Genomic DNA, 253,784 nt, shown 5'->3' with positions numbered 1-253,784 from the left:
ATATGAAGATCAGGAAGTATCTGCCAACAGGGAGAGAACAGAAAGTATTAATGCATATCATTAGGAGATGTCATCGTGGAACTTAGTCCGTAGATGTTGAATGTTGTTGACAAATCCAGGAAGTTAAGTAAGAAAACATAAAAAGATATATATATATATATATATATAAAATTAACGATGAAATCAGAAGCTAGCATATAGAAAACACAATATGGACTAACATGTTTACGAAGCTAGAACAAATTGGGTTAGTCAAGTGAGATCTCCAGACTTGATAACAAAACACAGATTTAATGGCAGAAGTTCCTTCAAAATTGAGAAATCTAAGACTAAATGAAAGAAATAAGGAATATGGCAAGGAAAAAAAATATCCAACCAACCAAACTAACAACAGAGTCGAGAACTTTAAGAAATGGTAAGCTCTTTCCCACTAGTTTACGTTTTCCTTATGTTGTTTTTTAGGCGGATGTCACAAGCTTGGGTATGTTTCTTCTATTGGATCACAAATATAAAGCAACCTAGCAAAACAAGATCTTGTTCTTAATCCTGTATAGGCAAAATTATTTGTTATAAAACCTTGTAAGGAAATTATAGCTACAATGATTTATGCCAACAGCAACTAATAAACGCCGCAGAGCTTGAATTAGTAAGTATAGAGATATGGAAAAATTCTGAGGATTGGAAAATCTATTCACCAGCAGTTCTGTATTGATACTAAAAACAAAATACCAGTCCGGTAAGGGAAAAATCATAAACTGAATGTTAATAGAGCAGTATGCTCAATCGCTGAGGAGGTTATTGCTAAATCTAATCGGAATAAATAACACAACTCAATGAAAACCACAGAATAAATTTTCTGCATCTAAGAAAGATCTCGTGTTCACTCTCAGAATCGAAACTCATTTAAGAACAAGAAATCAACAGCACTATCAGACAAATGTTTCAGCAGCTCATAACAGACCTAAAAAGCAACACAAGCACGCACACATGTAAAAGCTAACAGAAATCTATGCAATCGTACAAAATTAAACAAAACAGCCATCTAAATCATACCACTACGCAATTAATAACAACGCAAGTCACAAAATCAGAGGCGAAGTGGTTGAAGAAATCCTAGGCACACACGATACGCACCTGGACGGCTATTAAATGCTGTAGAAGGAAGAACTCTCTCGGTCTGCGCTGAAACAGAGCGATAATGTTGAGTCCGTTAGCTCCGGTGATATTTTATTCAGCTGGACGACTCCTTGCATAAACTAATACCCCTAATCGACAAGTATACTACATAAATGCCCCTTGGAAGCGTGTAGACCCTCACCTCTCCTTCAGTCAATTCGCTGGCAACCATACGTCATCGTAGACGGTGAAAACCTCCGAAAGCGACTGCAACTTCCGTACCAACACAGCCGTGTTGAACTTGAGTCTCGCCTCCTCCACCATGGATTGGCGGACGGGAAGCAGGAGACAAGGCGAGATTAAAAAAATAAAAACCTTTCTGCAGCAAACCATTTATCAGAATTATAAGAAGACATGTTAATTAGTCAATTAATTAATTAATTACGTAATTAATTGTTTTCATTGTACACACTGCAACGAAATTAGGGGAGGATTCATTGTTAATCCTTAGTTTATTTATTGACTCAATTTAAAGACAATTGTATTAATCACAGTTGGTTTTCATTGTATTTTTTACAAGCACAATTTTTTATTAATATTAATTTTAAAAAATTATAATATATATATACACATTAACATAATATGTAAAATATTAATTTTTATACTATTACTTCATATAATTGACAGTACCTAACATAAAAAAAAATAAATTCATTTAGAAAATAATGTGAACAAACTGATTATTTCTGTCCACAATTATTTTTGTTTTTGTTATGGTTGGATAAAAAAATAAAAATAATATTTTTTCGTTCCAAAAGTATAGTGTTATTGGACACGTGATATAAAAATAAAAAGTAAGGATAAATAATTTGTTTTGTTGCCTTGTGAGTGTATTAATTGTATAATAATAAAAAAAAATAAAAAAATTTTATGATAATATGATTATTTATAACACGGATAAAAATAGTAAATAAAACGTAATATTTTTAATATATAAAATAAAATAGATAAAATCAAATATTATTATAAAAAATGTATTAAATAATTCAGTTAAGGATGATGAGATATATAACTAAAAAATAAAAATATAATAATAATTATTTATTAAAATATAATTTAATATAACAGTAAAAAATAATATAATAAATCTAGTGGATAATAGATTATTAAATAAATAAAACTATTAAAATAAAAAAAAAAAAAAAAAAATTGCAAATTGAAGGTTAGAAGACCGCTGGCGGCCGTACACGGCGCCGTCAAGTGGCTAAATTGTAAATAAGTTGGAAAATAAGGGCCTTTATTGAAGGGGAGGTTGTGATGTGGGTTCGAAGAAACAGCGTCAAACTGTCAACATCCTCAATAAATAATAATAATAATAATAAATAATAAATGTGTATTTATTTTAGTGTGATTTATAGTTACACAAAACTTTTACTATTTATTTTACAAACCTTGCTTTTTATTTTTTTTCTTTTTTTTTTGAATAAAGTGCACGAAACTTCTATTTGTCACAATATTCTACAAAGAAAGAAAGAAAGAATATTTGCACGTAGCTGAATATTAGATAAAGTAGTTATTATAAAAAGGGAAAACCGGCTTTATTTAGGATGAGATAATAATATTCGCAGAGAATTAATATTTTAATTTAAGTTGGAGATTTGATCAAATTAAAGCAAATTATGGTCAAAAACTTTCGGCTGTAGAACGTCCCATCGTCCGTGTATCATCATCGGTTCCAAATTTAAATGATTAATTAAATGAAACTATTAATTGTATTTTATTCTATGCCACAAATTATTGTAGAGAAAATTGTAAAAGAAATAATTATTAGAAATAATTAAATACTCTCTCCGTCTCGGTGTCTGCTACACTGTAGATGTATACGGTATTTTAGGAGGGTGTAACTAGTAAATAATTAAGAATATATTAGTGAAAATAATTATCCTATAATATAAATAATTATAAATTAAGATTAAGATAACTAATTAGTTTAATTAAAATTAAAAAAAAAATTAAAATGAGATTAAAGTGTGTAATCATTTTTCGAAAAAAAAAAATAACATAGTATGTGAGATGGACAGAAACGGCAACATGAATATGGTATTTGAGACGGAGGGAGTATATTATAGTACGATGTGGATGTGATTAAATAGTAGAAAGCGAAGCGTGGAGGAACATAATGGGGGTGGGTGCGTCATGTCTTTTATTAATTAGTGACAAAAAATAAGGACTTCATTTGAACTTTGGCCCTACCATTTTAAATAATTTATTAAATTAAATGTGATCTAATAATGTATGTCAATCTTATCATCTAATTTAAAGTAAGACTTAGAAAGAGTGTCTTTGGTTTAGTTAGGTTTTTCTATCGGAAAAAAATTTGTTTGATATGATATTTGTAGGTGGAAATTATTTATTTTATTGGAAATGGTGAATATTTTAAACAAACTAAACATACTACTAATTTGACATTTTAAGTTTATATTTAAAAACTTTGTATATATATGAATTTGAAGTAGAACAAATCACACCCTTAATTTTTATTTTTATTTTTAATGATGTGATAACCCACAGCCGCTGCCTGAAAATGCGCATTGAGCTATTGAGTAAACTTCCGGTCGAACCTAATAACCCTGCGAACTAGGCCAGACGAAAAAGTCACACTAGGCGAACCATGTGTAGCAGGTGAACTTGAGGCGTCGGGGGTTTGAACCGATGCTTGTGGATGATGTTTTTTTCTTATTATTATTTTTTTAAAAAAAAAAAAAGTTTAGAGATTCTTTTATTAAATTTTTTATAAAAGAAAAACAAATATATTTTTGTTAAAAGTTTTAGGAAAAAAAAAAAGAAAAAAGCTAGTGTATTTGTTTTGTATTTTAGTTTGAAAGAAAAAAATTGTATAGATAATATAAAAATAACGAGAATGTATAATTACGTAGTATTGTAACAAACTTGACTTAAGAAAAAAAAAATGCTTAAGAAATTAAATATTTAAATATCAGCTTGAGTTTTAGGTATGAAATAGACCAATGCTGTATTTCGGGCCATAAAAATGGGCCGTCTGGGATTTAAGTAGAAAAAGGATTATGTGAATTTTTTAAATATATAAAAGAAATATTGTATATATTCCTTAAAAAATTATTTGATCACAAATTACAAAGTAAAAATCAATAAAGAAAAAAATGCATAAAATCACTGTCTTGTATATTCATATAAATAACAATCAGTGAATGTTTAATTAGGAGGAGTATTTTTTTTTTATTTAACAATAGTTTGAATATGTTGGTTTAAAAAATACTTAATTATATATAATTGTATTTATAAAGAATTACCTTTAACCAAGAAAATGACCATGTGAATAGGTCAATAAAAATCCATATTATAATATTTCTAAGTAATATATTATGGAGTTAATTTTAATTTTGTATTCCAATCATTTGTCTTGAATGCTTCTTTTTATTTAGATATGTAAAATTGTATGGTTAATATAAAGAAATAATATATAGTATTGAATTATTATTTTTTTGAGTGAATAAAAAAATATATGTATATAATTTATATTTTTGCAGATAGTATTTGTGATGAATTGTGCCACGATAAAAAGACAATGTAAACAAACACAAAACAATGTTTTAATTATTAAATATATTGTGAATGACAATAAGAAACATAAGGTTTTATTTGTTTTTCTTTTAAATTTTAGGTTAAATTGCGCAGAATTCACCGTGAAGTTCGATGAAATTGCACTAAATTCTCTATACTTTTAAAATTGTAAAGTTTATAAAACCACGAATGGGAGTACGTGATTTGGTGCAATTTCATAAAACTTGTGCAATTTAACCTAAATTTTATTTGTGTATAATTATTTATATATATTTTTACTCCATCAACAAGAAGAGTTATATTCAGTTTTTGTTATTATATTTATCAGTACAAAATAATTACAAATTTATTCTCACATACCAGATCATCACTTATTTAAGTTACCTATATTCTATTTTATAAGAATTGAAATATTTTTATTATTTATTCTTAATTACTATATTTTGTATAATAATTAATATTTAAATTTTTTTTATAGATCAAAATATTAATTAAATAAATTATTTTTAATTAAAAACCCAATCCGTAACAAAAACGCAACCTAATAATTTTATTTTTGCTGAGGTTGCAGAGCGGACTCGAGTCATTTTAATTAATATACAGTTGATGAGTAACTGAAGCAGGAAGAGCAGGGGAAGCCATCCCCATAGCCATGGCCAATTTTGAGCTGATCCTGCTGAGTAGGATCAAACTGCGTCTGAGGTCATTTCTTAAGTCTTTATTATATTTCCTGGAACCTTCCTTCACTTGCGATTAGGAAGGCAAAAACTAGTGAGCAACGTTACCATGGAGGAAAACTGCATGAACCCATCGCCAATTACTTGGGAAGAGTTGGGAAGGGAAGCAAGCAAGATGACACACTCACACTGACTGTGCAGTTGAGTTGAAAATTGGTTGGTTCCATCAGTAAAATCCAACTGATCTGGTGAATCTCCATGCGCTATTTAGCGTGCATTGACTGGTGATACCGGTCCGACGCGTTATTGAATCAGTTACTGACGTCTGTAAATCGGAGGCAGGAAGTTTCTCCCGAGCTTCCTGGAAACCTGTGTTTGTTCGATTCCATTTTTCAATCTCCTTTGAACGCTTGTGATGAATTGTGTTTATAAATTGTTTCGTGTAGGACTCAGTTTTTTATATCCTTGTCTGTACCTTTCGATCCTTTGTTGTGTTGTTATCTGCGATGGATTCGGCGGAGAATGAGGTTTTCGATATGGAAGCTCAGCTGAAATCCTTTTTGGATCCTCAATTGGCCGAAGAAGTTGCTGGGACGACGACGACCACCACCACGACCGACATCAATGCTGCTGCGAGAAAGATGTTTTTCAGAATCATTTTGCTTAATCGTTCTGCTACACGTTTCAAACTTGCAGCTGCCGATGTTCACTCTGACTATGGCGTCATAGGAAGCTCCGATCACCAGCAACTGTTGATTCAGGTAAATTGTCCATATGTTTTCGTGTGAAAATGATCAGATTATGCGACAATAGCCTTCATTCTGTAGAGCATCCTATTGTCTGATCAATTAGGGTTCCGGCGATGCGGCGCCGGCTGCGGAGGTTCCGATGGAGATATTCAGTGCTCCGTCGGCCTCCGCCGACGAGTGCGAGCAGAATAGCCGACTCCAGTTGAAAAACATCAACGAAATCGTGAGGGGAAAGAAGCTCGACGACCTCCACAGGTATGGTGGAGTGAGCGGAATTGCAGAAGCATTGAACACCGATCTCCTGAACGGAATTTCCATTGACGAAGCAGAGATCATCGCACAATCCGTGGGAGCAGCTGGTCAGATAATTGAAGCCACGGCCATGTTTCTCCACTCCCTCCTTGCCGCTTGCAAGAATTTAACCTTCTTCCTTCTCTCCATTGCTGCTATTTTCTCCTTCATATCCGGCGTCATAGAAGACGGCTTAGCCCAAGGCTGGTATGACGGTGCAGTCATATTTTTAATCGCCATTGCCATCGTTGTTTTTCCGGCTACGCTCAATTATTGGGGGGAAAGGATGTCGCGCAACAAATTGGAGAATCTTTGGGAGATGGCAAAGGTGCGAGTAGTCAGAAATGGTTGCCCTGTCTTCGTGCTGGCAGATGCTCTTCGAATTGGCGACATAGTAGTACTAAGAAAGGGTGATCAGGTCCCGGCGGATGGTATATTTGTCGATGGTGAATCCCTCGAGGTAGTCGGGGAATATCATCAATCCACCATTAATGGCCTCAATCCCTTCATACTGTATCCTTCGAGAGTGATAAATGGAGATGCTAAGATGATCGTGACAGCAATCGGCATAGACACCGGGTGGGGAGAGATGCTCAATAATGCTGTTAAATCCGATAACAAGTTCAAGTTAGAGGATTGCCTCCATAAGGTGAACACCTGCATACACTATACTGGGCTGCTTATAGCCATCCTGATCATCGTTGTTTTGTTTCTTCGGTTTAAGGCAGGAAAGTTAGATGATGGGAATGGATCATACATGCCAGATCCAAAGGGAGAACCTACAAGAGTAAAGACCATACTAGAGGAGATCAAAAGGATCTTTACCAAGTCGAAAGGGACCGCAAGAATTCTTACAACACTATTAGGTGTTTCACTTCTTGGAATAATGGAAAGCCTGCCCTTTGTCATCTGTATCGCCATCATGATCTTGAACCGTAAAGCGTTAGCCTACAAAGCTTCGATGAGAGAATACCTAGCCTGTGTGAAGATGGCGTCGGTTACGACAGTTTGCTCGGATAAACACGGTGGGCTAACAGAGCATGAATTTGCTGTTGACAAGTTCTTTGTTGGGGGAGAATTAGTGAGCGAAAGCTCTGTTGTGGCGTCTGATGTGCTTGAAGGCTTATGCGACGGCATTCGCACTCTGTTTTTGATCCGTCGAAGAGGTGGTTGTTGCGACCCAAAATTGGATCAGCTAATCTCTTGGGCAGAGACAACTTGGGGGATGAAAGAAGAATCGTCTTTTGGGGAGCAATGCAGCATTATAAGCGGCGAATGCTGCGATCCTTTCCAGCAATGCTGTCAGATTGTCGTGACAAAAGAGGAAGAGCAGAGCAGGTACTGCTTTTATTTAGGACCTCCACAGCACATCTTGTGCTTGTGTTCTCACTACTACGACATTGGAGGGGAAAGTAAGGAACTGGATGGTGACAAGAGGAGGGTGCTTGATCAGGCCATTGATGGCATGCTAATCGACGGAGAAGAAATGATCGCATATGCCAGAGAACGTTTAAACGGATGCGACACATGGCCAATCCAATCGAACGGCATAAGTTACATGGGAATGGCGAGCTTGAAGGATACAGAGAGGGCGGCGACAAGAACAGCAATGTCGAAACTGAGATCAGCTGGGATTAGAACTGTAATTGTCTCGGGGGATGATGTCGAAGTATTGAAAAATGGTGGGGTTCTTGATCCTGATGATCCCGGCAGCCTGATGCTCACTGCGAAGGAGTTCAGTGACTGGACAGAGGAGGAGAAGATGGACAGGGTAGAAAGGATATGCATATTGGGGAACTGTCTACCGTCCGACAAGATCGGTCTGATCAAATGCTTGCAAGGGAAAGGCCAAGTGGTGGCATTCATGGCGCAGCAAACTGTCGACGCTCCGGCGCTGGCGCAAGCCGATATAGGGATCACGTTTGGAGCATGGAGCTCGGAGATTGCCCGCGAATTCGGAGACATAAACATCCTCGACAGCTGCTACTTAGGCGTGGTGGCGAGCGCCGTCGAGGCCGGGAGATGCTTCCTAGAGAATGTCCGGAAGTACATCCAGCTGCAGCTGATCTTCGCCATTTCCAGCTCCTCAATTAACTTCATTGCAACAGTTGCTCTCGGGGACGCCCCCATAACTGCCCTCCAGCTCTTCTGGCTGAATCTCGTGGTCGCATTCCTCGGTGGATTGGCCCTGCTGACGGGGCCGCCGCCGGCGCCGGAGACAGATGAGGTGACGAGTGCTTTATCCCAGAAGCTGATAACGAAGGGAATGTGGAGGAATATTGCGATCCAGGCATCTTACCAGACGACCGTTTTTGTGGCCCTTCAGCATAGAGGAGAAGTGATGATGGGGATAGATGGGGATCGTGTGAAGTCCATGATATACAATGGATTCTTCCTCTGCCAGGCGTTTAATAAATTTATAGCTAGAGAGCCTGAGAAGAAGAACATCTTAAGTGGGCTGAGTCATGCACGGCGGCACCGCTGGTTTTGGGCGGCGCTGGTTCTTACCGTGGTGGCTCAGGCGGGATTTGCGGCGGCGGAAAGGGCGGGGCTGAAATGGAAGGTATGGGGCGTGTGCTTGCTCGTCGGCCTTATTTCGTGCCTTTTGGATTGGCTGGGAAAGATTGTCAGCAAATGCATACGGGATGTTGTCTCCAGCTGACAGGGGAAGTAGAGAGTTTAATTTGTTAAAAATTAGTGTATATCAGGATGATATGATATGATATGTCGGGCACTGTGCAGCTAATTAAAAAAATATTACTATGTAATGTAATGTAGATATGTAAGGCTTTGGACTAGCTCGGAATAGTCCAAAGTTGGAAATCCCCAGTAATAATAAAACAGATTGGTTGGGTTGGGTCCATGCATAAAAAATGAAAAAGAAGCATATGGTATTATATATATATATATATATATATATTTATATGTGTCCCAACATCAGCAGCTTTCATTGCAGCATGCCATTCACTTCCAACAGCACAAAGACAAGAGCATCCGGCCAGACACATATGTATATAATCTCGAGGGGGAGCTGAGAACGAGAGAGAATGTTTTGTTGTTTTACAAGATGGAGGAGAATGTTAGACAATTTGAATCTCTGTCATTAAAAAATTATATATATATATAAAGATGTCGATCCATCCATGAATCCATCACAGTGCTGCCCATTATCGCAATTAACAGTATATATTCTTGAATGACAAAACACACAACACACACACACACACATATATATATATATAATAACTTTCTCTCTCTCCTCTCCTCTCAATCCTACAAAAAGGAAGACTGCATCATGAGCACAGATTCAGACAACACTTTAGCACTAGCAAAAGAAGAGTGGGAAAAAAAGGGGATTTATCAAAGCAAAACAAATTATGAGTGGGGGGACTTTTGCTTTAATTTAGGGCATGGAGAGGAGGGTAGGACAAGGTAGGTAGCTAGCTAGGTAGGCTAACATATATTCCTCCAAACACATCCTTCCATGTGCTAGTTCTGGGTTTTAACCTCGCCTCTCTTGGATTTTCTTGTTAATTCTTATTATTATTGTTGTATATCTTCATCTTCATCTTCATATTCAATAATTGGTATTATATTGGGGTCTCCCCCCACTAAGATTGGCCTCCTATCCTCTTCTTCTTGTATTTTCTGCATCACCATCCGATTCTCTCTTCTTTTCTTGGAATCCCCGAAATAAGGACGACATCTATACACCCCCCCCCCTCCCCCACCCCAACCCCTTTTTATTTGTTCTCACACACACGCGTGTATCTATATAAATTCATCTTATTCAATCATACCATGCATGATCTTGATATCACCTACCAAGAATTGATTTGCTTATTAAGTAGTTTGTCTGTCTGTCTTAAATTAAAAATGGTCATGGAGAGTACTAGTGCTGCTGATCATCGTCATCATGGTTACAGTGCAGCAGGTGGGGGGGTGGTTCTGTCGTCGTCCTCCATTGCTTTACTGCAAGAGAGGTTCAGGCAGCTCCAGAAAATGAAGGAATTGAGGCAGGAGAAGGAACTTCTCAAAATGATGTTATTGTCCGAATCTGATCAGATCAGATCTCCCACTCCTCCTTCTCCTTCATCATCGCTACACAATCATTATATTCTAGGACCTGCTGCAGCCGCAGAATTAGGGTTTCGTCCACCTAAGACGATGACACAGAATTGCCAGCTGTCCCTGTCCCTGTGGCCTGAACCTGATCATCCTCCTGCACAAAACTACTTCAGCCAAGCGGGTTCCCTGGAGACGATAACGAGGGCCCCACCCCCATCATTGAATCTTATTTCCAGGTCGTCGTTCTGGTTCGATGGCGAACCATTGCCACTGCCACTGCCACTGCTTCCTACTTCTTCGCCTTCTCCAATCAAGATTGGAACCTCCGGCGGCTCTGATGTCGATACCTCTCTTCGCCTGTGAAATCACCAGCTGTGTTTTTGTTCTTTGCCTCTCTCTCTCTCTAGATATAAATCTGTGAAATTGATTGATCATATGGGATCCGGACAGTGTCAGTTTGTTCCCATTATATATCATCATGAAGACATAACTTTTGTGATGAAATCATTGTCTGTGCTTACAATCAAAACAAACAAATCCACTTTGGGTGTGTATTACAATTATGAACAATTTTAATATAACTTTGATCCGACTAATATATGTATAGTAGTTGTATTAATCGTGTAAATTCAGTTTTGCAATGTTTACTACGAAGCCATCTGTATAATCAATTCACTATGATAAATCTTATTATCCTATGAACTTTTGAAAGACTTACGATATTTTGTAAATTTGATACTATTTCAAAAATATATATATTATCTTCTTTTTTTATATATAAAATAATTAAACAAAGATTAATTCTTTTACAAATCATCCAATCTCTTCCCAAATAACGTTTTCAAGAATCAAGACAATAGAAAGTCTTTTTGACTCGACAAATCTTCTAAAAAGGAAATTGAGCATGGGAATGGGAAGAAATAGAGAGGCCCATATTGGCCCAATATAGCAACCCAAATAGTCCTTCAAATTTCAATATCCAGCTTAATAATACCCACAAAATTATTATTATTATTATAAGTAAATAATTTGTAGCTTTTAAATAACGAAGCAAAATAGAGAGAGGAAATGGGGAGAGAGGAAAAAGTCAACACGCAAAAATGAGAACGTTGCATTCGGTGGGGCCGCCTTTGATCCGACTACCTTCAACCCGCCGTCCCGGTCGCAATATTCGTACCACTTTACTGTTTTTTTTCTCGTCCTCGAACGGCCCAAACAAGTAAACCCGAAGACTTGCGGGCTGATCGAATTTGCTATAGGGCTTGCGGGGTGAATGTCGGATCAGGTTGCGTGATTCAGTTTGAATTCCTTCAGATGAGCCTCCCTTTCAGGTGAATCCCTGTATAATTTTTGTTTGCATTCTTTCGTGTTTCTTGGTGCGTATTTCAATCTAAGTAGTTTAGATCTTCTCTGTGATTGCGTTGTTTGTTTCTCTGCTTCTTATTGTTTGAAAGTTTTTTGTATGTTCATTTAGTAGGATTTTGTTCTGAGCTTTGAAAAGCTTTGTTGCTTATCTTGCCTCTATTTTGATGTGCATCCCATCATTTGCTGGTCATTAATCTATGTTTCCGTTGCCAATTCCAACTTTTTTTTTTTTCCGTATTATGTCGTCTGTTCTATATATTGCTCAGCAAATTTGAGCTTAGTTTTCAAAATCCTTGACTTTTCCTTTAAGGTGGATTGCTTGAGTGGTATCTCTTTGTAGTTTGTGTATCTGATATTGTTTTTCGACTCTTGTTTGTCTGTGGCTCCTTTTGTGGTGATTGCTATCTCAAAGCATCTTATTGAGTTACATGAGAAAAATTTACTGCAACCTGCAAAGCTTACCACAAATTGAAATAGGAGGGCAATGCAAACTTTAAATGAATTGAGCATTTCTTTGACTAGAAGCTTGGTTTTTTTCATCTAAATGCACATTTTCCAATCTGTAGAGACTTTACTAAAAGTAGAAGATTGAGGTTTAAAACTGCATACTTACATACTCATATAACCAATTGATTGTGGTTCTTTTACTCCTCCAGAGACTAGATTGTCAAGTGTACTCTGTATGGGAACATCTTCAGGATCTTGTTTCAATAACCAATCCTCAATGCTGCCTCCTCGTCAACAGCCAAGGCCTGGAGGAGGGGGACTTCAAACCTCTCTTTCATTAATTTCCCCAGATGCTAGCAGGTCTGCGAATCTTCTTGAGCTTGGCGCTGATCAGGCCCGTGAAGCCCCATCGGAAAGTGCCAGTTCACGAGAAACCTGGCCCACTGCAGATGCCTTGGTAGCAAAAAAAATAGAGAAGGATAAAGAAGCTGAGGATGGTATTGCTGAGCACTCTGTTATTCGGAATATTTCCAGATCAGACAATTTGTCTCTGCAAGATATAGCCAGAGAAAGAGTGGATGTTATAGCCGAAACAATGCAAAATCTCCCAGATGAGTATTTGAACAAGTTTAAACATGAGCTTCGGGCCTTACTTGAGGGGTTAGGTGGTTCTCACCAAAGAGAAGAGTTCCTTTCTCTGCAAAAGATGGTCCAAAGTAGGGTTGATTTGTCGGAGAAAACACTGACTGTAGCACACAGAATCCAGCTCGAGATTCTAGTGGCTATGAAAACTGGAATTCAGGCATTTTTACTTCCAAATGTCAGCCTCTCTCAAGCTTCCCTTATTGATATTTTCTTATACAAGAGATGTAAAAACCTAGCATGTGAGAGTGTTTTACCTGCAGACGACTGTTCCTGTGAGTTGTGCTCAAAGAAAAATGGTTTCTGCAGTCATTGCATGTGTGTGATTTGCACTAAATTTGATTTTGAGGTCAACACATGCCGTTGGATTGGATGTGATTTGTGTTCTCACTGGACTCACACCGACTGTGCTATTAGAAAAGGGCAGGTTGGCATGGCTCCTTGGGCTAAAAATGGGGTATACTCGGCCGAGATGATTTTTATGTGCCGTGCTTGCTGTAGGACATCTGAGTTGTTAGGGTGGGTAAAAGATGTTTTCCAGCATTGTGCTCCGTCCTGGGATAGGGATGCTTCAATTAGAGAACTTGACTATGTAAGAAGAATTTTCTGCCGGAGTGAGGATCCTAGGGGCAAGGAACTTTTGCGAAAAAGTGAAGAGCTTATTGAAAAATTGAAAAGTGGGGTATCAGAACCTATTCCTTGTAAAGCTATCTTAACATTCTTTCAGGGTAAGCTTATATTGTAGGTATATATTTCATTGTGTTTGTTGGTTCTATATATTCAATTACACCTCTTCCGCATTCCATTGTCCAATGTTTTCTTAGTGTATATATTTCTGTTCATGTTTAGAGATGTCGATAAAAAGTATTCTCTCTAAGCTAGAGATCTTATTTTTCTGTTATCTTCTGCAGAGCTTGAGCGTGATTCCTCAAAACAACGAGAAACTACAGAAGGTGGGAGGATGATATCCCCACAAGAAGCGTTTAACAATATAGCTGATGTAGTACAGGAAGCTGTGAAAAAGATGGAAGCCGTTGCAGATGAGAAGATGAGGATGGTCAAAAAGGCCCGCCTAGCTGTAGAGTCATGTGAGCAAGAGCTGAAGGATAAGGCTAGGGAAGTTGCCGATCTTAAGATGGAAAGGCAGAAAAAGAAGATACAAATTGATGAACTTGAAAGCATTGTGAGGCTTAAACAGGCTGAGGCTGATATGTTTGAACTCAAGGCCAATGAGGCCCTGCGGGAAGCTGAGAGGCTCCAGAGAATTGCACTTGCCAAGACTGAGAAAGAAGACGACTATGAAAGTAGATATCTCAAGCAGCGGCTGCAAGAGGCTGAAACTGAGAAGCAATATTTGTTCGAGACGATAAAACTTCAGGAAAGTTCGAGGACATCACATCAAAATGCAGGAGGGAGTGACCATTTGCAGATGTATAATAAAATCCAGGACCTACTCAAGAACATGTGCAACACATCTTCAAAGGCAGAGGCTCAATCAACTGATCTTCATTCTCTGGGTGGATTTCCTTAATTCTGTACGTAAAATGTTTAAATCTTTTAACTTGATATGACACTGTAACTTTAACTGTGTGTTGTCTCTATCCAATCTGCTTGTTCTCCTCCTTTCTTAAAGATTAGGAAACAAGTTGATCAACTTGTGTGGATGCAAATGTAGCTCTATCTTTTATTGCCATTCTATGTTTCCTGATTGTGCTTGCTTCTAAAATCAATGAGCTTGTTATTGAATATAAAAATTTCATATTCTGTTTGATGCATATTCTGCTTGTCCTCTGATAGGATATCAGGTTCTCTGGTGATTTTTTTTTTTACTGAGAGACAAGTGTCTGATATAAAATTTCCTAGTAGTTTGTCTGAGTGAATGAATTGGTAAGTGCTGTAATGATGACATTTTGCTTTTGTGACCACATACCTACTACCTTAATTCCACTATTGCTTTGGAATGGGCAGTTTTGGATTGAAATTTAAAAGAATTAAGTTCATTACAAAGTAAGATAAGCCATCATTTTCTTATCTTTAATTAGCATGCCACTTCTTTCACAATCTGATTAATTAATGGCACAGAGATTACTTCAGAATTCCAGACGTATTATTCTCATTAAAGTTTGATTATTAGTAGTTGGTTGGTCGGTATGTGAATTATGGAACACAACAATTATGGTCACTTTAGTCATTATTAGAACAATGTAACCAAACTTCAGCCTTTTGGCATCTTTTGTCCTTTAGTCCAACATGTGTTCATATGGAAGTGAATCTCTCTCTCTCTCTCTTGAATAAACAAGCAAGAATGGGCAATGGGTCATCATGAATCCCAGTGCTGCACTACCTTGAATTAGGTAAGAGATGTATAATCAAGGTGAAAATACACCTGTCCCACTTAAATATAATTACTCCCTTAATCTCTGTCTTTCTGTAGAGCTTGATGAATTGCCCCTTTGCCAGAGAACAGTCCTGAATCTTAGGTCTTTGTTCATAAATGTTGTCCTATATATGTGAGTAACTAACCCTCATTCAATGTTTCATTAGCCTCTACTCAATGCTTCCATCAATTTATGAAACAGTGTCCTCTCTTTAGATTTTTGCCATGCTGATTATAAATTTGAAATCCCATTTTATCAAAAATAGATATATTGATTCCTTTATGTCAATTCTGGTGTTACCTATAGCTTGTGAACTTGGGCACTCGTTCAATAATTTAGATAACTCCATCACTAAAGAATAGTGGTTGAATGTTTCTCTATTTTTAGTTTTTTTTTAAAAATTATTTTTTTAAAGATAATAGAAAAGGAAATTCATAAAAGTACATCCATGAGGTGTCTCTCCTTAACTGTTGGAATACAGGTAGGTAAAAACATTTAGTTCAAGTAGAGCTACTCTCTTCCTACTGCTTGCCTTTTTTTCTCAGCTTGTCTGAAAAAACATCACTTTTGAAAAATATAGAGGTCTGTTTATGGTGTGGGAAGATGAGCTATCTTGGTGTGGGTGTGAGTCCAGGCCACGTTCCTGTATATCACCATGTGAGCAATCTGAAGGTGATTGACAGGAGAGTGAAGCTTGCAGAGTTGGTTCTGAGATGTGTCATCTGTGTTTTAGCCATTCTTGCAGCTGTTCTCATAGGAACCGACACTCAGGTGAGGGAGTTCTTCACAATAAAGAAGAAGGCCAAGTTCACAGACATGAAAGCCCTTGTGTAAGATCCCTCTGCTCTCTCCTTACTAGTGCTACAATAATGGTGGACCATCTGAGGAAGTTTGACATTTCTTGCAGTTTCTTGGTGGTAGCCAATGGAATAGCAGCTGCATACTCACTTCTCCAGCTTTTGAGGTGTGTTGTGAGTATGGTTAGAGGGAGTGTGCTGTTCAACAAGCCCCTGGGTTGGGCCATTTTCTCTGGAGATCAGGTCTTCTAGAAATTGAATATACCTTTTCCTGTTTTATCTGCTGTCTGCATTTGGGAATTTTAAGGTTAAAAGAAAATCCCCCCCTGGTTTCTTGATTTTACTTCTCCTGAAAGACCCTTTTAGTCAAGAACCATTTTTGTTGTTGCCTGCTGAAAAACTAAAGCTTTTCAAAACATACTAAATTTGAGTTCCTGAAAATTGTTGTTGATTCCTACAGGTGATGGCCTACTTGACAATGGCAGCGGTGGCAGCTTCTGTGCAATCGGCGGTGTTTGCGAAGTTTGGACAAACTGAGCTGCAGTGGATGAAGACGTGCAGTTTCTATGGGAAATTCTGCAACCAGGTCGGGGAGGGCGTGGCCAGCGCGGTGGTGGTGAGCCTCTCCATGGTAATACTGTCGGGGTTATCGGCATTCAGCTTGTTTCGGCTCTATGGAGATGATGACAATGAGAAGAGCAGTGGGGATTGGTAAACTATGCATGAAATGAAATCAATCACACAATGAGAAGATCTGTTTTGTATTGTAATGTATTATCTCTAACATGGATTAGTTAAGGATGGATGATGAGTATGTGGTGTGCATAACAGTCCTGTCTTTTGTAATTGTGTCCGCTGCTGCTGTCTGAATAATAATGTTTAAACAAGAAAAGCGTTGTTCTGAAATCACGTTTGCAGATTATTAGTCTAATAAATTGCTTCAACTGAACTGAATTTTTCGGTTAATACTTAATTGAGGGAATCGGGATTATTTACATTATTATATTTAATTTTCAATCTTAGTAGTTATATTATACTATAAATTAAGTATTTACATATATTAATTATTTTTAAAATATTTGTTAATATTTTTAGTTAATTGAAATTTTGGTTATTGATCAAATGTATATCTATTTATTTAAAATTTGTTTCATCTCCACTTATTTGCAAGTATTTATTTTGACTAACTGAATTGTTTGGTTTAAATCTAATTTATGATTTTGAATATTTGTTTGATTGGATTTGAATGCTACTAACGGCTACAGATATATTTGATATTGGGCTTCTTAGTGGATCAGATTCGTGCTTACAAATATGGGTTATTTTAGTGGATCAAATTTGGGCTTTTAAATGGATGATATTTGTGTTTCTTTATTTGGACTGCAAAGTTTGGCACTATGAGAATATTCCCCAATACTGGGTGTCTACCTTTTATTTTTAATGAATATACTACCTTTTATTTGTTTTTTCACGTAAATTTTTGAATATTAGTATTATATTATATTGTAGTAAAAAAGACAAAAATACCCTATTAGTACGGTGTAATATAAAAATAATAGCATTTATGTAATATATTGTAAGTTGAAAGGGTATTTACTAAATTAGAAAATGGTAACCTTGTTTTGGAATGGACGGAAATAGAAAATTGTAACCTTTCAATGGGACGAAGGGAGTATATTTTTTATATTAGTTACAAGAAATTATATCCTTAAAATATAAGATAATATTTTTATTGAATTTTTAATTTTTTTTTATAGATAAATAGAATATATATTATATATTGTTTTAATATGTATATAGTTTTACTATATTAAATAGTTTATTCAATCCCCAAATTAAAAGGGTTTGGTCATTTAATTTACAACTAATTCATTTCAAATAAAATAATGACATATGTTGGATGCTATATATAAAAATATCAATGGCAATCGTTAAATGATATGTTTCACAAATCACATATATAAATAGTTACATTTCTATTATATTTAATTTAGAATGTATTTAAGTTGGTAGATTAAAACTATTTTATTATTATAAAAAATATTTTCCGGATTACAAAATATGTTTACATGGTTGATTATAGATTTTTAATTATATATATATATATAAAACATGTATAGAACATGTGGAAATTAATACTTTTTCGACAATATATCGACAAAAAATTGTCTACCTCATTGAATACGTTAGACAATACGATGTATAGTTTACATGCGTCAACAACACTTTTTCGTAATAGACAAAAAAAATAGGTATAAATCGGTTAAAGTCAAATATTCAATATTTCAATCGACGTCATTTCGTTACAAAAAAAAAAAAAAGTAAGACTAAATTATTTAAATGAATATTTCATTGTTTCAATCAACATAAACTTCAAGAATTCAATAAATATGGCCTAAGCTAGTTGAATCAAAGAGAGACCCTAATTTAGATTTAAGTTTTAGTTATATTTTGTGAGAAATAACACTATATTTATCATTTAAATGAAAATTATAGTTAGTTTTTGTCATCATTTTTATACTACTAAATAAGTATTTGAATGTAAAATTTAATTAAAAAAGATAATAATAAACAATACATTTTTAAAAAAATGACATAATAAACACAATTGATATAATATTTTTGTAACTATATAAAAATTAAATAAGTAATAATATACGCATAATATGAAATGAAAATTACAAAAATTAAAAGGAGAGTTGAGAAAATCTAAAAATATAGTATAATATAAGTAAATAAATTAATAAAATAAAATAGATGATTCTAGTGGGCCCATAGTATAGTAGTAGTAATGTATTGTATGTAATAAAAGAGGCGTGTTTGGTGGCAGTTATTTAAATTGAAAACGAGAAAAAGGGCCTTCTCCTAGGTTTAGGTTTATTTCTCTGTGACGAAGAACACAAGTCCTACTTGGGTCTTCTCTTCTCCTCTCCTCTCTTCTCTTCTCCTCTCCTCTCTTCTGACACCAATAGCTATAGCTGCTGCTGCTATCATTACCTCCCAACAAAACCATGGTAATTCTTCTATTCTAACCATGTCCGAAATCTGTCTTTCGACCATCTCCTTTCGTTAGATCAGTTTAATTTCCTTTGCGATAATTCTTTGGTTTTTGGTAGCCATGGATTTAATTGTGTTTCTGGCAATATAATTCATCCGAATTCGACGGCTGTGTTCTTCTGTCTTCATTACATTAAAACTTAACTAAATCGACATTTTTTTTTTTTTTTCTCCCCCTTTTTCACCAAAAAATTAGTCGCTGTTTTCAATTTTACGTTTCCGATGTCGATCTCACCTTCTGCCTGCTGCTTGTCTGTTTTCCGAAGAAATTACTTTAAATCTTAAGATCTTGTCTTTGAGTTTGTCGATGTTCGAAGATAAAGAAGTTTAATTCGGGTGTTGTAAGATTATATATATATTGTGCGTCGATATATATTATTGAAATGGCGATTATGTTTGTGTCGTCAATTAGGGTTTTACACATTCAAAATTCGATTCATTTGTTTCCCCAATCTTCTGTGCCCTTTGGTGTTTTTGTTTAACTTCATTTCTATATATCCCACCCCCAAATTCTTAATATTCTCAGAATCGGTAAAAACAAATCTTTAATTAATAATTTGTGGATTAATCGATCGAAAACTAATCTAAACTAATTGCAGACTGTGTCGAAAAGGGTCGCGTCGAAGAAGGTGGCAAAGTTCGAGAAGAACATCTCGAGGAGAGGATCCGCCGCCACATCTGTCTCGAAAAAGGGTTTCGAACCAGCCCACGTTGTCCTCATTCTCTTCACTGTCTTGGTGGTCGCCTCCTGTAAGTAATATATATATATATTCAGATATTATACATTATTACTCATCCCTTTTTAATTTCTATCGAGCATGTTCATCCATTAATCATTCAGATCATCAGATATATCAAAAGGGCTTGAAAATTAAACAAAACCTTATTGATTAACAGCAAGCAGCATTATTGTTTATAGAAAAATGGCAATTGTCCCAACCACCCACCCCCTAACTACTTGCTGTTTTGCAACCTGTAATTAGGAATTTTATTGAACTGAATACTGTGTATTGTATGTATCTATACATATATATGCTAGAATTGATGCAGTTTTTGTCGTATGAACGAACTTTGAGCCTGATTTGGACAGACAACTAATATAATGTCTTTTTCTTACAACTGGTACGGTGAGGGTTTTGCAGTCATCTTCCAGGTGGTGAGAATGGCACTGAATGATGGTGGGAGTGACGATCTGCTCAAGGATAATGAACTTGATTCCTGAAAAGGGTGTCCAGATTTTTCTGACACCATTTATATATATATATATATAATCATGTGTAAGCATATTTTGCTGCAAACTATTAAGTCAGTATTCTTGGCTTGGGTTTGTTGAGACATTTTCTGGGTGTTTTGGTAGTTTTAATATAATAATATTTGAATTTAAAATAAAATTATACTCCCTCCTTCCATTTTCTAATGTTTTGCATTTTTAGGTAATTAGGATTTTTGTTATAAAATGACAAATTTGTCATTAATCTTGTGTATAGAAAAGGAAATAGTGAATAAAGTAAGGATAAAATAGTAAATTTTGTCTATAAAAATAGAAAGAGGACCATAATTATTGGACATTCCAAATAAAAAAGTATTAGGCAAAGGGGATTTGCTTGATATATAAGTTTGGATGTATTTTTGGAGAATGTAAATTTTGAATTGAAATTTGTTGGAGGTCACATATGTATATTTTGATCAATTAAATTTTATAGTTAATATATCAAATAAAAAATGCACTCCATCCGCCACACTTAAGTATTTTTCTTGAACATTTATATAAGATTAAAAAATAATATAGTTTAATTAGTTACGAAGAGTGTGTAAGATAATTTTAATAATTTTAATTTGTTATTTTATGTATAAATTAATTATATGTTTGTAATTTATGTAAAAATTTAAAATATATTGATATTAATGTGTGATATTTTTATAGTAATAGGAAAGTAGTATTTTGATTGAATATATGAAAATAGTAAAAATGATAATTTTAGTATGATATACTATTATATTTAGAAAAATAAATAACTTATTGTATTGTGAAATTTGAGGTTAAGGAATACCACCAAGCAAATTTTTTTATGTGTGTGTTTTTTTTTTTTAGAGTTTGATTTTATTAATTTATTTTGATTTGTTTCTTTTTATATTGATTTGAAGTTAATATTTATACAAAAATAATAGTATCTCTGTCTCGGTGCAAGGTTGTCATTTGATTTTTATGTCATTGTACTTGATATTAAAAATATATTTATATTTGTAATATAAGAGACTAATAAATATATTTTTTTTTGTTACTTTATTTTATTTTGTACTAAGTATTAATATAATAATTAATATTCAAATATCAACGTGTAAAAGTGAATGACAACTTTCTTGCGAGACATAAGGTGTAATATATTTTGTTAAAATATTACATTAGTTGATCAAATGTCAAATAGACAACCTTAAAGTTGAAATAAATTTAAGTTAATAATGTACATATATTTTTTTTTTCCCGAGAGTTTTTTCTTAAATACCAATATAAGAAATTCAAAGAAATATGAAAGTTTGTTCTTTCAACAATTTTAATCAAAATCTTATATTATTATTTTTACATTTATAGAAAATCGTAAATATTATGTAGAAAAAAACATCTAAACAATTCTCAAAATAAAATAAACAAAGCATTTTATCTTTCTTCTCGGAGGGTATTTCATTCCCTCACATTCACATTCAAGATAAGCACAAAATGCAACATTGACAAGGCATAGATGTTATACTTTCTCCATCCCAAAAAAATAAAAAAAATAATAAAAAAAAAATTGTCATATATTTTTTACTATTAATATTATATTAATAGGTAGTAAAAACAAAAAAAAAAAACAAAAAGACCCAAAATATTTCTATTAATATTATGTATTATAAAAATAATAGCATTTATATAATAAATTGTAAATTTAGTATAAAAATATTCATTATATTAGATATGTAGTACAATTATTAAATTAAAAAATAATATTTTTATTTTAAAATAAATAAAAATGTAAAATGATACTCTTCGTTTTGAAAACAAAAATATATATTATATATCGATATTTATTTTTTAAAGACGTAAAAATTCGTACTCGTGTGGCGGGCAAGCCCAAAGATTTTGAACTTATGACAGTAGAGGATTTTTAGATGGACTCTTGATGTCCAGTACTATAACTTCAATGGCCCATTAAGGTTTCACCTCAGCCCAATCCATAAATCCGGTCCAATCATATCACTGTTGTTCGGATAAGGCAAGAGCAGCTCTGCCATCCATCCACCCAATATCGAGCCCCCCCACTCTCACCCATCATTCAATTCCATCTTAATTCTGATTGCAGAATTTCCGGCCACCAACGATGAACAATCTATTCAGGCTTCAGCTCCACTGCTGCAACCACTCATATCTCAAAATTAATCCATTACCATCAATCCCAATAAAATCCCCAATTCCCTGTGCTGCTGCCGCGAAATCCACCAGACGCCTCAAATCCGATGCGATTTCAGCCGGAGAATCATCGCCGTCGCCGGTAAATTGGTCGAGACGAATGGTAATGTTTGGGGCTGCGTCGTTGGTGTTCTTAATCGGCGTCGACGACGACCACAGTAGTAAGGCATTGGCTTTGGGCCCCGAAGGTCCTCTAATGGAGGAATTCTGGGACAACATGAGGAGATACGCACTCTATGTGTTAACAGTCAGCACCGGCGCTCTCTACACTCTTCTTCAGCCCATTGTCGAGCTCCTCAAAAACCCCATCACTGCTCTTCTCATCCTCGCCATTTTCGGCGGGGGTTTCTACCTCGTCTCCCAAGTGGTAACTGCCATGGTCGGCTTGTCCGATTTTTCTTACGACTATAATTAGTAGAACTGTAGAAGAGAGATATATGTCTGTGTCTGTCCTTGTTGTTTAATTGGATTGAATTAAGCAGTTATTACAGAACTTAATTATTATTCACGACGAACCACTGATGATGATACATTCATACATAGACTGGATAAGATCATAAACGTGAGTAGATTCAGACATGATAAATTAAGACAGAGTTCAGCAGGAGACGGTGGAGACAGTCATGGGGTACTTGAAGGTGTTGGCGTACTGGAAGAAAACGGTTTCTCCGGGGTTGATGGCCTGGCCGCCGTTGAGAAGGCAGTCATTGTAGGCGATCCTGTGGAAGACGGCGGGGTTGATGAGCCTGGCGGTGCTGAACCAGCCGCAGCTGATATGGATGTTGGAGATAGGGATGCAGTTGCCATCGACGCAGGGGTTGGAGAATTCGACCGTGTAGGTCGGAATTCCGCTGGGGAGTGGAGTCGATGCGTTTTGGTATACGACAATGTCTTCCGGCGAACAGGTCGGGTTGCCCTCTCCTATCCTGTTAGAAGATCCGTCTCCGTCGCCGCCACTGTCATCGCTGTCGTCCCCAACGATGTTGTCTTGCCAAATTGTTTTAATGAGGTAGTGAAATTAAAGGATTAATTATCAAGGGTAGGGCTTTGATTTGCATATGAATTTTACCATTAGCAGTGGCTGCTGAGTTAGAGGCTGCATTTTTTCTGGAGAAGGAGTGTCCATGAATACCGGCCACTGCTTCAAATTAGATAATTTTATGTCCGTGCAAGAACATTATAGTTATGGATATAGATATAGATATAGACACGGATATATGCACGCACCAGCAGAAAGTACGATAAGAAGGATTAAAAAAGCCCGAAGTATTTTCTGACCATAGTAGCTTCCACCTATCGGAGTTCTCATCATAGCAATCAAACCTCAGGATCTGCACAAAGAAGAAAGATGAGAAATTTTGAGAATGGATAAGTAAGAGAAGGAATTGAAGAAGTTATATATATTAATTAAACCTGGAAATAAAACAATTAAGTGAATAGTCTAGTCTAATGTGGATTCTCGGAGAAGGAGATGATCAATACATCTCGGACGTTGTTCAATTTATAGTTGTGCTGCATCGTAAATTATGCAGAGAATCTTAAAATACACTTATACCATTAAATACATATTTTTATATTATTATAAATATTATTGCAGCATGCATGCATGCAGTATCTACGTGTTGATCGATCTCTGACGGCAGCTGAGCAGTGGGGAGACGGACTACCATAATTAATCGTCTAACATAATATATATATATATATATACTGCATAGAATTGTTGTCGCTGGAAATTGCTCTCACATATGTATGTATATATATATATATGTATAAGTATAATGTGTGTAGGTATACTGAATTGTATTTATTAGAAAAGCGTCGCAGGTAAGCAAATTGGTGCAGTCGATTGCCTTTAATGATGGTTAAAAAAACATGACTTTCTGCGCCATTTTACAGTTTTCTATTAATACGAGGTCTACCTAGCTAGAGGCAGATAGCTAGGGCTATCAATTTTGAAATTTAATTTATATATATATATATATATGAGATCTTGTATCAAAATAAATATCGTCTGTCACGCAGTTTTCATTTAAAAAGAATGATAGGAATAAACAAAGAGAAAAGCAAATGATGTTACAACTTATTGCATTTTTCTGAGGTTTGTTGTGTTAGATTTATTATCTTAGTAATCAATCGCCTATACAAAGCTTCCTCTCTCCGTCTACGAAACCTATATTCATTTCTACATTCATATCCTCCCAACACAAAATTTATTTTTTAAAATAAATATTAATCTATTATTAATTAAAATATTTTCAAACTTACACTCTTCATTAAATAGTAACGGATACATATATATATACATTCAATATAAATATATATTTGATGGTGCCCCAATTGTGTGACAGGTCGTATCTGTATGTCACAGAAACATTCCCAGCTAGCCCCTGTCAGTATAAATTAAACGCTAATAAGGCTGCCCGCATTTAATTTATGTATGAGTGCAGGAATGGAATGGATAGGGATAGGGACTGTAGGCACATATAGGCGGGTCCAGGGAGTCCAGGCCTACAGACTCCATTACAACACTCTGGTGGAGGTCCCCATGCATGCACGCATTCGCATATACAAATCTTTTTTGCTGTATAACATCTATGGCGTTTGGGCTTTGAATCCTCAGCCCAAAGACAAAAATTCATCAGCCATGGGGAAGAGAACAGCCCACAAAATTTTGCAGATGAACTATCTTATTGTGTGCATTTTACAGCAACTACTAGAACCTTCAGAATCGACTTTTCCATATTCTATGCTTTTCTATTAGTATATTATGATATCCAACAGCATTCAATTCATCGTTCAAACATAACTTCCTCTCTGCATTTGCATTTGCATTGCTTGCCTTAATTTAGCTCCATAGAATGCAAAACAATACTGACAATTCTTCACCTCAAGGATCATCTGAAACAACAAATCGAAAGTGCGATCGCTTTGCAAAAAAGTCGTTTTGGTTTCTCGTTGTACTTTTCTTCTTCTCTTTTCCTTATTCCTATCTCTCCCATTTCCCCTGCTTCTTCTACTATAAGCTTCAGCTTTCCACTTTGATCTTCCCCTTGTTTGCTCAGATTCTCGACAGGAAGTACATGTTCCTTATCTGCAACGGAATCCTCGCATTCCTTGCCAAGAATGTCAAGTTTAGCAACAGCAGCAGTGAAGATGGTGTGGCGAAAATGGCTCAACTGTCTAATGAAGAAACTGCAGCATCGTCCATGGAGAATTCCGGCGATCCACTCGGTCTAGCTGCTGAAGAAGAACCACATATGGAGGAGCAACTGCAAGAAGATGGCGGAGATTTTCGTGAAGGTAACACAGCAACAGGTTTTGTTCTAGAAACAGCAGATAGGGAATTCGACAATGGCGAGGAGGAGGACGAGGACGAGGACGATGAAGTAGAGGGCGATAGTGTAGCTTCAGAAGCAGTAGAAATGGTGAGTGATGCAAGAGTCAGCACAGAAGAGTTGAACAAGAAGTTCGAAGAATTCATCAGGAAGATGAAGGAAGAAATCAGAGTTGAAGCTCAGCAACCCCTCATTACAGTGTGAAACTTTCTTTTTCCAATAAAAATAAAAAAACTTTCTTGTCTTCTTGATTAATCTTTACACTGTAATGGTTTTACGTTCCATTTTGTCAGGTCCAAGAAAAAGCCTACAAATGATCATAAAGGGATTAGTTACAAACCAACAATAGAAATAATGACACAATAAAGGGTCTCAAAAGCTTAGGAAATCTTTCCTAATGATAGCTTTCTTTTTCATACACTGATACACAGGACATCATCCTCAAAGTTAGGGTTTTTAAAAATATTAAAAAGTTCAAATTGGTTTCAATCATTAATCCCAGATTTCATTCTGGCAATAAAGTTGTGATCCATCACCTAATTCAATAAGTGCATCAAGAATAGGATCCACACACAGATTTTAACCCTTGATTTCATTACAGTGCCATTAGGTTACAACAAATATCTGTTCTATCTGTCATTTCCATTACCACATTGATAGTGCATCTATGTCCTCTCATGTTTTGGCAGCCCATACTGTAAGACGATTCAAAGCAAAAGCACCTTATTTTGATTGATTTCAAATGGCCACTTGTCACAATTTTCCTTCACAAGAATCCCACTAAAGTAAAAAAAAAAAAAAGGGTAGGGCCAAAACAGAAATCAAGCAGATAAACAGGAGGAAAGCATGTGTCTGTCTGTCTTTCCCATACCAATTTGATTGAACCAACAAATGTTTAAGATGATCATCACATTTCCACAGAAATGAACACAACATAATTAATAAGTAAGTTCTTACATTTCCCAAGGTGGGTTCTACTTTAGTTAATGATGTCTCCCACTAGTTTGAATTGTGTAATATGTGGTATGGTATCATCAGTTCATCATCCTCCTTGGCCCTAGTTGGTAAAGATATTCAAAATAGATGACCCTTTAGCTACTGCTTGCACACCACTAGTCAACACATGGAAATTAAAGAAATCCAGAAGGTACTCATCTCAATCAGACCCCTCCATTTCAGTGTTGCTGAAAATGGAGAGGGCAAGTAATCGTGAGGTTATTAGTTCAAATTTCAACGTTGTGCTTACTATACATAGTGACTTGTCCTTGCCAGCCTAATTTGAAAGTTTTAAAAATGTATCGAAAACTGCTGTACAAATTCTTATGTCATAAAAAAAAAATATTTCATCTTTTCGCCTCTAATGGTCACATTCACTTTTTGCGTTCTATTAGCATTAAAAATATCCTTATAGTATAAATTTTTTACAAGTATTATAAAATACTAATAGAAATATTTTTATAATACTTGTAAAAAATTTTTATAAATTTTTATAAATTTTCTATTAGTATTTTATAATACTTGTAAAAAATTTATACTATATTTTGATATAATAATTAATATTTAAAAATCAATAAGAAAAAAATAAATGGGAGCCAGACAGGAGTATATAAGTAGCTCTCTGGGGGCTTTGGGCACAGAATGAATTCATGGAAGGATATAAGAAAAATTATATTCTAACACATATATAGAAAATATACTATAGTAGTATTCAATATTGTTAACATATATTTAGAAATAATATATTATATTTATGGTAGTTATTTTATTTAAGAGATTCGTAGGATTCTTGTCTTATTTAAATAGTTTATATATGCCTATAAATATGTACTTAATCTTATGATTGAATAGAGAATTTCAGTTTCATATTCTAACAAATATCATGTACTATTTGTGCTACAATGTCTTGAAGTATATTGTATTGTTGTTTGACAGTTATCTGTTTTATATTAAACCAAAATATGAAATTGATTTCACTGTCAATAGCTGTTTTGTGAAGGAAATTAATTTGCAATTTTTACATGAGATGAATTTTTTTCTTTTTTTTGAATTTTGGATTATATTGCCATGGTCGTAACTTGTAACTACATTTTAGTGGTTGACCCCCCTAACTTTTTGACCATGGAAGAAATTTCAAGGCAAGTTGGATTGGTCCAACACCAACTTGAGGCACAGCGTTTTGGAAGTATAATAATATTAATATTAATTTATACTATTTAATTTTACTTACAATAATTTTTAATGAAGTTACTATTGTTTAAAGTTTTACTTTATTTTAGACTATAGTAATACATAATAAATATATGATTATAATAGATAAAATAATTTTTATACATCATAATTATTATTCAATATGAACACTATAATTATCCATCTCAATCATAATGTAAACACACACTTAAATATATAAGTAAAATAGTTAATCTCATCTACTTTTTTGTTCAACATTCTGCATCCTGTTTAAGAAAATATTTTTGAAAATTTTGACATTATTTAGTTATAGTAAGTTTTTAATGCATATTCTCTTATAAAATATTATTTTTACTTATTATTTTGTCTAAACGAAGCTTTAGCATTGTTGTTCGACAGTAATCTTTTTTTATATTGAACTAAATTTTGAAATTGATTTCACTTCCAATAGCTGTTTCGTGTAGATAATTAATTTGCAATTTGTGCATGAGATGAATTTTGGATGATATTGCCATGGTCGTAACTACATTAATGCTTAAACCCCTAACTTTGACCATCGAAGAAATTTCAAAGCAAGTTGGAGTCACAGCGTTTTGGAAGAACAACGTTCATTTTTGCTGACCACTCTCATCCACGAAACAGATATCTTCAATCTTTAAAATAAAAAATAAAAATAATAAAAATAAAAAAAACCGAAAAAATCGATCTTGTCAGCGATTGCCACTCAGTCTCCACGAAAACCCCACGCCATGCACATGGAATTTTCTTGCCTGCCGCGTCCGACTATTTCTTCCCATTTTTCCTCCATTCTTAGTTTGATCCATCCTTATATATAAGTTTTTGAAGATACGATTTTAGCATTCATCTGGGCTTTCCAAATTCAAGTAGATCCCAATAATTTGTTTCATAATTTGATCTAATACTGATTTGTAATTGTAATTACGCCGTCATGGCCACTAAGCACGTTCGCCTCCTCAAATCCATACTCCTTCTCGCCATCATTTGTCTCCTCCTCACCTCCACCGTCGTCGCTAGAGGCGGCGGCGGCGGCAGAGGGGGCGGCTCCAGAAGCAGCGGTAGAAGCGGCAATTGGAACAGAGGCGTCATTGTTGGTGCCGGCACCGGCGCCGTCGCCGGAAGAAGTGGTAATAATGAAGGCTGTAACTCCGGCCACGGTGGCGGCTGTAATAAAACAGGTGCGCCGCCGCATCGGAGCAGTGCCCCATCTCCATCGCCGCCATTGTCATTTTCCGTCGCAGTCTTGTTCGTGGCGACGATGATGTTCACCTGAAGCTTCTGTGCAATTATTATTATTTATGATTCTTTTCAATTGTGATTAGTGATTTGTAATTATTATTATGTCAAGTGTAAACGCTATCCATCAATAATAAGATTATTTACTTAACTTCCCTGTCAAACATTTGGTTCAAATTTCGAAATCAATGCTAATTAAAAACAGGGCAGCCCTGGACGCGTATCCCCGGCGCCGTCGGGCAATTCGCCAGCGGGCAGTGATCGGAAACTTCCAGCCCCCACCATTCCGGCCCCCCGATGCCGTTAAACTGCAGCGTGAAATAACACAATGTGGCCATGAATGCAACTCCGGCGTCCAGGCCGGCCGACAGGATGTAATTGTGTCGTGCCCACCAGGCCTTAAATCTCCTATACACATACAAGTTGAAGAACAGCCCGACGGCGAACCAACACACGTAATTCACAGCTTTCGCCACCGGCATCGCTCCGGTGCCCGATATCAGGATCGGGACATTGATCAGCCTGATCCATTTCTTCTCCGGGTACTTCCTCGCAAAGAACCAGACTGGCACCGGCGCCAGGAGCCCAAAAAGGAAGTAGTAGTTCACCGCCGGGTACAATCCAAGTTTCCCGAACATACGGAGAGGCCCAACTACGCCCCATATTATGGAAGCGTTGTAGAACACGTCGTCGCCAGGGCAGGTCCAGGGGCTCCCGTCGGGGAGTTTTGCCGTATCGCAGATGTTCTCGACTGTGGTGAGGAGCCACCAGGCTGTGCCGAAGTAGACCAGGGAGCTTACGACGGTTCCTACCAGCTTCATTTAATTAAAATCGAGTTAATTTCTATCTGTTAATGAATTTGTAGATTCAAGCTAACTGAGAATGTATGAGACAGGGTGTACCTGAACCAGGAACATCGATTTTGGGGGGATTTTCATGTAATGTCCGAGCTTGAAATCGGAAAGGAATAGAATGGCTTGGGACATGCTTATCGTGCCGTAGGTTTTGAACGTTGTGTTGGCGAGAGGCTTTCCCGGATACATGTAGCCGATGATCATCTCTGATATGACATTCAATCCTGCTTGCTGAAGAAATTAAAGTTTGATTCGCCATCAAAGTAATGTCGTCAGACATGGAAGTGTAAATCAAGGTAAGAAGATTACCTGGTTGGTGGTGGCGGTAATGACGCCGACAGGAAGCGTGAAGACAAAGGCGAGAGCCATCGACAAAATGACACCCCAGTAAGGAAGCTGCAGCTGCCGTCCGAAGCCTTCGCAGGCGAACATAGACATCGCAACGACTAAAATCAGGAGGCTATGGAACCACCATTGAGGAACAGGGTCGTAGTTCTTCCTCATCAATCTCGTGTGCACGTCTCCGAACTTGTCCTGAAACGATGATTTCGTCTGCTGCCAAATCGTCCTGCAACAACAAAATGCGACAGAATCAGGAGGCTGTCTGTCTGAATAACACAAAACATTTGTATTGCCTACCGGCCGTAGAAGAGCGCAACATGCGACACAGTAGCAGCCAAGTTCGCGAAGCTCAAGCCGTAAGTTAGGACAAAGAAAATGCTGAGATTCACTTTGCTGTAATCATCGTAGCCCTGTCGATTAAACTCGAAGCTTTTCTCTATAAGGATAGCCGAGATGTTGTACGGCGCGCCGTGAGAATCGAACACGTGAGGGGAAATGATCGGGAATCGCTTCGCGTTGTAGAAGTTGCTCCAATAGGCAATCGGCATTACTACATAGAGAATTATTACAAAACCAACCAACATGTTGACAATAGCAAATCCAGGGGTTGCCAGGGGACTGCCAAGAAAGCCGGCGACTGTTGCCCAATCGAGCGCGAAGGAGCCGACGCCTAAGCCGTGGAGGCCGGAGCCGATCTGCTGCGCCGTGACGGAGTCTTTCCATATCCAACAGGCGACGGAGAGGGCCGTAATCGATGGGAAGAGATAATTGGGGATCAGGTAATAAGAGAAGCTGAGAACGAGGACGATGATGAAGAATTGCAGCCTTGTCAGGCCTCCTTTCTTCCTGATTTCGACATCGTGCAATGCTCTGAAGAGAGAAACCTGGACAAGATTGGAGGGCCACCACATGTAGGGGGAATCTACTAGATACTTCCGGAATATTCCGGCCCAGCCGTACCCGAGAAGCTGCAATGAATTCCCTCACAGCTTAGGATTAGGACAGTTAAGGTTTATATATATATCTGTTAGTTACCTGAGTGCTGTGTGTAAGAATCATGGCGGCCACAGGGTTAAGCCGGCGATGGTAAAAAGCCTTGACAATGGTGACGGTGCCGATGGCGTAGACACCTGTCGTACCTGCGTTGGCGAATATGGTGATGAGACAATGCTCCTTCAAATTGAACGGCCCTGGATTCATGGAAAATGACCATTTTGTCCCTGGAATGGCGATGGCCTTCGTCGGCAGGGACGCCGCCATGAGCTTCCCCAGCGGGAGGACCAAAATCTGAGCCGACACCGAGGTTATCGACAGCGCATTCTGACGATACCCGAAGAATTGATTCAAGAACGACAACATTGCACACGACACTATCCCTAAAATCCATGTCCGAAACGTCAAACACGGCAGCGTCGGGTCGTCCGTCGTCGGCACCGTCAGCCGGACTTCCTCGATCGGAGAGTCGTTTATTTCATCTGAACCATAAAAAAATAATAATAATAATAATAATTACACAAACCTGAAAATTAATTAATTACTCGTTTATTTCATCTTATATATACTCACTGATCTCCGACGGGTCCATCGGTGCCGGAATTCAATACGCCGGCGGAGGACTGCCCACAAATTTATATTCAGCGAGTGAATGAATAAAGTTAGGCAATGTAAGAAATTCCCATAGGCTTTCTTTCTTTTGTCCTTTTTTTTTTTTTGGTTAAAGCTTATCGACGGGTGAACTTCAAATTCAGTTTATTTCTTACAGTAGTATGGGTTAGGCAGTGATGTGTCTGATTTTATGTCCTAACAATGGAACAGAAAGTGAATCTTGAATGAGGTTTAGCAGTGAGGTGATCTTGAGATGATAAGACTAAGAGCCCTTTAATTATGCAAGATTTTTGGATCACTCAGAGTCGCACCTACCAGTTACCAAACAAACTATGATTCCTTAAATTCTTTCTTGTCTGATTAAGAGAATTCGTAAATTTAAAATTTTCTGGTTTTGGCACTGCCCCATTAATTTGTTTAGAGTTCTTGTTTTCTCCCTTGATAAATAATAAATAATCATTTCGTCCTGAATATTAGTGTGGATTTTTCTGAATAAAGAATGGATTTTTGGACAGGATGATGGCCACTGCACGAAGGTATTTGTTTGGAAATTTGTTTTGAAATACTACGTAACAATACACATGATGGATCATGGAATGAATAATAGTAATTAATTACTGAACAATCATAATGATATTATTATTTGATGGAGTGCTTATTTAATTTGGGAAAAAGTGACAACCTCGAAATAGAAGGTGACGATAGAGACTTGTTGCCAAGTTGCCCAGACGACGTATTATGTGATAAATGTTGACTCAGTTTTGCGGTCCAATTATGTAACAGGACCATTTTTATTTATTTATTATTGTTGTTAATGAATAAGGTATGGAGAATTTTTTTAAATGTGACCTTACATTACCATACCAACAAAATTGTTGTGCCTTTCATTCTCAAGCAATTTCAAAATCCCAATGATTTCATTATCTTCTTCATTCATTCCTATCATATTTTTGTCCGCTTCTAAGGTCTCATTTACTTTTTGGATGCTTATACTTGAATATTAACTATTATATCAAAAATATAGTACGAATTAAAAAAAAAAAAAATTATCAAAATACTTCATAGTGTCTTATAATATTAATAAAAGAATAATTAGACAAAAAAAATTATACAAATATAAAAATATTTTTAATATTAAGTATAATGACGCAAGAGATAAATGTGAAAAAAAAAAAAAAAAACATTCTTAATTTAGATGATCATTCTGTGAGATATAATTTCCAGTTTCTCTAATATGTTTATATTGAATCAAAGACTATTTAAAAATATATAATGTATAATACTTTTAAAATTATATAATAAAATTAAAATAAAGTAAAATTACCAACCGCTAACATATTTTAATATTTGAGGTATTTAAATTAATCTTTTTAAATATTTGAATTGAATATTTGTAATAATAATATAGGCATACCTATAAGTTAAATTTTTTTAAAAAATAATTAAATCAAATGCTACATAATAAAGATAGCCAACTAAAATAATTAGAGGATAACCCAACACTCTTGAACCCCTTATTGACACCACCACTTATTTGAAGTATGAAAATTATTGAAATGTTTTTTTAACAATATATAGTTTAAGGGATATATTTGAATAGAAAGCAAGAAGAATTAGTATACATATATTAAAATTAAATACTATACTCTAATGCTATTGGCTTTGATAAATAAATTATTGATGATTTTAAATGAATGTAATTACTAGATCCTATATATTAAACACAAAAAACCTATGTATAGATTCTAGTTCTTTTATTTTTGATCAATAAATTATTGATAAATTTAAATAATTGTACAAACTAGATTGTACTTATTAAATACTAAAATTCCATGTTTTTAAGTCTCATCAGGAAAGACATGGTGGTGTAGGAGGTTAAACTTGTGACCATGAGATCATGAGTTTGCAGAGTATTGAGTTCGACTGGGGATGGAATCATGAATCGTCCCCAAATGTAAATCATTCTAATTGAAATATGTTAATAATTTTTTGTCTTCTTATGTGTTTTCTCAATATTTTTTATTTTCTAATTTTTTTTAGTATATTTTATTGTAACCTTTATAATATTAAAGTGAGATAAGTAAAAAGTAAAATAAATTATTATAAAAAAAATTATTGAAAAATTGATTAAAAAAATAATAATAAATTGTGATAAGTAAAAAAATTTGTATTTTATTGATTAATAACAATATATAAGAAAATTTTGATATTTTTGTCATTTACACTATATTTATATATTAATTATACATATAATAGTTAGTTTGTAATTTATAAAAAAAAAAAAATAAATAAAAATATTTTTATATTAATATCTCATTAGTTCTACTATAATAAAATACACTTCAATGAGATTAAATAAACACTAAAAAAAGTTACATTAAAGAGGGAGCACTAGTTCTCCAAAAATCAGTGTTTGACATTTTATTCATGAGGCAGATCCATATTATTTAATTTGATCAAATCAGTGTATATAATAATAATAATAATGATAATAATAATAATAATAAACATATATTACATACAATAAAATATATTTATTGCACATAATTTTTTCATACATAACTATCCTAACATTATCTTTTTAAATGATTTACAAATTCGAGTGAAAATAAACCCAAATATGTTAATGGGCCATGCCTAATTACGTCTAGGGCCCAAATATGTCTAAAGAAAACATAGGTTTGCTTGAAGATGACTATTTCTTAAAATAAAATAATCATAAGTCTAAATAAAATATATATATATATATATTTTCATTAAATATTATAAAATTATATAATATAAATATTTTTTTTAAAAAAATAAAAAAATAAAAAATAAAAAAAAAACGGGAGAAAAGAACTTACGATAACATCATATGTACATCATTGTTCAACGAATCTATTTTATATGATGTGTTTTTTCTTTATTCCCATCAAATTGTGTAGCCTCCAATTTGAGTTCGTTGGTACGTATTATTTTCTTCAATATTGTATGGCATATAAATTATAATTTTAATTCTAAATATTATATTAAATAATAATAATTTATCATAATTATTTTAATTTGAGATTTTTATCATTTATTAGTAAAAGTTTATTGGTGTGACATTTTACAAAAAAAAATACGTTTAATATAATATTTCAAAAAAATTATCTAAATAAATAGTACTTTCTTTGTCACACGTTAACATATATAATTACCATTTTATAAAATTTTTAAAAAATAATAATATTTTAATTATAATAAATAATTAAAATTGTTGTATAGATACTTTTATCTTTATTTTTAACATAAAAATAATAATATAATAATATATATGTAATAAAATAACGTATTTATATTGAATAGTGGAGTGTATAATTATAAAAAAATATATATATTACATTAATGCGCATATTAACCTAGGAAGGAGTATAAAAAATTCAAAAAATATTCATTTAAAAATAAAACTTATTAAAATAATAATAATATTAATAATAATTTATTATTCATAATATAAAAATTATTATATAACATTATTTATATATTAAATACTGTTTTAATATAGAGTATATTTTTTGTGTAATATTTGTAATATAAATTATATTGACAACCTTTTTGATAAATAATAGAATTAAAATAATTTTAAAACATTGATAAATAAAATATATATATATATATATATATGTACGATATCCAGCTGTTGATGATTTTCTAGTTTATATTATTATTAAATTGATTTCTTTATCGTGTCTCAGGTTTCAGCTCTGAATCTGTGAAGCAACTATCTCTGTCTTCTTCATCCACCCAACACTTGAATCTGTCTGTCCTTCATTAATTTATGGCCAGAATACTATGGAAGAGCCCTAAGCCCATGGCCGGCCGGAAATTTGCCCTTTTAATATTATTAGCAGCCATAGCCGTGACGGCGGTAGCGAAGCGCGGCGGCGGCGGCGGCGGCCATGGAGGTGGCAGGGGGTTCGGAGGGAGCGGAGGTGCCAAAGGATACGGCCGTCACAATTCCGCCGCCGCTTCTTCGGTCGGTATCCACCCCCAAAATCTCCTCTTCTTTATCTTTGTTCAATTTCTTGTTTCGATTAACTGTTAGTAATCTCTCCCACACACACACACACATATATATATATATATATATATTAACTCCACAGCTTGTACTTTGACATTGAAATACACTTTGATGATTTAGAGAGAAATATTTGAATTTGAATTTGAATATAGATTTAAAATATTTTAGAATTTGAATTATTAGGGGTTGCTTGCTTGCTTTGTATTTTAATACATTTGTATTTAAATAACAATCAAATATAATGTTATATGGAAAAAATATTTTTATATAGAGCCTCACTATCATCTTCTATAATAATTGTGTAAGGTATATTTATATTTTTCTATAAATCACAACTGACGCATATAAGCTTCAGATTTTCAAATAATAATAATAATAATAATAATGAATTTATATAAAAAAGAAAAAATAGAATCAGAATCAGAATCAGAATCAAATTATTTATTTTAGCATAAGAGTTGAGGAAGGCTTCTCCGGTGGCATTCGATTTTGTAATTAAATTAATTTGTAGTAAATGAATTTTCCAATATTGTTATATATAGTTAATTAGTCGATTCGAATAAACAGCAAAGATTCTGGTTCTTTTCTTTATTTGTTTGAGATGGATTTTAATTACCAATCTTTTATGCTAAGTTTTAAAATTCCATTGATTTCAATGTTATGGGTTTCTCCTTGTCTTTCACTAGTTTGAATATTATATATATTTGATAAGTTTTTTATGTGATATTTTATATAAAAAAGAATTGCTATATTGATGTGATATATTTTAGAGAATTTTTTAATTAAAATTGTCATAAACAAGTTTGAAAATAATAAAAATTTGAATAGAAATATATTTGATGTCATTAATAAGTGATTAAAATGATTGAATACAAAATGAGTTTTTTATTTAATACTCATTCCATCACAAAATGATACATTTTTCATTTGTTTCTGTTCAAAAAAAAATAATTTAGTTTTTTAATTTAATAATAGTATTACTTACTTAATATAATAAACACTTTTATAATTTATAATATATTATATAAATACTATTATTTTTATATTAAAATATTTATATAAAAAAAATAAACAATATTAATGAAAAACATGTTTTGAATGTAATGATTTTCAGAAGGGGATTTTTTTTTTTTATAAAAAATGAGAAAATATGTTTGAACATATAGGAAATAGAGAAAAGATATGTTTGATTGTAAGTCTGAGATGATGTTAAAAATTTGATTGTTGTATAATGACCATGTATAATAAAAAGATGTTCACCAAGTTAAATCAATACAATAGTGATCGATCCAATTAACATATATAATAAAAAGATATTAATTATGTTTATAGTGCTAATATATTGTATATATAAAATTATACTCTCTTCGTTCTAATACAATAGTCTTATTTACCATTTTTGTCCGTTTTAAAACAATAGTCTCATTTTCATAAATAACCATATCACCATAAAATTATTCATATTATTTTTTTATTATTGTACAATTGTCACTACTTTTTATACTAATATACTCACAAAGACAAAAAAGTTACTTATACTTATTTTTTACCAACTATCAATATTTCTTAAATTCAGTGCCCAACATAATAAGACTGTACTTTTGGGACGAAGAGAATATTATATTCTTTCAGGATATATGTTGTTGTTAGGACATGCCTTGTCTATCTTTATTATAGATAGATTTGATTAAAAGTAAATCTAAAACACTCCATCTCAAATATTGTGATGAGATAAAATATAGTGTAAGGATTAAATATCTTTAATTATTTTTTATTTTAGAAAAATTGAAAAATATCAAAATGCAGGACAAAGGGAAGAGAGTATATTTTAATGTTTTGAAATCATTTGATTCTTTATTTGAAATCTATATTTCAAATAAAGAATCAAATTCTGTATAAAACTTCATTCTTTAAATAAATACTAGTATTACAAAAAAAAAATAATAATAAATAATAATAATAATAATTAAAATCTCCTTAAACAAGAGCATAGACAACACTCGTCGAAAAATATTTCCAGAAATGGGAAGTGCTTGTTGGTTAGAGCGGTTAACTATTCGAGTCGAGCCGAGCCGAGCCGAATCAAATTTTAAGTGTTTGTTAACGTTCGCGAACAAGGCTGAGGCTCGTTCGTCAAGTTTTCGAGCTCGTTCATAGTGTTCGAGCTCAGCTCGTTAAAAATTTTTGTTGTTTGAGCTCGTATTCGTGTTCGGCTCGTTTAGACTCGATTAAGTTCGTTCGAGTTCGTTTGTCTTAATTTTTTTAAATTTATATATAAATTATAAAAAAAAATTTTAATTATTTTATTATATATTTTAAATTAATATTTTATTTATTTATAAATTATAATTTTATATGTATATATAATATTTATAATAAATATATTATTTAAACGAATGTTCGCGAACAAAATTCGAACTCGTTTGTTAATCAAACGAGTCTGTTTATGTTGTTCGACTTGGCTCGGTTCGCAAACGAGCTTTAACTGAGTCGAATCCAATCGAACGGCTCGGTTCATTTAACCGTCGCAGCGTCGGCGTTGCTACGAAACTCCGACTTTTCTTTTATGAGAGGGAATTAGGTTAGGTTAGGTTAGGTTAGGCTAGGCACCTGTGATGATGTCATTAGAGCTTTTTACTGCTCACAGATATCATCATCATCATCTTGTGATCTTACGATTTTTGTACAAATCAACACGTAGAATTATTAATTCATTACTTTTTCTATTGCACAACAGTTACTTTTTCTTTTTCTTTTTTTTAATTTAATTTTATTTCTTATTAGATACATACATATATATATATATATATATAAACCACTTTGTTAATGGTGGCGGTGTCGTGTGTCAAAAGGCAACCTTTCTTGATGCTCTTAAAAGTTAAAACATTATATTAAAAAACAATTGAAACATTACGAAAGAAGTAAACATGATCATCCAAGGAGAATGCCAATTTTGTGTATATGGGCCTGATCATCAAGGCCCATTGGGTGAGTAAGATTCAAGTTATTTGGGCAGACCGAAAGAAATATAAACTGAAAGCCCAATCCATTTTAAGGGCCCACTTTGTCATCTCTGTCAAATATAATAATAATCCTCTTAACAGACAACCAATTAATTAAAGACCCGACGGAATCTAAACCTTTTCTTCAAAAAAAATTTCTTTCTGAATTACATAATAATAATAATACAAAGAGTCAGAAAAAGATTCAGAAATGGGATATAAAAAAGCAATGTTCCTAAAAACAATGAAAGCAGATAGAGATGGGACCATGTTTCACATGCATGGCATGTGATGTGTGACCATCATGTGCATGGCCCAAGAATTAGTTCATATCATAATCACAAATTAAATAATATATATATATATACACACCTTAATAAATTAAATTTGTTCAAAGATGAAACCCAAATTTCAATAATCTTGCTATCCATCTATCTATCTAATAAGTAAGTAAGTAAATGCATTCGATGGATAAGAATCAATCAAGATGCATTATTGCTCAAAAGATAGGCAAACATGGATGGCCCAGAATTGATCCCAGCACCAATGTCTTAATTGGTTTAGCTTTGTGGAAACAAACCAACACCTATACATACATATATATATATATATCTTTTCTTACATGACTTTATACAAATAATTCAATCAAAGTATGGGAATGAATGAATAGATGAAAGAATCTCTCATCAATAAACTACATCTAGCTAAAAAGGCTAATTAAATTAAAGTTAATTAAAGCATCATCGAAATTAATAATATATACATAATGATGAATGGGTGGGTGGGTGGGGTGGGGTGGGGTGAAGTGTCTGCAGGCATATTTTTTTTTGGCACAGTCAAACTGGCTATGAAGAACAATTAATTAAAGATTGGGTTTTTATTTATTAATTAGAATTGTTAATTTTATTGTTATCTAAAAGTGAGCAGACAGGTGAAGGCCAAAAGCGCCGGTAGGGAAAGCCGAAAAAAGGCCACCACAGCCTGCAACACCACTACACGACAACCCAAATTAACTAATCCACCATAAAGCACATCGCTGCTATGCTAATCAAGTCTAGATCTAAACCCACTTGATCGATCTTGATGATATATATATATTGATTTGACAGAGAGACAGATCAGATGGCAGTCGCAGATGGAGTGGTGGAGCAGGCCAGCCGGGACGATGGACATATATACATATATATATACACATTATACATGAATTTATTTCTTTACTTTCTTCTTCTTCTTCTTCTTCTCCACACGCCCCAAAAAGATAAATACATAAAAAGTGAAGTTAAAAACAAGAGCTGCATCAGCACAGCCCAGCCAGCAAAGCCAATGCTAGAAAGTACAATCGGGTGATTTTTGGTTATTCATTGGTTGGCGTTATCCATTGATTTGTCAGTTTGACCGCAGCAGGGCCCCCACCTTTGCCCCCGCCCGGTCCTGTCGCGCTCTGACCCACCCTACCCTCCCCCTCCCCTCCCATAATAAAATTGCAGAATTGGAGAATAATCTCCCCTCACCCTCACCCCCAATTTCGTTTTGATTATTCTCTTCTTGCTGCTGCTGCAGCACTTTCTGTTTCCACCACTTGTTGCCAGCAGCAAGAACGAACGAAGCAGTTTTCTTTATTGCTCGAGTGCCGCCCGCCGGCCCGCATCTTTTACCCGACGAATTTATCCAAATATTATAAAAAAATTCCGATTGTTGGAATTCCGGTGCGTTTCTGTGCCCTTTTCTTACAATTTTATAAGTTGGGATTTTTAAGTTCTTGATTAGGGTTGTTTCAAGAGTCTCTTTAGTTTGGATCTTGGCTGTTTCATTCATTGATTTTTTGAGGTGACTTCTGCGCATGGATCGCGTTTCTGATGAATTGTTTTGTGAATGTAAACAAACAACAATTGCACTTGAATTGATTCAGCAACTCACTACAATCTTTAATTATTGTTTTTTCTTGTAATGGTGGTCTTTGATTCCCTTTTTGAAATGCTCTTTTGAAGTAGTCTGGAAAGTGGATTTGATTTTTTAAGTGTTGGTAAAAGCCCTTTTATGGGGAGAACGAAAAGCATCTGCTTTTGGTGTCGTCCGAGATGGACTGACTGACTGGCTGGTATCATTCTCTAATTGTGTCATCCCTCTTTTCCTTCCCATTTGTTATCCAACTGATCTTTAATTTAATTACATGCATCTCTGCTTTCGAGCTTTTTTTTTGAGAATGTGAACTTGTCGATTTGGTACTTTCTATCGAGATTGGTGCTCTGATTTACCTCTGTGTGTATGCAACTTTGTCATCCCCAAATTGCCACAAATTCTTGTTTTAGTTTGATCGAGATCTACAGCAATTGCAACTCCATAATCACATCAAAGATCTTACCTACATTTACTGTTAAACTAAGCATTAGTTATTGCTGAAAATAAAGTCGAAGAACATTTCTATCTTTATCTGTTCTAAAGGTTTGTTGACATGGCGGCAATGGTGTCACAGGGGTTAAGTTTGAGGAGACAAATGCTTGGGTTTCACCATGTGCATTGGAGGTATTGTAGCAGTTTTACAGCATATTAGTTGGATCTGAGTTTCACGTTGAGTTTATTTTATTTGCCATGGCCTCGAAGATCGGCACGAGACCTCCCTTGGGAATTCAACAGAATGGTGTCTGTGCTTCGTATGTGATGAAGCCACATGATCTTAAATCTTTCCATTCTCAACTCTCCACCCTCAATCAGGAGCTTAATTCTGAAGTTACAGGTGAAGCTTCTGGTGGCTCAGTGGCCATGGGGACCCCTAAACCCAATGTCGAATCCAAAACATCTCAATCAGCTCCTAATGATTCGACAAATGTGCCTCCACCTGAAATTATCGAAGCTTCTGTTGACGAAGAAAAGGAATCATCGGAGCCGGACAGTGTCAAGAATGGTGACGAAAATAGTGGTAAAGTGAATGAAAGTGGCAAAGCAAGCGGCCAAGGCGATTTAGTCGAGAGTGGGAAGAGCAGCGTGTGCCGGGGAAGTACAGCTAGCGATGTTAGCGACGAGAGCGCTTGCAGCAGCTTTAGCAGCTGCACAAACAAACCTCACAAAGCGAACGATTCGCGATGGGAAGCCATTCAAGCAGTTTGTGGCAGAGACGGCGTCTTGGGATTGAATCATTTCCGGCTGCTCAAGCGATTAGGCTGTGGAGATATCGGAAGCGTTTATCTCGCTGAATTGAGCGGAACTAAGTGTTATTTCGCGATGAAAGTTATGGACAAGGCTTCTCTTGCGAGCCGTAAGAAGCTTCTCCGCGCGCAGACTGAACGGGAGATACTGCAGTCGCTCGACCATCCCTTCCTCCCGACTCTTTACACTCATTTTGAGACCGATAAATTTTCGTGTTTGGTGATGGAATTCTGCCCCGGAGGAGATCTACACACTCTTCGACAGAGACAGCCCGGAAAATACTTTTCCGAGCAAGCCGTGAAGTAAGATTTCTTCGTAAATTTGAAGTAAAAGCTCAAATGTATGTTTATGATCAAACTTTCTTCTTTGTTTCTTGATTCAGGTTTTATGTTTCACAAGTTCTGCTATCTCTGGAGTATCTACACATGCTCGGAATTGTTTATCGCGATCTCAAGCCGGAAAATGTTCTGGTCAGGGATGACGGCCATATAATGCTCTCTGACTTTGATCTTTCGCTTCGATGCGCTGTTAGCCCGACGCTCGTCAAGACTTCATCTTTCGGTTCGGATTCCCAGCAGCGAAAAAATCAAGTGTACTGCACCCAGCCGGCTCCCTGCATCGAACCTACAGCCTGCATTATTCAGCCGTCGTGCGTCGCTTCAACAACATGCTTCTCAACTCGCTTCTTCTCGAGTAAATCGAAAAAGGACAGAAAACCGAAGAATGAAATCGGCAATCAAGTTAGCCCGTTGCCTGAGCTGATCGCGGAGCCGAGCAATGCTCGCTCGATGTCGTTTGTCGGAACTCACGAATATCTCGCGCCCGAGATCATCAAAGGCGAAGGCCACGGAAGCGCCGTGGATTGGTGGACTTTCGGGATCTTTCTCTACGAGCTTATGTTCGGTAAGACGCCGTTTAAAGGATCCGGTAATCGAGCCACATTGTACAATGTGGTAGGACAGCCTCTCCGGTTTCCTGAATCGCCGGTCGTCAGCTTTGCCGCCAGGGACTTGATCCGAGGTTTGCTCGTCAAAGAACCGAAACAAAGATTAGCTTATAAGCGCGGCGCAACTGAGATAAAGCAGCACCCGTTCTTCGAAGGAGTTAACTGGGCATTGATACGTTGCGCCACTCCGCCGGAGATCCCAAAGCCTGTCGACTATGATCGAATCACTGCGCCAGCTGCTCCGGCCAACGGAAAGACTCCCAGCACCAATGCTGATCAGAAACCCGACAAATATCTCGAATTCGACTTCTTCTAAAGGCCAGTGTCATCTAAACATCCTTCTTATGTTACGGAGAAAAGACTATTCATTCAGGAAATGCTTCGAAGTTATGTTTTTCCATTGATTGGGAGAAGAAATTTTAAGGCATTGTATTGTAGAACCAATCAAAGTAGCTGTAATCTTATCCGCCATGATCTTGTTTGTGTTTTTATTTTTTTGGATACCTAAAAACTGCTCACAGAACTCTGTTGTTGTAAAGCTTTGTGCTCTCTCTTTTATGTCATTAAAGGTCTTTCTCCATCTTCTGTCAAAATTTTGATTATCAAAAAAATCCCGAAAATTAATTTATTAGGGTTCCCAAAAGATCCACGTTTCTTCTTGCAGATCCGACATAACATGTTAAAGATCAAAGCAAATTCAAAAGCGAACAACCCCTATTTCTTGGAATGTGATGATACAGTGGACTATGGGGCAGGTGTCGAAATCTCCATCTTCTAATTAGTTGCAGACCTACGTCGAACACCATTTTTTCTTCTTCATAGCTACCAAAAGTGCACTTTCGCACGTATTCGATCGATTGACACATTTATATACACTATTTTGTGGAACAAAAAAGGGGCTTGGAAGATTAAAGGAAGACATGAAAGGAAAAGTCTGTGGAGGGATGCTTTTTCTTGAATTTTGAACCCCAATAACTTCATCTTTTTCTTCTCCGTGTAATAAAAGTGCAATCTTTAACTCGTCTTTCTCTCTTTCCACTTTCACCTTTCCCATATGTAAAACAACCTTAATGGCTCCATAGCTTCATTCATATACGATCATCATTAAAAAAAATAAATTTACTGTTGTATTTTGCTCGAGGAAGAAGATCAGAAATGGCTGTGGTACCACAAGAATCAATCCAACAGTTCGAAGCATTGATTGAAGAAGGTTGTTCCTGTACTGTTTCTTGATTTTGTCCCATGGCCCCATCATTAATCATCCTGATTGTCTTCTCCAGGATTCTCTGCAGCCGATGAATCGATTAAAAGAACATTCCAGGTTTGTACTTGTCGATTCTCTTTCACTGTCTGTTTCTCGAAATTCTTCTTACACTGTTCAATTCAATGCAGAATATCCATCAGGGGTACCCTCAAGAAACTTTGATGCGCTTTCTCAGGGCAAGAGAAGGAAATGTCACGAAAGCCTACAATATGGTCAGGACTCAGGACATGTTTTTTCAATTTTCTGTGCAGCCATTTTTAACCTAAATTAAAAATACTAATGGACTGCTGAAAATTCCAGCTGATTGATTGTTTGAAGTGGAGAGTGCAAAACAACATCGACGACATGCTAGCAGTGAGTTATGCTTTAACTATGATCATCAATGGAGATCAATTTCTAATGCTAATCCTGAATTCCATTAATTTCTTCCTCTGCAGACTCCCATTGTCCCTCTAGAACTGTACCGAGATATTCGTGATTCGCAGCTCATAGGATTGTCGGGTTACTCGAATGAGGTGAACATCTGATGAATGAATATAAGCTCATCGGAAAAATAAAATAAAATAAAATGTTTCGCCGTTGTTACGAATAATATTGCCATTCTTTTGTAACAGGGCCTCCCTGTCTTCGCCGTTGGAGTTGGTCTGAGCAGCTTGGACAGAGCATCTGTACATATTGATAATAACATCTTATCCTATTTCTCATCTGATTCGGATTTTCGCAGAAGTTTATATTGATATTACATTTCTTGATGTTTGTTTTAGGTTCATTATTATGTACAATCACACATTCAGATAAATGAGTATCGCGATCGCGTGATTTTGGTAAGCAGTCTCATACTTCTTCTTAGCCTACTACACTTGCGCATTCAATTAATTCGTCGTGTTTATTGCAGCCGGCTGCGACCAAAAAGCACGGGAAGCATGTAAGTAAGTGTATAAAGGTTTTAGACATGACTGGTTTGAAACTTTCTGCCTTAAACCAGATAAAGGTAAAAATTTCAGTTCTCGGGTGTGATCATAAGTGTTGGTGGGTTTCATCGACTATTTTAATCGACTTTCACTTGTGCAGCTAGTCACGATCATCTGTTCTGTCGATGATCTGAATTATCCGGAGAAAACACTAAGTTATTACATTGTGAATGCGCCGTACATCTTTTCTGCTTGTTGGAAGGTTAGTCCCACAATGTCTTCATCGATCACTTAGTAAAACTATGAAGTCTACAGCTTATAAGTATCTTCGGTAAACGTCTGTTTTTCTTCAGGTTGTTAAGCCGCTTTTGCAGGAGAGGACAAGAAAGAAAATCGATGTATTGTCTGGCTGTGGACAGGATGATCTCTTAAAGGTTGTGTTTTTGTCCTAATCGTCATTAATGGTTATGTATACTAACTTTGACAGAATACTTAGTTTTCAGAACTTTGTCTTCGGCGCAGATCATGGATTACTCGGCCCTCCCTCATTTTTGCTGTAGGAGACATTCCAGCTCTTCTGATCGTCTAGAGAATTATTCGGACAATTGCTTTTCCTGGGACCATCCTTTTCACCAACAACTTTACGATTACATTAAGGAACAATCGATGGTTTGTCACACTGTCGAACCTGAAAAACATGGCTCAGTGTGCGAGACTTTGTGCGAAGATACCAACACAGAAGTCATTGCCAAAAGTTGTGGAATTTAAGAAGCCCGATTCTAACTCTTATAGTTGCGAATATATATATAGTTTTAGTTGATTTCTTACTAAAATGGCTGATGGTTTCATGGTATTGAAATAGGATGTGCTAGGGTACCATGTTAGCTAGATTATTGTATGTTCGAACAGCGGGCTGGTGGATTGCGCTAGATGTATGCGCAACAAGTTAGGATGTAAATTCTAGTAATGTTATTGTAGTCTGGCGCGTATGGCTCGGACAACATGGATTATATATATATATATAAATGACAGCAGGATATTCGATCTTTCGCGCTATTCTTACGAGCAAGGACTAAGCTCGAAATTACATATATATATATTACATTATAGTTTTATGGTTACATAGGAGGACTATATATATATATCATTCTTGATTCTTTAAGTGAAATGTATGTAAGAATATTTCATGGAAAAAAATGACATAGGAACAAGACATCTACCCCTTTTATGGCCTCTAGTTGCCTGTGGAGACTGATTCTGAATGCTATTCATTTTGTGTTCTTGAAGACATCCAAACCGCAGAACAGCATTTTGTGTGTTCTTTATCATCGTTGTATCAGCATCATTTTGATTTAGGACTATCGGATGATTCACCGGCTTCATTTTGTTCAGTACGCCATTTCTGGAGTTCAGTTTCGACTTCTCTTTTAGCTGCATCTGCCATCTCTATCCTCTTCAGAGTATCGTTGATTTCAGATTGTAAAGCTTCATTCTCTTTCAAAACCTCCTGCAGCTTCTGTGACGCTTCTTTCTTGCTCGTGTTTATGCTCTCTATCTGCGCCATTGCCGTAGCCACTTTGATCTCAGTCTGACTTCCGAAATCCTCAGTTTTCTTTTTCATGGACTCGAACTCCTCGACAGGCAGCCTGATTAGATTTTCCAAGCCATCAGCTTTACCGGCCAGAGCATGATTGTGCATTTGTTCTTCCGCAAGCTTCTGCGCAGCCTTGGCCTCTTCGGCCTCCTTTAGAGCGATGTTCAGGTTATTCTCGGCTTCTTTGGTTTGAGTTCTTGCTGCTTCGGCTTCTTGCTTCAGTAACTCGGCACTCTTCTTGTATTCTTGTGTTTCCTGTCTAGCCCTTTCGGCTTCGGCTGAAAGCTTTTTTAAGGAAGCAGAACCACATTTGGAGACAGCAGCTTCGAGTTCGATCTCTTTCTTCTCCAGCTCGGCCTGCAAGTCGCGAACAGCTGCTTCTGCTTTCAATGTTTTATGCTCTGATTCGGCGCGCTCCTTCTTCACCTCCTCCAGCTGCTGTTTGATTGACTCAACAGTACTTCGGATCGAAGTTTCTTCTGCAACGACTTCCTGCAGCTTCTTTTTAGCACTGTCGAGCTCTGAGGCCATGGTCTTGATGGAATTCAAATCCGAAGCCTGAATTTCATTGAGTTGATCCTGCAAAACTGTGACTGCCTCCATTGTTTCCGCTAGCTTCTGCTCGAGAACTTCTTTCGGCATGTCCTCTTCTCTCAATCGTTCTATTTCCTTCTCGGCTTCTGCCTTGGCTGATTTGCAAGCCAACAAGCAAGACTCCTTTTCTGAGACGATTCTGGAGTAGTCTTCTTCTGCCTGGAGGGAGCTCAGCTTCAACTGATCAAGCTCCTCTCGTAATGACATTAGTTCTTGCAATAGGAGGCTCTGCTTCTCCTGATTCAATTGAGCTGTGCGTTGGGCGTCCTCCATTTTCTGAACCACGTCCAGTTTTTCTTGCAATGCTGCTTCTGTAACCTGTCTGAGATTGGAGACCTCCTGTCTGACAGTAGCCAGCTCTCCTGTGCAGGCCTTGTATGCATCTCGTTCGATTTCTATGTCCTCTTTCCATGCGTCGCTACCCCTTTGAGCCCTGAGGGATCGCTGCTCTTCAAGTTCTTTAAGTCTGATCTTGGCAGCTTCTGTAGCTTCCATTGATGCCCGCTTAGATTCACTCAGAGTTTCCAGCTTGTTGGTCAGTTGCTGCAACGTCCTATTGGCCCTTTGAAGGTCCCGCTGAGCCTGAGCCCTTGCGGCTTCTGCATTTTTCAGCTGTTCTTTGTAGCACTCCAATTCCTTCAGAATCAGGCTGTGCTGTGTCTCCTTTTCGAGAACCCTCTGCAACAGAAATTTGTGTAATCAATTTAAGGAATGAATTAATTCACCATTAATGGAATTATTTATGCTCGTTGTTCATATGTACCTCTTCAGCTTTTGATTTCTTGGTCGCAGGAGCTGATGCTCTGGGAGAGACAGGGTCGCCAAATAAACTGACGGCAGCCTTGACAGATTGGAAAGGTGCACTGGTATCAATCTCACCAACAACATCTGCTCTATGAGAGCTTGATGCCTTGGGAGATTCAGGCATATTTTTTTGTGTTTTTACTGTCAAACCAGACATTTTTTTATTTTTTTAATTTTTTTTTCACAAGCTGGAAAAATACCTGCAAAATTCAATCACCAAGCAATCAATCGGTACGCAATGAATTTCATCCAGTATCAACCCTAAACAATCTCTATGTTATTTATAATTGAAATAATTGTGAAATCCCTAGGTCTATTGTGAATCTCATCATGAATTCATAAATTCCGAACACAGGAGCACAACCATACCCTAAATTGCGCAAATCAATGTTCACGACTAAAAGAAGAAGAAATTCAACGTCGAACAGAATTCAATCTGCGTACCCTTTACAACCAATTCGAGCTGAACGGATGTGAATCTGTGCTTATGTTGGTGTTGTTGTTGTCGGTTTTCTTCCTTATCCCCAAGAGCAGCAGAGGAATCAAAGGAAGAAAACTTGAGGCAACACTGTGAAAAATAAACATGCACGTATATGTTGGCATAGGAAATTGAATAATATGCCCGAATTTTGCTCCAGCAGGTCAGACCGCTGTCTTCCCTATTGCGGCAATCCATTTTTGGTGTGTGGAAATCCGATGATTCCGCCATCTCTTCACCTGTGATTCCCCTACTTTCTCCCTCGTCTCTCCCGCATACTATTTTCTGTCTATGGCGTCGTGTTGATCGGATTCATTACCTTTCCCTTTCTTCTAACTATTAATCTCAACCGTCCATTGAGCGCGGGGAGCATCTGTCTAATCAAAATCCCCATTCAACGGCTCAGATTTATTTTAAGTCTTCCCAAGTAAACATTGCTCCTCTTTTGTCCAATACAATAGGTAATAACCAATTGGTTAAATTATACTTATAACATTTCTTGTAAAAACGCACAGATAATAATTTGTCTTAAAAGAAGGATTATTTATTTAGTTTAGTAAAAAAATTATTTAAGATAAAACAAGAAGGATTATTTATTTATTTTATTACAAAAATTATTTAAGATAGTTTTATCTTTTTCATTGGTATAAAATTTGCATTATTAAAATAATATTTACAATTAAAGTTTGACGAAAAAAATGTCATATAAATTCTATATTAACATAAAAAGATTTTAAGCAATAAATAAAACATGTGTTTTATGTATTTTTACTTGAACAAAAAGTAATATAATTAAAATGTATAATTATATATATTTTTTTTTAAAAAAAAAGACAAATTATATTGGAAGAATGGTACTTCTTATTCATACTTTATGATCGCTCTTATAATGAAATAAAATGCAGTTGATAGATACAACGGTAAGTTTTAGGAAGCAGTGTCTATCTGCTTCAGAGCTGCCATGGTAGACGAGGCGATGCCGGCCAGCCGGCCGACGAAAGCTGTGGCGCATCGGAAAACAATATGCTGTCGATTTTAAAGCATGGAGCGTCCCACCATCCCCACGGGCCTGTAACACATCAAAGTTTGCCGTAATATCAAGAATTGCATCGACTGCCTGCCATGGTATCACTCAAGAAAGATTACCTGTTAATGAACTCCAGAACAACAGCAGATGCGCCCCCTCCACCATTGCAAACTGCCGCAACTCCAAACTTCTTGTTTCGGTGTTTCAGCGCCCCTAACAGTGTCACCATTATACGAGCTGCACTGCAGCCGAGCGGATGTCCCAAGGACACAGCACCGCCGTGCACATTTAATTTATCCTACAGACAACGCACAATGAATAGAGCAGAGAAGAGTATTCATCGAACGGATCATTATATATCAGGAAAATGTGTTCATTAAATTAGATGCAGAGAGTAAAAGACACTCACTGGATCAATGTTGAGCAGCTTCTGGTTAGCAATAGCAACGGCCTACGAGGATGATGCTTGGGGAATGAGTTTGCAGATTTGGAAAAAATAGAAAAATGAATGAATAAAATTCATATGGGCATTCTTACAGAGAAGGCTTCATTTATCTCGTATAAATCTATGTCGGATGCTTTAATGCCAGAGTTTGATAATGCTTTTGGTATGGCCACAGATGGAGCAGTCGTAAACCACTCTGGTGCCTGCAGAAAAGATGTAATCACCGAGCCAGTGATGGTGGTGTTGATTCATTGAGTCAGTAATGATCATGTAGATCTAACCTGCGCGGCATCAGCATACCCTCTGATTCTTGCAATGACTGTCAATCCGAGCTTAATTGCCATTTCACCACTCACTAGAACTAAAGCAGCAGCCCCATCACTGCAAGGAACACAGTTCTAGATCAGATTGCTAATTAAGTAATGTTCTGTCCATCTCCAAGGACAAAGAGATGTTTATCGACTTTTTAGTCAAACACAGAAGAAAGATATATTTCTTGAAACTTAGTTAACAGAACCTTATAATTGAAGCATTCCCAGCGGTAACAGAACCTCCCTTCTTGAAACTTGGTCTGAGTTCTTTTAACTTAGATGCGTCAAACTGACATCACACGTGAGCATATAAGAAATAGAAAAGAGCCTTAGATTTAAGTAGCCGAAATAAAGATATCACTGAAGGATATGCATATAATGACAAATCAAATTGAGAGAGGAGTGACAGAATGAGGAGTTTGGCAGATGCTAAAAGAGAAAAAGAAAAATTTGTAGGCAGAAAAGTTGTAGTCAATTCTGTGTCCTTAACCACACATGGTAGCATAAAACTGCTATAACAAATATGGTTCATCAACGTCAGAGAGTTGAAATAACGATACAAATCGTGCAAAACATTTAGCATTATAGTTCGTTGAATATGCTTGTTCATACCTTTCTTAGGCCTTCATCTTTGTCAACAACAGTCGACGGCTTCCCCCTCCCACCAGGAACTTCAACCTGGATAAATGAAAAACAGTGAGTTTAACAGTCCAATTATATGTCTATTATAAAGAAAATTTAGAATGAAACCCACAGGTGTAATCTCCCATGAAAATGCACCAGAGGATTCGGCAGCAAGGCCCCGCTCAAAACTTTTGATAGCATAAGAATCCTGGAAAAAAGCATAAAAGCTAAGCATTAAACTGAAAACAGTAATACATACTTTGATGCCGTGACAATTATCCGACGTATGAACAGAGTAGAAAACAAACAAATATGGAGACTTGGGACGATAAGCGACTTTATGGAAACTTACAAATAACATACTACATATTTTACACAGGGCTAGGAAACCAGGAACAGTAAGATATTTAGGACATCTCTCAATAAGGATTGTCTGTTGTCATACGAACACCCTAGAGGTGTCAAGAACATAATCCACAATGAAATCAACAACAACAATAAATAAGCAAAATAAAAACAGCATTCTACAATCTGTTACCTGTTGTTCTCTAGTAATGTTATGTCGATCAGCACACAACTCTGCACAAACGCCCATATGATAATCATTGTAGACGTCCCAAAGGCCATCTTTGATCATGCCATCAATAATCTTGTCGTGCCCTAGATGAGATCCAGTCCTGTTAACAAAGGCATGTCACAACAGTTGAGAAAGATAAGTCTAAAGCCACATTCCTCAACCTCCCCATAGAAAAGATACAAAGCTTTCAGTAAATTTTTGAGAAGGAAGTATGAGCTTCTCGTTAAATATTTGTCCGTGAGAATACATGTACCTTCCTGTAGAGATATATTTTGGTGCATTAGACATGCTTTCCATGCCGCCAGAAATTACTACGTCATTGGCACCCGATGCTATTGTTTGGGCAGCAATCATTGTAGCTGTGTTTACAAACGCAAGTCAGGACAAGTTCTTCTGAATGGGAAATTATTGCGATAACTTAATGCCGGCATACCTTTCATCCCCGATGCACATACTTTATGGATGGTGGTGCAGATAACTGAATTGGGTAAACCTGCACCTAGTGCAGCTTGCCTTGCTGGGGCTTGTCCTAAATTTGCACTAAGAACATTACCAAAGAAAACTTCTTGCACCATAGATGGAAGTATACTGGCCCTATTAAGAGCAGCTGCAGACATTAAACTGATATTTAGTAACAGAAATCCGATGCCATGAAACTGCCCGCAAGAAAACTAGATTAAAAAGGCAATTACACACACACACACATGTATCTTATATCTTACCTTCAATTGCAATAGAACCTAATTTTGTAGCAGGTAAAGATGAAAGAGAGCCAAGTAAACCACCCATGGGTGTTCTTGCAACACCAACAATGCAAACATCTGAGGGAAGGTATCATTTTCTTAGTCAATATCCATGATTAAATTTCTGTAATATGCACAAGGATGGCAGATACCATACACTGAAGTATTTTATTTACATAGAAGAAAGTAAAATAGATCAGCTTTAAGAAAAACAGAGTTGAAGGAAGAAATTTAGGGCAAGAATCCTAAAGTCCATTTTTCAATAGCATAGTTGAAAAGCGCCAAAATTCAAAAGGCAGTAGCAATTGACAAAGCACATCCAACTGAAAAAAGTTCAATTACCTCTAGGTTTGATAGAATCATCAGCTAAAGAAGCCATGGTTGTCTGCAAGAAACATACAAAACCAAAGGAGATCCTCAAAAACCAAAACGTCACGACAAGAAGAATCGAGAAAATCGCCAGAAACACAAAATTCGTAGAAGGTGAGAATTAGAAGGACGAGAAGGTGTTCACGATAGCGTTGAATCGATCAAGAAAACATTTTACCAAGAAATTGCACTGGCAACGAACTAGAACTCCGAGATCCAACAGAAGTCAGTTATCAAAAGTGAGTCCGATTCGAAGGGAGGCTACAGATATAGCTCGGGCTTGTTTCTTCCTGAAACAACAACAGGCCGCCGTGATGCTTCTTCCAGGCTAACTTAGACCAACGCTGGGCTTGCGATAGCGACTAGAGCTTTGACACGCATGTCGAGGCAGTGCGGCGATCCGACGTACCAAAATGGTTCTGTCTGCGCTTATCCGAATGTTTGGCTCGTTGGGTTTTCTAACCTTTTTTCTCTTTTTCCCTTTTAAATTATATATATATATATCTTTTTTATAATATATAATAAAATATTTTATATTTATTTTAATCAAATATAAATTCTCTCTGTCACCAAAATTGAGGAAAAAAAAAAATTGAGTAAAGAAAAAATTTAAAAAACTGGTAGAAAAATATAATAAACTTAGATGACATAATAAATTTGAATGAGATAGACGAATATTAATTGACACATTTCATCCTAACACATCCTTAGGTCATCTGGAACCGTTTGTCTGTTTTTTTGATAAATTTTTAAAAAAATTTAGTTTTAATTTAATACTAAAATAATATATGATTGAAATATATTTTGAATTTAAATATTAAAGAAACAAGTCCAAATGATACGAATATCCGGTATTAAAAATAGGAGGTTGTTAGTGCTGATGTTGTAATTCAACAATTAATCATGTTATTTATTTTAAGTCATGTTTTAACTATGATTATAGATTTGTTTGGTTATTAAAGAGTGCATGTAATATGTTGTAAAATAATATGTTTTTATACAAAAATCAAACAATATTAATTTGAATTTGAAACTCAAAGCAAACATACTTTAGGAAAGGATATCATTAGCATGGTTTAGTTTGAATGAAATATATGTGTTCAAAAATAATATACTAGTAAGAGTTTCTCGTTAATATTAAATTATATAAACTACTGTCTCTGTCCCACATTGGATTTCTTAGTCGAATAAATATAATTAGCAGATAATTAAGAATGTATTAGTAAAAATAGTTAACTTAATTTAATTAAAATTTAAAAAAAATTAAAATTTAAAATTTAAAATAAGATTAAGATGAATAATCATGTTTAAAAAAAAAAAAGTGACATGAAATAGCAATATCAACATAGCAAGTGAGAAGATGGGAGTATCTCATTAACAATTGAGCCAAAGTGCGCATTTCCATAGTATTTTTCACAATCCAATAAGAATTCCAATATCATAATAAATATATAAAATTATTTCTGACTTAAGAAAAAAACACATCAAAATAAAATATAAATGGAGTAATTATTTAAATATATATATATATATATATACAATTTTACATTACACCCTGCAATTCCATTTTTAGTCAGTCAAGCCTAGTATCAACATCGCAAGAGTGTTTCTTAAAAAAAAGAAAAATTTGGTAAAATACAAAAAGTATCTAATTGACTACATACAACATCACTATATTGAACAATTAAACCTAGTGTACATATAATGAATTAAATCTCTTGAATATTTATCAGTTATCTACAAAAAGAGATTCAGCTGTCCCACAAATCCACAACAAAATTCAAAATATGTTGAACCACAATATTTAGAGTTAGGATCGGTGCTTCTACCATGAAAAGATCAACAGCTTTCACTAGGCACCTCAGATCAAAATCAACTGGCATTCTATACATCTCATTGCTTAAAACAAAAACTTTCAGCACAACAAAAATGCTAAGATCATAAAATTCGCCTAAAGGTAAGGTTTATTCGTACTGACTCAACTTTTGCGCGTTTGGGAATTGAGTGGAGCCAATCTCTTTGGGTGTAGCCAGTCATTACCAGCAACGAGCCATGTTTAAGCAAGAACGAGTGCTGCTGATTGCCATTGCTTGTCTTTTTCGATCTCTTGTTTGGAGGCTCGCCCTCGTCTGACTTAGCTACATTCGCAAAACATTCTATGCATCAAGAATGCTACTTTGTAAAGATGAATGTGCACACATGCTCACACATTTGAATAGATTTGCTGTCAACAAGATGGCATCAGTCTGCCGGAACTCAAAACCATATGTTAGAAAACCAAATTAGGAGATTCTTAATGTTACCTTTAGCTCTTTTGCTTGGTTTCTTCTTCAAGACAAAATCCCGTTCACATCCAAACGAAACAGAAGCAATTTGAGGGGTTGGTCCATAAAGTTTCTCATCATCCGCGTGCCAACCAACATAGTCATTGCCTCCTTTGTATCTGTTTAAAAGTAAGCTATTGAAGCTGCTTCCTGGAATCGCTTTGTGGACCTAGAGTTGTGCAGCACCAACATCAATGTTGAATTTTATCTAAGAAAATCCCAAATAAAAATGATATGTTCAATGTTAATCTAGAATTCGAATAAAATAGCTTTACCTGTTCCAAAATATCCTTCAGTGGTGGAAAATCATCCCATGAGTGAGCAAGGGGCTGATGTCCACTATAAACAAGGTTGGGCAATCCTTCACTAGCAATATAAAAGGTGTCTCTGGGCTGTTGGGATTGAAATCATTGAATATGAATATAATGGAAAACAATCTAATCAATCTCAGTGGAAAATGCAGAGAACATTCGACAATGATAAGATACAAGCAAGCATCCAGGACACACAAGCAAAATTACACTATTTTCTCACAAATATCACTAACAGAGTGGCTGATTCTTAAATTTCCTTCAATAAGCAAACCTTTAGGGTTTAATCGAAGGTTCAAAACAAAGAGCGGCAGCACTATTTTGCACAAATGTAAACAAAATCAGGTCCAGATGTTTGTCCCGCGCTTAAAGTGGAGAGTAAATCGAACCTGGACATGCGATCGAGCGAAGACGCGGATGGTAGGTCGGGTCCAAGGGATGCTTTTATTAAGGTATTCGAAATATCCCCATGAATCTTCATACGAAATAAATCGTGGAATGTGTAGAACCTGGCTTCCGTTGCCCAAATCCACCACCACCATCTTCTTAGGCTTTTCATCCTTTGCGCTATCTGCGCCGGAGCTCCCATCCGCAATGACGTCGCTTGCTGCACCCAAACTCAGGCGACCGCTTGACATCGAGAGATTCGTGGAGAAAATCGACCGCCAAGACACAGAAAAACGAAGAGGTAGAGAACGCGAAACAGTCAGGGACTTGCCCAACCGGTTTCGAACTGGCGATTCCGGTTCAAATCGGAACCACCATCGAACCGAAGCGTTATTCTATGAACCGTAGACCGCCGGGTTTTATTGTTATTAGGGTGTGTTTGTTTGAACGATTTTAGTGGACTTTTACTATTCATTCTTTTTTTTCTCATCTTTCTCATTTTTCATTTTTTATATTATACTTAAAAATCAATTTTACATTAAACACCTATTTATATATCGCATCTTACAGCTATCCAAATACTAACTCAAAATCCAAGCCAAACAAACACACCCTTAAGTATCATTAAATATATATCTGCAATAATAGTGGAAACAATCGACGACGAAAAAGGCTACAAACGGCGTCGTATGATTGGGTGGCGCAGCTGCTCTTCTGTATCGTCGTTTCGACTGGTTTCTTGCAAAAACTCGAAATGCATACTACGACGTCGTATGCGTATGCCCTTGCACTTGCACCGCCGGGTGGAGTTCATTTCTCCGAAATTGGAGATTGCTGTGGTTTCCCTGCAAAATGACGGGAACGCCGCCGCCGTCTCCGCCCAAACAATGTCCAAAAACGCACAGAAACGGCTGCTAAAGCAGCAGAGGAACGAGGCGAAGAAAGCACAGAAGAAGGCGCAGGTGAAGGAGCATAAGAAAATAGAGGCCGAGCGGAGGCGGAAGGAATGGCAGGAGAAATTGGGGAGAGTGGGCGAGGAGGAGAGGGTAAAGATGATTGAACAGAGGAGAGATGTCCAGAAAGAGCACATGGAAAAGCTATTCGCGGAAAGGGGAAGAAAAATCGAAAGGCTGCAACAGGCGAGGATTCATGGCCAGAATTTGGTAATTGATCTCAAATTCTCTCATCTCATGAACACTACTGAGCTGCACAGCCTCGTTCAACAGGTTCCTCCTTTTTTCCCCTTTCTTCAAATTCATTAAATTCGAAGAATTGTTCTCTCTGAATATGAAATTTGTTATGGAGCATTGCAGGGATGCCTTTGGCCAATCAAAACTTTCTATTAGAATTTCTGGAAATCGAGGGCAATTGTTTACTGCTATTAATTAGTATATCTTGCAATCCGACACCAGTCACCATTGTAGTCCACAGTTAGGGTTTTGCAGTGCATTCACGGCTCGAACTTAATCAAAACCATAGCACATATGACATTTTCACAACAAATTATATGCAACCTTTTCAGATTATGTATTGCTATTCACTGAATGGAAGATGCGCCGTGCCAGCCCACATTTGGTTGACAGGATGCCATGGAGAAATGCAAGAACAGCTTAAGCAAATCCCAGGATATGATAAGTGGATAATGGAGAAGGAAGATCGATCATATGCAGAAGTTTTTCAAGAGGAGAAAGAAAACTTGGTGTATCTCACAGCAGATTCAGACAACATTCTGGAAGAGCTAGACCCGAAAGAAATATACATCGTTGGCGGCTTGGTGGATAGGAATCGCTTCAAAGGCCTCACGGCAATGAAAGCAAAAGAACAAGGGATTAGAACTGCAAGACTGCCGATTGAAACATACATCAAGATGTCGAGTTCTCAGGTGAGTTTTTTAAATTTAAGTTGAGAGCATTTGATCTAATGTATGTGTTATGATCAGTCTTGTTGAATTCTTGGATGCTCTGCTCTTTCAGGTCCTCACTGTAAATCAAGTTGTGGAAATACTGCTCAAGTTCTTGGGGACAAAGGACTGGAGAGATTCATTTGATCAGGTGATTCCTCAGAGGAAAAAGATTTGAAACTTGTTGAGGTTCATCCATGGTTAACAGTTTTCTAAAGTTGGAGCAAGCATGTTTTGGATTCGCTTTAAAAGTTCTGCAGTTGAATATTGAACCTGTTGGGAAAGTTGGAGCAAGCATGTTTTGGATTTAACTTTATGTATAATTTGAATAATAAAAAAAAATGTCGTTAAATTATTATATAAAATTATGACCTATTTTAATACTTTTATATTTAACAAGAATACAAAATACATTGACTTTACCATCCAACAATTTAACTTAGGATTTGAATTGCTACCTTGTGTAATAGGATTAGCTAGTGTATTTGTAAGTATATCTAGTGAAAAATAATAATAATAATCATAAACATCTTTAACTAATTTACACTAACTACTTTATATTAATTTCAACTATGAAGAAGGAATTAAATGTATATTTAGGAAAATCTAATTGTAAAATTAATTAAAATGGATATCATGACTACGACGCCAAGATTGTATATTGTCGATGAAAATTGTTACATTTGTACCCAATCAATTCTTTCCCACCAATCAATTCTTTCCCGCGAAAAACATCTTTTAAATTATTGTGCACGACCACATATAATGTGCAATATTGATATATATAAGAAAAAAAAAAAAAAAAGTGACATTGAAACAATTAGTGTTTACATGTAATTGATAATGTAGTAAGAATGTCTTCATCCCATTAACCAGCTAGTGGTATGATCATCATCACCAATCAAAAGTGCAAAATAATTTTAGGGTTTTGTCATAAAACTAATAAGAAACTGAAGAGCTGCAGCGGGAGCACGCAAACAACGAACTGAATATATAATCCTCCATAGATGATTGATTACACACACCTGACTTGAGTGATTGATTAGATTACATCCATGCATTGAGATTTATATATTATAATTAATTAAATTGTTCTTGAATGTTGTTGCAGTACTGCTACTACCAGACAAAGATGGCCATGAGGAGTGCATAGATCATAAGGGAAATGGGGAGAAGAGAGAAGAGGAGGGCAAGTGCCTCGGGAGGATCAGGTTTCAGGTAATGAGGAAAACTGAGCAAGCTTATCACTACCAGGACAGCCATGGCAAACATAGCACACCATTTGTTGCTCACCTTCATCCTTACCAATTAAGTATTAATTACCACCAGGTACCTCAATCTTCTGAGATCTTCTTCTTCTTCTTCTCCAATTCAATTCTTCGGCTTCAAATCCATTAAGTATCTGTATGGCTGCTGACAGTGACAATGGCTGGCAGATATATGGGAAGAGAAGAAGGAACTAGCCATTTAAGGGATTCAAATTTGTTACAGAAAATTAGATGGCAAATAAAATAATAATAATAATAATAATAAATGCATGAGTTTGTTCTACTTACGTAGGTACGTATGAATAATTATTATGATATGGTAATTATGGTGGACGACGTTGGGCAGAGAACCCCAACGGTGCCCAAACAACTAATCTTCCTTCTTCTCTTTCATTGAATTCCTTCTTTCTTGTAATCAATGCACAGAAACGACGTCGTCTGTGCTCTGCATCAAAGCTTCACACGACGATGTCTCTTTTGTTTATTAGTATTAAAATGTTGAGTATTAGATTATTTTTGTAGATGTTTCCTTATTACTTCATTCTGAAACACCTAATTACACTAAAATAGTAAGGTCATTATTTCTCTCTATATATATAGAGTTAACATGTACTATAATATAGTCTAAATACAAATTTTCTCTTTGAGATTTTTTTTTTTTCAAATTTCTTATTTTGAAATCTTCATAACTTTTTTTATAAAAATATATTGTATTATATATTTTTTTTATATGAAATATTATAAGTTTGTTTATTTAGTATGAGATACTTTTATATATATATATATGATATCCGATGAATTGTGTTGATAATATAAAAATAATATTTTGAATTGAATGTTTCTTTTTTTATGAGAAAATAATATATATATATATATTGTTCGTAAAAATGGATTGGTAGTGTGGCAGAGGCGGATGCAGTATTAGGCAAGGTGGGTCCAACCTACCAAAACAAATAATTAAAATAATACTAATTATCACTAAATTACAAATATATTCTTAAATATTAGTTTTATTTTTATTTCATGAATCAGTTTCGGTATTCAACAAGATCCACCAAAAGAATTATTGATATCTTGCTTTTTTTTTCCCTTCAATCAACTTTCTTCTTTTAATAAAAAAGAAATATTGCAGCTACTTGCATAATTATATTCTACAGAATTGTTAAAAGCAAAACGAATGATTTTTGAATTATTATTAGGTAATTTCATTATTGATGTTTAATGTGATGAAATATTTTTGGATTTGAAGAATTTAAATGAACTTGCTATGAAATTTGTTGAGACAAAGAAAAATAGCAACGACAAACGTAGAAAGATCATTTTCAACTATAACTATCATCAAGAAAAAATTACGGAATAGCACGAAAGAATAATTATTAAATGATTGTTTCGTGACTTTTCTAGAAAGAGATGTGTTTACGAAAGTTAGTATAGATGCTATTGTCAGCCGATACCAAAATATAAGTGATCTCGTCGTGAACACTTATAACTATTTTGATATTTAAGTGATTGTTAATTTGAAATTTCATATTTTTCTAATGTAAATTTTTGTCGATATATTTAATTATATTAATTTATCGACCCACCAAATTCAAAATTCTAAATCCGCCAATGGTGTTGGGTGAACTCGTTGATTTACTTAGAATGACTTGACTTGTCAGAAGTGTGATTTGGAGGAAATACCATACATTTAACCATTAATTAAATACAACATATATACAATCGCAAAGCAACATAAAATTATGAATAAGTATTAAGTAATTAAATACAACATGTATGTTGCCTTTGGTCATCTTCAATGAATGATATATAATTTGATTGAATGAATCTCATCCCATTTTAAGTAAATTTTTTACGACACAAAGGGTGATTTATTTTATTTATTTATTTATTTCTTTTACATTGCCATAAGAATAAAATATTTTCCTCATTAATCAAAGTTGTTGGTGTGTTGAATTTGGCCATAGCGACTACATATACTAGAGGCTTGTTCTTCTTTTTATTGTTAAGCTTTCCAATATTACATCGTTTTTAATAAAAATATATTATATTTTTTAAAAAATCAAACTACTATACACACCTTAATTAAGAGTTTCAATTTTATTTAATTGTTTTTTCAAATAATATTTTTGTACCCAATTATTGTTTGTTCAAAATATATATAAAAAAAAAAAAAAAAAAAAAAAAAAAAAAATCTAAAGAAGGGTGTGCCTAATCTTCAAGGCCAGTGCTGTTAATTTAGTTGGTCTACTGCAAGAAACTGCACTTAGTTGGTCTACCCCAATTCATACATCCAATTAACACTAATCAATTCTCAATCTAACTTCTCACTAATTTTAAATTATTTGTTCACCAAAATAAACGCTACCATATATATATATATATATATATCTACACGAATTCAATAATATATATATTTATACACATATAGTTGGGACAGGCACGACCATTACACTTTACCCAAAACATAACACACAAAAAAATATATAAACAAATAATAATAATAATAACAAGAGTCGTGGGGATGGGATTAGGCCAACTACCAAACCCACAACATAACATAACATAAACTACTCGATCACCATCAGTCAACCTAGCTCGCTCCCAAATTACGACAGTTCGTTGACGAAACCCTTTACCTCAACTTATAAATTAATTTATTATATATACCCATCCAAGTCGTGACGTTGACTAACCAATTCCCGACCTCGATCGATTAATACCATCGTCCTAGCTATATAAACACACTATCAGAAGAAGTTGGGCAGCCAAACATCATCGTATTTGGTAAAGGGCCATTTTGGTAATTTCCTCACCCATGCAAAGGGGTCGACGACGATCTTGCAAGAAATTATAAAGGTGGTGTGGTGTGTTGGTAGCTTAAACCTCATTGTCCCTTCATTCCCTAATTTGCGTCGCCATAAAGCAATTTCATTAATTAAGCTTATTTTTGGAATTTATATTTTATCAGCTCCAATTAAGATTGTGATCGATCGCGCCAGAGATGGATTTTCTTGAGGCCTTTTTCATCGTCGTTTTGCTGGCCGCCGGAAGCCCCGCGACGGCGACATTGGGTGGGTTTTCCGGCGGGAGGGAAGATTTGGTGAAGTGGGCTGGTTATGGAGACGAGAAGCTGTCCACCGTCGTCATCGGTGGGAAGCTTCTCTGCCATGGCAATGCTGCTGCTACTGCTCTTCATCCCTATCCTATCTCAGGTAATTCATATATTTTATTTTTTTATTAAAAAAAAAAATTATCGTGATTTATTAGGTTTTGTTGTGCAGAAGGACGATTTAAAATAAGTATATAAAAATGTAAATCAAATCATTTTTTAAAACTAATTTATGGAGTAATTAATAAAGTATTACATTAAATAAGACAGGTATAATTGGAACGGTTATCGACAGTTGTCTTGTCAAAAAATCGGTTATCGGCAAAACCTAATGCTGCAATATATTAATTAAATTCATTAACATGGAATTAATATACAATCTTCGTCTAATAAATTCAATTATCATAGAATCAAACTCTGGTACCTTCCGATTGCAATATAATTATTAATTAAATTGTCAACTTCAGAGCAAGGTGCAAAGTAGCCAAACTATGTCCCTTGCTATTGTTGTCCTAGCTAACTAATTGACATCCAATATTTTGTCTACTCTTATGCAAATTTAATCTTATTTTACTTCACCCAAATAATTTATTACACAAATATCATTTTTTCAGGCGCAACGGTGGCTGTAATGTGCGGAACAAAGGCAAAGGCGAAGAAATTGTGGTTGGGCCGAGCCCGGACGGATAGACATGGAGAATTCGCGATGGATATTCCGTCGCATCTCCACGCGATTCCGAATTTGGAGAAGATTTGTCGTGTTAAGGTTGTCAGTCTTCCCTGGAGGTCGGCTTGCCGGCATGCGTGCACGAGGAAGCTCAGGCGGATAGAATTGGCGGCGACGCGCGAAGGTATCCGCACGTACACCGCTCACGACATACACTTGATGCCTCGAAAGCTCACGTGAAAAGCATGTGCCTTCATCATCAATAAAATGTATTTGCACCTTAGTCTCGATGGCGCTTTAGTCACAGACTGACTAAGGGATTCTTGCATTCATATTCATAATGTTTTTTTTTTTTTTCTTTTTTTTTTTGTTTCGTGTCGTGTAAATTTGATTATACTGATGTGTATATATATAATATATATAAAACTTTGTGTGTTCTTGTTTGCTGAACAAGAAATAATAATTTCAACAAAAATATATATATATTATTTTAAATATAAATATTATTGTTGATTTTTCATTTATATATACAACATAACAGTCATTACGTCTAGTTAAATATTTATTTTATTTTATTTTTTCTTATCACTTTAAACATGTGATTAGTTTTCAAATTTATATTGGGTTCATCCTTAGATGATTGTATTGGAGGAATAATTTTATGCTAACTTTGTATATAACATCTTCAATAAAATCAGTGTACCATTCATATCTCATTATTGTGTAAGATATAAGTCTTTTTTATATAAATTACGACATCGCATTCAACTATTATTTAGATTAAAATTTGTTAGCCTTACAACTTTTTACACAACATCACATTTTTATATTATGTAATATAATTCCTATAATTATTTAATATCATGTGAGCGTCATATTAGATACTAGTACCTTTTATATTAGCCTCCAAGTTAAATAAGATAATTATTCCAACCTTATAATAGCCGAAAACAACAAATAAATCTACATATATCATCAACAATTTATTCTATACTAAACAATTCCCATGGAATAAACAACTTTAATAATACATTGTGATATATTATTATTATTCTTTCCCCAAAAAACAAAAAAGAATTATCGACCAATCAAAATTCAGTTGAGTGGTGAGATTAAAAATCAACGCCATCGCCATATCCATCAATCAATCGTTGCTTTCTCTTCTCTTCTCTTCACATTTGCAGTTTACAAGTCCTATGGTTGTGGACATTCCCAAGATTTCTATGTTAAAAGAAATATATATGATGACTATGATTACGAAATGAAATGAAAGAAAGAAAGATGCCCACTTTCATTTGCTATCGCGTAGTGGATAAGAACATCAACAACAAGAACAACAACATAAACAGACACGAGAATTTCAAAAGATTCTATTTCGACTGAAAACAGACAAGTGCAAGAAACTCAATTGTCGTCTTCAATGGTCCACCTGATATCCCAAATCCATTCCCATTCCCATTCCCATTCCCATTCCCACTCCCACAATGATTTTGAACAACCAATTTCTGAGAAATCAAATTATTCAAAAACCCTAAAGATTTTCCTCCTTTTCTTTTTTTTTTTTTCTCAATTCAATGCTCATCTAAAAACAGGGCAACCTTTGACGTCAATCCCCGGCGCCGTCGGACAAGACGCCAACGGGCAGTGGTCCGGCGCCGACCCCCACCACTTAACGTTCTTCCCTTCATTCTGCAACGCGAAGAACAGCAGAACTCCCATGAACGCCGTTCCGGCGTCCAATGCCGCCGACAAGACGTAATTGTATTTCTGCCACCATCTCTTCCTGTACTTGAACACGAAGTAGTTGAAGATCGTGCCGGTGATGATCCAGCTAGCGATGTTCGTCGGCGTCGCCGGCGGCATTCCGGCGAATCCGAACGAGATCACCGGAATGTTGATCAGAGGAATCCATTTCTTCTCCGGGTAGACCTTGCTAAGAACCCACACCGGCACCGGCAAGACGGCGCCGATCAGGAATAGCCACACAAGGTTCCGGTACATCCCTCCGGGCCCGAATAGCCTCTCCGGCCCGATTAGCCCCCAAATGACGGACGCGTCGAACGTCACTCGAAACTTAGGACACGTCCACGGACTCTCGGGATGTAAAGCCTCGACGTCGCAGATGTTTTCGATGCTTCCTAACATCCACCAACACACTCCGAGATTGACTATCCCGGAAACGAACGTGCCCACGAGCTGCAAAAGAATGCGCCGTTGAAGTTCATAAACAAAAACAAACTTAAACTTTTAGGTGAGATGATCATTTAATTCCAGACCTGCGCCGTGAACATGGATCGGGGTGGGATTTTCATGTAATGTCCGAGTTTAAGGTCGGCGAGAAACGAAAGAGCGTGAATCGTGCTGATCCTGCCGTATATTTTAAAAAGTAAATTGGCTATCGGCTTCCCAGGAAGAATATACCCGATGATGAACTGAGCAATTATGTCGTAGCCCGGTTGCTGCACGACAAAAAGACAATCGATACATAACACACGAGATTCATTTAACATAATTTGTGAAGGTGTGCGCGTATTAGTCGAATGTAGATTGCCTGATTCGTCGTGGCTTGAATGACGCCGATAGGCAGCGTGACGATCCAAGCTAAAGCGAAGGCGAAAAGCATCCCCCACCACGGAAGCTGGACGTCGTTCTTCCATACAAAGCACATCATCAACGAGAGCGCGATACTTCCGAATAGCAAAACAAGGAACCACCATTGCGGAACTTGCTTGTAATGCTTCATCAACCTCGAATGAACGTCTAATTTAGCGTTCTTCACAGCAGCCTTGCTCTGCTTCCAAATATCGCTTTTTCCGCGAAACAAATCGATCAATTGAGACTGTTTTCGACAAAATATCGACCATTTTCAGCAAAATTGAACTACTTGTTTATACCTGCCATTGAACAAGGCGACGTGTGTGAGGGTGGAGGTGAACCGGGCGAATCCTGAACCGATGGAGAGGGCGAAGAGGGGGCTGAGGTAGAGTTTGCTGTAATTTTCGTAAGCTGCGATGTTGAGATCATACTGTGGGGTTAAGATCTTGTTGGTGTCGTATTTATGTCCGGTGGAGGTGAATAACTGGTTGGAGAAGATGGGGAATTTGCGGGCGTCGAAGGTGTTGTACTTCCAGTAGCATAAGGGGACGATGATGTAGATGAACATGATGAATCCTGCCATGACGTTGAGAATGGCGGGAAAGGGGGAAATCAGGGGGCTGCCGTGGTAGGCGGAGATGCCGGCCCAGTCGAGGGTGAAGGCGCCGACGCCGAGGCCGTGGTAGCCGGAGCCGATCTGCTGGGCGGTGATGCTGCGTGGCCACACCCAGCAGACCCACGAGAAGAAGGTGAGGATCTGGAAGAGGTAGCCGGGGAATATGTAGTAGAGGAAGCTCGCCGCCATGAAAACCAGGAAGAATTTCATCCTGCTCATCCCTTTTGAGTTGGTCTCCTTCTCGTGAAGTGCTCTGTAAAATTAACCCATTATCGAATAATCGATTGTGGAGTGTTTATTGATTTTTGGTGTGTGAAATTAATCCTGACCTGAAGAGGGAGACCTGAGCTAGGTTCGATGGCCACCACATCTCAGCTGGATCTACCAAGTATTTTCGAAGCATTCCTGCCCATCCGTACCCTAGAATCTGCACTTATTCAAGAAAACAAAAATTGAAATTTCTGAGAAGGGTTTTTTTTTTTTTTTTTTTTTTGATTAATTGATTGATTGCCTGAGTGGTGAGGACAATGAGGAGAGCGCAGAGGAAATTGAGGCTCTGTTTGTAATAAGCTTTCATGACAGTAATGGCGCCTATGGAGTAGGCGTCTCCACCGCCAATGGAAACGCCACAATTGGCCATCACCGTGATAATCACGTGCTCTTTGATGTTGAACGGGCCAGGGTTGAGGGTGAACTTCCACCGCCCCAACGCCGTGAACTCCTTCTCCGGCAGCGTCGCCGCCATCAGCTGCCCTAGCGGCAGCACCGCTATCTGCATCAGAATGGCGGAGATGGTGAGCGGCTGCGTTCTGTAGATGAAGAAAGTGTTGAGGAAGATGAGGAGGGTGCAGGAGCCCAGGCCCAGGACCCATGCACGGAATGTCATCACCGGGAGGGAGGTGTCGTCGGTTTCCGGCACCACCAGCGCCACCTCCTCCACCGAGCATCTCTCTTCCTCCGCCGCCGCCTCGTCGCCGTTGGAGGCGGCCTTGTGGGCGGTGCTCGAATCGGACACCATTGGCGCTGTATGCGTGTGGCTCGGCTCGGCGCGGCGCGGCTCGGCTCGATCGATTTGTATCTGATGATAATAATTTCAGTGCAGTACACTCCTATGTCGTGACTTATATATAAAGGGAGGTGGCTGCGTGGGAGGTCCGGGAAGGGCAGAGGAAAAAGGATTCTTTAGCAGCTCCTTTCGTGTCACACCGTCGATCTTGTGTGCTCCTAATTGATCAACGGCATGACGCCTTCTGGATCACCGACTCCCGGGAGCTTTTGAGTGTATCTCTTAGCGACGTGTATGGAAACGGACAGTCAACAAGTAGAGCTACTTTATAGCCTGCTTAGGTGTCAGTAAAATTATTAATTAAATAGAATGATTAACGGTGTGTTAAGGATGTGTTTTTTTGTAGTGATTGTTGTATTATGAATTTTATTTTCAAATATATATATTTATATAATTTCGGTAAACAACGCGATGAACACCTCGAAGTTTTGTGATGATCTTTGGATGCTCTTCCTTGGTTTTGATAGATTCTTCAACGATTTTTGGAGCTTTGAAGCTTTGATTCTTGAAGAGGTGGATTTGGTACTCCATAATACTTTTGAGGGTGTGTCCCTTTGATTTTTGGATCGAAGAGGGCCTAGTTGATGCTTTGTTGAAGAATGCGAATGCGATGAACTTTTGGGGCATTCCCTTGGCTTTGACGAATTCCTCAACGGCTTTGAGAGCTTTGATCCTTCCTCCGGCTTGAACATACGATGAAGAATGTTAACTCCATCGATTAGACAACTAATATTGGATCATTTTTCCAAATCAGTGACTTTCAACGAAAAACGCTTCGAATGACACGAAGAACATGAAAAATAATAGAAAGTCTAGAGACTTACCCCTTTGTTTGAATCCTCGATGCAACTTTTAAATGAACTGACCATAACTCATATTTATAGGGGAGGGGTGTCATCGACTTCCTTTTTTAATGGTGCCATGTGGCGCGTTCTGATTGGCCAATAGGAAAATTTTATAATTTTTCCTTTTCCATCGGATGCTTTTTTTCATTTTTAACGGATTTGATTGTGTACCTTCCTTTCTCGCCAAGATCTTTATATTACAGTCTTTTTTCGGAAGATATTAATTTATATACTTCCTTTACTGACAAGATTAATTTATTTTGCTGTCAAATTTATTATGATTCTGCACGTAATATTTGTACGATATCTTCCATTTTAAGTAGATTTTTCATTAATGGTTGATATCTATTGTATAAAAATTAACATATGTGCATAATTAAATACCATATATTTATTTTATTGGAATTTTATTTTCTTCCCAAGTACATGATATTTATTTGATTTTATACATATATTTTTAGTGTTTATAATATACTATTTACTTTTTAATAGAAACAAATACTATATTTTAGAGAATAAATATTATTGTATTCATATTTATAATTATATTTCAACAGAAATTGTCTGTGATATTATATTTTAGAAACTGTTGAAAAATTGTATAAATTGCATACAAAGAAATATATAGAGAGAGACATGAGAAGGAGAGAGAGAGAGACGCACAAGTAAAAACAGATACAAACAAACCCCAAGAATCGTGTGCGAGGTCAGACAGAATAAATTAATTAAGAATCCTAAAAATTAATAATCAAAGAGCATTTTACAGTTCATTTTATGCCATATATATACACACACATGCACTTGTCTATCTGCATAATGCATTTCTTCTTACTACATAATTCCATATTATACATATAAACATTTATGGATCTATTCCAATTCCCAATGAAGTAAACACATAATCGACAGGCAATCATCACAAGACATCAAAATTCGACCTTATACATATCAAACTCGTCCAATAACTTTTATTTGAGCCATTCATTCCAATACACCATTAATTTAATTTAATTGCATGTGTCTGAATATATTGTGACCAATGTCCATATGGGTCACAATTTTTGAAAGAAAAATTATAAAGTGATGGAGATCTTGGACTTAATGCAGCCAATAAATTTGTGAGTACATACATGTATTTAGGAATTCTGGGATTAAAGTTGTGGTAAACATAAAATAGTTAGCATATATAGTTCTTAGTGGGTACACTTTTTTGGGCGTGTGAGTGCCACGTGATACGTCGTTTCGGACACACTTTTGTACGCTAGTGACATGAGTGCACACGTGGCGTCGCCACGTCGGACCGAATGTTCGTTGTCCCGTGACGGAAGTAACGGACCCTCTCGTTGCCGTTAAGACGTGGCTGCATCGAAATGGCGGAGATTACAAACGGAGCCGTTAAGTCACCACCCACGTAAGAGCAGGAAGCTCGTGCCTTCCGCGTGCATGATTTCAACCATTAATCTCAATCTCGGTGCTAATCCACGTGGCGGGAGAAACACCTTTCTCCAAAAGAATCTGGTCCGTCCAACGTCCCGTCCCGCGAAAACCGACGTTCGAGATTAACTGCCCGCGTATCTGGCCTACCTCTCGGGATCTCCTTTTATTACCAAAGGTTGAAATATTAAACTGAAAAAGTGCTAAAAATTCATTATTATAATTAAATTTATTGCGTAAGAGAATTTGTGAGTGGAAAAAAAAATATCTTTTAACCATTTCGTGCTTATGTTAACGTACTTTGGAAAAGTGCTTCATAAACCTAAAATATATATATATATATACCTATATAAATATAGGCACAATAACATCTTATAAACAATTTAATAAATTCGTACACAGTACAGTTCAATTTGTTTGGAGATTAAATTTTCAATTCACTATTCTATTTCATTTTTTTTTCAAAAATATTAAATTAAACATCTATTTTATTTTATTATTTATAGGATTATTATATTAAAAATCAATTTTACATTCAAAAAATATCACATCAATAACTATTTACATCACATCGTCGACTATTTAAATTTCAACTCAAAAAATAATGTAAAAATTTTAAACATCATTTAAATAAATAGAACCTGAAATTGGTTTGATATAGGCAGAAAGTGGTCAACAGGGAAATGATATCGTAGGAGGCGTTAAGGTCTAATTCCACAAAGAGAAGTAGAACGCAAAGCCACGTGTCTAGCTGATAAGAAGGACCTTATTTTCCAGAAACGGGTCCCCTGAATTTGACTTTAGTTGACTTTTTGAATGATATACTGGGCCCTACATTTCGATTTTTATTGGTTTGTTTGTACACTTTGAAAGTATTCTCTATACAATATATAAATATATACATATTAATATAATAAATATTTTTTGTTTATAAAAAATTAATTATTTAATATAAAATATTATTTTTTATATTGAATTTTACAGAGTTGGTGGCCCGTAGAAGCTGTCGACTGTAGTCTTTGCTCAAATTCAGTAGTGGGTTGGTTCTTGGCATCTTGCTACTCATACCATTGCATTTGTATATAGAATATAAAAAATAAAATGAAATAAAATAATAAAACTAAAAATAAATAACATAGGATATTATATAGTATAAAATATTTATTTCCTTATTTTTAAAGTATTTTAATTTTCAAGCTATAAATATCCTTTTAGTATTTTAACAATATATGAGAATTTCAAGTTACTAGTTGAGATCGGAAATGAAAGTTTAATTTTACAGTTTTAAATGATGTTTGGTCAATCATTATAATTACAATGTACCACATATATTTAATATATATTAAATTATTTTTTAAATTATATTTATTATAAATGTCATTTTATAGTAAATAAATGATGTACTTTACAAATAAATAAATCTTCAGTTAGTAATAATTTTACTATTGTTAATCTTCAAATATAATTACTCGTTTACCTTATCAATAAGCTTTAATTTCATTATACGTAATAAAGTAATAATTTTACTATTGTTATGGTCGAGTTGTGAAAATCTTGTTAAGTAATGAAGAAGGTAGGGAACATTTTTACAAGTAATTTTTTAAGACTATATTTACTTGAGGTGATTATATAACATTATTTATAGTAAAAATGTGGTTACGAGAATATAAGAACATATAATACATTTTAATGGTTAATTAGGACTTAAAGAAGAAAACTTAAAGGCTCAATTTAGAAGATGATCGACAAGAAGGGAAATCAGCATTTCTATATAAGTACATAAGCTCCAACATTAATTTGGGACTAATCTTCATCGTGTCTGTCGCATCTGATTTTATAGCTCCCGGTCGGTCGATGTGGTAATAATAACGGGTGCCCATAAACATACGCATGCACATTGTTTTTATTGCGATGATCACAAGCTTCATAATGAACTTTCGAATGTGGAATTGTGGGGACGAACAAGCTGCCAAATTTTGGGATCGATCGAGAAAGCGATGTGTGGATTTTGGGTTAATTGCGATACGATACGATACGATGAAGACAGAAGCAAGAATACGAATATGAGTTATAGATAGATAGATAGATGGAATTGTAAAAAGTTAGCAAGATTCTTTTATGCCATAGGTTCTATACAATGGATAGAATCAAAATTTGAAGTGTTCATTATGGCTACAGTGCACTACACAAATGGTGATTATGATTGTGACAAATCAATCCTGAAAAATAAACATTGAACGAAATTTATCTATATATATGTATGATTGTGTTGTTATGAAGCATTTTAATTATTTAGAGCACTAGAAATAATTAAATTCCAAAGAAATTCAATACCATCAATAGTGGAACTCAACAACAAAGATATAATTGCATTTATGTAATTTATTGACTACCATAAAATATATATATAATTATTTTACTTGACTATAGTTTGAGAGAGTAATTTTTTTCGATTAAATGAACAAATAGTTTATTCATAATTTGCAAACCATAATGCTTACACAAGATATACAGACAAATCAGGCTCGATCTAACCCTGAAAACAAGAAACTAAAAAACATGACAATTTACAGCTCAAGACCATTGCTACCCACTCAACAATCTTCACAAATCGAATCATTATTGTTTCTGTAACCTATCATCACTCGAATGGGCTGAAATTTTGGACAGTGAGTAAGTTTTCTCAGTGAGTTCTTGATATGTCTCCTCTTCAAGATGCATTGATGGACCTAACAAAAATCAACACAAGAACATGAATTACAGTATAAAATGTTTGATGCTAAGGAAGAACTAGGAGACGACAGCTGATGCAGATGGCTATGGGGAAGAAATCGCAAACCTTTTGAAAAAGTTTGCGCCTTTCGTCTTCTCATCCATCTTTACCAATGGAGAATCCTTCTCTCGTGTTGTTGCATCTCTCTTTGCTTTCTTCGACTCCACTTCTATTGCTCTAGCCAGTGTCTCGATCTTTTTCATAAGAATCTGCAATGGCATTATGTAGCTGGTTTTATTACTTGTCGACAAGAGAGAAAGTGTTGTTAATACTACCTTGATTTCTTCATCTTTAGAATTCAAAGCACTGTCCTTCGATTCGCAGGATTTCCTCAAATTCTTGACTTCTTTCTGAAGCCTGTCGTACAAAAAACCGGATACTACATCTTCACCATCAATGTCAGCTATCTCCGAATCTTTCATCTCTTTGTTGCCGCCATTTACACCATTACCGTTGTCCATTCCTCGGCCATCACCATCACTGCAAATGCCATTTTTGTTCATCTCTGCGTTCTCCTTCTCATTGTTGTCAACGACCTTACTTCGTGAAGCCCACCTCTTTTTCAACAAATTGTCTCCAGAAGAATTTCGCGACGCAAATTCTGTTTTTCCATCACTCAACTGCATTGAGCTTTTGGCGACGGCAGATGCTCTGGGCTGCGAAGTAGATCGCTTCTTTGTTCTCATATTGGTTGAAAGGATCCCAAAAAAGTTACTAGACTTTTCGTTCCTGGGGGATCCGTTCGAATTGATGGAGAAAGTAGGCACATGCTTTAAGCCTTCTTCAAGTGTCTTCAACCTTACCTTCAGCTTCTCCTGAACAGAAATGTTAAGCATTTTTAGTGCAAGAAATGACATAATTCAAAATTTCTAAGGCGCGTTTATATTATGACCTTGACTTGCGCCTCAGCTTTCGCAGCTCGCTCTGATATGGCCAATTTGTCCTTCAACTTCTGCATCTCTGCCTGCAAAGCAGAGGAATCACATTTCAGAGAAAAACCAAGAAACATGTCGATATTAATCTAAATCCGCCTTCTAACATCATTTTAGCATTATGCACTAGAGCTACTAGTCCGCGTTATTGTTTCACTGATGTACCTGAAATATCCTTCTCTCTTCTAGCCATTGTTTGACGGGCATAACTTTATCCTTCTCATCCTTCCACTCGTTGGCCACCACAGACGCTATCCGGTTTGCTGAAACCTTAACTCTCGCCAGCTCCCTTTCCAGTGTCCTCTTCTCATCCTATTCAGTAGCACGAAATTAAGTTGTACTGAGATTCAATGCATCAAGCATCAATTTTGGTCTAATTCGGCGTAAGTTCTTACATTAAGTTCTGAAATCTGTCGTTTATAATCACGAATCACGTTGGCTGCTGCACCTCCAGCAAGTATGGCCTCCTCGAGATCCTTGATTGTTTGGCTCAGCTTCTCAACCTCTAAAACCTTTTGCCTATTTGTCTTTTCAAGGATTTTGTTCTCCTCCTATCGGCAAAAACATCTTTGTTAATCTATGTTTCTGTTTTGACTTAGTTTATAGATCATTTCTATAGATGTCGAACTAAAACTCATACCTGGCATATCTCGATTTGCCTCCTTAGCTCCATGTTTTGATTCTGAACCTCTTCCACTATTAGTGCCCTTTCGAGGGCGCTTCTTAGTATTCGTTCTGCTTCAAGTAATGCAGCTTCTTTAGATTTTGTATGACGCTCCAATGCCTTCTTGTCCTCCTGCAACGCTGCAATCTAAATGCTCCAAACCAATGAGTTCCAAGAGCAAATTCACATTTCATTCCGTGAGCTTTAAATGGTTCGGACATTGGATTACCTCATTTTTGTGCATCTTAAGTTCTGCCTCCAGAGGAGCAATGATTAATTCAATAGGAACAGAGTCGTCATCTTTTTGATTGGCATAAACCCTTCTTAGAGTCGCTTCTGCTGCATACTGTGCAGCCATTGCTTCCTTCTTCTCATCAATGAGTTTCTTGATGTCAAGGTTCTGCATCCACCAGACACAACACACTCAAACATTCTGTTTACTGAGAAAAAAATGAAATTTGAGTAGTAGTATACGTGGCCTGCTCCACACCTTCTGTTCGAGGTGATTTTCCATGGATCTCAACTTCTCTTCCATGCTATTAGTTTCACTTTCAAGCTGGATACATAAATTGTGCATAAGCATCTCAAATTTTAAAGTAAGCCGGCTATCCAGCCATGTCATGAATCTTTTGTTTTTATAGAAGTACCTCTTCGACAGCCTTATCCTTTAGAGCTTCAGTTGCTCGCAGCGCCTTGATCTCACTTTGAGCCTTCAGTAATTCCCTTTCCTTCTCTGCCACAAAATTCAGATCTAAATTTGTTAACCATAGTGTTCTACATGATCGTCATCAATAGTTCGAAAAATCAATAGCCATTTTTGCAAAAACATGTTCTTAACAGAGCATACAGAGAGACTGTAGTCACAGAGGACTTTTACATTCGAAGGTACTAATCGACTAATCAAAACCTTAAGAAACAAGTGACATGAACCATGCCGACAGATGCAAGAAAACCAGCAAGATCATCATCATCATCATCATCATAATAATAAGCTATGTAGCAAAAACTATAAAAAAAGGAATACAAACTGAGAACAATAAAAGTCCTACCATTCAGCAATGATCCCAATTGCAAGTGTAATCATAATTATAAACCATAATTAGCCACTTCTAAAGGCTTCATATAATATATATGTAATAATCCCCCCTTCAAAAAGTTACAAGTAAATAACCATAAAAGGCAAAAAGATTATATCTTCAAAAGAATGTTTGCTTTGCAGCAAAAAAGTAATCCAAGATTGAGTAAGACAGCCACGACAGGAACACAAAAATGCAGCAACAACTTTGACAAGTTATGTTTCATCTAATTCTTTGTGGCCTGTCATCAGCCTCCAATGATTGAAACAAATGCATGTCCCCTCACAATAGCCATCAGATACCCCAAAAAACATCAGAGTATGCAGCCCATTTGAATACTTGAAATTGAAAACCAGCCCTAAAAATCTCAACTCCAACCAGCAGCTAACTAATAATGTCATGCTGAATTCAAACAGGATCAGAAATGACAAAACCTTTTAGCTGATTCTGCAGTCGATTGATCTCCAACACAACAGGGTCTGGATGAGAAAAAAAAGAAACATCTTCTCCATAAACCACTTCAACGCCAGGCATTTTCCAGGGGCTTCCACTGATTGCACGAATAGCAATGGTTGTACTGATTCAACACAAATATGCAAGGGGTTTTGGGGGGCAATTGATATATATATATACACACATATATGTAAGAGGGGAGTTGTTAAGGGTTTAGTATTCCTCAGAGAGAGAAGGAGAGAGACATATAACAATAATAATAACCTTAGCTTGTAGAGAGAGTCCAAGACTCTACGAAATTGACCGCAAGAGAGTCGATGCCGATAGGATTGGTTTTTCCCATATTCTGAAGCAATCTTGGAAAGCAACAATGGCGGGCAGGCAAGCCGGCCCAGCCGGCTGACCAACCTCCATTTTTCCCCCATTTTTCAAATGCTTCACCCTTTCATGTTTATCACGAAGAAAAAATCGAGTTTTGGTTCTTCTATTTTTCATTTTCATTCTCATTTTCGGGAAGCAGACGAGCCCTTTATCAGACCCCTGATGTTGCTGTGTTCCCCTAAATGGACTAACCTTTTCACAAATGAAAAATCCCTTTTTATTGAAGCTTCGAAAATTGTCTCCCTAATTATGATTGTTAATGGATAAGAATGAGAGATTAATATTCAGTCCACTAATGCTGCCTGTTTAGGACTAAATCCATTGCTTAAGCGGAAAACCCTCCTCAAATCTTGGCTAAAGTTGATAGTGGGAGGGAATTCATGGGATTTGAACCACAACTGAGAAAACGAAACATATGATTTGAATTCAGAAGGGTTTTCGATTGAAGTGGCTTGGAAGTCTAAGCAAATCCAAAGCTATCACTCATTCTTTATTTTACTGGGATTTAAAGCCAAAATTAAAATGATCTTTGCTTGGAAGTATATTACAACGCAGATTAAGCTGAAAACAACATCAACATCATCGAAGCCGAGAAGATCGACTGACGACAGCATCTGCCATATGTCAAATTATAACTCCAACAAAGATATACATATAGAAAAATATAAATTTAATAGTTTGTGAAGACGACAAAGGGAAGACTCCATTTCACATTTCCAGTCGGAATCACTAATCAGACAGAGATGGTGGAGTAGAATAAATTCAACTCTTCACATTAGGACCCGTATGAATCATTCTCTAAAAAGCTCCATTCTTTTTCCTTTCTTGAATGATTAGAAATGTAATGAATGAGGAACTGGAAAAAGGAGAGTTTCCCAGTGGATTGTGTGTTCTTGAAAACGACCTGAACAAATAAGCTATGATCGAAGTTGTAATTGGGAAGACACGTCTCAGTTGGTAATGTTCATAATTCAGGAGTGGTTACAGCGTGATGATGAAGATGGATAGGGTCCGATCGAGTGGGTAGAATCACTTTGTCAAAAACATAATTAATTAGCATCAATCAGTGTTTATCTTCACTAATCGATTTCAATAATCTTAGTACCAAATGTGTTAATCTATTAAATATCAAGAACCCTCTTTAAGGCCCCCCAAGAAACATCGAATCCACAAACACTGCAGGCTCAAGATGAAGTATTATCAACGCAAGTTTTTACATTGTTTTGTTGCAGCCATGGATGGTTTGACTTAGGTTGAAATCTTGTGATTAACGTTCGATAAGAGCTGAGTCATTAATGCAGGATTAGGAATTGACCAAAAAACGGAACTCAAGTGAAGTCAGTGGAACTTAAAGGTGTCACTACAGCTACCTACTTCGATCAAACAGTCGTGGAAGGAATAATTTACTAACTGGATTACAAGGGAGAATTGTCATCTTCCTCATAGAAAGGTTCACTATACAGCTTGTAACTTCTGCAAATTAGTTTCACCTAATAAAGGGATTTGGGAAGCAGCCAAGATTTGGTATTTATTTGTGTTAAAATAGAGTGTGCAAGGAATATACCACTAAATGGTAGTAATTGACAAGATAAAATATTTAGGGATTGGTTTTGGTAATTTAATATTATTATAACATTGTAATTCACCTTTTTGTTATTATTTCAGTAGTGAAAATTTCCGGAATTAAGCGTAATAGCCTTCAAACTACATCAGCAAGTAAGTTGAATTGGATAAATATTAAAGCAGCTATTCTCAAAGGATTTTTTAAAACAATAGTTTAAAAGTTACTATTTTTCAAAAAAATAAATAATTTTTTTGTTATAATAAAAATAATCAACGTACAAATACTAAAAATATATTTTAATTGTTACGTAAATTAAAAATATATAATTAATTTATATATAAATATAAAGAAAAAAAAATAGAAAAATTATTTTTCGTTATACGCCTAATGACTCAGGTTTCATTCCCGGAGTATGTGTGAAAAAATTTATAAATAAAAAATAAAAAATCTATATATTAACCTAAATGGACAAGATTGGTTGTATGCAATGTTGATTCATTAGCCCAAAAGAGACCAAAACAAATAGGCGTGCAATAATGCAATATTTGGGCCTTGTGAATATCCACTTACATCTAAAAATTACGATACAAGTACAAAGTGATCTAAAATTGAATGGTCTCTGATTAATTTATTTATTTTAATTATGTTTATATAATTTAATATTAGAATAACAAAAAGAATAAGAAACGTAATCGAGACAATGAAACCATCATCTCGTAAAACAATTTTGGCTCCATTTCGGTCATATTCTTTCTAAAAATAAAACAGTTGTGTCATTCAAAACGACATCACTATCAGATTATATCGATGAACAAGATAAGATCTAGTCGAGAAGATTTAAATGAGGAGATGATATTTTGTTTGTAAATGAATGAGGCATATATATATTAGTTGACAAGTCATGAGATTTAATGGCAATTAAGGTGAACATTAAAAAATGTCTAGTGATGAATTTGTACGAGATATTTTAGATATTTAATTATTTTAAATTTAATTTTATTTATTATATTAGATTGTTATTATTTGAATATATCGAATTTACATGTCATGTGTATTTATAGATTTTTATTTTTTATTATTGTTGATAGTAAAATTTAATAATAAAACCTCGGACTTTAAATCGTAAAGTGAAAAGGAAAATAAAAAAGATAACTGTAAAAGTAAAACTAAAATGATATCCAAGGAGATTTTCTTGAAATTTTGTCCGATTAAAGATGTCATTCCTCTATCACTGAGGTTTTTATATACGTATCAAATCAAACCGTCCATAATCATTTCTATCGCAGTTACCTTTGAACCGTCCAAAAAACTGTTTAAAACGTTGCTAACCGTCAAGAATAGCTTCTATGTCGGTTATAAACCGTCCAAAACTGCTTACTCGTCGGTTGCCGATTTGAACCGTTCGAAACCGCTTATTAGTCGATAACTTTTGTGACCAACCGACCAGTCGTCCCATCAAAACCGTTTTCACGTCGGTAATCTTTGTGATCAATCGTCCCAGGACCCACACTCAGATGAAAACTGTCCGTAGAAGCAACAATCCGATCGACCTGGCCCTAACAACCATCCGACCAAATGACTCTAGTCTCGATTGGATCGTCATTAGACCCATCCAGTTCTTGGGCACAAACTCTAACCTCTTTTTTTTTTTTTTTTGTCCAACAATTATAAATACAATGTAATTTTTACATTTTCGTAAAATAATTTAAATAATTTTACACTTTGACCTTGTTCATTGATGGTGTCATTCATCTAGCTAGGTTTGGTCGGATCCCTTGACCGATCAGAGTTTATTCACTAATATCCATGATTACAATCATTGACACTGGATTAGAGTTGTTGACAATCTGAGTCGAGTCGAGTTGAGCCAAATTTTAAGTGTTCGTTAATGTTCGCGAACAAGGTTCGTGTTTGTTTGTTAAGATTTCGAGCTCGGCTCGTTAAGAATTTTTGTTGTTTGAGTTCATGTAGCCGAGCCGAACAACATAAACAGGTTCGTTTGGTTAACGAACGAGTCCGAGCTTTAACCGATTCGAGTTCACGAAAGGCTTGGTTCGTTTAACAATTCTACACCGGATCAGATTCTGTGCCACCCGTGACATGAGCTGCAGATTGTGCTGAACTATCATGTACAAAATCAATTATTCTTTTTCTTAATTCAAATATATATATTTACATATTTTTTTTAGTTGTCATAAAAAAATATCATAATTTTTTTTTATAGTAAAAAAGTATGTAATTTTTTATACTTTTTTATTATAAAAATAAAAAATAATAATTATTATATACTTGGATCAAAACTTGTACTCAAATATTTGAACACATAATTAAAGGACATAATAAATATTATTTTAGATAAATCTCTATCGATTTAACAATGTGATATAATGGTGATCAAGGATATGTTCTTTTGCAATTTCATTTTAATTTTCTATTATACACTATCATATTATTATAACAAAAAGTAAAATAATAAAATCAAATCAAATTTTAAAAATAACACATCATATAGCACTAAAACCATAGTCTATAGTGGTCAGCTACCGGCGGCTCATTGAGCAGCCATTGGTCACCTTTTTATCACACGGCTGTCTAACCATTTTTTTCGCATCAAATTTTGATTTATAAGGAAAAATGTATTGTTTGTTCTTTCAATAATTTTTTTTTTTTACATGAAAAAGAATTAAGATGAAGTGAATATACTATTTTGTATTGAATTATTAGACTTTTATGAATTAATAAAATATAAGTATATAATATATTTTTTAATAATATTTATGAAAAAAAATTGTAATTGGAACAAATCCGTTATAATTATTGATAACTAAAGGAAAAGAAAAATAAAATTACGGCATTGGATTTAACTCCCTGTCAAATAAATTCACTTACAATTCAATCACTATTAAAAATATCACCATATATATATATATTTCGCATTAATATCCCAACTGCTGATTTAATACATACATATGTTCTTTCTAATACTACTATAATAGTAATATAATTATTACTCTTAACGTATTCATAATAAATTAACGTTTCATTGCCTTAAATGTAAAGATCAATACTTTATTTAGATATAGGGGTTTTGAAATTTTATTTGAGTTTTGAAAAAATAAAAATAGTAATATCTATTATAATAATTTGTAAAATATATATATATATATATACATATATATTTTTTAAAAAATTACTATTAATAAATAATAGCAAAATTTTCAAACTTATGCATATAAACAGAGCTCAGATTCATGTATATATATATTATTTAAATATCACATTATATATATATATATATACATATATTCTATGGCCGTCAGTCGTGTGTGGTTGTTGAATTGAATTTTGCACTTCCTAAGTCCCAATTTTTGACGAGGAATAATTTATACGGTTGTCACTTATCAGTCAATTAATTGCCCATACCTCAGGGGCCAAACAGCAAAAGAAAAGAAAATATATATAGTAATTTAAAAGAGCTGCTAAAATGGAATGAATTTTTTAAATTTATTTTGTGGCCACCACTTCTGACTGAGTATTGATAATGCATAAAAAAAAATAAAAACTATTGCAATGTGGAAGTGGAAAGTCATGCGCCACCTACTAACAGCAGTACAATAATATTTAACATTGAAAAAAATAAATTTAAAAAAATTAAATAAAACGTGACTGTCTGACCGATTTTGTCTAAGTATAATGTTTTGTTAACGGCAAACGTTCAAAACGGCGAGGTACCAAACAAGTAGGCGAATCTCACGAGATGTGGTAGCACCACCGATCCTGATTGACACGTGTCGGAATTCTATTGGGTGTTTCGATGAGAACGAGGATGTGTGGTTTCCAGATTTGCCCTCGGCTGAGTCTATAGAGCGGCGCCTCGGCTGCATGCCGAATCGGACCCAATTTCGGTAATCTAAATGGACATATCTGACCTCCTTCCGGAATAAACAACAAACAAACAAAAAAACAGGTGCATGTGAATTGTCAATGGTCGCACACTAGAGAGGTGATTCGGGAGTACTACAAAAGGCGAGGGTGGGGGGGGAGAGGGGAGAGGCCATTGCATATCTCTCATATCGCGTGCACTCCACAGCTGCTGTTGACACGGGGAGTTGTGAGTAGTTTTCTGTTGTTTTTCCTGATTTTTGGATCGCTGTTCGCTGCCTGCAGCTGAATCGATCGGTTGATTGGGTGGGAGAAATGTCGAATCTGAACGGGTCGACTGCGGATCTGAGGTCGGTGTTTCTCGGCGTGTACTCGTCGCTCAAATCCGAGCTGTTGAACGACCCAGCTTTTGAGTGGACCGAAGGTTCGCGCCAATGGGTCGAGCGGGTCAGTTTTTCCTGATCTAATGTGCTATTTTCTGTTTCCGCTTTGGAATGTGCCTTGCAATGTTGGTGTATGTGTCTTTGATTTTGCGAATCGAGGCGTGAAGGATGGGGATTACTGTAATTCTGTGTGGTGATCTTTGTTGTCTCTGTGTGTTGACCAAATGTTTGAATTAATTGCCCTGTTTTGAGGAATCGTGCTGTTAGATCGAGAGAATGGAGAGTTTCAAACGTTTGCGAAACATTTTTCTTTTTTTGAAAGATTAATCCTGCTATTGGGAGTGATCCGTGTGAGCAGTTAGTTTATTTCATCACAGTAATAGAAATAGCAAGTTTGTAGAATATACTTTTGTGTGAAGGTGCTTTGCTTTGTCGGTTCCATAAAGCGAGCATAATATCCTTCTGCTTGGATGTGGAATGCTGATCTTTTGAGTAGCATGCTTTGTCTGTATAAAGTTGTAGCAATCACATCCAACTAATTTTGATGGCACTGAGTTGTAAAAGTTTATGCTAATCCCTTTTCATAATCAAATCCTGGAATTCCCTAGGGCTAAAAGCATTTTGGGCCCAAATTTGGTAATTGAGCATTTATATAACCTACCTGCTTCATGATTCCCTCAAAAAGGATAAATTTGTGTTTCCCACTTGTTCTTTTCCTTTTAATTTCCTGTGTTATTGATCATCTTTATGAAAATCTTCAGGATTTCTTAAAATGGAATTTGCATTTGTTCAATTTTACCTAATCGGATTCCTGCCTATTCAATTCATGCCCATAACCATCCTTTAAAGGGTTGTTTGGTAGATATTTTGGTAATCTTTTGTGTAATAATATGGATACAGATGGTTACAATTTTAATAATTCTGTTTCTGTCCTTTATGGTGATAATCTCAATCTGATGATTGGTATTAGTAAATGCAGGTAGGTTGTTAAAAAAGAATATGTTTTCTTCATTATATTTTTTTAAATTACAGTACGAACTTTTGGATACTAAACAAAATATAGGTTCTGAAATTTGACATTTCTTGATACCTTGTAGTGTTTATGATCATGCTATTACAGAATATGGATGATTAAAGTCTTGACCATGTTCATAAAGTAAAATCAGTTAAAGCAGCTTCTCAGTAGCTCATAATTTGCTTTCTTTTGTATGTACAGATGCTGGATTACAATGTGCCCGGAGGTTAGATATGTTCTATTTATGAGATTTATAAATTGCAAATGTTGTGAAACACAACTTGAGCATGTCACGTTATTTCTTGCAGGGAAGTTAAACAGAGGTCTGTCAGTTATTGATAGCTATAATTTACTGAAAGATAGAAAAGGCCTCACTGAAGAAGAGGTGTTTCTGGCAAGTGCTTTGGGCTGGTGTATTGAATGGGTAAGTTTGGTTCTCATTTCCTTTGCAAGAACACTTTTTGCACATGATCTGATTCATACACATTGAAACTGCAGCTTCAGGCATATTTTCTTGTCCTTGATGATATCATGGATAATTCTCACACACGGCGTGGTCAACCATGTTGGTTTAGAGTCCCCAAGGTCTGTGCTCATTGTGGAATGTGATAAGATAATTCTTCCGTCATCACAAGGCTCTTGTTACTTACAAATCCACCTTGATGCACTTTTTTCCAGGTTGGCATGATTGCTGTAAATGATGGGATCTTGCTTAGGAATCACATCCCTAGAATACTAAAGAAACACTTCAGGGAAAAGCCATACTATGTGGACCTACTGGATTTGTTCAATGAGGTGATGTGATTGTCTGGCCGCAAGAATGTAATTTGCTTTCCACTGCTGACTCACAGAAACTCCAACATGTCATTTTCAGGTGGAGTTTCAAACAGCTTCTGGACAGATGATAGACCTAATTACCACTATTGAAGGAGAAAAGGATTTGACCAAATATTCGTTGCCTCTGTGAGTACAGCATTGTCATAATCATGCCATTAAAAGAACCTAGAATAAATTGTTATCGTGCTTAGTCTCTAAATTGGCAATTTGTATTTGATCCTGAAATTGTTTCTGATGGCTGCTATAACCAATGCATTTTCCTACAATTAAAACAGCTAATTTAAGATTTTTGTTTGATTCTTTGCAGTCACCGTCGCATTGTTCAGTATAAGACTGCCTACTACTCTTTTTACCTTCCAGTAAGTAATTTCAATGTCTTTAAGCTTAGTGCTCACATTTACAGACCAAATTCAGCTGTGATCTTAATATTTCTGCCACTCACCCCACAGGTTGCATGTGCATTGCTCATGGCGGGTGAGAACCTCGACAAGCATGTACCTGTGAAAGATGTTCTTATCGATATGGGAATCTACTTTCAAGTTCAGGTGAGATCTATAGGCAACATCACCATCAATTATAACTCTAATCTATATCTATCTTGTAACACTCTCTGTATACTTTGTTCTTTTACAGGACGATTACTTAGATTGTTTCGGTGAGCCTGAAAAGATTGGGAAGGTGAGGCCCCAAACTTGATGTCAAGAAAATCCCTGTTTTATCAATGGCTGTTTTGTTAATTCATTTCTGCTGCTCCTCCATCAGATTGGGACAGATATCGAAGATTTTAAGTGTTCTTGGCTGGTTGTAAAAGCCCTGGAGCTGTGCAATGAAGAACAAAAGAAAATTCTTCACGTAAGCAAAATCTAAACAATAACATCCGCTGCTCTTTTTTTCCCGGTTACACACCCTGCCCTGACATCTGATCTTTATAATAACCAGGAACATTATGGAAAAGATGATCCGGCTCATGTTGCGAAGGTTAAAGCCGTGTACAATGAGCTGAATCTCCAAGGTGTGTTTGCCGAATACGAAAGCCAGAGCTACGAGAGGCTGACGAACGCCATTGAAGCTCATCCGAGCAAAGCTGTGCAAGCAGTGCTCAAGTCGTTCTTGGGGAAGATATACAAGAGGCAGAAATAAGATGGGAGAAAATTCCGCGGACATGGTGCACGTTTGTATTAGTTAGCCTCTCGATGTGGCTTCATGATTTTCTTCGATTGTCTTTATCTTCTCATCTTGTTTGCAGTTAATGTTGCCATAAATGGTTTATGTAGAAATTATTACCAGTTGTGGAATTGAATGAATCTTGTTCGCAAATTGCATTAGATGATGATGATGGCCTTTGTTTTCTAGACCTCGTCCCTCATAGTGAATCGTCATAATTGACGTTGGAACAGTTGTAGCATTGTTGACCTGAAAACGACGTCGTTTCTGTCCCTTTTTCTGATTTCAATAATATTAATAATAGTCAGTGATCATAAAAGCTTTGATTGGATTCATTTGACTTGATTCCATTCTATTTTGGTCCATTATTGAATCTCGAGTCTGGCGGTGTGATGTCTCAGTTGAATCACTGTTACATTATATTTATCCAGAAGCGGCTGGTATCGGATTGATATATTAATATAATCAACAGTGCTGATTTTATTATTATTATTATTATTATTATTATTTTTTATCGATTAATTTTGATCCTACAGCTGATATTAATCGAGGACAGCTTAAATAATTAAAATTTTGATTATATAATATTTAATTAGCATTAATTAGTTATATTATTTTTGAAAATATTAATCTATTCAAACTATAAATATACTAATAATTAATTACTTTCTAATTATTTATATATACATTATTAATAAATACTACATTAGTCGGTATTAAGGTTTCATTTACTGGTTAATGTTTTATAATACTATTATAACAATATTTTTGCTAAAGTTAACAAATAAAATATAATATTCTAAAAACATTTTCTTTTTAATTTTAATTTTTATTGTTTAAGACTACGGAGTAGTATAGTAGATAATAGCGGCAAGGATTAATTTATTTAGTCTATGTAAACACAAATATTACAGGACGATGATGGACATTTTTTATAGTATTAAATTTTAATAAGACGCAATAAAGTGCAGGCGGCTAATGATACAATAAATGAAGATAATGAATGACAGTCAGGAATTGAATACAATACTGGTACGTAGCGTTTCCTTAGAATTTTTTTTTTTTTTTTTACTAATTTATTATTTAAAAACTGCCAAATTAAATATTGATTTTTATTAACAAATAAAATAAAAATAACACGCATTTAATTTATTTTGCTTAGCTTATTTTAGAAAAGTCGATCAGTCCAAGAACGCATGCGCAGTCGCTATTGAAAAAAAAAAAAGAAAAAAAAAAGGAAATGGGGAACGGAAAACGGGAAAACTCTTCCAAAACGCCCCTCCCTCACGATCATGAGGGTACATTTGATTCTTGACGTCAAAAAAGATTGGGGATTCAATTTCATGGGGTTTTAATACTCAATTCAATAATTAAAATTATATGTGTATACGTGTATGTATTGTATGTATATGTGTGTATACCTTCTCGGATTTCAGTTTGTTGCTTTCTTGATTACAAGACATCTACCCATCTGCAATTTCCCATTGTTTTTCTGAAATTTTAGTCGGCTTCGTCCAGACCCAATTCGTCCCAAGAATCGGAGTTTTCTCGTTTTTGTCTTACTCCAGGATTCTTATATTCATCATTCTCTCATTTTCAAGCTTCCAGTTAACGTTTTTTATTCATGATTGTACGTCCCTTTTATAATCTCGCAATGCAGTAAGCGTTTTTAGGTTTGTAGGCAATTAATTAGGACCCCTACTTTCCTCCTCAATCATTCTTGATTGATATTGTTCATCTGATCTTTGTGGGATTTCCTTTGGTGAGCTGAAGGAGAAAGTTCTTGATATTTTTGGGAATATGAAGCTTTTGGTTCGTGTGATTGAAGCTAGAAATTTACCTCCTCTGGATGCCAATGGACTCTGTGATCCATACGTAAAGTTACAGTTAGGAAAGCAGAAGTTCAAGAGCAAAGTTATCAAAAAGTGTTTGTATCCATCATGGTGCGAGGAGTTCACTTTCAAAGTCGAGGATTTGAAAGAAGAGCTTATTGTGACTGTTTTGGATGAAGATAAGTACTTCAATGATGACTTTGTTGGGCAGATCAAGCTGCCCGTCGGTCAAGTTTTCGAAGCCAGAGACAGCTCTCTTGGCACTTCTTGGTACACCTTGCAGCCCAAAAATAAGAAGGCCAAGAACAAGGACTGTGGTATTGTCTTTTTACATCATCTTCACTTTTGGAGATTTTATACTTTTCATTGCTTCTTTGTATCTAATTTATATCTAATTTGAACATTTTTTGTTTGGGGAGACTAATTTAACAATTGGTTAGTTTTACTTGTGAACTATGGTTAAAATGTGTGTTCATTGTGTGTTGAATGGCTTGTTTATTTATCTTTTATTTTGTTGGATTTTGGGACTTGTGATCCATGATTTGGTAGAAGTTATAGTTCTTGTGAATTCAAAAAGTCTTGACAAATGCATTATGTGAATATATAGGTGAAATTCTTCTAACTATATGTTTCACTCAAACTAACGCATTGTTGGATCTGCCCTCCGCTGGTGATCCTGTATCATTTCCACAAAGGCATGGTGATACAGCATCAGAGGTATCTTCAAGGGCTTCTCCTACAAGATCAGAGGAAGCTGCTACTTCTAAGGAGGAAAAATTGAATGCACATACTTTAGCTAGTCGAATTGCTAAAATTTTTAATAAGAATGCGGATTCACCATCTTCAAGTTCAGCTGAAGCTCCTGATGAACAGGATTCGCAGGAAGGTGTGGATTCGGTAGTTCCACATCATAATTCTCAAGAGCAGGAAGCTTCATCAGTTGATTTCGAAGAATTGGTGAAAAATATGGAGATGAGAGATCAAGGTGGTGATGCTCCAAGTAGTTTATCTGGTGGCGTAGTACTCGATCAACTGTATGCTATAACGCCGCAGGAATTGAACTCAATGCTCTTCTCTTCTGATTCAAACTTTGCGAAGTCTTTGTCAGACATGCAGGGCTCGACAGATTTACAAATAGGACCCTGGAGAAGTGAAAATAATGGCGAAAGCTTGAAAAGAATGATTTCTTATACCAAAGCTGCAAGTAAATTAGTTAAAGCTTTGAAAGCAATGGAGGAGCAAATATATTTGAAAGCCGATGGCAAGAACTTTGCTGTATTATCCAGTGTGAGCACTCCGGATGCTCCGTATGGGAAAACTTTTAAGTCGGAAGTGCTTTACTGCATTACTCCAGGCCCCGAGCAGCCATCAGGAGAGCTGTCTTCCCGACTAGAAGTTTCCTGGCGAATTAACTTTCTGCAGAGTACTATGATGAAGGGTATGATTGAAGGTGGAGCAAGACAGGGTATAAAGGAAAGCTTCGAGCATTATGAAAAGTTACTTTCTCAGAAGGTGAAGCCACTTGATCTTAAAGACGCCGGTTCTGAGAGAGATCATCTTTTAGCCTCTCTTCACGGCGAGCAACAATCTGATTGGAGATTGGCTGTTCAGTATTTAGCTAATTGTACAGTAGTTTCTACCATCTTAATGGCATTATACGTACTCATCCACATATGGCTTTCCACGCCTAGTAAAATTCAGGGTCTTGAGTTTAATGGTTTGGATTTGCCTGATTCGATTGGTGAATTGATTGTCTCGGGGGTGTTGGCGCTGCAAGGGAAACGCGCTCTGGAGATTGTATCTCGATTTATGCAGGCAAGAGGGCAGAAAGGTATCCTCACTATATCCTGCTACTTTATGAATCATCTTAAGTACATTAGTAGATATCACTTATCAGTTGTTTACATATCGATTGTGTTTGAACATATCCACGTGCAATTTATCATTCTCGATATCTATACATTAGTACTTCATTTCTGCTATGCTAATTATAGGCACTGATCATGGAATCAAAGCAAGAGGGGATGGCTGGTTGCTCACAGTTGCCTTGATCGAAGGAAGTAGTTTGGCAGCTGTCGATCCGAGCGGTTTCTCTGATCCTTATGTGGTGTTCACTTGCAATGGGCAAACTAGAGCAAGTTCTATCAAGTTTCAGAATTCTGATCCTCGTTGGAATGGTACATTTACTATCATTTTTCTGTTCTTCGATAGATATTAGTTTTCGGTTTGTTCTGGCGAAACAGAGCTGATTGCCTAGATTTTTGTAGAACATAGTACTGAATTTCTTCTTCAATAAGATCAGTGGCTGCTTCTTGCAGAAATTTTTGAATTTGATGCAATGGACGAACCTCCATCTGTGCTGGATGTGGAAGTCTTCGATTTTGAAGGTCCTTTTGATGAAGCCACATCTCTTGGCCGTGCTGAAATAAATTTCTTAAAATCTAATATTTCGAACCTGTCGGATGTTTGGATTCCTCTACAAGGAAAGCTGGCTCAGGCATGCCAATCTAAGTTACATTTGAGAATTTTCTTGAACAATAATAAAGGTTGCAATGTCGTTAAAGACTACATAACTAAGATGGAGAAGGAGGTTGGGAAGAAGGTAAATGCCCTCTTTTCGATCTTACATACACACAAACACATACGCATATACAGATTTTCATATTACACAACTCTCTTCATATATTAAACTTCTTTTTGGCTGTCTAAAATGGTTCAAAAAATGTTAGCAGATAAAGATGCGATCTCCTCAAACAAACTCGACTTTCCAGAAGCTTTTTGGGCTGCCCCCGGAGGAGTTTCTCATCAATGACTTTGCTTGTCACTTGAAAAGGAAGATGCCTCTCCAGGTAATTAATCAATTTTTTGAGCACTATCAAAGTCCTGTTTTTCGCTTTGAACACTTATTCCTGTGACTGATGCATGTCTCTTTCCAGGGGCGCATGTTCCTCTCGGCAAGAATACTTGGATTTCATGCAGATTTATTTGGGCACAAAACAAAGTTTTTCTTTCTCTGGGAAGACGTAGAAGACATTCGAGTCATACCTCCTACTCTATCATCAATGGGCAGTCCAATCATCATCATCACACTATGGCCAGGAAGAGGATTAGATGCTCGCCATGGAGCGAAGAGGCAGGACGAACAAGGCCGTCTGAAGTATAATTTTCAATCGTTCGTGTCTTTTAACAAGGCATACAAGTAAGAAAGTATAGAAACTATTATTAAGCATTGAGACGATGATGAATTTTGGTCGAATTTGAATGCTTTCGCTTAGTTGTGTATGATCTTCGACGAACATGAGAACATGTAGCCACATTGCATTTCTTGTTATGGTCGAAACTCCTGTGTTTTAGGATTTTATTCGCTCCTTTACGCCTGAAATAATCATGTATGCACGTGTGTATCTTTACAGAACGATAATGGCTCTGTGGAAGGCGAGAGCCTTGACTCCCGAGCAAAAGGTACAAATGATCGAGGAAGAATCTGAGGCCACCGGGGATCCAGTTTCAGAGGAGGATCTCGTGGCTAAGACTAGCAACAGACACGAATATGAGTCTGAAGCCAAAAGCTCCGAGGAAGGTGCCTCATTCCTCGAACTCGAAGATGTTAACATGTCTGTTGTTTACGCCTCTATCCTCTCTGTTCCAGTGAGTTGTATCCTTGTAATTCCGATTTTTAAGTAGTTTCCAGCTCAATCAGGAAAAAAAAAAATAAATAAGAAATCGACTTTTGATTTCGCAGACGAGTTTCTTCATGGAGTTGTTCCGAGGGAGTGAAATAGACCGTAGGGTTATGGAGCGTGCCGGATGCCTCGACTACTCCCATAGCCCCTGGGAAGAATCCGAAAAGCCGGAAGTATATCAGAGGCAACTTTATTACAAGTTCGACAAGAGCATCTCGCGCTATGCAGGAGAAGTGACCAGCACTCAGCAGAAGTCGCGTCTCCCGGGCAGAAATGGTTGGCTCGTAGAAGAGGTCATGACTCTCCATGGGATCCCTCTCGGCGAATATTTCACGGTACTTGTCATGCATTTGTTTGTTCATCCGTCTGTCGATTAATCTCGGGTTTCTTCATTTGTCGTTGTTAGTAATGGATCATTATCGAATGCATGGCTGCTGCAGCTTCATTTAAGATATCAAGCTGAGGATCTTCCGGCAAGATCGGTCGGGTGCAGCATTCAAGTGTTGTTCGGGATTTCATGGTTAAAGAACTCGCGGCAACGCAAGCGGATCGGGAAGAACATCGTGAAGAACCTGCAGGCGCGCCTCAAAGTAATGTGCGGCGTTTTGGAGAAGGAATACGTTTCAGGGGCGTAGCAGCGTAGGCTGCTGCTGTTATTGTCGTTGTGCTTGTTTTTTTGTACAAATCTCTTACCTCCATTGATCTTCCTTCTTGTATGATTGCTGTTGTGTGTACCTCTCTACTCTTGTAGTACTACTACTACTGTAAAACATTCTTTTATTGCAAAAATTTTGACATCAATTGACCAAGAAGGCCTTCTGGAAATGAATTGATTGTAGTTTAGATTATAAAATATTAACTTAATTAAGTACTTCTATATATTTTTATTTTTAAATAATTAATTATACTATAAGAATTAAAAAGAAAAGTGATAAAAGTGAAAAAGGGGCGAGCTTTGAGTTGGGAATGACTTAAATTCTTGCAGGAAGCGCACTTTCGCGAGCCCTTCTCAACTCCAAAATTCGTCTTCGTTGCTGCAGTGCCCTACAAGCTACCGACTGCATCAGCTTCCGGCGCCAGGATCGGCGGTAAGAATCTGCGTTTGCGGGGGAATATTCTCGGTTTTTATCTTTTTTTTTTTTTTTTACCGAAACTAGGAGGGGTTTTGAATTTTGCCTACTGTTCTTCGTATCCACATTCCATACTTAGTCACTTTTGTATTGATACTCTGAGTAACTCGCATTCGGCCTGCATATCCGAAAACCTGTTTGGTTCGCGTGTTTTAGGCTATTGAAGGAAGACGACATGGGGGAGAAAGGGCATTATTCGGACAAAGTTGGAAAATCTTCACTAAAATCGTCGAGTAATTTATCTTTTGCTCAGTTATTTCATTTTTTAGCCGAACACTCTACTTAAATTGCGTGTTTTTCTCAGTGTTATGTGCCTGGTGTGTTCGGTGAAATTATTAGCGTATTTCTCTTTGCCATTCTTACTTTGCTGCAATTTGGACATGGTGGGTACATCTGGTAATGCATGGTGTCTGAGGTTTAGTTATTTTCTTTCATTTTTAAGTTTTACTTTTTGGCTGGGGGTGGGGGAGTTCATATTAAAGCTATGTGAAAAATGGGATGTTTTAGATTCATGATTTATGTTTCTCTAGAGTTACTTGGGGTTCTTAGGATTGTCTGAATTTGAACCATAATTTGGAAGATATGTTAGGTAAAATCTATATCTTATTAGTAAGTTTGTCTCTCATATGAATTTGAATTTTACACTGACAAAATATATTCCTGCTACCCTGGATATTCTTCTTTGTGATCTTAATGTGTAATTGCGTATCCGTTGGATGAATACGGCAGTACATTAGAGGTATTAAAGTGGTAACTTCATCGAATATTGGTTATGGAACAGTGATAGCATACCATTTACCTGCTACTCTTTTACATGTAGCCATTGATCTCCTAGTTTGAACTCATTGCATTTAGTGCAACGAGTGTCATCTGTGTCTGGATGCTACCCTTCTGCTTTTGGAAAAAAACAAGACGTCTGAAATATATGTTTCTGTATATCCCTGTTTTCTTACTAGTTCTTTTGTGTGACATCAGCTGAGAATGGAGACGGCTCATCAAAATCAAAAAAAGGGAAAAAAGTTCAGTTTGATTCTGATGGTTAAGTATTCCCAACCATCTCATTCATTTGTGCATTATTATTCATTTTATCTTATTATTATTATTATTGTTATTATATGAATTTACTCATTCCCTGTGCTTATCACCTTGTGACTCTGATTGTTTTAGATTCTGATAACAATATTCCGAAATATAATGGGAAGGGCGATAAGCCAACTGCGAAAGGTTGACCCACATTTCTAATCTTTTAGTCATATGAGAACCATGGTAGCTTGGGAAATTGGATTTTGATATTATTTGTTTTTTGAACTCCTTTGTGGTATCAAACTTGCTAAATGGGATACAGGTGATAAAACTGCAAATGGCTCTAAGAAAGTCGCTGGAAAAGATCTTCGACTTCATCAAGGTCAGTCTGTTGTGATATTTCAAGTTATCCCTTTTCCACCATTTGAAACAGAAAGCAATTATGTGCAGAACTTCCTCCGAATTCTGAGTGTTTGATGGACTGTGAAGCTGCTGAACTCTTACAATGCATCCAAGATCATATGGTTGTGTTATCTCAAGATCCAGATATAAAACTCCCAGTGTGAGTGTCAAATAAAAATAAACAATGTTATATTTATTCTCTCAGGTCATTTCATGTGTATTAGTGATTGTCATTGCCATTTTATTAGGTCATTCGATTTGGGATTGGCGTATGCTAAGAGAGGGGTGCACTATGCCAAACCACAAACATTGAAGAGAATTTTTGAGTATCCTTATTCATCCTGATGAATATATTTTTACTTGTGAATATTTAAAAAATCATGAGATGAGATATTTTTTACGTTCTCCTATTTCATTTCTAGATTTGTTTCCTCTTAACTCAGATTAGACCTCTTCGGAAGCTTGGTGTATCTGAATGTGAGGTACCTGGTCAATATATTCATTTTCACAATCATACATGTTATGTGATAATGAGGAGATGACAAAAAATTTATGGTTGCAGATTTGCCTGATTGCTAACATTTCCCCTGAATCAGTTGATGAAGTTTTTGCTCTGATCCCAGCCCTCAAGGTATCACGTACAATGATTTTTTGTTAAGGAAACTGAAAATTGTTGGTCACCTATTTCTTAGATATTGTGTGATTATTTTAAGTGTGGGAAGTGCTTATGGTTATTTTTGTACTTCTGACAGCAAGTGATTAGAGAGATGCTTTTATATTATATTAACTCGTAGTCCCTTCTCCATAATAGACATAACTTGGGAATTTAATGTATTCATCTACTGGCAGGGGCTTTCAAGTGTGTGTTTGTGTGTATCTAAATGCCCTAAAGTGGGAACTATGAAATTTTCTCGTATCAAATAATGGCAAAGATCGAATGTATACTGTTTTAACAGACTTATATGTAGCGTCAGGACATACATTCTGTATAGGCATTGGCTTTTATATTATTAATGAAAAACAGATGTATATAGATAATGTTATGGCAATTCGTGGGAGTCAAATTTCATTCTGTTTTGGTTTCCATGAAAAGATTGGAACCTCCTTAGCTTAAGTGCTATGGATGGTTGAATTATTGCCGCTTTACCATGTTTATTGGAGTCTGTGACAGAACTCTGTCGACATTTGTTTCTAGGTCAAGATGAACCGGTTGAAAGACCCCCTCCGAATTGCATTGGATGAGCTAACAGCCCTGAAAGCAGCATTGGCCAACCTGAAAGATTTGGCATAGGCAGTCGGTAGAAGGGCTAAGGTGAGAATTATTTTTGGACAATTAACTCTCATCTTTTGTTTAGATTTGATTTACATTCCGGTAGAGAGCAGGATTTTTTATTTCCAAATTTGACTTTGGCTGCTCCAAATGTTTGATATGCAGACTAGATTTGGATCTCTGTTGATGAATTTGAACAGTTTCTTTTGTTGTCCAAGGTCAGGTTTGGTTACATGCATCATTCTGTGGTAAATGAGCGGCGAGCAATTAGGACTTTGTTGTATCCATAACCTCGACTATCCTAACTCATGGGTATTATAATACCGGGCTGACTTTTCTGCTTTTGAAAATGCTATTTGGTGTTGCCCTTATACTAATATTTTGGATGCTAGTGTGTTATGAAACCATAGCAATTTTTGGGAGCTGTAGGATGTGAACTCTCGTACAAATTAATGTCTTTCTCGCTGTGCAAGATTGCCTGTGCATCGAAATGTTGGCACCAATATACTATCCGATCAATCCATGAAAGATGTGACCTATTGAATTTCACTATCCGAACATATCATTGATTCTGGATTGATGCTAAAGGGATACGGCTAGGACATATATACAAGTACTAGTCTTTAACTAGGATGGTAACGGGTGGATTTGAGATCTGCTTACAACCTGTCCAGGAGGCTCGTATCAATCGATATATATTTTAACTAGGATGGGTTCAGAATGAATTTTTTCTTGGATTCTTATTTTCTTAGGACATAAATTTTAAATCCGAATCCGCACACCATACATTTTTAATACTCAATTGAGGTGTATCACTTGTCTTCATTGCCCCCACTTGCCACTTTGGAACACGATATTTGTCAAGAAAACAAACTCGCCCATCTGTCTTAAATGAAGTCTCTGTACCTTCCCTATAAACAATTGTATTGGGTTGCTAGGGACAAACCTCGGATATCCAAAAATGCTGCCTGTCTGGTCGAGTGGCACTTCAATTCCATGATTCGATTGACCTCTGTGTAATTTGAGTGGTGGACTTGCGAGTGTGTTGCAGCTAGTCAAAAATGGCAGCCTGCAACCAACCAATGTCCACACCACCTCAGATTATCCCTAAAAGAGATTGCTCTTCGATCTTGCCTATAAATATGTTTGCAAGAAGAGAAAGAGAACTCATCTCACACTTACATTGAACTCCAAAATGTCGAGCAACAAGGCTTTGGTGAGGCCCTTGATGTGGCTGCTGCTGGTGGCATACCTTGTCACTTGCTCGGGTCGAGAGGCCGTATACGCCGCGAAGCCAGCCACCACGAAGGTGAAGGCGAGGTCGACTGATCCCGTATACTATCCCCAAGGTGAGTACATTCTTCTGGCTTTGATCATATTAGTTTGTTTAAACAACGACGATTAAAAATAATTGACGGGGTTGTGTTTCGATTCTTCAGGGTGTCGTTGCTGCCAGTTCAGCTTCACCAGGCCGATCACTTGCGTCAGTGTCTGCTGCGGTCGGACCGGGGAGAATTGCTGCGTTTAATCTGCTCAACACATGTTTCGAGCATCGATGATGCATTTCTTTTCTTTTGTGTTTGTCTTTGAATAAGTTACTACAAGCCAAGTTCATTTCTGTCACAAGATGTGTAGTAAGGTTTGCTGATTACCCGTATCCGTTTATCGTAACATTATAAAGTCGAGCAAGCGTCGATAGCGCAGTTCGAAACAGATATTAGCCAACAACTGAACCTAAACAGTTCCTAAGTGTCTGTTTTATCTGGAAAATTTCAGAAGAGGGAACCATGAAAACCCCACTTCAAGAACATCTAAATCATCTCAACAACAGATGAAAGCACAAAAGAGAAATGATCAATGAGAACATGAACCTTCTGCCATGTAAACTGACGCCAGATGAGTCGTCGTTCTCGGTGACCCCAACAAGAAATCTGCAGTCTCCGACGGAAGGATTCGATGAAGTGACCATCCCAAGGCCATCGAAGTCGCAGCTCTTCGGATTCTGTTTCTGCAACTGATAGTAGCTATTGAAAGCATACGAAATATTTCCCTTCTCACCAATGTCATTGCAAGAACCTCCATAGTTAAGCGTCGTGCAATCAGCGTAAGAACAAGCGAGCCTGAAATGGTTCGCCACAGCAGAAAGATCCCGGTAAGGATTCGCCACGCACCATCTGGAAGGAAGATACTTGACCTGTTTCGCATTCTTCAATCGACCATTTCCAAGATTCAACGGATATTTAGCCTGCCCGTCGAAAGTGAATATTCCCCAATGCCTCTCGAAATTCCCAGGGAGAATACTCTTCGCCCCTTCGTCGAGAAGGCTGAAAAGATAGATATCCGCAGGGGATACACCCGGCCGTAGAGGAGTTCCCTTGTTGCTTACAACATGATTCACAAGTCCTTGATTGAAGGCCTTAGCAGCATTCAGATTGGCGCTTACAGCCCCGTCTGTTGGCCATCCAATCTCTCCGATAACAATTGGCATCTGACCGAATCCAAGCTTGCTTAGAGCTGCAATTAGAGTGTCGAGGTTTCCATCGAATGCATTGTAGTAAATATTCGATCCATCCACCACAGGGTGCGACGTACCCCCGAAGAATGCGTAGTCTTGAGGGAAATCGGAGCTCGAATACAGGCTTAAAAATGGATAAATGTTTACAACAAAAGGGGCGCCGGTAGAGTTTAGAAATGAAACCAGCTGAGCCATAATTTGGGTCAGATCAGATCGGAATGTTCCCTGAGAAGGTAAGGACGATTCATAGGCATCTGCATTGCAAGGAACAACTATTTTTACAGTGCCTGCAAGATTTGCTTTGGCCAAAGACTGCTGTAAGTTCATTACAGCAGGCACAACGTAAGGCTGAAATTGGCCTGAATAGCTAGTTAGAAATGGTTCGTTTCCTACAGCAACGTATCTGCAATTTAGCACAATTTGAAAACAGAATCAGCTCTAAGCCATTTTAAATGGTCGAAACGAATAATCCCAATTTGTAGATGAATAAAATTATGTAAGCTGGAAAAGGAGCATACTTTATATCGACGCCGCCTTTACCGACAAATTTGGACACATTCTGAGCAACCCACGAATCAGTGGCGGATGCCGAGGTGCTGAACGCCGACAGCATTTCATTAGGGATTCCGACCATTACTTCAATTCCACTGCCCGCCAACGCACTCAGCACGGCGGGGTCCGCATCGAAGAGCTTTACTTTCGTGATTTTGTTGTCCTTCAAGAGATCCACCACAACCTCCGGCGAGAGGCGGTGGAGCGCCACCGTGCCCCAGTTTACCCCGATGCTGGATTCCGCCACCGCCGCCGCCGCCAAAACCCACAGCAACAGCAGCAGGATTTTGGTCGGAAAATGCGCTCCTCCTCCCATCTCCACCAGCTAGAAATCGCCCGGAAAACCGTGCGCTCATTGATCGATCGCAAAAATGCCTGCCGGAGAGGCGGTGAGGTTTGAACGAAAGGCGGAGGTGAAGAAGCTTTTAAATACTGAACACAGTAGACGCGGTAAAGCTTTTAATTGACGAAACTACCCACGGAGGACATGCTGTTTCGGCCCCTTTTTCTAAAAGGAATAAGGGTTTGTTTGGTCTTTTAGATAAATCTTTATAAATATATATATATATATTTAAATAAGTGTCATAAATAAGGCGATATTTTTATATTCAGAGTTTATCCTAAAGAAATCATAACTATAAATTGTGGGTAATAGGTAAAAATAAATAAATGAATAAATTAGATGTGCGACGCTTTCATTTTCGTCTGCTTCCAAATATTAGTTGACGTATTGAAATTGAAAATTGGATATGATGATAGAAACCGACATTTCACACGGAAAATGACACGTCACATATTTTGTAACACTAACACCATCTTAATCATGAAAACACTTCCTTTACATAATGGATTTATCATGTTTCAAATAAATAAATAAGTCTATAAGATTAATTGATTAATATCAATAAAATAGAGTGGATTACAGTGTCGACTTGTAAAGTGAGATTTAATATTCATCAATAATAATCAATGGAGGTATCATTGAGACGTCGATTTGTAATATGTCGCCTAATAATAGGTTACCACAAAACTAAGGATATGTTATCTTTGCTTTTACTATTTCGATTCTGTATTTTTAAAAAGATAATACATTTTTCTTTTAATAAAAATATCTCATCATATATTATTTTAACATTAAATTCAAACTAATTTTTTCTAAATCCATTTAAAAAAACATACACTAAATTATAAATAAACAGTGGCTCTGTTGGAACATATCTGGCCAATGGAGTGAGGACACGTGTTCGAGAAATAATATGCCACATGTCTCTCCCACTGAAATGGTTGAATCTACATTAAAAATCCTAAATCAATGTCCAACTCATATCCTTTCTCCCGTTAATATACCCTATCTTCCTATCTCTACACACGTATTAATAATAATAATAATAATAATAATAATACATGTGTATTTATTATTGGGATAGAGTATCCCATGGGGACCATGTGGGATCACATGGTCGAAAATTTTGTGGCCTTAATTGGCTTGTGTGAGTTAGGTTGTGGTGTGGTTGATTTGTATTGATCTATTTTTTTTGTGTATATGTCCGAAATATTTTACATAAAGAATTGTTACAATTATATAATAACTAATCTAAAACTTATTGAAGCTTTGATGTTACGTATGTACGTTTTGCAAATGTATATTGAAACTTTGAATTGAACTAGATGTTTTTATATAATTTTAAATTTAATATTTTTAATAAAATATAGCTATATATATTTAATTTAATGGTTTTTTATTTTTGATTTTTAAATAAGGACAAACAATCCCATCTTTTTTGCAAGAATTCCATTTGTGTTGTGGTAATATATATACTACAAAAAAAAAAAAATTAAAATTTAGTTAAAAAAAATTGGTAGCAAAAGGTAATGAATTAATGGCACTAAAGTTTTTACGATGAAACTCATTTTCTCTGCTATACTATGTTAGTGAAGATTTTTGTCGACAAATATAATTTTCATAACGTAAAATAAGTTTTTTATAATGAAAGTTAAAAAAATAAATATAGCTATGAAAATATGATTTCGTAGCTAAAACTCTTTTGCTATAAAAATTAAATTCATGACAAAAGAATTTTAGCAACAAAATATACATGAGTTTTTTAGCCAAACGATTTTATATATGAAAAATAATTTTATAGCTATAACCATTTTACTGTGAAAATATAATTTCTAGCAAAAAAAAAATTTAGCTAACAAATTATTTTTATAGTACATAATTTATTTGTAGCGATGGAATTAATTTTTGTTGCTAAATAAAATATTTTAACTACAAAAATAGTTCTTAACTAAAAATATTGTAACTAAGTAAATACTCCATTCGTCCGGTTCCAAAGTTTCATTTACTTTTTACGTCATTATACTTAACATTAAAAATATACACTAGTATGATATTGTCCGCTTTGGGCTGAGCCCGCACAGATTTATTTTTGGATATTCTCTAAAATGCGAGTTCACTTGAGACTTAGGTGTGGAATGATTAGTCAGTTCCTATTCGGAATGTAGTAATTTCTTAACAGCCGCAGTTTCGACTCCTACTAATAGTTTAGTGCATTCTTTGTTGTTACTATGGGTCCTGAAGCCCCAGGAGATTTTTAGTAATAAAAACTATTGAAACGCAAATATAATTAAATGCATACTAAAAAAAATAATTAGCGCATATTGAGATACTCAATATATATACTAAGATAATAAAAATATATCTAATGATATTTTATTTACTTTCCAAATAAATTAAAATTAAATGCAGTAATTAAATTACCTATTAATCACAATCATTTTTGTTACCTACAGACCAATATTATGCATAATCAAATGTAATTATAATCTATACTATATATAATTAGAACCTATCAATATATACAAGTAAGTATATATAATCAAGTAGCATTGGCCAATTAAATCTTATAACATTAATTACTTACTATAGAACCCATTTAATCTTTTTCAATTTGAAGTAAATATTTACAAATTTATTCTAAATTAGACACATCATTACATGCAAGGTGTGCACGCTCGATTCGCAGATTGGTCTGATTTGAAATTTACTTTTGAACCCAAATTTTAATTTTAAATTTTATAATATAAATGGCTTTTACAATGTTTCTCCTAAGATAAAATTTGTTTAAAATAATAATGTCAAATATGGGAAATTATATCACATACCTATAATTAAATTTTGCAATAATTTGCTATTGTGCAGCAGTTAATTAGAGAAACAAAAAACCCTGACTCCTACAATTTAGCTGTTTGTTCCAATTGGAATGAAGCTGCATTAATGGCTGCCACGAATGTCAAGTAATGATGTGTCAACACAGTAACATATCTTCTTCGATGGTCTTCTCAATGATTTCATCTTCTTATAAATAGCTGCGCAGTGTTTCGGACATTCTCCAATACACATCATAGAGATGTCAACAATGTTTCCGGCAGCATTGTTTTTTGTCATTTTGGCTGTGTTCCAAGAACCAGCCATTGCCGTAAAAAAGGTGAGCATTGTTGCAGGGTCATCTGCAGACTGCAATATTAATGTTCTTATGGTTTTAATGGAAATCTAGTTTTGGTTGAACTGATCCTATGTTCTGGATTTACGTATGATTGTATTAATTTCCTGCAGTCTTATGTTGTGTATTTGGGAGAGCAATCTCACGCCTCGGGGTTGACGACGACGGACGCTGATCTTGACTTGGTGACGCAATCTCACTCTGAGTTGCTCTCCTCAGTCGTGGGAAGGTTAGGGTTTCGATATGATTTCTTGCTGTCGCCATGGATGCTGCTTTAATTTATTAATCAGTGCATGTTTGCTGATCGATGGAGATGCTGGTTTTCCCTGTTTTGCAGGGAAGGATCTTTGATTTACTCATACAGGAAGAACATCAATGGCTTCGTCGCCATTCTAGATGATGATGAAGCTGCACGAATGAGAGGTAATACATATATATATATATATATAGATATACCCAGATTTTACACACACACACACATATACCTTTTCTGATGGTGGTTGTGTTTTTTTTTTAAAATTGATTCTGTGATCACAGAAAGTCCTGGTGTGGTGTCTGTTTTCGAAGATAAAGGCAAGATTTTGCACACGTCACGTTCGTGGGAGTTTATGAGGCTTGAAAAGAATGGTGTCATTCATCCTTTGTCCTTATGGAAAAGGGCCAATCTTGGAGAAGACATCATCATAGCTAATCTCGACACTGGTAAAAACTAATTTCCATGTTTAATTTTTCCACTGTTTGATCGATCAACGGTTTTTTGCTGCTGCTTTGACAGGGGTATGGCCTGAATCGAAAAGTTTCGACGACAAAGGTTTTGGTCCCATTCCATCGAAGTGGAGAGGAACTTGCGATTTCGGAGGAAACAATTCAAGATCCCTTTGCAATAAGTACTAAATTCTTTCAAAAAGTCTCCTCAATTTCGGATCCAATCATCATCGTTTTGATCGATGCCATTGCAGGAAGCTTATCGGAGCCAGGTACTTCAACAAAGGCTTTATGTCGAACGCCGGTGCTCTCAAGTTTAATTCGACGTATAATACAGCTCGGGACACCGAAGGACACGGCACGCACACTCTCTCCACCGCCGGCGGCAATTTCGTCGCCGGAGCGAGCATCTTCGGCACCGCCAATGGAACAATAAAGGGCGGGTCACCAATGGCCCGAGTTGCATCCTACAAAGTCTGCTGGCCGCCGACCAAGACAACTGCCCCATGTTATGAATCAGACATCATGAAAGGCTTCGACACCGCCATTTCTGACGGCGTCGACGTCTTGTCGGTGTCTTTAGGCGGAGAGGGCCCCGCCGAGTACCTCGACGACGCCATCGCCATCGGCGCCTTCCACGCTGTGATGAAAGGTATTCCGGTGGTCGCCTCCGCCGGAAATACTGGTACAGATTCATCCGTCACGAACGTCGCGCCGTGGATTATTACCGTCGCCGCAAGCTCTATTGATCGGGAATTCGAGGCCAGTGTTAAGCTCGGCGATGGAACTGTTCTAAAGGTAGGTTTTCTAATCATCTGTTAAACCCTAATTTTTTCCCCAAAATTTATCCTCAATGTTTCCAGGGATCGAGCCTCTCCAAACCATTGCCGGACACTAGAATGTATCCTCTCATCACTGGTGGTCAGGCCAAAGCTGCCAATGTGTCTGCTAGGGTTGCGTACGAACTTCCACCTGGACTTCCATTGTCGTCTTCTTCCTTCTCTGGATAACTTAATTAATTGCTAATTCACAGGATGCTCTGTGGGGAAAACTCGTTGGATCCTGAGAAGGCTAAGGGGAAGATCGTGATTTGCCTGAGGGGCATTTCTTCGAGAGTGGATAAAGGGGTTGAAGCAGGCCGCGCAGGTGCTGTCGGGTTTGTTCTTTGTAATGATGCTGCCAATGGCGACGACATCAGTGCTGATACCCATTTACTTCCTGCAACTCATTTAAGTTACAAAAATGGCGTTTCCCTCTTTTCTTATATCAATGCGACCAAGTATGTACCTCAATTTCTGTACCATTTTCTTTTCTTTTTATTATTATTTTTTTTTGGGTATCGAATTTTTCAAGTCTTCTTTTACAGGAAGCCAGTAGGGCTGATTACTCCTCCCACACCATTGTTGAACACAAAGCCTGCTCCACGTTTGGCTTTGTTCTCGTCCAGGGGCCCCAATCTAATCACGCCTGCAATTAATAAGGTTTTCAGATTGTCGAATGTAAATGTACACGGTAATGGTAGTTTATCTAATGGTGTATTGATTTGCAATTTGCAGCCCGACATTACTGCTCCTGGGGTCGACATCATCGCTTCTTACACTGAAGCTCAAAGCCCGACCGAATCCCTCTTCGACAAGCGTAGAACTCCTTACCTTGAATTGTCCGGGACGTCCATGTCCTGCCCTCACGTCGCCGGCGTGGTGGGATTGATCAGGCGCCTCCATCCTGACTGGAGCCCTGCTGCGATCCGATCGGCAATCATGACGACAGGTTGTCATTGATTTCAGAAACCCTAAATTTCAATTTTGTTCAATTTGATTCTTCATTCGCTTGCTAATAAATCTCCGGCGATTACCAGCGAGAACGAGGGACAACACAGTGCGGCCGTTGGTAGACGCCGGCGGCAGGAAGGCGACGCCATTCGGGTACGGGTCGGGTCATATCCGCCCTAACCGGGTCTCCGACCCGGGACTGGTCTACGACCTAACAGTCAATGACTACCTCGACTTTCTCTGCGCCGCAAAGTACGATGAAGACGTAATTCGGAGATTTTCCGGCTCCAAACACGCGTGTCCCGCCAATTTCAGCGTCATGGATTTCAACAATCCGGCGATCACCGTCCCGTCCCTCGCCGGCGGCCAGGTTACAGTGAGAAGATCCGTGAAGCTTGTGGGCAGCCCTGCAAAGTACTACGCCCGGGTTCGGAGCCCGTACGGGTATTCGGTTTCTGTGGAGCCGGGTAACCTTAATTTCGAGAAAACTGGTGAAGTGAAGGTGTTTAAGGTGACGATAAAAGCGTTGAAGCCTGTAAGTTCGTACAGATTTGGGGATCTGACGTGGACGGACGGCCGGCATTACGTGAGGACGCCGATATTGGTTGCCTCCGCCGTGCCGGAATAGTTGGACCGGGTTCGGTAATGATGTCTTTCTTGAAGGTGTGATCTTTGATTGTGTTATTAGAAGCTGAGAGACTACAGGGTTGTATTTTGTTTCCTGATTATTATTCCTTCCATTCTCATTTTAATAATTGCCAAGGATTTGTCTTATTGATACATATATTTTTGTCTAAAATTTTTACGTATTTAATTTTTATATTTTATTGAAAAAATAATTAATTTTGATATAATAATTTAAATAAATATATTATTAATATAATTTTTGAAAAAAAAATATTTATGTAATAAAAACGGTTTAAGAGATACAGATAAATAAATGAGCTAGCATTGCGAAACCCAACTCATATCCGCATTTCAATGAAATGATTAAAAAAAAATTATCATATTGGAGCTTCCATCTTCTTGCACCTTCCTACTTTGAGTGTAGCCGGAAAATTTCATCTGGTTGGGTTAAAAACTCAAACTTTTTGTCCTTGAATTCCAGCTATGTTTGATTTCAGTTCGTTTTAGACCTTTTGATTGTGGGGTGTCTTTCAACTCTTAGCAAATCAATTTCTTTGCTGTGATTGCGCTTGTTTTGGCAGCTTATTAACTCTAATTCGCTCGATTTTCAGAGGGTTCTCCAATCCTCATTATTCACTCATCTATTCGAGTTGGGTTTTCATTGTTGTAAGTTTCACAAACTACTTTCCTTTTCTGAATTTCTCAATCTATATCGTCTGGGCTTGAGTCCCTCACTGGATTTGCCCTTATTCATGTGTCTAAGGGTAAAAAATTCCGGCTCATTCTCATAGCTGAAGCGTTAGGGTTTGATTGTGGGATGTTCGGAGGTCGAGGCTGAAGCATAAACGATGAAGATGAAACTCAGGAAATCAGTGCTTTTCTTGCTGTTGGTGACGGTTCTTGCGCCAATTGTTCTGTACACAGATACTCTTGGATCGTATTTCACATCATCTTCTTGTAACATTCGTTGTTCCTATTTCAATCTTTATTAAAAGAGTTAACTGGTTCCTGTCTAATTGATTTGTGTTTTTCCTTTGTGTTTTTATAGCTCGGGATGCATTTGTAGAAGATATTTCAAACGTAGTAAGTTTTGCCCACTTTGCTTTTATATACTTTAATAATTTTTGGTGAAGACTGAAGAGGGAAAGTTTACTTCTTGGATGTTCTGTTTGTAGATGTATGCTGGTGAAATCAGGCCATTAAATGTGCTACTCACTGCAGGTGTTTGTTACTTCTTGTTTATTTCTCGAATACACAGTATGGAATCTTTAAACTGATGAAAGTTATGCAACTTGATTAACAGAGGATGGGTTTTCGACTTTATCCTCTTTGAGAAGTAGCGGCGTTGACAACCATTCTTTGGATGATCATCCCTTGAGACAGGTGACACTGGTGGCTGCAAGGGAGGATAATTCGATGAAAAATGAACCAACTGGGGATGTAAGAGGTGGGGTTAATTCAAATGATCAGCAGCATTACAAAGGCTCATCTGATAATGAGTCGGGGAAAATGGTAAGGGTATGTGCTAGCACTCCTGCAGGTTAATTATGTCTCATATGTTTGTGGTATTAAGCATAGTTAGGAAACTAGTTATCGGTATTGTATTGTTATATTAATGTTGTTGAAAGCTGCTGAGGTGTTCAATGTTATATGGAAAGATTTTTTAGTTAGGTGATTCAACTGTAAATATTTGTTTGTTCGATTACCTATGTAAGATTTCGGAGATTTTTTTGTTGGGAGATTTAAGAAGACTTTATGCTGTCTACTATTTTTGCACTACTTTCCAAATTTTTTATTTGTTTATTGTAGGAAGTGAAGCATCTACTACAGTCTTCCGATATATCTAGTAAAGATACTTCAAGAGAACAAACGAGGGCTATGAGTGAGAAACTGAGAGAAGAAACAGCACTGCCGGATGTTCGCATACGTCAGCTTAAGGACCAGCTGGTTCGAGCCAGAGTTTATCTGTCGCTTTCAGGGACTCGAAACAATGCTCACTTTATAAGGGAGCTTCGTGTGCGTATTAAGGATATTCAGCGAACACTTGGAGATGCCACCAAGGATTCTGAGCTGCCCAAAAAGTGAGTTGTATTTTACACACGTGTTTCATCAAATAACTTTTACATGTGAAAGCTTGTCGCAAATGGAAGATTTGTGTTGATATTTTTCTTTATCAGTTTTGGTTTTGACCGAGTAGTTTTAGCTTCCCAATAATCGGATTTTTGGTTGAATGTAGTTCTTTAGAGAAGTTGAAAGCGATGGAGCAAACATTGTTAAAAGGCAAAGGCATACAGGATGATTGTACCGCCATGGTAAAGAAACTTCGTGCGATGATTCATCTGTCTGAGGAACAGCTCCGAGTCAACAAGAAGCAGACTTTGTTCTTGACACACCTAACAGCAAAGACAACTCCTAAAGGGCTTCACTGTCTTCCTCTGCGACTTTCAACTGAATATTTCATGCTGAGTTCGTCTCAACAAGATTTCGCCAACAAGGAAAAACTAGGCGATCCTAACCTGTACCACTACGCCTTGTTTTCAGACAATGTCTTGGCTGCGGCAGTTGTTGTGAACTCAACAATAACCAATGCAAAGGTGCAATAGTTATTGAATCTAAAGATTTTCATTTATTGATCTGTCTTGGAAGCCTATTACAGTTCAATTTGATACTGATTTTTTGGTGTTTTCTACCGAGCAGGATCCTTCAAAACACGTCTTCCATGTTGTCACTGATAGACTTAACTATGCTGCCATGAAAATGTGGTTTTTGGCGAATCCTCCAGGCAAGGCCACGATACAGGTTCAGAATGTTGAAGAGTTCACTTGGTTAAATTCAAGTTACAGTCCTGTTCTTAGGCAGTTGGGGTCTCCCTCCATGATTGATTATTACTTCAAAAGTCGTCGCGGTGCTGCATCAGATTCAAACCTGAAATACAGAAACCCCAAGTACCTCTCCATCATGAATCACCTTCGGTTTTACCTACCTGAGATCTTCCCAAACCTGGGCAAGGTTTTGTTCTTAGACGATGATATTGTGGTCCAAAAGGACCTCACCAACCTCTGGTCTCTTGACCTGAGGGGTAAAGTTATTGGAGTGGTAGAGACATGTGGAGAGAACTTTCATCGGTTTGACCGTTACCTCAATTTTTCGAATCCTCTGATTTCTGAAAGGTTCAGTCCCCGTGCCTGTGGTTGGGCTTTTGGGATGAATATCTTTGATCTGGACAAGTGGAGGAATCAAAATATTACTGAAGTTTACCACAACTGGCAGAACTTGGTAAGTTACATTTATTTTCAGCGGTCGACTCAATTGCATGGAAATAAATGCATATGCAATTATACCTGTCTAAGTATGCCGAATGAGATCTGAATGAAGTTGAGGCATTTTAGATTGAGTTGTGATGAAAATTTCTTGCATTATATCCCCCTGTGAATTTTTACTGAGCAAGAAACATCATATCTGACATTGAATATGTTTTTATGCTCAGAATCGGGACAGGCTGCTTTGGAAACTCGGGACTTTGCCGCCCGGTTTGATAACCTTCTGGAACCACACTTTTGCCCTTGATAAATCTTGGCATGCCCTTGGACTGGGGTATAATCCAAATGTATCACAGAAGGAGATCGAGCGGGCTGCTGTTATACATTATAACGGCAACTTGAAACCTTGGCTTGAGATAAGCATACCCAAGTTCAGAAACTACTGGGCAAAATTCATCGATTATGATAATCAATATCTGCGGGAATGCAACATTTCTCCATGAGCGACTTGTACCAGCGATTCACCCTCAGCTACGTTTGTGATGGCAAAGTTATTTAATGACGATTCTCCCTCAGCTATGTGAGTGATGGTGAAGCTATTTAAATTGCAACTACATGCCCTTCCTATTTTAATGTGTGAATAGGATGCTGCTAAGCTATTTAGTTATGTTTTCTTTAGTGGCGTATTTGTTGTTGGAAGCTGCTGCTGCAAGCTGTATGTTGTTGTACATGATCTGAGAGTGCAGTTGATATTCTTTTGTAGCTTGAATTCGACATTGTGCAGTTGCTGCTTTGTTCTCTGGATAAATTTTATATCAAAGCCTACATGTTCTACTGCTGAAGAACTAAGCCCAATGCCGACTCGATAAATCTGCGTCTACAGGTAGGGGCCCTAACAAATCTTGTAGGCTATGGGAACACTTGGATTACTCTGATTATGCTTCTTGACTTAGATTCCTCCTTGTGTAACAATGATGTGCTCTTTGTGCTTGTTACATCGAAAGAAAGATGCTGTGGTCGTCTTCAGTCACAAATTCATTATCAGGATCTTTGGACAGCCAAGTATCCCTGAGAAGTTCTTATTTCTGCTACTTTGGTATAACATTAACAGGAGAAGAAAGTTCATGGTGAGTCATTTACACTTAAAAGGCAACATCCAAGTAAATAAACCGTCGTTTTATTCAGCGTCCCCTTTCAGTATAAGATGTTTTTTTGTTCTCTAAAAGAGAAGAGGAATGGGAAGTTTTTGTAAAAGAGAAGCTGCATTGGTAGAACCTGCTTAGCAATTTGTTGTATGAGTTCAAATAACTGTTCCACTAGGAATCAGGGCATCCTTGACTACAGTAACAATGCCACTCTTGATGAAGTAGCCATCAGTCTCTCTAGCTGCTTCTTGCACGTCGTCGCTGTTAATGATCTGTTGGGATAAGTTAAAACAGGGCATCAAGAGCTGGCACATTGGGAAAACATAGGCTTCTGGTCTGCAGGAAATAGAATTTCTATGGAAGGGAAGAAGGTATTGAGGATCTAACCTTTACATTTTCTCCAATACGTGCATTTTTGTCGATAATTGCCCGTTTGATGTGCGAATTCTTGCCAATGCCAATGGGAACCCCTCCTTTGGCTGCCAGCAGCCTTCTATCTGCATCCGTCTGTCCAAATGGCATTTACAAGATTAAATCTGGAACATTGAAGCAAGTAAACTTTTGTTGCGAAAGAAAGGGTTGGCTGTGGCATTTACCTCATAATAGTCGGCTCCCATCAACAGGGTGTCTTCTATGATTGCACCCTCTGATATGCATGATCGAAGACCGATTACAGAATGATGTATTGTACAGTTCTGTGAATCGAAAAGTGAGCATTTTAAATTAGCAAACTGCTGTTGCTATCAGCATCCCGTTCTTCATATCCTATTCAACAATGCTGTATGGAAAACTCTTTAAATCAAGAAATTTACCTTTATGACACAGCCCTCACCGATGACACTGTCAGTAACATCTGCATTGAGCATTTTGGAAGGCGGCAAGTACCGTGGTTGTGTATAAATTGGGGCAGAACGGTCATAGAAACTGCATCGAACGAACCAAGTAATGTATATGTTTGCAGCCATAGTGAATGAAAAGAAGAGATGGGGAGAGATCAGCAGCACATGTTTCGACCCTGGTAAGAAACTATTAGCTTACCTGAAATCTGGCACTGGCTTTTTTGTTATCCCCAAATTGGCATTGTAGAATGCTTCAATTGTCCCAATGTCCTCCCAGTAGCCATCATACAGATATGCCTGAACCTGATCCATGAACAGCACATTTACTCGGATACACAAAGAAGAGCCAATCATTAGCTATGGTAAACACTCCATCTGTTAGTAAAAAAGATTAGATCCCTTCAGTCTTTCTTGTAAACAGTCACTTTTAATGTCTAACTGGGAAGAGAAACAATCTTTCCAAGTGATATCTGTGACTACATCCAACAAACAGTAATTCCACAAGCAAGACTTACCCTCATGCCGATTGAAGTAGCACCGGGAATGACTTCACTTCCGAAATCATTTGCGGCCGGAAAATTATCTTGCAGTAGCTTCATCATTACATTCTTACTGAAAACATAGATGCCCATGCTAGCAATGTATGGCATTTCCTTTGCTCTAACGTCGTCTAGACCTAAAATTGTTGTGTCAACCTTCCATAAAACAGACCAGAATTAAAAGATATCAGTAGATAGAATTCCAAAAGCACAGTGTTAAAGCCAATAAATGCATGGCGGAAGGTTGTACCTTCATGGCTTTCAGTTGATCTCCCTTTGGTTTCTCTGCAAATTCTATAATTCTTCCCTCCTCATCGATCTTCATTAAGCCGAATGCAGTGGCACGTTTTTCATCCATTGGTAGTGCTGCAACTGTTATATCAGCATCAGTTTCTCGGTGCGCTTGGATGAATTTTTCATAATCCATCCGATACAAGTGATCTCCAGCAAGAACCAGAAATTCAAGAACTTCATGTTCTTCAAAGAGCCACAAGTACTGCCTTACAGCATCTGCTGTACCCTAAAAGATGCCACAATATAGATTAGACAAAATAATAGGTACTGTTGTGAACACAAAATAAAATTGAAGTTTCCCCGAAAGCAATCAACACAACAAAGAAATATATTCACTTTGTTCCCAGTTTAGCCACACTATGCAGCTGCATTTTGAGGGTATCAGATTTAGCTAGCAAGTGATAACTTCGCCTATTCCAGAATTAGCTTATAGTTTTCCCTGGTTGCTATTTTCTAAAAAAGCCCGTATTTTGAAGCTAAAACTTCAATTTCCCCGGATGTGGTGCAGCAGCTGATGAAATGCTCACCCACCCCACCAAAACAAGGAGAGAAAAACATAAAGCAATAGGCGAAATAAGAGGTGCAAGCCCTGAATGTCTTACCTGGAACCAGTTTGGATTTTCTGGGCTTTGCTGGGCAGCAAGAACCTCAACAAATCCTTCATTCTTATAGCCACCCATGTTACTTGCATAGGCTCGTGACAAATGGCGATTAAGGGATGCAGAATTGAACTGAGTCAGTACATAGATCTTGGATATGTTGCTGTTCAAACAATTACTAACAGGGATGTCAATCAACCGATAATTTGCACCCAATGGAACAGCAGGCTTTGCCCTCTTCTTTGTAAGAGGATAAAGCCTTGTCCCAGCTCCACCTCCAAGAATGATGCCCAGTACACTCTGCATGAACAAGAAAAAAGAACTTGTATCAATTCACAAAAGGAATATTGGCTTAGAAGTTAGACATTGATCAAAAAAATGTGTTCTTGAATGCAAGAGTAGCCGCCAAATAGATTTAGCAATTACTATATATAAGCTAGCACCAATGGATAGATCAGAACTAAACATTTTCAGATGATTTAGGCAGAAGTTTCATATATTTACAGGAAATTCATGGCCACATTATGTTTTCGCATAGATCAGATAACATCATTCATTCCAAACGGTGGCATTATTTCAATAGATGCAAACCACGAGTAATGCTGATCAGATTGCAGTGAAAGACAGAGTGTAACATTAGCAAGAATTCAGACTGACATCTCCAATCAAATAATCGTACACACAGACAAGAATGGAAGAGATAATATACAGTGCTGGCGTCTGGGTCGAGACAGGTCTGAGAAGAACTGGAATCAGAGACAGCTTTCGGAGAAACAACGTGAGAAGGAAGCAATCCGAGCTTTCTGCTTAAACCATTGTTCCTTTCCAGATTCACACGTAAGGCACCTCCAAATATCTCCGATTTGGAGGAACAAACACTGTATTTACAATGCAATCTGGTCTGCCCACTGATTCCCGAAGAGGAAGACAAAGAGCGCTTCCCAAATACCACAGGAGATGACGATGCCACCGCCGCCATCTGCATTCCTTCCAAACCTCCAACACCTCAACGCTATTACCACGTACACTCAGATACAGGATTATTTCCGATATTGTAATAGATATCCAAATCGAGATCCTGCACTGGATACACACTGCTGAGAAATGAAGGAATCAGGATTGATTGGAGTTTAGATTGCGAATCAAATCGACAGAAAATCAGAGATATTGGCGTCCAGAAGTGTGCTTGGAAGTGTGTGTCGAGGAATGATCGAGATAATATCTTTTTGATAACAGACTCTTACACCTCGGGCCAATACACGCCACTGGTTTTAATTTTTTTATTATAATTTATTGTCCAAATATTCAAATCAACAACCATTCCTCTACAGATTTCGTCGTGTATTTAAAAAAATAATTATTATAATTAAGAACTATTTAACGTGCTATGTGACCCACAAATTAATCTTAAAAAAACAATAATTAGCTAGTCCCTTTCAAGAAAATGAGTTGTGCAATCAACCGTCATTATTTTAAGATTCCTTAAAAAAAAAATTAAATTCAATTGTAATTGATTAGTGCCAATAAATATTAAAGATTATTCACGCTAATTGGCATCACAAAACTTCTGATTTGAAATAGCCTAATAAACGGCACGCGCCGTGCACGTGGATGTGCCGTTACATTGTTGGATTTGATATTATACTGAAAGTGAAAATATTTGTAAGGATTTTATTTTTTTCAAAAAATAGAAAATTTAAATATCTGTAGTATATACGTCGATGTGTAATTAATGTGGTGAGCCACGTAGGTATGGCGTCTTGCGTATTCAGTAACTGCACACAACCGTACCAATATATAAGCAGTGCAGGGGCGGTTCACGTTCTCCGTCCCTTTTTAAATTGAATCTTCTCTGATTATCAATGGCCGCAGTTCGATCTGCTTCGCTGACAGTCGCAGTCGCGACCTGGTTTATCCTGCTCTGTCCAGCGCTCATTTCCTCTGCAGAGGAAGCCAAGGAATTAGCCTCGCAAGTGTGCAGGAACACGACGGATTTCTCCTTCTGCCAGGACGCAATCTACGCTGATCCCCGCGCTCCAGGCGCCAACCGCGTCGTCCTGGCCTACATCGCTTTCGGAAAGGCGTACGCTAACGGAACAGATACTAGAGCATACATTGCCTCGAGGTTAACATCCGGCGGTGCTAATGAATCTGAAGGTGTGTTGACTGGTATGAAGAACTGCTTGACGAAGTATGACGAGGCGGTGCAGACGCTGGCGCAGATACTAGGCGACTTGGATTCGGAAACGTATTATGAATTGGATAAACGGTCGCTGGAAGTCGGAAGATTTCCGGCGGCGTGCGAGGAGGGTTTCAAGGTCGGTGCATCTCCGGTAAGCCAGAGGAACAGTAACTTGATCAAGCTTATGAATATCTGTTACGTTGTTTCGAAGCTTTTCTTATACAATTGAATTTTCATTTTATACCTCTTTACTTTCACTTAAATAATTGTGCATTCTGACTATTTGTTGATAAAATATCAAATGAGAATTGTATTCAATTTGGATGATGTTCGAATTATTCGAATATGTTTGCTTTCAATTTATCGCCATTCCCAACGCGTTTCCAAATTCAATAAGGCTTCTCCGGTTACTTAGTTTGCTTAGCTTTCGTGACTTGTCTTATTGAATTTAATTTGCTAACAATAACAAAAAACTATTATTCAAAAAGAAATTAAACTACTTGTACAGTGGACAGAACGATTCAGGAAAGGTTAAAAATAGGAGTAAAGATATAGTCTAAATCTGTAGCATCCAAAAGAATTTTGCACCTGACAGACAACCTCCGACATCCTACAATCAATTCCATCCTCCAACTCTAGTTGCAATCCATCAGTTCCATGCAATGCAGGCTTTGTTTTCGGCACTTAGGTCAGTTCATTATGCGCTATATATATATACATAATACATATATATTAGAACTGGTGAAATTGTTATGGCTGTTGGCATTGGCAACGAAGGAGATGGACGCAGCACGTCCGTAGCTGCAGTCCCCAACTCCCGATCAGTGACGGAAGGATCAACAGTGGCGAAGAAGGCTCGGATTGGCTATAGATTGGTTAGAACATATTCTACCAGTTAATAATGTATCAGTTAAAATTAACCCATAAAGTCTTGTTTTTGCCCTATGAATTTGACTAATTCTGCTCTTCGTGTTCTGCACCTATAGCTCGCCTTGCAACCGATTTATATATGAAACATTGTTACCAAATCCAATAAAATAGTAATTTATTTCAGTAAAATAAGCAGAATAGTAATGGAGTGATGCGACGGGGTACGCCCTCCAGACGGGGGCGATTATTCCCGAGAATATTCCGTGGCCGTGCCCCGCCCGGTCGCTGTCGTCGTCTACGTCAGTTTCCACATAATTTGTCTGTCTTCAGCATGAATGTTTTTGTACTTATCATTAGCCCTAATTAATATCTTCTGGAATAGCGGCGGTGATATTTGCATGGTTGAGGAGAATCGAGCGTCCATGGAAGCCAATCTCGGCTGTGAATCGTTGGTCTAGGCCCTGCGAGTGGTCCCGCTTATTTATGATAATGTGTTTGATTGAGCCGGCGAAGACACCTCCGACTCTGCGCTGCCCCTCTAAGTAAGTGCTTTGTTAAATAAATTCGTGCTATGCATATATTGCCATTACATGGATCTCAAATGAAGAAGAAGAAGACGATGATTATTAACGAAGGTTTGAGTTAGGGTTCCAACAATTGTGATTATAAAGCGTGATGCAGTATTCATTAGCATACCTACTTACTTACCTACCTACCGCCTGTGCTTCATTTTCACGTGTGGCTTTTTTACTTGTGTAGGAAACTCAAAATCAGTGCCATTTGAACGCCACATTCTCTTCACTGCTAATTAGGTCTGGTCCATTCTGCGTCGTCATCCGGTGAATTGATGTTCAGATATTTGCAGCTGAGAAGTGTATAGATCTGGTTGGTATGGCTTTTTTCTTTTCTTTTCTTTTTTTCCTTCTTCCCTTTTTTTTTTTTTTTTTTTTTCTGGATTTAAGACTGACATTTCTGAAATTAGTAACTGCTTTTTCGCTCGGTAGCTTGAAGTTTGCTCAACTCCTGTTCCTTCATACACATCTTTGCATTTCTAAAGTTTAGCATATTTTGTAAATGGTATAATTGATAGTGGAAATTTCCTTTTATCTTCTGGAAGAAAAGAAAATTTTATGTGCTACAACAGTTATGCTTTGGTTTCAGGGCTGAATTATATCTTGACATCCAGGTCAATAGGCTAATTCAAATGCTTCCATAGTTTAGGTTCCTCCCGCGATGATAAGTTGGAAGGGGGGTTTAAATATCCCCAATGTCATGTTTTTATTACACATTATTGAATCAGATTACTAAAATCATCATGATGTTGTTTTAGCTCTTTTAATTTGATGATGATAGATTTGTGTTTTTCCATTATTTTATGGTTCATTTCATTTCTTTGGATGATATCAAGGTTAAATGAGTTTGGTATACTCTCTCTGTGCTTTATTAACTTATCGAGAACTGAAAATATAAATGGGTTAGCACATGGTTAGAGTTCTGATGACTACACACTTCTTTTCTTTAATACTATTCCATAATGATTTTCTTCCCCAAGTAAGATCATCTAAAATACTTTCTTGACTTCTGCATTACCACGTCTTATGAATTCTAATTGTTTATTTATTTTTGATACCATAGATGTTCAAAAAATGCACAAGCTTGCGCAACTGTGGTTTTCAGCAATAGAGCCTTTTGAAACAAACCATTAGACTGTGATACACAGCGTGATGGATCAGGCTGGTAGTAATAATGTGCAAAACAATGCGAATTTGTTCTCTAAGCAGCGGCTTCGATGGACGAACGAGCTTCATGAACAATTTGTTGGTGCTGTGGCACAACTCGGCGGACCAGACAGTGAGTTGTTTCACTTTTGGTTGCAATACCTTGGCCCTGCATCTCTATTGGAATAAAAGAATATGATGATACTAGACATGAACTCGCAAGTATATAAGATAACGTTAATTTTTTGTTATCAGGAGCTACACCTAAAGGTGTCCTCAGAGTTATGGGAGTCCAAGGCTTAACTATCTACCATGTCAAAAGCCATTTGCAGGTATATATATCTTGAAACTTCACCTTACTTACATGGTCGCCCATTTGTAATTTGCACTAATATTCATTGTCCCATCCAGAAGTACAGGCTTGCCAAGTATGCTCCCGACTCTTCATCCGATGGTAGGTTGTTATGCTATACTATCTTCATAATTTATGGTGGAGCAATTTACCATACTTATGTAGCCATAAATTTACTTAAAATTGTGGTCATCGGACTCATTCTTGTTTCACTTTTTCTGATGTATAAGGTACAGTGGGTGTGAAAAAAGAATTTGAAGGCCTACTTGCTAACTTGGATGGTTCACCGTAAGTTGAATCTTCTTTCATTGTATTCATTCAGGCCATCTATTGATGTATACAATCATTAGCTCCGTTTCGTTTCTTTATGTATATTATTCTGGTCGTGCTATAACATTACTCTTTTTGCTTAAAGTGGGATGTGCATAACTGAGGCCCTCAAGTTGCAGATGGAGGTTCAAAAGCGACTGCAAGAGCAACTCGAGGTATACTCTGCTTTCATTTCTTCATTCAATGGTTTATGCATAAAATGATCAAATTATTTGGGAGATTGTTAAGGAAGTTGCATCAAAGAAGGTGCATCCTATAACTTGTTCATATTTATCATCTATGGTTCATACGACGAATTTTTAATTTAGCCAGGAGCTGAATATGGTTAATTTTGCACTTCACTTTTGAGAGGCACGCACGTATTAGTCACTAAAATGTTGCCCTTGAGAGCCTAAAAAGCTCAGTGATGAGGAATGTATGAATTTCTTGAAAGTGCTTTGTTCATGTGAAATTACGCATTCCATTGAACTTCCGATGGATCTTACAGGTGCAGAGGCAACTGCAGCTCCGGATAGAGGCCCAGGGGAAATACTTGCAAAAGATGATCGAAGAGCAACAGCGCCTGAATGGAGTTCTTTCAGAACCACCAGGACCGGGAATCTCTGCTGCTGTCGCCGAGGGAACTAATCCAGAATCCGGTAATAAACCTGAACCACCCACCCCTGCCCCAGCTTCGGAAGCACCCTTTCTAAACACACCAGCCAAAGAACATCCTTCTGCTAAGAGTGCTTCCGTAGAGGAATCTTTCACGTCCCATCATGAGCCACCAACCCCTGATTCTAGTTGGCATCTAACTTCATCAGTCGATTGTGCAACTGGTGGGAGTTCCAAACGAAGTTTAGCAGTTGTAACTCAGAGGTAGGTAGTAGCTGATCAGTTGTTGTTCGAGCCCAGGGAGTCGAGCTCAAGTCCCTCCCTGGACTCAACAACGACAACCTCTTCAGTTTCCTTGACTAGGATGGTAGTTTGGCTGTGCACAACTATTTGTTAGTTACTACAGCTACAGGTTTAGTGACAAGCGTAGAACACTGCTTGTGTGTTTGTAGGTTGTCACAGTGCATTTACCTTGAATAACTTCAAATGTATTTGGCCGTTTACAGAATGGTTTCAATATATTGCATTTTAACAATAAAACACACACTAGTTTGAAGAAATCACACTGCTGAAATGACTACAATCAATGAAATTCCACTCTTGTTTCTTTCTATTGCATTGTTAACAGAAATGCAATTGTTGACCAATACAACCACAACTGGATTAAGCCCAGACCGAACCGGCTAGGCCTAAAATACATCAACTAGGATTTCCTTCACAACACAACTGAAAAATAAAGAAAACCTGCATATTAGAGGATACAATAAACTAAGAAAAAGCACAAGTGAGAATGGAAAATGAGATTAGGGAATATGGAATTCTACTCTATGATACAAATTGAATGATGGTAGCAGTCAGTCAGGAGGAGCGATGTCTCCTATGATTAACTCTCTTGAGAATGCAAAGACGGATACGCTGGCTAAGAGCCTCCAGCTTTTCGAATTTCTCACGCTTGGACTTCTTTGCACTCGAGGAAGCTTTCTTCTTTTTCTTGCTGTTTTCCTTGGAAGAGTTTAATGCACTTGCTTCTGAATTCCGAAGGGGTGTTGCAAGCACCTTTATAGCTGTCTGGAAGTGTACAATGTAATCTTTAAGTAAATCATAATTGGATGAGAAAAGGAGGGTATGGTAATAGCTGTTTCGATTTTCCTATTGGAATACATAAGGGGGAAAATAGGCATTGAGAGAAACCTGATCATGATTGCTGGTACTAGTACAATTTATAGATGCATCATCACTCCCCAGAGATGAGCACCTTCCCCAACTTTCTCGATTCGAGCTTCTGGGAGAGCAACACTCTTCATTTTGACCACATTGCTCGTCCTAAAGAATTTGAAGTTTGTGAAATTTAATGAATAACAACAAAGAAATTTCTGTGATGATTCAAACTAGAAGCCACAGATGTCAAACCTGTGGAGCTGATGTGCTGTTGCCATTAAATTCGGGATCTTCACCCAAAGAATCCTGCAAAACAGAAGAAAAAAAAAAGTTACTTTCTTCAAATGCAAGCTAGTTAATTCGGCAACAACAGGACTATATTTTCTAATATGAAAGCAATGTAGTAGTACATAAAAACTGTTACTGCAATAATGAGTTTTAAAATTTTCAATATGGAGAAGGTTTAGTAAATTTACATTACAAACAGGTGCAATGTCAGAGAGGAGCTCCCCCACAGACTTTGTTGTCGAAATACTGCGTGGTGCAGAAGAAGAACTTGCTGCATCAACACTGACATTTCGAAGCCCAGCAATTATCTCATATAATATACTCTGGGGAAAAGAAGAAACACCATCATCAAAAATATGCGTTGCAGAAAACTGTAAGAAAATAAATAAAAATGGTAAATTACAAGGGGTCAATGTTAACTGGAAATGTGTTGTTCCAAATATCTGGTATAGAGTATAGATTAATATCATATGACATTAGTAATGCCAAATAAACTACTTATAATAGAATGAATTCCACAAAAGATACTTAGTACAGATCATTATCAAAGAAACTGCATCTTGTGGTGCGTGGAATAATAAATGTAATATAAACCTGCAGCTTCAGTGCATCTTTTAGGTGGAACACCTAAAGCACTTCAAACTTGGTATAGAGTTGAATGACCCAAGTAAATAAATTAAGACGCATGAGTGGATAAGATTTTTTTTTAAACACTAGAGTTTAGTCATGCATACGACAAAGTGTAATGTGAAGAATAATTTACCTCTTGCATATCAGCACCAACCTTGATATCCCCCAGATCATAATATTTTTCAATCTTTGCTGAATATGGAGACCGAAGTCGAGGAGGGCGAAGAACATTGTAGAAGAAAATTGACACGGAATCATAATAAAATTGAGGCCGAGATGAGTTGTGGTCACCATCAAACTTGATGATATTTTTGTCACCCTGCATAAAGAATAGACATAGAATCATAATAGTTAACTGTAGCCCGAGAAATTATCATTTGATGCAGTGAGGGTTCATAATGAGAGAGAGAATATTTTCACACCACATATGACTTGAAGATAGCATCGCAATGGTGAGGATTAATAAATTTGTCGTCTTTGGCATGTCCAAATAAAGCAGGAATAAATGTCTTGGGTGCAACCTGCCAGTTAAAAAGTTGAAATGTATTATAATATAAAAAGGTTAGAGTCTCTAAATTTGGCAGATAAAACTTCAAAAGTAGTGTGCACATGAAGGTGAAGGACCAAAATAAAAATCACCAAAATCCCATTAGTATGTAAAGACCTGTATGCAGTCAAGTCGCATGATATCAAATTTGGCCTTCTTCTGGATTACTCGGCGCATGTACTGGAGGGCCATCTTAACCTGTAACACAAAGTGATTGTGTTGGTATTATATTCTTAAGAACATTTAAAAGTATAGATGTTAGAGTTATTATAACTTATAAGCAACTTGAGGAAGATAATCCCGCTTACAGTAAATTTGGGGAGTCGGATTTTATAGACTTCTGCAAGTTCCAGCATGAGATTGAATAAATTAGAAAAGGCACTGTCCAAAACCATTCCAGCAATAGAAGGGTCTTCTGCTCCATAAAGAAGGCTGTGACAGATACAGATAGGTTAAAGGGTAGAGTGGCAGGTTTTGTAATCTGGTAAATTTGGGAAGATGTATGTGATATAGCAATATTTTAACAAAATTAAATTTGTCAAAGAGGGTCACCAACCTTGTCACCGCACCCATAGATCTCCCCCACAGACCAATACGAGATACTTTCTCATTGCTTCTCAAATATGATATCACAACCTTGAGGTCATTTTTCTGTAATTGGAAACGAAAATTTGTCAGTTGATAATTGTACAGCTCAAGAAGAGGCAAAGTTTAGAATAAAATAAAATAAAAGGTGAGAGAAAAAGCACACCTCGTGCCAACCCAGACTAACATAATCTCCATCAGACAACCCAGAACCTGAAAAATCAAGAGTGAATACTGTGATATTTGAAGGCAGAAGAACCACAGCTGCCTCATTTGCATCCGCTCGACATCCACTGCATGATAAGAAACTAGACACATAAGTTTCTGGACCTCAAAACCAGCAGTAAGCAATCAACTATTCTTACAAATATATCCACATCTAATATAACTGCTATATGCATATAATGCATGTGAATACTTCAACAGAAGGTCGGCTTCATCTGGATGGAGCTTCAACCTTGGTACCAAATAAGGGATTTCATGCCTTTTCATATCAGAACAAAAATTAGAACCTGTTATACATTCAAACTCAAAGCCCAAATCCAACATGGAGATCAATAATACCAAAACACATGATTTCACAATAGGACAACAGGACCAAGTAGGGTCTTTTCTTTATTTTTTTTTTATCAAAATTTAAGTAGTGTTCTATAGGTAAAGTTGTATCAAATGCCCAGTGCCCAACATTTTCATAGAACACTTGCAACTTGCATCTGCTAGAAGATAATCTCCGAGCTTTACCCACATTTACTAAAGGAACACTGTTTTCAAAATAGCATCCAACAGCAAAAGTACATTAGAGTAATCTAGTGACTTGTGAAAGAATTTGCATATTCATGACTTCCATGCTTTCTTAATGGCCATACCTCAAGTTCTTACAAGTATATGAATTCTTGCAGGTTCTCAAGGCTAAATCAGACCTAACTCTTTTAACAGATAATTCTTTAAAGCCACAAAAAATAAATAAATAAATAAATAAAATTAAGGTTACTCTAGGAATTTGTCTGTTTGGAGATTCAAATCAGTCTCAAACTATTCACCATACTTTTCCTCTCATAACCATCAAATTAAACATTTGTTTTTCATTTATAAGATTACATCGAAAACCTATTTTCCATTCAAAACATCACATCAAACACTTATTTATATCCTATTAAAGACAATTTCAATTCAAATTTTTACAATTCTCAAACCACCATCCGAAAAAAGCCCTAATGTTATCAGTTTCATCATTATTCAACCAGTAAATCAAATCACAAACAGCCCCATATAGGCTCCAGAGGACCAATAAATGGAAACTAGTAATGTGAGAGTAGAGGAGATGACATAGCTAGATGTTATGGAACTCTGTAAACGGATTAACATATTGGATAGACAACTATCTGGTATACTACTGATTGCAGGCTATGCAGATATAGTAATGTAGTTACATAATCTACTTTGTGAACGACAAGAGCATACCTATTCCCATGACAATATATAACACAAGGTAGAGGAGAATCATCTGGGAACTCTGAAGGAACATAGTGGCTACATCTCAAGGTATGTCCCCGTTCATTTTCAAGCTGTAAAATATTGAGCAGACTATATACTTTCAAATTCTTAAAACAATCAGATAAGGAACCATTAAATATAATGCAAGAAAGAAGTGTTGGTAACTGATGCCCATACTTGCCTCAATGTCTTCTCTTTTGTATTTTCTACCTCCAAGAGAAAAATCCTTTTCCCATAGATACTGATCTGGGTTATAGTCAGCCCTGTTTCACAGCAAAGGGAAAAAACTATAGAACTTAAGAATGTAGCTGACATACTAGGGAGTAGGTAGTTGTACTTTATGCAAACACTACGAATGAATAAAAATTTGCTAACAATAAAGGAAAAGCACAGCAAGAGAACAAACAACTATACACTACTGGAGCAGGATACAGATTACAGTCTCTTAAAGTTAGGCCCATCCCATTGAATCATATTCCACACAAGAAAAGTATACAATCCATGAAGGGCCATGTTCATAGTCACTAAGATAAATCAACAAGTACAAAGAAGTCACTAAGATAAGCCAACAAGTACAAAGATATGCATTCTTCCTTATATTTAAGGAGATACAAAGAAATCAAAGAAAAGATAGCAGTAAATGCTATCTATGCCGTTGAAAGTTCAAATCAAAATGATCTTTTCTAAAGTCAATATGTGGCGGATTCCCAACTACCTAAACCAGGCCCAAAGTTCATGCATATAAGGCCTTAATTTTTCGACGAGTTAAAAATGCATCCACTAAACAAATAGACAATAACTCCTCAACCAGGGAACTTTTGTGTAGTTGTTATCTTGTTTGATCTACTGAAGAACTTGTTAAAGATGAGTCCTCTTCAGTCCCTCTGTCCAGTTGGGGGAGGTATGACCAAATAGTTCAACAAACTAAGTATGGAAAATATGAAACTCCATAATTTGACTACTTCACAGACTCAAATTGTAAACATACACACATATAGCATTTTTTGTATTTTCTGTTTTCAGAAGGAAATTACTGAGATATAAACAAGGCAACTGGAAATACGAAAAAACAGCTAAATTATCAATCATCTACTCGCAGTTGAGAGAACACCACTAAACAGGAAATAAAATTCTAGCATTTAACTAAAACTAATACAGAATTACTGTGTGGGGAAAAAATAAAGAATGAGTAAAGTACAGCGAAAAGAAAGCTGAATGAAGAATCATACCTTGGCGGCCTAATGACAAAATTGATAAATTGATCAATCATCTTGGTAACTCAGGCAGCCACTTGACGTGATACATCTACCCCACATTGCAAAAACATGATGCCCTGCTTCTGTTATCTTATATTTAGATAGGTTTATCGAATTAAGTCTCGAAACCCTAAATCGTCAAACTTCTCCTCATATCATACAAAGGTATTTCGCGCAAGCAGCTGCACCACCACCAGCGCCACAGCTATCTAAAGGCTAAAATGCGAAAACCCTATATCCTGAGCTAAAACACGAATTGATAGCTAATTGCTGGCAATTCTAATGACCTAAAGATCCAACTGCTTTGATGCCTTACAGAAATCTTATATGTTCTATATGAAATTTACAAGAAAGAATAGCCGTAACGTCTGCCAATCAAACCGACAAAAAAAAAAAAAAAAACGAATTTAGCTTGACATAAACAGATCTCGAAACCTAAACTCCCAAAAAGAAAAACTACAAGCTTTTTTCACTTAAAACGGAAGAAACCCTAAGCAACAAATCCAAAAACGAGCGAAAAAATCAACACCACGATCTAAAGAACGGAAATTCTAAACCACACGAAATCACGACAAAATACAACGAACCATTATCAGCCGAGCACAGAATGCTAAAAGCTAAAAGAAAAAAGCGGAATAGAAAAAGACCCAACTTTTCAATTTTTCCTACACTTAAACGAAAAAAAAGAAAAAAAAAAGACCTATCCGTCCGCAATTTCGCAATTCAAAAACGAAGATTCAAAGAAAGAAGCAGACGCATTCAGGGAATCTCCAGCCAGCCAACAACGACGACGACGACAAATGCAGACCTACTGACCACTGAAGAATAGAGCTTAGCTAGAACGTCGGCGACGGTGGCGGAAATGGGCAGGGCAGGCAGCTAGCGAAACTGCTCCTGCTTCTTCTACTCGTGACATGTGATGTGTGTGGTGCTGGCCGGAAAGGAAATAACTGCGTTACATGGAGGACGGACCACGCTTTCTCATAAGACACCTTAATGGCTCATGATTTGAAATTTGTCGTTTTGCACGCATACATTACTTGCTGCCTGCTTCTTTCTTATGACAACCTTAAATTCCAATTACACGCTATTTCCTATTTTCCCGTTACATATTTATAGTGTTTTGAATAAGATATTGATACATGCATAATATTTATTTATTTAAATAATAGATACTAGTGTATATGTTATTGTAATTTGAAGCAAGTATAATGAAAAATACCATTGTTTAGCTGCGGATTACCATGTCATAAAATAAAATATATTTTAGATTTTTAGGTGTATGTATGTTTCATAAATTACGATTACATAATAATTATTTATTTATTAATTAATTAATATAAAGTAATACTAGTATATTATATAATCTCTGAATAGCTAATGCCATTAGCGCTAATACCGAGTGAAGTAAACAAACAAACAAATAAACCACCACTTCAGTTCAATCATTGTTACACAAATTAATTGGCATTGGTTTTGCCCTTTCTTCCTTAACCCCAACCCAACCAAATCCCTTTGCTTTAAAACAAATTGTATAATAATATATTTATAAATCAAAGGGAATCTTAACACACATGCACCCACTGCTACTAATTCTTATCCCATTGATAATTAATTAAATTAAAGATTAACAATCATAATAATAATAATAATAATAATAATGGGATGCCATGCCAAAGTGAATGAGGCCAAACAAAAGGGTGCATGTGCATGTGAATGTGATGGATGCTCTCTGATAAATTAACTCTACCAAAACTTATATATGTATATGTATACGTCAGTGAAGTGATCAGTGCAATTCCCTTCACGCAAAGCAATTTTCGTTTGTGTTTGTATTGGTGGCTGCTTCAGCTTCGGCTTCAGTTTCGTCATTGTCTTCATCATCATCTTCTTCGTGAGATCGTTTTTCGGCATTCATTGTTGTAATGTGTGTGTATCCAGAGGTGGCAAAAGTTGGTAAAATATGACAGTCAGATACGAATTTGATATGGAATAATTGAATTTTGATTCAATTATGTATACAAACTCGACGCGATAATAAATAAGTCGGGTTAGAATTAATGTCTTTAATTCGAACCCAACACAATATGAATATTAATTAATATATTTCTTATATATGTAAAATAATTTTAATTTAATAATATGTGAAAAAATTATTAATTTAATTGAATATAATCTAAATATATTATTTTTAATAGTTTTTTACTATTTATTATGTATGGAAATACGACTATTTTATATTGACTTAATGACCATTAGTTTTTCTAGGGATTGATTATATTTTGATTTGTAAAATTTAAATGTTATCATTTTTTTTTTAAATAGGTAAACGAATAGATTCATGTTAATCGGGTTGGATTTGGATCATCTCATTTGCTTAAAAAATTATTAAACAAGGTTAACTGATAAGGTTTGGATTGAACTTGACCCGTTTTAAAACTCAGTCCGAACTTGTTTGCTTGCACTCACCATCCCACAAATCACTTTCAACTATGTTTGTATTTATTTATTCATGTACTTTGCGGCATCAACTTTAATTAATTATTATTATTATTTTTTTTTTATAATGTAGGAATTCGCAGTCGGTCAAATGCATTTTTAGTAAATTCCGACTGAATTTAATATCTTCCAAATTAGGCTCGATAAAACAAATCACATTAGGCAAATCATGTATGACAGATATCAACTTTAATTTTCTTAACAATATAAAGGGTTGATTAGTTTCTATTTGAAACAAAAAATTACTATTATTCGATGCATATAACTTCATCTCACAAAATATCATGTTAAAATACTATTTAAATTAAAATTCAAACCAAATATTCAATTTCAAGCCAAATTTAAACAATCCCCTTAAGATAATGGGTGTATTTACTATATTTTAAATATATTGTTGAAGTTGACCCGTAAGGAATAATCTAGTATGTGGGAGTTGTGCCAATCTACTTAGTATGTAATTTGAATTTAATTTTGATTAAAGAGAAATATTATCAAGGTAGAGCCACTAGTGAAACAGTTTAAGGAATAATTCATTAAACACAAGTGATTGTCTATTGGATCTAATAAATGTCTCGTGACAATGACATTTCTTTTAAATAATGTTCTTAGTTGTGAGATCTAAAGTCACGATGTAACTCCCTGGAAGTCTAGTACCAATCGAATATGATTTAAATGAATAAATATGATCACACAGTTTACATCTATTCATTTCAGTTATATATATGTTCGATTATTTTATTATCATCATTCCGTTCGTTACATTCAGAAAAATCTATTCATTTAGGAACACAAAGTATCATACATAAACACATCACCTATTCCCATTTAAAAAAATAATAATAAAAATATATATATTATCGCTCACAGTTTATTTTGCTCACAAACGTAGCTCCGTCTCATCATCACTATACATATATATGCTCCGGTCACCTCGGTCACTTTCACTTCATTTTACCCTCACTCTGCTTCACTCATACACTTTCCGCTCCACTCACATTTGACCATCAAGTCTTGGTTTTGAGCATTGCGTCTAAATATATCCATATAGGGTACACCGCAGAGAGATGATTTGTAAGTTTTCGTAAGGTGTGTTTGTTTGGAGGATTGGATTTTGGAATTGGATTTTTGAGGATTTTAAAGTATGAATTTGTAAGTTGTGTTTGTTTGGGGAATGAATTTTGTAATGATTATGTTGGAAGAAATTATTATTTTATTGAGAGAGATGATATGTTGATGTGATAATTTGAATTAAATGGTATTTAGATGTAATTGAAAAATAATTTTGAAATAGTTGAAATGAAAGTTTGATGTGATATTTAAAATAATATAAATATTTTATATTATTAAAGTTGTATATATATTACCTCACGTACCACCTACCAGTCTGTATCTTCAATCACGTGAATCGTTGCTAGCGAATGGACTTAGATGAATTGCAGAGAATCTCAACAGGCTATTTTAGCCTACCCTATAGGTTAGTAGGGTTTGAATTTTAATTTTTAAATTTATACAATAATTGTACAGTAGACATTAAGTCGAGTCCGCCAATTGAACAGACCTGCATTTGACCTTCTGCCAATGGTCTTTAACACAAATTTGGTCTATGTTAGGGGGAGCAAAATCGATTTCAACACATATGTGGATGAATCAACCACGCACAATGTTTACCATGCTCATGTCGACCTAGATCGGTTTGCCCACAATTGAGGTTAGACATGCCAAATTTAATTTTAGAAATTTAATCCAAACATTTGTCTTATCTATAGTGACATTCAATAAAAAGAAAAATCAAAACTCCATCACTGGATAACTATATAGTGATCGTATAACATCCATAGACTCCTATGTAATGTCTTTTGACGATCTTCACCCTAATCAAATTTTACCGTATAAAAACCATTATTTATGCCCATAAGTTTAAAAAGTTTCATCGATTTCTATAATCTTTAGAGCCCATCTCATACTTAGATAGGAAATAAGCTTACTAAGGAGTTTGATCACCACGCAATCCTCCCGTGGCTACTTGAGAGTCGTTAGATATATATAATGAATGTCGAACGTCTGTCATTGTTGGTGCAAGAAATTTTAAGATTTATTCTTCTATTAAATCCCTTCAATTAGGGGGTTTGTTTAATTTGTGTTTTTATTTGAAAGAATTTTTTTTTACAGCATAAGAAATTTTGTAGAAAGAATGAATTTGTTTGTATTATATCTTGATGAAAAATTCTTTTACGTGAAGCATATAAAATTGGATAGATAATATAAAATAAAATAAAAATGTATAATATATTAACTTTTTTAAAAATATATATATTGGATTATTTTTTTTAAAAAAAGAAAACAACTCAAGATTTTTTTTAGTGGATCCGACGATTTTCGAGGGTCTGTTATCGCCTTGAAGACAAAATTAATTCAAAGAGTACTTGTAAGGTGTGTTCGGTTGTAGGTTAAAATCCCACTATTCATCCAATTTTTTTCCCCCCAAAAATATCAAATCATAACACTTATTTTTCAATTTTTTATATTATACTAAAAATCAATTTTACATTCAAAACATCACGTCAACACCTATTTATATTACATCATACAACTATTCAAATTCAAAATTTTTCTTATTCAAATCCCAACTCAAAATCCAAACCCCCAAACAAACAACCGTAGTGTAAAATTAAATATTTTTTAAAATATTAAATATAATATTAAAAATAAATATACAAATATGAATATAATATTAACAAAATATTTTATCTAGATAGCGTAAAAAGCGAGGTTAAAATTGCAATAAGCAGTACACCTCACCCGCAGACCGCAGTATTTCTTTCCAACACATCTGCAGATCACAACCGTACACGTGTCACTGTAGACTAATCTTGGTCTTATCTATTGTCGGCCGGCGAGATAGAAGCACGCAAATCAACCATTACAAGGACCAGATCCTCCCACCCCAACTACCCGCCACCACATTTTCCCCTCTCACGATTACCCTAACCTAACCTAGCCCAGTTTCCCAATTGCGGCTCGAGCTCGAGGAACCATTTAGGGAATCAATCGCGGTCCTACTTTTCGCTTATTTTCGATTTTCACTGTATCATCATCGAAACCCCAGAGTGGGAATCGCACCTCACGATTTGAGTACTTCTGGGAATTGAGAAATCGAGGTCACCTTTGTTGAATTTGGTCTAATCATCCTCGATCGGAGTCACTTGTATTTGTTCTTTTTTAATTACGCCCATCTTTTGTTGCGCTTGGCAGGGCAATCGGCTTCTCCTGTAAATAAATCGGTTTAAGAGCGTAGAGAGGTGATATTTGCTGTTTAATGAAGTTGACGTTAGCTGTTCTTCCAGCTGCCTTGATTATTTGCTTAAAAGAGATGTATAAGTGAATTTCGTCTTCGTGGTGCTTAGGGCTCGGTGCTGACTCCAGATTAGTGTTATATGGTGCTGGTGCACTCCAAAATAAATGTCTCAGGAAGCAGAAATCGAAAATGACTACGAGATGGGCGAGCTGGAAGATGATGCCTATTTTACCGGTGAAGCAAATGACGACACAGAATCTGAGGAGGAGGATGAAGATGAATATGATCATTTGGTATGTGCAATCTGTAACAAAAATTCTGTGTGAATTATTTGATGTCATAATCAGTTTAGACATTTTTTGTTTTGGCGGCATTGGTTAACTTGAATGTGGGGTTAGGACGATAAGATAACGGATACTTCTGCTGCTGAGGCACGGCAAGGGAAAGATATCCAAGCAATACCGTGGAAGCGGCTAAGGATTTCGAGGGAGAAGTACAGACAAACTAGAATAGAACAGTATAAGAATTATGAGAATGTACCCGAATCTGGAAAGAATTCGCAGAAGGTAGCTTGTTTTTCTGATCATGTCAAAACCAGTTTGAGGTTGTTTCCTGTAACTTTATGTTGACACATTTTGTTGTGTACAATTTTCTTCCGGAATGCTAGGAGTGCAAAGTAACAAGGAAAGGCGCTGTGCATTATGAGTTCTGGCAGAATTCTAGATCAGTGAAATCAACCATTCTTCATTTTCAGGTAGGGGTTTCTGACAATTTCTACTCTCTGCTTGTGAGCAATGTTAAGTTTGATATTTGTTTATGAGTAGCACAAAGGCTTCTAAATACCTTTGCCTACCAAATACTAATGCAATTTTCTATTATTTTAGAGTTTAGATTCAGCAAATATGCCTATACTGAGCAGTGGATTATGCTTAAATACGTAGCAATTTCACTGTGGAATATTGCCTTATAAAGTTGCTTTTTATCTCCAGTTGAGGAATTTGGTTTGGTCAACCTCAAAGCATGATGTTTACCTCATGTCACATTACTCGATCATTCATTGGTCTTCTTTGAGTTCTAAGAGGACTGAAGTTCTTAATGTTTCTGGTCATGTGGCTCCACGTGAGGTGCGACTATGTAATTCATAAACTCTCCGTGCTATGGGTTTCATGTTCTTCTTGTGGAATGAAACAATGTATTATGGACTAAGATATGTCGTTTTCAGAAACACCCTGGAAGCTTATGTGAAGGATTCACTCAAACCCAAGTAAGCACACTAGCTGTCCGTGACAATTTGTTGATTGCCGGGGGATTCCAGGGAGAGCTCATTTGCAAGGTAATTAATTCTGCTAGTGAAAGCTTCAGATGGACTATGTATTTTTTTTTGTCTCATATTACAAGATATATATAGTTTATCACCAGGAATCTTCTTGGATATTCTTTTGGTGTCTTTGGAGTTTGGACATTTGACATAATCCTCATCTTTGTTGCCATGTTGGTGTCTTGAGATATATAATTTTCACATGAATGCTAATGATAGTTCAGTACCGATTAACTGTTGCTGGGATGTCATAATACATATAGAATAGGAAAGTCTATGCTTGGAACTTCTCATCCCTTGTTGATAGCTGAATGAAGAATTCTTTCTTTGATGCAGCATCTTGATCAAGTTGGTGTTAGGTTTTGCACAAGGGTAACTTATCATGATAATGCCATCACAAATGCGATCGAGATATATGATGGTCCAAGGTGAATCTTTCTCTCACCTTCCCAAACTCCACTGCTACTGATCTCTAAAGCGAATCTTATGCAGAATCATAGCTGGCTCTCTTTAGAAATAATCTATACTAATTTCTTTTGAACCATCAGCGGCGCTACACATTTCACAGCTGCAAATAATGATTGTGGAGTACGAGATTTTGACTTGGAGAGATTTCAGCTTCTCAAGCATTTTACTTTTCCCTGGCCTGTAAATGTAAGTATTCTGTCATAGCTTGTGAAGTTGCTCGTGTATTTGACATATTATGGATACTTTGTATCCTATTTGTATATGAGTCCTATCTTTGTTATTGTGAATAGAACAAAAACTATGAGTGTATTACTGTCATCTGTTGGAAGTGTCTATACCTAATTAGTCATAAACTTTTTTATGAAATTGCAATTTTAATCAATGAAATAAAAGCTTCCAGGAGATCATAACTGGAACACTGTGAAAGTTTAAGTTGAGCATATTCACACACCATGCTGCAACACACATCATGAAAGTTTGAGTGGCTATCTGTTGAAGAAGTTAGTAGGGGAAATGGGGAATATTAAATAACTTTGGGGCTTTCTGTTCATTAATATTATTATATTATTGCTACAATAATATGAACGTATATAGATCAGCATCCAGATTTTGAAATTATATCATTTCATACCTTTTCAATTCTAGTATGTTCTGGGAGACATGTTTTACGCCTGATAAACTGTCAATTTGGTGGTGTTAATGCCTTATGTTTTGTTTCAGTATGTTCTTGGGCTGTTGCTTGTGTTGCTGGCTTTATGTAGGGTAGTTGAAATATTAGAACTTTGTAAGGCAATTGAGTTGTGCAAGTTGATTGAAGCTACCAGTGTATCAATTTTTTTGTATGCGCGCCCTTCTTTTCTCTAGTTTATATTATAGAGAGGTTAAACTTTGTTGGTTTGTTTACAGCATTCTTCACTCAGTCCAGATGGCAAGGTGGCTGTTATTGTTGGGGATAATCCTGATGGGATGCTTGTGGATTCTCAAACGGGGAAGGTATCTGTTATATATATATTCATGTAATGATGTAATCAGGATAAGAATTCAACTGTGGAAGGATGCAGAATTCATGGCTGAATTTCATTCGTGAGGAATGTAATTTTGAATGCTGTGGTAACTTTTTTTTTTTCTTCGTGCAGATGATTGCATCTCTTCGCGGACACTTGGATTATTCTTTTGCTTCTGCATGGCATCCAAATGGTCACATATTTACCACTGGTAACCAGGACAAGACATGCCGGATATGGGATTCCCGGAACCTATCAAAGTCAGTCGATGTACTCAAAGGAAGTATGGGTGCCATTCGATCTATTCGTTTCACATCAGATGGGCAGTTTATGGCAATGTCTGAGCCAGCAGATTTTGTTCACGTGTATGATGTGAGAAACAATTTCGACAAAGAGCAAGAGATTGACTTTTTTGGTGAGATATCCGGCATCTCCTTCAGCCCTGATACCGAATCCCTCTTTATTGGGGTGTGGGATCGCACTTATGGTAGCCTCCTTCAGTACAACCGATGCAGACACAACTCATATCTGGACTCTCTTATCTGAATCTCTCCATTCACTCTGAGTCCCTATATCTGATGTCGGAGAAGACCACAAGAGCCAATCTGTTGGCTGATGAAACCACCGAAGCCTGCATCATCTGGCCTGTCCTTTATCCTCCTCAAATAATGCTGACAACCACCTGAGAACCAAATGTTTATTACTCGGATCGCATTCTGTGTAGGTTGTTCAAACTGAAATTTCAATCCTATCTCCAGGCTGGTATGTTCTTTTTTCCCAGAAAATGTCACTTGATGTTCCTAATACTGCTTAAACTTGATGATAGTATTGGAGCTGTTGAATTTTCTGCATCAAAATAAGTCTTTGCTTCTTCTTTTTTCACAATCACTGTTCATATGGGCTGGCCATCCATCACCATCTCCACCTGGTATGCATGAGTTGTGCACATTCTTAATGGCTGCCTGTCTGTGTGTCTGCCTCTCTGTTTACATTTGATAGGGAAGCTTTCTCTGTTTGCACATGTAATTAAAAAGCCCTTTTTATCGTCAATGAATGCATGTCAACATTCAATTATATCAATAATTTGTGTTTGATGTGCCATTCCACCATCCAAGTGAGTGTTGTCAGTTCCCTCCACTCACCAATTTTGTCTACTAGGGTTTGTTCCATGTTACAATGAGATGACTCCCCATGCCCATCTTACATAAAGGGGTTTCAGTCCATTATTACTTAGACAATGAGATGACCATTATTATGGTCATGGATTGCCCAATTATTTAGACCTGTCAGTCATGATTGTGATTAATTAAGATTAGGTTTTTGCTTTTGGTAGTGCAATGTTTGAAAGTTCGGTGCAGCTTACAAGAGCAGATATGCATTCAAGTGATAAGGGTTGATTTTGGTGAATTTTACCATTTTTGAATATACATCTAATGTGGTAAGAGTCCCACCAACCAAAATTTCCTTTAGATTTGCTCAGCACAGAATGATTTGTTCTTTATTCTTGAAAAAACAGTTAAAAAGAAAATCAAAGCAATCATATTATCAACATTCTGACTCGAAACTTGCAAACTGTAATCATACAGAAACTATAATTCAAGATTCGAATTTGCTCAATGGCATTTAGATCTTTACAAATCCACAGTGGTTCCTCAACCCCACCTTAGCAAGGCTCTCCTCGCCTAAAACACAATTCCAACATATGTAATATTTATATATACACATAAATCAGGTGTAGGTGTGTACATATAGATGTATCTCTACAGTTGAGGCATCAAATTTATTTATCTTCTGATCAATAACCCTCCATCCAAGTTTAATCATAGTTCAGAACCACCGTTGAGAGACGCCAAGCAGACCTTAGCTACAGCCTCTGGGGGAGAACCCGATTTTCGAATTGGTAATGTCGTAGATAATCTCAAACGTCTGCTGCTGCTGGTTGCCGATAATGGCGTTCTCCCTCGTGGTAGCTGCGAAGGACAGGCATGTTGTCCCCTTGACGACTTCTATGATCACATTCTCCGGCGCCAGGGTGAGTTCTGCTCCTCCCTGAAAGATGAGATTAACTGGTGGCACTGCAGTGGCTATCTGTCCAGCGCCACCTTTGAAACAGGCGTCGAGGATGGAGAAGGCTTCGGCTACCTGAAACTTGGAGGATATGATCCTGACAAGCTCTTTTCTCAGAGCGTCGTAAACTGGCGCTGCCAGGCGCGATATTGTGGTGCCCGAGTCTATGATGGTAGGGACACTGTACGCCGATGCTGCCAGAGGCAACGGCCTGCCCGACACTGATATGGCTGTTAGCTTCAGGAAGTATAAAGTGGGATCGCGAGGGTCGGACAACATCGGAGTGGATCTTGCGCCTGAATTTACGCTCCCAATTGATAGGAAGCCTCCGCTGCCTGGTTTCCCTAATGGCGCCGAAGATGGGAGACAGTAAGAGAAGGCTTTGCCGTACCTGGCAGAGAGCTGGGACACCATGGAAAGTTCATTCTTAGCCAGGCCGATTAGTCCGGCTGATCTTCCAAACAGGCCCATGTTGTCTTGTCCGCAGCCAAACACAAAATCTGGAAGTGACTCAGATCCGAAGGTCAGAGAGTCTTTGCTTAGGTATCCGACAGAGAAGGATTGATCCCCGTAGGATGCTGTGTATATGCACACATTCGAAACTGTGCACATGGGACTGTTGAGTGTGGCTACCTTGAGCGATGAGCACTGGCTGGTTCTACAGGGCAGTCGCCGGTAAGTGTTGGAGGCTGAGGGGTTGAAATGGCTGCCAACCTGTGGGTGGCAGTAGACCCTACAGGGCTCGCACTGAATCCAGGGGAAGGAGCTGCCGGTGTCCACAACCACCAGATGGTAAGTTGGGGGAGTCCCCAGGCCTATTTTGGTATAGTAATTAGCTATACCAATAGACTGTCCTGGATTCAACGGGACCTTCACAGACTTTCCATTGATCAGGCCACTGGATCCTGCCAGGCTTGTGACGGTGCCATTAAGCCTGGAATGCAGAAACTTAACTCGGGCGATATCGAGGGCAAGGGCTTCTGAGAAAGGCAAGGGAGTCTCCTCAGGCTGAGCAGAATCAGGGCCCTGGCCATGGATATGATACAGAGGCAGGCGAAAAGCTTGTTGCTTAGACCGTTCAGCTTCTGCAACAACCAAGAATCAAGAATGAGTTCAAATATAAGTTGTGCCTGTTGTATATGTGCATATTGTGAGTGGATTGAGGAAACATGCCTGGATTTAATCTAACTGAAGAAGACCCTGCAAGAAAGAGAGCAAACAACAGAAATAAGAGCGGCTCCATATCAGTGATGAGAGTGTTTTGGCACAGAAGTTGTGGGTTTTAAAAGCAAAATATATATTGGCTGTTATTTAGGTAGAAGATTGAAGTGGGCATTTCAACAGATCTGTGAGGTTCTGATTGCAGCCTCAAGTAAACATGGCATGATGGGGTCTTAATTTTGGGACCCATTTCTTGCCTAATCAAAGACAATTCATTGATTGAATGATATACTTCATATTTCTTTCACACTAAACCTTGATTGTCATTGCCCTGTAATCTACATAATTTGTGAAAAGGAAAGGGGTAGCTGCTTAGTCACATATACAGATCACATTAATTGCAATAAGCTCATGAATGAGACCTTTTTACCTGCCTTTTTAGCTGAATCTTGAAACTACTAATACAACGATGCTCAACATGGGATTAACGCTGTCTTTGAAATGAGAAGAAACTGGAAGCCAGATGATTCGTGATCCTGTAACTGTAAGAATGAATAAAGGAAAAAAAGAAGTGGTTACAAAATCAGTGAATCAATCTGTTATACAAGGATCAGGGCAGAAATTGACTGCTTTATTGTCACACTCACCTTTCCATTCATAAATTTTTCGAGGGGTAGGGGCTAAACATTGCTGGCTATTGTTATCTCAACACCTGTGAACTGTCAACCAGAAAGTTCCTTTCCAACTCGATTAAAGATGGAGCCCGGTGAAAAAGAGCAATCTTTATTTATTCAATATTCAATCAAACACTGAACAGTAGCACCAAAAAGCAATACCAGGAATACAGAAATGTTGACTTATGGGTAGATATGATAAGAAGACAAATTCTGGTTTCTGTAGTAAAATTATCAGCGCCGGAAAGCATTGGTATCAGAGGCAGAACTTCCCTGTGAGTAGTGAGTTCGACGGCGAATACTCTCCTCAATGGTTGAACTTCCTCCTTTCTCAGCACCGAAGACACTTTTTTGAGCAGCATCGAGGAAGTTTCTTCCAGAAGATGTCTTGTCATGAATAGCATCCTCTGCATCCTTGTCTGCTGCCTTCTTCAGCCGTTTCCATCTTTGCTCCTCGTGCAGCTCAGCATCCATTTGCATCTCCCTCAACCTTGCGGCTCTCTCTTCCTCAGAAAGTTTAACAGCACTTTGATGCCTGTTGCTTGGTTCATTCCTGGATGATTTATCAGAAGAATTGACATGGCTTTGCTTATCATGATGAGATTCAAATTTCCGTTCAAAATAATGTTTTTTATATTGAGAATCATAATCATTCTTCCTACTATTCCCACGGTCATCACTTCTGCCATATTTGGAATTGGAAGCACCACTACCCCTGTGGAGTCCATGTTCCTTATCGGGGTGAGATTCAACATCTTTGCGTCGAGAGTTGTAATCAATCTTCTTACTAGTCTCACGATAATCACTTTTGTCATACTTGGAGTTGGAACCCCTGTGGACTCCATGCTCCTCATCATGCTGAGATTCAATATGCCGCTCATAGGAAGTTTCTTTGTGTCGCGAATCATATCCATGCTCCTCATCATGCCGAGATTCAATATGCCGCTCATAGGAAGTTTCTTTGTGTCGCGAATCATAATCATTCTTCTTAGTGTTCTCACGGTCATCACGTTTGCCATACTTGGAGTTAGAAGGGCCACTATACTTGGTGTGGACTGCCTTATCAGATTTGGAATGCTTGTTATAGCTCTCTCTTCGATTATCCACAGCCAAAGAAGTATCCTCAGAAGCTGAGTCATTTTCTGACAATGAATGCTTCTGATGCTTAGACCTCTTTCTATGATGTTTTTTTCTCTGCTTCTTCTCATCCTTGCTCTTGTCCTTCTTTGATACTACCTGGAAATTGACAATTGGCCATATTAGTTACCCAACTCAAAGAACTAGAGTAGCAATGAATAGCATAATATTACACATTAGAACTCAAACAAGAAGAAAAACCACCTAAATAACTTCTAAATTCTTTAGGGTAGCATATATTTTAATCACATATATGAAGTCTGGGTAACACGAGCAAGACAAATTTTTCTGTCTCTAGTGAGGCCACACAATAAAAATAATGTGCATGGTTACAGCACAATCTGATATGAAAGATAAAATACCTTAAATTCCCAAATGTCAAACTACTGCCAAGTACCCAAGGAAGAGAGGGAATTTCGATACAGGGTTTCAGTTAATGTATTCCGCAATTTATACACCACTAGAATGGATAGAGGAAATAAAATTCATAATTCCTGATAATACAATCCATACTAACAGGGGAAACATGACTACATCAATGTTAGAAAGAAAATACTTTTCCCTATCAAGATACACAAACAAAAGCTTGATACTTCCATTGATTTTAATCTAATACATGCATGAAGACTTATTCAAATGGACATGGATAGTCTACAGACCATAATCCTACAGGACGGTTTGGACTTACAGATTTGCGAATCATGGCCATCTGAACGGGGTTGTTCTTGATCCGAGCTAGAGCCTCCTGTTCTCTTTGACGAATCATAAGCAAAGGATCTGAATGAAGTTTCCTCCACGCATCATTGGCTGACTGTGGTTTGTCCTCAAACAAAGCTCCCGGCACAGCTGACTGCTGCTGCAACAAATACCAACAATCCCCAAATTGATCAGCATTCCAACAAAACATTAAATTTGAAGAGAATATGTATAACAATTTTTTTCAATTAAAAAAGAAATACATTTGCAGTAGAAGATGAAGCTACAGGAGCCTCGGGTTCAGCCTTCGGCAAAGATTCAAGCGCCTTGAATCCAGAATCCTTTTTGCCCACTGCTAATCCGGAATCGTACAGGAAATCCAAACGCTCTTGCTTCCTGAAAAAACCAAAACAGATTGAATCTGAAAATTTCACAAACTTGCCACAGAAACCCTAATCCCAATTCTAAACCCTAAAACACACAAAGTTAAGGGATGGGGAAGGTGAAACTTACGGGATAAGACCAGCTTGCTCTTGAAGCTGCCGAAATTCAGCACGCTCGCGTTCCTCATGGATCTGCTTGCGGAGCTCGTCGAGCTTTTTCTGTTCCGCTTCGTGCTTTTGCTCGGCTTTCCAAACATTTTCGATGTTGCGGAGGCTGCCCGTGTGCCATCCCTTCTTGTTGAGAAACTTCAACGCCATCAATAAACGATTTTTCTCCGATTAAAGGGCCGGGGCTCGATGAAGTTGTGTAACCTGCCTGGATTCCGATTTCGGAGTTACAACGGGATCGGGTGGAAATCAAGAGACCTATATCTATGTTTGTTTGTTTGGAGAAAGGAGTCGGGTGTTGGATATACTACTTGGTTCGTCCGCGTTTTTATTTCAATTTATCCTTAATACTTATTTTGTATATTTTAGTCCGTAATTCAAATTTATTTTTATTTTTATTATTTTAATTTATTCTAATTTTTTTAATAAAATATATTACTATTTTTTTAAAAACAAATTATTCTTTATTAATTCAGTCAAATAAACACATAATTATAAGATGAAGAGAGTAGTTTATTATTAAAAAACAAAAAAAAAAACCTTAAATATTGAAAAATAAATAAATAAAATATTTCCGGTGTCTCATTTGACTGTAGATACAACCAATTAGAAAGAATATAGATACGCTAGATACGCTAATTTAGGAAGAATATATATACAATAATTTAGAAGAAATATAATTAATAAATAATTATAAATAAAATAATTATTATATAATAATAATAATCTATTTAAAAATTTAAAATAAAACTAAAATATATAATTATTTTTAAAACAAATAAAAATAATATAATAGAAACCAACTCTGTTCGGCCCGCGAAGAATATTGCGAAAAAATAAGAATTATGATTTTTTTTAATTTTTAAATAATTATTTTAATTCAAAATTATAATATTCAACTCAAAATCCAAAACTAAAATCTTAGACTAAACACACCTACTGAATTTTATAGAATTACATGTCAATGAGTTCTTTATTTTGATTTTTCAATGGAAGATTTATAATTTGTTTGATCCCAGTTTGAAATTAATTTAAATTAAATAATATTTTGATATAATTTTTATAAAATAAATAAAATACTATATTTTTATCCATGTGATAATTGATGAACTATTAATGGTTATATATATAGAGAATAGCTCTTCAAGAATATGTACCTATAATGACAATTCAAGAAGGTAAGGAGCTGTTTTCCTGTCTGTATGTCTTGTCTGTCCACCACAAGAACAAGAACTGCATAAGGGGGGAGGGGTGGGGGTGCGGTAGTATTTCATACATCCTCATCATCATCATCATGTACAGCAGGAATTGTCTGAATACTGTCGCTGTTAGCACTTAGCAAGCCTATCTCCAAATATCTACTTGCCGGTTTTGTCGAGCATCGTATATTTGCTTGAAAAGAATATATAATAACTGGAAGGGATGAGTAGAAGTTCTCCATACCATCTATCTGTGGTGCAAGATGAGAAAAACCATCCAACCAATGTAGTGATGTTTGGCCATGTCAATGGTAACCTCCCCTCCGTGAATCACCAAAAAGCTCAGCTGCCATGAATCCAACAAAAAGCTCAGTTAATACAAGGTCGCATGTAAATCCAGACTATAAAATGTACGCCCGTTGTTTTGTTGTAGACAGATGGTTTTGTTTAGACCTGACAGGTTTTTATGCCAGCCAATGGAGACAACATACGTAAACAGTATTACCGTTACATAATAAGATGTTACCGACGCACAATTTATTACTGATTCTACAACCCTAAGCCTAATAAAGATATGTAGAAATTGAGCTTACCGTGTTCATCTTCATCACCATTTTGAGATGTAAAAAATGGGGTGAGGTAGTTTCTATCTATTTCAGTAAACGATGCAGCGCTGCAAGAACAACAGTGTAGAAACCAAGAAAAAGTTGAGATGCAAAATGGGAGGAAAAAAAAAATGAAAAATAGTAATCTGGGAATCATATTTCATTACCTCTCACGAAGCTCTTTCAGTTTCATCTTAAAACGGTTTCCAGATGACGGCTCCCCTTCGTATCTAGGAGCTCTGTATGTATTGTTTGTCTCCAGACTCTGAAGGGGAAACAAGAATAATTGTGATTGGTAAAATACACAACAAAAATGATGCATTAAAACACCACTGGATATGGAATAAACATAAAATCCTATAAAAAATCAACAAGTGAAGCAAGGACTTTTAGTCCTTTCTTTTTCAAAACAGTCACAATGTAAAGTAAATTTGGATTATAACATTACAATTCTCAATCAATGAACAAGTTTAACTAGTATCTCCACACGCTACCACTTTTCCAAAATGGACCAGAGTGAAAGAGGACAGAACATTGAAAGAACTTAACTTCAGATATCCAAAAATCTTGATTCAGGGAAAGTATTTCAAAATCTCAGAAACACATATAACATGATACTAATCTATCCATATCAAAATAAATAAATAAACAAAACACGAATGCACTAGAGAAATGACACCATGAGGCATAATTCTCATTATTTTAGATTACTTTTGGCGAGATGAAATACTGTATTAACACGTTATGGACAAGGAAACTATATGCCGATCCACTAGAAATGTATACAAGGTGACAAGAGCAGACATACTTCACCTAATGGGCCATCATGGTCATCACCCACAACTTCCAGTGCTTCCAACATGGTTCCAGTTGATCCACCTATCAACAAGACCTAAAAGTTTCCCACCACCATAAAAAATGTTAAAATATCTCAAGAGAAAGTCGACAAAGTACAATATTAACATTAAGTTATTCTAGTATTACAAAAACAAAAAAAAAAAAAAAAAAAAAAAAAACAGAATAATTGAGGAACCCGTATTGTTGCATAGCCCATGTAATCCAAGCAAGCAGATACTATTTATGTAGTATTAGACACCCCAACATTGTAAGTATAAAATATTTTTTGGACAAAAAGAAAAACTAACTATACACCACCACGATTCTTGACCAACTATTATGATAACAATGCCAAAATATGGTTAAACTTGGATTTTCCAAGACGGGCGCATATGTGATCCAGCCTGGGTGTACATACAAAACTGGCATTTCAATCTAAACTAATATAGCTTGACAATGCACTTGCTTGTGCATTAATGCAACACCAAAAATTCTCTCACCGTCAAAACAACTATTGAAGTAGTGGCGGTGAAGATTGTCTGACCGTGTCCTTCTGGAAGATCATGAATTGATTGCAGCGCTAATGCAAAAGCCATTGCCCCTCGAAGCCCTGTTATGGAAATTGCAGGGTTTCCGCTGTCAGTAAAAGCCCATCTTATGCATGAAATTGCTAGGTGCAATGAAGTAACTTGAATAGAAATATATAACTGCATACCACTATACCAAAGTGCTTTCTGATGCTTCATTGGTATTTTTCGATGTGCAGGTCGAACCAAATTCACCAAATATGCACACGAGAACACATTTGCAGCTCTTCATAGTATAATAGAGCAAGGGTCAATAGTTGTTTCTCATTCAAAATATTTAATTGTCCCAAAAACAGTTTAGGTAAAAAATTTGGGGTTAACAATAATCCTTTTCCAAAAATGGTCATAGCAAGGATTGATAAGATATAATCAATTCCATCAAATACAATTGCAATGAAGGTGAAAATGCATACCTTGCAACTCCAATGAATAGCTTTGATATAGGCCAAGTTAAGGAAAATGAGAAACACTCTCCTCAGAAAACTAAACAACAGATACTCATTCAAAAATTGCATAATGAAAGGATACAATTGAGAAAAATATAAAGCCAACATGAGACCAGCTGTGTTTTTCCATAGCAATGTCAAATCCCATGTAGATAAATCTAGAAGTAAGAGAAAAGTAAGAAACATGGGCATTCATATAATTGAAGGAGGTTATAAATTGGAAGATTGCTCACACAAAGGTCTCTGCCAGCGATGATATCAAATGGAAAAATGCAGAAACAAATTTCTGAGAATTCTCAGATAAGTTTGAGAAACTGTAGTGCTTCATCACCTAAGAAAAATATAAACAAAAAGTTTATAAGTACCCACTATCAAACTAAAGATAAGGACAAGGCAAAATTTACACCATTTTTCACTTACTATTCCTGTGAATAATATTGATACGATACCCGAGAGACCAAGACCTTCAGCAAGCATGTATCTGAATATATTTGCAGTTGGAAAAACAAAAAATGAAAAAAAAAGCTATTTAACTAATATAAATTCCATAAGCAAAAATAAAAGGCTCAATAGTGTCTTACGAGAAATATGGAAAAAGAACAAACAGACAGCACTCCAGGTTTTGCAGGCTGTACAAGATAGAAAAAGGAATTATAATATATAAATACCAAGGATCAATTTTGGATTAAAATGGGGAACAAGAAACAGCATAAACCAGTTACGTACTTGTCAATATCCAGACCAGCATACTTGAAAAGGTACTGAGAGTTAAGGCTTGACAGATGTGTTATGAATTTAGAGCCACTAACAGATCTCTGGGCATGAATTTCAAACCATTATAAAAGGATATCAAAGCAGAAATGAACCCAACTCCAACTCCTGTAATTTAGAAATAAATGGGCCTTATGAGGTTCAATAAATGGTGTCTCAATGCAACATATAACATAAGTATTTGGGAATAGGAGTAAGTAAACAAAGTGAAAGCATGTTTTCATCTTCAATGTGACAACAGGTGAAAAACAATTCAGGAAAAATAATAACTTTACAAGATGTTTAATTAAAACTTGAGACTATCTAGTATCAATTTTGTATAGTCAGCAAAATAGGAATTGCATGCATAACTCATTAGTGGTAAGAACACCACAACATTTACAAACAAAAGTTGGCGCAGATAACACTACTTATAAATCTCAACTCAACACTTTAGCTAGAATCAACAATTAAAAACTAATTTAAAAAGATATGTAGACAACAGATACCTGAGAAGATGATGGTTATCAAACTATTTTAATCAAGAGGGCAGGAAAAGCAACATATGAGAAGGGAGAATATTGTGGTTTCCTAAGCTAAAGTTTAGTAAAGGCTTAATCTTTATAATTCATATGATTATCATCGAATATCTAAACTAAAACTTGAATTGCAGAATTTATTCAGAATGCAATAAATGATTGAATTACTGTCTGGTAGTAAGTTTACAAACCTGCAGACAATGAGCCAACAAAAGTCTCAAGAAATCTGACCACAACCATGAAATAGCTTTGATCAGATGACATATGGCTCCTCACCATTGACATAGTCCTGCAAAGGTATACCAAGGCTATAAATAACTGCTCAAACCTACACTTGTTGAGAGATAAAAGCTATAATATGACTCACCTGTATAAAGAAATTGCCATCTTCAAACAGCATAAAACACAACCAGGCAGCCAAGTCATGCGTTAGAGAATGATTAGATAAATATGCATGTTCTTTAAACAGGTATCCTCTATCAGATAAACCAGCAGAAATGCAGAACTTACTGCATCATTTAGTACAGATTCACCGAAGACCAAGGCATAGAGATTCACATCCGTGCCAAGCTCCTATAAACATCAAATCACTTTTGTCATCTCAGATATTTTGTAAGAAGACATAAACTGAATTGAGCCATTTTACAGAACAAAATTTTTTGAACCGTAACTGCACATTAGCTCGCTAGTAAAGGAACAGGAAATCGTTCTATTCCAATTTTTTATTATAAAAAATGTTATAGAATAATAGAATAGTCAGCATTGGAAAAATCAACCAGGTTTCTGGTACATAAATTGCAGCTTTTTCAATGAACATTCTACCCAGACAGTCATGTGGCAAAAAAATGTGATAATACCAAAATCAAAAGATTAATTTGCTTATAGGCCCAATTATGATTCAAAGTAGATTTAATTTGACCTGAATGGATCTATAGTAAGAATTAATAAGCCAATGAGTGATAAACATAGCCATACAAACCTGTAGCAAGACCTTGTTACCTGAAATATAGAAAGAACAGTGACGGGATCGGTAGCTGAGATGAGAGCACCAAACATCAGACACTCAACAAAAGGAAGTTTGTAGATGAGATATGTTATTCCACCAAGATATCTACAAAAATAAACAATAAAATCATGAATCAGTACATAAAATATATCATCTAGAAGACTTAGAATTATAAGAAAATTTGACGAGTTTAAGAGAAATGGTACCCACACCAAAATTCCTGTGACAACAGAAGCAACAAAAGTTCCAAAAATTGCAAATGTGACTATGGCCCCAAAGTTAGAAAAGAATGGCTTCTGCAAAAATAAAAGATTCAGGGTAAAGGTTGTGATGCTTTCAGTTTTTGAGACAATATGATACGCATGAAAGCCAAAAGAAAGAAAGGTCTTTTTTGTAGCTAAGTTTGACTATATCTTCCAGGGTCTTACCCTACACCCTTATCCAGAGAGAAACAATATATGCATAATTAATCATCTATCAGACTTAAATGTGATATAACCCTATAATAAGAATTTAATATATAGCATCAATCTCACCAGGAAAATCTAATGATTCAAAGTTAAGTCAACTTGATATAGAGTATCAAATGGGGAGTCTATCTCTCTAACATCAAGGAACAAATAATCTCAAAGAAAACAGATCAATTGCACAAATATAGGACCAACTTACAGGTTGAAGGCTGAACCCAGATTGAGTGAGCACAAATACGAAGTTAAGGAAATCGTTCCCATTGAAAACAAGTAAAATAGTGAAATATTCCAATAACCATTCATAATAGATATAAATTCAAATTAACACGCAAGGATATAATATAATCGGCGGCAGCAGAAACAAGAAGAAAAACTCCTCGTGGAAATTGAACCACGCCCTGCAGTACCAAAACAACTCAAAATGTAAAAAACAGTGAAATTATCACACAACTAAACATATGAAGAAATAAATACGATATATATGGTCTCAGAAAACCTGATGCTATTCTCCGTATTAGAAATGTTCGCCAAACCTCCCACGATCAACCCTGCGCCATGTATTCAGTTCCATTAAGATAGAGAAATCGCCAATTAAACAATATAGCAAATGATCACTTGCACCCAAAAATTTAAAAATAAATGGAGCCACTACAAGTTAGAAATCAAGAAGGGGGAAACTTACCAATTAATAGGGACGCACTAGCTTCCGGGAGGTAGTAGAACCGATGGCGGCGTAGAACGTGGCCGAGAACGAAGGACAGCACGAGCATCATAATCTGAAGAAGAATTCCCACACCAGCAGCCTGCTGGTCTTTCGCCGGACTTCCCCTAGGATCGGCCGGAGAAATTTTCAACTCGTCCATGCCGTTCCTCGGGAATTTAGTGCTTCGAGGCTCTCTACAAACCAGTATACGTCCCGAATACGATACTACATCAATCGAATCGACGAATCACGGATAAATTCCTAGAGCCGCAGAATGCTGGTAATTGTTGGTAGTTTATGGCAGACTTTTCGTGTCCTTTCTCGTTTGATCTTCGGGAGTTTTGCTTTTTCCGCTTGGGTTTACTGTGAATTCACGCCTTCCGAGCTTCTCTTCTAGTCTAGGTTAAATATAGTCTCATTTTTTTCGTGTATGTTTTTTTCAGGAAATGCTGGTCAACTCGAGCTGCTGTATTTTCATTTTTACTCCTTGTATTTGCACAATTGCGCGATGCAGTCCTTTATTAGTATAAGAGTTTCTTATCTTGTTATTTAAAATAAAAATTAATTTTATTTAATTTTAAATGATTTTAAACTATAAATAAACAAACTTAAATTTGTATTATATATCGTGAATTGATGTAATGTCCTGAATAATTGTTTTTTAAGTGTTAATTGTATGATATAAAACAGAAAGGAAAAAAAAAAAATGTTAAAATAACAAGATCTTAAATTTACAACCACTCTAAACATTTTATTAATTAATTGATAGCAATAATAACATATTTTATTCCATTTTGATTATACCTGGATGTCATTATCAAGTTTTAATTAGAATTAGCATATTATAAACTTCATTCAATTTATTTTAATAGATTTGAGATTATCATTGCATTGTGTTGAAAATAACCTATGGATTGAAATAAACATTCAATTTAGGAATTTAATTCAACCTTTATATTAATTATTATTCAGCCCAGGTCAAAATTGCAAATATATATATATATATATATATATATTGACAAAAGAAAGTGAAGGTTGCGTTTAATTGCAAATTGAGAAGTGTAACTGAAATTTTGATATTAGCATCGAATACGGTTCCTTACTATATGAAAAACATTATAAAGAATGGTTCGTGTGTAACATATGTATATTGCAGGCCCCACATATAATCGTTACACACAAATAATGAATGTTAGAATAACATCAAAGAGACAATTTTCAACCATACTTAAATGACTAAAATAATATAAAATGCTATTTTTCACAGTGAAAAATTGTTAGATGATTTAAACGACAATCTATTATGATACAATATCATTTGGATATTTAATTATTTATCTACAAACACGAATCAATCAATACGTTTCTTAACTAAACTTGTTCGTGGACAACCACAAATGGAGGTCGAACTTGAAACCTAAAGCTCTGTACTATATTAGATGATTTAAATGATTAGAATACCACATCGTTTACTTATTTATCTACAAACGAAAATCAAACAACATGCGAATAAGAGGATAAACACCACCAAACAAAACTTGCCCGTGGACAATGACAAATGGAAGACGGTGGACTCGAACTCCCCTAAAAGCTTACAACAACATAGTTGTGGATCTCGATTTCGAATCATTTGGGGTGATTTTAGAGCCAAGAATTCATCATACACAACCACCATTAGCTCGAAATTAAGCTAAGCCATTCGTTATCGAGCATCATTTGATGAGCATTGAGTTGCATATCTAAGTGCTAATGCTTCCCTTAACTAATTTCAAGTGATTAATCAAAACCATTATTGAATCAAACGTTAGGAACTTAAGTTCAGCAACTCTGCAAATTTTAACCCAGTGATGTTTCAAAATTCAAACTAAGAACTATAAACATATTCTAGAGGTCCACAGGTTAAAATTTAGTATTGAAAACAGCACCTCAACATGAAGAAAACCCTTCTGGACTAACAGATAGATATCAAAAGATCAATAAAACTCTTTAACACCAATTTATGAAGTAATCCTTGTTAACTTATGATTGAAATTTTCATGCCTCTAATTTGTGTTTCTGAAAAAAGGAATGATCAAAATATACATATGAACAGCTGAAAAGATGACTAGCCTATGAAGGAGTTTCTGTTCAAATCAAAGGACTTGCCTATCAGCAGCCTCAGCTACAAGGGGCAACCTGGGAAGCTGACCCAGCAAGCAAGAAGAGGAGCCATAGATCAGGCAAACCAAGAGGAACAAGAACACGGTGCTATCCAGGCTCATCATCAATTCTAACCCTAATCCATCTCTTGCGTTGAAAGTCCTCTCCAGAAGGTCAGGAAATATTAGCAGCACATCGAGAACAATAGCTTGCATAGTATTGAACCTCACATACCTACTGAAATTGGAGTTCCTGACAACAACAAAGTAAAGCGTCAGGAAAACGAGGAAACCGTTGAAGGGGAAGCTCTTGAAGACCCTAATTGCCGGAAGCAAAGGCTGGATGAAAGCCTGGAATGGGGAAAATTGGGTAATCACGTATTTCCCGTACTGGACGCCGTCGAAGAAGGGGTAGAAGTAAACTATTGCTGAGATCAAACGGTCAGGAGCGTCGGCGGAATTGCTGCCCTTCGACTGCGCAACGACGCTGGCCGTCCTGCTAATTCTTCCAGGTCGTTTTGAGAGTAGAATGGGAGGTCTTGGATAGACGGTTTGGATTGAGTGTTTGGTTGGTAGAATTGAAGGGATGGAGATGGAGATGGAGAGATGATAGTTCATGGCCATCCCTCTCTCCCTGTAGGCTGTAGGTAGAGTCTGTGGATGGGCAAGAAAATCTTCGAAATAAGGATTGAAGTAGGAACGGTTGAGTGGGAAGAAGAACTGAAGTCTGAAGATATGCTGTGGTGCTGTCCGCCATTGGCCATTGCAATTTGCAGGTGAGGTGTTGGGTTGCTTAGATCCATTCACTGTCGGCCCTAATTGCAAAGGCAAAGCCCACTTTAAGCGACCCAAGTTATATTTCACCCGAAACGGTAACTTATATCGTTATTTTTATTTTTGGTAACGAGTTTTCCACTTTTTTACAAAATTATTTTTATTTTTTCACAATAATTAGATAAAATATGGATCAATTATCAGTATAATACCATTATTCATCCAAATGTCGATATTGTTTTGGGACCAATAGAATTGTCAAATGAGCGGGTTAGCCTCGGACTCAGTCTTAATAGGACGGATTCCGGTCTAAGAAATTTGGTTGAGTTATAGATTTTGAGTTTTAGACCCGGACGGATTTGAGACAAGTTACGGATTTTACTAAAAACCAGTTTTTTCCCAACCCAGACCTGAATCCGGATATTTTATTCATTATTATAATTTATTTATATTTTTATACAATATAAATTATGTAGTATTATTTATTTATTAAAAAAATAAACATAAAATAAAAAATTAATTCTAAATCAAAATTGTCTTTATGTTTATCCAGTAATTCTCTTTATAATCTAGATTATTGTGAGCCATAGTGTTCTTATTTTTAGAACTATATATATATATATTTTTTGTACTTTGACACATATTTTTTTAGTATTAAATTATTTTCTTAAAAATTATATTTTATTCTTAAAAAAAAAAGGATTTATCAGATTGGCCCCGAATCCAACGAGATGGGTAATGGGCCAGGTTGAAGTGGATCGGATCTTGGGTCCTAGTATTTTTTAGCGGACAGGTTTTGGATTCTGTAGAACCGTCTCGAACATGCTTTATTGACATTCCTGAAAAAAAAAAAAAAATCATTTAAATATAAAAAATTAATAGATTTTATCAATAATATAGATTTTAATAATAATAAAAAAATTGATATATGATATTACTTTCATATATATATATATATACAATTTTGTTTTTTATATTTTTTTATATATAAAAAAAATCTTAAATAGATCAAGATATCAAGAAAATGAATAAAAAAATATACTAATTTATAAGTTAATTGATGTTAAAAATAGTATTTAACATTCTCATAAATAATTTGTATATATATTATATGTTACAATCAAATTATAATAATAAAAAATAAGTTATTTATAATTGTAAATCAATAGCATATAGTTGTAATCTATTTAAAATTGATTTTATATAGATTTACTATTTTTTTTTTCAACTTATATTTTTAAAAAAAAGGTTAAGATAATAATGTTTTAATTTATTGTTTACTATTTAAATTAGATATGTCAAAACGGGTTAACGGGACGGATTGGCCCACAACCCATCATAACTCGCAGATAGGCGGGTTGTTTGCGGGCCAATTCGCGGCGGGGCAAATCAGAATTTCATCAACCCAATTCAACTCACCGGCGGGTGACGAGTTAAGCGGGCTAGCATACAGACTTTTTTTTTTAAAAAATAATATTATAAATATTTTTCGTAATTAATATTTAAAAATAGCTAAAAATAATTTTATTGTAAAATCTAAATAATAAATATTTTAAAATAAATAAAAAAATATAAAATTTTTTTAATTCTAAATAGTATTAGTTAGTGTGTTTAAAAAAATTAATAATATGAAATATTTTACATTGGTTTTCAAAATATTTTGAAAAGTCTCTTTTAACTGTGAATCCAACTCTTCGATCATAAAAAAATAGGCTTCGGCGTTGCCTGGTGAAATCCGTTGAGGCTCGATAAAATCCAGCGATATTGCTCTTAAATATATAAATAGTTATTTCAAAATAATTCAAATAAAAAGTTACTCCATAAAAGCCGAAGAGTATTTCCAAACCCTAAATTAAAACTGTTCCAGAAACGGGTCCAACCAATTTGAGGCTCAACTATCCATCTCGAAAAATTTCTAATGTAATTCGGGTAGGAGCGACCATACCCGAATTCTGCTGGTGCCAGACCAGCAGTTGATATTATTATTATTATTATTATTATTATTATTCTCCTTATTATTATCATCTTTTACAGGCTGCTATTTAGGGCTTCAACGCCTTTCTTCATCTGCGGGGACACGGGAAGGATTTTCATGGCGAACCACCTCTACAGCTACACCTCAAGCACATACGGTGCCGGAGGTAGTTCCGCGGCCAGTCTATACAGTTCTAGGTCTATTGGGGATTCATATCTGTCTGACACTTCATTGCTAGGTTCTTCGTCGAGGTATTTGGCCGCGGACTCATTACCCTCCGCCCTGTCTTCTTCGTCAATGCTGTACGATCCAGATAGCTACTCCACTGGATTCCCTGGTATGTCGTCGCACGTCTATGCCCCCCCTGGTGTGGATGTTGGGTCCTCAATGGTCACATCTGACTCCATTTACACTGGGCTGAAGCGTAATACATCTGAATGTAAGAAACTTTGCCATTTTTTTTTAAAAATCTATTTTATTTTTTGTTGAAGTTTACTAATTCTTGATGATTGCTTGCAAAACCTTGTATGGGTCGCTTGAACTTCAAGCTGATGTGTATTTGCTTAATACGCATTTCTGGTATGTGCTGTGTTTGAATCTGTGACACAAATCAGTTACGTTTTAGGACTCCCTTAAACCCATAGAGAGTGGTGAAACATATTATACTGATTTTTATTGGTTTGTTTTAACTGTTTCTTAGATGTTTCCAATTATTGTGTTATTCATTGGAAATAGTTGGGATCCTGAAAAGTGGAGGAGGTTAGAGTTTCTTTTTGCGAAGGAGCTAGGTTATAGATGTTGCATAATTAATTTTTAAAAGTAAAGTTTCTTTTATTCAATGTTGCTGGCAATGCAAAACAGCTACTACAGCTATATAGATAACATACATTTTTTTGACACAAGAAGACATACATATCTCATAATTGTATAGAGTGAATACATTCCTATTATAATGGCATGATATATATTTCACTGTACATCTCCATTGTTGTGTTGAATCCATGGAAAACTCATGATTGTTAAGAGCATTGTCCTGTTGTGGTTTTTGAAATTTATTTTAGGCTGGAGTGTCAATGGCACTTCTAGGTACATTCTCCATGTTAGTTTTTATGTCATAAACAATTATATTTATCTAGCTTAGTATTGCTGCCACTACTTTCAATGTTGAATATTACTCAAGTGAATGAATAGAAAAGTTGAAACCATTATTTTCTTATATTATTAAGTTAGAACATTTTCTCTTTTAAATAATATAGATGTCATCCCTATATTTGTGTGACATCTAGCCTAAAGGTTGAAGTAAACATTGATAATCATGTAGGAGAAGATATAATTTACTGCATCACTTGCACAATATTTGCTTCCATGCCAATTTCACTACCAAATACTTTCAGCCATTAAGCAGTATATTAGGAATCTTGTCTAATATGTTTAAACTGTATAAATTCACTACTATCTTACTTTGGTAACCTAATACTTATGTGTAATTAGCTTAAAGATTTAGGGTATCTATATACTTATATATATGTATATATTTTGCCTATCCAAAGTTTATGGTTTCTGATATTTTACTTATTAAAAAATGTACTTGGACTTAAAACAAGCCTAGGAGCTAATATTTTACTTGGTCTAAATATATATATATATCCTATTTGTATAGTAACTACGGCGGGTTTTCTTGTTATATGTGTCTACTATCTATCTAGCACTCTATTATCAGACTCTTTTGGGTATCCATAACAAGATTGGGCAAACTGAAGCTTGGTATTCGGCATACCCTTTAGCCAAGCGTTCTAGGTATGAGAGTACGAGCCATTTGCCCATTTACCCCCAGAGGCTTGGAGAGAAGGATTGTGCCTATTATATGCAAACAAGAACCTGTAAATTTGGAGATAGCTGCAAGTTTGACCATCCTATTTGGGTTCCAGAAGGGGGAATCCCAGATTGGAAAGAGGTGATCTTTTAAATTACTTTATCATCTAGTAATATTTTATTCAGTTACTACCAAAACTTCTAGTTGAGTTTATGTGGATATTATTTATTAGTTAATTTATGATTAAAAATGTTCACAAATTTTATTACTGAATCTTATTACTGTAACTCTTGGTTCAATGCTATTTGGCACAGTTGTTATTTTCATACATCCATTGATAATATCCTATTTTAATATTTATTTCCCCTAAACACTCAACTTTTTATATAATAACATAGTGTTATTATCTTATAAAGCAATACAAAATGAGGTATTATTTATTAGTTAATTCTATGATTATTATCATTTACAAATTTTATTGCTGAATCTTATTACTGTAACGGTTGGTTATTTGGCGCCGTTTTTATTTTCATAAGTCCATTAATAATACCCTATTTTAATATTTACTTTCGCTAAACACTCAACTTTTTATATGATAACACAACGTTCTTATCTTATAAAGCAATACAACATGATGTTGCAGTACAGTACATAAAAAAGCCACAAATAATACCTCTAGGGTTGTTCTTAATATATATTTTTCTACCTTTACTTAAAGAATCTGTATAAAGAGCCTACATATTTGTTCACTAGAAAGTTTAATATTATTTAGATTGGGCTATAGGATATATTGTTAATTCTTTTCTATCCTTTCCTATGTGAGTTCTTTTACAAGTCCTTTTTGATTTTGGGACGATAGTTAGATAATATATTGGCTAACTCATTATTGAGAGTCCAGGGCCTTACTATCTACCTATTTCTCTCTCATTATGATTTACAGCGGTTCTGTTTTTACACATTATTGATAGCATCAGTGATGAACATATTGGAGGTTTCCTTCTATACTATCTATTATATGCTATTTTTAAGTAGATCTCATAATGGTGGCTTACTGCAGGAAATTAGGAACTTGTCTTCTTTTGTTTAATGTACTTTCAGAAGTTCAATTAGGTTCGTTAGATCTTGTACCTTCCATGCTATGTTTAAATCAATTATTTAGGTTGGAAAGTACAAGTTTTCTTCAGTAGGTAAAGTTATGATAATTCATATGTAAAAGAATTTAATATTTTAAAATTATTCTCCTAGAAGTTTATTTGTGTAATGTAATCTGTCTTTCCTGAATCAGGCATATAAGTATGATAAGCTTTCCATTCAAGGAGGAAGTCCTGTTTGATTGATATATTTAACTTTTTAATTTGTATTTATTATTCAAAAAAGCATTGTTTGCTGCTTTTCTGTTGAAACATCTCACTGGTGCTGTTTAAGCTTTTGAAAAATTTCTAATAAAAGCTTATAGCTGTACAAATGCATCTGAGACAACTTTCAGATAAACAAATTACGTACCTCAGGAAAGCTATAATAGCTATGCCCTCAAAAGGTTGATAATGCATTGTGAAAATCTTGATGGTTCTAGTTGAATATGCACTTTTTTGAAGCGTAGATTAAAACTTCCCATTCCTGTTGCATATTAGCTTATGTCTTCTCACTAACAGACATCCATGTTATTGGTATTTCATAATTTTAATTTGTGGTTACTTTCTTTTCTAAAACCTTATATTGTACTCCTTGTTACTTTCTTATAATTATCTCTCTCATCAATTTTGACTTCACATCCATCTGTTTATTGACCATTGAAAATTTTGGCTTGTATTCAGATTCCACCTGTACCTAGTGAATCTCTTCCTGAGAGACCGGGGGAACCAGATTGCCCTGTAAGCTGGATTCAAAGCATTTGCCCTCTTGTATAGGATGAGATGTTCTGAGTTGAACTTCATTATTTATGTATTTTGATGATATGTTTCAGTATTATCTGAAGACTCAGAAGTGCAAGTTTGGGATTAGGTGCAAATTCAACCACCCAAAAGATAGAATTGCTGCTCTGGTTAGTCTTAATAGTTCAATCTATTGCTAATATTTGTATACTTAACAACCCATGTTCACTCTTTCCAACTGCTATTATTGACTCAATATTAGGGTGCTACTTTGGAAGCTGATCCCTCTATCTTACCTGAGAGGCCATCAGAGCCGCCATGTGCTGTATGACACTTATCCCATTCAGGCCATTTCTCATTAATATCTTTCCACTTAACAATTTAATTTGTACCTTTAATCAGTTCTACATGAAGACTGGAAAATGTAAATTTGGCTCAGCTTGCAAATTTCACCACCCCAAAGATGTGCTCATACAGTTAGCTGGCGGAGAAAACCCAATGCCTGGAGATGCAAAACCAGTGCAGCCAACTTCTACTCCAGCATCGCTGCACAATTCAAAAGGCCTTCCAATCAGACCTGTATGCATACTTCAAAGAAACTTTAACTATATTCTTTGGTGATCATATATCGTGCTGAAAAATGATAAAATGATATAAGTTGAATGAAATGAAAAACACTGATGCATTCTTCCTGTCACATAGTACCTTACCATTTGCTGCTTTGTTATTTGTTTACCAACTTTGAGTCTTTCCACTCTGAATTATCTGAGCTTTATTGTCTATTCACTGTACTTAATCTGTGTTGAGAGGACAGTGAGAATGAATGAATGAATTTTGAGAATTTTGTATTTTTTTGCCAATGTTTGTACTCTTCCGTTGGGTTGCATTTTTTTTAGTTTTGTTAGATGTCTTCTCTTACTGATTACAATCGACAGGGTGAAGAAGATTGTCCGTTCTACATTAAAACTGGAAGGTTAGTACATCCTTCTGTCCTTATTCTATTAAAACATCTTCCATGGTTAGGTTATGTGTTTGCCAGATATGGCAGGATTAATATTGTTATATATAAACATATATATATTTATTTATATTTTCTGTCAGCTGCAAGTATGGGGCCACATGTCGCTACAATCATCCAGACAGATATGGCAAGTGACTTATTTACCTCATAATTTTGTTTTTGCGCTTACTGGTTATTGCTGACAGACTCAAGTGTTGTGCATCCATAAATTTCGCAGCTGTTGGTGTTGCACCTACTCTTCTAACGTCTCCCTCAACACACTACAATATTGGTGTTGTTGCTCCGACAGCATCCCTGCTGCCAACTTTTGATCCAAGGCTAACTCAGACCACGGTACAGTTGATTCTCTAAGCTCTCTGCAATCCTGCTGGTATTGATGCATATGATTTGTATACACAAAAAAGGAATATTTAAATTAGTTTCCATTCAGATTATAGAAAAACTGTATTGAAATGTCTTCTACTTTTTGTTATTATTGTCCTTTTCCTATTATGGATGAGAGCAGAAAACCTAGCCTAATAGCATGTTTCTAGTTCTATTTTAATCTAGCTATATTATTAAGTTGCTGTTTTCCTATTTTTACTTTCTCATGGATTTTCATTATTTATGGTTGCAGCTTGGTTTGGGTGCCGCTATTTATCCTCAACGACCTGGGCAGACAGAGTGTGATGTGCGTATCAATTTTTTTTCCGTCATGTTGCTGTTATAGATGAAAACAAATTTCTAATTCTTTGCTAGTGCTCTTTTCAACTTAGGTGTTTGCATGTTTCATTTTATTCATGTTATATGCTGCTTAGACTGCTTAATTGTAACTTATTTGTCCACTTTGATGTCTTAATGTAAAGTAATGGTGTTTCTCCTTGGATCAAGTATATATATTATTTTGGGAAGTAGCACCATCATCCAAAACTAATTGTGGTTCACTATTGATGGAATGCAGGTTGCATGATTAGTCTTGGCAATTTCTCTTATTATATGAACTAACTATTAAACTGTTTATCTACACTTAATAGAATTTTGTTGCTCTAGATTGGCTCCGTTTTGCTCTCTAGCTTAAATATACCATTGCATTAAATACTTCCATTTTCTCTTCTGCTGTACTAATGTATCACTTGGCTTTGTGGTTCTAGTATTACATGAAAACTGGTATATGCAAGTTTGGAACTACTTGCAAGTTTCACCACCCTGTTGATCGTTCCACACCAACTGCATCAGCTACAGAATCTCAGCAGCAGAATGTGAAACTGAGTCTTGCTGGCCTGCCAAGAAGAGAGGTACATTAAATGTTTGATATAGCCTCATCCTTGAATTTTTTAATGTTTTGCTTGAAAGGCAGAATTTGTTTCCCTTATTTAATCTTTCTAAGATTGAAAATTTCATTTCAATTCCTATTTGGGACCTGAAATTTTGTGGTTGGCAATAATTATCTTGCTTGACTAGATCAATTTATTATTATATGTCTTACAATCTCTTTCCTTGATGGGTGGTGTATTGATTTCTTTCCAACTTATTCTCTTAACTGACTGGATAAGATAGCACCTGTACTACTTATGACTCTATATTGAGGTTTTGTTATGAGCTTGTTCTAGCTCATATTTCCTGCCTGCCATGACTTACCCTCTCCGTGCGCCCCTGCGCGCCCGCGCACACACACACATATATATATATATATTAATTAGGCTGTTCATCTTGCAATATTTATAGGGTGCTATAAACTGCCCATACTATATGAAGACCGGGACATGCAAATACGGGGCCACCTGCAAGTTTGACCACCCACCGCCTGGAGAGGTTATGGCTATGGGGTCATCACCCAGTGGCGGAGAAGGAAATGAAAATGGAGCTGTTTAAACAATTATGAGAGGACACAACAACCCCAAAGTACGTTGTTACTTTTCCTTATGGAACACTGTCTGTATCATCTTTTTTTTAATTTTTGAGCTTGGACTATGTGCTGTACGAGATTGTTGGAGGTTTGATTTGCTTGTTTAGATGATAGAGGCTTGTGTGACTGCTGAAGCATTGCAATTTGGAATATTGAAGCCCTTCCATTATTATTATTAATATTGAAAAGACTTGAGTGTAGTTGATGATAATTAATCCTTGAAGGTGTTCTTGTTCGTATATGAACAAGAAGCCATTGATGTGTACGGTAGTACATCTCTAGTTGTATTTAGCTTAGGAGAATCACAACACATCAAACACAACACATACATATTTAGATTTTGGGTAAGGAAGTTAGCCGGTGCCGGAAACACCTAAATCTTTCTTTTCGTCGTCTTTTCCAGCGCCGAAAACTGGACCCCCTAAGCCGGCGGCGTCCTTCACCTTGTCTTGATTTTTGTCTACTTGAACTGCACCCTCATCCTGTTTTGAGTGAATATCCATCCGTGTCTTTTTTTCGCCGGTGGCGGCGGCTACCGACTTGTATGTGGTGGCCGTGAACGACTCCGGCGGCTGCGCTCCTTGAGCTCCTGACATTTCTTCCTTGCTATCCCAACTATATCCACTGCTTCTATTCGATTCATATATATCTTGATTTAGATATATATATATATTATATGTACATACATATTTGCATGTATGTGCACAATCACACATAGGTCTACTGCCCTTCCACGTGTATAATAATGTCTGCTACGCTGTACAGAACAAAGCATCTAGAATCTTTGGGTATATAGCTGAGCAATATCTATACATAACATAAAATTAGTTTAGATGATGAAAACAAAGCCCCAAATCGCCTACTATACCTACTGTCTTTGTACAAAATTACAGTTAAGAGGAGCAAGAATGTCGTCTCTACTGTACATCCCACCCAACCCAACCCAATAAAGAAAAGACAAGTCTAGTCTAGTCTAGTCTAGCCTAGAAATACTCGAACACAACGTAAGAAGAGTCATTAGAGCTGCTGGTCTTATGGTTATCCTGCCCCATTTCTGGCAACTTCTTGTCCGAATCTTTACTCATATACTGCTTGAAGTCAAATGGCTGTGGAACATATGGAGGTGTGGCACTTCTCACAAGTGCCCAATTCACCCCCTCAAAGAAAGGATGCTGCTTTATTTCAGTAGCACCTCTGGTGTATGCAATCCTCTTGTGTGGCTCCTTCACCAGCAGCCCCTTTATAAGATCCCTCGCCGTCGAGCTCACCTGCGGATTATCAGGGAACTTCAATGGCTGCCCCACTACATTGAACAGTGTGGCTCTGTTTCCCGACCCTTTAAAAGGAGTTATTCCATGTAGAAGCTCATACAAGAAGATCCCCAACGTCCACCAATCGACTGCGCTGCCGTGCCCCTCTCCGCGGATGATCTCCGGCGCTAAATACTCGTGTGTCCCCACAAACGACATTGATCGAACATTTGTCGGCTCCGCCATCAGTTCCGGGAGGGAGTTGGCATTGTTTCCCAATCCGAAGTCGGATTTCGACTTGCGGTTCTTCTTCGGGAGCAGCCGTGGGAAGAATGACGACGGCTGGTAGCAGCTCCGGACTGCATTCTCTTCGTCTAAGATCCCGCCGTAGCCAGAGTCGGGGTTTCCAGTGTGGACAGATGAAGACTTCACCAGCGTCGGATTAACAGAGCAGCGGAGCGAGAGATCGAAGTCGGATAGCATGATGTGCCCCTCTTCTCTCACTAGAACATTCTCAGGCTTTAGATCCCTGTAAACTATTCCGAGCATGTGTAGGTATTCGATGGCCAGCAACACCTCGGATGCATAGAACCTGTGTTCGGAAGAGATTTATGTAGTAAGAAACTGAAATGCAGCTGCCATGGATAAAGATGAGGGACTGAGAAATGAGATACCTTGCAGCTTCCTCTGTAAAATATTTGCTGGGCTGTTTCTGCCGGAGGGTGTGGAGGTTACCTCCACTGCAGAACTCCATGACCAAGCAGTAGTACTTATCGGTGTCGAAATAAGTGTACAATGTAGGTAAGAAGGGGTGATCGAGAAGGCCAAGAATTTCTCTCTCGGTTTGAGCTCTAAGTAGCTTGTTTCTGCTTGCAAGAGAGGCCTTGTCCATTACTTTCATGGCAAAGAAGGCGTGCGTCCCCTTGAGCTCAACAAGGAAGACACTCCCGATGTCGCCACGCCCGAGGCGCTTCAAGATCCTGAAATTGTTGAAGCCGAGAGGCGAGTCTTTGGAAGAAACAGAAGTGATTGCATCCCATCTGACATCTCCGCCGGTGTGTGGTTTGAGTGGCGCGCAGGTGCTATCCATGCTGTCGCTGCGGTTGCTGCTCCCGCTCGTCCATCCTTGAGATATCGTCGATATGCTGCTCTTGGCAGCATTGCTGGCCTTGGAACCTGCATCAGGTTGAAGAAGCCATTGGTGATTGGATCTTATCTATGTATGTTCATACTTGTTTTGGGGAGAAGGCAAGGGGTAGTATTGAGAGTTAAGAGTTTGGATTTGCATTACCTGACATTGCCTCGTTGCTTGTCATTGCACTTGTTTTTGCTGTCTGATCTGATTTCGTTGTCGTCGTCGTATCGTGATGAGATACATTAGACATTGTTGAGGTAGAACTCTTGTCGTCCAGCTCCGTCCCGCCTTGTTCAATGGCATTTTCTTCTGCTGGAATGCGATCCATCTGATTTGGAACCAGAAACAAAAACCAGACCCCAAAAAAAGACAAAGAAAAAGAACTGATTCATGTTTTCATACCATTACGGATATAATCAACAATGCCACAAATGGATGAATTATGCCAGAATCCATAATATTCGAATGACTGTAACAGAATAAAATTCGTATGCCATAATTGCTGCAGCTACACAACAAACTCCTGTTTCTTCGCATTTCTAATCGTTCCTAGATCCAGAACAATAATTAAAGAATTCCGATTCTTATTTATTGTTTCCTCTAGCTATGAATCATGAATGCCTTTCCAATTTCATGATTGATTGCAGCGATCTATCCCTCACAATATTATATTATCGGATAAGTTCATCTGCTGAATTTTCGAAACCGATTTGCCAAAATTCTAGCTACATAAACGCATAGATAAACGACCAATTGCCTTTGCATGCAAGCTAATGGACATCCAGATCATCAATACATTGTATAAAAACATCGTAATGTTGTAAACGAGATATCCTTGAATAACTTACGCGAACTTGTTCTCTCCTGGATCCAAATTTCTCTGCCGATCTTGCAGATCATTGGTTGGATAGGTCTTTAAATTGCGTCAGGAAAATTGTTATGAACAGCAAGGAACAGGGATCCTCGATGGAATCTCTGCCAATTCCATTGTGAATATAGGTTTGGTAGAGATGCGTTGGGAATGGGATAAAAGCTTATGAGGAGGAGCGCAAGAGAAGAAGAGATGGCGGAAAATAAATCAACAAAAATAAAATAAAATAAACAAATTATTATATGATCATTCCTATCTATAAATACACATAGATAATATTTTACACATTACCTATTTTAGCAACAATATGTAAATTCCATAATTATTTATTGCGATATTATGGTGCTGACTCTACGGGGATTAAACGTCAGTTTTCATTATTATGAATCAATAATCTATATATTAATATATTTTTTAAAAAAATTAAATAATATTGCATAAATTTTTAACATTTTATTTCGTGAGTTATCAAAACGACGTCGTTGCAAGTGGAGTAAGTAATCCATTGCCGGCTGGCTGCTCCTGCTACTATAAATACTGATTTTTTTTACTGTCTTCCCCACCTTATCCCTCTCTGCAATACAGTCGAGCCCTGTAGGTTGCCTTTATATATTAGCATATATGTCTGTCCCTCGACCTCTGCCCTGGAAAAATGGTCCCCCTTTTCAGCGCAACCCGAGGACGCCCTTTGCCTTTCTTCCCTGAAATCGAAACATAACCAGTTTCCACCTTTCTCCTCCCTACTCTCTTTCTGTTTCTTTGCGGTGGCGGTGGCGGTGGCTATGGTAGAAATGTGTAGCGACCAGAGGGCCCTCCTTTTCCACGTCCTCACCATCCTATTCATCACTGTCGTCTCTGTGCAACAAGGGTATGGTAATGGAAGTGTGAAATTGGAGCTGATTCACCGCCATGGTAATGGTACGGGGAGGAAATGGAGTAGTTTCCCTCTCCGGCAACTGCTCCACAGAGACGCCATTCGTTTGGCTGCAATTTCGGAGAAATTATCTATGGCGAAAACTGAGTCAATCGCTGCAACTACAAGCAGGAGGCGAATCCAGGAGAGCAATGCGTATTATTTTTCAGCCTGCAAAAATGGCACAGTGTCGGGCCAATTGCCAATGCACTCCGGCGCCGACGCCGGCGCCGGGCAGTACTTTGTGCATTTCAGGGTTGGATCTCCGGCGCAGAGAGTGGTGCTTGTTGCAGACACTGGGAGCGATTTAACCTGGATGAATTGCAAATACAGTTGCCATGGAGTTCGATGCAGGAGGAGGAAGAAGAAGAAGGAAAGGGATTTCAGAAAGAGGAGGGTGTTCCTTGCAGACCACTCGTCTTCTTTCAGGACTCTGCCATGCTCGTCCGCCATGTGCAAGGTTGATCTTGCCAATCTCTTCTCTCTGGCAAGGTGTCCTTCTCCCATGGATCCATGTGCCTATGATTACAGGTAAATCAATTTGCAAATCTCCATCTTATCTTCGTTTACAATTACAGCCTTAATCCATTACAAAGCAGCTTTGGATTCCATAGACAATAATGGCTTAAGCATTTGTTAGCAAAAAAGAGAAAGGGATTGTGATTTTTGATTTGTGAATACTGCTGCTGCATCATCTGTATTCACATAAAGTATCCAATGCCCCTCCACACATTTTCTTGGTTCTGTCAGGTTTTCAGCCATTGTAATGTCCCTACATCCATCCAAGTTGGGATCAACATTACTTTGCAAGATCATCCTCTAAAACTGCCACTAAACGACGCCGGGGTTAGGATATTTTGTCGGCCCCTTCCTATTTCAGCATTGGTTGTTTCTTCCATTAGCGGAATCATCAATTCATGTTCACCAAAACTTATAGATGAGAAGAATCTTGGTTCTCATTTAGGTTGTCTTCTTTAAAGTTGCCAGATGGAAAAGGAGGGAAGCTTCCAACTTAATGTCCAACACCATTAAATGCTTGGTGGACAAATCTGTGTGAGAAGGGAAGGCCACCATTCCTGCTGGTGTAGTAGTCATTACAGCTCTTACCTACATCCCACACAGCAGTAATGACCCCTTCTTGGTAGTAGATTGGGTCACATGACTCACATCCCCCTGCACCTTGCTCTTTCCCCTGTTTGGTCGACTTATTACTAATTATCGACGTGACAACTGGCTTGTCCGATCCGAACAAGTCCCACATTCCCCCCATCTTTATTGCATACGCCTAGGCCTAAAGATCGATGTTTTAGCTCTATCATTCATATTCGATTGTCTTTTTTACTTCTGATTAGGTACTCAGATGGATCAGCTGCCGTAGGCCTTTTTGCGAACGAGACAGTCACTTTTCGCCTCACAACCGGGAGGAAGCTAAAGCTCCACAATGTGTTGGTTGGTTGCAGCGAGTCTTCACGCGGGGAGAGTTTCCAGGGCGCCGACGGTGTGATGGGCCTGGCATACAGCAACCATTCGTTTGCAGTGACGGCGGCAGCAAGATTCAGGGGGAAATTCTCGTACTGCCTCGTCGATCATTTAAGCCCGAAGAACGTATCAAGCTACCTCATATTTGGGTCACATGACGAGTCGCGCGTAACACTTGGCAGAATGCGATACACGGAGCTTGTCCTCGGCGTGCTCTCGTCGTTCTACGCCGTGAACCTCAGAGGCATCTCCGTTGGCGGATCGATGCTCGACATCCCTACCGAAACATGGGATGTGAACGGCGTAGGTGGACTGATCATCGATTCGGGCTCGAGCCTTACGTCGTTGGTTCAACCTGCGTATCAGCCGGTAATGGCTGCGATAAGGCTGACGTTGCTGAACTTCGCGAACTTGAACCTGGATATAGGTCCGCTCGAGTACTGCTTCAACTCGACAGGGTTCGATGAATCTGCGGTGCCAAGATTGGCGTTTCACTTTGCTGATGGGGCGAGGTTCGAGCCGCATGTTAAGAGCTATGTCATCGACGCGGCTCCGGGCGTGAAGTGTCTGGGATTTGTGCCTGCAGCTTGGCCCGGTTCGTCGGTTATTGGAAACATTATGCAGCAAAATCACCTCTGGGAATTCGACATCGTCAATCGTAGACTCGGCTTCGCCGCATCTTCTTGCAGCACCTGAATGGCTCCGTCCATCGTTTGTCGTCTTCATCTTCATCATTATCTCTGTAATTTCAGTCTTTCTTATTCCTATTCTTCAATCTGTATACACCACAAAAGTTGGAGATTGTCTTCTGCTTTGTTTTTTAACTAACTCACAGTGAAGTGAAGAGATCAGTATTGTTTACAGCTGCAAACTTTTATAAGTATTTTCATTTTCTGGTAAAAGAGAAGTGCAATGCCGACATAGAGTGGAACCATCAATGGCAGCCATTAATAACGAACGACAGGCTATGTGTTTGGATCGAATCTTCTTCCCAAGGATTAGCTCTAGTTCATATATATATATATAGAAACCTTCACTGGATTACCTCACCATCCTCACATGTTACTCAAATTACTCATTTAAATAGAGCACATCACAGCACAGCACAGTACCAGGTGTAGACATGGAGGCATGTCATCTAGTGCTCATCACGTTTATCTTTTTTCCCAAAGACTCCATTTTTATAAATCACTAATAATCATTTGAATTCAACCACAAATCTAGCTACTCAGATCTGCAAACTTGGCGTACACCAAACTGTATTATGAACTGGTTTTTACTAACTGCTGTTTTGCTCAATGCTCATCTGGCAGCTTCTTCCTCCTTGGCCGCGAAACAGCCGCCGCCTGCAAGACAACTCCCTCCGGCTGCGTATCTTAAAACAACATATTACCAGAAATCATGCCCCAATCTTGAATCCATCATTCATCGGAGAATAAGCTATTGGGTCAAGAGAGATTACACCCTCGCAGCTGCCATTATCCGCCTGCATTTCCACGACTGCGCCGTCAGGGTAAACCGTAAAGGTTCTCCTTTTATTACAGATTTTGATCAGAGTTTTTAATCAGTTGAGTATTATGATTAATGTCTTGCCAGGGCTGCGATGCATCTGTCCTGCTGAATCATTCCGGCAGCGAGAGGGCAGCCGAGGCCAGCAAGACACTCCGGGGATTCGATGTGATCAACGACATCAAACGAGCGGTGGAGAAGCAGTGCCCCAGGACTGTCTCCTGCGCGGACATTCTAACCGCCGCCGCCCGCGACGCCACTCTGTTCGTTGGAGGTCCTTTCTGGGAAGTGCCGTTCGGGAGAAAGGACGGTCGGATTTCAGGGGCGAAGGAAGCTGAGGCCGTGCCACAGGGCTACGAGAACGTCACGTCATTGCTCAATTTCTTCGACAAATTAGGACTCACATTCGTCGACATGGTCGTCCTGTCGGGAGCCCACACAATTGGCAGATGCACCTGCCATGCCATCAAGCGCAGGCTGTATAACTTCACCGGAAACGGGAAGCCCGATCCTTCCATGAACGTCAATTACCTGAAGTTGCTGAGGGATCAGTGCAAATCGGACAGGAATTTCGTGAATTTAGATGCGACAACTCCTAGGGTTTTCGACGTCGACTATTACAGGAACCTGTGGAAGAAGATGGGGCTGCTGTCGACCGATCAGCAGCTGTTTTCGAATCCTGGGACCGGCGGCCTGGTCGACGTCCTGGCGCGGCAGCCGGAGTTCTTCCTCAGCCAGTTTGCGGTGTCGATGGTGAAGTTGGGGAATGCCAACGTGCTGGTAGGACAAAACCAGGGCGAAGTCAGATTGAAGTGTGACTATGTCAACTATTGATCGTCCGCCGCCATTGCCAATGCTCCTCCATCTTCGTGGCGACATGGAATGACCTTCCATACTTCGTTTCCATTTATTTGTCTGTTTTATTGCATTTATTAAAGCTGTATTTTATGGCTAAAGGATATACTATATTTTTTCGGATGTAAATTTGTCAATATTTTGTCAAACCCAAACATTTGACTACAACCCACCATTAACGCTTCACCATTAACACTCCACCAATGTCTGAAAAGAAAATGAAAAGTATTAATCGCTGGCTCCACGTCGGGATGCCGACAGTATGTATTAAATATTCAAAAGCCATCGCTTTCGTTTCGTCTTCGCTCTTTAATCAAGTTTGAGATTTGGGTTTAGTTTTTTGCCATCTGTTGCCGAAAGGTTTCCCTAATCTTGATTAGGAAAGCGAGATTTTCAGTTTCAGTTTCAGCCTCACCCAAACCCTACTTATTTTAAAACTAGATCACTCACTGCGTTGTGCCCCACGACCACAAAACAGAGTAAAGTGAATATTCGAGAACAAGGTTCTGATCTGTTGAAGCTATGGCGAAAAAGGCTGTGCTAATCGGGGTCAATTATCCAGGGACGAAGGCGGAGCTGAAGGGATGCATCAACGATGTTCGACGGATGTACGCTAGCCTGGTGGAGCGTTTCGGTTTCGCGGAGGAGGATATTACGGTGCTGATAGACACCGACGATTCATACACCCAGCCTACTGGCCGGAACGTCCGCGCCGCGCTGGCGAATCTGGTGGAATCCGCCCAGCCCGGAGACATTCTCTTCGTTCACTACAGCGGCCACGGAACGCGCCTTCCGGCGGAGACCGGCGAGGAGGATGATACCGGGTACGATGAGTGCATTGTTCCTTGTGACATGAACCTCATCACTGGTGAGCTCCATTTCCCCCTTGTATGTATCTTTTTGGTGATTCTGATCGTGTTGAATTTGTTCGATCTATTTGAATTTGGTGTGAATTGTGGATTAGGTTTAAGATCAAAGTCATAGACCATTAGAACTTCAATTGCGTTATCACAGAACAAATAGGTTTCTGCAGTTTGACTTTGAATAGATTTGGACTGATTGGTGGTTGATGCTTTGACTGTCGGGGCAGATGATGATTTCAGAGAATTGGTTGACAAAGTGCCAGAAGGATGCCAGCTGACGATCGTGTCCGATTCTTGCCACAGCGGAGGCCTGATCGATGAGGCCAAGGAGCAGATTGGGGAGAGCACTAAACAGGGCAAGGAAGAAGGCGAAGATTCTGGGTTTGGCTTCAAGAAATTCCTCCGAAGAAGCGTCGAAGATGCAATTGAGTCACGCGGCATTCACATACCTTCCGAATTGAAATTCGGGCATCGCGACAGGCGCCACGATGAACAAGAGGAAGAAGAACAATCTGGAGAGGGTTATCAAGGGGATGTCCATGTTAAAAACAAATCCTTGCCCTTATCAACTCTCATCGAGCTGCTCAAACAGAAGACAGGAAAGGATGACATCGATGTTGGTAAAATCCGGCCGACTCTTTTTGATGCATTCGGGGATGATGCCAGCCCTAAAGTCAAGAAATTCATGAATGTTATCTTCAACAAACTAAAAGGCCATGGTGAGGGCCAGGGTGAAGGGGGTGGGTTTATGGGCATGGTAGGGAGCTTGGCTCAGCAATTTCTCGAGCAAAAGCTCAACGACAACGATGAAGGATACGCAAAGCCTGCATTGGACACCCATGTTGGAAGCAAAACCGAAGCTTACGCTGGATCTGGCAAAAGAGGACTTCCTGATAGCGGAATTCTTGTCAGCGGCTGCCAGACAGATCAAACATCTGCAGATGCCAATCCTAACCCATCCGGCGACGGCAGTGGAGCTTATGGCGCGCTGAGCAATGCCATTCAGACTATAATTGCAGAATCGGATGGGCGAATTACCAACAGGGAAGTGGTACTTAAAGCCAGAGAGCTGTTGAAGAGACAGGGCTTTACTCAGCGCCCGGGGCTCTACTGCAGCGACAATCATGCCGAAGCTCCTTTCATTTGCTGATGCAACTGAACTAAAGTATCCTATGTTTGGGATTGATTCGATGAGAATTTTGTTTGGTAAGTATGTTTTGTGTGGTGTGCTTGTTTATGTGTTGTCTTGAAACTTGTCCTTTGCTCCCCTTTTATGGGATTACTTGGAATGTACAATAAATTATACCCTACAGCAATCAGCTCTCTGTACTTTGAAATTGTGGGATGAGCGCGAGGATTTTGTGATATTTGTTTCAGTTTGTCATTCAGATCAATGGTGTGAAGTTTTTGTGAATTACTATATAATACTACATGTATTGAAAAATCTACTGCTGTAGAAAATGAAAGCACAAATTTCGAGGTGTCAATTGCAGAGGGAATCATGCAGGTAAGCTGCTTCGTTGCAACTGCTCATTAAAGTCGAGATTAGATGATGAGTCCGCAAGGAAGGAATCACATTCCTCCGACACCCGGCAATTGGGCGTCAATTCTGCAAAATAAATTGTACTTCCAGATGCTCGACGCAATTTCCTCGTAACTGCAACGGCAATTTGCGTTGTTTCCTTTTCTCAATCCGCTGTGGATAGTTGTGGTTGATAGCGTGTATAAATTACGCGGAGGAGGAATTGAAGAAATGTTATGGGAAATCTGCTGTTTCGGTCCAGCAAGCGCAGTCGCGATGATGGCAGCTCGGTTGGAGGAAGGAGCTCTGTAATTGCTCGTTTGCCAAGGTTAGTCTTATCTTCCATCGCTGATAAACCGTTTCGAAATCGGGGCACAGAAGTCGGGGACAATAATCGATTTCCTTCTGCTACTTTTGTTGACGACAGTGTGACCAGGAGTGCTGCTGGTAGGGCAGGTGCCATGGGTTCCAGCAGCGCTGGCGTTGATAAGATGAAAAAGTACGCATACATCCCTGATAATTTCACCTCCATCAACCAGGTTCCTCTCTGCTTGCCCTAATTTATCGCTTTCCTGTAACCTAATTAAGCTTCTTCATTTTCTTCCCCCGTGTTTTTACAGAACTACCTGCATCTTGTATATGCTTAGTTTCTTTATAACTCAACTAAAATATTCCCTGCCATTTCGCCGTTCAACCCTTAAATTATGCAGCCTAGATATTCATTCATGATCTTGATGGTAGAGTTGCAGAGAAGTCGATGAAGTGTAACTGGTGTTTTGTGTTTTTTTCTCAACTAAGGTTGACTTAACCTGAGCAATGACTTGGTTTAGAGCTTCAAGTCAACTCAATGTTTCTATCATTCAATCAATATATTAATTATTTCAGACATTCTGTATAAGACTTTACACATATCTCATCAAGGCATCATAGTTGGTGGCTCCCCCACTATTCCGCTTGCAGATAGGTAGATGCTGAGGTATTATCCATAACAACCACTCCAATAGTTAAAGAAAAAAAACCGACTTAGACTTTTGTCGTCTTCATTTGATCGGTTCCTCCTTCATGTGGGAAAAGAAGGTAGTAAAGCAGTTCCTGGTTGATCTTTTTTTTTTTATCTCAAGGAAAAAGTTGGGAAGCAATTAAGCAAAGCAAACCTTGCCTAATCTCTTGTTTGTGTGTGGATCATCATCATCAGCATGATAAATAGCCTGTTTTTAGTTTCATAAAGGTCCAATTATTCCGCCCATGCAGAGATGCATGGGCATTAACTAGCAATAGACTTGCCCAAATGGCGAGGGAACGACAATGGTTAAGAATGTAACCAAAATCAAACCTTTTAGGTTGAATTTTGTTTCATATCTTTTAAAATCAAACCTTTTAGGTTCAAATTGTTGATTTTTCATCTCATATGCATCGCTCAATTTGTTTGCTCAATTTTCTTATTATTACTGGATGCAAGTCTGAGTGTTTTGTTTTTTTGTAATTTTTCTAATGTTGGGTTATATCATACTTATATTTGAATCATCAATGGACTTTGCGCATACAAGTTGCAAAGTAAGTTTCAGAAGTATAATGAATTGTAACTTGAAAACAACTATTAATGAGTTTTTGAATTCAATTTTAATCATTATTTTACTTGCAATTTTCGAATTCCGCTGTATTATATAATCAATTTGTTAAAGAAAATATATTTATATATAAACACAAACTAGTGGTTTTAAACTAGAAAAATAAAATAAAATAAAATTGTAAATTTGTTCACTTTTCAATTATTTTAACATTTAACAGTATTCAGTCCTCATTATTATCTATAAAAATACACAATTTTTTCTTAAAAAACATGACATTCAAACCTTCAAATAGAAAAACTAAAACTAAAATCCAAAGAAATTACCAACAATTAAAAGCAACCGAAACCAACCAAATCTTTGATCACTTCTTTGGTTAGATACTTTGACCAGTCGAAATCAGCTGTTAAAATCATCTGAGTAAGTCTAATTCGAAGGGTTGCATTTCCATTTGTCGAAGATTTCTGTAAGGAAGAAATACTAAGGAATGCCTAAAATGAAATACTAGCAATTATCACTGCTACTATGTATTCTCACATAATTAATCAGTACTGTTTATGTATTTGTAGCAAAAGTTTATGTTAAAAACTGGAATTTTCAGGTGACAACAGCCTTGAGAGAAGCTGGTCTAGAGTCATCCAATCTGATTATTGGTATTGATTTTACAAAAAGTAACGAATGGACAGGTTTGTATAAAATACATAGTTAAATAAATGTCTGGAAGATTCATTTGAAAGATGGGATGAAAATGCACATTTGGGACCTCTGCAATTGAATGTATGTTAATGCTAAGTGTTTCAATTAGCTTCTGATTTTGGCTGTGCTGCTTAAATATTAACTTATTTATCTTCCTTTTATAGTTTAGATGACACTCCCTAGTTTAGACAAACACATTCTTTTTTTCTTTAATTTTTTTAAACAACGGATGGCATGCTGTTTGGCATTTCAAAAATCTTTTGCTGCATTCTTGTGCATATGGTTTGAATTTCCAGTGCAATGATGCTCTGTTAGTTTCCATGTTTAGAATTCTGATCTCAAATGCGAATCCAATTTAAGTATGATAGAAAGAGAATATTTTTGTTTTTCAATCATGCAATTATTTTTGTTTTAACATTTTATAAGTGTGTTTGCGTATCAAATTTTTTTGCCAATATAGTCTTTGCATTATGTGTTGGATTAGGTGTTATATGGTGTTCTGTAATGTAATTATCTTTCCACTGAAGGCAAAGTTTCATTCAACAATCGAAGCCTTCATGCTATTGGCAGTGTCCCTAATCCTTATGAAAAAGCAATAACTGTGATTGGAAAGACTTTGGCCCCATTTGATGAAGACAATTTAATTCCTTGTTTCGGGTTCGGTGATGGTTAGTTTTTTAAAGATTTTAATCAACAATTCTGAGTGTTGATATTTTAGCTGACTCATTGTTTAAGAATAAATTTATGATAACTTATTTGTATTGTTTTTTTTCTACCTTGCAGCAACTACTCATGATCAGGAAGTATTTAGCTTTCACAGTGACCACACTCCTTGCCATGGCTTTGAAGAAGTTTTGGCCTGCTATAAAAAAATAGTTCCAAATTTACGATTATCTGGTAAGATGAATTATTTGTTTTTGCATCACAATTTTCCAAGCCAACTCCATATTTATCAGTAAACATCACCAGAAGTTGTTATTGGGGACATAAAACATGTTGCTAAATTACATGTCTCTGATTGTTTCTATCTTCTGTTTTTCTTGGTTTCAAGGTCCGACCTCTTATGGACCAGCAGTGGATGCTGCAGTAGATATAGTGGAGAAAAGTGGTGGACAGTACCATGTTTTGGTGATCATAGCTGATGGCCAGGTGACCTGCCTCTCTCATTCAAGTAAAAGTTTATATATCTATCCATGCATTATCTCAGCAATAAATTACTTAACCAAATGAAGGTTACAAGAAGTGTCGATACAAGTGATGCTGAACTCACCCCACAAGAAGAGAAAACAATTAAATCCATCGTGAATGCAAGGTGCAAAATTGCTACATGAGTTTGCCTAGGGAATTAATAGCTTGGAACTGGCTCTGTGTAAGAATTTAATCTACTGGAACATTGTATAAGGTTAAAAACTGACGATTTGAAAAGTTGATTAAACATCTGTCCTGCATAAATTTATAGTTAAAAGAACTTAGATGAGAATTACAGAAACTCTTTCCCCTTTTCCATCAACCAACTTGAATAGGGCACAGTTACACTTAGAATCTAGTTTTAATCTCCAGTCTTTTGTCTTCTGACCTTAACATCTAGCACTTGCGCATGAACAAGGATATGACAGGAATGGATTATAAGGGATCACACCAAACCTCAAGTTTTCTTCAAGTTAGAATGAATATATTGAATTACAGTGTGTGCTGTTTGTTCATTTATTGTTATCAGTCAGCATCCTCTCTCAATTGTTCTTGTTGGCGTTGGTGATGGGCCCTGGGAAGATATGCAAAAATTTGATGACAAGATCCCTGCTCGTAAATTTGACAACTTTCAGGTATTGCTCTCAATAAATTGCTTTATAGAAAACAAGAATACACCTCTAATAGTGTGGCTAATTTTACTGTGTTTGCAGTTTGTTAATTTTACTTCTATCATGTCAAGAAACATTTCATCTTCTGAAAAAGAGGCTGCCTTTGCTCTTGCTGCTCTCATGGAGATTCCAATTCAATATAAAGCAGCAAGAGAATTTGGTCTGCTGGGGTAAGTTAACAGATTAAAATTGTTTCTATGACCTTTCCATACAATGTGAAGATTATGCTGAATCTCCCTCCCCACATTCTCCTACTGAACCGAAGACGGGTGACTGGCAAAGCCAAGAAAACAGTACCTAGGCCCCCGCCAGTACCATACTCTAGCCTGTCAAGATTTCCATCACGAGAGCCTAGCAACGTTTCACCAGCAGCCCAAGATGATCGAAATCAGGTAATGATCACTGCAGCTTACTTGTGTGTATAAAAATAATCTATTGCCATACAATTTTGCTGCACATTACCAAGTGGCAGCATAACATATACAATCTGCAACTAATAGTCGGCTAGATGGAATGAATTGGTTTGTTCTTGGATATACTTACTAAACCAATTCGGCTGCAGGTCTGTCCAGTTTGCTTAACCAATGCAAAGGATTTGGCATTCAACTGTGGACACATGGTGAGTTCTACCATTACAAGTTTTTAGTTCCTTCAGCAGGAGAAGGAAGACACAACATAACCTGTTCATTGCAGACTTGCAGAGATTGCAGCTCAAGGTTGTCCGAGTGCCCCATCTGTCGGCAGCGCATCACAAGCCGTCTCAGGCTATATGCTTAATCGTTGCTGCAAATTCCGCGCAAGATTCAGCTTGTAAGGTTCTGTTAGTAAGACTGAATTTCATAAAAGCTTGAAGCCATCTCTCCTGCAATGGTGACTATATGCCCCACCAGTTTACTCTAGTAAGTTAGTGTTGATCTTGAATCAGTTTGGATCTACTGTAAATATACATATATGTATATATGTGTGTGCTTGCTACTCTACTTTGGTTAAATGTACATATTTTGCTGGTACTGCCTCAAGACAAATTAATTTCCTTGCATCATTATAATGTGTACTAGAGCCATCTCTCCTGTAATGGCATTTGTGATCAAGAAAAATAAAAATTTAGACTGTGAAATAATAATTTGATATAATATAAATAAGTGGTTGCAATTTTAATTTGGACTTAGGACAAAGATTTAGCTAAGATCCTACTTTAATTATATTAACTCGGTAATTAGGATGCGATTCAAGAGTAATCCACTGAGAACCTAATAGAATATTTTGAAAGAGTAATCTACTAAAAACCTAATTGAATATTTTAAAAATTTTGAAATCTGATCCATACATTTGAAAATAAAATAATTATATTGCTTAATACGAAGATTTTACCCTAATAATTGTCGGATAACCTGAAACGTTAGGAGGTTTGAACCCAATATATAATTTTTTTTTTTTTTTTAGAATTACTACGATTAATGCGTGGGACCAATTTGAATTGAGAGTGAGACGTCACGTCCAGTCAGCAATTTGCTTTTGTCTCATCTGTGCTACGTCGTGTGAATAGAGTTAGTGCTGAATTCTTGACTGGACTGCCTTTTCCTTCCACCAAACCGTATTTAGAATTTGAACAAAAAGATGACACCACCGCTGTTACTGAAATAGAAATCTTTTGCATTTAAAGAATTTTTTTACAAAATTAAGATTAAATTCAATCTATAATATCCAAATGAAGAAAATTAATTAAGTGGGCGGTGTGCTAGAGAAGATGAATCAAAGGGTCTTTCTTTCGGCAAATAAAATCAATCACTTGTGTGTTTGTGAATGCAGGAGAATATTACACTTATTATTAGAGATTAATACCAATTTGTCAACACAACCCATTGATGTACATATTTTCTTACCAAAAACATATATATATATTTTGTAAATTGGGTGCCACGTAGACCATAGATGTATATATATATATATGTTGTAGTGTGGGGTTATTCAATTCTACAATAAAGTGTGCAAAAGGAAAGGAGGAATGAAAGATGAAGGCAGTCAAAGATAGGGTAAATGTAATGATTGTGGAGTTTGTTAATTTGTTGGTATTTATATATGTGGGCTTATAAAAAAGGATAATAGAAATTATAAGGAAAGGGGAGTTGAAAGAAGGAGATGAAAAACACATTAAAAAAAAGAAAAAGCACATGAGACATTTTAATGGTGGTGGACAAGGACTACTGCTACTACTTGTACTATACAAGAGGAAAAATCAAATAAAATCATTTTAATGTAAATGCAATTAAATAAATAAAATCCTATTAATTAAAAGCATCCCCAAATCAAAGAGTGACAGGTCAGGGTAGCCATTGATTGCCACCTAATGAGTTAATGATCAAAGTGTGTTTTTCCCCTCAGCCCCCTTTGGGATAAACTGTAAAGTTTGATGGGCCCTTCCTAGTTAAAATTAATTAATTTTATTAATATATCTAATTAGATATGACGACTAAGCCCAGTCTTTGTTTATTATAACTAATTGGGTTTTTGTTTTATGTGATGACAGATTTTCTTTAGAGGCTGATTTTTTGTTGTTAGAAAGAATCACAAGAGGGGCCGGGCCGGGCCTCCATGTTCGCTCTCACTTAGGGCTCTCCAACGGTCATGCACTGCACACATCATATTTCATATTTATATATGACTTCATAAATCGACAACTAGTTAATTAACAAATATCACAGATTGGATCTCTCATGATCAGTATAATATAATTGTGATAAATTGATTAATTGGAAGAGGTAACTAACTGGTTTATTGGAACAACGTAAAAATAAGTTAACACAAATGAGGGATGGAATGTATAATGATTGGATCTGACATCTGAGACAGAGAGGATTAAATATTTAAATAATTATTATAATAAAATAAAATAAAGGTAAGTGAGAATGAAAATTTATTTATTTAATTAAAATTAATGAAGGAATAGCGTGTTGTGGGGGTGGGTCGGCCGTCGGTGGGTGGCCCAGCAGCCTTTTCATGGGTCCCTTTCTCTTTTTGCTTCTTTTCTGACAATCAAAGCACTTCTTCTTCTATTTCTAATTCTAATTCTACTGTTGATTGATTACATTATTCATTAATCTTCTACCCTTTAAATAAATTAATGAACTACCCATCTGTTAAATTAATTTATAACACCATTAATTAATGAATTAGATGAGATTAGATCTCTATCCTCTTAATTACATCATCCACTGATCCCCATGTCCCCCAGGCCACTTTAACTGTCTGCATCCTATATATGCTATAATAATCATATATCTTGGACATTCTTCTTGGATTTCTACATGCATTATTATCTTATTCACATCTGCTGCTACCAGTTAGGAAACTGAGGCTTTTATCGTCGTTTTGATCTGATGCAAGAAATTAAAGACCACACTTAATTACAAGTACACTGCAAGAACAATAGCTAGCTATATATATAATCTGTGTTCATTCATTCAGTCAGGATATATCTATCACATTGTGGTGTGAACTTATCTGATAAAGTGTGAACTCACAAGTAGATAAAAACATAAAGAAATTAAAAAATATTAACTGCTGATGCAGAAAAGACAGGAGATGATGAGGACCACTTTAATGTCTTCTCATCCCCACATCTCCCTCTCTCTCTCTCTCTCTCTCTCTCTCTCTATATATATATATATATATCTCCCTCTATCTCTCTCTCTCTCTCTCTTATATATATAGGAATGATCGAGCAAGCTGTTGTGGGCGACAATATCACTTTTCCAAACCCTAAATAAATATATATATATATATATCGAATTTGAGTAACTTTAGGAGTGGATTGATTGATCTGCAGGTAGAGGTAGATGGGGGCGATGACTCTTCCTCCAGGTTTCCGATTCCATCCGACGGACGAGGAGCTCGTTGCCTACTATCTTGATCGGAAAATCAACGGCGGAACCATCGAGCTCCAAGTAATTCCCGAAGTTGATCTCTACAAATGTGAACCCTGGGATTTACCTGGTAATATAATTTAATTAATTAATCGATTCAAGTAAATTCTTCTTCGTTGTAGTAATGTTCTCTGATCCATGTCCACTGTAATTTGAAAACACAGATAAATCTTTCCTGCCAAGCAAGGATATGGAGTGGTATTTCTACAGTCCCCGCGACCGGAAATACCCGAACGGTTCGAGGACGAACCGGGCCACCCGGTCCGGCTACTGGAAAGCGACCGGAAAAGATCGGCCGGTGACGTCGCATAAACGGCCGGTGGGGATGAAGAAGACGTTGGTTTATTACAGAGGGAGAGCGCCGCACGGCATCAGAACCGATTGGGTAATGCACGAATATCGCCTCCTTGAATCCGATTCATCCGCCATTGGATCAAATCTCAAGGTACTACTATTAAACTTCTGGTTAATTTGTTAAATTAGGGTTTCCAAAATGTCCATTGATTAAAAGAGTTTTTACAATTGGGATCATCTTCTCATATCCCAACATTCTTTCCGGAAAATTCCACACCTTTTTTTAATTTCAATCACGCATTCTGCAGGATTCGTATGCACTCTGCAGAGTTTTCAAGAAGAACATTGTCATACAGCACAAGAACACAACTGCCAAGCAGTCACCGGCAGGGGCCGCCGTCGATCAAGCCCTTTGGGACGACGACAGCCCGGAGACATCTCGGGATCACCGAGACGCCGCCGGCGAGGACGAAAGCACACTAAAAACTTCGAAAAACAATCTGGCGGAGGCATCGTCGTCAGATCTCACACAAGGGACGATAACACCATTGCCGTTGGGATCTAAGGAGGGTTTAAGTGCAGCAGTGATCGCATCATCGGACGAAGTAAACAGCTCCTACGACTGCTACGATCATACCCAAAACATCTCGAATTTGTTTCACCAGGTACGAGAATCGATTAATTTCATTAATCAATAATTACAGCATTGCACGCAGTTCGAGAGAATTGATGGTCCCAGGAATGATCGTAGTGGGGACTCAATGGGTTCCTCTTTTTATTGAAAAAAAATTTGCAAAAAAAGAAAAGCTCACTAAAGTAGCAGATAGGGAAGCCATGAACGAACTCATCAAAGATCAAAGATCGCATCTTTAATTTCTCTAAAGCAGGAAAATAAGTATCTCCCGACTGACTGATGGCTTTTCTCACCATTTCCCATAAATTCTTTTGACTGACCAAAATCATGTCTTTCCCCCCTCACCGATCCACCCACAAATTTAAAAATTTTAATTAATTACTTCGAATCTCAGCAGGATGATTACAGTTACACAGCCGCCGGCGTATTTTATGAACCGCCGGCGGCCGGCTGGTGTCCACTGGGAACGGAGGATTTCCCACAAATCGGAGACGATCTGATAGATGCAAAACTCGCCGGCGATTGGGACCACAGATTCAGCGAGTGCCTGAATGGAACTGCAACGCTGGAAGAGCTTTATTCTCTGTACTGTTCTTCCCGCGACACCATTAACAACGCCCAAACTTTCACAGGAATCAACTGAAGTTAAATCTTATATATATATATTTCAACTGAAATGAATTAAATCTTATATTTTGACATACAGGTTTCTTGTAATCAGATTAGCTTAACTGCTAATGCTGAGGTAATAGATGCATCATATTATATATATATATATATATATATACGTGGATGTATTTATAATTTGTTGATTAGTTTTTCGAGTTCTGTTTTTGATGGTGAAAGGAGTGAGTCCTAATTTTTAACATATACTGTAGCAAAAGTGTATTCTATTTTATTCATTGTTGTGGAATTTTATAAGTTTTTTGAGTTTGCTTTCAAATTAAAATAAAAGCCAGCTGAGATGATATTCTTTCATTTCCTCAATTAATCCTCAGAAAATATTAAATAATTCATTTACATTTATTCGATAATTAGCATATTGTCCCTAGTGATTTCCAGATGTTTCTTCCCAATTTTAAGAGTTTTGACCAGAAGAAAGGATATGTTTTGAAGTATTTTACAGGATTTTAAAAATAATATTTTATGACATACACTTTACACTTAATATTTTGATTTTTTGGTTATATATATAAAAAAAAGGAAATTGAAATAATTTTTTATAAAAAAGAGAAAATTGGTTATGGAGTTTATAGTGCCAAAATAGAAGAAAATCCAAATCTGTAACACATATATATTAGAACCATTTTTAAGTTGAAAGTTGGGTAAGGGTGTGTTTGTTTGGCGTGTTTAGTTGTAAGATTATGATTTATGGTTGTTTTTGTTGGACTGGGTTAACTCAACAGTATGATATTGTCCGTTTTGGGCTGAACCCGCACGGATTTATTTTTGGATATCCTCACCACAACCAATGTCCAATGCCACCCAGTCTACTTCACTATTTAACCGGGCTCTGATACCAGAGTTAGGACTAGTTCAACTCAATACTAGTACAATATTTTCTGCTTTGGGCTAAGCCCGCACTTGGATATTCTCCAAAAGACCTCGTTCTCGTTCTATTGTAATTCACTTGGGACTTGTAAGGTATGCAATTTTCTTCACAACTTCGACGTGGGACTTGGGTTTGCACCCCAACAGTTTTGAATTGAAATAGTGTTTGATGTTTGATATAAATATAAATTTACGTGATATTTTGAATATAAAATTAAATTTTAGTGTAATAAAATAAATAAAATATAATTTTTGATTTGATTTGTTTGAAGAGAAAATAAAGTTGTAATACTAAAATTAGGATAAAATCTCAGAAGTAAACAAAACCTAGTGTGTTTTATTTATTATTATCACTTTTTTTCAAGATACGAAGAATTGTATTATTAATATAAAAAATAATATTGTACCGAATATTATTATTATTATTATTATTATTATTATTTAAAAAGAATAGAATATGTATTAAAAATTATATCAGTAAAAAATGATTTGGATGAATAATCTAAATTAATTATGTTTTAAGATAATATCTTCTAGCTTGTTCTCATGACTTGGGCTAGCCGAAAAGTTAGCAAAGTCGGTAAGATAATAAGATAACATAAATCAAATTTCCATATATAAATAATTAATTAGTACCATAAATAAATCGATCAATAATTACATATGACCTTCGGTGTGGATCATATGCCCAAAAAATTCATTTAGCATAGGTGCTGCTGATAACATAAAATTTAATTACTCTAGTTTATATAATTAAATAATTAATAAATATATTTAGAGATAATATATTTTTAAACATCAGCAAAAGTGTTGAATAAATTCCTGAATTTTATTCGGCACCTGATCTACGCTGTATGAACTTACACAAACATAACTATCACATTTAGCAAGATATAATTGTATAGTTTATTTTTCGTAGCTAGTAAATGATTTAAAGGCCATTGATAAGTTTTTGTTAATATTATACTCGTTCAATTCATTTAGAAGGTTAATATTTACATGCACAAAATTTAATAAATATTGTATTTTAATGATAATTTGTATGTAAAAATTATCTTACCTCTATAATGTATAAAGTTAACATGAGAGTATTGATGTAACTTTACGGTCACCAATCTATTTTTACGGGACATGTACTTCTTAATTCAATCAATAATATATTGTACATGAGTTTTTCAAAGAAACGTGTATATTTGTTGACAATGTTAACACATTTATAGTTTTGGATGATACTATGTCAAGGCCAGTCGAATGACCTACATCATCACTCTACGCTCAGAAATTGACTTTGTTGAAAGTCAAAACAAATTTTATCTCATGATTCTATGACCGAATCATGAGGTTAATTGGAAGAATAACCATTTTTAATTAGAAGAGTAAAATTGAATTTAATTAAAATTGTTATTTGGAAGTGATCTCAACAAAATAACCACTCCCAAAGTTGTTACAAAAGCAATTAGTTCATTCAGCTAGGTAAGAGAGACTGTGTAGTTGAGAGCATTAGAGACAGAATTTTTCAAGAACTTCTACACGAAAAGAGAGAGGGCTGCAGGAATTTGGTTATAATTTCTGGAAAATTATTTCGTGATAGCAGATACCTTCCGTGAAAAAGACAGACTGAATGCAAATATATAGTTCGTAATCCGATTGTAGAACATATCACACAGACAAAATAGAACAGTAAGAGAGTCTTGTAGTCGAATTATATTCCGTTTGAGATTCTTTGCTGGTGATTCAAAAGACACCGGCGAAGAAATTTACATCATACAAAGTTGAGAATACTTATATGTTTGTGTTCTTGATAGATATCATTGGGAGATAGTCATTGAGATGTATAATTCGACCGATTTATAGTGGATTGGAGCCTAGGTTGGAACCCTATTTTTATTTGATCCAACTGAGTAAACAAACTTTTGTGTTTTTCTGTTTACATGTTCAGAACAAAACTACTCGTTATCATGTTCAGTAGATTATATTTTCAGAACAAAACTATTCTGTTGTGTGTTAAATCTAACTCTGAATTTATTAAAATGTGCACATAGTTGATTTTCGGGACAACAATCTTCTATTAAAAAAAAAAAATGAAACAGCAAAATAATACTTAGTAAAATTCTACACTTATGAATAAAAAGGGAAAATAATCAATTTCTTTCCTTTGGAAAATCAATTTATTGAATACAGTAGGTAAAGTCAATACTCATTCTTTCGTTCCTCATGTATTGTTCCCTGCGGAAATATTATAATGTGTGGGGGATAATGATACTGTTACGGCCTTCGTGAATATGACAAATGAAGAAGAAGAAGATGTGGATAGAGTTTAATTTGTGGGCAACAGATAAGTAATGCTTAGGATTGCCTGTGTCGTGTCCAGCCACCTATCAATGGCCGTCTGCCTCCTTTTTAATTAATTTTATGTACTATGATAATTGATGTGTTCAGATCAAGCATGGCCATGGCCGCCGCAATATATGTATATATAATTATATACGTACTATGGTTTTGCAATTAATGAATTAAGATATTAATTAATTAACATATAATTAACATGTACGGAACAGAACTACTGTAACGACGGACTTTCAGACGCAGTATATTCCGGCGGCCGCCGCCGCATCCTTCCGCTCTTCTTCCTCCATTGTATCGCAGGTGATTCTGCCTCTCGTTTCCGGCAGGCACGCCACGAACAGCCCGCACGTCGATATTGTCACCCCGAAAACGCCGAACGACAGCAGCCCGTTTTTTCTGCCGGCGGCGACCAGCACCGGACTGAAAACCCCGCCGAGCACCAGCGCCTGCCGTACCATCGACACCGCCGAGTTCCTCACCGTTGTCGGAAAAAGCTCGAGCGTGTAAATCATCACGACGTCGAACGCCGTGCAGGCGCAGAAGAACGACACGAGCTCCAGCACGATTTGGGTGCCCTTCCACGTCACCAACACGCAGCCGACGCTGCAAATTCCGGCGAGCAACGACAATCCCAACACCGACTTCTTCCTGTCCAATCTTCCGATCAGGACATACGTCAGAAACGACGCCGGGAATTCCGACAGGGCGTTCAATACAGTGCTTAGGTAAAGATTTATCGACAGGTTCCCCAGCCCCAACGGCATTCCGTAGTATATCATCCCGATGCCGAATCCCACCACCATCACCGCCGCCAGCCGTCGCAAGGACCACCCCTTCGACACCAATGTTTTCAGGGCGGCGAAGACGTCGGGCTCCTCCGACGTCTCCTCCCACGGCGTGCACCTCCCGAAGAAGCTTTGGGTTAAGCTGCTCTGGTTCGCCGGCGACGCGATGCTTCTCAATGTATCTGCGAATTCGTCTTTCCGGCCTTTGATGAACAGCCATCTCGGCGATTCTCGGACAAGGAAAAGCACCGACAACGAGTACAGCACCGACGGGACACATGTCCAGAGGTAAATTAACCTCCACGACGAGCCCTGGAGGAAAAACGCAATAATCGGCAGAGACAGGAATCCGAGAGTGAAACAAATGAATCCGACGATCCCGATGTTCTCCCTCCATCTTTTTCCGACGAGCTCCGTCGACAAAACCAGAGCGCAAGTGCCGACCGTCGCCCGCCCAAATCCGGCGACGAATCGCAAGGCGGAGTACATCCATATATTCGTTGAAAACGCCGTCATCACGCCGGTTAACGACATAATCATGCTCGACAGGACCAGCATGTTCTTCCGGCCGAGAGACGAGTCTGCCAGTCCGGCGAGGGCAAACCCTCCGATGAGGCACCCCAAGAAGAACGACGACGCCGGTAGGCCTGTTACAATTGACCCGGCGCACTGAAGCGACCAATCCGATAAAATCGACATACTCGCCGGCGAGTCCCACGACCACGACTCCCGGGGGATCTCACAGATGTTGCTGCCGGCGCTGCACGTCGCCGAATCGGTACAACTCCATTTAAGCTCTGCATCCGTAAACACGCTGATAAACGTCTGCTGCGCGTCGAAGAACCAGGCGAAGCTGACGAGCGTCGCCTGTAGAATTTGGGTCCACCCGAAGTCTCCGATGCAGTGCTCGATGGTGTCGTCGAGAGATGTCCGGCACCGCGCCGCTTTCCCCGCCGGCTCCATCAACGGCGGCAGATCGTCCGACGATAGTAGTGGATTCGGATCCGCCATATAAATTTATATATCTATACAATTGGCTCTGGGCCTATCTACGAGTAAGGAGGGTAAGGTCTAATTCTCGCAATAAATTCGCTGTGTAGAACTCAGAGAAATTGGGGATTTTATATATAGCCGTTTCCGGAATCACCTCCGCCCGCGTTCGTACACTTTGTTGAGATTTAAAAATTATCGGATTACTGTGGGTATGATATGATATATCCATGACGTGTAATAACAATAAACAAATATTTAATTATCCGATCCAAAAAAAAATAAAATAACAATAATAAACAAATATTAATTATATATATATATAAATAAAATACAGATAGATAGACACATACCGACTGCTACAGTATTGCGGCTGACAGTGCGTTGACTGAGAGTGATGGGAAGTCCAGGTCCCCAGCACCTGGTAAATCGACGCCATGGATATTCCATGGACCACAACAATGATTACATCTGATGTTACAATCCACGTAGTCCCTGCCATTGAACAATGTCCTAATTAACAACTTGCAGGGCAGAGATAAGAGTGGAAAATATAATATAATAAAATAAAATGGATGATATATTATTGGTGAATCAAGCTAGAATGATCGTCTGATAATAGTTTTAAAATATGGGAATCAATATTCAACTATATCCCGTCGCATTCACACCGCGTTTTGGGCAGCTGGAATGTTACACTTGTGTGTTGTTTGTGGGATACAACTCATGAATTAATTGTCATGTCTTTCGTCTACGTACAATAATCAATAAATTATACTACTATATACTTACTATATGTAACGAAATTAATAAACTATCAACAGTAAATAGCTCTGATTACCCTAGCAGAATCGTCTAGGTCAATTATCCTATAATTCAATATATAATTCTGACACATATTTATATCACATTATACAATTATTTCAATTCAAAAATTTTACTATTCAATCACTCTAATTTCTACTTATGCTATTAGAGTTCTTCTATTTATAATTCTGATTTTTCTTCTTGATTAAAGTTCCTAATAGCTTCTACCTCCATAGAATATTTTGATCATCATTATTTTCAAGTTATATTGCTTGCTTTCAATTTCATTTGGAAAAACTTAAGCTGTTCTCTTTTAGACCACTTGAATTTTAGGAGATGTAATATATATTTAATATATCTAAATCCAACCCAAACCTTTAAATCGAAATAAAAGTTTAATATTGTATTTTGAACAAAAACAATAATTGATTTAATATTATATATATCTTCAATCAAAAATATTTTTAGGTGAATTATTTTTCGTGAGAAAGCGAAAGGACAACTCAAGCTGGACAAAGGAGGAAGACCAGGTTCCACGTCAGACACACGCAAGCCTAGAAATCATTGTAGCTGCCACTCATATAATAAAGCAACTTATTATAGAGGATTTTGGCGGGAAAATTACAAATTTGCAATGGTAATAAATTCTTAATAAATCTGGCACTGCTAAAACAGACAGAATGGTTAACAATGGAGTACTAACAGTAAGTAACAAGGACAAGACGTGGAAGAAGAATGTAGTAGGAATCACGTAGGGTCAACGGACAAATTAAAAATTGAATGCAGGGGTGGGTGCGAATGTGTTGGCAGTGACGCATTTCCACGTCAACTTCGATTCATTATTAAATAATATTATAATAAATAAATAGTATTTCTACGACGGATCCAAGTTGGGCTAATCATGCATGCAAATTGCAATGGAGACCATCTGACGTGGCACCACGTGGAAAAACAAAAACAAAAAAAAGAAAAGAAAAACATAGACGTAGGCATATTCTTGTGTCCGTCCATCCTTACAATCGGAATTTCAATAAAATTCAATTTTTTAAATAAATCTGCTCTATTTAATTTTATTTAGAGTATGCACCAAATTAATAAATAATTGTGGTAGCGGTGGCCGCCAATCGAAATGTAATATAAGGGAGTGTTACATGATTTTATTTAATTATTAAATAGATTGATTTCTTTGTTTTTTTCTTGGGAAGGATTCTTGTGGATCCGTACGAACCAGTCATTCATTGATTCTTTTATTTAAAATTGAAATAATTATCAACAATCTTTTTTCTACCATTTTATTTTATTATAATCATTGTAAATAAACTTAATTAATAATTAATGCTTGTTTCTAAATACACACGCTCTAAGTACGTACATTATTACAGAAGTAAAAAATAGATTAATAAATAAAATCAAGTGTAAGGATGTTTTTATTTATTTTAATATTTCCCATAATTTTAAGTATTTTTCTCTATTTTTTAAAACGAAAAATTTTAAGATCGTTGACCGTAAATGTAATTAATGAAATCCATATCCGTCGGTTTGACTTATCATGTTGACCTGGTGGTAAAAAAGGTTAAAAAATAGTCCGGTTGTAGCTTGGAGGGCAGTAGTTTTACATTTAAAAATCTTTAGGTTGTGTTTTGTTTTTTTTTTTTTTAGGTTCTATTAGATAGTTTTACATTTAAACTATTACTTCAACTTCTATTTATATCACGTCAAACAATTATTAAAATTCAATTTTTTACAATTCAAAAATCAAAATCTAAATCGAAATTAAAACCTACAAACAAACACACCCTTAAAATTTACTATCAAGTGTTTTATGATTTTTAAAATATAATACTCCCTCCATCCCGGTGTAAGGTTGTTGTCTACTTTTTACACGTAGATTTTTTAATATTAATATTATAATAGGTTGTAGTGAAAAAGACGAAAATATCCCTGTTAATATTGTGTAATATAAAAGTAATAGTATTTATATAATATAGTGTAAATTAGAAGAGTATTTATTATGTTAGGTACGTAGTACAATTACTAAATTAAAAAATAATAACATTGTTTTGGAACGGACAAAAACAGAAAATAACACGGAAGGGTACAAGAAATATAATATATAAATATAATAAAAGTAAATAAAATATGTAAATATTAATAAAAACAAGCAAAATATATATTTTTTATAATTCTTTATACATCAGAGTAGAAATATTAAGAACTAAAATCTATTATCAAAACATATATATATTATACAAAATATTGACATAAAAGTAATAAAAAATAAAATAAAACGAAAAACATCTTTTAAAATAATACTTTCATAATTTTTCATAAAACTATAAATACTAAAAATAAACATACTCAAACTCTTAAGAATTCTTTGATAGCATAATTTCATGTTTTAATTCATCTAATATTGTATTGATGTAAATTAATTTTAAAGTATCGTCCGTTTATTTTGTAAGATAATTTAAATGAGTAATTTTTTTTTTATATAAAAGATAAGAAATTGTGTAAAAAATATAAAAATAATAAATAAATATATATATATATAATATTAATATCTTTGACAAATTATGTGTATATTTTTTTAATTATTTTTTTATTTTGCTAAAACAAACACACCCAATAATTATTAATTTATAAAATGGCAGCACATCAATGAAATAATTAATTATTGATATTAGCGACGGTCCGAGGCATACCAACGGGTTAGGCGACGGAGGTGGTATTTGACAACATTTTATTTTTTAAATATTCTTATTCTTACCTTTTTGTTAATTTTAAATTTTAAGATATACTCGCATGTTATAAATTAAGTAGCACTTGGCTTGTTTTTAGTTTTAATATATTATTATTAGTCTGATTTAGATGTATAGCTATTGTTTTGTAGCGTAAGTTGGTGATTTAGTTCCAACTAATATACACCTATTTTTTAAAAAAGAAAAAAAAAATTTGAGTGTATTTTTTATGGGTTTTGTTTTATTTTACATTTTGAAGTTATGTTCATTTCAACTTAAAGTACTATTTTTACTATTTTCGTTTATTTCACTCCATAGTATTCATTTTATATTTTAATAAAATTAATCATAAATCAATATGAAAGTATCTTTAATTTTGACCTAAATTACAAAAATATTATTACATATGTAATTACACAAAAAAAATCATTAGAAACTTTTTTTTTTTAGCAAACTTTAGTCTTTTTTTTTTTGTAAATTTACAAAAAAAAAAAAAAAAAAAAAAAGCAAGAAGGGAGTAATAAACTTTAGGGGTGTGTTTGTTTGAAGGATTTTGGAGGATTTCCACTATTCATCCAATTTTTTTTTCCCAAAAACATCAAATCAAACACATATTTTTCATTTTTTATATTATACTAAAAAACAATTTTACATTCAAAACATCACATCAACACCTATTTATATCACATCATACAACTATTCAAATTCAAAACTTTTACTATTCAAATCTCAATCCAAAATCCAAACCCCCAAACAAACACACCCCTAGATGTCTTCTTGTACAAAAAAAATAAAAAAATAAAAAATTGACACGCTTCTTAATTTATGTTACAAATAAATACTCCATCCGCTCCTAATTAAAAAGGGTTTTTTAAAATTTTGTAATATATTTAAAAACAATAGTATTTTATTAGTCGGTGAAAGTATATGAGAGTTTTTGATATTTTTGTGTTTTGACTTTATATATAAAGTAATTGTACGTGTAATGGTATATTTGTAATTTACAGGTATTTTTATATTAATATATATTTTTAAAAAAAATAAAATATGAATATTTTGAAGTAAACACACAAAAATGATAAAAATAGTATGTACAATATTTTTCACATAAACACCACAATTACACCGTTTGTTATAGAATTATCATCAAGTTTCTCTATTATAATTATTAAATAATCCCTCCGTCCCAATACAACAGTCTTATTTACTATTTTTATTCGTCTTAAAACAATAGTCTCTGTTTCCATAAATAACCATATCACTATAAAATTACCCTTATTTTTTCATTATTATTACACAATTACCACTACTTTTTATACTAACACACTTACGAGGGCAAATAAGTTTTTTACCCAAATTAGTTTTAAAGCGTGTGGATTATATGATGCTTGAGGTCAAAATGAATAATTTGTTTGTGCTTTCTAAGTGATATATTCATATATATAATCATGGCAATAATTTAAAATAATGATGTTTCAAAATTTGGACAGGTTCGTTTAACCTACAATATGGGCCTTCTTTGGTCCAATAACTTCTTGTTATAGCCCAACAGTGTCTAAAAGTGTGGGCAATTTCCCATTTATGAGAAATTAGCTTGTTTTGATAGAAGTTTTGAACTTTTTTGTAATAGTAAAAAAAAAAAAAAAAAACAACTGTAAATAGTATAAAAATTGTAAAAATAAATGTAAATAGAAGATGAATACGTACAAGAAAATTAAGTTATGGAAGACATGAAAAAATATGAAGGGTTGGCTTAAAAGTACAGCTACGGAGTCATATTCAACCTGTAATTAAGTTGGCTATCACACCATCGATGCAGACTCTCCACCTCCATGTTTGAATCTTGAATGTAATAGTATATTTAATAATTAAATAAAACTAATATTCAAGTGCTTCATTGTTATTTGTGAATGGAGTGTGTAAGGGGGCCACGTGATTTCATCTATTTGTTTATTGATGAGGGTAGTAGAAGTAGGGACATATTAGGATGCCTATTATAGGTAGATGGATGGATGGATGGATCTGAATAAACAAGTTAGTAATATATATACATATGGATCTGGTGGATGAAAGATCTGTCCTACTTAGTACCAGAATTGATTGACTAACCTAATTTTGTCTTACATGCAAAAGACACACACCTAAGTTATGGCCTGCATTTGTAAGTCTCAGAATTGCAACTATTTATTTATTTATAAGCACTAATGAAAATGCAATGCAGTGGAAGGAAGACTGGTTCTTGAAATGAATTAATGTTGTCAAGAAACGAAATGGATTTTAATGGAGAGAAGTAAATAAAGAAAGAGACGTGTTGATTCAAATGTAGCCCCTCATTTGGAGTGGCTCAAGAGAATAAATGTGTTGCAGAGACGACAAGTGCTGTCCCCAAAGATATCCACATTTCTTCAATCCCCAAAACACACACACACACACACACCCCAGTACCCCACCATCCAATATCTACTCTCTCTCCCTCTCTCTCTCTCTCATTCTCTCTCTCTGCAGTTGGGCAGAGCAGATGGGCTGTCCCTTTTCAGCTCCCTTCTTATCCCCAAAGCTACTGCCATTTCTTGCTCTCTAAAACAATACTCATTCGATCATCCATCCATCCATCCATCCCCAATTAGACAACTACCCAACCCAATCCCACTTGCCTAGCTGACCCTGACCCTGACCTTGACCTGCACTGTGTCTGTAATTCAATTTGGTTATAATTTCTGTGTTTTTCTTGTTGTTGTGGGTGGGGGGATGACAATGGCGTCCAGGAGTAGTAGGAGGCAGCAGAGATGGAGTCCTCAGCCATTGACGCCTCTCATGGAGGGTCCCGACCTGGGAATGGAGGATCACGAAGGGACCAGGAAGGAGAGCTCCTGGGAACTCATCAGGGAGTGGTTCAGATTACAGAGAAGTAGTAGTTTCCAGCAGCACCATCCAGGGACTAGCTTTTCTTCTTCTTCTTCATCAATGGCGTTGTACGGACCCGCCAAGAGGCAGGATTTGAGGCTCCTCCTCGGCGTCCTCGGCTGCCCTCTCGCCCCAATTCCCACCTCCGACAACCCTTTTTCCGATCTCCACATCAAGGACATCCCCCTGGTAATTAACATTCTAATTTGTTTGTAATTTGTTGGAAGCTCTGATGAATATGAACTAATTGAGTAATCTGGATTTGCAGGAGACGTCGACAGCTTATTACATTATAAAGCAGTACTTAGCGGCGGCTGGGTGCACGAAGCAGCAGTGCGCCGCCAAGAACATGTACTCGTCGGGGACGGTGAAGCTCATACGGTGCGAGACGGAGATTTCGACAGGGAAGAGCGTCAGGACCATGGGGTCCCGGAGTGGCGAGAGCGGCTGCTTCGTGCTCTGGCAGATGTCGCCCCGAATGTGGTCCCTCGAGCTCGCCGTCGCCGGCAACAAAGTCGTCGCCGGAAGCGACGGCAAGATTGTCTGGCGGCACACTCCCTGGCTCGGCACCCACGCTGCCAAAGGCCCCCAACGCCCCCTCCGCCGCATCATCCAGGTAATTAATCCATTAATTAATTCATTCATTCATAAATCTGTCAATTACAAAAAGAAAAAGGCTAAAGTGTGCCTTGATTTTGAGATTTTCTTGAATTCAATAAAAGGGTTTTAAGACCATAGTGCTTTAGCTACTTGCAGTAGTCTAAAGTGCCATGTTTCCTTATAATAAGGAAATAATGACCAAAATTATCTCCACACTTTATCGAAGTTTACAGAGAGAGAGAGAGAGAGAGAGAGAGATCATAATACTGTATTTCAACAAACGGGGCCGATTTTTGTTAGAGAGGGAATTGAATGAATTAGAGTGATGGATACGGAAACTGACAGTGTCCCCTGCTTTACCCAACACTTATCTTTGGACACACTCTGATTTTAGCAAAACAGGGCACGTGATTTACTACTGCTTCTGCCCCTGTCCTGACGTTTACTCTAAATTTCTCTTCCTCCATCTTCTTGGGATTGCCAACACCAACATTTAAAGTGCTCCTCGTCTCTCTTTCTTTTTTTCAATTTTTTGTTTTTTGGTTTTTGTGCTTTTGGGTCCTTTTGCTTTGTTGAATGTAGCTTCCTACCTGCTCCTGTTTTTCTCCCCTGTTTTAGAATTTTCTTGTTGAAAAAAAGCTGAGGTAAAGATTCTTGATCGCTAGAAACTTCGAATTTTAAATTTCAGTGTAACATTAGTTTCTTTTTTAGAATGGATAGAATAACCATGATGGAAGGAAGAATCGAAGGTTTCAATCATTGGGCTGTCACTTATTACACATTTGGATGGAAAAAGTATTGTTAATTGGAATCAGAACTATTTACATGATGACCCGAAACGACGTCGTCGTTGAAGAGAATGAATTAATGAATGGCGTACGCAGGGGCTGGATCCTCGGAGCACGGCGAGCCTATTCGCCAAGGCTCAGTGCCTGGGCGAGAAGCGGATCGGAGACGACGACTGCTTCGTGCTGAAAGTGGCGGCGGACCGGGCGGCGGTGATGGAGAGGAACGAAGGTCCGGCGGAGGTGATCCGGCACGTGCTGTACGGATACTTCAGCCAGAAGAGTGGTCTCCTGATCTACATGGAGGACTCCCACCTCACCAGAGTCCACTCCTCCTCGCCGGAAAACGACACCGTTTACTGGGAAACCACCATCGGGAGCAGCATCGGAGACTACAGGGACGTCGACGGCGTCATGATCGCCCACCAGGGGAGGACGGTGGCCACTGTTTTCCGATTCGGGGAGACGTCGATGCAGCACTCGAGGACCAGAATGGAAGAGCTATGGACCATACACGACGTCGTTTTCAACGTCCCGGGCCTCTCCGGCGACTCCTTCATCCCTCCGGCCGACATATTCGACACTACGGCGACTGTGTCTCCCTAACCAAACCCTCCTTTAATTACCTCTAATTAATCAATAATTGTCTTCTTCAATTTATTTTTTATTTACGTCTATAAAATTAGATCTTCATTGTACAACGTCGTATCCTTCCTACACAAAAACACACTCGCCTGTACATATATTATATCACTATTTTTGTTTTCTTGTTTAATTTTGAGATCTCCATAACTATACCTTTTTCAATTACTATCCCAGACCAATCTATCTCGCAGAAAATCTGAGTATGGGCCTGTTAAAGACTGGTTTCTTATTTTATTATTTTTAATAGGCTCTTCAGCCCATAAACGGTAAGTTAACAATTTTTTGATAAACTGGAAACTGCTTATAAACATTTCTGGGCGTGTTTTGATATATCTTGATTAATTCTTATATAAGCTTGTCGAAAATCGGTTATTTAGTTGATTTAATCTTATCGATAATGAGGACTTTAATTTGTAAAGTGAAGGTAGTAAAAAGAGAAAAGATTTGTGTGTGCATACCTGTGAGAGACGATGATCGAACAGCAGAAGGAGACGAGGTTTCTTGTGTACTTTAATTTGTTGAAGACGAGAATCCTCAAAGCACACACACAACAATGTAAAAGTTTTCATGACAAGAAGCCAGAATCCAATGTGTGCGGCGTACATATATGATGAGATGTATCTGTCGTGAAATAGAAGGTGTAAACTTGCATGAAAGTACGTGCATTTGGGTAGAATGCTGATATAGATGTATATATTGTGGTAAAGATGGAAGCTTCATCGATATTTGGAAGCATGAGAGTGCGTTTTATTCCTCATCCCACCCTCCTTTAGTTTGCCTTTACCCCCTCCCCACCCCACCACCACACACATAAACCTGCTGTATATATGTATATGTATATATTCTCTTCCCCAACCAAGCATGAAGTAATAAGATAGTAGGGTTTTGTCTTCATTCTGCTGGTAAAGTAGATTCTAATCAAAACCCGTATATATATATATATATATATATATATAATATAATGGATTCAACAAATCCAATCCTTCTTCTAAGTTAATTAAATTGAAGATCTAATGACGTCTCCATAGCTCAAATTAAGGGGACTTTGGTTGATTTCATTTTCCCTAATTCGTTTACAGGCGATATAATGTGTGTATGTAATATGTATGTATTGTGTGTAGAAGAATGTGAATCTCTCCTGTATATACATGTCAATAAATAAATAAATCTTGATTTGGGCCATGCTACTCAGTCAGTCTCCCAATGATTACAATCATGAGCTGTGTGATTGTGTTTGTGAATGTATGTATTGTGTGTGTATATATATATATATAGATTGTGTAATGATGGGTAGTTTTTAACTAACTTGATAGCAACTAACTTAAAAAAGTAGGATTGGTCAGAAAAGCAGATTTCATTGATTAATGAAATGCATATATCCTAATTAGGTTAATTATGTGACTCCACCATCATCCAATTCCAATCTATTTATAAAGTAGGAACACAGCAAACTCTGAAACCTTAATTAGATTACAAACCTCCAAGAAATTTTAAGGATATATATATGATTCCACTGCAAATGCAAATTATAGCTTCAATAATATAATAAAAGGCTTTAATTCAAATCTCCCTCCTCCTTGATCATCTACTGTATTCCTTTAAAAACAGTGACTATAACCAAAAATATTAATTCAAACAAAATCTGATCTGCAAATTAAACATCCATAACCCCCCAAAAAATATAAACTCAATGAGAAGAGAGCATGCTAGGAGTTATTTTAATTAAAATAAAGTTGGTCACATATATATAATTAAGCAGAAAAAATGGCTAAAACATGCCATTTTTGGTGCTACTCATTCTTTCTCTAAGGTTAAAAATCCAAACCCTCTATTAGAAGCATTAATCATCCTAATTCCATATATAAAGAGTGTTAATTAATTAAAATATTGTTGCTCACCCAAACGGCGACGCTCGACCGCCGGCGCTGATGGTGGATTGGCTCATACGATCAGCCACCGGCGTCCGGCGAGGGGAAGGCCTCTCCAGCTTTGCCGAAGAATCGAATTTCTTGTCCCCAATGGACTGATCTCCAGAAAGAATAGGCTTGCTTTCATAAATATCGGTCACGGAATCGACATCACTGCCTCTATCCATCGACAAAGGGGCGAGCTGAATGTGGTGATCATCCAGGCACGATCCAGCTGCTGCTGCACTTCCTAATTCTTGCAGCCTCAGATCGTCAGGCCAGAGCAAGGGGCTCTTCCCGGCAGTGCTATTGTTGTTGTTGGTGTATGGATTTGGGCGTTTTTTGGTTGTCAGGAAGCTGTCGTTGCTGCTCGCCATGAAAGCATCCATGGATGAAGATCTTTCCATGGTCTGGTGATGGAGATCGAGCTGATCTGTGGGGCCGTAGATGTTGAGATCTTGAAGAGATGGGAAGTTCATGGATGCAGCAGGTCCGAATTCTTTGATTCCTGAGATTTCCGGCCCCATTGGGGGTTTGTTGTAGCCGCCGGCGGCTAATGCCATGTTTTCTCCGGCGAGGGTCTGACAGGCCTTTTCCAGAATTGTCTGCATATATTTGCCTTGAGCTTCGATTCGTAGCTGCAGGTGCCTTTGAACCTGAAAATTTTGATTAATTTTTGTTGTGTATATCGATTTGATTAAGATCAATTGATCGATGATTTTTTTATTTTGATTTAATTAAATTACCTCCAGTTGTTCATGGAGTCTTCTGTTGACCTCCATTTGCATCCTAATTGCATCAGTTATTTGAACATTACTGCCGCAGATGATGATAAAATCACACCCCACCATACATTTCCAGGAAGAAATAAATAAAAAGGAATCGAATAAACCCTTTTTTAAAAATTAAAAAAGACCTGTTATTTTGAATGAAGAGATCAGGTTTTTTAGCTCGATATTATTTAAACACTGTTTTTTGGACACACACAGTTGTAATATAAATGAACTTACTCATTCATGTTGCGGCTGAGCATTCCTGATGATGATGCGTTGTTTCTCTGAAGATCTAAAGACGACGACGCTGTACAAATTGAAAGATTCCGACATAAAATATAGTAAGAATTTGAAGTAAATTATTGATATCAATATATAAATAAGAATTAATACAGTAGTGAATTGTTGTTGATATATATGATCTTACTTACCATCCTTGATGGAGTTATGATCGTTGAAATCCTTGTGTGGCTGCTTCCCCAGCCTGAATTTCTGCATATTAATCAATTAACACTACACAATCAGAAAAGTGAATATATAATTCATTGAGAAAACCCATAATATCTTCAGCCTGGAAAGATTATTGGAATTCAATAAAGAGAAAAATTCAAAAATTAAAAATTAAAGAGAGGGAACCTGAAGATGGCTCTTGAGATGGTACAGCGTCAGACCCTTCACCCCCATAACTCTCATGATCGTCTTCGGAGTCGCCTCTACACACACACATATATACAATAATTAACAAATTGAAACCAGCTATCTATCTATGGATATATATATATATATATGCATATACGCACTGTCAGGGCCGCCGAGCTGAGTGACGGCGTCGACGAACCGTTCATGGAGTTCGACGGTCCACCGGAGACGGGGCTTGGGATCGGTGGTGAGGACGAGACCGGAGTCGCCTTGAACGCACATGGGGCGCTCGTGGTGGTGATGATGATGAGAATTCATAGTTGATAGCTTCTTGGAAGCTGGGTGGAACATTCCCTTTCTCACTCTTCTGTGGTGTGGTGTGGTGTGAGAGAAGAAGAGAATACCAGAGAGATTCAAGAACAAATGCTGTGCATATAAAGAGAGAATAGGGTGCGCCCTCCTCTGAATTTTATTTAGTTAATTAATTAAATTACAGATTAGCATTACCCTCAAGTTAACTAATTGAGAAATTGTATATAAAGAAACCGGCCATGCATTCAAAAGATATATATATATGTGTGTGTGTGCACTTGTGTTACCAACAAGCTAAATATACTTTTTATTTATTTATTTGCAAAGGGTTTTAGTTAATTAATTTCAATGTTTCCCCTTTCCCCATGGAAATTAAAGTGGGGACATCAGACATGTATGTATACACATCTAGTAAAAAAGAAGGGTCTTTGAATTTCTAACTGTAACTTTATTTTTAATTGATGAATATTGATTTGGTTAATCTATTTAGATCTATATAACAGTGACTATATAAGTTAAAAGAAGTTTAAGTCACTACTGTTATATATACATATATGATGCAATAGATAACAGTACCTTCATTCAAATTAAAGGAAATGAAACAGCAACACATTACAGCTAATCTATTTTTGTATATATACATTGTGTTGGAAAAGAAGATTAAAGATGCAATGGAATGGTTGTCCATCTCTCTCTCTCTCTCTCTCTCTCTCTCTCTCTCTATATATATATATATATATATAGGCCTTTAATCTCTTTATGTAAAGCCTCCTCCCATGGCTCTTTATTTAGTAGTAGAGAGTATGTAATTATGGTGTGTTATGTTGATGAAATCTTAATTGCCTTCCATATATATATATATATATCTAAATATGTAATTAATTGTAATGTGAATGTTGAGACTTTGGATCAAGATTAATTAATTAACAAGCTGTTATTAGTTAAATGAACATTAACCCAATAATAGTATGTACGTATATTGTGGGATTAATGGGAATGATCGATGAGAAAAGGGGAGGGAGATTGAGTTGAGGCACATCATTACCAGAAGCTTGTTCATATTCCTTTACCACTCTCTAAATTAAACCACCATCCCTAATCCCTAATCCCTAATTATATATATATATATATACAAAAACACACTCTAATCAATTCATCATTACGTACGTTTTCAAGTGGGAAGCTTTTGCATGCAATGATGACTGACATGAGATATATATATATATATATATATATAGAGAGAGAGAGAGAGAGAGAGAGGAATTCTGCACTTTAAGCTTCCATGTTAAATAAACACATATTATTTTATAAGCTTAATTAATTAATTAATTAGCCTTAGGAAGCAATAATATTGGGAATGTGAATGTATAAAATATATATAATGGTCAATAAAAGTTTGGAGGACGTGAACATCGATGCATATTATTGTGTATATATATTATATTGTATTGTATATATATCTTAAGGGTAGTGAATCTCTCTCTCTCTCTCTCTCTCTCTCTCTCTCTAGTGCTTTTGTGGCATAGAAGATTGTCATGCATGTGTTGTTTTGTGTTGCCTGTTCTTTCGCTTCCAAAACCCTTTTCATAGAGATATATACATTATATTATTTATCTACACAATCATCAATATAATAATTTTCTACTAATTAATTAGAGAAGTAATCATCCATGTAGGGTGCAACCCAAGCAGAACATGCATGCAGTTTATACACACACAAGGATAATAACAAATATACACACATAAATAATTAAATCGTGACATATATACATAGATTATTATTATTATTATTATTATTATTATATGCATGGCAGCCATCTCATCTCATCTCATCCTTTGTCCACCAGGAATAAATTCTTCCTTAGTTGAGAATTAAAGCAGATATTCTCTCCCATGCACATATATAAATATATATATACACATACATATACTTATACGTATATACAGATACATGTCTTTGTTTCTACCACAAATTAGTTATTCAGTTGGAATTTATGCAAACCATTTATGCTGTTATTAAGATACAAGTGAAAAAATAATTTCAATCTTGCCTAAATGTGGCTTCTTGGTGTCCACATCCTAATTTTCTTTTTTCATTAAATTTAGTGAAAGTGATATAACTGTGTGTGTGTGTGTGTATGAGAGAGAGAGCAATTCATTAATAATCACAAGTAGATAATTAGTTATTATTAATAGTAGAAGAGCTGTCCCATTAGAAAAGCATATACACTCAAAAGTTGAGATTTAACCTTTAGTAGTTTGATTTTGTATTTAAACCAATACATACACACATAACACACTAATTTAAAAAAGCTCGACATATATATATATATATATATATGCTTGCTTAAATTTTAAGCATCTTAATATTCTTCTCCCCTTATTTACATTGAATGAATATATTCCCTTTTGACATGACCTCCATTTTCTTTTTTCAATTGAATTATACATCAAGACCACCCTAAAACCCAAATCAACACAACCCCACAACGCAACTTATTCAGGATAAAAATGAAATATATATAGAGAGATAAATGTGTGTGTGTTTTGTTTGGATCTAAATCTTAAAATGCAGCAACTTCTTTTCAGTTTCCTTTTGACATATATAAGTAAAAGGAGCAGTGAGTCGAGTGGGAGGGAGAAGAATCTGATTCGTGAAGGACCATAATGCATATACATATGTATATGCAAATCCATCCATCCATTCATCTCAAAAGCACAGATTAAATCACAATCGTTATTCACACATCTATTTCATTACACACACTTATCTCATAACAAAGATTTTATGCACAAACACACTATGCATGTAGACAAGAGGGAGTTTTATTAATATATATATATATATATGTGTGTGTATGTATATTTGTGCTGAATTTTGTATTCTGCAAATTCAATGAAGTAGATAGTATAAAAGTTGAAGGGGACTCTCACTTTAATTCAAAATTCAGAAGATAAAAACAAGGGTAAAGAACATTTGTCTTCAAGGAACAGAACAAACAGGCTCTTATTTAGATAGCCATGGAGCCTGGAGTTTTTGAGACTTGTGTACCACCATACCATACATGGCTGCCTGGCTCTACCCATATTTTGATTGTAGCAACAAACAACCTGTTTTTTCTTTTTCACTATATAGCCATGGGGCACATTTGAAGAAGCAAACTACCAACCGACCGGAGGGGCAAGGATTTCAAACCCAAAACTGCAGCTTAGTTCATGTTTCCCAAACACACATACTTGATCTGGAATAAAATGAAAAGAATTAGTGTCACTATCATGGTTGTCTCTAGTCAAGAGTAAGAAAATGAGCATGCTTGATAAGTTCTATATCTTTGAAGTCTAAATTAAGGTCACATTGGGAATTTCAAAATGAGCATGCTTCAAAACAGTTTAGTTGAGAAGGAACAGGGAGTAGAAAAAGGAATTTTTAACTTTAAAAACAATTTAGAAATATATGGATTGCATGAAGTTGATGGATTGTGAACTCCAAAAATGAGAGGGCAATATGCAGTAGAAATCGAAGTGTACGTACTTCAAGATATTCGTCCATGCCATACTTTGATCCTTCACGGCCAAGACCAGATTGTTTCATGCCACCAAATGGAGCAACCTACATGGAAGAGAAGCATTAGTGAAGACATAATTGTTTATTTGTTATTATTATATGATTATTCAGTCTCAGAAACAAGATGATAAAATCAACCTCAGTAGAAATTATTCCTTCATTTACTCCAACTAGCCCATATTCAAGGGCTTCAGAGACACGCCACGAACGTTGGATGCTTGATGTGAAGATGTAAGCAGCCAAACCTTAAGAACAAGATAAGTTTTAGCATTAGTAAGAGGCACCATCTTTCAGTTTTACTTCCATTCTGTATTCATCACAATCTCAGATTCGATTTAATTATACACTATTCACATGGGTTCGTTTTCTGGTAAGGAACAGAAGTTTGAATGATCAACTGCACCAGTGAGTTCAAACAGCACACCTGCATTGGTGTCGTTGGCCATGCGGATAGCATCTTCCTCGGTCTTAAATTTCAGAAGAGGTGCAACTGGCCCAAATACTTCCTCCCTGAAAGCAGCAATGCAGTAATTCACGATAAAAACATTCAAAATTCACAAGAAAGTCTTATAGAAAGCTCAAGTTAACAAGCATAAAAGGACAAATACGAAAGAGATGAATCTGATGCCACTTTTTTTAGACATATACACAATGAAGACGAGTACAAATAAGAATTGTAAACAGGATCCCGCTACATGGAGGCAAGAGAACTAAATCATTTGAATGGCATTGCCTCAAGAAGGAAAAGATAACAAGTATCTGTCACCACTATCACTGAAGATTTTTGTTCGAAAATAACCGACTGCATACAAGCACAACGATACCTATCAAACAACTTAAGAGTATCACACAAGCAACAATTTGGTAACAAGCATCTAGTTTTGCATCCAATTTCAACACATTACAAAATAGAACAGTTCAGTGGAAAATTATTAAGTTTTTGTAATAATTTGTAAAGCTAAATGTGAATGAATTAGTCATTTCAGCACATACTTTGTTCCAAATCAAGTGCTTGAATACATATAAAAGATTACACACTGGTCTCCATACGCAAAATGATTTGGATTTCCTCAGGTTGTGGGCATACCTTGATAAAAGCATCTCACTTTTGACATCTGCGATCACAGTGGGCTCATAAAATGTCATTCCAAGACTATGTTTCTTGCCACCAATAAGGACTTTAGCCCCCTTGAACCAGAAAAGGTATTGATTAATACAAGAATGCAGCTGCCTTGATATCTCATTTTCCACTAATATTGGCAGATTACAAGAACTTCATATAAGACAGTAAACAAACCTTAGATATAGCATCTTCCACAAAAGATTCAACCTGTGAGACAATACAAAGTGGGGTCGATTGCAACAATGCAGCACCATCTGAACCTTAATTGAATATGAAAGAAACAACTGACCTTGCGCACAGCGGCATCATTAATCAGAGGTCCCTGAATGAAAGGGATGCCGTTCAGTTACTTCTTGTAACAAAAAGCAAACTACTATTTTTATTGTAAGTGACCTAATGGCAAAGCCAGTCACAACAATGTGCAAGCTATATGACTGAACTAAATAGGGTACACAACTACCTGCCCCACACCTTCCCCAAAACCATCCCCAACTTTCATATCCTCAACCGCTTTAGAGAAAGCACTAGCAAACTTGTCATAAATCCCTGCAGCAGCATAAAGATATATCATAGCAAGAATCAAGTTTGGGGGTAGAAAATAAAAGCCAACATTCATCAGTTACCTTCCTGCACAAGTACCCTATTTGCACAAACACAAGTTTGGCCACTGTTTCGGAACTTAGTTGCTAGCTGCAATTGCATAATTACATTGGAAGGATGTCTTCAAATAGAGTAATGAAATAAAAACCCGCAAAAAGTAAAATCTCAAGCAGTTGAGTTCTTAAAAGCCAAGGTAATCAGCTGCACACAAGTCAAGAATCTAATATATATTTGAAATTTTCAACTTCCATCTGCTTCACATGCCAGTAATAAACGTTGGCAGAGCTGCATGAAATCATCTCAATCTAGTTTGAAGCTAGGGTTCCCCTTTTTGCTTAAACCATGAATGCAAAAAGAAAGTTTGAAGAAAGAATGTGATGCCTCCTTCAGTATCCTTGAACTAATTATTGCAGTTATGTTAAATGAATCATCTAGGGCACTAAGATCAATAACTATATACTGACGCTCTCAAGAATCAAAGAGAATCACACAGTTTAGTTGCATGCTTTGATTATCAAATAGGAACAGTTAATGCTTGGGCAATTAAAATTTCTACCTAGTAGAAGCTGATTACGGAATATTCTACCATGATGCAGGTATATTAGTATATCCATACTTGATCATGTCAGTTTGCAAATGTGTATTACTGATGTTATGTGGTAAGCAACAGAAGAAACATGATATCCGTTTACCCAAAAACATATGATTTCCAAAACACCACTGATTGCCTTGTTCCCCAAACACTGGCAGTACAATAATTAGTTAAGCAGAAATTGAGATTGTTCTTACAGTTCCTTTCAGAGCAACGTCAAGGTCTGCGTCATCAAAAATTATGCAAGGTGCATTGCCACCAAGTTCAAGGGACACCTACACATGAGAATCTGAATTAGCAACAGCAAGAATAATTGTGAGAATGCAATCATATTCACCACTTACCTTTTTCACAGTCCCCGCGGCACCTGCCATCAACTTTTTCCCAACAGCTGTTGATCCTGTGAATGTGATCTTCCTCACCTAAAAAGGTTTATTCAAATTAACATCTACTTATTCCAGAGTAAGTTCAATCATACTTTCATTCTAAAAGGTAGTACATAAAACCTGGGGACTTGCAAGTAATGCGTCGCCAATATCAGATGCATTTCCCATTACGACATTCACAGCACCCTATCTTGCAGAAAGATGCTCGCAATCAAAATGAATGGAACAAGAGCAGAAGCTTTGAACAATCCAGTGCACAGATTGTCTAGATTAGCAATGCTAACACCAGAATCAAGAAGAAACTCATGGAAAAACTAGAGAAATGAAAAAAAAAAAAAAAAAAAAAAAAAGAAAAGAAAAATTGAATGTTTTTTATAATACATGTCAACATGGGTGTGAGAAGTACCCCAAGCTGTTGAAATTGCCAAAAAGTATCATTCCTTCTGGTTCACAATATATTCTTTCAGATTTTAATTATGATCTTACTATAATCTAACCAAGACTTTTTTCCACCTTCAGCTTCAGAAATAATTATAACGCTTAGTAGTCTTGGCCACTATGAGATAATTACATCAATGTGAGAATATCATTCTGTTCTTTTAGTTACTTTTAATTTTGGCAGTTATGGAGGAACTAGCTATGGAACTCTGGTGTTGAGAAACATAAAACACGGTTCACTAAAGAGATACGGCTTAGTATTTTCTACTGTCAACTGGATCATTGCAGTAATTTTCAATAGTAACTTTTCTCTCTATAATGTAAATTACACATAGTAATGTAAGCTTTGATGGTTAAAGTCATAATTACCGGTGGAATCCCAGCTTGAATGGAGAGTTCAGCTGCTGCTAATGCAGTCAGGGGAGTTAGTTCAGAGGGTTTTACAACAACAGTGCATCCACAAGCAAGGGCAGGGGCAACCTGATACAAGACAATCAATTCATTAATTATCTGATACTGGGACAGGCCACTGCCACAATTAACTAAAAAGTAGATATAATTAAACTACAGTAGGTAAGTCCCACCCACCTTCCGGGTAATCATAGCCAAGGGAAAATTCCAGGGTGTGATTGCACCTACAACACCAACTGGCTGCACCAGAAGCAACAGGCAAGCACAAATACACAGAAGTAATAAAAGAGATATTCAAGAACAAGGAGACAAGGTACTTGACACTAGTAAGGCATAGTTGCATAGACGTTTGAAATCAAATCAAGAATACCATGTTGTAGTACTCTCTTTTTTTAATCATTAAGGTAGCCTACAAGCCATAATGCATATTAAAACCTTCCATTTCAGCATCAGATACTTTTTACACTGAAAATTATATATAATTTTGAATTATCACTAGATATTAAAAGAAAATTTATTAATGGAGAATTTTGTATTGTTCCTCTCACAAAGAAGAAGATCAAGAAAAAAAGGCCCCCTAAGTTCTGGAACAATTATTGCATGCCAGAGAGTATTTCTTAGAAATTAAGAATAAGGAACTCAATCTCAGAGCAAACATTAACCTGCTTCAAAACAAACAGCCGGCGATCTGACATTGCTGCTGGAATTATGTCACCATAAACTCTTTTAGCCTCTTCAGCATAGAATTCTATGAAGCTCGCACCATAACTAACCTGCGAATCGCCCGTTCAGAAATTCTCCACAAAACAAAAACATAGTTTGAACTACTATAGAAAAAATTTTCAATACCTCACCAATAGCTTCTTTCAAAGGTTTTCCTTGCTCTAATGTCATAAGTTGCCCAAGCTCATCTTTGTGATCCATTATCAATTCATACCATTTTCTTAGACGCTTGCTTCTTTCAGCAGCAGTGAGCTTGCTCCAAGCTTTAAACAAAACCCATGTGTAAGATTATTTGTAATATATACCAAATCACTTGTTATGGAACGCGCATATAGAAGACCACTCTCAGGAATATACAGTCAGTAAGCCTCCACCCATAAAGTAGTGGCAGTTGTGAAGGCAGTAGTAGAAGTAATTTTGTAGACAAGGAGGTGAACAATTATTACTAGAGAGAAATATGCAGCAAAATATATTAATTTAACCATTCAACAAAATGAAAGAGAGTTAGAAATTCTCCACACAGAGTGGATGCCCGTCCAAAACTACTAAATGACATTCTGATACTAAACGAAGAGATTTATGTTGTTGACTTGCAACTTAAGGTCTCAGGGGCACCTTGGTACCTCACTACTGATGCAAGCACACAAAAAGAATGGCCTTCAAATTTTAATTCTAATGAAAGGGTTGAACGTGAGAGAAATAGAAACAGCACATCAGACAAATAAGCCTGGACATACTCACATAAAAATGTCTCATGTGCTGAAGCAATTGCATCATTTGTCTCCCTTCCACCCATGCATGAAACATTTGTTATGACCCCACCTGTTGCAGGATTGCAAACCTGACATAGCACATAGATTTAGCAACATCACTCCCCTTTCTTTGTTTCTTAGTTGGATGTTTGTTACAGATTCTATGCAATTTTTTAATAACTCAGTTAAGACCATCCAACCTCAATGGTCTTCCCATCATAGGCATCAGTCCATTTCCCTCCTATGAATCCCTGACTCCTAATGAATCCTGCACTGTTTAGACGTGCAGCAACACTTTCGGCATTTGTGCTCATCTGCCATAATCAACAGCTTCTCATTGCCATATTAAAAGTTCAACCGCAAAATTTATAACCAATGGGAAAACATAAAATCATAAATTTGCAGGTCATGACACACAGTTCTTGAAGAAGCAAACATAAAATTTTGAATTAATTCGATTTCTAACAAATGAGAGGGCATAAAAGATGATTATAAGCACTGAAACAATAAACCATGGAATCCAAGCCCCTATATTTGTTTACAAATAGGGACCTCGCATAAACAAGGACTCAAGATTTATTCACTCGAAATCACTCAAAAATCATGATTGCCAACACTAAAGCCAATTATTTGTCGCCGCTGACTCAATGAAACAGAAACTTCTTCCTACGAAGGAAAGACACTTAGAACCGCTGATTCCGGAAACCGATGAGATGCAAGTTCGAATCGATGACACTGGAGTACCTGGTGACTAAACATTACGGCAGATGTAAAGCGCGGTTGATGGCAGGCACCGAAGCGCATAGACAAAAAGCTAGGTGAGCAGCGACGAAACGCAATGCCTATACCTCCCAACCCCATGGACCTCGCAAGTGTCCAGCCTTCCACCCCGAACCTTCTGCTGCTGGGATTTTATCGAATCTTCTTCCGCCCAAACTCCGCCACGCTCGGCTGCGTTGTCCTTCGCCGAATACTGCTAAACACATCACTGTCTTATAGCTTAAAATTAGAGGTTCGTGACTCATGGTCGTGTTTTACATTTTATTTTATCAGATTTTATTTTTTATATTATATTTAAAATATTAAATCAACATTTATATCAGTTGAGTTTAAAAATTTTGATTATTCAAATTTCAATAAAAATAATTCAATTTTTTAATTAAATAAAAAACACATCTATTCGGACTAAAAAAATAAATACCCTTTTCAATTCCAAAATAATTTGATTGTCTTATCTTTTTTTTTTTTTTTTTCTTTTCAAAAATATCATATTTAATAATTATTTTTTTTCTATATTATAGTATAAATTATGATAATCTATTTTTATGTGATAATGTTGCTATGAGCGAGTAGCTTTTCGGCAAGGATAGAAATTTTTTATGAGTTAAAAGAATCTTGAATTTTGGATAAAATATAGAATTAGATGAAAATGATGTTATTGTAAACCCTAAAATGCTACTCTCTTTGTTTCGGCTACGGTATCCTTTAAACTAATTAGCTATTGTAAAAATAATTTTAAAATAATATTTAAATAACTAATTAGTTTAATTAAAATTAAAATAATTAAAAATAAAAAATTTAAAATGAGATTAAAATATATAATTTTTTTTTAAAAAAAATGACAGAATAAATAGGATAGAAGAAAATAGAAATATGAATACGGTAAGTAGGACGGGGGATTATATCATAATTGATTTTATACTATTTAATTGATAGTTTCTAGATCGAATACAAAAATTTTAAGTCAAAAAATTAAATCAAGAAATATTTATTGAGTTTGGCTAATTCGGGAAAGCAATAAAGAGTGGCTCGCTCGCAAGCGAACCAAAAGCAATAAAGTGCAAGAATGTAAATAAAGTAGTAAAAGTGAGCAGATAGTGAGAACGAGCGGAGCGGCGGGTGTCGTGAGTGTGCTGGTGAGCGAACGGTAAGGGTGACATATGAGCGGTATACATATACATATACATAAGTTATGACTGGCGAGCGGCGTAAGATAATGAAAGCGAGTAAATGAGTGGTATAATAACAACGATAAATTTGTGTTTGATCTGTGCATTTCAAAATAGCTAGATTTTCATTGATGAAATGAGAAGATGATGAAAATGAAATAGCGAAGCATATATATAAATGAAATGACAAAAGTAATGAATATGATTATGCTTATATATTTAAACCAGATTCTTGATTCCTGGTAATTGACCTTAAGGAATTTATAAGAAGACTTTAATGACATTCAAACTCAAAACATTATAACAACAAAAATTACTGTCACTAGCCATTTTTTTAAACCCCATAGACAAGTGCTTATGTCAAATTAATTATTCTGAAATTTGTTTCATTAGTAGTTTTACCTTCTCATACATCTATTTAATCAAAATTGAATCAACATGTAATTAAGCAAGTCGATAAGACTCCGCATATTTAACTATTGAACTAACTAAAATTTGTTAATGAATACGATGCGAGATTAGACATTGATAATCAATTCTTTTGAAGAACTTTCCACGGCGAGTAAAATTACATATTTAAACAATTAAATACAAATTTGAAATTGAGGATGAATTTGCAAATGAAGAAATCTTGATATTGAATTAACATTAGGAAAATTGTAAATCTTCGTTACAAAAGCAATAACAAAGCAGTAAAATGAAAACTGGAAATCTGCTTAAAAGGTAACTAAAACTGGACGATCAGGGGAGGAGGAATCTCTACTCCTACGACCTCCTATTTAACTAAGAGAACTCTCTTACATGTCTGAAGCTCTTAAGAAATCAACAGAGTAAAAACAAGAGGTTTATCGTAAAGTATATGATATATAATACAAATAAAATTTGACCCTATTTATAGAGGTTTGGAAACGGCAGTTAGCACCAGTAGGCAGTTGCCGCAGTTAGTTGGGTTGATTGGTTGAAACTGTCATAACTTTCAACTTGCTCGCTCATCTGCGGAACTGTATTGGTTGGACACAGATCTTCCTTGCTCGCCTTACTGGACTTGGCTTAGCTAGAGGGCATTGGCACAGCTCAAGCGAGGCTATCCTCGCTGGCCGGGTACTGGATGGCTGATTGCTGAAAGATTCACACTTAATTATTTCTTGGAACTTTTGGATCATCGCTTGTCAGCAATGGACATCTGGCTAACTGGCTCGGGCGCAAGTGGAAAGAGCATCGCTTGCTATAGTTGGCTTCATTTTCGTTCGTCTTATTATACTTAGGCATTTATGAGCCAGAAAGTCGCTTAAAAAGACTAAAACCATCAATATCTTCATAAGCGCGCTTTGGGTCATATCAAGCTAAACAAATCAATAAAATATACACAATTTTATAAAGCCGTAAATATACTATTTTTGTAATATTTTGTGCCCGTTAAATTATTGTTGCATTTGTTTCGATCTCCTCCCTCTTCTAACTTTGTGTTTATTTTGTTCATTTGTGTATTTGGATTGTTTGGTGTTAAAACTCAACTGATTTCTCCATTTGTCAATGTTGCCTGGTTTCAACGACTTAAGAGTAATTGGTGTACGAGGGAGTTGTAATGTGAATTGACGATAGATAGTAATTTTTAAATATTTAGTTAAAATAGTTTCTTGTCGTATTGAGATATATATATATATATATTTTTGTGTGATTATTATTATGATTTTATTTATTTATCTTCAAATTTATTCATTTTGTTTAAAATTATTTGATTATATGAACTCTATAAAAATATATTAACAATTGATTTATTCAATATATTAACATACAATAACGTGAATTATATTAACAATATAAAAATATTATATTTAACCTATAATATAGTCACACATAATATACTTTACAATTAATTTCATAACGAACTTAATTTTTATTGTTTTAATTTTTGTTAGAAAAAAAAAATTTCTTCTACTCTATTGTTGCATAAGAAAAACGGGTAGATCCCTATTGCATTGGTCCCAACCCAAATAGTTTGGATCCGAATCCAGAACCACAAATTGGACCATCTTGACACTGCCATGGAAACTTCGCACCTCCTTCGTCGTCTCGCCTTGACTTTCTAGATTCGGACAAGCTTTCAGCGCCTGCCTCCACAACTATACAAAGGTTTGATGAATTCTTCCTTGTTATTGTTGCACTCAGAAAAGACGCGTCGCAGAATTTATTGTATTTTTTTGTTCAATCTTGTCCGGGTGAACTCGGGGAAGAATATTCAAAGTCAAAGAAGAACGGTTGTGAAGAAGAAACAGGAGGATCCCCCACTTTCTCACCCTTCTTATTATACCAAACCCTACTTAATTATCTTCTTCCCAACCCCTTGTTTGGTGTCATAATTTTTTTTTTTAATTTTTTTTTCTGAATATTGAAGTGCCTGATCTCCAAAATTTGTGATTCCGAAGTTTCTGTGCATCTGAATTTGGATTAGGTGTTCCCTGTTTTCAAAATTGTTTCGCTCAGCTGGCTTTGATTTTGTTGGGATAATAAGAGGCGCATTTTCAAGGAGGTGGAGAAGGAGGTAGGAGTCTCAGGTGAAGTGATGAACTCGACTACTCCTTCATCTAGCGCTGCAGGACCTGGATCCTCCGAGACGACTGCTCCGAGGAGGAATTCCAAGAGGCCAAAGTGTATATTTCTTTACCTAAGCCCCACTTTTCCTATGCTTGCTTTGGGCTTCTTGAATTATGGTGTTTTGGCTTCAAGTAGGGTAAATATGAATGATTTAGGTACCTGTTCAAATCTTATTTCCATTCTTGGAATTCAAGGGATGGGATATTTGAGGCTCTCAAAATACACCACCGATGAATTTTCTAATCTATCCATGAACATAACCACTACGTTCATCTTTAATTTTTTGGGAGCCTGGGATTTTGATTATTTGAATATTTGACATATGGCTAGACAAGATTCATCTTACTGGAGATAATATGACATTAGAATGATGTAAGATTATTAATCAGTTTGATCAGCTATATTCTGACGTCCACTGTTGATAGAAAGGGTTACTGATTTTTTTAGGTTGTCAAGCCTGGCTACTATGCCTCCTCTCAGTCCGTTTATATTTAACTTTCTAAATCTATTAGGGAAATTCTTTTTGAGAAACACTATGTTCAAGAATATCTTTTGTGAAGTTATGTGACGCACAAATTTTATAAAAACCTGTTGTCCATGTTTTTTTTTAAGTTGCCAAAGAGTACTGGGATTTAAGATATGTTGGTAGGAAGCAAGAATACATGCAAGGAAGGGGGTTCATGCATTCTTTTTAGCCCGATTTTTGTCGCCTTTTCAATTTTGTATAACCTGAAGTGTTACTACTGAATATTTTGGTGTGGAGATTGAGTATCCAATGCCATAACATATGTGGAGGGATCACTCCTACTTAGTCCTGTATCTCAAATTGAAAGAGAAACTAACTATTAGTGAGCTGGAAGTTTATAAAGTTGTGATCAACGTGAATCCCATAATGCTGTCTTGCTGATCTCTAGAATATGTAATGGTGTAACCATTTTGCTTTAATTCCACCGAATGGGTAATGTGACTAGTTCTTTCAGCTTCTTAGCACATGTTAAAGTATTCTGTTTTTTTACCTTTTGTGTTCTTCAGATTCAAGATTCACACAACAGGAGCTTCCTGCATGCAAACCTATACTTACTCCTAAATGGGTATATTTTAAGCTTCTGTGTATTCAAAATCCCCCTCTTAGAAAATTTTAACCTCCTAATATTTGGCTCCTCACACTTGTGACACTTTGATGCAGGTGATCTCAACTTTCTTGCTTGTTAGTGTTGTCTTCATCCCCATTGGAATTGTCTCACTCTATGCTTCTCGAGATGTATGTTTCCATCTTTTCACCATGGAGTACTATAGCATCTGTTTATTTTCCAAGTGCTTTACTGAATGAAGATTCTTCTATATTCGTTAGGTTGTTGAGATTGTTGATAGATATGAGACTGATTGCATTCCTCCAGAGTTTGCAAAAGATAAGATTGGGTTTATTCAGAGCACTCAAGATAAAGTCTGCATTAGAAACCTTACGGTGAGCCTAGCATTTTCTGACTGTTGCAATGGCTGTTGCATCTCGTCATTATGGCTGTGTACAGTATATAATAATTTTTTTGTTGACTAATGACGACTCATTGTTAGGTACCAAAACGCATGAAAGCTCCAATATATGTGTATTACCAGCTCGACAATTTCTATCAAAATCATCGCAGGTAATAATTATAATAATGTGCCTTCTTGTTTCAGTGTTAGTGATATTGTTGCGAAGATATTTCTTATGGACACCTTCTATTTTTTTCTGGGATGAAAATCAGTGTTTTTTTTCCATGAGATGCTTTTAGTATCATGTGCCGATAACACTTGCACGCTCTCTGCATGAGTTTGAATTCAAGATGTCATACATCAAAGACTGTATGACATTATTTATATTAGCACATTGGGCTGATGTTGTTCAGTCGTTAGATTGAGAATTAAGAATTGAGAATTGAAATTTTACTAATAGAAAATTAGATATGGGTATCTATAGAGCTAATATGTTGTGATTTATTGGAGAATCACTGTCTTTCTTTCATCTCGTATTAGATATGTGAAGAGCCGAAGTGATCAGCAGCTAAGGAAAAATGGAAGTGCAGCTGATATTGATCCCTGCAAACCTGAGGGAACCACAAAGGACGGGTTGCCCATTGTTCCTTGTGGTCTAATAGCTTGGAGTCTCTTTAATGATACTTATCAGTTTACACGCAATAATCAGCCGTTGAACATCAACAAGCATGGCATCTCATGGAAAAGTGATAGGGATCATAAATTTGGGAAGAATGTATTCCCCACAAACTTTCAAAATGGTAGTCTGAGAGGTGGTGCTACACTTGATCCATCAAAACCAGTAAGCTGTTAGCCCTTCATGTTAACACATTAAATCTTACTCACTAACAAATAGCTTTTCATTCATGTAATTCTACTGAATTTCTATTTTAATTGAAAACCAACACCTATATTGCTGATGATTTGGTGGGAGAAATTATTGCTGTCTGGCTTAGGCTCCATTTTATATGCATTGTGTAGTTTCACACTTATTAGCTTTTTTTTTTGTGGGCATTATCTTGGTTTTTGGTCAGGCATCAATTAATTTTGTGTTTTGAGTCTATATTAGGACATTATTTGCATACAAGATAGTAACTGAAATTTCCACTGTTACTATTCATAACCTGCTGCATTTTAAGTAATTCTAAGAGCGAAATTCATGTAGTTATTTTTGTTACCATTTTTAATAATTTACAAGTTCAAGCTTTTTAAACAAAACCGGCTAAAAGATATTTGTTGCCTAATCACTGCTGGAAAAGATGTTTCACTTTATGTGTCACTAAGTCATTTACTAATTTTCATTTCTTAATTATTGGCATATTAGTTTCAATTGCTTTTGAGATTAATCTGACACTTGTCAATGTTGCCATGTAACAGTTGAGCCAGCAGGAGGACCTCATTGTGTGGATGCGAACTGCTGCTCTTCCAACATTTAGAAAGTTGTATGGGAAAATAGAAGTTGATCTTCTACAAAATGAAGTGATCAATGTGACATTGGAGAACAATTATAATACTTACAGTTTCAATGGCAAGAAGAAACTGGTTCTTTCTACTGCCAGCTGGCTAGGAGGGAAGAACGACTTTGTAGGCATTGCATACCTCACAGTGGGTGGATTGTGCTTCTTCTTGGCGATAGTTTTCATGCTTATTTACCTGATAAAACCAAGGTATGGTCTTTTGTGACGTTTATAAATTCACACACAAATGTTTGCTCTTTATGGTATAGCTGTGCTAAATTTAAATCTCTTTTTTATTTTTTTCTCAAGTAGCGAAAAATCTAGGTTCGGATTAGATATGATTTGGAGGACATTCCGAATTATGAAATTTTTAGGCAATAGGTGCATGTTTCTTAAGGCAACATGTTAAAATGATTTGTGTTGTTTGATGGTAACCAAATTGTTTTCTGGTTGCTTCAGGCAACTTGGAGATCCATCTTACTTGTCCTGGAATCGGAATCCAGGCGGTCACTAATGCTAGGTCACGAAGTGTTGTTTGTGTGATTGCGATCTTGACATGTGCCGTATTACAAGTGGACGCAAGCTTGTATTTGTGTGTATAAATACCGACTACTCCACTGCCTTCTGGCCTACTTTGAATCTGAATGTGTATTTGATGCAATGCAGCGGGATGTACTTCTTGTATATTACCTTAACGCTATTTACCAATCGAACTATGAAGCATATATTTACCCCAATTTTCGATACTAACAGTTACTTTTTTCACTTGTAATTTGGTGAAATATGGTAGCTAGTGATTGGATGGTTACTTGTTTGAATCGTATCGATGTTTTCTTTTTTTTTTTTTTTTTGTATTTTATTACAAGATATTTATGATTACATGTTTTTCGCATCAATAAACATATATTATGATCTTTACTGATGGACATAATATTTACAATTATAAGTACATTAAATGAAGTGCTGGTCATTGTTAGTGCAAAGTGAAAAAATCGCCCTAGTCTCAAACTTAGAGTATGTCAGCCAATATGGACAGAGAAGAATATCTCCTAATACTGTGTGATGTTGAAACCAAATATAAAATAATTTTGATTTAAATATAACCAAATATGTTGCAGGGAAATGCTTGCTTCTTCCGATATTCAGAAACTAGTAGGAAAAATTGGAGTAACAAAATGATTAGGGCCATGACCCCAAACCCCAAATATGAGCTGTTTTTTGTCATAAATTGGCACATTGAATTGCTTCATAGCACTCTAACTAAAACATTGGAGAGGTACTTACCTTCCGGATAAGATGGATCGATAGGATGATCGCCGGCTGCTCCAGCTTCACGTATTACAGTAATCTTCCTACTAGCCATGGATGCAGCACCCTAGAACAGGAAAGCAAGGACCATCGTTTGTCTATGTTAGTAAGCTGATCTTAGCTGCAAAAAGGTAAAATCCCGGGCCACCACCACAAGTTTGATGCAGCAACAGTTGGGTTAAACCTTGGATTTATATTTATTCTTTTCCATTGATAAATTTTTGTGTGTGCAGGGCCAAATGAATAGAAACAAAAAACTTGCTTACTGCTTTAAAATACCCTTCAGCAGATAGAGACAATACTTGCCTGAAGAATGCGCAGGAACGTCCCACTTTGGGTCATAGCACCAGAACAGGAGCAGGTCATTAACAATCCACCTCTTCTTGTTACTTGCATGGCCAAGGAGTTTAAGTTCCTATACATGCCGGATGCGCTGTGCAACACCTAAACATGTAAAAATTGGCACTTAGGGTGGGGAAAATAAACATAAATAGGTAGAATATAATGCATGCATGATAAGATTTTTTGTTTGCTGTCACCAAATGTAAGAGAAAGTCTCACCTAGGATGACCACAAGGGATGTCATGTAATACAAAAGTTTAGGCTGGGTATAAACCAACAATGTATAATACCTAGAATGTACCACATGCCTACAACAAGAGGAAATGGAAATTTTTTAAGTTACTTTGGATTATGACTCTCTTGCACGTGCAAGATGTAAGATACTTCTATATTTGATCATTTGTTATAATGAGGGAATAATCCTATAATTGTATGTGTGTATATATATATATATATATATACAACTACAACGAAAAAGAGAATCATTTGTATTAACCCTGGAACATTTCTTTCTATATTTTAGTCCTCCAGAAATTAATTGCCATAAACTTTTAGCAGGAAGAAAAAAGCCTCAAAGCATGAAGCTGCATGCTTACCTTTCTATTGGGAGCTAATTTTGGTGGATCCAGAATAACTATATCCCATGAATCACCCTTTGAGATTGCACTCTTCATAAAATGTGTAGCATCTTGTCGATGAAACGATATTAATCCAGAATCAAGATTGTTGAGAATGATGTTATCTCTGGCAATGTCCAAAGCAGGAGAAGATGAATCAACACCTTCCAGCCATGAAAAAAAAAAGGTTAAATGTAAAATACTGGGGAAACAAAAGAAGCACAAAAAGAACACTGATGCACAATTATTACGAACATCATTCACTCCAAATAATTTGATTGATATGGTGTGGTTAGTTTAACATACCTTCACAACATATCCCCATTTAATTCAAAACTAAATGCTGGATTAACCAGTATTTGCTTTCTGCTACACGGTTACCACAAGGATTATCGATTACTATTCTTCAAGTCCAATACAACAGTTACACATTATCAGTTTCTCTAAATAGTCCATCACAATGTGTAAAATTTATTACAGGGAAGCTTTCTAGAAATCAACTTCAATAAGAGTTAAGATAAAACAGAAGTGAGTGTACCAGTAACACTACGAGCACCGCCATGCGCTGCATTTAGTGCAAAACCACCAGTATAGCAGCAAATATCAAGTACTTTCCGTCCAGCAGAAATTGATGATATGTACTGGCGATTTTCACGCTGATCAGCGTAGAATCCAGTCTTTTGCCCCTCCAAGGACACTAAATACGAGATGCCATTTTCTATAGCCTGGCTGAAACACATGTATAAGCATAATAAGAACATTATAATAAAGATTGTCATCTAATAGTTGCTAAAAGCTCTCTCCAATGCCAATCCTCTCAAGGACCACAATTTTCAAGACAAGGATTTCTGGCAGTGGTCTATGGATAAATTCATGATGATTGAGGGTAAGATCTTATATTAACTGCTACACGTCATTTTCACACCCCATTGTACATTAGTTCTTATTGAGATTTGGGTAACAATAGGCTCAGCCTTATGCCTTTACACTTGCATATGTTCTTGTTAACAGATGGTACCAGGATGGAAGAGAAAATTAAACTATGAAACAATTTGTATTAGCATTGTTGCAAAACTATCATGTGGAAATGAGTTTCACCTTTGCCATTTTGGGAGAATCAGATCCCTCTCCTGAATCAGACAGATCCAACCCTTCCTCTTTCAGGGTTTCAATAGATGGTCTCCAGGTTATATGACGGATGCTGCTAAGTCTGCTTATGCAAGCCTTTATTTGTTGTTTGTACTTTTCAACCCAAGCTGCAGAGGAAGCAATCACTGCTTCATCACCAAAAATATCAACTATGAGGCCAGACAACCTGTGTTAAAAACCAATATTTAGAATGTTAAAGCTATTTCTTAAAATGATCTTCAAGAAATGGCTAGTTCCTTAACAAAGCCGTAGCAGTTTATCTCTTGTTGATAAATTCAACACTGTAATTGTTACACGGTCATTTTATTTACCAGAATGGTAATCCAGAAATATGAAATTACAGTGTATTTGAAGATTGAATATAGAAGTAATACCGATCTCCTTCACTGTTTACAAGACGGTAAGCATTTGTCTTGGCTGAAGGAAGCCCGAGAAGCCCTCGTAACTCAACAGCATCATTGATTCTAGTTTCAAGCAGTCTGTCCATGTCTAGCACGGAACAAGGATCTCTGTTCCATAGCTATTACTAACACAATCAGATATTGATATTTGAAACGTAAATAGCACGATAATGTGATTCAATGAACGTATACCGTGCGGCTTCGTCTTCCAGTTGCATAAGTCGAACACAAAACATTGAAACTGAATTGTACAAGCCCCAACCAATTGGTTTCTCTTTCCCATCAGCAACCAGGACGACATCTCCAGTTACTGGGGGTGGTCTACCAATGATCCGATCAACAGCACCACTATATACCATTGGGCTGCCATCTTTAAACAACTGAGTCTTTCCCTTTTTCAGTACAACTTTTGCAACGCCTACAAATTAATCTCTTAATCAACAAAATGCAATATGTCGAGAGAGTTCTCCTACTCGATGGAATTCTGAATCGTAATATGAGAATGAGAATATCATAAACCACCAAATTATCATGCGATGCTACAAAACTCAATAACTCGAATTACACGACAGGCATCAAATGCTCTGAGAAATTACATAATCAATTAGCTACCGAGTTAGTGAATCTACCTTTGGGGTTAGAAGACGCAATTTCCTGAAGTGAGGCAACGGGCTGCGCGGAGGCCAGAGAGAAACTTCTTGCCATCAGGAAGCGGCTCGAAGACATCATTCAGTTTTCCGTCTCGGACGATGCCGTGATGTTTGAACGCGTCGGAAGAGAAACTAGCAGCTCTAGTTGCCATTCACCTCCATGTCCATGGTTGCTCGCTCTGGGCAGTCGACCATCAGCAAATTATAGTTTCTTCATTTGCATCTCTCTTTATCCATTTGGAGGGAAACGAACGATTACTGGGCTGGGCCCATTAATTGAATTATTATATTAAATGGCCCTGTATTTGATTCTCATTCGGCCCAAATACGGCCCATTTCAATTCATGCAGCGTTTAGTTTCATTTTGGCTTATTTTAATAATATTCAGAATTCTGCTCTGAAATATTTTGGTATTTTGATGTGTTTTGGAACAGAAAAATATAATGGGTCATTTAATATGAATAGTCATAGTATTACAGTCTTTGCAATGCAATAAAGTTACCAGAGAAAGCCAATTCACTATACGAAATGAAGCAGCTGCTAGCACGTGATGGCGAATACTATCGTATAGTTGATATCATCTTTTCTGAGTGTTAAAACGGTAGATTTTGAATTGACCAATGCCGATTCGATCATGAAAATCACTTTCTCAAAGAAAGTCAAGTATGTGCTCCAAAATTACGAAGGCATTGAAGGTCGGCAAAAAGCAAGCTAATTCGGGGGTCCAAGCAGGATCCGAAGTATCGGCCTTATTGGGTAGTTGATTGTATCTCTAATTTTGTTCATAAGTCTGAATTTTCCACGGAAGCCGGCTCGAAATATTTGATCTGCAGATTTCACCCTATCTACACCCGGAGCCACGGACGTTTATACGGTTTAGGGCTAGTGAGTTACTATACGTTCGTGAAGGCAGACCCTGTTCAGGAAGACCATCTAATTCTCCGGAAAGGATCAATTCTCTTCTCTCTTTCCTTTCTGAGTTATTCCAACTTCTTTATGATTTCAAAGAGGGAGTTCCCCGGCTGGTACCAATAGATAGAGCGCATCAGGGGTTTGGGGAAATTTCCCATGACAAGGAGGTGAGAAGGGCCCTTACTCCGTCCCACACAGTGTATTACTATCGGTCCTAATTATAAATACATATTTAATGCAATATTTTGAATAAAAATTTTTTAATTGTATTTAAATATTAAATAAAAATTGATATCTTGTTTTCTTCGACTACATAATTGTTGCATCAAATTCTGTTTTGGCCTTAGTTCGATTTTTGTTAATGTACTCTTCTTCTAATTGCTTATGTTCATTAAATTATATAACAAACTCAAACAACACTACGTACGTAAGACATGTCATTAAAAAAACATATAAAAGAATTGATAGCACGAAAGGGAAATACTAATGAATTCAGAAAAGGTCGGCTTATTGGCACTACTATCACTACCCAACAACTACTCTTTAGTTTTACTTATGTATGTAGACATTACTCGAGGATCTAAATATAAATATAAAATAGGCAAAACAAAATTAAATAAAGAAAAAAAAAAACTTAAAAAAAGTATATCAAGAAAATGATATACTCCTGTACACATTTATTTTATTGATTTCCTCAAATTTTTTTTTTTTTTTTTTTGATTATTCCTCATTAGATGTAATTTGATTAGACTATAATTCTCCCTATCTAAGTTCATTGATATATATATTTTTTAATTTAAATTCATGTGTATCTTTTTCTTTTTTTTTTTTTTTTAACTAAATGTGATGTTTTATGGAGTATATTGAAAAATTAATACTTTTTTCGTCCATAATTAGGTATTCAGTTGCTTTTTGTATGTAGTTTTAGAAATATTAGCATAATATTAGAATATAGTAAGAATAAAGTAGAAATGACTAAAATAATCTTATTAATACAGTGTGATATAAAAGGAATTATATTTGTTTAATATATTTTGTAAGTTAAGGATATTTGTAATGTTAGGTACATAATATAATTATTAAAAAAAATACCTTTTGGACAGACTAAAATAGAAAAATGAATACTCTAAAATAATATTTTATTAGAGAATCACAATTGTGTAAGAACAAAGCCTATATGTATATTGTTTTCACATAACACTCTAAAATAATATTTTAATAAAAATGATTATTATTTTTTTTTGAAGAAAAAAATAAAACTTTAATAAAAAAAAAAAAAAAAGAGAGTTAAACAAATTGTTTATTATATTATGAATTTATTTTATTTTATGTTTTTTTAAAAAATCATCATATACGTAAAAAATTACAATTAATATATAATTTTATTTAAAATACTAGTTTCTCTATTAATAAATAAATCCAATACATCCCCATCATGCTATAACAAAGCTCTAACTTTGAGCCAAAACATTTGTGATTTTGTCCTCACTATTTAATATTTTTATAGAAAAACAAAAACAAAAACAAAAACAAAAAACAAAAAATGGCATTGGGGGTGGGTGGGGGTGGGGGTGCGCCATTGCATACATAAGAGTGAGAGATCAGAGAAAGAGAGAGAATCTTAAAAGGCCACCGAACTTGAGTGGGCAGAGCATCTCGAAAGTCGAAGTTTAGCAGCATGGGGAACGAGCTCCATCAATGGAGTCCATTGGGGGAGCTTCATCACACACCGTCGCGGTGCTGCACTACAATCAGACTCACATTCAGTGCATATCTATCCATCTATATATGTATATGTGTGTACGTATCCGTCCGATTCACGAAAGCATATGAAGGCTCATTGATTCTCCTCCTCCTCCTCCATTTCTGTCCAAGGTGGAGACAGGGACCCATCCCATCCTGCATTCACTATTTTAATATCCATTATGCTTTTTAATTTTTCCTGCTTTCTGATAAAATTGGTTCTCATGCGGATCGTATTTTCCTCTTTTTTGGTTTTAGTTATTCGGTGAAGCGGCTGGTCGTCAGGGTGGTGGATTCTGAGTGGATAGTCATCACGGCGCCGTAATCGCCATGTCTCTTCAGCTCTCAGCTTCTGTTTGTTTTGGCCGCAAGGAGACGCATTACCGCTCCTGCTTTTCTCGCGTTTCAGGTACAGATTTTCGAATCTTTCCATGTGCCTGGAGTTGGAGTGGAACTCATTGTTTGTTGCTTTTTAGCTTCTCGTCCACTTCGCTTTTTCACGATCACCGACCTATGGCTATGAGTGTGTGAGTGAGTGAATTGATAAAGCATGTGATCGTATATCTGCTTTTTTTGCAGATCAGTTTGTGTAGATATTTCAGGAACACGGAAAATATATGTGGTTATCATTGTTATTATTACTATTAGTATTATCATTACCTGGTGCGCTCATCTGCGTTTCTTCTTTCATGTTTTGAGTTTGTAGCTTTCCTCGAGCTCTGTTCTGAAATTTGGATTGCGCAGGGAAGAACTTCATAATATGTTTCTACTTTTGGGATAAAATAATCATCAGTTCAGATACACATATATACATATATATATGATCTCTGGTACTTGAGGCATATTAAGAAACCTTACCGTAGTGAACACCTGGTAAACAGAGTTAGCAAATTCAGCTTCAGTGCTGTTTTTATTTTATTTTATTTATTTTATTTTATTTTTCTATTGTTCGGGGGTTTTGTGACGTGCTCTGAAGCCACCGAGCAGTGACAAATTGCTTCATTTTCTTGAAAACAGCATCTCTGGAAATTGAAGTTAGATCATCGCCTAAAGTTGCTGCACCGGTAAATCTGAACGTGTCATCTCTTAGTATATTCCATGTTTTAGAATTATCATGCAGCTGTGAAAATTAAATCATGATTTAGTTTTCGAATGATATTTTAAACAGTATTTTGAGAAGACGAAAGAAAGAATAGCTACGCTGCTGAATAAGGCTGAGGTATCTGTTTCAACATATGACACAGCATGGGTTGCTATGGTCCCTTCTCCACATTCATCACTGGAACCTTGTTTCCCGGATTCTCTCAAATGGTTGCTGGAAAACCAGTGCCCAGATGGTTCTTGGGCTCGCCCCCATCATCATCATTTGCTGCAAAAGGATGTTCTTTCTTCTACTTTAGCATGTGTTCTCGCACTAAAAAAATGGGGGACTGGTGAAGAACATATTAACAGGGGTATGTTTTCTTAGAATATCAATTGCCTGTTTCAATAGGTTCAATCTGATTGAGGCTTCTCTCTTGCAGGTCTTCATTATCTAGAGTCCAATTTTGCTTCAGCTATGGAGAAGAACCAGTTTTCTCCGCTTGGATTCGACATTATATTCCCAACTATGGTTGAATATGCCAGGGACATGTTTTTGAATCTCAACTTGGAGCCAACCACATTGAATGCTTTGATCTATAAAAGAAGTTTGCAGCTTGAGAGGTAACTATGGTTTTCTCTACCGTTCTGGAGATGAAATTTGGAGCATATTGATGTAAACAGTTTGAATTCAAAAAGAGGTCTGAACTATCAAGACTGTGTTAAGAAGGTTTTTACCATCCTTTGATTGATATTGATTTCCTGCCATGTAGATGCAAACAAAGTCGATCATTGGACAGGGATGCATACATGGGATACATCTCAGAAGGAATGGGAAAATTACAGAACTGGGAATCAATCATGAAATATCAACGAAAGAATGGATCTCTTTTCAACTCTCCCTCGGCAACAGCAGCTGCTTTTATAGGACTTCCCAACGATGGGTGCCTTCGTTACCTTCGGTCTGCATTGAAAGAGTTTGGGAATGCAGGTATCTTTGTTGCATTTTTTTTTTTTCACATGCCAACTTTACAAGCCTTGAAGTCTCAGAATCTTTATGTTTGCTGCAGTTCCTGCAGTTTATCCTCTAGATATATATTTGAAGCTGTGCGTAGTTGATAATCTTGACAAGCAGGGGATCAGCTGCCATTTTACAAAGGATATTCAAGGCGTGCTCGATGAAACGTACAGGTATTCTCTCTGTTGATTCTTAATCAGAGTGAAGATTGAGATAAGAAATGTTTAGGAAGTTGTTCTGAAATATGAGCATATTTTCCTGTTATATTTTTCTTGACTGTATCCCTTGAAAGATTATGGTTGCAGGGCAACGAGGATATATTCCTGGATGCTTCAACTTGTGCTTTAGCATTTCGATTACTGCGAAAGAATGGATACGATATAACTTCAGGTCAACTTAAAACCACAAACACACAACTTATTGTGTTCATTTCATCACACCCCGTTGCTATTTATCTTGTAATTTATGAACTTATTAATATAACATGCAGATCGGATAACAAAAATCCTAAAAGAATACCACTCAAGTGGATACATGAAAGACACATACACAACTGTTGAACTATATAAAGCTTCAGAATATGTAATGAATCCAGATGAAAGGGATCTTGATGAACAATACTTCATTCTGAAAGGTTTACTTGAGGTGGAACTTTCGAGCGGTTTCATTTATTCGAATCAGCTTGGAAGAAATATTGACCTAGAGGTATCCACTCTTCCCCTGTTTCTAATCAAATATATACTTTTAAGACTTCATGTGCAGCTGAATTAGATGAGTTGTGGTCGATGTTTTTTCAGGTAAGCCATGCTCTTAAGCATCCCTTTTATGCAACTTTAGACCGGATGGAAAAACTGAGAAATATAGAGCATTATAACCCCAATAGTACGAGAATTGCGAAAACTTCATTTTGGTAATTTCCTGTACAGGCTTTACTAAATGCATGATCTTATTCTGCTCTTTTAACTCATCACATTGCTTTTGTCTCATCGATCCAGTTCACCATGTTTTGGAAACTCGGATTTCCTCTCTCTGTCAACAGAAGACTTCAACAAATGTCAAGCTATACAACGCAAGGAGCTGAAAGAGCTTGAAAGGTATTTGCTCCATTGATTTGTCCATAATCATCAGAACTAATATCTTCTGACATCTGTGATAATATGAGAGATATAACTATATACTTATGACCCAACTTGATTGCAAATATATTCTGTAGATGGGTAGTGGAGAACAGGTTAGAAGAGTTGAAGTTTGCAAGGCAAAAGGCTGCATACTGTTATTTTTCTGCAGCAGCAACTCTTCCAGACCCGAAATTATCGGATGCCCGAATGTCATGGGCAAAAAATGGTGTTCTGACAACAGTGGTAGACGATTTTTTCGACGTTGGAGGTTCTCTTGACGAACTAAAACAGCTAATTTGGTTGATTGAAGAGATGTAAACATCCTAACAATTCTTTACTTCACCCAAATACTCTTGACGTTGACCTGGTAACAAATGTGATTGCACTGTTTGCAGATGGGATGCTGATTCTATCCCTGTACAGTTTGCTTCGTCCAATGTCCAGATAATATATACTGCACTGAAGCACACAATCTGTGAGATTGGGGACAAAGGATTCATAATACAAGGATACAACGTGAAGAACCATGTAGCAGAGATTGTAAGATTCCACACCTTTCTAGTCCTACAGCATGATATGTTGCTGCAAAGATCTTAACATTCTTGTATCAAATTTCAGTGGCTTGATCTTCTGAAATCGATGATGAAAGAAACCGAATGGACCAAAGACAAAACCATCCCATCAGTCGAGGAATACATGAGCAATGCCTATGTGTCGTTCGCTTTGGGGCCAATTGTCCTTCCCGCTCTTTACCTTGTAGGACCTAAGCTCTCGGAGGAGATGGTGCAGCATTCTGAGTACCATAAGCTATTCAAACTGATGAGCACCTGTGGTCGCCTTTTAAATGACATCCGGGGCTGCGAGGTAATGCAGCACAACTTCTTCTCTGTCTCTCAAATATCGAAACATTTGCTCTACATGCTGCCAATCTTACAAATTCACATTATCCGCAGAGAGAAATGAACGAAGGAAAGCTAAATGCAGTGCCATTATACGTGCGAAATAGCGGCGGAAAGACAACCAAAGAGGAAGCTATTTTCAAGGTGAAATGCCTGATTGACAGCAATAGGAGAGAACTACTGAAACTAGTTTTGGATGCGAAGAACAGTGTAATACCAAAGCCTTGCAAGGACTTGTTTTGGCATATGTGCACGGTTGTGCATCTGTTCTACAGTAAAGACGACGGATTCACCTCTCCGGACTTGATCAAGGAAGTTAAAGCAGTTCTTTTTAGTGAGCTTTCCTCTAAGGACAACCCTGTTTCTGTGGTAAGATAAGCAAGCAAGCATTTGTATTCTCTTAAGTTTCTGTACTGTGTACAGTTGATGAGGCTATGGATATGGCTACGGCCTGTTTATGATGTGCATTATGGTTATGAATCATAATAATAATTACTGGTTGCTTCCTCAGTTTGATATAAATACCAATCCAGAAGTTAACTTGTACAGATCCAATGCAACAAGATAATCATCTCAAATAGACGACAAGACGTAACAGGGAACCGTTCGAAAATTGATTAAAACGATCTCTTTTCATACGAGACTAACCCATGAATTCCACCTTCAACTTGAGCTGCTCCTGTTCTAACCTGGAATGTTAGAATGGATCATTCAATTAGTGCGATTTACAACCAAGAGCTAATTATTCGACATAGCTATAAAATGTTTTAAGGATAACGTCAAAACATTGTAAGCAGAGGAGTGAAGAAGAAGATGCAAACCTCCAACCGTAGGACGCCTGATCTTAGGAGGTCATGGGCAGATTGCAGGGACGAGGCGCCGAGGTCCTGGAATCCTTGCTTTACAGCTTGTATTGTGTAGGGTAAGAATTTCAATACAGAGCCTTTATCAGCCACGGCACCAACCACACCCTGAGCAATTTTCAGCTTAGCTTTATCACCCAAGTATCTTGCGTCGCTCCCTTTGGTCATTGCTTCTAGGGACCCCATTCCTCTATATTTTTTTACCCGGCGATCACCCTGGCGCCACAAAGTTTCACGACTTGTTAACAAATGCACAATCAGCCCATTCGACCTAAAAAGTACACGCCTTAACCAAGACAAATGCATATGCTAGCAAGCAATGGCATCTCGAAATAAAAGTTTAAAAAACCAATCTATGGCCAATAAAGCGTATGAGGGAACTTCTATTGCATAGTCGACAAGGCAGAGAGTGTAAATATGTAAAGGTTAAAATGTAGGGTGTGGTAGAACCTGATATTCATACACACCAGGAGCCTCAGTACTTCCAGCCAAGAAACTTCCCATCATTACAGTTGATGCACCTAAAGTTAGAGCTTTCACAATTTGGCCGGAATATGATATCCCCCCATCAGCTATCACAGGCACACCACTCTCGGATGCAATCGTCGAAACCTTGTAAACAGCAGTTGCCTGAAAAATGCATTAGAACTCTTGCTTAGTTGCAACCAATATAAAAAATCACACAAACACCATCACAAAAGGAAACACATAAGAGAAGCCAAGATAAGCTCGATAATTAAAATATACAACATCCCAATCTGTGCAGTTACAACTAAGGCTTAATGTATCATTGCAAACAGCATTAATCTAACCAGAAAAGAGCTGAGAATGGTTAACCTGTCCTCGACCAACGGCGCAAACTTCTTGGGTGGTGCAAATGGAACCCGATCCCATCCCTACTCTGAGGCCGTCGACTCCTGCCTGAATCAAGTTCTGCGCCTGGTATGTAGTCACCACATTTCCACCAATCAAATCCAAATCTGGATATGTCTTCTTTGCATACTTAATCATGTCAATCTGATAGCTTGAATTCCCCTGAGAACTGTCGACAATCACTGCATTCACACCGGCTTTAACCAAATGCTCCAGCCTCTCTTTGTCGGATTCCCGAGTCCCTATTGCAGCCCCCACAAGAAACTTCCCGTCAGGCCCCAAAGATGGCATCCCCAATTTGGGAAATCCCTCTATCCTCTCCACATCATCACGAGTCACAAAATTCACGACTTCATCTCCATCTGCAGAGTCATCTCTCACCAGCGGCACGAAATCGAGGTGTTCTTTGGCTAAATAACCGGCCACGTCCTCAAAGCTGTTGGTTGCCGGAAGCGCCGCCGGCGACTTTACCATGTACTTGGAAACAGTGATTTCCTTATCGTCTAATTTCTCCCAATCAGATTTCTTCACGATGCCTAAAAGTTTGGATTTACCACTCCCCGACTCGGTGACAAAAACGCAGGGAGCGGAAGAGAATTCGTCGGGAGACAGAATCGAATCTGAGGGAGATTTATAGACGATTTCATGAGAGAATGGGATTTTATGCGACTTGGCGAGGTGGATTAGAGCAGCCTGCGTCGAAGCCGGGATGTTGGAGTGGATAAATCCGATGGCGCCGAGAGAAGCCATAGCCGCCGACATGGATGCTTCGGTGACAGTGTCCATAGGAGAAGACACGCACGGCGTCGCGAGCGCGATGCGGCGGCTGAGCTTGGTGGACAGCGACACCGCGTCGGTGGGGAAATCGATGTAGCCAGGTAGGAAGATCACATCGTCGTACGTGTAGGAGTACCCCTGGCTGAACAATCTCGCCGCCGGGAAGCCATCCTCCAGTATCGGAGCTCCGTCCATCGCCGTCGTAATTTGGGTTTATTGAAAGAAAGTAGGGTTTCTTCTGAATAAAGTCCGCCGCCGGTGTTATTATTTTTCTTTCAACTCAATTACAAATACATAAAATCTTTTATTAAAATTATTTATTAGTAAAATTAAATTATTTTAAAAATATATAAATATAACTTTCAATAAAATAAAAAAAAAAAAATACACATTTCTTGAGTGCATTGCAGAAATACCAAAACCAAAAAAACATTATTTTTAGCTGAGTTGGATTCTATCTAAAAGCCTCTTATGGTCACAAGTTTATCCACTGCACAGTCGTGTATGGACGAGATAATGCTCATTTAGGAATCTTTGCATAGATTGGAGTGTTTTGGAAACCTTTTTTGACAAGTATAAATTTTTTGGTAAGACTTTTTTATAATTATTTTGATTTGGCAAATATATTTTTTCTTACCTATTTTGATTGATACGATTTTTTTATATGTATATATATTTTATTTTTATAAAAATTATATGTAATACTTTTTTTATTTACTTAAGTAAATTTTTTATTTGATTTTTGTATAAAATAAATTAATATTTTACAGATATGTAATATAATAGAATAATATATTGTTTATTTCATTTTAAAAAGCAATGTAAAAAATAAAAATATAAAAATATTTTAATATTTAATTGAGATTTATCTATTTTTAAAAGAGTAAAATTTTTTGTATTTTGTATAAAAGAATATAGTATTAAATTAAAATATTAAACAAACATAATGTTACAATTTCAGATGTATTTATTTAAAAAAAAAAAATAATCTACAGTGATGTTTGAATGAATTTTGAATGAAAGTATTATTGGGACAAAGCATAGGAACAAAAATAAAGGAATTAGCCGCTAATTTTCAATTATCTAAAAAAATAATTTTACTATTCAAAAATTGTAATTTAAAATTAATTTGAAGCAAAAAAATATATATATATATTTTAAAAAATTATATAAAAATAAATTTTATTTTAATTTCAAATTAAAAGAACAAGTCCAAATTTACGCACACAAAAACAATATTCAACTTTTACTCATCACAACGAAAATTACACATATAAATGGGCAAATTGAATTAATTCCCACACCCACCAGAAGAGTCCATATAGATTACAAAATCGTGGCCGATATGAACACCGAATTAAATAAGCTATGCCTAACTAATCGCAGCAGCCAAACCCTAATATTATTCTTCCCCCCCTCCACCCTGCCTTCAACCATAGATAAAATGGCACCCATCATAACCTGCACCCAGACAAAATCGAAAAAAAAACAAAATGGGCACCGTGAATATCGATCAATTTCCCCAATCAAATAAAACAAAACAAAATCAAATCAGAGCAGAGCAGCAAGAATCAACAACAAAAAAGTAAAATTACTTGGATCGACGGTGACAAGAATCGCAGTTCCTCCAAAGTCACAGGTGCCGCCGGCCGTTTTCGTTCTTTGCCAGTAGCTGTTGAAGGCATAGGACGCGTGTGCAAACAATGTGTCCGGCTGAAAGCAAGATCCGCTCGGAAGAATCTGGTCGCAGTCAGCTCCCGATCCGCAGGCATAGTTCATGGCTTCTTGGATGATCGGACCAGGCACGGAAGCCTTCGCCACGCACCACTGTGCCAATACCGGCGCTCGGTGGGGCGGCGGCGGCACCGCCGGGGGCGGGAACACAATGGGCGGCAAGAATCTTGGGCTCGGGTTGGACCCGGAAGGCGACGGGAAGTTGTAAGGTGGGGTCGGCGCCGACGACCCCGGGCCGGGCCCTGGCGGGCTGGGCTCATAATAAGGTGGGCTTAAAGATGGGCTTGGTGGACCCGGCGGGCCTGGGCCTATCATCGGTGAGCCCGGAGTAGGTAATGTGGGCTCGAAGGCTCCCGGAGGCGACGGCGGGTTGTACCCACCGCCTCCGCTTCCACCTCCGCCACCGCCACCGCCTCCGCCACCGCCACCGCCACCGCCACCGCCACCGCCACCTCCACCGCCGGCGGATGGGGTTGGGATTGTGGCGGGTGGGAAGATGCAATAGGGAGGGGCATTTTGGGGCAAGGGAAAAGGAGGAAGGGACTCGAATGGTGGTAAGGAGAAGGGAGAGCTTACATAAGGGTCTGTGTTGGATGAATCCAGAGGCATGTCTGCATCCAAGTTCTTGAATGCATAAAATTTTCTTGATAATTTGGGGATAGATGATGGCCTTTCTTGATCACTTCTTGTTGTTTCTGAGAAACACAGAAAAGCAAACGAGTGAGTGGTAACTGGTAAAAGTGACAGTAACACACTTAAGGAACAAAGAATATTTAAACTCACCACAATGCAGGAGGCAAAGCAGAAGCAGATAGACAAATCCAGTTGCAATTCCATGCCCCTTCATTTGCAGGATGGAAACCAAACCAAACCAATTCTAATGCACCACAGAATCAAATGGCAAGGGTATATATAGCAACAGGAATGAAATAAACAGAGCTGAAACAAGACAGAGGTCAGCAGACCAAAAGATGATTCTTGAGCAGAAGCCCACTTTGTACTATCTAAGAAATGTGTACCTGAAGAAATGTAAAAGAGTGGAAAAAAGTAGTGTCCCAAGTGCATATAGGGGAGGAAGCGTACAGTGCTCTGCTCAAGTGCGTGTGTGTGTGTGTGTATATGGGCATATATGCTTGCCTTCACATCCTAAATAAACCAAAAGTTTCTAGTTTTAATCTAAGGCTTCCCTAACTTTTCTCTTGCTTGCTTTCTACTCAAAGACCTTCTCCTTCTTCTCCATTCTCGACGCATAATGACCAAACAGTCGACAACAAGGCACCCTAAGGGAAAACACAGATTTTGTTTGGTATCAAACTACAACTGAAAGATGATTGATATTTAGAATTGTGTAGCTCAAAGTACCTGAATTCTGCTCCATGGCTTTCCTCTCTTTCCACCTGTATATTTACATCATCCTAAGCTTTATTACTGTACCTGGAAATCTGTTTACAAGCCGTGGATTTTGTTTAGACCCTTTGTGTGTATCATCTCCTGTGCTATGAAGAGGCAGCTGGACAAAAGTTCCGAGGGGGCGTCTCATCCTTTTGATCCAAAGTTACCTTTACTGCCCTGTAAAGCTCAATCCAGGAACTGGAATGATCCTCCACCACAGGTCCCCATGAAAATGTGGGGTTGGGACTGGGAGGGGGGCCTGGAACCAAGTCCATCACAGTGGCTGCTGCAGGCTTCAATGGCTCTGGAAAATTGATTGCCAAATTATCAACTGTGTGCTCGTATATCTTACCATTTCTATCCAGTTTATACCGGGAGGTGCCCTGGAATTCCCCCTCGGCCTCCCAAGGGACTCGGGGCACGCCCCTCAGGTTCCATCTGATCAGAATCATAGTCTCGGACAGCTGCCAAACTCTTGCAACTTCTAGTGCTATGTCCTTGAACAAAACTCTGCCGTGTAATCTCAGTGCCCAGAATATCAGTTTGTATTTCTGGATTCCATGGAACGTGTTTATAGGATCCTTGAATGTTATATTATCCCTGCTTTGCAACCAAACCACAACAAAAAGAGCAGTGAACATTCATTTTTCCATAAGTTCAACAGCAGGCATAGAATTCGATATTAATCTTAAACCTCAAGGATGCTGACAAGATTAGAAAACTGGCCTGTAAATGCTGTAGTCGAGATCCTTGGAGAATGCCATAGGAAGGTCTTCACGGAGTATCCTTACAGCCGAGCCTAAATTGACATAGAAATCATCTCTTCGGTCCTGCTGCTTATCCTGCACACTGGTAAAAGTCCGATTGACCTGTGCGGCACTGCAAGGCAGAGTAGAGGGATCGAGCTTCGTCTGAACCCAATTGGGAGCAGATGAGAGTGGTGGAACAATGGGGAAGAGCTTGTCTTTGGCCTGCAGAAGAGATGGAGAAAGTTTTGGCAGAATATAGGCCATTTATTTTTTATGATACAGTCTCAAACTTACATCCTGTTTTTGTGTTGTGGATGGAAAAGAAAAGGGACTTAAAAGTAGCTAGTGGGTTCTAATTGAAATGTGGCTGTGAAAACAGCCAGAGTCAGGACAAGAACAAGATTTCCATTCACATTCTCAAGTGTTCCAGTTCCCTGTAATAACATGCTTTTGTCGTACACGAACCAAATGAATTTTTTTCCTTTTTCCCAATAATACAGTCAGCAATAGATGTCGTGCCATCATTTTGATCACTTAAGCCAAGAATTGGGAGGTCTAACTCACTCTTCACCAAGAATCATACTTTGCTGTTGTGTTCTGGTCTGTGAGTGAATTCGAAATCTATATGAACGAAAGCCCTCTCGACCTCCGGAAGTTGCTCGAGTTTTTCTTGTAGCTTTTCGCCGATATTATGGGCCCGGCTCAGCAGCATGTCTTCCGGCAGCACGATGTCGACCTCCACGAAGTAATGAGAACCGAAAGTGTATGCTCTCACCGTGTCGATGTGCTGGATGTCTTGGTGGTGGTTCCATATGAGATAAGTTAGTTTTGTGAGGAATTCTGGGGGAGCTGTTCTTCCTATTAGGGACCACACATTTTCAACTACTGTTTTCGCCCATGTGTTGATTGTATATATTGCTATCTGCAACAGAATCAAGATTTAAGGATTGAAAAACATAAAAGATGAAATCTTCCGAAGATATGGGAACTTAGACTTACGATTATGGCACCTGTAGGATCAATCCACCAATAAAACCGAACTGCTAAGACAGCAGTGACTAATCCAATCGAGTTAGTGATGACATCAAAAAAATGATCTTGGGCATAAGCTCTGACTATTTCATTCTTAAATCTGCGGCAATAAACCATAAGCAGGAACTTGATAACAGTTACAGATACCATGATCCCAATTATCCACTTCTCCTTCTCATGGTTCATTTCAGGACCAGACTGCCAACAGGACAGAATTATCAGAAGACACACTTGATGCAGCCACAATTTAATAGCACGGGGAATTAGAATCAGCGGTGAAGAATGACATACCTTTGCGATGAGCTGCCGGACGGACTCCAGTATGATTTGTAACCCAAGAGTTGCCATTACAGATGCAAAGACAATAATCCCCTGTGAACGAAAGAACATAAGCAGCAAATTAAGTTCAAGTGTACATTCATGAGTTGCTTTTTCTGGTCATCTTGTCAAATTTTCTAAAATGATATAATGCATCAGAAGACCACCATTTCACTGTCAATTGTTCCTTGACAACATATTATAGAGACAACTCTAGCGATTTGCAGTTTATGAATGCATAAGAAGACACATGAACTTACTACTGGCTGCATTCTTTTCTTTCCAATGGGATAGTGATAATGGTTTGGATTTTTCATGGCATACGAAGTAAACCAGAGAATCAGCCCAGATAATAGGTCGAGGAAGGAATCCATTGTTGATGCAATGACCGCCAAAGATCTGCTCTGAACAGAAGCATAAACTTTTGCTACAAAAAGGACAAGATTAGCAGCATTTGACACATTGATAGCCATCCTTTCACTCTTGGCAAGCTGTTTAACTTCATCCTGATAAATATTTGGCAGAAGAAATGGATAAAGATACAAGCAGGTGTTGTGAACTGCAAATTTGCTTCAAAGAATTATGTTTGGTACGTTGCCGTGATAGTCTTCAAGCATAAGTTAGAGGCCAAACGAAGAGTGCTCGAGGAAATAAGCGATATTAGCCAAGAAAGACAGTTTCAAAGCTATATACACTTCATCAACCAAATCAGTCTGCTTTTCTTTAGAGAAAAAAGTTCAATTAGAGATGCTTGTTCTAGCCACAGTTCCAAATGAAATATGCAGAGCATTAACTAATCTACTCTGAAAAATGAGAACAGTTACCCAAATCTCCAAAACAAACCTCAGTAAGAGTATCTGGTAAAGCACCATACTCATGAATAGTTTCCATTTCATTGAATCCTTTCAAGAGTTTCTCCTGCTTTTTGTAGTACTCAGCAACCTTTTGCTGTTTCCCTGAAAAACATAATACAATAAAAACTTCAAGGAACTTGAGACTGTAATTAATAATTTATTTACCGAAATCATGTGCACATAGAGGTATATCGGGTAGAGAATTTTACCACCACAGAATTACTAGCTTTAAAGAGCATCCTTCCACAAACCATTTCTAAATCAGGCAATCGAATCAAGCAATATGAAAGTACTATTTGCCGCATGAAGGAAAAATAAATATAAAATACGAAGCATCCGTTATTCAAATCTTCAACACCGACCTCTTGCAGAAACTTTGATAATGAAATCTATGTTCGAATCTTTTCTTTATTTTATAATCTGTACGAACACCGTATCTCAAAGAAACTACTACTATTATTCTTTCCTCTTATCTGGACAGATTAACTAATCAGATTGAGTTCACAGCCATGAGCATCTAAAAGTAGTTAAATCATCCACAACCCTAAGAGAAAACACACAACAGAAATACCAAAACAATCAACTTATGCTACGTCCTATACACAGAGACACGCAGAAGAAGGCAACGTACTTTTATTGCGCAGGAGACGTCGGAGATTGAAGGCCTGATGACGATGATCCGAGCCTCGCTCCGGCAACTGGAACTCATTTATGTTGAGTCTCCAAGACGAATCACCGGTAGAGATCTCCGCCGTTTCTCCGAGCAAGTCCCTCCGACTTTCTCCGATGACTCCGCCACCGCCCTCCATTCTACGAATGCAATTTCCCTCGATCGAATACTCCCTCCTGCGTCCGTACTCAATGCAGATGCACGACAGGTTTCTTCTGGCGGTGCCCCCCGCCCCATATAAGCACGAGAGTTACGCGGGCGTCAGAAGGAATTAACGACACGTGGCGTACTTTCATTAGTCCACTTTTGCGACCTGTCACACCACTATTGGTTCACTTGTATTTCAGTCTAACTCCCAGAATCTCAGACCAATTTTTGTCCTCAGCCTAAAACTGAATTTTCTTTGACGTTCTGGTCGTGAATAATATATATTTTTTGGTTTATACATTATTTTAAAATATTTCGTTTTTGAAATTAAAATTATATATTAATTAAATTATTCTTTTTACGGTAACTGTAGTTGTAATAACCTATTCTATTAGATACGTATGATTGCCTAAATAAAATTGGGGACCTATTCTTCTCCCAAAGTCCCCAACCAAAAGAATAATAACAATAGTCACTAACAAAAAATAATAAATAATAACAATAATGAATATTGGTGTCTAATCACGACATGGTTGGCTGATTCAGCAATATTCAGATTTTAGCATGGTTCATGATGTCAGAAATAACAAATATTAATAACTGTTAGGTTAAAGGAAAAAATTGATTTACTATCGTTAATCAATTATTCGAACGTGAATTAAGATCCTTTTCCTATTAACCACTGATGTAAGAAAATTGATAAATTGCCCATCAATTAAAAAATAAAAAATAAAATTAAAGTTATTATTAATAAACTATAAAGGTATGCGATGGGACAGAAGGAAACAGTGGAGGCACTATCAGCATTATGTTACAGTAACAAATGAAAAGAAAATAATAATAATAATAATAGTGTTAATTTAATTTTGGGTACTTTAAATATAAAATTATTTTATTGAAAAGTATATTCTATATAAAATATTTTGAATAAATACAAATATTTCAAAAATAACAATATTGTTAATTGAATATAATAAACAAATCAAATTGTATAATTGTACTAATTTTTATATTACCTCAATGTCTTTAAATGGGTATTACAAATAAAAAGGCAAACAAAGGATAGACATGATAAAATTGTTTAAATTATACTATAAATAAAGTATAGTATTTTAAAATTAAAGACACTAATTAATAGTTATTGTGCATTGTACGTAAGTGCTTTGAATGGGAAGTGGAAACCACAATCATAATACAGTCGGTGAAATTCAAAGTGGAGTAGATAGGACGAGATAAAGCATATTAATTAATCATTTTTTTATTATTATGTATTAAAAAATCAATTATTTTAAATTTAATTGATGTAACAGTTATAATAGAGTGATATTTATTTAATGTTTTATTAATAAAATAGATATATATTAATTCATTTTGGTCGCAAATATTTTTTATATTTGAATAAATTATTGATATAATAATTTGTAACAATTCCATAACTAAAAATGTGTGTATAAATTTAAAATTATTGTCTGATTTACTGTAAATACAAAAATCTATAAAATTTATAATTATTAAATAATTCAAAAGTATATTACTAAGAATTAGTTATTGTATAATATAAAAAATTATAAATTAATAATTTGTTTGTTTAGAATTTTAATTTAATTTTTTTTATACAAAATATAAAAAAATAATATATTATATAGAGCGTTGAATTTTATAAAAAAAATAAATTATATATTAAAAATTGTATGGAGAAAAATCTTGAACAAACAAACTCCAATAATTAAAATAACTAAAATTATAAAATACAAAAAATAGTGCATAATTATTTTTTAGAAAAAAAATAGACAAATTATATAGGACTTACCGAAATAAAAAATGTAAATAATTTATGCATGATATATGAAATATTATTTAAGATATTAAAATTTAAATTATTTTTAATCAAATGTAATTAAAAATAAATTGTTAAAATGATTATGAGTAAAAGAATTAAATAAATAAATTTGATTAATTAGATTTTAATTGTTTACTATACTATTTGAATGAGAAAATATTCAAAGATGACATATTTTATTGGTAAAAACCAGAAGGGTTTGTCAACTTTCTATTTTTTAAGGATATAACTATATATATATATATATATATATTAAATTATTATGTATGGTTTGAATCATGGTACGTATGGTTTGAATATTAATTATAATATAAAAAGGTAATATAAATAAAAAAGAAAAATAACAAAAATATTTTTCATTAGGGTAAATACTAAATATAATAATAATATTGGTACAAAAATTTATATAAATATAAAAATATTTTAATATTAAATATAATAACGTGAAATATAAATTGATGGATTGACAGTGATAAAGAAAATATATAAAATGTCTATAAAAAAATTGCAAATAAAAAATTTAAAAAATTTATAATAATAATCAAATAGTATTAAATTTTAAAAATTTGGATTCAAAGTTGACATGTTTTATTGGTATAAAAGTTTGAAATTAAAAAATTCCATAAAATTAGTATTTGTTGTTGTTTACTAAAGTGTAATTATTTAACTTTATTTTTTATTTTAGTAGAAAATTGTTAGACTAAAGTATAATTATTTTAATTATTAGACTAGACTTTGAATAATAAAAGTTTAAATTTGAAATATTCGTAAAATATGATATAAATAAATATAGATATAATATTTTAAATATAAAATTAATTAATTAATTATTAATTAATTTAATATTTAATATTAATTTAATATTTAATATTTAATTTTAATATATATAATATATATTATATATAAATATAGCACAAGTCATTGTAATTCGTGCTTTCTCATAATTTTGAAATTTTTTTTATTTTTTAAATAATAAGTTTAGATAATTAGTTAAATATTATTAGGATAACCACTAATCTAACAAAATTCAGATTTATGGAGATAATAAATAACAAAATATGTCTAAAATTAGAGTTTTATATATCTATATTAAACCCAAAATCGCCCTAACAAAAATTATTATGAGATTTTCGTTCAATACTGCGCAGTTCGGAAAAACGGCGATCCGGACCAATAAGAAATTTTCAAGAAATGTTCATAATTCGTTGCGTTTTCAAACGTTGGGATTATTGGTTGGATACATGTAGTTCGACCAGAATGACAAAAGTTTTAGGTTTGTTTTTTTTATTTTTACTTTTCTTAAATACGTTATTTTTGTTGGTTGATTTAATTGTTTACATGTATTCTTAAAAACTTTCATTATTGTGATTTGGTTTGGACAACACATCATTTTTTTTATTTTATTTTAGTTTGATTTTCACGTTTCGTATTTTCATATAATTTGTTATCGTTCAAAAGAAGTAAATAATTTTTCACATGAAAAAATATCATTATTTCTTTTATATATTATTTATGCATATAAATTTTTATCATTCCTTTTATATAGCGAAAATTTTATAATAAATTTGTTTTCTTTGACTTATAAATTTTAAATTATATGAATTTTTTTACTAATCAATTTTTTATCTATTTCTATAATGCAAAAAAAAAATGTTAAAAAAAAAGAAAGAAAAAAAGAATGTATGCATATAAATTTTTATCATTAGTGAAAATTTTATAATAAATTTATTTTCTTTTGACTTATAAATTTTAAATTATATGAAAATTTTTACTAATAATTTTTTTTATCCATTCTATAATGCAAAAAAAAAAAATCTTAAATAAAAAAAATAAAGAAAAAAAGAATGAGAAAGAAAAAAAATAGAAAAGAAAGAAGAGAATTAGAAAGAAAAAAATAAAAATTAGGTATTGTATTTTTTATCTTTTTATTTATTCATTTTATTTTATTATGTATAATAATTTTAATTTTCTACTAATAGATTCTTTTTATTGTTATTATATATTTAATTACTAATTTATTTAGTTTCGAGTATAATATTTTAATACTTTATTATTATGGTATACGTATTTTTTTAGATTATCTGTTATGTTATCTTATTTTCTACTAATATTTTTTTTTATCTCTATTATGTTTGAGTTTAAATTGTAATATATATTTATGAAATTTTGATTCGTTTATTTAATATTTTTTATTTGATTTAATAAATTAATATCATAAATTTTATAATTATCCGTGCATAACACTGATAAATGACTAGTTTTTAATATAATAAAAAAATCATAGTAAATAATCAAATTCAATTCCAACCATTTCAAGCTCTTTAAAAAAAAACACAGTCCTACAAGGGATGACCTGTTGTGTAAGGGTTGGACTTGTGACGGTGAGATCTAAAACCCCCGAAGCCTCAGGTCACCTGCCACACATGATTCGCCTAGTGTGACTTTCCGGGCCTGATTTGCAGGGTATTATAAAATAATAAATTATATTTTCTGTTAACTTCTATCCATATCAGTTAGCTCTGATTTAATCAAATCAAACTTATCAAATAACCAAACCAGCATCCTAAACCCTAACGCCGGCCACATCCATGAGATTTATTTTGATTTAATTTTCAAAATTACATTTTTATTGGTTAATTAGCACCTATAATTGTGAAAATAAACTCGATTTTCTAACCACACAACATTATCGATTTCAATTACGAAGTTTCAACAATGGCGTCAAGTTCTTCCTACCAATCCATTCTCAATGAAATTCCTGACGACATAGCCAAGATCATATTGGAGAAACTATGGACATTCGATCGAATTTTCCTAAGAACCGTCTCCAAGGCATGGAATGCTGCCCTGCGCCAATTACACGGCGCACGCCCGGCGTCGGAGCTGCCATGGAAGATCCTCTCGAAAAGCTTTGATCAAGGAATTAACCCCAAGGAAATCAAACTTTTAAGCCCAAGCAAAAAAGTATACAGTTTCAAGTATCCGAGCAACGGCCAATGCTGCTGCGGATCTTCTCAGGGTTGGCTGTTCATCGGCGGCGGCGGCGACAGTGTCGAGCAAATTGCGAACGTGCTGCTGTGGAATCCATTGTCCGGAGAAGTTAGGAATCTTCCATCTCTATCGTCACTGCAATTTTTCGCTGACTTTGTCAACAACGGATTAGGGTTTGGGCTACGTTTCTTATCTTCATTCGTTACGAGAGTTCATGTCTTCTCCACCACTTCCGGCGAGCTCGCGGCGGCGATGATTGTCGGTTGTCTCGTCCTACCTAGCTACTGGCGGGTGATCATCTGCACGCCGGACGATCCGCAGTGGACGGTCGTGGATTTGGAAGTCAGCGATGGGAACCCGATGGACGTCCTCTTTCATAGAGGGAAGCTGATTGTCTACTGTACTAAGTGGACTTTATCCGATTCCGACGAAGTTATCGGACATGGCTGCCGCACTGTCAATCTAATAAACGGCGGCGAGGTGGAGGTGGAGGTTGTAACTATGGTGTACGGAAGATCACGTTCATACTCTCCGAACAGAGAAGTTTCTAGAGACGATTGTTTGGTAGCGGCGACGGCAGCATCCGGCGAGATTTCCGGCGAAATTCTGGTGGTGAGCGTTACGATGGATTGGCACGCAAGTAGAAACGAGCGATTTCCGTCCTCCACGTGGTTACAAATCGGAGGTTTTGAGGTGCAACGGATTGATATTGGCGGCGGCTCGCCGGAGAAGCTTAGGAGCATCGGGCGGCAGGCTTTATTCGTTGGTGGAGGTTGCGATGCGGTGTCGACAGCGGTGGATGATATCGACGGCGGTGATTTTTCGAATGATTCCGTATATTTTGAGGTGAATGGTTTTTGGAAGATTTGGTACGGTGAGAATCACATCCTCGAGGAAAACTATAGAGTTCACCAAAGAGTAAGATTCAACTTACGAAACAACGTTGTTTCAGTAGATGCCATATCGTATGATCGGACTAACTCCAAACTTGTTGGATGGTTTATGCCGAAAATATAGAAAATAGTACAGGACAAACATCTGTGATTTATTATTACTATACATATTTTTGCTGATATGTTGAAAATTCCTCTTGTAAGTTTTGATTTAAAATTGAGGTTTTGAGTGGAGTTTTGATTTAAATAATATTTTAACGTGATATTTTTATTTTTATTTTTTTAAAATAATATATTTATTGAAAGTTCTACATATTTGATAGTGATGATTTTAATTTGAAATACAAACGGTACCAATACCAACACATGGATGTTGATTGTAAGGACAGGGATCGCCTAGTGACGTGCGAAGTGAATTTGTAATCGTGAGGTCAAAAATAAAATATTGTACTACTTTTGTACCATATAAGAAGCTTTTATATCTAGAAATTTTTATACAATGGAGTTCGAATTCTTGTAGCTGCCAATTTATGCATGCTTATATTATTGGTTGGTGGTAAAATATTTGAATAACATATATTGGATCTATGTTTATCGGTCACGATGATCTTAGACTTGATATTAATTGAATTTGTTCATTCAGTCCCAACTCCCAAACTAATACTACAATACATCATTTTGTAGTAATTCCAGCCAATTTTTACATTATAATCATACTAAGTTTAGAGACCCTAGAATTAATTAATTAATTTATCAATGGATTAATTCCCTAATGGAGTATCATTTTATATATATTTGGCCGCCAAATAATATTGTATTCTTATTTGGCCGATGGAGGCCCGCACGGAGGCTTTGGAGATGGAGGCGTCGGGCAGGGAGACGGAGGTTTAGGGCAGGGCGGCTTCGGAGATGGAGGCGTTGGGCATGGAGGTTTCGGGCAGGGGCCGCCACCACTTCCGCCACCGCCACCGCCGCGGCCGCCGCCGCCACAGTCTTTGTAGCAGATGCATTTCGTCCAATCGCACTTGCCGGAAAGAAAGCCTTCGGACTCGCAAATCTGTCCACAGTTTTTGTCGTTGAAGCACGGCCCATGAAACTTCTTGCTCTCCGATTTGCAAAGTGCTGCTTCAGCCTGCCATAAAACCATATCCTCTGCACACACCAAAATCCAAATTATAATATATTATCTACTTAATTAATTTATGAATTAATTAACAGATGGAGGAACTGGATCGAAGCTTACGAGAGATTAGAAGATGCAGCAGAAGAAGCACCACTCCCACCATCATTTTCCCCATCTCAACAAATTAATTAATCAGATCTCTCTCTCTCTCTCTCTCTATGTGATCTTTTGTAATTGCATATATATATATATATATATATATATCCTACAATGTCTGTTTTGATCCCTTATATAGAACCCCCTAATGACTGTGGGGATAAAAAAGCAAATCTGCAATTTGGGTTGGGGATGAGTTTTGGTGAATTAATTAATTAATAAAAGTAGACATTGTCTTAGCAGCAGCAGCTTGTGGATAATCAAATCTGACCAACCTTAGCCATTGATGGTTTTGGAGAAGACTGGATGAGAACTCCAACCACTGAAAACAGTATTCACTTGTTTCTTCAACTAATAATCTGTTGATAATATTATGGTTTGGAGATGAAACAACCCATGTACTTATCTTCAACAGTTTTTGAGCAGTTGCAATGCAGTCATATCATATATGAAGAACCCTCGATCTCCTATATTATATTAATTTAACTCTAATATTTTTCTTCTATGGGTCTGATTGTGTTTTTAAAATAATAGAAGATGGAGGGTAATAAGTATGTTAAATAAATTTAATAATTATAAAAAATTAAATGAAGAAAATCATATTTAAAGATAACATTTTTTGCTAAAAAATTCATGAGCAATACATATAAAATAAACACTCATATATTATTAATTAATAATATACAATGGATATATTCATGGCTAATAATATTTATATGATTAAAATATAAAAATAAATACTTTAAAAGGAAATGACTAACTTGATGGATTACTAATAACTACAAGGTTTGTATGGATGGCCTATTGTCACTATTTATATTTTTTTTTGACTTTTGAGTCATGAAATTTTGAGTTTTTTTTTCTCAATAATTTGTCCTAACATTTTTTTGTTAGAACGATTCTTTATGAATATTATTTTTAAAAAATATATAATTTATATATATATTAACATAATATATATTATAGTATATTTTATTCATTCATACAAAATTAATAATTTAATATAAAATATTATTTTTTATATTAATTATATAATTTCACATATTCAATGTAAAAAATACACCCTCTGAAAAACACAAAGTGAACAAGTTCATTAATTCTTTTAGTCTAATAATTTTTTTTTATCTAGTTACAAGTCTTCAATTTTTTTTTTTTTTTTTTCTAATTATCTAAAAAATACATATGTAAGTATGAGTAAAAACCAATTATACATCTCAATAATTTTTAATATTCAAAATGTATGAGTAAAAACCAAATGATTATTATTTGTTAAAAATATTTATAGATTTTGATAAGTAAATTATAGGCATACATGCCAAAATTTTCACATAATATTGTTGTATTGTGTTTTATTTTTTTAATCAATAAAGAGAAATCCTCAAAATTTGTAATGTGTGTAGAGGGTATTTATATATATATATATATATATATGCAATAAACAAAAAACACATATTCAATGCATTGAATGCATGTGTTTAGATGAAATACATTTTCTTCAATATTTTGCATATTTTTACATTAAAATTTCAATTATAATTTTTATGGTTTGATTACAAGTATTCAGTATATATTAATTTAAATTTTGAATCACTTATATAAGTTAAGTGAGATTAATTTAATACTAATAAAGATTAAAGAAAAGGGATAAAAGATGATTTATAATATACTTTCACTTAATGGAATATCATTTCAATGACTGAGCTGACGAATATAAGACAAGAATTAGTCACGATTAAAGAATTTAATAACAATATAAATATGTACTAAAATTGACTATAACAAAAAGCTCAACAGGCACTACCAAAAAAACTGTTTTCTATTACGGCCGGAAAATCGTAACAAAAAGCCACATTTCGTGCAATTTGCGTATTTGCTACGCCTTTGTTACGACTTTTTTCCGTAATGTGTACTCGCGTAACGAATGTTTTTTGCCACGCCACTTTTCGTAACTATTACGATCGGTCAACGCTCCCTGAAGTATGGTATTTGTTACGATGTTTGTTACGAATTTTCTCTCGTAACGAAAGGTAGATCCTTCCGCGCGTGTGGCAGGACTTTTAGTTACGGTATTTGTTACGGAAGTTCCTCGCGTTACAAGTGTTTTCCATTGACCGGTTGTCAGAACTTGGTTTTTGTTACGACTATTTGTAACGGCATTGAACCCCGTAAAAAAAATATTACCTACTTATAGTCACGAAACCGTCTGTAACAACAAATATCCAAAGACCACTTTTTGTAACGATTTTCTGGCCTTTTGTTACGGAAAAATAGCGTATTGTGAAAAACAGGGGGTACGCTGCAATTGAAATTGTTCGTAACAAATGGACCTGCTGTGATGCGTATGATACGAAAATAAATTACGAATACAAAGATTGCTATAAACATCATCATCATTACGCCCCGCGCAAACATTAATTCATATTAAAATCTGAATTCCATACCTACCAACAAAGTAAAGCAACCCATAGAACAAGCCTACTAGTATCTACACATCAACAACCTGTTCCGCAAAACGTGCTTAACAGTTCAAACAGAAGTAAACAACGCAATAAGAAAATACGGTTATCCATCAATCCCATTAGGCACATTTTTCACCAAACGAATTCAAACCACAAAGGTCTACGCATCAATTCCAGACATAGTTCAACAAAAACTCAACACAATCCATCCAAAGACAGGTTCGACATTCAATCCATATGACAAACGGGGCAATTAACATGGGTGTATCGGTACCAACATTTCAAGCCCGGCGCATGAGCTGCAATTGCCAACACAGAGATTACTTTAAGTCATACTTCTTATAAATTTCGGAAGGCAATACAAGAAAGGTATTAAAGTAGATCCTTACGTCGTTGTAGCTCCACTCAATAGGATCTTCGCCGACGACATCGCGAAGGGTAGTCGCCCCAGAAATGGTCGGCAAAATAAGGGGTGTGTCCGGGACTGACGCGGATGTCACGAAGACCTTGACCAAGGAAAGTGTGTCACCTACAGCATTCACAAGAGCAATTTTTGATTACATTCAAGCATATATATCAACAGACGTTCGAACTGTATATATAACATGTCATAACACAGACATTATAAGTGTAATACTTTGGAACTAGAACAAGAGGAGTACGTACATTCAGACATGTCGTACAGTACATGGTATTACATTCATGAGTTAGGTAGCGAAGCACATTATACCCTAATTTCCTATGTAATTGCAGCTTGATCTTTAAACCAAACATCCTTCAATAAACATGGGTCGTCATAATAGCAGTTATTTTACCACCCCTCTGCAACAACTTTTTTCTCACCGGTGCGGGATAATAGAAGCACATGTGTGCCGACCTACAACAGACAGGGCATATGAGTTGGATAAGGTAGTACGCAGTCAAGAGTAGCCTAAATTAGACACTGCACTGATTTCTAAGAAACTCCAGGGCGTCACGGAATCATACCGTCATGCTTGGCTCGGACACAGGCCTGGGAATCTCAGGGACTGAATCAATACGAGATGTGCCCTATCATATAACATGCCGAGGATGGTAAATTCCTTCGCCATCCAAATCTCATGGGATACTCATACCAAACAGGTCAGGGATTATGAATACTTACTGCCTGGCCAGTAACCGCTCCGGAGTTTCTGTGCATGAATGCATACACATCAGCCTTGATGGTTTTGAACTCATCCATCATTGCCTTCAGCTCCTCTATTCCATTCTGTAGTTGTTCCCACCCATGCTGGAATGCTACACTGTCTGTTAAACCAGATGACTCGCTGCGGGGATGAGCTGAAGTTGCCGCACTGTCGACCTTTGACCGCTTCTTAATCTTTCCCCCAAGGGCCCGTCGGTACAGAGTCTCCCGAACAGAGGGAGTCCGCCCTTCAGGGGGAACCTTGTTTAGCTCATTCTGTAAATAAGTCTACAGGAAAGATTTAAGTGAGGCCGAACTTGCTCTTGTTGTTAGAGATGTAAATACTGACTGAAATGTAACTAAGTTGGGAACGAATTTATTCTACCAATATCTCCTCGGTTTCTTGGTCATCCTTTCCCTTGCGTTGTGTGCGACTGGAAATCCAAATCTCCAGATTGTCGGGGTCCTTCCCCTTTGCCTTGATCTGCAGCAATACAAGGCCTTCTGTCATCGAAAACATAATGAAATACAGGAGAGGAAAATAGGGGGATGGAGCATGACATGAGTAATTACTTAATTGTAATAAAAGGTACCTCCTCTGCCAGAGTCGTGAATGACTTCCGCCCAGTACGATGTGGAAAGCTTCTTTTCGCTACGTTCGACGCATTTTTCTTGGATTGAAGCTACGTCAATCAAAGTTATTTAGTTCTCAGTCCATGCCCGTGCAGATTTAACGTATATTAATTTGGCATGTCCCTATGCGTACCTTCACCTTCTCGTCGCGCCAATACTCAACCAACTTCGGCCACTGATCGGGCACAATCCTGCTTGAGGGAACCTTCTTCAGTGCTTCTTCATCGTCCTCGATCGGATTGAAGTAAGTTGATTTGATGTTGTATTTCCAGTGCCTCCAAACTTCCCTTAGGTCAGCCAAGACCACTTTCTCCGCTGAGTCTGGTAATCCGCTGTTACTCTGGAATGCCGTTTCACACGGTTTCCACCAGGTCCGGAGAAGATGGTAGGGCCATATATAAGAATCTATATGAAATAAAAGAACTTTCAATTTAATGAAGTTTGCATCACCTGAACCTCCATCCATGCACCCTGTCTCTTCGTCTCCGGTATCTCAGCGAACGTGGGGTAATGTAGAGGAAGTCGAGCTCCGTTGCGTGCAATGACCCCAATGGCTGTCTTGTACTCGTTTACGTCGGGTCCGACGATGCTTTTACCTTCCGGCGATGTGAATACAAGCATCCTGTGATCTTTTCCCCATCCACGCGGCATTCGTGCCGCCCCTCTCCCCTGCTTTTTCTTTGACGAACCAGCTGACACAAACAGGAGATTACATGTTCTAATAAGGATATTACATGCAAAATATGAAGTCACTAAATGTAATCGGTAATCTTTGAAGGCTAATTTCCAAACCGTCGTGCGATGTCATCTCGTCCAATGGTGCCATATTGCCCGCCTCTGTTCCTGTCATCAGAGTGGGGTCGGAGCCTGGCCCTTCATCCAAGAGTGGCATATCACTCTCTGCAGTCTCGCTGGAGCAGTGGCGAGACCCGAGATCCCTTCCGTTTTGTCACTTTCTTTGTGGGATTGCGGATGGGCGATGGATTCCTGCTTGCGGGATGAGTTGCCTCTAGGGGGCTGTTACGTGCGGATGCCCGGGTAAAACGTCTTGCGGGAGAGACTGCCGGATCCTGTGACCCTCCAACGGCAGCACGTTGAGATTTGCCCATAACCTGCAAGACACCAGTGTTAGAACCTTTTAAAATCACAACATTAAGGCCCATGGTTTAAAATCAGCCATTATCTCCACTTTAGAACCTTTTATGGATGCCATTTAATGAGAATTAAATGATGTCTACGCTCCGCCAAAAATTCTGAGCGTCATCTCTAGATACTAGAGCAGCAAGAATTATCCATACCCTACTTGGGTCAAGAAAAATTTCCTACTATTCTAAATTTTTCCTTGCCCTTTTGTACGAATATGAAAAAAATGCTCAAATCTGATGTCTAAAGAGTAAAGCAGGTTTGTGGGAATGCACATAACACTTAACTACACCACCACTCGAGAAAACATAGAACACTTAGAAGCTTTGCACTGTGGAAATGCATTAAAAAGAAATCCGACCTTCCGTTAAACTCAATGTTGCTTATCCTGAATTCACACTGCACACTTTTGTCTCCACAATTTAGTATCCTGTAAAAAAACACAAGTTAAATATGCACTCATTTTCAGTTAAAATAGCCCAAATGGTGTTGCTTCCGACAAATCGACGCATACAACCAAGTTACAAAAAAAATGGTATTGGTTCCGACAAAGGAAATTCATTAAGCATGCACTTTGAGTTAATTGTCAATGCACAAATGTGTTTTGAAATAATGAAATTGAATATGTTATTCAGTTGGTGCAGATCGATGAAGAGAGTTTCCCGTGCTGTAGGATAGAATTCATAGTGATGATGTTTTTCAATCATGCCGACAAGGAACCTGGGTCCTCTATATGTTGATTACACCTCTAGTAGAAACCCTTTAAAACAAATATGAAATAATTCTGAAATCTGATGGGAAAAAAATATTTTAGATTCGTAGGAATGCACTTAACACTTCATTGCACCACCCACCCAATAAACATACATCACAGAAAAGTTGCTACACAGTGGCATAGCATAAAAAATAAAGCAGACCTTTTGTTAAACTCAAAGCTAGGTATCCTGAATGAGCACAGCACGCCTGCGTTGACATACGTTCACTTCCTATAAAAAAACATAAGTTAAACATGCACTAATTTTCAATGAAAAATGCGCAAAGTACTACATTAATTAAACATGCACTAATTCACAATATGCATTCCCTCTTTTAGGATTGAATTAGAACCATATATACCACTTTTAGTATTATGTGATGATGGAGGGGCTGAAACTGTATAACACCCTAAGGAAAACCTACAGCAGATCAGACCCCCTCCCCTGCTTTCTTCTTTATTTTCAAAATGGGCTTTCAATTCTCTACTCAATTATACAACCTAAAAGAGTGAGTTAATCAATCAATCAATCAATCGTTGCAACCAAGCAAGCACAGGTGGAGATTATATGCCGCCGAGGAGTGTGCAAAGCATCTATCTTTTCATCTTTAGTCCTAATCGAACAAATCTATTTAAGGAGAGCAGAGCAGAGCACGCAACAAACATGGAATCTAGCAGTGTAGCCAGCTGAGATCCACAATCTTCCGAATTGAAGATCCCACGCACAAGTGCATACAGATGCCGAAAACCAATGAAGCAGTGCCGTGCAGAGACCTCCACAGAAAATCGAAATCAGTGAGGTTTAGAAGAAAATGAAGAAGGCAAGAAGCAATCTATTAAGATCCATATCATATGCAGCACGACTGTACAGTTCAATGCATCTCTTTTCTATGAACCAAAAAAAGAAAAACAAGCACAGACAGATAAGGTAAGGATAGAGTGTCACAACCTCAGTAGAGGAAAGACAAGCAAATCCCGAGTTGAAGCAGAGGGCGTGGCCTTGCGTACATAGCAGCGCTAGTTAAGTCCATGCACAGTAAACACATAATCCAAAGGAACTTTTGTATAGATTTGAAAATACTAATAAATTCTCAAAGTTCAGCTTCTGCTCTGGCTCATGGTTCTGCGCCTTTCCCTAATGTCATCGCTGCATAGTAGAAACAAATGCAAAAATAAGTGGAATGCTAGTAACATAATCATGGATGCATCAAACATGATGGCAGTTTAGCAATCGATCATTGGGTACATAGAAGATTTCATGGAACCAGTAACTAGCAGTAATGTAAGATATGACAATTTAACATATCAAATCGGTGCTATCGAAATTTCTTATAAGTCAATCGTTCACATAGTAAGCAAAGATAGCAAATAGCACCTACTTATGACTATTCTACAGGTTTCGACACAACCCTACTGTTGTTTATGCAACTCCAGATTGAAGTCCATTACACCACCACCCGAGAAAACATAGAAAAATTAGAAGCTTTGCACAGTGGAAATGCATTAAAAAGAAATCAGACCTTTCATTAAACTCAAGTATGCTTATCCTGAATTCACACTGCACGCCTTTGTCTCCACAATTTAGTATCCTGTAAAAAAAAAATACAAGTTAAATATGCACTCATTTTCAGTAAAAATAGCACAAACTACTACAAAAGTTAAACATGCACTACGTTACAATATCCATTACTTATTGTAGGATTGAATTGGTACATATATATATCACTTTTAGTATTATATGATGGCAGGATTAACATTTGAAGTACATAAAACTAAAAGAAAGGATTACAAGTGTGAAATGCTATTATTCTGATGGGAATGAAGCTGACGAATTGACGACTAACCAAGCAAGGAACAACATAATTAAACTAGCCTAAGTATCATGACAACAGTAGATTATATTAACTATCTAATGTACCACAGACATAGTAAGAAATTAAATTTAACCTAAACAATCTGAACTGACTGAGCCTATTACAATTACAACGAGATTGATTAACACGATAGGCTAGAACTACTTAAATTTGCAGCAACAACTAAGATATACACATTACAAACACTGTTGGCTCACTAAATTAATCTAGCACACATCAAACTAAATTAGTTTACAGCAGTTAAGCAAATTATCCAATGAACAGCTCGCCTAATTTAACTTAAGCCCACAACATTAGCAATATCTGGAAGCAACTTAATATTAATGAATGCAACAACAATAAATACAAAGCTTTTTCAAAGACGGACAAACAAACAATGAGAAGAAGATGATAATGCATGTCATGTGCATGTGTATGCATATATTCATGGAATGAATTAGATAGAGTTAGTTACGAAACCCATTTGTTTGTTTTCCTTCTCCATTCCACACATACATCATCTTTATCATACTATTCAGCAACTGATTCACTGCTTCAAAAATGATTTTGTTTCCAAAACACTTATTGAATGGTAGAATTTTACTAAAGAAACTTGGGTAGTATGAATAGCACCATTTACAGTTTCACCCTTTTCGAATATGATGCTTAATCAATTCAACAATTTCTGGTCTTCGCACTATTAATCCTTAATTCACAAGCCGGTGGCTTTTTAAGTTCATTTTGTGCAGTTGTCAATATTTTATTTTTTTGATTTCATACATATACATTTATTTATTTATTTTATTTCAAAATCATATTTGAAAATGTGGTGATAAAAGATATTAAATTATCTTCGTTATGAGGCTGAGTTATTAATGAAGACACACATTAAGAATCACTTTGATAACAGTCTTATCTTAAATCTAGAATAAAAAAAAGTAAATTGCACAAGGGGCAGGGCAGCCCGGCACTGCAAGCTCAAATATGAAAAATAAAACAAAATATAGTTGAAAATCCACCCCCACACCTTTGTGAAATGTGAGAGTTAGCGCAAGATATCATGAAAGAACAATATATACCCAGAAAGAAAAATCAAAATTGGGCTCAATACCTATGTTCACACACAAATTGTAACGATGAGGAAGAAATCTTTCGGTACCTAAAGATACTCCCTAAAGCAGAGCTTCGTATCAACCTGAGGAAGAAGCTGAATATTAATACTCCCTAATTCGATTTTTCCTTATAGGAAGAGATGAAGAACTGCGAATCGACAACAAATAATACTGGAGAAAACTTTAAAACATTACTTGGACGCTAGCGCCGGACTACCTATTCAATTCCACAACTATGCGCGTCGCGTCGGCGAAAGAAAGAAGGGAGTCGTCGATCGTTGGAGGGGACGAAATACTATGCCCTCAATTTGTCTGATTTTTCTAAGTATGGGAAAGTGAAATCTTTTTGCCCTAGATCTCTACAAGCGTGTTTATTTTGTCGAAAGCGCAGATGCGTTTTTACCTTTTTCTTCTTTTTTTTTTAATTTATTTATTGCAAAAATTTTTTTAATTAATATTATTTAACCAGTTGTTACGAAAAACTATCATAACAAATCTTATTTTGACTAAAGTCTACAATCTCCGTATTTGTTACATTTTTTTTGCGTAACTAATAAACTTGAAACGTTGACCAAGAGGAAATTTTTTTGTCACGGATACTCACGTAACTAAAACCACTATTTGTTACGATGTTATTGTTACGAACTCTCGGGCCGTGGTGAAAGGCCGTTTTTTTGGTAGTGAGGCCAATCAATAAATAAGAAATTTTTATAAAATATAAACACAAATTAATAAAAACTTTTGTAAATTTGGTTTGGAATTCCATTTGTGAGCAGAGAATTTGAAGAGATTCTAAGGATAAAAATCCAGCAACAACATCCTACAAATAGGGGTGGAAATAGGCCAGGCGGCCTGTCAGGGGCCTATGACCTGGCCTACATCAAGCCTGGCCTGGCCTGTTCTATTTATTAGAAAGGCCAGGTTCAGATTTTTGTTAAAGCCTGTTTATATATACAGAATAGGCTTAGGCTTATGAAAAAGCCTATTTACTAAACAGGCCGGCCTGTTTAATAATAATATTATTATTATATAAAATTATTTTTTATTATTATAAAATAAGAATAGTTTTATATATAATAATGACAATAGATAGATGTAAACTGTTTTTTTTTTTTAATGTCATTATGCAGTAATTTCTATCAGCTTTTGTCTGGAGTTTGCAAGACTTATTCTCAATAATTATATATATATTTGAATGAATTGTAATATACGTTTTTTTGCAAATTATTAGTATAATATATTGTATTTTTATATGGCAATAAAAATGATTATTTTTGTCATTAAAAAACAGAATTTTTTATTTTTTTATATATAATATAAATAATTGTATCTGTTTTATTTTTTATTTATAGTACGAAATTTACAAAAAAAAAAAAAATAATAATAATAATAAATTATTATGTAGCCTTTTAAACAGGCTCGTAGGCTAGGCCAGGCTTTTAAAAAGGCCAGGCTCAGGCTTTAAAAATATTTTTTTTTCAGGCTGGTAGGCCAGGCTCAGGCCATATCTTTTTAAGACAGGCCAAGCCTATTTAACCAAAGCCTGGCCTGGCCTGGCCTATTTCCACCCCTACCTACAAACAGCACAAAATTCCGAACAATTTTTAGGCGACTACCCAAATAACCTCATTCCTCGTTCAGACAGATAAGTGCATTTATTTATCTTTTTTTTTTTTTTTTTAAATTTACTATTTAAATTCTGCATTAATTTTTTTATTATAAAATATTACATTAAAATATTATTTAAATACAAAATTTAAACGTGAGAAAACAACTAACACGATCCACTATATTGTTTTTCAGTATAGATGGGCGGAAAGAGCAATGAAAATGGTGAGATTTGGGGTTTGTTTATTTTCTAAACTTTTTTAATATATTTTTTAAAAAAATTTAATATACTATACAATTATATTTTTATATTATTTATACAATTTTTTATCTTTTACATTAAAAAAAAAAAAAAAAAAAAAAAAAAAAACTTCTTCAAACCAACAAAACAAACACAAACACACCCTTGATTTGAAGATAAAAGTAAGAAAATTTGACAAGATTCACTGGGCTTACAACGTGGCTGTGAAATGACATTTTTTCACTTCACTTTTTTTTTTTATTTTTTTATATATATATATATATTATAATATTAATTGTACCGTATGATTGGAAATATATGACTCATAACTTGAAAGCATATTGTTCTATTGAGGAAAACATTTTCAATTACTGGGTATAGTTTATCAAAACAATTTTCCTTTTACTTTTCTTTTTTTTTTTTTTTTAATTTATTAAATTCACATTCTATCTTCTTTATTTTTTTATTTATTATTTATTATTTTAATATTCTCTCAAAATTTTCATGGTATAGGTTTGTAGTCCTACCTTAATCCCGATACATTGGTGATGAATTAGCTTAAAAAATAAACAAAACCAAACTGATGGGAACAATTTTAATAAGATCCAAGACATATATATATATATTTAGCCTAGGGATATTTTATCACGACGATGTTAATTAATTAGCAATTGGATTTGTTCATTCAGCCCCAAATTAATACTACAATACATCATTTTGCAGTAATCCAGGGAACCTTACTTCATAATTGATATTCAAATGCAAACAAAACCTTAATTGGTGCTGGTGAAAAGATAGGAACCCTAGTTAGATAGAATTTATCAATGATCAGGAGTCCCTAATGTCATTTTATTTGGCCGCCGAATAATATCCTTATTTGCACGACGGAGAGCTGCACGGAGGCGCCGGAGATGGAGGCGTCGGGCTGCACGGAGGTTCAGGGCAGGGAGGCGCCGGAGATGGAGGCGCTGGGCTGCACGGAGGTTTAGGGCAGGGGGTATCACCACCTTCACCTTCACCTCCACCTCCGCCGCCGCCGCCGCCACCTCCGCCTCCACCACCACCACCACCGCCTCCGCCCCCACCGCCTCCAACGCTGGCACAGTTCTTGCCCGGCGATTTGCAAAGTCTTGCTTCAGCCTGCCATAAAACCAGATTCTCTGCGCGAACCAAAATCAACTCAAAATTACATTATGTCATTAATTAATTAATTAGTCGTGTGCCTATATATGAATGAATGAATTAAAAGATGGAGGAAGTGGATCGAATTGCTTACGAGTGATTAGAAGATGCAGCAGAAGAAGAACCACTCCCACCAACACTTTACCCATCTCAACAAATTGATCGATCAGATATTTTTCTCTCTGTGATTTTTTGCTATTGCATGTTCTGCAACGTCGTCTGATTTGGTGTCCCTTTTATAGAGCTCCATAATAACTGTAGGGATAAAAACGTATATGTCCGATATGGGATGGAGATGAGTTTTGGTGGTGAATTCAATTAATGGAAGTATACAGACACTGGATATGATCAAATCTGACAGCCTTACCCATTGACGGTTTTCAAAATTACAGAATGAACTGAAATCCAACCACTCAAAATAGTATTATTCATTTGTTTCTTCAATAACTTTTTCACTGAAAATATGGTTGGGAGATGAAATAATTGATCAATTAGTTTTCTACAAAAAAAAAAAAAAAAAGCAGATACTTTAAATTGCAATACAGAAACTGCAAATCTATTAGAACTCAGGCTTATCTTCAGTAACCTTTGATCAGTTGCAGTATATCCACTTGTATGTAGAAATAGTACATGCTTTCAAGAGTTGTAATTTTCGGTCCAAATAATCTAAAAATAAAGTTAAATATGTATTTTCAACATTTTGCAGACAAATTATTAGATTTGTGGAATAATGGATATGTTGTATGTGATGCACATATAAATCATTAATTTTGTTTGCGTGTTGCTTCAATATGGACTATATATATAGAAGATCTTCCATCATATGCCAGATGATAGAGATGGATTTCTTCTATTAGAAGTGGCTATTTGAATTATGTAAATTAATTATAATAATAATAATAAATTATTATTGTTATTGATATTATTAATTTCAATTTAAATGTCCAAATAACAAATTTTGCCTACAAATCTTTTCTTATAAAACATTTCAAAGACAATCCCATTAAAATTTTCTAAATAATTAATTATATAATATATTAATTTTTTACTCTATATCCAAACCCTAATTTCTTTTATTCTATTTTAAAATCTATTATTTTGTATTCACATAAAAACATATCAATTGAGTGATAAGATAACTTTGCATCAATTTTTACTTGTTCTCACAAAGGTATGTAAATATATATAGGTATATATATATATATTCATCTTTTTTTTGATTTATAATTGAATATTGGTGATATAAATATTGTTATTTAGAGTCTAGAATGTCTTAAATACTGCAATTTGTACGTAATTGTCAAGTGTATTAAATAATTATAATTTATCTTTTACATTGTAATATATAATTTATTAAATTGAGTACATCCCTTTAAAAAAAGTTGCTAAATCCGCCACTGTGTGATGGTATTAGATTGAAGTACTATCGGCATGGTAGGATACCTGATTTGTATAACCTAGTGGTGTGGAGGTTCGGCTGACAGTATACCCAAACACACTCAAAGAGTAGTAACTTTTTTTGTTATCCAAATAATGAAAATAAGAACAATTTGTACCATCAACTATATATATATATATATATATATTATATAGAGATATATTTATCGATCATGATGATGTTAGACATAATATTTATTGAATTTGTTCATTCAGTCCCATACTAATACTACAATACATCATTTTATAGTAATTGCAGCCAATTTTTTTAGCTATAATTAGGTAAAATTGATTATAACTCCTTGTGGTTTCAAAATTCAGCGTAAAATCTTCATATACTTATACTTTAAAAAAAACGTTGCATGAAACTCACCACCATGAAACTTTCCTCGAAACTTTCCTGGTGTGATAAGAAGATGATTTCCTATTTATATGTTTTGCATGTCAGGAGTTTTATGCAATATTTTTTAAAGTATAAGTGAGTGTTATGCAATTTTTTAAAGTAAAATGAAGATTTATACTGAGTTTCGAAACCACAAAGTGGTTTCATGAATATTTTTTAAAGTATAAGGGGACGTCATACAATTTTTAAAGTAGAGGGAGAATTTACGCTGAGTTTCGAAACCACAAGGAGTTATGGATAATTTTGCCCTTTAATTATAATAGAGGGAAAAAACTACTGGTTTAGAAACCCTAGAATTAATTAATTTATTTATCAAAGGGACTCCCTAACATTTATCTATACATATATATATATATAATATTCTTATTTGGACGACGACGGAGGCCTGCACGGAGGGCATGGAGGTTTCTGGCAGGGAGGTTTCGGGCAGGGGCCACCGCCACCGCCACCCCCGCTGCCGCCGCCGCCGCCGATGCCACAGTCTTTGACGCAGATGCATTTCGTCCAATCGCACTTGCCGGAGAGAAAGCCTTCGGACTCGCAAATCTCTGCACAGTTTTTGTCGTTGAAGCACGGCCCATGAAACTTCTTGCTCTTCGATTTGCAAAGTGCTGCTTCAGTCACTCCTAAAACCGTATTCTCTGCGCACACCAAATTATAATATATTATGTAATTAATTAATTAAAAGATGGAGGAACTGGATCGAAGCTTACGAGAGATTAGAAGATGCAGCAGAAGAAGCACCACTCCCACCATCATTTTACCCATCTCTACAAATTAATTAATCAGATCTCTCTCTATATGTGATCTTTTGTTATTGCATATATATATATATATATATATATATAAATCCTACAATGTCTGTTTTTGTCCCTTTTATAGAACCCCCTAATGACTGTGGGGATAAAAAAGCAAATCTTCTATTAGGGTTGGGGATGAGTTTTGGTGAACTAATTAATTAATAAAAGTAGACACTGTCTTAGCAGCAGCAGCTTGTGGATAATCAAATCAAATCTGACCAACCTTAGCCATTGATGGTTTTGGAGAAGACTGGATGAGAACTCCAACCACTGAAAACAGTACTCACTTGTTTCTTCAGTTAATAATTATGGTTTGGAGATGAAATAATCAATCAGTTTTCTATAGAAAGCATGTACTTTTAAATCTCAATATAAAACTTGCAAATCCATGAGAACAGACTTATCTTTAACGATTTTTGAGCAGTTTGCAATAATGTAGTCATTATGATTTATGGGTGTGGTTGTGTTTTTAAAATAATACTAGAAATGTTTTGTAAATTTAAATAAAATTGGATACAACCTTACACACCCATCTCTTCTACTTCACAAATGTTCAAACGATCTCTCCAACTCAAATATTTTCTATGATAGACGATAAAATTTAGAAGAATGGTTCCTTAAAAAAAAGAAATTGGTTTCTTCATCTTAGCTAATTATAAAATAATGAAAATAAGGTATTTATCATTAATTATTAATAGTAAATTTATTTATCTGAAAATTTAAATTTTGAATAACGTGACATAATGTGAGAGATATCGAACATAAACTAGGCCGAAATTTGCCTTGATCATTGATTTAATTAAATATAATTTTATAAGATTTTAAAATTATATAAAAGCTCGTAGAAAAATATATTTATTAAAACTATTTTTTTTTTTTTCTAATTGATAACATATCTTTTTTTGGATAGTTTTAAAATATTTTTCACTCTATCACATCTAGTATTTTTTATTTTTTATTTTTCTAAATAACTATTTTTATACAAAATGATTCAAATATAAAAATCAAGTTGTTTTTATTTTTAGTTTTTTTTTTTTTTTTTAGTTTGACTTCTACTTATTTGGTAAACTAATTCAAAAGATCCTTAATCATTTGAATATTGAAATTGAATATTTATTTAATAAGTTTGAGTTCACTTATATATTTTAAATATTAATAATTATTAAGATGTGTTTTTTTGAATGTCTCAAATATATTAAGGCTATATATAGCTATAGAAAATGCTTCTTATACATGTATTTTCCATATAAGTAGCATAACTATGAACCATTTGTAATTAGATAACAAATCTCTTAAACTAAGTAATAAGTTAATGTTAATAATAATAATAATAATAATAATAATAATAATAATAATAATAATAAAGAAGCAAAACAATTCACCCTTACATCTATAATATCAATTGTTGAAAAATTTTAAGATTTTAACAATTGAAACTCCCAATCAAACGCAATAATCCAATTGTCAGAATAAGAAGAAATGTTTGGGGATTTATGCAGATTATTTGAATTGAAAATTTGGTAGATTTTAAATATAAATTTTAAATTTTTTAAAAAATGTTAATTTGGGGTCATCACCTCATATTATATGAAAATGAATTAGTGTCAATTGACACAAACAACAAAGTCTAAGTGCAATACAATCTATATATTTTTTTTTGCGTTTAATGTCTTTATTAAATTGTGTCACTTTAATTTAAAATTTAAATTCTCACATAAATAAATCTACTATTAATAATTAACTATAAGTTATTAATCTTATTGTCATTACAATATAATTATTTAAGATCAAAAACTAATTTCTTTTTAAGGAGCAGGTCTTCTAATTTTGATCATTTGTCATTGGAAAAAATTTGAATTTTTGTTTTTTTCTTAAAAACTGGGTTGGAGAGATTCTATTTTTACTTATATTACAAAATATTATCAAATATTATATTAATTTTTAAACACAATCACACTCACTATAAAATGCTGAGTAGAAGATTAGTAGAGTTATCATCCTGATGATTCGGTGGTGTGAAAATGAACTCGTGCTCAAACTTCGGATCGCCAAAAAAACAATTAAAGATAGATCTGTGTTCTTGTAGACATATGAAATTTAAAACTGTATGCTTTTTAAAGAAAATTGATCAATTATTTCATCTCCCAACCATATTTTCAGTGAAAAA

At 36.2% G+C, this 253,784-nt stretch overlaps 53 protein-coding genes and 2 long non-coding RNA genes across 86 annotated transcripts; 28 read left to right on the top strand and 27 right to left on the bottom strand.

Annotated features, from left to right (window-relative positions):
* Positions 1-5,382: 5,382 nt before the first annotated feature.
* LOC127247343 (calcium-transporting ATPase 12, plasma membrane-type-like) lies at positions 5,383-9,290 on the top strand. 3 transcript variants are annotated; one of them, XM_051269174.1, is made up of 3 exons: positions 5,383-6,154; positions 6,246-7,082; positions 7,158-9,290. In XM_051269174.1, the coding sequence occupies exons 1-3, from the start codon at positions 5,900-5,902 to the stop codon at positions 9,093-9,095; spliced, it is 3,030 nt and encodes a 1,009-aa protein (XP_051125131.1). In that variant the 5' UTR covers positions 5,383-5,899; the 3' UTR covers positions 9,096-9,290. The 3 variants fall into 3 exon arrangements, with proteins under 3 accessions (XP_051125131.1, XP_051125130.1, XP_051125132.1); XM_051269173.1 differs by having other exon boundaries at positions 5,384-6,154; positions 6,246-9,290; XM_051269175.1 differs by having other exon boundaries at positions 6,069-6,154; positions 6,221-9,290.
* A 2,304-nt stretch (positions 9,291-11,594) lies between these two features.
* Positions 11,595-14,664, top strand: LOC127247341 (OBERON-like protein). The gene is made up of 3 exons (XM_051269171.1): positions 11,595-11,832; positions 12,523-13,683; positions 13,867-14,664. Exons 2-3 carry the CDS (start codon positions 12,549-12,551, stop codon positions 14,484-14,486), a joined length of 1,755 nt encoding a protein of 584 aa, XP_051125128.1. The 5' UTR covers positions 11,595-11,832; positions 12,523-12,548; the 3' UTR covers positions 14,487-14,664.
* A 1,034-nt stretch (positions 14,665-15,698) lies between these two features.
* Positions 15,699-17,039, top strand: LOC127247342 (CASP-like protein 2B1). Its single transcript, XM_051269172.1, has 3 exons — positions 15,699-16,163; positions 16,241-16,373; positions 16,591-17,039. Exons 1-3 carry the CDS (start codon positions 15,937-15,939, stop codon positions 16,843-16,845), a joined length of 615 nt encoding a protein of 204 aa, XP_051125129.1. The 5' UTR covers positions 15,699-15,936; the 3' UTR covers positions 16,846-17,039.
* Positions 17,040-22,452: 5,413 nt separating this feature from the next.
* LOC127247340 (uncharacterized) lies at positions 22,453-23,147 on the top strand. Its single transcript, XM_051269170.1, has one exon. The coding sequence runs from the start codon at positions 22,544-22,546 to the stop codon at positions 23,045-23,047; it is 504 nt and encodes a 167-aa protein (XP_051125127.1). The 5' UTR covers positions 22,453-22,543; the 3' UTR covers positions 23,048-23,147.
* A 9-nt stretch (positions 23,148-23,156) lies between these two features.
* LOC127247339 (TPD1 protein homolog 1-like) lies at positions 23,157-24,111 on the bottom strand. The gene is made up of 4 exons (XM_051269169.1): positions 24,046-24,111; positions 23,860-23,963; positions 23,702-23,770; positions 23,157-23,619 (listed from the first exon to the last, which is right to left on the bottom strand). Exons 2-4 carry the CDS (start codon positions 23,942-23,944, stop codon positions 23,231-23,233), a joined length of 543 nt encoding a protein of 180 aa, XP_051125126.1. The 5' UTR covers positions 23,945-23,963; positions 24,046-24,111; the 3' UTR covers positions 23,157-23,230.
* Positions 24,112-25,402: 1,291 nt separating this feature from the next.
* LOC127247338 (uncharacterized) lies at positions 25,403-26,402 on the top strand. Of its 2 annotated transcripts, XM_051269168.1 has the most exons (3): positions 25,403-25,589; positions 25,695-26,165; positions 26,261-26,402. In XM_051269168.1, exons 1-3 carry the CDS (start codon positions 25,491-25,493, stop codon positions 26,282-26,284), a joined length of 594 nt encoding a protein of 197 aa, XP_051125125.1. In that variant the 5' UTR covers positions 25,403-25,490; the 3' UTR covers positions 26,285-26,402. The 2 variants fall into 2 exon arrangements, with proteins under 2 accessions (XP_051125125.1, XP_051125124.1); XM_051269167.1 differs by having other exon boundaries at positions 25,403-26,165.
* Positions 26,403-29,537: 3,135 nt separating this feature from the next.
* LOC127248030 (oligopeptide transporter 5-like) lies at positions 29,538-32,480 on the bottom strand. The gene is made up of 6 exons (XM_051270162.1): positions 32,171-32,480; positions 31,640-32,079; positions 30,902-31,572; positions 30,572-30,830; positions 30,311-30,493; positions 29,538-30,223 (listed from the first exon to the last, which is right to left on the bottom strand). Exons 1-6 carry the CDS (start codon positions 32,187-32,189, stop codon positions 29,600-29,602), a joined length of 2,196 nt encoding a protein of 731 aa, XP_051126119.1. The 5' UTR covers positions 32,190-32,480; the 3' UTR covers positions 29,538-29,599.
* An 8,258-nt stretch (positions 32,481-40,738) lies between these two features.
* Positions 40,739-43,812, top strand: LOC127247473 (serine/threonine-protein kinase D6PKL2-like). 2 transcript variants are annotated; one of them, XM_051269311.1, is made up of 4 exons: positions 40,739-40,962; positions 41,730-41,779; positions 41,858-42,702; positions 42,783-43,812. In XM_051269311.1, exons 3-4 carry the CDS (start codon positions 41,915-41,917, stop codon positions 43,660-43,662), a joined length of 1,668 nt encoding a protein of 555 aa, XP_051125268.1. In that variant the 5' UTR covers positions 40,739-40,962; positions 41,730-41,779; positions 41,858-41,914; the 3' UTR covers positions 43,663-43,812. The 2 variants fall into 2 exon arrangements, with proteins under 2 accessions (XP_051125268.1, XP_051125267.1); XM_051269310.1 differs by having other exon boundaries at positions 41,730-42,702.
* Positions 43,813-44,024: 212 nt separating this feature from the next.
* LOC127247476 (phosphatidylinositol/phosphatidylcholine transfer protein SFH1-like) lies at positions 44,025-46,578 on the top strand. Its single transcript, XM_051269313.1, has 11 exons — positions 44,025-44,556; positions 44,627-44,667; positions 44,739-44,822; positions 44,911-44,964; positions 45,048-45,125; positions 45,225-45,278; positions 45,375-45,434; positions 45,506-45,601; positions 45,682-45,783; positions 45,875-45,955; positions 46,044-46,578. Exons 1-11 carry the CDS (start codon positions 44,502-44,504, stop codon positions 46,287-46,289), a joined length of 951 nt encoding a protein of 316 aa, XP_051125270.1. The 5' UTR covers positions 44,025-44,501; the 3' UTR covers positions 46,290-46,578.
* Positions 46,579-46,596: 18 nt separating this feature from the next.
* Positions 46,597-49,510, bottom strand: LOC127247475 (WEB family protein At1g12150-like). The gene is made up of 3 exons (XM_051269312.1): positions 48,958-49,510; positions 48,473-48,713; positions 46,597-48,387 (listed from the first exon to the last, which is right to left on the bottom strand). The coding sequence occupies exons 2-3, from the start codon at positions 48,668-48,670 to the stop codon at positions 46,864-46,866; spliced, it is 1,722 nt and encodes a 573-aa protein (XP_051125269.1). The 5' UTR covers positions 48,671-48,713; positions 48,958-49,510; the 3' UTR covers positions 46,597-46,863.
* A 319-nt stretch (positions 49,511-49,829) lies between these two features.
* Positions 49,830-53,529, bottom strand: LOC127247512 (acetyl-CoA acetyltransferase, cytosolic 1-like). The gene is made up of 14 exons (XM_051269371.1): positions 53,266-53,529; positions 53,061-53,103; positions 52,698-52,796; positions 52,409-52,582; positions 52,229-52,334; positions 51,937-52,075; positions 51,529-51,606; positions 51,387-51,452; positions 50,981-51,063; positions 50,745-50,844; positions 50,556-50,666; positions 50,428-50,469; positions 50,138-50,316; positions 49,830-50,060 (listed from the first exon to the last, which is right to left on the bottom strand). The coding sequence occupies exons 2-14, from the start codon at positions 53,095-53,097 to the stop codon at positions 50,027-50,029; spliced, it is 1,248 nt and encodes a 415-aa protein (XP_051125328.1). The 5' UTR covers positions 53,098-53,103; positions 53,266-53,529; the 3' UTR covers positions 49,830-50,026.
* A 1,263-nt stretch (positions 53,530-54,792) lies between these two features.
* On the bottom strand, positions 54,793-56,452 carry LOC127247514 (DNA oxidative demethylase ALKBH2). 2 transcript variants are annotated; one of them, XM_051269373.1, is made up of 4 exons: positions 56,112-56,448; positions 55,687-55,803; positions 55,391-55,580; positions 54,793-55,225 (listed from the first exon to the last, which is right to left on the bottom strand). In XM_051269373.1, exons 1-4 carry the CDS (start codon positions 56,358-56,360, stop codon positions 55,026-55,028), a joined length of 756 nt encoding a protein of 251 aa, XP_051125330.1. In that variant the 5' UTR covers positions 56,361-56,448; the 3' UTR covers positions 54,793-55,025. The 2 variants fall into 2 exon arrangements, with proteins under 2 accessions (XP_051125330.1, XP_051125331.1); XM_051269374.1 differs by having other exon boundaries at positions 55,092-55,311; positions 56,112-56,452.
* Positions 56,453-56,766: 314 nt separating this feature from the next.
* On the top strand, positions 56,767-59,752 carry LOC127247513 (tRNA (guanine(9)-N1)-methyltransferase-like). Its single transcript, XM_051269372.1, has 4 exons — positions 56,767-57,335; positions 57,632-57,991; positions 58,083-58,160; positions 59,121-59,752. Exons 1-4 carry the CDS (start codon positions 56,799-56,801, stop codon positions 59,160-59,162), a joined length of 1,017 nt encoding a protein of 338 aa, XP_051125329.1. The 5' UTR covers positions 56,767-56,798; the 3' UTR covers positions 59,163-59,752.
* Positions 59,753-62,049: 2,297 nt separating this feature from the next.
* On the top strand, positions 62,050-63,530 carry LOC127247900 (uncharacterized). Of its 2 annotated transcripts, XM_051269986.1 has the most exons (3): positions 62,050-62,136; positions 62,249-62,492; positions 63,004-63,530. In XM_051269986.1, the coding sequence occupies exons 2-3, from the start codon at positions 62,282-62,284 to the stop codon at positions 63,294-63,296; spliced, it is 504 nt and encodes a 167-aa protein (XP_051125943.1). In that variant the 5' UTR covers positions 62,050-62,136; positions 62,249-62,281; the 3' UTR covers positions 63,297-63,530. The 2 variants fall into 2 exon arrangements, with proteins under 2 accessions (XP_051125943.1, XP_051125941.1); XM_051269984.1 differs by lacking the exon at positions 62,050-62,136 and having other exon boundaries at positions 62,167-62,492.
* Positions 63,531-64,323: 793 nt separating this feature from the next.
* On the bottom strand, positions 64,324-67,370 carry LOC127247671 (oligopeptide transporter 3). Its single transcript, XM_051269629.1, has 6 exons — positions 66,779-67,370; positions 66,597-66,694; positions 65,951-66,520; positions 65,608-65,863; positions 65,333-65,515; positions 64,324-65,252 (listed from the first exon to the last, which is right to left on the bottom strand). The coding sequence occupies exons 1-6, from the start codon at positions 67,283-67,285 to the stop codon at positions 64,635-64,637; spliced, it is 2,232 nt and encodes a 743-aa protein (XP_051125586.1). The 5' UTR covers positions 67,286-67,370; the 3' UTR covers positions 64,324-64,634.
* A 4,680-nt stretch (positions 67,371-72,050) lies between these two features.
* On the bottom strand, positions 72,051-76,056 carry LOC127247055 (microtubule-associated protein 70-5-like). Of its 2 annotated transcripts, none has more exons than XM_051268745.1 (12): positions 75,775-76,056; positions 75,492-75,634; positions 74,629-74,714; positions 74,472-74,537; positions 74,211-74,381; positions 73,958-74,128; positions 73,713-73,868; positions 73,483-73,629; positions 73,278-73,349; positions 72,661-73,200; positions 72,452-72,594; positions 72,051-72,341 (listed from the first exon to the last, which is right to left on the bottom strand). In XM_051268745.1, exons 1-12 carry the CDS (start codon positions 75,933-75,935, stop codon positions 72,323-72,325), a joined length of 1,875 nt encoding a protein of 624 aa, XP_051124702.1. In that variant the 5' UTR covers positions 75,936-76,056; the 3' UTR covers positions 72,051-72,322. The 2 variants fall into 2 exon arrangements, with proteins under 2 accessions (XP_051124702.1, XP_051124703.1); XM_051268746.1 differs by having other exon boundaries at positions 75,492-75,607.
* Positions 76,057-81,469: 5,413 nt separating this feature from the next.
* LOC127247936 (farnesyl pyrophosphate synthase) lies at positions 81,470-84,924 on the top strand. Its single transcript, XM_051270031.1, has 11 exons — positions 81,470-81,784; positions 82,937-82,961; positions 83,044-83,159; positions 83,234-83,320; positions 83,414-83,530; positions 83,610-83,698; positions 83,880-83,931; positions 84,022-84,117; positions 84,206-84,250; positions 84,335-84,424; positions 84,512-84,924. Exons 1-11 carry the CDS (start codon positions 81,653-81,655, stop codon positions 84,710-84,712), a joined length of 1,050 nt encoding a protein of 349 aa, XP_051125988.1. The 5' UTR covers positions 81,470-81,652; the 3' UTR covers positions 84,713-84,924.
* Positions 84,925-85,962: 1,038 nt separating this feature from the next.
* On the top strand, positions 85,963-91,091 carry LOC127247208 (C2 and GRAM domain-containing protein At1g03370-like). 2 transcript variants are annotated; one of them, XM_051268955.1, is made up of 9 exons: positions 85,963-86,885; positions 87,176-88,399; positions 88,563-88,745; positions 88,887-89,170; positions 89,301-89,417; positions 89,505-89,767; positions 89,982-90,216; positions 90,311-90,586; positions 90,692-91,091. In XM_051268955.1, the coding sequence occupies exons 1-9, from the start codon at positions 86,537-86,539 to the stop codon at positions 90,884-90,886; spliced, it is 3,126 nt and encodes a 1,041-aa protein (XP_051124912.1). In that variant the 5' UTR covers positions 85,963-86,536; the 3' UTR covers positions 90,887-91,091. The 2 variants fall into 2 exon arrangements, with proteins under 2 accessions (XP_051124912.1, XP_051124911.1); XM_051268954.1 differs by having other exon boundaries at positions 89,298-89,417.
* Positions 91,092-91,182: 91 nt separating this feature from the next.
* Positions 91,183-95,733, top strand: LOC127247210 (DNA-directed RNA polymerases IV and V subunit 4-like). 4 transcript variants are annotated; one of them, XM_051268958.1, is made up of 12 exons: positions 91,183-91,339; positions 91,538-91,614; positions 92,357-92,419; positions 92,549-92,605; positions 92,727-92,786; positions 92,855-92,966; positions 93,055-93,132; positions 93,255-93,288; positions 93,369-93,437; positions 94,002-94,118; positions 94,300-95,425; positions 95,516-95,733. In XM_051268958.1, exons 2-10 carry the CDS (start codon positions 91,557-91,559, stop codon positions 94,095-94,097), a joined length of 627 nt encoding a protein of 208 aa, XP_051124915.1. In that variant the 5' UTR covers positions 91,183-91,339; positions 91,538-91,556; the 3' UTR covers positions 94,098-94,118; positions 94,300-95,425; positions 95,516-95,733. The 4 variants fall into 4 exon arrangements, with proteins under 4 accessions (XP_051124915.1, XP_051124917.1, XP_051124916.1 ...); XM_051268960.1 differs by having other exon boundaries at positions 94,295-95,425; XM_051268959.1 differs by having other exon boundaries at positions 94,277-95,425.
* Positions 95,707-97,858, bottom strand: LOC127247209 (glucan endo-1,3-beta-glucosidase 6-like). The gene is made up of 2 exons (XM_051268956.1): positions 97,110-97,858; positions 95,707-96,994 (listed from the first exon to the last, which is right to left on the bottom strand). Exons 1-2 carry the CDS (start codon positions 97,457-97,459, stop codon positions 95,893-95,895), a joined length of 1,452 nt encoding a protein of 483 aa, XP_051124913.1. The 5' UTR covers positions 97,460-97,858; the 3' UTR covers positions 95,707-95,892.
* Positions 97,859-100,556: 2,698 nt separating this feature from the next.
* Positions 100,557-103,855, top strand: LOC127247402 (subtilisin-like protease SBT5.4). The gene is made up of 11 exons (XM_051269231.1): positions 100,557-100,634; positions 100,763-100,878; positions 100,987-101,072; positions 101,187-101,351; positions 101,425-101,536; positions 101,609-102,152; positions 102,218-102,312; positions 102,388-102,633; positions 102,721-102,835; positions 102,911-103,124; positions 103,213-103,855. Exons 1-11 carry the CDS (start codon positions 100,557-100,559, stop codon positions 103,752-103,754), a joined length of 2,313 nt encoding a protein of 770 aa, XP_051125188.1. The 3' UTR covers positions 103,755-103,855.
* A 236-nt stretch (positions 103,856-104,091) lies between these two features.
* Positions 104,092-107,858, top strand: LOC127247627 (probable galacturonosyltransferase 4). Of its 2 annotated transcripts, none has more exons than XM_051269565.1 (9): positions 104,092-104,419; positions 104,517-104,710; positions 104,802-104,836; positions 104,929-104,974; positions 105,137-105,271; positions 105,563-105,834; positions 105,990-106,347; positions 106,451-107,029; positions 107,241-107,858. In XM_051269565.1, exons 4-9 carry the CDS (start codon positions 104,957-104,959, stop codon positions 107,514-107,516), a joined length of 1,638 nt encoding a protein of 545 aa, XP_051125522.1. In that variant the 5' UTR covers positions 104,092-104,419; positions 104,517-104,710; positions 104,802-104,836; positions 104,929-104,956; the 3' UTR covers positions 107,517-107,858. The 2 variants fall into 2 exon arrangements, with proteins under 2 accessions (XP_051125522.1, XP_051125521.1); XM_051269564.1 differs by having other exon boundaries at positions 105,057-105,271.
* Positions 107,859-108,168: 310 nt separating this feature from the next.
* Positions 108,169-111,639, bottom strand: LOC127247628 (glucose-1-phosphate adenylyltransferase small subunit 1, chloroplastic-like). Its single transcript, XM_051269566.1, has 9 exons — positions 111,139-111,639; positions 110,433-110,729; positions 109,787-110,056; positions 109,513-109,692; positions 109,197-109,300; positions 108,971-109,082; positions 108,755-108,853; positions 108,546-108,665; positions 108,169-108,430 (listed from the first exon to the last, which is right to left on the bottom strand). The coding sequence occupies exons 1-9, from the start codon at positions 111,412-111,414 to the stop codon at positions 108,314-108,316; spliced, it is 1,575 nt and encodes a 524-aa protein (XP_051125523.1). The 5' UTR covers positions 111,415-111,639; the 3' UTR covers positions 108,169-108,313.
* Positions 111,640-112,252: 613 nt separating this feature from the next.
* Positions 112,253-113,777, top strand: LOC127247631 (uncharacterized). Its single transcript, XM_051269575.1, has 3 exons — positions 112,253-112,762; positions 113,120-113,486; positions 113,666-113,777. Exons 1-2 carry the CDS (start codon positions 112,292-112,294, stop codon positions 113,144-113,146), a joined length of 498 nt encoding a protein of 165 aa, XP_051125532.1. The 5' UTR covers positions 112,253-112,291; the 3' UTR covers positions 113,147-113,486; positions 113,666-113,777.
* Positions 113,695-116,992, top strand: LOC127247630 (myb family transcription factor PHL7-like). 5 transcript variants are annotated; one of them, XM_051269570.1, is made up of 9 exons: positions 113,695-113,780; positions 113,864-114,023; positions 114,241-114,370; positions 115,117-115,332; positions 115,455-115,531; positions 115,611-115,653; positions 115,782-115,839; positions 115,967-116,036; positions 116,369-116,992. In XM_051269570.1, exons 4-9 carry the CDS (start codon positions 115,206-115,208, stop codon positions 116,741-116,743), a joined length of 750 nt encoding a protein of 249 aa, XP_051125527.1. In that variant the 5' UTR covers positions 113,695-113,780; positions 113,864-114,023; positions 114,241-114,370; positions 115,117-115,205; the 3' UTR covers positions 116,744-116,992. The 5 variants fall into 5 exon arrangements, with proteins under 5 accessions (XP_051125527.1, XP_051125531.1, XP_051125529.1 ...); XM_051269574.1 differs by having other exon boundaries at positions 113,706-113,780; positions 115,788-115,839; XM_051269572.1 differs by having other exon boundaries at positions 113,707-113,780; positions 114,241-114,366.
* Positions 116,993-117,060: 68 nt separating this feature from the next.
* LOC127247629 (uncharacterized) lies at positions 117,061-123,443 on the bottom strand. Of its 2 annotated transcripts, XM_051269569.1 has the most exons (14): positions 122,407-123,443; positions 121,359-121,440; positions 121,145-121,248; positions 119,850-119,976; positions 119,655-119,749; positions 119,407-119,530; positions 119,216-119,296; positions 118,974-119,072; positions 118,685-118,870; positions 118,110-118,244; positions 117,886-117,939; positions 117,667-117,798; positions 117,300-117,543; positions 117,061-117,201 (listed from the first exon to the last, which is right to left on the bottom strand). In XM_051269569.1, the coding sequence occupies exons 1-13, from the start codon at positions 122,445-122,447 to the stop codon at positions 117,334-117,336; spliced, it is 1,470 nt and encodes a 489-aa protein (XP_051125526.1). In that variant the 5' UTR covers positions 122,448-123,443; the 3' UTR covers positions 117,061-117,201; positions 117,300-117,333. The 2 variants fall into 2 exon arrangements, with proteins under 2 accessions (XP_051125526.1, XP_051125525.1); XM_051269568.1 differs by having other exon boundaries at positions 117,061-117,543; positions 122,407-123,442.
* Positions 123,444-127,842: 4,399 nt separating this feature from the next.
* On the top strand, positions 127,843-131,895 carry LOC127247889 (uncharacterized WD repeat-containing protein C2A9.03-like). 3 transcript variants are annotated; one of them, XM_051269964.1, is made up of 11 exons: positions 127,843-128,090; positions 128,185-128,231; positions 128,337-128,520; positions 128,635-128,793; positions 128,895-128,981; positions 129,217-129,351; positions 129,450-129,560; positions 129,882-129,973; positions 130,094-130,199; positions 130,920-131,006; positions 131,150-131,895. In XM_051269964.1, the coding sequence occupies exons 3-11, from the start codon at positions 128,392-128,394 to the stop codon at positions 131,561-131,563; spliced, it is 1,320 nt and encodes a 439-aa protein (XP_051125921.1). In that variant the 5' UTR covers positions 127,843-128,090; positions 128,185-128,231; positions 128,337-128,391; the 3' UTR covers positions 131,564-131,895. The 3 variants fall into 3 exon arrangements, with proteins under 3 accessions (XP_051125921.1, XP_051125919.1, XP_051125920.1); XM_051269962.1 differs by having other exon boundaries at positions 127,845-128,090; positions 128,626-128,793; XM_051269963.1 differs by having other exon boundaries at positions 127,845-128,231; positions 128,626-128,793.
* A 703-nt stretch (positions 131,896-132,598) lies between these two features.
* Positions 132,599-134,509, bottom strand: LOC127247888 (aspartyl protease family protein At5g10770-like). The gene is made up of 2 exons (XM_051269961.1): positions 134,258-134,509; positions 132,599-134,169 (listed from the first exon to the last, which is right to left on the bottom strand). The coding sequence occupies exons 1-2, from the start codon at positions 134,325-134,327 to the stop codon at positions 132,878-132,880; spliced, it is 1,362 nt and encodes a 453-aa protein (XP_051125918.1). The 5' UTR covers positions 134,328-134,509; the 3' UTR covers positions 132,599-132,877.
* Positions 134,510-135,012: 503 nt separating this feature from the next.
* Positions 135,013-138,575, bottom strand: LOC127247886 (uncharacterized). 3 transcript variants are annotated; one of them, XM_051269957.1, is made up of 5 exons: positions 138,461-138,575; positions 137,266-137,511; positions 137,016-137,148; positions 136,745-136,912; positions 135,013-136,155 (listed from the first exon to the last, which is right to left on the bottom strand). In XM_051269957.1, exons 2-5 carry the CDS (start codon positions 137,451-137,453, stop codon positions 135,154-135,156), a joined length of 1,491 nt encoding a protein of 496 aa, XP_051125914.1. In that variant the 5' UTR covers positions 137,454-137,511; positions 138,461-138,575; the 3' UTR covers positions 135,013-135,153. The 3 variants fall into 3 exon arrangements, with proteins under 3 accessions (XP_051125914.1, XP_051125913.1, XP_051125915.1); XM_051269956.1 differs by lacking the exon at positions 138,461-138,575 and having other exon boundaries at positions 137,266-137,616; XM_051269958.1 differs by lacking the exon at positions 138,461-138,575 and having other exon boundaries at positions 136,745-136,909; positions 137,266-137,616.
* LOC127247884 (sodium/hydrogen exchanger 6-like) lies at positions 138,567-144,855 on the bottom strand. 2 transcript variants are annotated; one of them, XM_051269951.1, is made up of 22 exons: positions 144,425-144,852; positions 144,239-144,290; positions 144,081-144,140; positions 143,942-143,966; positions 143,483-143,568; positions 143,266-143,377; positions 142,777-142,839; positions 142,634-142,653; positions 142,458-142,555; positions 141,828-141,856; positions 141,704-141,735; positions 141,559-141,606; positions 141,398-141,458; positions 141,211-141,308; positions 141,060-141,135; positions 140,945-140,964; positions 140,660-140,757; positions 140,445-140,554; positions 139,916-139,999; positions 139,275-139,372; positions 139,096-139,175; positions 138,567-138,848 (listed from the first exon to the last, which is right to left on the bottom strand). In XM_051269951.1, the coding sequence occupies exons 1-22, from the start codon at positions 144,603-144,605 to the stop codon at positions 138,808-138,810; spliced, it is 1,572 nt and encodes a 523-aa protein (XP_051125908.1). In that variant the 5' UTR covers positions 144,606-144,852; the 3' UTR covers positions 138,567-138,807. The 2 variants fall into 2 exon arrangements, 1 of the variants encoding a protein (XP_051125908.1); XR_007837942.1 differs by lacking the exon at positions 138,567-138,848 and having other exon boundaries at positions 139,921-139,999; positions 144,425-144,855.
* A 1,555-nt stretch (positions 144,856-146,410) lies between these two features.
* On the bottom strand, positions 146,411-147,313 carry LOC127247894 (protein TIC 20-v, chloroplastic). The gene has a single exon (XM_051269968.1). It carries the CDS (start codon positions 147,205-147,207, stop codon positions 146,578-146,580), a length of 630 nt encoding a protein of 209 aa, XP_051125925.1. The 5' UTR covers positions 147,208-147,313; the 3' UTR covers positions 146,411-146,577.
* A 2,078-nt stretch (positions 147,314-149,391) lies between these two features.
* LOC127247885 (zinc finger CCCH domain-containing protein 37-like) lies at positions 149,392-156,122 on the top strand. Of its 4 annotated transcripts, none has more exons than XM_051269955.1 (13): positions 149,392-149,498; positions 149,571-149,771; positions 151,117-151,286; positions 152,960-153,016; positions 153,109-153,186; positions 153,279-153,341; positions 153,419-153,595; positions 153,952-153,989; positions 154,118-154,164; positions 154,255-154,370; positions 154,654-154,707; positions 155,168-155,311; positions 155,742-156,122. In XM_051269955.1, exons 1-13 carry the CDS (start codon positions 149,450-149,452, stop codon positions 155,886-155,888), a joined length of 1,341 nt encoding a protein of 446 aa, XP_051125912.1. In that variant the 5' UTR covers positions 149,392-149,449; the 3' UTR covers positions 155,889-156,122. The 4 variants fall into 4 exon arrangements, with proteins under 4 accessions (XP_051125912.1, XP_051125911.1, XP_051125910.1 ...); XM_051269954.1 differs by having other exon boundaries at positions 151,093-151,286; XM_051269953.1 differs by having other exon boundaries at positions 151,039-151,286.
* On the bottom strand, positions 156,073-156,570 carry LOC127247895 (uncharacterized). The gene has a single exon (XM_051269969.1). The coding sequence runs from the start codon at positions 156,516-156,518 to the stop codon at positions 156,276-156,278; it is 243 nt and encodes an 80-aa protein (XP_051125926.1). The 5' UTR covers positions 156,519-156,570; the 3' UTR covers positions 156,073-156,275.
* Positions 156,414-158,679, bottom strand: LOC127247896 (serine/threonine-protein kinase AGC1-7-like). The gene is made up of 3 exons (XM_051269970.1): positions 158,464-158,679; positions 157,847-158,348; positions 156,414-157,764 (listed from the first exon to the last, which is right to left on the bottom strand). The coding sequence occupies exons 1-3, from the start codon at positions 158,633-158,635 to the stop codon at positions 156,906-156,908; spliced, it is 1,533 nt and encodes a 510-aa protein (XP_051125927.1). The 5' UTR covers positions 158,636-158,679; the 3' UTR covers positions 156,414-156,905.
* Positions 158,680-159,760: 1,081 nt separating this feature from the next.
* Positions 159,761-162,459, top strand: LOC127247887 (aspartic proteinase NANA, chloroplast-like). The gene is made up of 2 exons (XM_051269960.1): positions 159,761-160,622; positions 161,444-162,459. The coding sequence occupies exons 1-2, from the start codon at positions 159,961-159,963 to the stop codon at positions 162,264-162,266; spliced, it is 1,485 nt and encodes a 494-aa protein (XP_051125917.1). The 5' UTR covers positions 159,761-159,960; the 3' UTR covers positions 162,267-162,459.
* A 276-nt stretch (positions 162,460-162,735) lies between these two features.
* LOC127247892 (peroxidase 7-like) lies at positions 162,736-164,100 on the top strand. Its single transcript, XM_051269967.1, has 2 exons — positions 162,736-163,083; positions 163,167-164,100. The coding sequence occupies exons 1-2, from the start codon at positions 162,835-162,837 to the stop codon at positions 163,911-163,913; spliced, it is 996 nt and encodes a 331-aa protein (XP_051125924.1). The 5' UTR covers positions 162,736-162,834; the 3' UTR covers positions 163,914-164,100.
* Positions 164,101-164,295: 195 nt separating this feature from the next.
* LOC127247890 (metacaspase-4-like) lies at positions 164,296-166,173 on the top strand. Its single transcript, XM_051269965.1, has 2 exons — positions 164,296-164,802; positions 165,025-166,173. The coding sequence occupies exons 1-2, from the start codon at positions 164,457-164,459 to the stop codon at positions 165,945-165,947; spliced, it is 1,269 nt and encodes a 422-aa protein (XP_051125922.1). The 5' UTR covers positions 164,296-164,456; the 3' UTR covers positions 165,948-166,173.
* A 112-nt stretch (positions 166,174-166,285) lies between these two features.
* Positions 166,286-171,484, top strand: LOC127247891 (E3 ubiquitin-protein ligase RGLG4). The gene is made up of 12 exons (XM_051269966.1): positions 166,286-166,647; positions 166,747-166,858; positions 168,489-168,573; positions 169,111-169,251; positions 169,367-169,480; positions 169,635-169,732; positions 169,816-169,895; positions 170,301-170,406; positions 170,485-170,612; positions 170,708-170,834; positions 171,005-171,061; positions 171,136-171,484. The coding sequence occupies exons 1-12, from the start codon at positions 166,556-166,558 to the stop codon at positions 171,217-171,219; spliced, it is 1,224 nt and encodes a 407-aa protein (XP_051125923.1). The 5' UTR covers positions 166,286-166,555; the 3' UTR covers positions 171,220-171,484.
* Positions 171,485-174,166: 2,682 nt separating this feature from the next.
* Positions 174,167-176,197, top strand: LOC127247788 (NAC domain-containing protein 54-like). 2 transcript variants are annotated; one of them, XM_051269807.1, is made up of 4 exons: positions 174,167-174,435; positions 174,530-174,810; positions 174,968-175,324; positions 175,688-176,197. In XM_051269807.1, the coding sequence occupies exons 1-4, from the start codon at positions 174,279-174,281 to the stop codon at positions 175,934-175,936; spliced, it is 1,044 nt and encodes a 347-aa protein (XP_051125764.1). In that variant the 5' UTR covers positions 174,167-174,278; the 3' UTR covers positions 175,937-176,197. The 2 variants fall into 2 exon arrangements, with proteins under 2 accessions (XP_051125764.1, XP_051125765.1); XM_051269808.1 differs by having other exon boundaries at positions 175,691-176,196.
* Positions 176,198-179,340: 3,143 nt separating this feature from the next.
* Positions 179,341-181,127, bottom strand: LOC127248000 (organic cation/carnitine transporter 3-like). The gene has a single exon (XM_051270121.1). The coding sequence runs from the start codon at positions 180,984-180,986 to the stop codon at positions 179,424-179,426; it is 1,563 nt and encodes a 520-aa protein (XP_051126078.1). The 5' UTR covers positions 180,987-181,127; the 3' UTR covers positions 179,341-179,423.
* Positions 181,128-186,934: 5,807 nt separating this feature from the next.
* On the top strand, positions 186,935-189,574 carry LOC127247657 (uncharacterized). The gene is made up of 3 exons (XM_051269614.1): positions 186,935-187,603; positions 187,683-188,030; positions 188,899-189,574. The coding sequence occupies exons 1-3, from the start codon at positions 187,259-187,261 to the stop codon at positions 189,403-189,405; spliced, it is 1,200 nt and encodes a 399-aa protein (XP_051125571.1). The 5' UTR covers positions 186,935-187,258; the 3' UTR covers positions 189,406-189,574.
* A 1,561-nt stretch (positions 189,575-191,135) lies between these two features.
* On the bottom strand, positions 191,136-193,227 carry LOC127247658 (myb family transcription factor IPN2-like). Of its 2 annotated transcripts, none has more exons than XM_051269615.1 (6): positions 192,925-193,227; positions 192,761-192,837; positions 192,556-192,616; positions 192,362-192,431; positions 192,098-192,167; positions 191,136-192,007 (listed from the first exon to the last, which is right to left on the bottom strand). In XM_051269615.1, the coding sequence occupies exons 1-6, from the start codon at positions 193,112-193,114 to the stop codon at positions 191,339-191,341; spliced, it is 1,137 nt and encodes a 378-aa protein (XP_051125572.1). In that variant the 5' UTR covers positions 193,115-193,227; the 3' UTR covers positions 191,136-191,338. The 2 variants fall into 2 exon arrangements, with proteins under 2 accessions (XP_051125572.1, XP_051125573.1); XM_051269616.1 differs by having other exon boundaries at positions 192,098-192,140; positions 192,925-193,222.
* A 2,757-nt stretch (positions 193,228-195,984) lies between these two features.
* LOC127247804 (succinate-semialdehyde dehydrogenase, mitochondrial-like) lies at positions 195,985-202,651 on the bottom strand. The gene is made up of 19 exons (XM_051269834.1): positions 202,410-202,651; positions 201,866-201,979; positions 201,655-201,754; positions 201,040-201,176; positions 200,853-200,963; positions 200,368-200,430; positions 200,149-200,259; positions 199,462-199,527; positions 199,300-199,377; positions 199,153-199,230; positions 198,387-198,453; positions 198,224-198,309; positions 198,053-198,085; positions 197,938-197,970; positions 197,728-197,828; positions 197,065-197,150; positions 196,779-196,885; positions 196,608-196,685; positions 195,985-196,317 (listed from the first exon to the last, which is right to left on the bottom strand). The coding sequence occupies exons 1-19, from the start codon at positions 202,524-202,526 to the stop codon at positions 196,285-196,287; spliced, it is 1,599 nt and encodes a 532-aa protein (XP_051125791.1). The 5' UTR covers positions 202,527-202,651; the 3' UTR covers positions 195,985-196,284.
* A 2,938-nt stretch (positions 202,652-205,589) lies between these two features.
* Positions 205,590-210,022, top strand: LOC127247493 (ALA-interacting subunit 1-like). Of its 2 annotated transcripts, XM_051269346.1 has the most exons (9): positions 205,590-205,747; positions 206,067-206,265; positions 207,242-207,300; positions 207,396-207,470; positions 207,561-207,674; positions 207,782-207,852; positions 208,223-208,523; positions 209,099-209,388; positions 209,638-210,022. In XM_051269346.1, the coding sequence occupies exons 2-9, from the start codon at positions 206,178-206,180 to the stop codon at positions 209,690-209,692; spliced, it is 1,053 nt and encodes a 350-aa protein (XP_051125303.1). In that variant the 5' UTR covers positions 205,590-205,747; positions 206,067-206,177; the 3' UTR covers positions 209,693-210,022. The 2 variants fall into 2 exon arrangements, with proteins under 2 accessions (XP_051125303.1, XP_051125302.1); XM_051269345.1 differs by lacking the exon at positions 205,590-205,747 and having other exon boundaries at positions 205,757-206,265.
* On the bottom strand, positions 210,008-213,836 carry LOC127247492 (uncharacterized). The gene is made up of 8 exons (XM_051269344.1): positions 213,625-213,836; positions 213,188-213,413; positions 212,969-213,103; positions 212,544-212,760; positions 211,984-212,170; positions 211,425-211,609; positions 210,793-210,930; positions 210,008-210,553 (listed from the first exon to the last, which is right to left on the bottom strand). Exons 1-8 carry the CDS (start codon positions 213,722-213,724, stop codon positions 210,425-210,427), a joined length of 1,317 nt encoding a protein of 438 aa, XP_051125301.1. The 5' UTR covers positions 213,725-213,836; the 3' UTR covers positions 210,008-210,424.
* LOC127247494 (uncharacterized) lies at positions 210,494-211,180 on the top strand. Its single transcript, XR_007837888.1, has 2 exons — positions 210,494-210,617; positions 210,720-211,180. It is a non-coding gene; the product is annotated as an uncharacterized LOC127247494 (long non-coding RNA).
* Positions 213,837-216,143: 2,307 nt separating the features above from the next.
* On the top strand, positions 216,144-220,806 carry LOC127247477 (ent-kaurene synthase TSP4, chloroplastic). 3 transcript variants are annotated; one of them, XM_051269314.1, is made up of 15 exons: positions 216,144-216,432; positions 216,559-216,709; positions 217,318-217,364; positions 217,469-217,754; positions 217,824-218,004; positions 218,154-218,371; positions 218,451-218,571; positions 218,691-218,788; positions 218,889-219,103; positions 219,196-219,308; positions 219,394-219,492; positions 219,612-219,830; positions 219,912-220,056; positions 220,135-220,380; positions 220,470-220,806. In XM_051269314.1, exons 2-15 carry the CDS (start codon positions 216,631-216,633, stop codon positions 220,791-220,793), a joined length of 2,391 nt encoding a protein of 796 aa, XP_051125271.1. In that variant the 5' UTR covers positions 216,144-216,432; positions 216,559-216,630; the 3' UTR covers positions 220,794-220,806. The 3 variants fall into 3 exon arrangements, with proteins under 3 accessions (XP_051125271.1, XP_051125273.1, XP_051125274.1); XM_051269316.1 differs by lacking the exons at positions 216,144-216,432; positions 216,559-216,709 and adding an exon at positions 216,717-216,963; XM_051269317.1 differs by lacking the exons at positions 216,144-216,432; positions 216,559-216,709 and adding an exon at positions 216,717-217,173.
* Positions 220,807-220,898: 92 nt separating this feature from the next.
* Positions 220,899-223,215, bottom strand: LOC127247478 (inosine-5'-monophosphate dehydrogenase-like). Its single transcript, XM_051269318.1, has 4 exons — positions 222,116-223,215; positions 221,729-221,908; positions 221,237-221,494; positions 220,899-221,104 (listed from the first exon to the last, which is right to left on the bottom strand). Exons 1-4 carry the CDS (start codon positions 223,121-223,123, stop codon positions 221,033-221,035), a joined length of 1,518 nt encoding a protein of 505 aa, XP_051125275.1. The 5' UTR covers positions 223,124-223,215; the 3' UTR covers positions 220,899-221,032.
* Positions 223,216-224,144: 929 nt separating this feature from the next.
* On the bottom strand, positions 224,145-225,592 carry LOC127247604 (leucine-rich repeat extensin-like protein 5). Of its 2 annotated transcripts, XM_051269530.1 has the most exons (3): positions 225,446-225,592; positions 224,524-225,357; positions 224,145-224,389 (listed from the first exon to the last, which is right to left on the bottom strand). In XM_051269530.1, the coding sequence occupies exons 1-3, from the start codon at positions 225,507-225,509 to the stop codon at positions 224,358-224,360; spliced, it is 930 nt and encodes a 309-aa protein (XP_051125487.1). In that variant the 5' UTR covers positions 225,510-225,592; the 3' UTR covers positions 224,145-224,357. The 2 variants fall into 2 exon arrangements, with proteins under 2 accessions (XP_051125487.1, XP_051125485.1); XM_051269528.1 differs by lacking the exon at positions 224,145-224,389 and having other exon boundaries at positions 224,396-225,357.
* Positions 225,446-227,068, bottom strand: LOC127247605 (uncharacterized). Its single transcript, XM_051269531.1, has 3 exons — positions 226,781-227,068; positions 226,025-226,654; positions 225,446-225,942 (listed from the first exon to the last, which is right to left on the bottom strand). Exons 1-2 carry the CDS (start codon positions 227,065-227,067, stop codon positions 226,159-226,161), a joined length of 783 nt encoding a protein of 260 aa, XP_051125488.1. The 5' UTR covers position 227,068; the 3' UTR covers positions 225,446-225,942; positions 226,025-226,158.
* Positions 227,069-227,357: 289 nt separating this feature from the next.
* On the bottom strand, positions 227,358-229,902 carry LOC127247603 (metal tolerance protein 10-like). Its single transcript, XM_051269527.1, has 6 exons — positions 229,639-229,902; positions 228,997-229,109; positions 228,414-228,659; positions 228,127-228,207; positions 227,803-228,033; positions 227,358-227,725 (listed from the first exon to the last, which is right to left on the bottom strand). The coding sequence occupies exons 1-6, from the start codon at positions 229,814-229,816 to the stop codon at positions 227,381-227,383; spliced, it is 1,194 nt and encodes a 397-aa protein (XP_051125484.1). The 5' UTR covers positions 229,817-229,902; the 3' UTR covers positions 227,358-227,380.
* Positions 229,903-234,379: 4,477 nt separating this feature from the next.
* On the top strand, positions 234,380-235,672 carry LOC127247401 (uncharacterized). The gene has a single exon (XM_051269228.1). It carries the CDS (start codon positions 234,380-234,382, stop codon positions 235,670-235,672), a length of 1,293 nt encoding a protein of 430 aa, XP_051125185.1.
* Positions 235,673-236,368: 696 nt separating this feature from the next.
* On the bottom strand, positions 236,369-236,846 carry LOC127247400 (defensin-like protein 10). Its single transcript, XM_051269227.1, has 2 exons — positions 236,792-236,846; positions 236,369-236,700 (listed from the first exon to the last, which is right to left on the bottom strand). Exons 1-2 carry the CDS (start codon positions 236,844-236,846, stop codon positions 236,369-236,371), a joined length of 387 nt encoding a protein of 128 aa, XP_051125184.1.
* A 2,574-nt stretch (positions 236,847-239,420) lies between these two features.
* On the bottom strand, positions 239,421-240,101 carry LOC127247876 (uncharacterized). Its single transcript, XR_007837939.1, has 3 exons — positions 239,953-240,101; positions 239,676-239,815; positions 239,421-239,585 (listed from the first exon to the last, which is right to left on the bottom strand). It is a non-coding gene; the product is annotated as an uncharacterized LOC127247876 (long non-coding RNA).
* A 166-nt stretch (positions 240,102-240,267) lies between these two features.
* Positions 240,268-241,976, bottom strand: LOC127247399 (uncharacterized). Its single transcript, XM_051269226.1, has 7 exons — positions 241,877-241,976; positions 241,535-241,776; positions 241,218-241,424; positions 241,045-241,134; positions 240,837-240,935; positions 240,431-240,727; positions 240,268-240,336 (listed from the first exon to the last, which is right to left on the bottom strand). The coding sequence occupies exons 1-7, from the start codon at positions 241,974-241,976 to the stop codon at positions 240,268-240,270; spliced, it is 1,104 nt and encodes a 367-aa protein (XP_051125183.1).
* Positions 241,977-253,784: the final 11,808 nt, after the last annotated feature.

This window comes from Andrographis paniculata, unplaced genomic scaffold, assembly GCF_009805555.1.
Source record: "Andrographis paniculata isolate CXL003 unplaced genomic scaffold, ASM980555v1 Contig32END, whole genome shotgun sequence".
Classification (NCBI taxonomy): domain Eukaryota; kingdom Viridiplantae; phylum Streptophyta; class Magnoliopsida; order Lamiales; family Acanthaceae; genus Andrographis; species Andrographis paniculata.
The sequence above is the reverse complement of the archived record's forward strand: the minus strand, read 5'-3'. Positions and strand labels throughout refer to the sequence as shown.

Excerpts from the sequence above, each read along its gene's own strand:
- LOC127247343 (XM_051269173.1), top strand. The coding sequence starts at position 5,900 with ATGGATTCGGCGGAGAATGAGGTTTTCGATATGGAAGCTCAGCTGAAA. Across the intron at positions 6,155-6,245 it reads ACCAGCAACTGTTGATTCAG|GGTTCCGGCGATGCGGCGCC; the intron begins GTAAATTGTCCA and ends CTGATCAATTAG.
- LOC127247341 (XM_051269171.1), top strand. The coding sequence starts at position 12,549 with ATGGGAACATCTTCAGGATCTTGTTTCAATAACCAATCCTCAATGCTG. Across the intron at positions 13,684-13,866 it reads TATCTTAACATTCTTTCAGG|AGCTTGAGCGTGATTCCTCA; the intron begins GTAAGCTTATAT and ends TATCTTCTGCAG.
- LOC127247342 (XM_051269172.1), top strand. The coding sequence starts at position 15,937 with ATGAGCTATCTTGGTGTGGGTGTGAGTCCAGGCCACGTTCCTGTATAT. Across the intron at positions 16,164-16,240 it reads ACAGACATGAAAGCCCTTGT|TTTCTTGGTGGTAGCCAATG; the intron begins GTAAGATCCCTC and ends CATTTCTTGCAG. Across the intron at positions 16,374-16,590 it reads CCATTTTCTCTGGAGATCAG|GTGATGGCCTACTTGACAAT; the intron begins GTCTTCTAGAAA and ends TGATTCCTACAG.
- LOC127247340 (XM_051269170.1), top strand. The coding sequence starts at position 22,544 with ATGAACAATCTATTCAGGCTTCAGCTCCACTGCTGCAACCACTCATAT.
- LOC127247339 (XM_051269169.1), bottom strand. The coding sequence starts at position 23,944 with ATGATGAGAACTCCGATAGGTGGAAGCTACTATGGTCAGAAAATACTT. Across the intron at positions 23,771-23,859 it reads TCTTATCGTACTTTCTGCTG|TGGCCGGTATTCATGGACAC; the intron begins GTGCGTGCATAT and ends AATTTGAAGCAG. Across the intron at positions 23,620-23,701 it reads CTCAGCAGCCACTGCTAATG|ACAACATCGTTGGGGACGAC; the intron begins GTAAAATTCATA and ends CAATTTGGCAAG.
- LOC127247338 (XM_051269167.1), top strand. The coding sequence starts at position 25,491 with ATGCAAAACAATACTGACAATTCTTCACCTCAAGGATCATCTGAAACA. Across the intron at positions 26,166-26,260 it reads CTCAGCAACCCCTCATTACA|GTCCAAGAAAAAGCCTACAA; the intron begins GTGTGAAACTTT and ends CCATTTTGTCAG.
- LOC127248030 (XM_051270162.1), bottom strand. Across the intron at positions 30,831-30,901 it reads GTTGCGCTCTTCTACGGCCG|GACGATTTGGCAGCAGACGA; the intron begins GTAGGCAATACA and ends TTGTTGTTGCAG. Across the intron at positions 30,224-30,310 it reads AATCGATGTTCCTGGTTCAG|CTGGTAGGAACCGTCGTAAG; the intron begins GTACACCCTGTC and ends AATTAAATGAAG.
- LOC127247473 (XM_051269310.1), top strand. The coding sequence starts at position 41,846 with ATGGCCTCGAAGATCGGCACGAGACCTCCCTTGGGAATTCAACAGAAT. Across the intron at positions 42,703-42,782 it reads TTTTCCGAGCAAGCCGTGAA|GTTTTATGTTTCACAAGTTC; the intron begins GTAAGATTTCTT and ends TTCTTGATTCAG.
- LOC127247476 (XM_051269313.1), top strand. The coding sequence starts at position 44,502 with ATGGCTGTGGTACCACAAGAATCAATCCAACAGTTCGAAGCATTGATT. Across the intron at positions 44,557-44,626 it reads CGAAGCATTGATTGAAGAAG|GATTCTCTGCAGCCGATGAA; the intron begins GTTGTTCCTGTA and ends TGTCTTCTCCAG. Across the intron at positions 45,784-45,874 it reads TCTTTTCTGCTTGTTGGAAG|GTTGTTAAGCCGCTTTTGCA; the intron begins GTTAGTCCCACA and ends GTTTTTCTTCAG.
- LOC127247475 (XM_051269312.1), bottom strand. The coding sequence starts at position 48,670 with ATGTCTGGTTTGACAGTAAAAACACAAAAAAATATGCCTGAATCTCCC. Across the intron at positions 48,388-48,472 it reads AGAAATCAAAAGCTGAAGAG|AGGGTTCTCGAAAAGGAGAC; the intron begins GTACATATGAAC and ends TTTCTGTTGCAG.
- LOC127247512 (XM_051269371.1), bottom strand. The coding sequence starts at position 53,097 with ATGGCTTCTTTAGCTGATGATTCTATCAAACCTAGAG. Across the intron at positions 52,583-52,697 it reads AGGTTCTATTGCAATTGAAG|CTGCTCTTAATAGGGCCAGT; the intron begins GTAAGATATAAG and ends TAATGTCTGCAG. Across the intron at positions 51,607-51,936 it reads ACATTACTAGAGAACAACAG|GATTCTTATGCTATCAAAAG; the intron begins GTAACAGATTGT and ends GCTTTTTTCCAG.
- LOC127247514 (XM_051269373.1), bottom strand. The coding sequence starts at position 56,360 with ATGTCAAGCGGTCGCCTGAGTTTGGGTGCAGCAAGCGACGTCATTGCG. Across the intron at positions 55,804-56,111 it reads TCGCTCGATCGCATGTCCAG|CCCAGAGACACCTTTTATAT; the intron begins GTTCGATTTACT and ends CAATCCCAACAG. Across the intron at positions 55,226-55,390 it reads ACCAAGCAAAAGAGCTAAAG|CTAAGTCAGACGAGGGCGAG; the intron begins GTAACATTAAGA and ends TTGCGAATGTAG.
- LOC127247513 (XM_051269372.1), top strand. The coding sequence starts at position 56,799 with ATGATTGGGTGGCGCAGCTGCTCTTCTGTATCGTCGTTTCGACTGGTT. Across the intron at positions 57,336-57,631 it reads TGCACAGCCTCGTTCAACAG|ATTATGTATTGCTATTCACT; the intron begins GTTCCTCCTTTT and ends CAACCTTTTCAG. Across the intron at positions 57,992-58,082 it reads TCAAGATGTCGAGTTCTCAG|GTCCTCACTGTAAATCAAGT; the intron begins GTGAGTTTTTTA and ends CTGCTCTTTCAG.
- LOC127247900 (XM_051269986.1), top strand. The coding sequence starts at position 62,282 with ATGGATTTTCTTGAGGCCTTTTTCATCGTCGTTTTGCTGGCCGCCGGA. Across the intron at positions 62,493-63,003 it reads TCATCCCTATCCTATCTCAG|GCGCAACGGTGGCTGTAATG; the intron begins GTAATTCATATA and ends TCATTTTTTCAG.
- LOC127247671 (XM_051269629.1), bottom strand. The coding sequence starts at position 67,285 with ATGGTGTCCGATTCGAGCACCGCCCACAAGGCCGCCTCCAACGGCGAC. Across the intron at positions 65,864-65,950 it reads GTCGCCTTGTTCAATGGCAG|CGATATTTGGAAGCAGAGCA; the intron begins GTATAAACAAGT and ends TCGCGGAAAAAG. Across the intron at positions 65,516-65,607 it reads TTCAAGCCACGACGAATCAG|CAACCGGGCTACGACATAAT; the intron begins GCAATCTACATT and ends TTTGTCGTGCAG.
- LOC127247055 (XM_051268745.1), bottom strand. The coding sequence starts at position 75,935 with ATGGGGGAAAAATGGAGGTTGGTCAGCCGGCTGGGCCGGCTTGCCTGC. Across the intron at positions 75,635-75,774 it reads GACTCTCTCTACAAGCTAAG|TACAACCATTGCTATTCGTG; the intron begins GTTATTATTATT and ends GTGTTGAATCAG. Across the intron at positions 74,538-74,628 it reads AGGATAAGGCTGTCGAAGAG|CTTGAAAGTGAAACTAATAG; the intron begins GTACTTCTATAA and ends TTATGTATCCAG.
- LOC127247936 (XM_051270031.1), top strand. The coding sequence starts at position 81,653 with ATGTCGAATCTGAACGGGTCGACTGCGGATCTGAGGTCGGTGTTTCTC. Across the intron at positions 83,321-83,413 it reads GTTGGTTTAGAGTCCCCAAG|GTTGGCATGATTGCTGTAAA; the intron begins GTCTGTGCTCAT and ends ACTTTTTTCCAG. Across the intron at positions 84,118-84,205 it reads GAATCTACTTTCAAGTTCAG|GACGATTACTTAGATTGTTT; the intron begins GTGAGATCTATA and ends GTTCTTTTACAG.
- LOC127247208 (XM_051268954.1), top strand. The coding sequence starts at position 86,537 with ATGAAGCTTTTGGTTCGTGTGATTGAAGCTAGAAATTTACCTCCTCTG. Across the intron at positions 86,886-87,175 it reads GGCCAAGAACAAGGACTGTG|GTGAAATTCTTCTAACTATA; the intron begins GTATTGTCTTTT and ends GTGAATATATAG. Across the intron at positions 90,587-90,691 it reads CTCTCGGCGAATATTTCACG|CTTCATTTAAGATATCAAGC; the intron begins GTACTTGTCATG and ends TGGCTGCTGCAG.
- LOC127247210 (XM_051268958.1), top strand. The coding sequence starts at position 91,557 with ATGGGGGAGAAAGGGCATTATTCGGACAAAGTTGGAAAATCTTCACTA. Across the intron at positions 92,420-92,548 it reads AGTTCAGTTTGATTCTGATG|ATTCTGATAACAATATTCCG; the intron begins GTTAAGTATTCC and ends TGATTGTTTTAG. Across the intron at positions 92,787-92,854 it reads AGATCTTCGACTTCATCAAG|AACTTCCTCCGAATTCTGAG; the intron begins GTCAGTCTGTTG and ends AATTATGTGCAG.
- LOC127247209 (XM_051268956.1), bottom strand. The coding sequence starts at position 97,459 with ATGGGAGGAGGAGCGCATTTTCCGACCAAAATCCTGCTGCTGTTGCTG. Across the intron at positions 96,995-97,109 it reads AAAGGCGGCGTCGATATAAA|ATACGTTGCTGTAGGAAACG; the intron begins GTATGCTCCTTT and ends GCTAAATTGCAG.
- LOC127247402 (XM_051269231.1), top strand. The coding sequence starts at position 100,557 with ATGTCAACAATGTTTCCGGCAGCATTGTTTTTTGTCATTTTGGCTGTG. Across the intron at positions 101,352-101,424 it reads CATAGCTAATCTCGACACTG|GGGTATGGCCTGAATCGAAA; the intron begins GTAAAAACTAAT and ends CTGCTTTGACAG. Across the intron at positions 102,634-102,720 it reads TCTTATATCAATGCGACCAA|GAAGCCAGTAGGGCTGATTA; the intron begins GTATGTACCTCA and ends CTTCTTTTACAG.
- LOC127247627 (XM_051269564.1), top strand. The coding sequence starts at position 104,602 with ATGAAGATGAAACTCAGGAAATCAGTGCTTTTCTTGCTGTTGGTGACG. Across the intron at positions 104,711-104,801 it reads GTATTTCACATCATCTTCTT|CTCGGGATGCATTTGTAGAA; the intron begins GTAACATTCGTT and ends GTGTTTTTATAG. Across the intron at positions 104,837-104,928 it reads TAGAAGATATTTCAAACGTA|ATGTATGCTGGTGAAATCAG; the intron begins GTAAGTTTTGCC and ends TTCTGTTTGTAG.
- LOC127247628 (XM_051269566.1), bottom strand. The coding sequence starts at position 111,414 with ATGCAGATGGCGGCGGTGGCATCGTCATCTCCTGTGGTATTTGGGAAG. Across the intron at positions 110,730-111,138 it reads TCGACCCAGACGCCAGCACT|AGTGTACTGGGCATCATTCT; the intron begins GTATATTATCTC and ends TTGTTCATGCAG. Across the intron at positions 108,666-108,754 it reads TGGGAGCCGACTATTATGAG|ACGGATGCAGATAGAAGGCT; the intron begins GTAAATGCCACA and ends CCATTTGGACAG.
- LOC127247631 (XM_051269575.1), top strand. The coding sequence starts at position 112,292 with ATGGCCGCAGTTCGATCTGCTTCGCTGACAGTCGCAGTCGCGACCTGG. Across the intron at positions 112,763-113,119 it reads TCAAGGTCGGTGCATCTCCG|TGGACAGAACGATTCAGGAA; the intron begins GTAAGCCAGAGG and ends CTACTTGTACAG.
- LOC127247630 (XM_051269570.1), top strand. The coding sequence starts at position 115,206 with ATGGATCAGGCTGGTAGTAATAATGTGCAAAACAATGCGAATTTGTTC. Across the intron at positions 115,654-115,781 it reads TCCCGACTCTTCATCCGATG|GTACAGTGGGTGTGAAAAAA; the intron begins GTAGGTTGTTAT and ends CTGATGTATAAG. Across the intron at positions 115,840-115,966 it reads GCTAACTTGGATGGTTCACC|TGGGATGTGCATAACTGAGG; the intron begins GTAAGTTGAATC and ends TTTTGCTTAAAG.
- LOC127247629 (XM_051269569.1), bottom strand. The coding sequence starts at position 122,447 with ATGATTGATCAATTTATCAATTTTGTCATTAGGCCGCCAAG. Across the intron at positions 121,249-121,358 it reads ACAAAAGAGAAGACATTGAG|CTTGAAAATGAACGGGGACA; the intron begins GCAAGTATGGGC and ends AATATTTTACAG. Across the intron at positions 118,245-118,684 it reads TTGGTGCTGATATGCAAGAG|AGTATATTATATGAGATAAT; the intron begins GTAAATTATTCT and ends TCTTTTCCCCAG.
- LOC127247889 (XM_051269962.1), top strand. The coding sequence starts at position 128,392 with ATGTCTCAGGAAGCAGAAATCGAAAATGACTACGAGATGGGCGAGCTG. Across the intron at positions 128,521-128,625 it reads AAGATGAATATGATCATTTG|GACGATAAGATAACGGATAC; the intron begins GTATGTGCAATC and ends ATGTGGGGTTAG. Across the intron at positions 129,352-129,449 it reads GTCATGTGGCTCCACGTGAG|AAACACCCTGGAAGCTTATG; the intron begins GTGCGACTATGT and ends TGTCGTTTTCAG.
- LOC127247888 (XM_051269961.1), bottom strand. The coding sequence starts at position 134,327 with ATGGAGCCGCTCTTATTTCTGTTGTTTGCTCTCTTTCTTGCAGGGTCT. Across the intron at positions 134,170-134,257 it reads TTCAGTTAGATTAAATCCAG|AAGCTGAACGGTCTAAGCAA; the intron begins GCATGTTTCCTC and ends TGGTTGTTGCAG.
- LOC127247886 (XM_051269957.1), bottom strand. The coding sequence starts at position 137,453 with ATGGCGTTGAAGTTTCTCAACAAGAAGGGATGGCACACGGGCAGCCTC. Across the intron at positions 137,149-137,265 it reads GAGCAAGCTGGTCTTATCCC|GAAGCAAGAGCGTTTGGATT; the intron begins GTAAGTTTCACC and ends TGGTTTTTTCAG. Across the intron at positions 136,156-136,744 it reads TGGCCATGATTCGCAAATCT|GTAGTATCAAAGAAGGACAA; the intron begins GTAAGTCCAAAC and ends GTCAATTTCCAG.
- LOC127247884 (XM_051269951.1), bottom strand. The coding sequence starts at position 144,605 with ATGGACGAGTTGAAAATTTCTCCGGCCGATCCTAGGGGAAGTCCGGCG. Across the intron at positions 143,569-143,941 it reads CTGGGTTCAGCCTTCAACCT|AAGCCATTCTTTTCTAACTT; the intron begins GTAAGTTGGTCC and ends TTATTTTTGCAG. Across the intron at positions 141,459-141,558 it reads GTTCTTTTTCCATATTTCTC|ATACATGCTTGCTGAAGGTC; the intron begins GTAAGACACTAT and ends AAATATATTCAG.
- LOC127247894 (XM_051269968.1), bottom strand. The coding sequence starts at position 147,207 with ATGGCCATGAACTATCATCTCTCCATCTCCATCTCCATCCCTTCAATT.
- LOC127247885 (XM_051269952.1), top strand. The coding sequence starts at position 149,450 with ATGGCGAACCACCTCTACAGCTACACCTCAAGCACATACGGTGCCGGA. Across the intron at positions 149,772-151,038 it reads GAAGCGTAATACATCTGAAT|CACTCTATTATCAGACTCTT; the intron begins GTAAGAAACTTT and ends CTATCTATCTAG. Across the intron at positions 153,342-153,418 it reads CATCAGAGCCGCCATGTGCT|TTCTACATGAAGACTGGAAA; the intron begins GTATGACACTTA and ends ACCTTTAATCAG.
- LOC127247895 (XM_051269969.1), bottom strand. The coding sequence starts at position 156,518 with ATGTCAGGAGCTCAAGGAGCGCAGCCGCCGGAGTCGTTCACGGCCACC.
- LOC127247896 (XM_051269970.1), bottom strand. The coding sequence starts at position 158,635 with ATGGATCGCATTCCAGCAGAAGAAAATGCCATTGAACAAGGCGGGACG. Across the intron at positions 158,349-158,463 it reads AAGCAACGAGGCAATGTCAG|GTTCCAAGGCCAGCAATGCT; the intron begins GTAATGCAAATC and ends AACCTGATGCAG. Across the intron at positions 157,765-157,846 it reads TTTACAGAGGAAGCTGCAAG|GTTCTATGCATCCGAGGTGT; the intron begins GTATCTCATTTC and ends TTCCGAACACAG.
- LOC127247887 (XM_051269960.1), top strand. The coding sequence starts at position 159,961 with ATGGTAGAAATGTGTAGCGACCAGAGGGCCCTCCTTTTCCACGTCCTC. Across the intron at positions 160,623-161,443 it reads CCATGTGCCTATGATTACAG|GTACTCAGATGGATCAGCTG; the intron begins GTAAATCAATTT and ends ACTTCTGATTAG.
- LOC127247892 (XM_051269967.1), top strand. The coding sequence starts at position 162,835 with ATGAACTGGTTTTTACTAACTGCTGTTTTGCTCAATGCTCATCTGGCA. Across the intron at positions 163,084-163,166 it reads TCCACGACTGCGCCGTCAGG|GGCTGCGATGCATCTGTCCT; the intron begins GTAAACCGTAAA and ends ATGTCTTGCCAG.
- LOC127247890 (XM_051269965.1), top strand. The coding sequence starts at position 164,457 with ATGGCGAAAAAGGCTGTGCTAATCGGGGTCAATTATCCAGGGACGAAG. Across the intron at positions 164,803-165,024 it reads TGACATGAACCTCATCACTG|ATGATGATTTCAGAGAATTG; the intron begins GTGAGCTCCATT and ends CTGTCGGGGCAG.
- LOC127247891 (XM_051269966.1), top strand. The coding sequence starts at position 166,556 with ATGGGAAATCTGCTGTTTCGGTCCAGCAAGCGCAGTCGCGATGATGGC. Across the intron at positions 169,252-169,366 it reads TTGTTTCGGGTTCGGTGATG|CAACTACTCATGATCAGGAA; the intron begins GTTAGTTTTTTA and ends TCTACCTTGCAG. Across the intron at positions 170,613-170,707 it reads AGAGAATTTGGTCTGCTGGG|ACGGGTGACTGGCAAAGCCA; the intron begins GTAAGTTAACAG and ends ACTGAACCGAAG.
- LOC127247788 (XM_051269807.1), top strand. The coding sequence starts at position 174,279 with ATGGGGGCGATGACTCTTCCTCCAGGTTTCCGATTCCATCCGACGGAC. Across the intron at positions 174,811-174,967 it reads CCATTGGATCAAATCTCAAG|GATTCGTATGCACTCTGCAG; the intron begins GTACTACTATTA and ends CGCATTCTGCAG. Across the intron at positions 175,325-175,687 it reads TCTCGAATTTGTTTCACCAG|CAGGATGATTACAGTTACAC; the intron begins GTACGAGAATCG and ends TTCGAATCTCAG.
- LOC127248000 (XM_051270121.1), bottom strand. The coding sequence starts at position 180,986 with ATGGCGGATCCGAATCCACTACTATCGTCGGACGATCTGCCGCCGTTG.
- LOC127247657 (XM_051269614.1), top strand. The coding sequence starts at position 187,259 with ATGACAATGGCGTCCAGGAGTAGTAGGAGGCAGCAGAGATGGAGTCCT. Across the intron at positions 187,604-187,682 it reads ACATCAAGGACATCCCCCTG|GAGACGTCGACAGCTTATTA; the intron begins GTAATTAACATT and ends CTGGATTTGCAG. Across the intron at positions 188,031-188,898 it reads CCCTCCGCCGCATCATCCAG|GGGCTGGATCCTCGGAGCAC; the intron begins GTAATTAATCCA and ends TGGCGTACGCAG.
- LOC127247658 (XM_051269615.1), bottom strand. The coding sequence starts at position 193,114 with ATGTTCCACCCAGCTTCCAAGAAGCTATCAACTATGAATTCTCATCAT. Across the intron at positions 192,432-192,555 it reads TCATAACTCCATCAAGGATG|CGTCGTCGTCTTTAGATCTT; the intron begins GTAAGTAAGATC and ends CAATTTGTACAG. Across the intron at positions 192,168-192,361 it reads CTCAGCCGCAACATGAATGA|TAATGTTCAAATAACTGATG; the intron begins GTAAGTTCATTT and ends CATCTGCGGCAG.
- LOC127247804 (XM_051269834.1), bottom strand. The coding sequence starts at position 202,526 with ATGGGGTTGGGAGGTATAGGCATTGCGTTTCGTCGCTGCTCACCTAGC. Across the intron at positions 200,431-200,852 it reads GGCTGTTTGTTTTGAAGCAG|CCAGTTGGTGTTGTAGGTGC; the intron begins GTTAATGTTTGC and ends CTTCTGGTGCAG. Across the intron at positions 197,151-197,727 it reads AGTGAGATGCTTTTATCAAG|GGAGGAAGTATTTGGGCCAG; the intron begins GTATGCCCACAA and ends TGCTGCTTTCAG.
- LOC127247493 (XM_051269346.1), top strand. The coding sequence starts at position 206,178 with ATGAACTCGACTACTCCTTCATCTAGCGCTGCAGGACCTGGATCCTCC. Across the intron at positions 207,675-207,781 it reads TCTGCATTAGAAACCTTACG|GTACCAAAACGCATGAAAGC; the intron begins GTGAGCCTAGCA and ends ACTCATTGTTAG. Across the intron at positions 209,389-209,637 it reads ATTTACCTGATAAAACCAAG|GCAACTTGGAGATCCATCTT; the intron begins GTATGGTCTTTT and ends TGGTTGCTTCAG.
- LOC127247492 (XM_051269344.1), bottom strand. The coding sequence starts at position 213,724 with ATGATGTCTTCGAGCCGCTTCCTGATGGCAAGAAGTTTCTCTCTGGCC. Across the intron at positions 212,761-212,968 it reads GTAAACAGTGAAGGAGATCG|GTTGTCTGGCCTCATAGTTG; the intron begins GTATTACTTCTA and ends TTTTTAACACAG. Across the intron at positions 212,171-212,543 it reads ATTCTCCCAAAATGGCAAAG|GCTATAGAAAATGGCATCTC; the intron begins GTGAAACTCATT and ends TGTTTCAGCCAG.
- LOC127247477 (XM_051269314.1), top strand. The coding sequence starts at position 216,631 with ATGTCTCTTCAGCTCTCAGCTTCTGTTTGTTTTGGCCGCAAGGAGACG. Across the intron at positions 216,710-217,317 it reads CTGCTTTTCTCGCGTTTCAG|CATCTCTGGAAATTGAAGTT; the intron begins GTACAGATTTTC and ends TCTTGAAAACAG. Across the intron at positions 219,104-219,195 it reads GAAGAAATATTGACCTAGAG|GTAAGCCATGCTCTTAAGCA; the intron begins GTATCCACTCTT and ends ATGTTTTTTCAG.
- LOC127247478 (XM_051269318.1), bottom strand. The coding sequence starts at position 223,123 with ATGGACGGAGCTCCGATACTGGAGGATGGCTTCCCGGCGGCGAGATTG. Across the intron at positions 221,909-222,115 it reads GCGCCGTTGGTCGAGGACAG|GCAACTGCTGTTTACAAGGT; the intron begins GTTAACCATTCT and ends TGCATTTTTCAG. Across the intron at positions 221,105-221,236 it reads CAGGCGTCCTACGGTTGGAG|GTTAGAACAGGAGCAGCTCA; the intron begins GTTTGCATCTTC and ends CTAACATTCCAG.
- LOC127247604 (XM_051269528.1), bottom strand. The coding sequence starts at position 225,509 with ATGAAGGGGCATGGAATTGCAACTGGATTTGTCTATCTGCTTCTGCTT. Across the intron at positions 225,358-225,445 it reads GCTTTGCCTCCTGCATTGTG|AAACAACAAGAAGTGATCAA; the intron begins GTGAGTTTAAAT and ends TGTGTTTCTCAG.
- LOC127247605 (XM_051269531.1), bottom strand. The coding sequence starts at position 227,067 with ATGGCCTATATTCTGCCAAAACTTTCTCCATCTCTTCTGCAGGCCAAA. Across the intron at positions 226,655-226,780 it reads CTCGACTACAGCATTTACAG|GGATAATATAACATTCAAGG; the intron begins GCCAGTTTTCTA and ends GTTGCAAAGCAG.
- LOC127247603 (XM_051269527.1), bottom strand. The coding sequence starts at position 229,816 with ATGGAGGGCGGTGGCGGAGTCATCGGAGAAAGTCGGAGGGACTTGCTC. Across the intron at positions 229,110-229,638 it reads ACGTCTCCTGCGCAATAAAA|GGAAACAGCAAAAGGTTGCT; the intron begins GTACGTTGCCTT and ends TATGTTTTTCAG. Across the intron at positions 228,660-228,996 it reads TACCAGATACTCTTACTGAG|GATGAAGTTAAACAGCTTGC; the intron begins GTTTGTTTTGGA and ends AATATTTATCAG.
- LOC127247401 (XM_051269228.1), top strand. The coding sequence starts at position 234,380 with ATGGCGTCAAGTTCTTCCTACCAATCCATTCTCAATGAAATTCCTGAC.
- LOC127247400 (XM_051269227.1), bottom strand. The coding sequence starts at position 236,846 with ATGGGGAAAATGATGGTGGGAGTGGTGCTTCTTCTGCTGCATCTTCTA. Across the intron at positions 236,701-236,791 it reads GCTGCATCTTCTAATCTCTC|AGGATATGGTTTTATGGCAG; the intron begins GTAAGCTTCGAT and ends TGGTGTGTGCAG.
- LOC127247399 (XM_051269226.1), bottom strand. The coding sequence starts at position 241,976 with ATGCCACTCTTGGATGAAGGGCCAGGCTCCGACCCCACTCTGATGACA. Across the intron at positions 241,777-241,876 it reads CGAGATGACATCGCACGACG|CTGGTTCGTCAAAGAAAAAG; the intron begins GTTTGGAAATTA and ends TGTTTGTGTCAG. Across the intron at positions 240,936-241,044 it reads TCACGACTCTGGCAGAGGAG|ATCAAGGCAAAGGGGAAGGA; the intron begins GTACCTTTTATT and ends GTATTGCTGCAG.